Below are 244,866 nucleotides of genomic sequence, written 5' to 3' on the forward strand. Positions count from 1 at the left end.
ATGTGAATGATTGATCAGTGGCACATGCTGAGGGTCAATTAGTTAATACAAGTGGTTTGAGGTTTGCATCTAAACCTCTTCAGCAGTTTTATTTTGGGGGTTGTCATCTATCAGCCCACAGTTCTCATCCTTGTGGCTTTTCTGAATTCTCCTTTCTGTTTTTTCTGAGCTGATTCCAGACTGCGAGGGGTTTACCAAAGATTTACTTGTTATTTGATCTCCACATTTGTAGCAAATATGATAGTCAGTGTTTATCCTGTCTTTCAAGAAACTTTTTTTTTTAATTACCCACATACAATGTGTTTTTTTGTTTTTCCTAGTGGGTCATGGAAATCCATCATTAAGTGTCATTTTGCCTTTTGAGAATTATTTAATTCCTTGAAGATTTATTATCTCTTTAATCAGAGCAGACTCTTAACACACCAGTAATGACCAGTAATGTACCAGTAATTACACACCATTTTCAACCTATATTTCATCTGTGTTTTTTATGGGAGTTTCTTTTTAAATTATGCTTTTGTCTGTGGGCAGTAGTTTTGAGGTTTAGGAACCAGCTGATGTACAGTTTATCTTGAAAGGCTACATATGGATCTGCAAGGGCTTTGAAATTCCATTCAGAAGCACTTGCAGGCAGGGACCATAATGCATTGCTGATTCTGGAATGCAGTAAATGTAATTGTCACTCTTCGGGACCAGTCCCTTGACTTCCATGTCAGGTTGGCTCATTGTAATATAAAATCCATTTTATCACATTTATTTTGTCTCAGATTGTCAAGCAGAGGCTGTGCAGGTTGTGGATTCTCACGGAAAAGAAAACAGCATTTGTTTTATTAATAGAGTCGATGGTTTCTTCAAAGCAAAAATGTAGATCAGAAATAAATTATTCTTTGCCCACTGGCTGAGATTTAAAATATCTCTCCAACTGTCACAGAAAAGAACTAGACTTAATTCAATGCAAAATGCATGAAGCAGTTTCTAAAAATAAAATTGGAAGCACTTTAGTTGCTATAAACTTCATTCCAGGAAAGTGAGTTATATGAGTATTTTATATTGTTTTATGGGACTTGGAGATTAAAATGATTTTTGGTTGTCACCGTGTCGGCTTCCTATTTGAATCAGTCCAGAATGAAACTGAATAGAATTATAGGGGAAAAAATGAATGACCATTACTGGCAGTAAAACAACCAGGCTTTGCCAATAACATTTTAAACACATATACATACACTTTACACCCCCTCCAAATTTTTTATTGGGTATGTCCACATAGACTGAAAGTTCTACACCAGTGGTTCCTCTCGAAGCTCATTCCTGATGACTGAAACTGTTTTATGGCATGGTCAGCTCCACAGTTTGGAGGAAGGGGCAGTAATCATCTTTCTGTGACACTCATATCCCCAAACTCCCATTCAAAGTCAGCAATAGGTAGAATTACCTTCTTCCTCTGAAAAGATTAAGCTCTGATGGAAATGAAATATTTGGTGAGCCCTGAATAGGGCTTTTGCAAAAGGAAGTGCGAAAGTTAAACAATCAGTCATAGGTAGTGGAATAATAGTTTATATCTTTTTTCTTCTTGGTAACTTTTTTTATTGTCCAGTACTTTTATCATTTCTACTGAACCTTAACGCTAGGGCTTATTATCCCAGTGAAGAAGGAACACCAAAATCCCAGCACGAATGAAAAAATCAAATAATGGGCTCGAAAGCCTATGTTGACTTCCAAAACAGGTTTCAGGCCTATGACAGAGACAGATTTGAAGGAGGTTGGGGGAAGGTTTCTTAAGCTCCAGAAGGAAAAGTACATGAAGCACTCAGAACATAGTGTTTTACAACAAAGTCTAATCTCTGATTGCAAAAGAACTTGTCCCAAAATATAGAGAGATGATAAGAAGACTTGAGGGAGGGAGCTAGAGAAAACATGGGGAGTCAACCAGCTAAAGGGGGTTAGTGATGTGGTCTCTGTAAGAGGGTTCCACATGCTGCTGCCTCTGGGTCCAAAACCCTAGGAAAGAAGGGATGATGGAAACCTTCAGAAAGATGCAGGAAAACAAGACAGCAGAGGACTTTGTGTCTGAATTGCTGGGAGGAAGCTGCCTTCCAGGGCACCCCATGCCAACATGGAGTAGCTGCACTAAAATGGAAAGGATGAGGCAGGTTCAAGGAGAAAGGAGATGAGACCCCACCTCATACACAGATGCCACCTTGAAGGAGCCCCTGCAAGTGATCTGGGACTTGAGTGGGCACAGGGGGCACTAAAATATCAACTTGCAGAAGAGGAAGAGAGATTCTCACAGTAGATGGAAAAATGTTGCTGCGTTTCAGAAGCTAGACAGCCACCGGCCAATGTTGAGGCAGGAACTATGGGAAAGCAACAGGGGAGATGCCAAAACCCAGCAGAGCAATTGTCCTGCAGTGAGCCTGTTGCGAGAACAGGCTTTGAGTGACAGCAACAGTGAATACCAGTGGAGAAGTAATTGCAGATCAAAGGTTTCTCTGCCAATGTCAAGGTTATGCATAAGTCCTCCAGAATCTCTGACCACTCCCAGGGAGATGGGAAGGAAAAGGAAGATGAGGTGAAACAAAATGACTAGGTACCCCCAAAGACACTGAGTTTAAGCTAAATGCACTGGTTCTCAACCAAGGACAATTTTACATCTCCAGGGACATTTGATATGGTATGGAGACATTTTGTGGTTGGCACAACTAGGAAGGGCAGGAGGCTGCTGGCATCTTGTGAGTGGAGGCCAGGGATGCTGCTAAACATCCCAAAACATGTAGGACAACCTTCACAACAAAGAATTATCCTGTCCAAAATGTGAAGAGTATAGAGGTTGAGAAACCCTGAGCCAAAGTAACTGAGTTACTACTATCAGCAGAAATGAGAATATGAGAAATGTTTTAAAAAGAAATTTACACTTTTGCACACCCAAATTCCTATAACTGAACACACACACACACACACACACAATAATACAAAGATGGGGGTTTGAAGAAAATGGGGGAGTGGAAGTTAAAATGGTAGTACACAGCCTAAGAAATGTCTAATTTTTTTTAAGCTCACAACAGCACTTTTTTTTTTTGGCAAAGAGAAGTCTTGCTGAAAAGTTACAAGCAGTCGAAATGTGACTGTTAGTGGCATTATTTTGACCTTGTAGATTTTGCTTCTCCTTGGTCAAAAAAAGGGTATGCACACTACACTTTCCCCAGCTGGGCAAAAAAAAGGGCAGAGGAAACTGGAATAGACTTCTACTCTACTGACACTGCTCCTCAGACCCAACATCAAGCTAGACAAGCCCTGGCTGGTCAGTCTAGAGGTTGTTGTTCCACCACTGAGTGACACAGGCCATGCTACATTTGCAAGAAAAAAATGAGCAGGAAAAACAAGTGTAGGTCACTGGGGATGAGCAGGCATCCACCCCTTCAAAACTCTGCATGGAAGAGGTAATCCTTATAAGAGTCACAGCTTACCAAGGCACAGACCCTCCAGTTCTTGTTGTAGCTGAATAAGATGGTAATATCCTGGCTGCTTGGTTCAAAGTCTGTGACTCAGCAATGCATTCTGGTATCACAGACCTGGGGATCACCATCAAGTTCCTCTGCCTGGGGAACCGGATCCGAACCTGGATCGCCTGGCTATGATTGTCTTGATCTTGGGATCCTCCAGGAGGGAAGGGTCCTCAGCCTTGGCCCAGAGGCTGTCAGGAGAGCCAAGGGGACTACAGGCAGTCACCATAATGCCTTTAGAGTGGCAGTACTGGATTAACTTCTCCTGTGTGAGGCACAGGTGGCACTCCATTTGGTTAACTGCTGGCTTATACTTTAACCCAGGTTTGTTTAAGATCCTCTCAACCTGGAGATAGTTGAAGGTGGAGATGCCAGTAGCTTTCACCAGCCCTTCATCCCCCAGCTCTTCATGGCCACCCGTGTGTCCACAATGTCAGTGTCACTGGGAACCACGTTGCCTGACTCATCCAATGGGAAGGATTCCTTCCCAGGCTTAAAGCTGGCTGGCCAATGAACAAGGTAGTAGTCCAGGTAGCCCTGCTTAAGGTCACTGAGCATCTTCTGACAGGCTCCTTTCACCAGGCCCTTCCCATGGTACGTGCACCAGAGTTTGCTGATGATGAAGAGCTCCTCACGCTTCACCATCTGCCCCCTGAACTTCTCCTGAATGGCCACCCCTATCTCATTCTCATTCTCGTACCTGGGCTCAGTGGATGTGGCGGTACCTGATATCAATCGCCACCTTCACAGCCTTGGTCACCTGGCCTGGAGGGGACATTCAGATGCCCAGCCCCAGGATGGCCATCTTGGTGCCATTGTTGAGCACGAGGTGGCTGGCCATGGATGCAGTGCTTCCCAGACCCCTTCCCAGAAACATGCACAGAAACTTCAATATTTAAAGGTTAGGTAGGAAAAACCAGTAAAGAAAGACTTGGAAGAGGCCAGGCATGGTGGCTCACGCCAGTAATCCCAGCACTTTGGGAGGCTGAGGTGGGTGGATCACAAGGTCAGGGGATTGAGACCATCCTGGCTAACACAGTGAAACCCTATCTTTACTAAAAATACAAAAAAATTAGCTGGGCGTGGTGGTGGGTGCCTGTAGTCCCAGCTACTTGAGAGGCTGAGGCAGGAGAATGGCATGAACCCAGGAGGCGGAGCTTGCAATGAGCTGAGATTGCGCCACTGCACTCCAGCCTGAGCGACAGAGCGAGACTCTGTCTCAAAAAAAAAAAAAAAAAAAAAGGAAGACTTGGAGGAGGGACAACAAGGTACAAAAGACACCAAGAGAGTGTATATTATCACCACAGCTAAGGAAAAAGGACAGATGGGCTCAAGAAGGACAGAGTAAACTGTGTAAAATGCCCTAAGAAATCAAGGTGATAAGCTAAATGTATAGATTAGTTGAATTCTGCCTCTTGTCTATTAGGGGAGGTGGGGAGGAATGGGATCCAGAGAACACATGAAAGGATTCGCTTTAAATGGAAGAGATTCCTCCTCCATTGGCACAGGAGAGAAGAGAATAGGTGCTAATACAAGTAGGTTTATAAATTGTATTGCAATAAATTGTGAATTTCCCACTTAGGAAGCAAAAAATCATCTGCTGAAATTGAGAGGAAGAGAAGAGAAGCCAAAGAGTGTGGAAGGTTTGAAATGGCAATTATAGAGAGTGGTGGGCCAGTCAATTAAAGAAACTTGGTAGGATGCACAGGCAGCACAGAGTGCCCAGTTGAGGCTGGTGACTATGAAACTGTAGTGACAATGGGCACCTGTGTGTGATAGCACCCCAGCACTTCTCAGCTGCTTGATGCAATCACAGAGATGACAAAATAGCTAGATTAGCCAACAGAGGGTTTGGTTAGGATCAGTGGTTATTTAACTGGGATTTGTGTCAGAATCACACTGGGATTTTTTTGGGAACACTCACACACATGCATGGACTATGTCCCTGAGATTCCAGGCTCCATAAACCTGATGGTTGGCCAGGACATTTGTGTTCTGAGAAAGTTTCCCAGTAATGTGCAGCAGCAGTTAGGAACCACCCATCAGTTCAGGTGCAACTAAAGAAGACTGACAAGGGAGTGAGCAAGAGTGATATTGGAACAATGGGCAGTAAAATCTAAGCCAAATTCAAGAGAAAGAAAGACACAGCGTCTCACAGGTAGGGATAATACAGAGATCCTATAAAGTCAAATAACAGGACCTATATAGAAAGAGTGCTTATAGCAAGTCTTAGAAAGGGCAAATTTAGGCTGGGCACGGTGGCTTATGCCTGTAATCCCTGCACTTTGGGAGGCCGAGGTGGGCAGATCACCTGAGGTCAGGAGTTCGAGACCAGCTTGGCCAACATGGTGAAACCCCGTCTCTACTAAAAATACAAAAATTAGCTCAGCATGGTGGCGAGTGCCTGCAATCCCAGCTACACAGGAGGCTGAGACAGGGGAATCCCTTGGACCTGGGAGGCGGAGGTTGCAATGAGCTGAAATTTTGCCACTGCACTCCAGCCTGGGCAACAAGAACAAAACTCCATCTCAAGAAAAAAAAAAAAAAGGCAAATTTAGAAGACATTTTTATTCTCATCATAACTTTTTATGGAGAAGAAAAGAATAACCTATAATCTCCCATAAAGCAATGTTTTTGGGCCGGGCGTGGTGGCTCACACCTGTAATCCCAGCACTTTGGGAGGCCAAGGCGGGCAGATCACGAGGTCAGGAGATCGAGACCATCCTGGCTAGCATGGTTGAAACCCCGTCTCTACTAAAAACACAAAAAAATTTAGCCCAGGCGTGGTGGTGGGCGCCCGTAGTCCCAGCTACTCAGGAGGCCGAGGCAGGAGAATGGCATGAATCCGGGAAGTGGAGCTTGCAGTGAGCAGAGATCATGCCACTGCACTCCAGCCTGGGCAACAGAGCAAGACTCTGTCTCAAAAAAAAAAAAAACCAAAAAAGCAAAAACATTAGCCAGGCATGGTGGCATGTGCCTGTAATCCCAGCTACTCAGGAGGCTGAGGCAGGAGAATCGCTTGAACCTGGGAGGCAGAGGTTGCAGTGAGCCGAGATCGTGTCACTGCACTCCAGCCTGGGCGACAGAACAACACTCTGTCTCAAAAAAAAAAAAAAGCAGTGTTTTCTTGTAAATGAATGGCCCAGATATGCTTGCTGTTTCTTTGATACTAATTAAACACTACGATTTCCACAGATTGATTAGGTCATAGAATGCTGCCTATAGCGGTTATAAGCATTTCCCCCATTATTCACAGATGTCTGCTCACAGTGGACAAAGAATAAAAAGAGGAACACACTTTAAGTATGGAAAGAGAAAATCCATGATGAGAAAGGCTGTCCCTACACTGACAGCTGGAGCTCCTGGAGAACCTTTAATCACTTTACCTTAAGCCATGATTTCTTGTCATCCAAACTGGAAGAGAGTAACACTAAATAAGAGACAGAGGTTGTGACATTCTTATATAATTCATACTTTGCCATTTTCCTGTAAATTTACTTTTATAATTCTGCTTATAGTAAATAAAGTTATCCCTAAAAAAGAACATTATTTTAGGATGGAGGCAATAAGAAGACTTTGAATAATGAGAGCCTTAGAAAATGAATTCGGAGAATTTTCACCTCCGGATAATAAATTATTTAGATAGATCATCTCTTTAAGACCAATGAATCTTTAAAGTTGTCTGCTTCTAATTTCAAGAATATTAGCTATGATCTGTGATATTCTCATCCCCCAGCAGCCCTTCTGCCCAACTACCAACGAGGAAGATTGCTTGCACATTGGGTTCAGTGTCTAACTCCACTGGCACAGTGGAGACTGAGCCTGTGCACTGGCCTGAGGGGCTGAACAAAGTCTGTGAAGAGAAGAGAACACCTTCTGAAAATTGGCCTCCTAGCCTGGCCTAAGGGTAACTTCGCCTGTCACACTCTATGGGGTTGGCCAATGGTGAAGGAGTAGTCCCTCCTTGTAGCATTCCCTCAGGGACAAGTTTCTATATTAAAATCTAGTGGCTTCCCGAGCTTTGTTTTGTTTTGGTTTTTTTCCCAGGATTGGGTCCAAACTCAATGGCAGCTAAGACTCTTCAGGGTCCAGCCGCTGGCTCCATCTCTAGCCCCTCTCCTATCACTTTTCTCTCTCTCTCTGAAGCCTGCACACCAGCCACACCAAGTGACAGTATTTTTTGGTGATAACATGCTCTCATGACTGTGTTTTGTACATATGTCTTATACACAATCCCCTAAACCTCGCGGTTGGGAGATAGAGATTCTATTCCCAGCTTTGCCATCAACCATACAGGTGACCTCAGTTTCTCTGTCTATAGAATAAGGGGGTTAGAGGCTTAATCATTGCTTAGTTGTGGCCTATGGTTCAAATCTGGCCCCATACAAGCTTAGACATGCATTTTGTGTGTGGGTGTGGGTGTATCACCCTCCAGTCCAGCCTAGTCCCCCACTTTCTCTCATCTATACCTAGCAGTGTTACACATTTACATCAGTTTCTGGCCCTTAAAGGTACATTAATAGGCCAACAAGAGGCCAGATGATCTCTAAGGTTTCTTCCATGTGAAATAAATTAACTCCAAAAACACAGGCTCAAGCAGATGGTAAATGTGCAAGAAATGCATAAAAGACCTCAGCGTCAGGTACTAGAGACCCTATCAAATAGTCCTGGACTGACACCAAGACCTTTATAAACAATCAGATTCCCTTGACTGATCCCATATGGCTAACGAATTTGCTTTCTTTTACCACGTGGCTTAGCAGGTATTAGCACCATCGCTCCTGGGATGGTCTGCTTTTCCACACAAAATCAAATTGATTTCTCCACAGAACACCTGTTCCTTTTGAAGCTGTAACCCAATGATCAATAATCTTTATTTTCCTTCCTGAATAATAATTTACAAGAGAGAAAACTGAGGTCCTACTATTTCTCATTTTAACACGGACTAGTATCTGCAAGTTTCTGTTGTAACAGAGGAAATCTGGAGCCCATTTCTCTCAACCACTTGAGTTTGACAGGATCATGAACCACTGGAATTCCAGTCCACCCTGGGGAAACATGTTGTTCAGACCTGTGATATATGCTCATCTACTCCCAACATCCATTTCCTTTGACATAAAGTATATGGCCTTTCTGCTGACCAAAGCCCACTTCTTCTTAAACTAGTTTGAACTTTTTTTGCACTAAACTGCATGCTGATCAGGTGTGGCAGAAACAAATAAATCATCCAATTTTCCCAAAGATAAAAGGCTATGACGACTGTTAAAAGGCAGAGGGCTGGATCAGAGGGTCTCTTAAGACCCCTTCTAGCTCATCTGTTTTATAACTCTAAGTTCATTAAAAGATTGTGCCAAAACAGTGGATGCCTCATAGTAATTCATGAACAGAAATTATTACTGAAAAAGAAACGTAGGCCGAGCGCGGTGGCTCGCGCCTGTAATCCCAGCACTTTGGGAGGCCAAGGCAGGTGGATCATGAGGTCAAGAGATCGATACCATCCTGGCCAACAGGGTGAAACCCCGTCTCTACTAAAAATACAAAAATTAGCTGGGCATATTGGCACATGCCTGTAGTCCCGGCTACTCGGGAGGCTGAGGCAGGAGAGTCAATTGAACCCGGGAGGCAGAGCTTGCAGTGAGCCGAGATCGCACCGCTGCACTCCAGCCTGGTGACAGAGCTCCGTCTCAAAAAAAAAAAAAAAAAAGAAAAGAAAAGAAAAAGAGGGCCAAGCACGGTGGCTCATACCTGTAATCCCAGCACTTTGGGAGGCCAAGGTCGAGAGTTCAAGACCAGTCTGACCAACATGGAGAAACCCCATCTCTACTAAAAATACAAAACTTAGCCGGGCATGGTGGCGCATGCCTATAATCCCAGCTACTCAGGAGGCTGAGGCAGGAGAATCACTTGAACCCGGGAGGTGGAGGTTGCAGTGAGCCAAGATCGCACCACTGTACCCCAGCCTGGGTGACGGAGAGAGACTGTCTCAGAAAAAAAAAAAAAAAAAAAAAAAATGGAAAGAAAGAAAAAGAAAGAGAGAAATGTAATTGTCTGTGAATACATTAATACACCTTCCTCTCCAAAAATGAAAACAGAAAATCATTGAGGATGTTCACGTGGAGACAACAAATTCTGGACATCAAAGGAAAGGTCAAAGGAACATGGGGCTAGAATATGCAGAGTGGTGCCCAGAGATTTGAGAATTATGTTCAGGTGATGATCTACAGCTCTGGAGACTCCAGACCTGAGATCCTCGGGATGATTTATGACTGCAGAGCTATGTGCAAGAAATTTATTTGGAAGTGGAGCAAAGAAAGATGAGCTAGTGTCTCAATAAGTGCTTGTAATCCTCTGAGAAACAGCTAAGTCCTTTTAAAATTTATAACAAATATATGAACATTTCGGATCTTGATTATCTTTTGGAAATGAGTACATACTGTGACTGAAAAGATAGGGTGGGAATACATGCAACCAGAATTATGGTGGTTTTCAATTAATTGCATTCCTTTGACAATTTATCTTTTATTTCTGAAACTTATTTGGCTAGGCATTATATCGACTGAGAACTCTACAAGTTGACTATATGGTATAATCACAGAACTACATTCTAATAACTGTTCATCTGCACAGCAGTCAAAAGGGCTGCTTTGCATGTATGTGGCAAAAGAGATCAATATGAGAAAGAAGAAAAAGCAACAAAAGGGGAAGAAGAGTGAATGGGAGGAAGGAAGGGAGGGAGGAAGGGAGGGAGGAAGGCAGGAAGAAAAAAAAAGTTTTTTAAGTTAAGCAAATTATTAACTTATTCCATCTCCAAAGTTGAAAAAGATCAGAGAGTTACTAAAATAAACAATTTCCCCCCCAAATCTATTTTGGTTCTTCTTTTTTGAATTTTTTTCCTCTATTACTTTAGTAAGTTGTAACTTTTGTTTCTATAATTTAGTGGTTACCCTAGAAATAAAATACCATACCCATGCTTATGAAAGACTAAAGTGAATGAAAATCTTTACCATGTTCTCAAATGATACAAAGTTTAAATTGTGCTAAATTAATAAAACCTGTGGAAAGAAAAGAGAGAAGGGAAGAAAATAACAAAGGAAGAAAAGAAAGTGGGGGGAAGAGAACACAAGAATCGAGAGAGAAATTTTCTGAAAAGATGTTTTAAAGAATGGCCTTAAGAAGGCAGACATCAAAGTCCTACAGATAAGGTAGAATAAAATGGGAGCTCAAAAAGAGAAAGTGGTTTGCCCAACATCACACAGACAGGAACAGAGCCAGGACTTGAACAAAATCTAGTACCCTTTCCCATAATCTCATGCTGCATCACTAGAGACTGCTACTCAGTGCGTGTGGCTTCCAAAGACATCCCAAAGGCAGGCTGGGCATGGTGGCTTACACCTATAATCCCAGCACTTTGGGAGGCCGAGGCAGATGTAGCACTTGAGATCGGGAGTTCGAGACCAGCCTGACCAACATGGAAAAACCCTGTCTCTACTAAAAATACAAAATTAGCTGGTCATGGTGGCGTATTCCTGTAATCCCAGCTACTTGGGAGCCTGAGGCAGGAGAATCACTTGAACCCAGCAGGTGGAGGTTGCAGTGAGCCGAGATCTCGCCATTGCACTCCAGCCTGGGCAACAAGAACAAAACTCTATGTCAAAAACAAAACAAAAAAGAAGTCCCAAAGCCTACTGCTAAAACCCCTTTGCAGGGTTTGCAATGTTTCCTGCCACCCTCACCTCCTCCCCACCCCCAAAAGAATGAAAAGATTGGTATCAGGGACACTGCTTAGGATGCTACTGCAGCAGGCTGAGCAAAATATGAGGAAAACCCCTACTTAGGCAGGGGCAGTGGAGATGCAGAAAAGGAATCAACTTTAAATATATTTTTATAATAATGTTAGTAAGTGTAGTTGAGAAACTGCATAGTAAGAGGTGAGGGAAAAGGAGTTACTAAGGATGACCCTGTGTCTTCTAGCTTGGAGCCTGAGTGATATCATTGACAGAAGGGAGAGTACAGGAAGACAAAAAGGCTGAGAACAAGCTCTTGAGGCCAGTGGAGACAATGAATTCAGTTTTGGTACCTGGGGTCATTCAGTTATGTGTGCAGAGCTAATGATAGTCATAAGAGTCATTACCACGTGGACAGAGGTTAAAATCAAGGGAACAGGTGAAATCACTCAGGGAGGGTTTATAATGTTAGAAGAGAAAAAAAAAAAAGAGTAGTAGCTGGAACCCTGTGGAACAGCAGCATTTAAGGCCTGGGCAGAGAAAGAGGAGTAGGCAGGAGATTCACAGAAGCAGAGGACTGAGTGGTAGGAGAACTGGAGAGTGCTGTACTCAGGAAGCAAAGGGAGGCAGTTCAAGAAGGAAATGTACAGGGAAGGCAAACAAAAGAGGATCCAATATAGCTCTTTGGATTTAGGCATTAAAAAGCCATTAGCACAGTAGAAATAGAGCATTGGAGCATTGGAAGTCAATGTCATCTCAGAGTCATCAGAGCCTGTTTGGGATTAGGAATAAACTACTTTTGTGCTGGAAGAAGGCTGTCAGAGTCTTACTATGGTTCTTAAAAAAAATATAGGCCAGACAATTGGTGTTCCTACAAATTCAGAACTATGTGACTAGCTGATTCCAGACACTGGCATTGCTTGATATGTTTCTTTTTTAAATTTTAATTCAAAGTCTTAAAGTGAGACATCTTAGATAATAAATGCTTGATATCCCATAGTTGTTTTTATATAAGCCATAGGAGCATGTTATATACAAAGAATATATGTCCAGACACCTTGATTAATTTGGTACTCATATTATTTCAAGAGCTCCATCATTCAGAACTAGTCCTGATGGGACAGAAAACGTATTTTTGTTTATCAGCTAAAATGAAGCCATCACATGCCATGGAAGAGTATCAATGACCCACTGGGCCTGCCAGTTTTTAAATCATGTGATTCGTGATTAATGTTTAATTTGGGGATTCTCATGATCTAAAATGTTGTGCATTAAAGAAAAGTCTATTGTATACTGTACAATTTTAAATTGAAATAATTCAAATTCACAGAAAACGCACCCATAGTGTTTAAATTCATGTTACTTTATATGTTAAATGCCTAGAAAGGCTTTTTAAAAGTTAGTATTTGACAAATTTGACAGAGAACACATTTTTACTTTACTATATTACTTTAAAAACAAGGTTTTTTTTGTTTTGGTTTGGTTTTTTTGTTTGTTCGTTTGTTTGATTTTTAGACAGAGTCTCGCTGTTGTCAGCCGGGGCTGGAGTGCAATGGTGCAATCTCGGCTCACTGCAACCTCCGCCTCCCAGGTTCCAGCAATTCTCCTGCCTCAGCCTCCCAAGTAGCTGAGATTATAGGCACCCGCCACCATGCCTGGCTAACTTTTGTATTTTTTAGTAGAGACAGGGTTTTACCATGTTGGCCAGGCTGGTCTCCAGCTCCTGACCTCAGATGATCCACCCGCCTCGACCTCCCAAAATGCCAGGATTACAGGAGTAAGCCACTGAGCCTGGCCAAAAACAAGTTTTATGCAAATGTAAGATGTATTAGTATTATCTTTAATCAAAATGTTGAAGTCACTTAATAACACCTTACTATTTGATATACTCTTCTAAGCTGATAGAGCTTGCAAGGTGTTTGTGTTACTTTGAGCTAATCTTCACTTTGACTGAGCTGCCTAGCCCAATCCTGTGTTTTATGTGAAGGACATAAATTATGCTGTTTTACAGTTGAGACACTCGGTCTCTGAGAAACTGAAAAGAACAACTTGAGTTATGGGCAAGTTAGAGATTAAATCAGACAAAGAATGGACAGATTTTTGTGCTTCCAGCTCTATTATTTCCTTCTTTGTTACACCACAAATAGGCTGCCTCTCTACCCATAACCAGCTCTACCAATTTGATGGAATTGAGTTGTTTATATATAAAAAGAAGTCCTCATTTTGTCATTTTCACTTGCAGCAACTAGTAAGATAACTATCTCACAAAATCTAGATCTAGAAGTATCTGTTACCTCAAAATTACATACGCCAGTGATGTGCAATAGGTCAATATTAACATGTGAACAAAGTGAACATTGATGGTGACTGGAAATAAAATGGCCACATGAAGTGAGTCCAGATGCAAGCAATCTGTAGTCACACAAAATAGGAGGGCTCTTTAAAGTTGGAAAGCCATTTAGTTTGAAGGCCTCAGAGGAGGTGACTTCAACAACAGCAGTTGAAACAGAAGGAAAAAAAAACCTTTTCATTCACGTTCCAATTCTGCAAAGACTGAATTCTAACTGATTAGAGGGCATGTGACAGCCAAATGAGTTTGAACAATAGAACAGAGTGTGGTGGAGGGATTCGAGTTTGGGGCTAGAAAGCTGGAGTCTTGAATTTTCTTTAAGGCTTTGCCAATGACTTGCAGCCTGGCTTTACCCTAATTATTTATGCCCCTCTTTCCCTCCAATGTTACAATCCCTTTGTCTATAGAAATCACAGGGAAAATTATTTGTAGCATGCTTTGTACAATGTATGCTGAGATAGCAAACTGTGATAAAGAATTCTGTTCATCCTAGCTGGAGATAAATGGACAGGCTAGACCACCCAAAGGTAACTTGGAACATTGGTAAATTTTTAACAAGTAATTATCTTCTTTCCCTGTTTTACATTTGATTGTGAAGAAATTGGAAGGTACAAAAAATAAAAATAGATAATAATTCACCCATCATCCCTGTTGATATTTGGGATATGTCCCTTCAGTCTGTGATGTGTGTGTGTGTGTATGTGTGTGTCTGCATGTGCTTGTGACACACTATTAATACATACACTCTTAAAGAGAAAAAAATGTGCTTAGTAAATTACAATCATACTCTACATTGTACTTTCTAGCTTGCATTTTTCACTTAATAGATAATATCGACATTTTTTAAAAAATAATCTTTTAGGACTTTTTGGTGGCTGCCATATTAATATGCTAATTGTACATAATATTATTTAATCAATCCCATCTTGTTAGATATTTAGGTTATTCTCAACTATTTGTTATTAAAAAAACAACCTGTATCAAATATCTTTAAATATGAATCTGTGTTTCTAATTGATTACATGATTAAGATAAGTTTTGGTTACTGAAATCACTGAATGAAAGGATATGAATATTCTGGGCTCTTAATATATATTACCTGATGGCTTTCCAGAAAGGTTATACCAAATTACACTTTAGTCAGTATTGTATGAGATTATACAATTCCCTAAACTTTCTTAAATAATGCTGCTTTCCCTTTTTTCATCTTTAATATTTGATAGGTGTTTTAAAGCATTTTTAAAAATTTATTTTATTATTAATGAGCAATCTTATTGAATGGGGAATTAGGATAAGTATATGTGAATTTTTCATTGGATCTCATATTTTTCAAACTTGAAGACAAGATCTTTTATCTCATCAAAAGGGTGTCTTAGAAGAGCAAACTTCTGGCTTATACTTAAAGAAGAAAATAGGAACTGAAAGCCCCTGAGGATACTCAGATTTCTGCGAATGGTCTAGAACAGGGATGGCAAGTTTATGCAAATATATAATGCCTTTGTTCTCCCTCCTTTCCCTCTGTTAACTGGCAGACATCACTAATTAATCATGACGCTATTTTCACAGTGAGCCTAGATGTACTCTCAGAATTCTTCCCCACACCACTACTGCTGATACGAGCTGTTATCTCTCTTAGATGGCATTTAAGATGAAACTAATTTGCCTTCCTGGCCCAGAGAGCAACCTACATTTCCACAGGAAAAGATAAATGCAGGGAACAGTACAATGTTACATGGCTGCTAGTCTCTTCCTCTGATCTATTTCTCTCCCAAATATACATCCTAGAAATGCAGTATTAGCTACATATAAATTTTTCCCATTGTATATATTCCATTAATGTATACAATGTGCTTAGGAAAGTTCTCACTCCTTTTCCATGTCCTCCTTAATTTCTGAGATACTACTCCTTGAAGATACTCAATAAATTCCTGTGGCTATCTAACAATGTAATTGTCAGGATTCTATGCTCTTAGTAAGTCTAGTTCTCTTCAAAATCCATATAAATCCTTCCTCCAAAGTTTGCCCTCACTAGCCATCATTCAGTTATGTTTATTCTCCCTTCCAATCCCTTCCTATTTTAATGTCCCCTTTGAATGCTGTTGTTACCATTCCCTAAAAAGATACCATTTCATGGGATTTGGAATGGCCATGCCTGAGGCAAGTCCATTAAATAAGCCTGCAAGGATGTGAGTGCTGTGTAAAGCATCTTTCGAGAGAAATAAAATCATTCTTACATAGACTATCTGTCTTAGAGAAATGGTGCTCTTTCATTTCGCTACAAAAGAAGTGAGCAGCTGGTTAATAGTAGATAATAAGAGCTGCACTTTCAGTGAACAACAGAAAAGACCAAGGTCAGAGGAACTGATGAGGAACTGCTAGTCAGCCTTTCTTATAACGGAGCTTAGCCTGGCTCCTAGTCTTTGCCTCTCTCTTCTTCCAGTAGCCTATGTTACCTACAACCAATCCTGAGCTTAGGCAAGAAGAATTTTAAGATGTTTCTGTTCCATTTGAAATTAGTTCATCTGGCTCTGACCTTGGGCATAACTGATCATGAAACTTCCCATGTATTCAATGTCATTCATGTACTTAACATTTTTGAGCATCCATTATGTGCCAGACACAGCAGTAAACAACATAGACATAATGCCTGCTACAGGCAATACAAGGGATAGTTTCGGGAGGCCTTAGATATACCATAATCTCCATTAGTCCCTTCCTCAACCCAGATAAACTCCTAGTCCTTCTTTGTTTCTGTTTTTGTTTTCTGAGACAGGGTCTCGCTTTGTCACCCAGGTGGAGTGCAGTGGCACAAACACAGCTCACTGCAGCCTTGACCTCCCCTGCCCAAGTGATCCTCCTGCCTCAAACCCCCAAGTAGCCAGAACTACAGATGTGTGCCACCATGCCTGGCTAGTTTTTGTCTTTTTTGTAGAGATGAGGTTTCACCATGTTGCCCAGTCTGGTTTTGAACTCCTGAGCTCAAGCAATCCACCTGCCTTGGGCTCCCAAAGTGCTGGAATTACAGGTGTGAGCCACCGTGCCTGGCCACTCCTTGCCCTTCTTTTCACTAGATTGTCACTCAAATTCTCTCCTGTAGAGATATTGGAACTACCACTGGTCTGATTTTTGTACTCATGGAACTTAGATTTAGTGGGTCAAGCACCAACAAGTAAGCAGTCAATGACAACCCAGTACTGCACAAGCTCTGACTATGGCATTACATGGTGCTGTGAATGCTCAAGAAGGACATCAAGTCCAAGTGTCACAGAAATGACATCCAAAATGAGGCCCATGGTGGTTAATTTTGTGCAACTCGATTAGGTTCAGCAATGCCCAGATAGCTGGTCAAACATTATTTCTAGGTGCATCTGTCAGGGTGTTTCTGGAAGAGATTAGCATTTGAATCAGTAGAGTGAGTAAAGAAGATCCACCCTCATCCATGTGGGTGGATATCATCTAATCCACTGAAGGCCTGAATAGAACAAGAAGGAAGTGGAAGAGTGAATTCTCTCTCTTCTTGAGCTGAGGAATCCATCTTCTCCTGCCCTTGGACATTAGATCTCCTGGTTCTCAGGCCTTTGGATTCCAGAACTTGCAGCAGGAGCCCCCTCAGTTCTCAAGCCTTTGGCCTTGGATTTGGACTTATACCATTAGCTTCTGTGTTTCTCAGGCCTTTGAACTTGAGCCAAATTACTCCATCAGCTTTCGTGGTTCTCCAGCTTGGAGATGGAAGATGGTGGCACGTCTCAGCCTCCATAATTGCATGAACCAATTCCCATAATAAATCTCCTCTTACCGATCTATGTAATCTCTCCATCTCTCCATCCATCTAACCTATTGTTTATCTGGAGAGCACTGATAGATACAAGACCTAAAGCACAGTATGACTTAGGTAGCAAAAGAGGCAGGGGAAAAGACTCCTAAGCAGAGGATTCAGTATCTACCAAGGTCAGAAGGAAACAAAATATGACGTATTCTAAAAACTGTTAGTTTTGGAGGGTAAATGTGAGGAGTGAAGGGTAAGAGAAACAGAGTAAATCTAAGAGACAAGGATGGGGAAGTGGGCAGGGCCAGTCCAAAGAGGGCCATAAGCCATGCTATGCAGTTTGGACTCTATCCTTAACTAGGCAAATGGGAAGTGAAACCAAGTTTGAAGCAAGCAAATAAACTGATCAGTTTGTGTTTAAAAAGACCACTCCGGCCACAGAAGTGAGAATGGAGAGGAGGTAGGCAAAGCTTTTGAGGAGGAATTCATCAGGAAGCTGCCACAGAGAGTAATGCGGCTGGAGCCAGGGCAGTGGCGATGGGGAAGGGAAGAAGTACAGGGGTTGTATTAGTTTGCAAGGGCTGCAGTAACAAAGTGCCATAAATTGGGTGGCTTAAAACAACAGAAATATACAATCTCACAGTTCTGGAAGCTGGGAGCTTGAAACTGAGATGTCGGCAGGGCTATGCTTCCTCTGACAACTGCGGGGTGAACCTTTCCTTGCCTCTTCTAGCTTCCAGTGTTTGCCAGCCGTCCTTGTTTTCCTTGTTTCTCCTGGGTTTGCAGGTGCGCCACTCCACTCACATGGCTGTCTCCTCCCTATGTGTCTTCACATCCACATTCCCTCCAGGTGTCTGTCTCTATATCCAAATTTCTCCTTTTTATAAGGACACCAGTTATATTGAATTTGGGCTCACCCCAATGACCTCAGTTTAGCTTGATTACCACTGTAAACTTATGCTTAACTTCTGAGGTCCTGGGGATTAGGATTCCAACATATCTTTCAGGGGGACAAAATTCAACCCATAATAGGAGTTCTTTTTTAGTCCAAGCCCCATTTTTCCCCTGATGCTCTGGGTCACATGGATGCCTTGTCCCCTGGGCCTGAGCCCTTGTCCTCCGTGATATGGCACTGCCTGGTTCTTCACAGTCCTTCTTCCAAAGGCTAGAGATGGGATCCTTGGGACTTTCCTACCGCCTCTGCTTGCCAGTTCAGCTCTCAAAATATTGTTTGTATCTGAATTCCTCAGCCAAGGCTCTGTCCAGCCCCCACAATGCCCCATTCCCAAGATGTGACATTCCTGTTGCCAATTGACTTTCCTATCAGCTGTCATCTATTTTGTAACCCACTAGATCAGTATTTCTCAAAGTGTAACCCAGAGACCACCTGCAGCAGAATCACCCTGGAGTATTGTTTAAAATGTGGTTTATTTTGATCCACATAACCCCACTGAATCAGAATCTCTCTCTAGCTGTGGGGTCTGGGAATTCATGTTTGTAACATGCTGTGCTAGTGGTTTTTGTGAACACTCCAGGTTATTCATTCTGCTTACCTAGCTTCCTCCCAGCATTGCTGCAGGGTCTGCCTCCCAGGGTTGGCACTGTGTCTGTAAGTAGGGCTCATCCCAGGCCCATCTCCCTTTCTAGTCTTTCGCATGCTGTCCTGGTTAAGTTTAACCATTCCAAATCACCAATGTGGATCTCACAACCAGAGGAGGAAGAATAGTCTTGAAATAAATTATTCTTATGAAGAAAAGACTCAAGTATTGGAATTTCACTTGACCTGATGAGGGCAGGTAATTACACACAACTGATGAAAATTCAATGAGAATAAAGTTATTTATTGATGAGCTCTAAGAATGCCCAGAAATGAGGTGACTCACGCCTGTAATCCCAGCGCTTTGGGAGGCCGAAGCGGGCGAATCACGAGGTCAGGAGATCGAGACTATCCTGGCTAACACAGTGAAACCCCGTCTCTACTAAAAATACAAAAAAATTAGCCAGGCGTGGTGGCAGGCGCCTGTAGTCCCAGCTACTCGGGAGGCTGAGGCAGGAGAATGGTGTGAACCTGGGAGGCGGAGCTTGCAGTGAACCGAGATCGTGCCACTGCACTCCAGCCTGGGCGACAGAGTGAGTCTCCATCTCAAAAAAAATAAATAAATAAAGAATGCCCAGAAAAATTTAAAACTGGATAAGGTATCAACAGCAGAATCATATAATGGTTAAGTATATATATATATAATATTATGATATATAACATTATATATATTATACATGTATAAAAACATAAAATTGATAGCGGTGATAGACCATCCAGAGCCCTGACTGCTTCCCTCGACCCTGAACATTCATCACCACTCTAATCCAAAAGAATCATAGTCTGAAAGTTCTCAATCATCTGATATTTAAACAAGGAAATATACCTTCTGATGGTTTTAAGGATTTGGAGTTTTGAGTTTGACTCCAGTATAAGTGTGTATATGATAGATAGAAGTATGCAAAAGTGTTCATTTTTAAAGCTCAGTACACACGTAAATTTTTAGATTTTCTTTGAGGGATTGAAGTTTCAACTCTATTTAACCCCCAGAAGAGAGCAGGCGGCAATCCCAGTGCAGAAGCAGCACGCCTACGGGTGCCAATAAATATTTGATGATGTTGATCATTTTCTTGCCCAAGGCTGAGAGAGTATCATCAACGGAGGTATAGATGATCATCTCCCCAGTGGTTTGCTCTTATTTATGCATAAAACTCATCTCAGACTTTTACTTGTTAATAATGTTATATGTTGTAATGGTAGAGGGTTTTCTAAGCGCAGATGCCTACCAGTTGTATATAAGTAAATCCTTCAGTATGGAGAATAGAGTTGGGAAACTCCAGAACAATGCATGGGTTGACAGAATGATTGATTTCACATTTAAATCGATGGAAGAACTAATGTAATTATTCAAATGGTTTAAGCCAAAATAAACCAATTTGGTCTACAATTATATGTCCTGAATATTTTAGTTAAATTGGGCTGTTATTCATTTCATTTGCCCATTTTGTAAAGATGAACCCGCCATAATTACACTGTTTAAAGAAAAAGATGCTTCCACGCAATTTTAATTCACCAAACTTGCATTTCTAATAGCAACAACAAGCAGCCTATATGCAACCAACATTTGCTATGCATTGTTAATCTGTTTTTAAGCCTACCTTCATAATTAAAAAAAAAAAAAAACCTTTCTTGATGTTTATTCTGCCTTCTTTAAACAGTTGATGCTAAGGTGAGGGTGTTTTATCGTAATAGGAAAAGCCAGAGGTTGTTGAACCTCTGATACCATCAGAGACTTGACAAAATTTACTTGAATAAGAGGAGGCTTATCTTTCCTGCCTTCTCACCTCTTTTTTGACCCTGAGCCTACCATCTACACAACACTTTCTATACTGAGCTTCAAGTTATCATCCATTGTGCAAAACCTCTTATTGAAACCCCATTCAGGTTTCACACCCCACCACCCTCTCCAAGTATCCTATAAAATAATATGTATAAAATACTGCCATTCTCATTTTCCCTAGTCCATTTCAAAAACATTTTCCTCAGCTAGAAATGAATAAAATCTAGCTGATGAAAGTAGTTCACATTAATGCTATATTGTAAAAGAGTGTTAGATTAAATATGGAAGAAAAAGAATAAAATAGGCTTCTCAGTGGCCCTCTCCATAGTTATCTGCTTTCCCATGACAGATAAACAGGAAGAACAACTGGGCACCCCACCTTTGAAAGAATGCCTCCCCACCTTCCTGTTTACTGCATACTTTGCAATACGCTTTCTGACTGGTTAATCTTAGCCTTTCTAATATGAATGTGACTGTGCTTTGATGATCTTATATGTAGACCTCAGAAAGAGTTACTCTTTCATCTACTCCCATGAAATGGTCCCTCTGAAACCCAAACAGAATGTAAAAAAGCTTTGATTTGTACTTCATTTTGTCTACTCTTATACATATAATAATCTTTCTGGTTTTAGATACTGTAGGTAATTTGGGAATCCCAAACTATGTAAATAATCACACCCTTCTCTAAGTTTCAAATATCCACAAACTAAACTACTTCCATAAAAGACCTTTTGGGAAGAAAAGGCCAGCACTGAAAATGTGTGCTGTTTTTTCATTGAACTCAATTTAAAAATAGCCCCATACCATGTTTTAGTATTTGTTTTTAATGTGCAGCTATAAGAGAATTCACTGGGGCAAACAAAAGTTGAGTTTTAAAAGGCCAAGGCAAGGCTAGGCCTGGTGGCTCATATCTATAATACCAGCCCTTTGGGAGGCTGAGGCAGGAAGATCCCTCAGGCCCAGGAGTTCGAGGCTGCAGTGAGCTATGATGGTGCCACTGGACTTCAGCCTAGATGCAGAGTGAGACCCTGTCTCAAAAAAAAAAAAAAAAAAAGGCTGGGGGCAAGGTAATCCTTTTGTGTGTGTGTGTGTGTGTGTGTGTGTGTGTGTGTGTTGCAAACTTTACATATTTAAAAATTGTGCCAGCCGGGCGCGGTGGCTCACACCTATAATCCCAGCACTTTGGGAGGCCAACACGTGTGGATCACCTGAGGTCAGGAGTTCAAGGCCAGCCTGGCCAACATGGTGAAACGCTGTCTCTACTAAAAATACAAAAAATTAGCTGGGTGTGGTGACACATGTCTGTAATCCCAGCTACTCAGGAGGCTGAGGCAGGAGAATCACTTGAAGCCAGGAGGCGGAGGTTGCAGTGAGCCGAGATTGCGCCACTGCACTCCAGCCTGGGTGACAGAGTGAGACTTCATCTCAAAAAAAAATTGTGATCTAGTGTCCTTTAGATTTCTTCTGTCTTTTTCAATGAGATACATTGGGATAAGTTCTATTTTAAAGTGTGTCTGAGCCTATAGAAAAGAAATAAAAACAAAGGGCAAGGATACTGGTTCCAGGCAAACTTTAAGAGCAAAAGTTACCAAACTGGCTTAACTTAGTGTCAGGCCAAACTCAGTTTAGGGGACAGGGCCATGATACAAAACAATAACTGCACAAATAATATTTAACAAAGTAGCATTTTGAGTGTAAGTCTGAATTACTGTGGGAAGAAAAGTTTATAGCCTTTTTTTTCTCCATGTTGAGGTTTATCAGCAGAGTTTCACAATGGGAAAAAGAATGTAACTGTCATATGATAAACTGCATTTATACAGAAGAAATAACGAGCTTCATCCTGAAGATAAACAATTCAATACATAAGCATTTCAAGCTGATAAAACAAGGATAGATCAAGAGCAATCCACAGCTAAGCACTCAAGAGACCACAGGTAGGAATGCAGCCTGACCCCAATGCTGAATAAGAGGAACATTTGAAGTATTCTCACTACTATGCAATGCTAGAAGCCTGTGGGAAGCCTTTATCTTAGTAGTTGTGGTGGTTAGAATAGAGCCCAAAATACTGTAACAAAGAGACCCCCAAATCCAGTGCCTTCAGTAAGATGGGAGTTTGCTTTTTTCACGCATTACTGCCCAGAGGTATAATAGTTGAGCATTCTGGGGCAAGTAGGTGGCTCTGTTTCAAGGACAGACAGGGAGGCAGGTTTGCTTATATTTTGTTGATCCACCTTCTGTTAAGGTGTTGCCCTCAGCCTCATGACTGATGGTGGTTCATTAGCAGTACCAGACTCAGAAGCAGGGAATGAAAAAGGAGAGGACAACCAACCTCTTTTTCAAGGACATGCTCTGGAAACTGCATACATCACATATGCTCACAGCTAGACACAAAGGAGCTGGGAAATGTCATTCTGACACTGAACAGTCAGGTGTCCATCTAAAACACAAGGTTTCCCTGCTCAAAGGAGAATGGATTTGGGGATTTAGTTAGCATTCTCTCCCACATTAGTTAAGGATGACAAGCTTCAGAATGTGTGTGTGTGTGTGTGTGTGTGTGTGTGTGTGTGTGTACATAGTCACAGACAAGCATTCTTAAGACATATTAGGGGCTTATATGTAAGGCAATATTCCTTAATGGCTAAGATGGATCGAAGGTAGACTTTGAGGCTGGGAAGACTTGAGTTTGATTTGATCCTGCATCTCTAACTGACTAAGTCTATACATCTTGGAAGCATTCATTTTCTTACCTATAAAATGAAGCTAATTCTTACCTCATAAACTGGTGTGAGGGGAAAATTAAATAACGTGTATTGTTGTATAATAAAGAATTTGTCCTGGATTCCTGGCAGGAAGCTCCTAAAATTCTTGGAATTTCCCCAGTGGTCAGAGTGTCTTTATTATTTTCATGAGCCCCTCGGGTCACACCTGAGTTTATGCTAATGAGACAGAGAAGGTCCGAGATGGGGACTGGTTATCAGAAAGACCAACCATGTGATTAGATGGTTGGGGCTATAAGCCCTGTGATATCAGCCAATCTCCTGATCTCTGGGGATGGGAGAGGGCTGGATATTGAGTTCAGCTGTGTGTCCAGTGATTCAATATGTAATGAAACCTCAGTAAAAACTCTAGACACTGAAGCTCAGTGGATCTTCCTGGTTGATCAACACATCGATGTGCCAGGAGGGTGACACATCCTGATCCCAGAAGGAGAACGCATGTAAGCTCTGCATTCGAGACCCTCCCAGACCTTGCCCTGTGTGTCTTCATTGAGATAGTCTTGATTTCCATTCTTTATAATGAAACTCTAATCATAAGTGTAGTGCTTTTCTGAGTTGTGTGAGTTGTTCTCATGAATTATCATACCTGAAGGGGTTATGAGAATCTCTGAATTTGTAGCCAGTCAGTCAGAAGTGTGGGTATCCCAGGGACTCTTGAAGTGTGGCTGGCATCTGCAGTGAGGGTAGTCTTGTGGAGGGCTGAGCCCTCAACTTGTGGGGTCTGCATCAACTTTAGGAGGTTAACGCCAGAACTGAATCTTGTTAATTCCTCTTTGACATAAAGCACATGCCTTGGCTAGCCAGGTAAAGGCAACTTTGTAAGTCCAGAGCCTACTCTTCCTCATGGTGGCAGCCCTCAGAATATAGGCACAAGGTCACCTCTGGCTTGAATAGAACTCCTCCTTCTCCAGTCACTTCAGATTCAGAGGGGGTCATAAGCCTGTGTATTTTGTAAGGGCACTTGTGTGAAAGGAGCCTTTCAATTGGAGGAAATAGACCAGATGATTTTGGAATATGTATACAATGCTTAAAGAGTATCTGACATGGGGTAAGAATTCAATAAAAGCTATGTGCTATTATTGCTTTAAATTTTTGTTTTTATTTTTGTTTACAGACAGGGTCTTGTTCTGCCCAGGCTGAAGTGCAGTGGCACAATCATAGCTGACTGCAGCCTCCAACTCCTGGCCTCAAGCAATCCTCCCACCTCTGCCTCCCAAGTAGCTGGGACAACAGGTACATGCTACTGCACATGGCTAATTTTTTTTCTTTTAAGAAATGTGGTCTTGCTGTGTTGCCCAGGCTGGTCTCGAACTCCTGTCTTTAAGCAATCCTTGTACCTCAGCCTCTCAAAGTACTAGGATTACAGGCATGAGCCACCATGCCCAGCCTATTGCTTTTAATTACTATTATTATTAGGTTTATCATTACTTGATTGTATTACTGAAATAAACCACTGAAATAATATTTAACTATTTTTCTGTAATCCTTTCATCAGAGTTTTGTAAGGGTCTTCCTTAACATGTGGCCATCTCTAAGCTTCTTTCTGGAAATAGAAAGTAGCCCTCCACAAGATTACCGTCACTGCAGATGCCAGCCACACTTCAAGGGTCCCTGGGATACCCACGCTTCTGACTGACTGGATACAAATTCAGAGATTCTCATAACCCTTTCAGGTTTGATAATTCATGAGGGCCTTGTGTCCCTACCAAGTTAGCAAAGAAAACCCAGTACAGCAGCAGGCCTTGCCTCAGATGAGCAACAACCATCAACAGCCTCCAATTTAAAGGCTCCTACACAAGTGCCCTTACAAAATACACAGGCTTATGTCCCCCTCTGAATCTGAAGTGACTGGAGAAGGAGGAGTTCTATTCAAGCCAAAGGTGACCTTGCGCCTATATTCTGAGGGCTGCTACCATGAAAAACAGTAGGGTCTAGACTCACAAAGTTGCCTTTACCTGGCTAGCCAAGGCATGTGCTTTATGTCAAAGAGGAATTAACAAGATCTAGGCAAGAAAGTTATAGGGAAGGTTTTTAAAACACGTATGTATGGTAGGAAAAACATGTGATTTACAGTTTGGCAGGACTATGTTCAAATCTAGTCTTTGCCGCCAACCAGCTTTATAACTTGAGGCACATTTTTTATCTCTCTGAATGTGTTTCCCTCTTATATAAAATTGGATAATAATGAGGCACTCATGAGGTTGTTGGAGGGAAGCAATGACATGATGCACGTAGAGTGTTTACCATAGTGCCTGGCCCAGAGGAAGTGACTGAATGCATGTTACTTACCATCTCTTTCCCTTCATGGGGGCACGGTGGGAGAAAAATCTCTCTACTCGCTTACTATTTAAAAAGCCCAGTGCAGAAAGCTTTCTAGGATCAGATTACCAGTTACTCTTCCTGAAAGGCAAGTCTTAGGTTACAGTTTTACTGTAAACATCTCCAAAACACTGCAGGCAGAAAAATCAAAGAGATTTGCAGTTCCTAGAAGGATTCATGATATCCCATGAAAGTTCATATTTCAAGGCTGATCTACTACTGGTTGATGGGATTCTGTCATCAGGGGTTTTCTTTCTCCATGTGGCTTCTTAGAAGATAATCTGACCTTCACAGTTTATTCCCCACAATTTGTCCCTTTGCACAGATAGTGTTTTCTATCGCATGAGCATTTAGAGACTATTCCTGTTCGGTATTTGCTGCAGGGAATGGAATTGGACTCTTCCACTAATAAGAAATCTTTTTATTTAGTCAGAACTTGTAACTCTGCTTTCCTCCTCTCCCCAGTGCTAAAATCCTGCCTGCCAATATTACCAAGGTAGGAATGACTGCAAAGTTCAAAATTGCTTTCAACAGATACCTATTGGTATGGTGCCACGGGTAGGTAGGATATGGATCCTTCAGAGGCATGTGCTTTATGCCATGTGTGGTCTGTAAGTTGCTGGGCGAGGAAACATCATTAGACTAATACTAATCAACCAGTAATTATGTATTTGTAACTAAGCATGGTTGCAAACATTAACTATAAAAATGTTCACTCTAGTATTTTTTAGTGTTCCTACTTCATAAAAAAGGTAGAAACAAACTAAATGCACAGCCCCTAAAGAATTGGTTAACTTAGTTACTGAATTTATGTGTAATAATAGATCGCTATTTAGCTATTAAAAATGAAGTTGTAGAAATACATTTATTAACATATTTACATATTAGCAGTCTAAATGTGCCAAAAAGAAAAGAATAAAATTATGTTGTACAGTCTCATTTTTGTAAAAAAAAGTTTATATATTATATATATAGACAATGAATATGCCAAGGAAAATATCTAAAAGGATATGCACTAAAATGCAAGTGATACAATTACAATTGAGTTTTATTTTCTTTTTTCTACAATATAATTTCAGTTTTTTCTATCATGAATATGTATTATTTGCATACATTTTAAAAGCTATTATGAGAATAATTATTTCCTGATCACCTCACTAGGTTCAGTGAGATGTAAGAAAAGCATAATAAGGCTTCACAGTAAAAAGAGTTTACGTGCTAGAGCAGGCAATATATTAGAAGCCTCAGCCAAACACTAGGATGCTCACCTCCATAATAAACTCTCCTGTGTGCGAGATAACCATGGACAAGCCATATCCCTTTTCTGTACCTCACTTTTTCCATATGGAAAAGCACAGTGACATTCCACACCTTGATATGATATCACTGAGATTGGGTGTATACTTCTTACATGCTCTGGGTCACAGGAAAAACCCACATACTGTCAGCACTCTGGATTTCCATTAGTGATATCAGCCATGGGTTTGTCGGAGTATTTATTTAGTATTTCTATTTATTTTGCTATTATTAGATTATGTTCTGGAAATTTTTCCATGCATCATGGAGAGAGGCTTCTCTGTGGGAAATCTTAAATTGGTAATCATTTCCATCAGGAGCAAAGAAGATGTTTTGCTTTTTGCTTCTCTGTTAAGGTTGAGGAGATCTTTTATACATCTCTGTATTGTTTAAGTTTTGCAGTGCAGGCTTTTCTGAAGCAAAATTTCACAGATAGTATGGCCTCTGATCAGAGAGCAGGGTAATTCAGCAAAAGGGAAATTAAGAGTTTGCAATGGCTATTTAGTCAGTGTGCAGGCCACTAAAGAGAAAGTAGATTATAAAGTAGAGAAATATCAAAAGTTGCAGGTTGATCTTCAGCTTTTATAAAGAGTCTTTATAACTTCTACATAAGATTCCATGGTTCTAATGATATGGAAAAAATGCTTATCTAATCATTTAAGAAGAGCAAAGGGTGATTCCTACCAATTGTTTCTTGAAATTAACAGAATAAATCCGACATTGGGTATTTAAAACTGAATAAATATCAATGTTAATAAGCTTTAAATGGGTTTCTGAGACTCTTCCTGATTAACTGTATCATGCACACTTCTACATCTGGCAGAAAACTGAAGTACTGAAAATCTTACTCTGAGGCTGTAGATGATCAGTGTCAGGTACTTAATTACGATTCATTTTCAATTCCAATTTAACCATTAATTAAAGTAGGTATCCTTGACTTGACATACAGTGCAAGAAAAGCTCAAAAAGAAAATGTATTACACAATTCTTCTGAAAAGCCACTGCCTGGCTCCTTTATATGTGTTGCTCACGGTAGCTATAGTAACCAGTGTTTAAGACAAAAACACACAAAATCAAAGTCCTAGGCTGATGTGACAGCTCTCAAATGGCTTTGTTCTGTGTCTAAGATTTCCCTTCCTCCTCTTGCGTCTTATTTCACCCCAAAGCCTTGAATAACTAACGCACCACTTGGGGATGGGCAGACCAATGTTCACAGGAACAAAGGGGGAAAAGGGCGGGCTGGAGACAGGCTGTATTAGGACCACCTGTCCTTTCAGAGAAACTAAAATGTAGATGTCCAGTGCAGCTAGTGAGACTCAGTCCCCTCCGTGTTCTGCTGGGAAAGAAAGAGACTGTTCTGCAACAGCTGTTGCATTGTGTCGGCAGTGCCTGTCCATCCCCCTCCAGGAGCATAGATGGGGTCAGACCCTGCATTGCTCAGCCACAAACTCACCGTAACCTTCCCTGGGCTGAGCATGGGGTGGGAGGGTGGTTTCTATTTCTAGACTAAAAAAGAACAGATGACTTTTCATGTTTAGTTCTAAGTAAAGAAAGAGGAAGGGAACAGGGTGGGAGAGGGAGCTAGAGTTAATACTCTGAATATTTACAGAAAACAAATTGGGGTAGTGATTTTTATTTGGGCTTAAACATTTTAGTGTATTTCATTTATTATTATAGCAGATGTGGGCCACACGTTCAAACAGAAAAGTGGTAAATAGAAACTATTCAATTTGGGCATTCATGTTTTCAACATAAAGTGACATTGACTATTGTATCCAATACTAGTCTAAAATGCTAAAAGCACACTTTTCTAGTATTCTATTAATTGAGAAAAATTAGGCCACCTCCAGAAATAGGGGAAATTATAGACCCCTGAATATCCCTTTTGGAAAACTACATCTGACATTACATTGCAGGGCATATTATCATGGTTGGAATATTTTTACACACGTAAACCCTTAATTGAATGACAAACTAATAATTCTCAAGAATTTCTTTAAAGGAAGTTTAATATTTTGGTTGGCAAATGTGCCCAGAGGAAGTATCACATTAATAATACTTGCTTTTAACACAGTTCATTTCTTTATGTAGTCAGAATGCTTTACAGTGGATTAAATCCACAAATTGAAAAGAGAATGAATGCACTTGAGCTTTTATGACTTATTCTGTCTAAAGAATACTCTTAAGAAGCACAAAAATAAAACCCTGTCTCATGCCTGAGGGTAAGGTTAAATGATTAATGGCTTGAAAAAAAAAGAGAAAGTTACAATATATGTAAGGAAATAATCCATTAATCAGCTATGAGGAGAATATACAATATTGCTTTGCTAATGAAGATCATAACTGTAGTCTAGCCTTGGACCTACTCAAATTAAGTTGGACCTACATCCAATGATGTGGGGATAAAAAATATAAAAAATGATTATCCATAACACAAATGCTCCATTTCCTCGGGCTCCTGGGTTCAATCACATATTTGGATGAGTTCTTTGACAGTGCCAAGTGGAGAAATGGCTTGTAGAAAAGAGTTCTAGAACTTTCCTAGATGTCTGAGGTGCTGCACATGACATTTATGCCAGAAAAGCTTATTTATTAGTTTAGACCCATGGTCAATGCCAATGTAAGTAGCGGGTGAGGTGAGCGAACTAGGAGTCTCATTCTGTTGATCTTACCAGCATTTTTAGTATCAAATCCAAAGGAAAAGCAGCAGCATTTTAAGAGATGCAGCTACTGGAAATGTTTTATTTCGGTCAATTGGCAGACAAGTATAACGTGATTCCTTAATGCAAAGGGACAGATGCCTCTTAATGTAGCCATTAGCAAAAGAAGGGTATGTCTTATTGATTGCTATAGCTAAGAATCATGCTGATAAATACAAAGTTGGCATTTATAAGGCATTATGCCTTGAGCAGTTCAGATATTCACCAGGGTGGAAACAGAGAACCAAATCAGGGGTTTCCACTACAAGTGACTTAGGCTGCTTGTCTGGCTCTTCTGACAGCCTTGGTCCAGAAGCAGAGCAACATTATAAATAAAAAGTACATAAGGGCACTAAGTGCAGGCACAAAGGACTTGGGTGAGCTGGAGAGGGGTTCCTCCTGTTAGGGTACCAAAAGTCCCACCAAAGTGAACACCCTCCCTGTCTTCATCCACCGACAAGCATAGGCTTGGGGTCCAAAGAGATCTGATGTTAAAACATAATTGTGTGAACTGCACAAAGTACTCAATCTCTCTGAACCTCAACTTCTCATCTATAAATTAATGGATTTTTTGAGAAATAACCGATAAAGTATACAAATTGCTTACTTAGCACAGTGCCAGGTATGTATTAAGCCTTTTCTCTATCTCATCAATTTCATTCCCTTGTTATTTACATCTTTGGTTTTTTGTTTTTTGTTTTTTGCTGTTTTTTTTTTTTTTTTTTTGAGATGGAGTCTCACTCTGTCGCCCAGGCTGGAGTGCAGTGGAACGATCTCAGCTCACTGCAAACTCCGCCTCCCAGGTTCAAGCTATTCTCCTGCCTCAGCCTCCCGAGTAGCTGGGACTACAGTCACCCACCACCACGCCCAGCTAATTTTTGTATTTTTAGTAGAGACGGGGTTTCACTGTGTTAGCCAGTGATAGTCTCGATCTCCTGGCTTCGTGATCCGCCTGCCTCAGCCTCCCAAAGTCCTGGGATTACAGGCATGATCCACCGCGCCTGGCCTACATCTCTGTTTTAAACCTACATGGCAATACAAAGGCTGTTCATTTGCATATCAATACATTCACTTAACTCAACATTTTATCATTTGTTTGTCTTTTCTTCCCATAGTTCCACATTTGAAGACAAACCATGAAAAAAGCAGAATAGCATGGAGTTATTGTGAGGATAAAAATAGGTAATGCACATAAAGTGCATGGCGGAGGTGAGCATTCATACAACCATTCTCTCCACAAACAATTACTGAGCACTGGCAATATGTATGTGACTATGCCATACACAGTGGGGCACAAAGGAGAGCTAGAATTGGGTCCCTACATTCAAGCAGTTCACAATCTATATGGAGTGGTAACAGGGGTATGCAGCAGAGTGGGACACCAAAAACGCTTTCCAAGAAGAGTCAATGCTCGAGTTGAATCTTGAGAGAAAGACAAATCAACCAGATTAGGAGTAGGGGAGAGTGGAAAGTGTGTTAAGGGGTTGGATAGGGGTGGGAAGGGAAGAAGTGCTAGGTAAATACAACATACCTAGATCTTCTAAAGCACCTTTCAGTTCCCTGCTCTCAAACGTAAGCACTCAGGGATTGCCACCCTCTGAGGAAAGCTCCCAACATGAAAGACTGAGCCCCAAACATAAAAACATACCAAAAAAAAAAAAAAAACAAAACAACTTTAAGGAGATACAAATAGGACAAAGAGAACTCTTTAAAAATCATGATTAATATTATAATTGAGATTATGGAAGATACCATGCCCATGAAACAAGAACAGAATGCTATAAACATTTTAGAGAATGGCCGGGCGCGGTGGCTCATGCCTATAATCCCAGTGCTTTGGGAGGCTGAGGCGGGTGGATCACTAAGTCAGGAAGATTGAGATCATCCTGGCTAACACGGTGAAACCCTGTCTCTACTGAAAATACAAAAAATTAGCCGGGCTTGGTGGCGGGCACCTGTAATCCCAGCTATTCAGGAGGCTGAGGCAGGAGAATGGCGTGAACCCGGGAGGCGGAGCTTGCAGTGAGCCGAGATGGTGCCACTGCACTCCAGCCTGAGCGACAGAGCAAGACTCCGTCTCAAAAAAAAAAAAAAAAAAATTTAGAGAACAACAACAAAAGAGCCTTTGGAAATTTAAATCGTAAGAGCAAAGCCAAGAGAGTTGAGATAGGAAGAGAAAAAACTAAGGAGATAAAATAATCTTTCTTTTAAGATGGACAGAACTGAAATCTGTTACTATGTTAACAATTTTAATTTCCCTTTTGAAGGTTTACAGACAGGAATTATTTCCAGTACCTAAAGCAGGTGACTGTGAGATAATTAATGATACCCTTCGGAAGAGGAGGTGCTGAAAAGAGTGAAAAGATAAAAATGACTTTTTATTCTGCAGTTTAGAAACATTATTGTTTCCCATCCTGTGAGTGCTGTCAGTGCACAAAAATCATATGACATAAAGTAGGGAGACTCTATTCCTAGTGTTGCATGTGTTAAAGAATATATGTATATTGGAGACAGGGTCTTGCCCTCTCACTCAGGCTGGAGTACAGTGGTGCAATCATGGCTCACTCACCTCCCAAGCTCAAGCAATCCTCCCACCTCAGCCTCCCAAGTAGCTAGGATTATAGGCACACATCATGACACCTGGCTAATTTTTATTTTTTATAGAGATGGGATCTTACTATGTTGCCTAGGCTGGTGTCAAACAATCCATCCATCTCAGTCTTCCAGAGTGCTGAGATTATAGGCATGAGCCACGGCACCTGGCCAAGAATAATTTTTGAAAGAAAACAAAATCGGCTGGGTGCAGTGGCTTATGCCTGTAATCCCAGCACTTTGGGAGGCCGAGGCAGGCGGATCACCTGAGGTTGGGAGTTCGAGAACAGCCTGACCAACATGGAGAAACCCCGTCTCTACTAAAAAATACAAAATTAGCCAGGCGTGGTGGTGCATGCCTGTAATCCCAGCTACTTGGGAGGCTGAGGCAGGAGAATCACTTGAACCTGGAGGGCAGAAGTTGCGGTGAGCCAAGATCATGCCATTGCACTCCAGCCTGGGCAACAAGAGCGAAACTCCATCAAAAAGAAAAAAAGAAAGAGAGAGAGAGAGAGATGGAAGGAAGGAAGGAAAAGGAAAGGAAAGGAAGAAAGAAAGAGAAAGAAAGAAGGAAAGAAAGAAAGAAAAGCAGATAAAATCATGACTTTCAAAGAAATATAAAATTAACACATAATTTTTTTTGTTTGTTTTTTTGTTTTAGACAGTCTCACTCTGTCGTCCAGGCTGGAATGCAGTGGTGCCATCTCGGTTCACTGCAAGCTGTCCCTCCTGGGTTCACGCCATTCTCCTGCCTCAGCCTCCCAAGTAGCTGGGACTACAGGTGCCCACCACCACGCCCGGCTAATTTTTTTTTTAATTTTTTTGTATTTTTAGTAGAGACGGGGTTTCACCGTGTTAGCCAGGATTGTCTTGACCTTCTGACCTCATAATCTGCCCGCCTCAGCCTCCCAAGATGCTGGGATTACAGGCGTGAGCCACCAAGCCCAGACTAAAAAATTTTATTCAACTCATTAAGAGTCAACCAATAAGAGATTACAACTGATACAGAAGACAATTTAAAGTACCACACATTAACAGTGAGGTAAGAAATGCTGAAATATTTTGAAAAACAAAACTTGGCAAGTGGATTTTGTTTGCCTTGATTTATAATACGTGAATCTTAAATGAAGCTATAAAGTATGTTAAAATTGTATTAGTGTTTGCACTTACAATAGAGCTGTGATTCTTAATTGTATTACCTCTATGTTTATTTTTAAACTTGTTATTGTCTGTATTAGTCAGGGCTCACCAGAGAAACAGAACCAATAGGCTATATACACACATACACATATGTATAGAAAGGGATTTATTATAAGGAATTTGCTCACACAATTACAGAGGTGAGAAGTCCCACAACCTGTGGTCTGCAAGCTAGAGACACAGGAGAGCTGCTGGTATAGTTCAAGTCCAAATCCAAAGGTCTAAGAACTAGGAGAATCCATGGTGTATGTTCCAGTCTGAGTGTAGGAGAAGATTAATGTCCTAGCTCAAAAACAGTCAGGCTAAGAGAATGAATTTTCCTTTACCCCCCTTTTATTCTATTCAGGCCTCCAATAAATTGAATGAGGCCCATCCACATTTGGGAGGGTAATTTGTTTTATTCAGTCTATCAATTCAAATGTTAATCTCATCCAAACATATCTTCACAGACACACAAAATAATGTTTAACCAAGTACTTGGCCTGGTCCAGTTGACACAGTTAACCATCATATTCACTTCAGTTAAGTAGATCCTCAAGGGTTGTTTCTCAAGTATTCATGATCCCATCTTAATTGAAAAGCCAAGGCCAGGCACAGGAGCTCACACCTGTAATCCTAGCACTCTGGGAAGTTGAGGTGGCAGATTGCTTGAGCCCAGGAGTTCAAGACCAGCCTGGGCAACATAACTCTACTAAAAATACAAAAATTAGTTGGATGTGGTGGTGCATTCCTATAGTTCCAGCTATTTGGGAGGCTGATATGGGAGGATCACCTGAGCCTGGGGAGGTCAAGGCTGCAGTGAGCCATGATTGCACCACTGCACTTCATCTGGGTGACAGAGTAAGACAGACAGACACTCAAACAGAAAGAAACAGAAAGAAGGAAAGAAAGAAAGAAAGAGGAAAAGAAAAGAAAGAAAGAAAAGAAAGGGCAAATCTCCTTTGATAACTTTCCGATTTTTGCCTTCCCCCAAAATGGACGATCCCTTGATAAGGCTGTCAATTAGGTAAATTATTCTTCAGCTCCTTCTTGTCATATCCTAATTTGTATTTTTTCTAGTGTCACAGCCCCTCTCAAAGACCCAACACCAGAACGTGCATGGCTAATTGGCCAAGGTATTCCTTTAGCCAAGCAAAACCAAATGCTAAAGATATTTTCTTCTCATCCATCAAACCCATCTATCCTGTGTCTCCTTTCCTAGAATTTGTTATCTTTTAATCTGAAACCTATTTCATGTTACAGAATTATGTCCTTTCCCAGGTATCATTTGCATTTTAACAGTGAAAACATAAGATATATTTAAATATTGAGCACATATTGAGTACCATTTTATGTTGGGCATTATGCTCTACCTCCATCATCATACATGGTCAATTTCTGGATTCAGGAAGCTTACATTCTATTACATTAAGTCAACACAATAATTGCCATAGTAACATTATATATATATATAAAGTCTCCTCAGGGTGCAGTGGCTCTTGCCTATAATTCCAGCACTTTGGGAGGCCAAGGCAGAAGGATTGCTTGAGGCCAGTAGTTCAAGACCAGCCCAGGCAGCATAGTGTGGCCCCTTCTGTACAAACAAAACAAAAAATGAAAATTAGCTGAGCATAGTGGTATGCACCTGTAGTCCTAGCTACTCAGGAGGCTGAGGTGGGAGGATCACTGAGCCCAGGAGTTACAGGCTGCAGTGAGCCAAAATCATGCCACAGCACTCCCACCTGGGCAACAGAGCAAGATCCTGTCTCTACAAAAAAAAAAAAAAAAAAAAAAATTAAAGTCCCAGAACTCCTTAACTTGATATTCAATTGATTTCAACAATGGTGTCAAGACAATTCAATGGGGGAAATAATAGTGTTATCAATAAATGGTACTAGGACAACTGAATATTCACATTCAGAAGAATGAAGGAGAAGAATGAAGTTGGACCTCTACCTCACACCACACACAAAAACTAACTAAAAATTAATCAAAGACCTAAATGTAAGAGCTAACACTATAAAACTCTTAGAAGAAACCATGAAGTAAATCTTCATTACCTTGTGTTATAGACTTAATTGTGTTCCCCTCCAACTTTGTATGTTGAAGCCTTGATTCCCAACATGACTATATTTGGAGATAGGGTCTTGAAGGAGGTAATTAAAGTTAAATGAAGTCATGAAGGTAGGGCCCTTATCTAATAGGACTGACATCTTTATAAGAAGAAGAGAGGGCATGAGAGCTATCTCTCTCATCACACACACACAGAGGAAAGGTCATGTGAGAAGGTAGCCATCTGGAAGTCCAAAAGAGAGGCCTTACCAGAAACCAATTCCGCTGGCACTTTAGTCTGGGACTTCTAGCCTCCAGAACTGTGAAAAAATAAATTTCTGTTGTTTAAGCCACATAGTATGTAGTATTTTGTTGTGGCAGCCAGAGCAGACTAATATACCTTGGGTTAAGCAATGATTTAGATATACAACCCCAAAAGCATATGCAACCAAAGAAAAATAGATAAATTGAACTTCACCAAAATTAAACATTTTTGTGCTTCAAAAAATGCCATCAAGAAAGTGAAAGATAACCCAAGCAATGGGAGAAGATATTTGAAAATCATGTATCTGAGAAGGGACTTGTATCCAGAATATATAAAGAACTTTTGAATAGACATTTCTCCAAAGACATACAAATGGCCACTAAATATAAGAAAAGATGCTTAACCTTCTTAAATTATTAGGGAAATGCAAATCAAAACCCTAATGAGATACCTTATCACACAATCTAGGATAGCTACAATTTTAAAAATACAATTTTAAAAATTGTTATTTAAAAATAATATAAACAACTGTTGGGGAGGATATGGAAAAATTGGAACCCTCATACACTGCTGATAGGAGTGTAAAATGGTACAGCCACTTTGGAAAACAGTTTGGCACTTAAGCATAGAGTGACTATATGACCTAGAAATTCCATCTCCAAAAGAATTGAAAACATATGTCTACACACAAACTTATACATAATTGTTCATACCAGCATTGTTTTTTGTTTGTTTGTTTGTTTTGTTTTGTTTTGTTTGAGACAGGTCTTGTTCTGCTGCCCAAGCTGGAGTGCAGTGGTGCAATTTCAGCTCATTGCAGCCTCTGCCTCCCGGATTCAAGTGATTCTCCTGCCTTAGCCTCCCGAGTAGCTGGGATTACAGGTGCACACCACCATACCCAGCTAATTTTTGTATTTTTAGTAGAGATGGGGTTTCTCTATGTTGTCTAGGCTGGTCTCGAACTCCTGACCTCAGGTGATCTGCCTGTCTTGGCCTCCCAAAGTGCTGGGATTATAAGCGTGAGCCACCGCGCCTGGCCCCAGCGTTGTTCATAATAGTTAAAAAGTAGAAACCTTCCCAATGTCCATCAAATGATGAGTCGATAAAAGTAATGTAGTATATCCATACAGCAGAATATTATTCAGCCATAAAAAGGGATAAAGTATTAATACATGCTAAAATATGGATGAAACTTGAAAACATTATACTAAATGAAAGAAGCCAGTCACAAAGACCACATATTGTATGTTTCCATTTATGTGAAATGTCCAGAATAGCCAAAACTGTAGACAAAAAAAGTAAATTAGTAGTTGCCAGGGGTTAAGGGGAATGGACAATGGGGACTGACTGCTAAGGGGTATAGGGTATTTTTTAGGAGTGATGAAATGTTCTAAAATTAGCTTGTAGTGAGAGTTGCATAACTAGAAACATACTAAAAGTCACTGAATGATACACTTTAAGTGGATGAATATTAAGGTATGCAAAATATATCTCAATAAAGCTAAATATATGTACATACAACATGTATAATGATAATATGTAATAATAAACACATGCCTTTCTTTCTTTCTTTCTTTCTTTCTCTTTCTTTTTTCTTTCTTTCTTTCTTCTTTCTTTCTCTCTTTCTTTCTTTCTTCTTTCTTTCTTCTTTCTTTCTTTTGAGATGGAGTCTCGCTCTGTCACCAGGCTGGAGTGTAGTGGCGCAATCTTGGCTCACTGCAACCTCCACCTCCCGGGTTCAAGCGATTCTCCTTCCTCAGCCTCCTGAGTAGCTGGGACTACAGGTGTGTGCCACCATGCTCAGCTAATTTTTGTATTTTTAGTAGAGACGGGCTTTCACCATATTGGCCAGGCTGGTCACGATCTCCTGACCTCGTGATCCGCCCGTCTTGGCCTCCCAAAGTGCTGGGATTACAGGCCTTTAACATTTTTTTATAATAAAAATGCATTTTGAGATTAGAAATAAAAGTTCTTTAAAATAAAAGAGAAAGCAGAAAATATTATGGAACTATATTAATATTTAAATACCTAAAAATTTAAAAATATATAGATATAACAAAACTTCCAAAAACAAAGTTAAAAGAGGACTCAAACTGGAAAGATATTCATAAATTATATGACAGTGGGTAAATAAGAAAAAGAATACCCCAATATAAAAGTTGGCTAAAGTAATGAACTGTGGTATATATAAAAGAAGAAATGTGAATGTATTTTTGAATAGAAAAACTACTTAACCTTGCCAGTACTCAAAGACATGAAAAAATTAAAGCAATTTACACTTTGTACTTGTTGGATGAGCAAAGATTAAAGTGAATAATCCAGAGTTGTGTGAGAGTCTGGAAAATGGATTACTTATCATGGTTTTGACAAGATAAATACAGTATAAATGGTTACAAAATTTGGGGATGGAAATTTCCAACTATATTCTGAAAGCCTTAAAATATAGCCTTTGACCAGTTGAGAATTTTTTTCTAAGAATACAATCGGATAATTGTACATAGTGTATGTTTAGCTAACAAAGATTGAAAAGATGCTTCCCTACACTACTAATCTGAGAAACTCCAATCAAAACAATACGCTATCTTTCATCCATAAGACTGTCAAAAATTATAAGTTTTTCCAATGTCAAGCACTGGCAAGATTCTGAAAATACAGATATATTTTGGTATTTGAAAGCTAAATTGGTATACAGTAGTCCCCCTTTATCTGTGAGGGATACGTTCCAAGACCCTCAGTGGATGCATGAAACCTTTGATCATACCAAATCCTATATATACTGTTTTTTCCTCTATGTACATACTATACAGCATGGATACACTGGACAAAGAGACGATTCATGTCCCAGGTGGGAAGGAGTGGGACAGTGCAAGATTTTATCATGCTACTCAGAATGATGCACAATTTAAAACTTCTGAATTATTTCTGGAATTTTCCATTTAATATTTTCAGACTGAGGTTGACTGTGGGTAACTGAAACCACAGAAAATGAAACCACAGATAAGGGGGGATGACTGTACTCCCTTTGGAAGACAAATTTGACACTGCCTATTAAAAAAAATACTAAATATACTCTATAACTCAATAATTCTACTTTTGGGTGTCTAACCTAGAAAAAAATATACACACAAAGAAAAACATATAAACACATGCATGTTCATGTATTATTTGTGATGGAAAAAACTGGGGGCAGCCTAAATTTCCACATGTAAGAGATAAATAAGAGATATGAAGTCATACGATAAAGGAATGAATTACATATATGTCTAACTACATGGGAATGGATCTCAAAAAAATTTCTGAATGGGAAAAGCAAACTGCAGAATCATATTTGCAGAACAACATTACTTATGTAAAAAACACAAGGCATTAGTAAATGTTTTTGATACATATATAATATAAATGTATAAAAGTGGGTTGCACTATGTACCAACTCAGTTATTTCCTCTGAAGAGAGAAGGGAGGGGACCAGAATAGTAAGTGGTGGCCAAAGGCAATTTTCATTTTACCTGGAACAGTCTCACCTTTTTTTTAAAAAAAAAAAGAAAAAATATTTGTATATTTTTTATTTTTTAAAAGAATAATATTTGTATATTTATATATAAGAAAAGGCTGGGAAATGATGCACTGAAACATTGGCAGTCGTTAATTCTGGGTAGTGGAAAATGAGTGTTGTTAGTTTCTGCTTCTACATTTTTGTTTATTAAAAATCCAAGCTCATCACCCAAAGAGATGCATATGAAGAATCTTTACCACAGCCTTGTTAATAAAAAGAAAAGAAGGCCAGATGCAGTGGCTCACACCTATAATCCCAGCACTTTTGCTTGAGCCCAGGGGTTCGAGACCAGTCTGGGCAACACAGTGAAACCCTATCTCTATAAAAAAAAAGAAAACAAAAGAAAATTTAAAACAACTTAAAAGTTCCAAAATAGAATGTTAATTAAATTATTTTATACCATAGAAGAAACTATTATGAAAAATAATAGGCCAGGCGCGGTGGCTCATGCCTCTAATCCCAGCACTTTGGGAGGCTGAGGCGGCAGATCATGAGGTCAGGAGATTGAGATGAGCCTGGCCAACATGGTGAAACCCTGTCTCTACTAAAATACAAAAAATTAGCCTGGCATGGTGGCGCATGCCTGTAGTCCCAGCTACTTGGGAGGCTGAGGCAGGGGAATTGCTTGAACCCAGGAGGCAGAAGTTGCAGTGAGCTGAGATTGCACCTCTGCACTCCAGCCTGGTGACAGAGCAAGACTCTGTCTCAAAAATAAATAAATAAATAAATAAATAATAATATAAATGCAGACATTTAAAAACTAAAGCAAAGTTTAACATAATTATTAAAGTTTTAAAAAGCAAGTGCAGGCAGAATTTATGTCAGGAATCCATTTCTGTGAAAAAGAAGCAAATATTTCCAAGTGATGAGCCCGTGGGTAACTTCCTTTTTGCATATACTTGCAGCACATCTCAGTTCAGACTAGCCACATTTCAAGGGCTTCTCTGAAGAGAGCCTCACTAATTAAGTAATAAAGTTAATCAAAGAAATAAACAGTCTATTGAGAATAGGGAAAAAAAGAGAAGTCAATATTAAACCTAGTATCACCCTAGGTGATACTCAATGTTTTAATTTAGCTTCCATAAATTCCATTCATTATCATTTTAAAAACCTGTCTAGCAGTGGCTTTTCCCATGGAGACACAGAATTTCATGTTGCCAAATGAAACTTTCTGATGAGCAAAAATAATTTAAGACAAAATTTCCTACTAAAATGCAAGTGATTTTTTGTGCTACCTCCTCATATGAGACAACTGATAACACAGAGCAACAAGTTCCAGGTATAGGAACCTGAGTTCTAGTCCTCACCAGTTATTTCTAAATGACAGAGAGCCAGACCTCCTTCCCCAGAATGACCTAGAGTGCTTGTTAAAAATAAAGCTTTACACGGGGCCTGACTCTCAGGATGTGCTAGGCCCTGGCACGCACAGATTCCTATGCACACTAAAATTTGAAAATTTGTGCCAAAGACTCATCTCAAATTGCTGTGATTTTTTTTAAGAAACTTTGATTCTTCATTAAAGTGCTGATCCTAACTAATTGTTATGAGGATAATACACAGTAGAACCCTTGAGCTGGCTTTAAAAAATCCAAACACCAGTGGAAGCTATTGTTATCAGTCGTACTGTCTCAAAGGTGGAACATTTCATTTTAAAGAGGACCAGAGACTGAAGGAAATGCTTCCAATGTGAATTATCTTTAAGTAGTTCTAGACAGGAAAGATAATATGGGTAAGGGATTTCTCTGCATCTGAACCACAGAGAAGACTGTGTAAAAAGCCAGGCCCAAGCCCATCAAATGGGTGATGAGCATGCCAGGACATGGATCAAACTCCCTAGAATGCAGAGAATGCCTCTGATCCATCAAAAAGAAAGTCTGCTTCTGACAAAGGACCCTCTTCAGTCTTACGCACCTTAAGATGATAACAAGCATTGCTAAATGGCCTCTATGAAGACGTTTTAAATGGTTTTCCCAGCCGGGTGTGGTGGCTCACAGCTGTAACCCCAGAATTTTGGGAGGCCGAGGCAGGTGGATCACCTGAGGTCAGGAGTTCGAGACCAGCCTGACCAATATGATGAAACCCCGTCTCTACTAAAAATACAAAAATTAGCCAGGCATGGTAGTATGTGCCTGTAATCCCAGCTACTCGGGAGGCTGAGACAGGAGAATCGCTTGAACCTGGGAGGCCGAGGTTGCAGTGAGCCAAGATCGCATCATTACACTCCAGCCTGGGCAACGAGAGTGAAACTCCATCTCAAAAAAAAAAAAAAAAAAAAAAAAAAAGTTTTCACTATCCCTTTCCTGCCTGCAGCCAATTTCTGGCTATAGGAGGTGGCGATAGAACAAGAAAGTGAAGTGCTCCATCCTCAGTAAATGTGAGCAGTGGTACCCACGGAGCACCCACTGGGGTGGAATGTTCTAGACTTGCGTTGCTCCCTCTGGTACCCACTGGCCAAATGAAGTTGTTGGGCACTTGAAATGTGGCTAGTCTGAACTGATATGTGCTACAAGTATAAAAAACAAACTGATGTTGAAGACTTAGTAAAAAAAAAAGTGTAAATGATTTCATTATTTTAAAATTGATTGTGTGTTGAAGTAATATTTTTATGTATCTGGTTAAATATATTATTAAAATAGATTTCTTCTGTTTCTTTGTACTTTTTAAACATGACTACTAGAGAATCTTGAAGTACACATGTGGCAGCTTGTATTATATTTCTGACAGCAATCTTCTCGATTGAAAAGTAAGCAGGTGCTGCCTAGCAAAAAATATAATAGACAGTGGCCACTCCATTGCCATTTAACCTAGCCCAAACAGAAACATGGTTTGCTTTTGAAAATGTCTCTGTCTGACTTGCACTGAAGTTGCTAAAAGATTTCCCTCCTTTTCTCTGCTGAAGTTTTCTGTGGTGAAATGAGAGATGCACTCTTATTTTTAGTTTTCAGTCTCTCAGTTCCTCAGGATCGGGGACCATGTTGCACTCTATGTGCTCGTTGCATGGCTGCTCACCCACTATGCCTGTAAGATAAAGATCTGCCATACATCAGAGATGAACCACAATGATCACCATCAGTGCACACTCTCTTCTATTGGTTCCACCAGATAGTTGCTCATCAGTATTTGTGGTTTTTCATTAGTGTTCACATTTGTAGATGAAGAATTATTGCTAGTTGATGAGCATTTATTACTAATTAGTAAATGCTGATCTACAGATGGTACTAGAATTCTGGTTAATGCTGAACAATAGCGCTTAAGGCAGTTCAAGCACCAAAAGACACCTGTTTTGTAGAAAACTTGGGGAATAAGAATATATATATTCAACAAAAGTTTCACTCTTGTTGCCCAAGCTGGAGTGCAATGGTGTAATCTTGGCTCACTGCAACCTTTGCCTCCTGGGTTCAAGCGATTCTCCTGCCTCAGCCTCCCAAGTAGCTGGGATTACAGGCAGGCACCACTGCACCTGGCTAATTTTTTGTATTTTTAATAGAAACGGGGTTTCACCAGGCTGGTCTCGAACTCCTGACCTCAGGTGATCCACCTGCCTCAGCCTTTTAAAATGCTGGGATTACAGGCATGAGCCACCATGCCAGCCAGAATATATTTAACTAGAAAAAAAGAAGCAATGAGATTAGAATTATAAATAGAATACACATTCAGTAATCGTAGAGGGAAGAACTTGATCTAGGAAGGTAATAGCTGGACAGAAGGAATTTCAGATGTGAGTATGGATTTTAGAGCTAAGACGTATCTTCCAGACTGGGGAAAGCTAGAACCCATTGTGACTCTGTGTGTTTAATTTACATATTAAGCTCTCTTATAAAATAATAAATAGCTTACGCATGTACCCATACATCTGCAACATACCCCAGCACATATATATGCACATGTGCAGTCACACACACACACAGGCAGAGTTCACCTGACACCACCCTCCTTTTATAGCTGGAGGCTTCACCAATCCCATAAGAACCCCTTATGGGAAATGTGAAGCTTTTCAAGTATAAATCTGAAAAAGTTTAGAGGATTGTGATGTTTAATCTTGAGACATTTGTTTTTCTGGGGCTGCTTGTACCAGTGAGCAATTATCAAAACAAGGATTAGCTAAAATCCAGCTTTTGCCAGTTCAGGAAAATCTATGGGTCAAAGGAAGGAGTTTTTGAAAATCATAAACACATTTTGAGGGATTAAGCAATTCATTAACAATGTGCCTCTCTGTGGGACCTGCCCGGTTCCTCCCTATTCCAATATTCTTTGCTCCCAAACTCTTACTCTGTCTTGTGTGTGTGTGTTTTAAATTTCATAATATACTGCCAATTGGAGATAATCTGAATTATAAGATTCCTAAAAATAAAAATAATTCTGTGAATTTAGGGGCCATCAGTCCTTCACATAATTGTGTAAATCTGTTCAATAACACCTGAGATGCTGTGTTGGAAAAATAAATGGATGCGCTGCCTGTGAGGAGAAGGGAGCAAGTAATTTTTGGAATTTGTAGCACTTTAGGAATTCAGACAGACCTGCAAGGTGCCATGGTGGAGAATGCAGAGTGCCAGGAGGGAATGAGGGCCTTGTGAGAAGGCATACCAGCTACTGAGAGCAAGGCATAAAGGGAGGTGAGGGGAATGTTGAGGACAAACTCCAACTGGTTCCAGTTTTCCTAGGGCACCATCCATTGGCTTAGAAGAAGGATAATATATTCTGTTTCCTCCCTCATGCCTCTCATTCCTGCAAGGACTTCTCCCTTCCCCAACCATTCAGACCTCAGGCAAACAAGATCAATGCTATGACTCAACTCTTTTCTAGGATGCATTTGCTTTTGTTGTCTAGCCTGGGAACTTGATCACTGATCCTTTTTTTTTTTTTTAAAGAAAAAAGAGATATTCCCTAATGCAAGTGGGGGAAATGGGCACAAAATGGACTTTTAGGACAAAATAATTCTTAAGATATAAACAACCCATATATAGTCATGTATCGTTTAACGACAAGATATGTCCTGAGAAATACATCATTGGGCGATTTCATTGTGTGAACATCATGGAGTGTACTTATACAAACCTAGATGGTTTCGCCCACTACACACCTAGGCTATATGGTATAGCCTATTGTTTCTAGGCATTAGGAACATGTGACTGTGCTGTGCAGCATGTTATGGTACTGAATACCACAGGCATTTGTAATACAACAGTATGTGTGTATCTAAACACATCTAAACAGAGAAGGTACAGTATTATAATCTTATGAGATGGTATTATAATCTTATGTGATCACCATATATGGATCGTCATATAAAGTATGGTATTTGAATCTTATGGGACCATCATATATGTGGTCCATCATTATGTGGCACACGGCTATATATGATTTGCATCCTCTTAATTGCCTCAGGCTTCTAGTAAAGTAGTGGTTATAACTCTTGACATAATTAACCTATGATCCCAGCATAAAGATAGTCCTTTATATAAAAACATTTCATTTCATAAAAAATTCTCTACATTGTCTTTTTAAGATTATTTTCATCATTATTTTGCAGATTCATGAAAATGTTTTTAAGGATAGCATGTGGGGTCCTGTGTGGTCAGGCAGCCTCAGTGCTAGTGCAGCCATTTGGGATTTTCTCTGTGTTCCATCTGATATCTACAACAGTCCCAGGCTGACTTCCTTTTCTTCCTGGTTCAAAACCACTATCCACTGTGAAACCTATCACCAAATGCCTCTTTCCTGTTTGACGGAAAATGCTCAGCTCTTGAACCCACTAAGGAACTGGGCTCTTCTCAGCTCATGATACAATATCACCCTTACTTCTGCCCAAGTTGAGTACAATGACACATGCTTAGCATCTCCATTTCTAGAACCCAACAGCAAAATGAAATCACAAGGGAAAAATGCAGAGCATTGCATAGCAGTTAGAGGAGGGTTATTCTCTCCTATTACAAATGTAACAAGCCTGCACCTGTACCCCCTGCATCTAAAATAAAAGTTGAAATTATTTAAATAACAACAACAAAAAAACAAATACAAGGGGATGGGGATGCCAGTAAGCATTTAACAACTGGATCTGTGAGGGAAGCCCTAATTTGTAGCATTTGCAGATTTCTTTGTTGGAAATACTCCCATTATGACTGATGTCTTGCTACCAGTGTGACACCACTGAATATGAGGTTGGGGAGAGATGTACAGTAGCACATCATGACAGTACTTCCAGCACTCAGATTCAGAGGGACCACAAAAGCACAAATAATAGTAAAATGAGTAACAATTAACAAGTGATGATCTTAGAGTATTTATTACCTTTGTTTTCAATATAATTATGTTTATACAATTTAATTTTTAATATCAGCTGTGTTTAACCCTTGGCTCACAAAATTTCCCAAATTTGACAATGGGTTTTGTGAGGCAGGGCCATGGGTTCCCAGCATACCACTGATGTGCATCTACCTTGAGCAGGGAACTCTTCACCTGCACGTTAAGTAGGGATGTGCCTTGTGACAAGGCTTTCTGAAATGATGGCTGTAAGGATCTGCCACAAGTGAATTGGGACACAATCAAACACTTAAAATCCTATGTTCATCTCTGATAAGTCTGGGTTTTTGTTAGGGATTCCCATCCTAGCATTGACCTTACTCAAAGCTACTCAACTTGCAAATTCTAGCGTGCTTGTAGCCAGAGGTAGTGTAGCTTCAAGCATAGTTAACTTACATGCGTAAGTCAAGAGGGAGTTGACCCTGTTATTCAGAATCACTGTTACACGTGTGTGAAAAGTAATGGGGTTATATTTTGCTTGCGTTAACTATGTTTAGATTTAAATGAGTATAATTTTCTAAAACAATAACATAAATCCCAGAGAAGAAAACCTGTCACTTGCAAGAAAGCAAAGCCAGAAAGAAGCATTCCAATATCTCCCTTTCCCCTTTAACTGGGTGGTTAGTCTTCTGACAACCCAAAATATTATTTTAGGAGCTTGAGACACAGGGAGAGGGCACAGACAACCCAAGAGAAAAGGTTACAATCACAGTTTGGTGAAGAGAAAATACTCTCAAAGATAATATGCCATGACATATTGTATTGAAGTGTGGCTTTTCATGAGAAATTCCACATCACAAGGTTCTCATGTAATACAGGACTAAAGTCATCCCTAATCTTAAAATCCAGTGTCTAAGTGCTAGCACAACCTGCTGTGAAACAAGCCTCTTAAATAAATCCTACACGCTGTAGTATTTCTGCCACGAAACAGAACACATCTGCCAGGATAACTCCCGGCAAAGAAAGTTACAGAAACCAAAAGAGTAAACAGAATTCTTTCTCTCCACTCAGCCCATCTTTTACTTGTAGACATGGTTTTGCCACACATGGACTGCCCATTTTAGGGTTAAAGAGCCCATGTAGAGATTTGACCTTTAAAGAGAAAAAGAAAATGAAAATTGTATGATACCCTCAATAGGGGATATTTTGAAAGCTAACTTGGGATGGTTTGTCTAAAATGTATGACCAAGGAATTTTTACCAATGGAAGGTCGGCAGAGTCTTCATCTGGGAATTCCTGATCAAGAGTGACAGGGCGGATACCTAGAGGCAAGACCTCAGCCTTCACACCCCAGAACAGCACCATGGCTTCCACATAACTCAGGAAACACCCTCTGTTTTTTGTTTCCATTATTTTTGAAAAGTTTCAGGTTGCTGTATTCAGTTTTTTGATCGTATCTATATTTCCTAATCAGATGTTCAACAGCTTTAACATCTATGTGACTATGACATGCAAAACACTGGTGCTGAGACCTAGAAAGCCTGTTTTCCCTTATTTGTGTTTACTGAATATTATGGGTTGAATTGTATTCCCCCACACTCAATTCATATGTTGACTCATATGCTAAAGTCTTAACCCCCAGGATCTTAGAGTGTGACTTTATTTGGAGAAAGGGTCTTTGCAGAGGCAGTCAAACTAAAGTGAGGTCATTAGGGTGGGTCTTTTGCTGTTTTTTTGATTTGGTTTGGTTTGTTTTTTTCTTGAGATGGGGTTTTACTGTGTCACCCAGGCTGGAGTGCAGTGGCATGATCTCAGCTCATTGCAGCCTCAACCTCCCAGGCTCAAGTGATCCTCCCACCTCAGTCTCCCAAATAGCTGGGACCACAGGCATGACCACCGAACCTGACTAATTTTTGTGTTTTTTGTAGAGACGGGGTCTCGCTATGTTGCCCAGGCTAGTCTTGAACTTCTGAACTCAAGCAATTCTCCCGCCTCGTTCTCCCAAATTGGGACTACAGTCATGGACCATTGCCCCTGGCCAGGGTGGGTCTTAATCCAATATGACTGGTATCTTTATAAAAAGGGTAAATTTGGTCACAGAGATAGACATGCATAGAAAGAGGATAATAGAAAGTAGATGGCCATCTACAAGCCAAGGAGAGAGGCCTGGAACATATCCTTCCCCTACAGCCCTCAGAAGGAACCAACCCTACAGACAGGGCTTGATTTTGGACTTGTAGCCCCCAGAACTGTGAGACAATACATTTCTATGGTACTTTGTTACAGCAGCCCTAGCAAACCAATACACCTAACATATGCTATAGAGCCACATTGTTCTTCCACGTCACAGTGGATGGCAAGCCCTGGGGCCACATCTCCTTCCTTGAGCTGTTTGCAGACAGTTCCAGAGATAGTAGACAACTTTTGTATTCTGACTATTATGGGTTGAACTGTACTCTGCCACACCCAATTCATATGTTGACTCATATACTGGAGTCCTAACCCCCTAGATCTTTGAGCACTGGAGAGAAAAGAAGTATTCCTGCTTTCACAGAATTATTCCAGGGGTTTTATGCCAGGGTGGTGACTTCATATGCCACAGTGGTACTGACACAAGTCCATCTACGGGGAGAAATTTGAGGATGAGAACTTCATCCTGACACATGCAGGTCCTGGCATCTTGTCCATGGCAAATTCTGAACCCAACATAAACGGTTCCAGTCTATCATCTGCACAGCTGGGCCTGAGTGGTTGGATGGCAAGCATGTGGTTTTTTGGCAAGGTAAAGACGGAAGGAATATCTTGGAAGGCACAGAGTGCTTTGGGTCCAGAAATGGCAAGACCAACAAGAAGATTGCCATTGCTAACTGTGGACAACTCTAATAAATTTGACTTCTGTTTTATCTTAACCACCACACTGTTCTTTCTGTAGCTCAAGAGAGTATCCCTCCATCCCATCTGCTTGCAATGTCCATTATCTTCGTGCTCTTGTTGCAATTCTTTGGGTTCCATATTTTCCTTATTCTCTAAGTCTAGCTGGATTACAGAGTTAAGTTTATAATTATGAAATAAAAAATAAATAACAAGAACAAATGGTTATCTTCCTAAAATAAAATATCACATAGCAATCAAAATGCTAATGATGTAAAAAAATCCAATGAGAGGGAAGATGGTGGTGAGTGGAGGGAGAAATGTTAATATTTCTCCCTCGTTTGTTGGCTCATGGGTGATTTTTATGGCCTAAAGTAGCAATATTTTGTAAATTCTTTACAAAAGACATGAATAACCATTATAATTAGAAAAATACATAAAAAAAACTTGGGTACCAGAATACATAAAACAATTTCTTATGGGAATGATCTCGAGATAATTTGGCCTAGTATTTAATTCATATAAATATTTTATTTTAATATGTATATACATTAGTGGACACAAATCTTAAGTGTACAGAATGATAAATTTTCACAAAATAAAGTAGCCACATAAACAGCACCCAGATAAAAAATTGAGCAATACCAGCATCCCAGAGACCTCTCATGCTCTCTTCTATTACTATCCCCTAAAGGTAACTGTTACTCTAACACTATCAATGGCTTTACCTCTTTAAAAAAATGTTACTTAAGTGGAATCATACAGTATATACTCTTTTTACTCAATGTTTTTTGGTGCGGTTCCTCCATATTTTCACATGTAGACATAGCTTGTTAATTCTCATAGCCAGATAGCACGGGCTGGCAAACTATGGCTTACAGGCTTACAGGCCAGCTGACTGTTTTGTAAATAAAGCTTTATTGGAACACAGCCATACTCATTCCTTTATGTCTACGACTGCTTTCATGCTACAATGGCAGCACTGAGTAATTGTAACAGAGATCATATGGCCCTCAAAGCCTAAAATATTTACTATCTGGTCCCTTACAGAAAAAAGTTTGCCAACCCCTGCAATATAGTATTATGTGCCTATGCCACAATCTATTTATCCACTGTACCATTGATGAGCAACTGTGTTGATTTTAGTTTGGGGCTATCATGGAGTTGCCAGATTTAGCAAATAAAAATACCTAATGTCTGCTTAAATTTGAATTTCAGACAAACAATAAATATTTTTAGTGTAAGTGTATCCCAAATATTGCATGGCAACCCTAGGCTATATGAATACATATATGAATATATGAATAGCATAACTATGAACATTTGAATAGGTATCTTTTGGTAAACACATATACACAACTCTGTTAGGTATATTGCTAGCAGTGAAATTGCTCAGCCATAAAGGATGTGTATGCTCATGCTTAGCAAATACTACAAAGATTTTTCCAAAGCAGTTTTACCAGTTTACAGTTTCACTAGCAGTGTAAGATTTGTTTCTTATCTTTGGCAATGCTTAGTATAGTTGGTCCTTTTAATTTTAAACAATGTGATGGGTATGTAGTGGTATCCTATTATAGTCTTAATTTATATTTTCCTGCTGACAAATGAATTTAAGCATTAGTTGGGCTGTCTTTTTCATGATGGCCAGTGATTTATTATATGTTCTAGCTTCAGTTGGTGAACCAGAACAATTATATATCCTTTCTCTTTGTCTCTTCATTTTCTCTCTCTTCAGAATTTGACTTGGGGAAGAAGAAGAAAAGAAAGTGGATTTCAGCATGAAAGAATCTAAACAGTCATTAGTGAACAAATGTGTAGCAGTGCTGTCCAACAGAACTTTCTGAAGAAGTAATGGGAGTACTCTGTATCTGTGATGTTCTGTGTGGTAGCCACTGGCCTCACACAGCTCTTGAGCACTTGAAATGTTGCTACTGTGACTGAGTAATTGAGTTTTAAAACTTTATCACTTTTAATTAATTGAAATTTAAATAGCCACATGAGGCCAGTGACTACAGAATTGAACAGCACAGGTCTCACAGATGGACTAAGAGTAAGCCAGTTATGAAGAAGCTGATACAGGAAGACCAGCTAAAATATGTCAAAGGAGAGTTTCTCTTTCTGAACTCCAAGGAGCTGTTCAAATAAGATTGGTCTGGAGAGAGTTTTGGGTGGCTGGAGGTATTTTCACCCCTCCACTTACTGTGCCTAACCTTAGTATTGTTGCCATTCTCACATTTCTGTATGACTCCATCTCCCTCGTTCTGTTCCGATGCTGGTTTTTCAGTTTTTCTGAGCTCTCAAACACAGTGAAATGAATCTCTTCCAAGTGCCTTTTTAGTGACTAAATTGAATAGTTGGCTCAGAATGCTACAAAGTCCTCTCCCTCAGGAAGAACCAAGTTTAACCATTAAGATCCTGATAGATTTACCAGCTTAAACTGACACCTCTTGGGGTGGCTTCCAGGTTCACACTTTCTCCTTTTTGAGAAGACTCCCAAACACACGGGGATAGGTACTGAGTGATCATATTTGAGCCACACAATCTTGTTATGCTTGCTGTAGATCCATGGTTCAAAAACGTTCAAGTGTGTCTGAATCAGCTGGAGGACTTGTGAAGACACAGGTGGTGGGACCCATCCCTAAAGCTTCTTTTCCAGTAGGTGTGTAGGTGTGGCCCAAGTATCTGCGTATCTAACAAGTTCTCAGGTGATACTGATGTTGCTGGTCTGGGGATTGTACTTTAAGATAATTAAGTCAGGGACTGTTGCCTGACATAGGACAATAACCTTCTCTCAGGAATTTGAAATTTGGAACAAAGAGCTCGGAGTCTGAGTGCTAGTAGACCAGTGCTCTGGAGAGAAGGTCTGAAAACTACCACTGCTTAGGTTCCTAGTTTGTCCGGTTCCTGTTTGTCTTGAGCCTTGGTTGTCTAATCCTTTGAATAAATCCCATTACATTCTTTGTTTTGCATAAACTGGCCATAGAAAGTTTTTGTTGTCTGCCCCTAAAAGAACTTTAACTGAAGTGTGAGTATGTCAGTTAAAGTGTTCCACCAACAAAACAGAAAACGATTCTAAGTAGTATTTAAAAGAGATAATGTGATCCAGAGAATTGGCCATATCGTGATAGATCTGTGAAGCCAAACACCCAACGCAGAGATTAGCAACAGCAGGAAGCTATCTCTAGCTAGGCAAGAGGGACAAAGGGAGAAGGTGTTACAAGGCCAGATGGCCTGGAAGAAGCTGGAACCATGACAGACCAGTCCAACAAGGAAAATGCTGCTGCCACTGCCAGAAACATCACCCAATGCACCTCTGAGGAAGTGAAGAAATTCCCTAACTTCTCCCTTCCTCCTGCCTACAATCCCCCAGCAGTGCCTCTCCATGCTGGGAAGCTTGGGAAAAGCTCCCTATGTTACTGAGGACAGCAGGGGATCCTGAGGAAGAACAACATACAGATCTGAGAACAAGTCAAGGACTGGCACTGTTCAACCCTGAATTTCTCATTTTAGTCTTCAAAGTACATTTTGCCTACTTACCAATTAGAGTGAGATAATATGTGTGTGCTATATTCTTTCTAATAGTCTCTGTTAAGAATAAGAATTTTTAATTTAAATGGGTTTTTATTACCTTGTTCCATAATTAGGCCTGACATTTCTGAGATAATCTTTTGGGAAAAATTGCAAATGATATAAAGAACTAACATTTGTATAGTGCTTTTCAGTTTGAAAACTATTTTTACATGCTTCATTTAATTTAATCCTCAAAAACCTCACGAAATATATATTATTGTTAACCCTGTTTTATAAATAAGGAAACTGAGGCTCAGAGAGAATAAATAACACAAATATGCAAAGTAACATGGATCACAAATAATGGAATGGCACAATCCCAAACCTGGGCTTAGCACACAACCTTGATTGTTGCAAAACACCAAGCTATTGCATGAAAGTACACGCAAGGCTACAAACTTTCAATTCGTTCCTCTCTGTTGATAACTCATTTCCTCCTTTATCTAAAATCCAGTATCTAGAATAAAACCTTGTAACCAGCACTGAGAGAGGTGATTTTATAAGATCATCAAAATGCTTGTGGTGCCTTCTCCTCATCCCCTACCTGTATAGACTGTCAATTAAATCTATTCTTAGTGGTCTCCCAGGTTCCTAATTAATAGGCCACGATTATGGGATGAAGCAGGGCTTTTCATAAGGCCTTCAGAACAGCAGCAGTTATGTAAAATGAAAAGATAGAAAGTAAAGAAACCCATTTTGACTGAGAATATCAATTAGCTAGACAGAGTGGGTGTTTTTGATGATTTATGAGACTACTTGGCCACCTAGAAAAAAATAAATGCAAACATACACAATGATTGTGTATGAAAGTGAGTGAGAGTGTGTGTGTGAGTTCCCTTCTGTCTCCATAGAAGTGGTTAAGCTTCCTCTGCTGCTAGCTCTACAGACTGTATTTCTCATGTTAAAGGGCCATCTTTGTTTCCCTTGGTTACCAATGAAACTGTGCAGGGATCAGTTCAAATCCATCACCACTTGCAGAGAATTTTTCCAAACACAATGCCCTCTTTCTATATCTATTATCTATATTTATAGCTATTAGATAGGAAGAGCGTTCACATGTGCATTTCTCCACATTTATGTGCTTACAGTCTATTGTGTATGCTGTCCTTTACATGGAGATGACTAGGTCACATGGCACATCCCTATAATATTGTTAAAGAGAATGGAATTTTTGTTTTCAGACAGACTGCATCTTCTCCTTCATTACTGAAGAGCCAAGAGAACTTGTTGTAAGGCGATTTCTCCATTAAAATTACTCCTCAGAGTGTGCCTCAGTAACATACTTTTATCTACAAGGATAAGCCCTGTCTTAACAGAAAGGCTCCACATTCAATTTATTGACTCAATAAATTTCAGGCTCACTGATTATGTTTCAATCTAAAAGCTTTACACAGTTATAAAATTAGAAGCGCCTTTAGAATCATCCCAGGTCAAGTTTCTCTCTGAATATTTTTCCACCATGAACTGCGTTACGTTAAGTCTACCCATTAGTTAGAATATCAGTGATTATACCCTTGATCTGATGGCCAGGGGAAAATTTATATTGTCAGAGTTCATTTTAGATAATATTTGAAACGGACGAAATAGCCAAGGACAGAAGAGCAACATTCAAAGCTATCTTCTTTCGGGGGAGAAAAGTGGGTCTTGTCTATAAAGAACAGGCTTGTTAAAAGAAAATCAGAATTCATCGCTAAACATCTCTCTGAGCAAAACAAAGCATTTCCTCTCCCCTGAGATCCTCAACTAGTTTCATAAATATTTTTTCACTTGAACCCAACTTAGTGTTGCAGAATGAAAGGAGAAAATGAATGATAAGAAGAGTTCCACCAACGCTTCAGTACGGAGTCGTCTGAAATCTTAATTGTGAACCTTTTTTTCACAAGATGCACAGTCTTCTAGAGATTTTGCTAGTGGTACGGGTGTGTGAGCTGATCATTATATGGAATTGAGACACATCAAATGCCATTAAAATTTACATTTACAACTCGAGTAACTAAATGCATTGATTCTTTTCATATTAAAAGACACTTGGTATTCACCGAATAATGAAAAATGCCACAGAAAAAATTATGTGTTAACAATACAACCTGCCTAAAGGGTCAGAATTCTGCTACACACCTTTTGCTTACCTTTAAATAAATATTTAGGTGTGTTAAGAGCAGGGCAATTCTTGAACGGCACGATGTTTTGGTTTAATGTCTTTATAAAAATATTTGAAAAGAAAGGTATGGAAAATGAGGGGAGAGTGTTGTGGATTTAAAAACATGTGTATACATAGATACACAATTATTAAAACTTTAGACAAGGACGTTTTCTTCCTCGGAGTGGAGAGCCACCAGGGCGGGAAGTCTGCCGCAGGGATGAACAAAAGCATGGCTGCACGATAGTATTATCTTTGCAGCAGCAGCAGGCGCCCTGACGGAGGGTTGCGGCGACTGTCTAGTCTATCACACCGCATTTATGGTAGTGACAACCTCCGTTATTCTGTCAGCTCAGCCGACTAAGTTGTTCCCCGCGTTCTGCCTGGTCACCTTGTCTCCGTTAAACGGGAAGGAGAAAAGAGAAAGGTGAATTGAGCCAAGTGGGGTACAAGGAGATTCCTCCGCCTTGGGACCCGCGTCGCCCCATCCTCTGGGAAGTGTTGACCGGGGCGAATTCGAGGACCGTATTTAACCCAGAAAACAGTAAGCCCTCTGAATTAGCTGCTACGCCTGGGGAAGGCAGAAAAGTCTTAATCGTCCCTTCCCAGCAGGGACCAAGAAAGACCAGTTAGAGCGAGCCTGGCCGGACCACGCGAGCCCCGGACCTCTCCGATCCTTCAGAGCCCGCGCCGGGCAAAGCAGAGGTCAAGTCAACAGGCACGACCGCAGGGCAGCCTTCCCACTCTCCCGTGCGGTCCGCAGCTCGGCTTCGGAACGACCACCGCTAACACTGCAAGGCTGTAAGGCTGGGAGGGGGCGGGTCCTGAAGGGGGCGGGAATAAGGGGGCGGGGCAGAAGGGCCGAGGAGTGTGTCGGGAGATGTATTTCCACGAGTCCCGACAGCAAAGCTGTCCCGGCTCCGCTAATAGATTGGGACTACTACTCCCAGGAGTCTGCGCGCCCGACCGAAGCGTCCATGCGCAGTGGGAGGCACTTTGTATCCTATCAGGCGAGGAGAGGGTGATGTCACCTGCGAGTTAGTAACCTACGAGCGGCTGTGAAGGAAACTGTTTAACCGGATCCCATTGTACCCAGAGTGCAGAGCCGCCTTTCCAGCATGCAGGGGCTGCTCAGGTAAGGGGGACGCTCCTCCTTGCCCGCCGCACTCATTCATTAAGTGGCACCGCTCAGTGGTGCAGGGGTGGGCGTGCTTCCGTGGGCTGGGCGCTGGGTTCGCGGCGCGCCCTCCCGCTGCCTCCCCGGAGCTCCCGAGCCAGTAGGTAAATATTAAACCCGTCCTTCAGGTTGGGTCTGGGTGGGAACGGGACCCAGACAGCTCTCGGCTGCCTAGCTGGGGGTGGGAAAATGGCTGCAGCGCAACGCAAACCGAGGCAGCAGGGAGGAAGACGCCCCCAAGGACTGGGGTCCCTCCCTTTCTTTCTAAGGCGCCCGGCTGGCCGGGGAGCTGGCGGGGTAACACTCGCCGCCTTGCTGAAGGCTCCCCGGGGCTGGGGCCGCGGGTACTGCAGCGGCATCCGGGAGCTCCCGGCCCGGCGGCTCCGAGAGGGAGAACCCCGAGGCAGGCTTGGTGGACACGGCGGTAGCGACAGGGAAGGAGGGACTCGTGTACCCGTTCGCGTCCGAGCAGAGCCCCCAGTGCCCCTGGCACCCTCACTTCCAGCCCCATTCGAAAGGGACGGAGCGCCTGTAATTCAGACTAAGTTGGACCTAAATGTTTCAAAACAGACAGAAGGGAAATCGGGCCTTGCGGAGCGAGAGCAGGGTGTTGGCGGCCGGGGAGGCTGCGCCGCCTGCGGACCCGGTTGTGAGGCACCGCAGAGGGCTCCTGCCGCCCGTCCCTCTCGGGAGGGCGCATCTCAGTCTCCACGGTCCCTTGGTATAGAGCACCTGGGCTGGGGCGAAGCGCCTGCCCTGAAGCCCTGGGCCAGGAGGTGGTAGCGCGGGGGTGGAGGTGTCGGATAATCTAATGATTAGGCTCGCTGTGGGGCAGGAGGGGTGGATAATCGGGTTTACCCAGCTGGTTCTGAGAGCCAACTGCTTGTAATCGGCTTGCCCTCTGACTGGAGACGTGCACGAGGCCCAGAGCTCTCAGTCCTCTGGATGTTCTTTCCCTTTCCTAGTACCTTCATTTGTTCGTTTACTCATTCATCAAACCTTGCTAAGGTCTCAAGTTGTTCATGGCCTGGCTTTCCGGAGCAACCTCTCGCCCCATAACGTATTTAGTGATGCTTGAGCTCCATTCCCCTCTCCTTCATCTCCACTTTCTGGAGAGCATCAAGAGCAAATGCCACCCGTGACCGTTTTGCTGGTAGTTTCTTGAGATTCGAGCAGGACCCAGTGAATCCAAGCGGAGTTGCCTGCAAGATGAATCCCGTTGCCATGGCGACTCCTGCCTTCGGAATCTTAGCCGCTGCCACTGCTGTTTCGATTCGATGTGGCTCTTCGGGCAGCTGGGAGGGAGTGGCTAGTGGGTGTGGTCAAACGCTCGCCCTAGCCCAGCTGCTCTCTCCTCCTCGCCCCTTTCACAGCCCCGGGACTGTCCCCTTTCTCTCCTAAATAGCTTGGACACAGTTCTAGACCCCTTTCCCTTCCCCGTGCCACACCTCATCACGCCACCTCGCTCCCTGAAACTAATTGTTTGGCGCCTTTTTCCTGAGGCAAACTCTGAAAATTATAATTGGAAAAATCTCTTCCCGTTTTGGGGCTAGCCGCATCATTTCCCCAATAAGGTAGTTTATGGTGTTGGAGGCAGCTTTGTCATGAAAGGCGCCCTCCCCTGTTGTGCATAAAGAGAGCTCTCTGGTCACCAGTAAAGGCTCTCAATTTGCTCTAGGTGCAGCTGATTGGAAGTGATTAGGGACAATTAATAATGGTTGGAAGACACTGCAGTCCCTTGTGGTTCTCATAAAATCTAAAGCCAGGCTAGAGGGTGCAGGTCCTTGAGGATGAAGCATGCAGGGCCATAACCAGGAGCCTTGGGTCCTACTCTGGCTCTGTCAGCCACTGGCTACTCCACGCTGGGGTTAACCCTTTACCTCTGGGGACCTCAGTCTTCTCTTTGGTAATGTGGGGAAAGGGTAGAGAGGGGTTCCTAACGTTAATTCTAGGTGCAGTAGCCTATGATTCCAAGATAGACTTGGTCATTGTCCTTTTTCGTCCCCGACCCCAAAGTAATCTGAAGTTAAGGGTTTAAGCTTGGCTTCTGATACTGTGCCATCAGGTTATATGGACAAGGCAGCTATGTGACTATTTATAATACTGTTTATACTACCACTACTATTATTGCAGTATCTGGACCCTTCTACTTATACTTTAGTATTATAAATAATTGTTTAAGTTTTGCCTTTTTATAGATTCCTAATGAATGCAGTTATTTGTAATTGCATTAAGTGTAATTGACTTATATAAATATTTTGTTTCCCCTCTGCTTGCATTTTATACCAACGTGCATTATCACAGATGTTGCAATTATGGGGGAAAGTGTGTATATGAGAGTGTCTATGCATGTGTATCCACAGTCAGGTAAATGCTTGGGATTGCTGTGTGCTTGGTGGTTGACACTTACGATCTTATTTTCAGTAGGTAGCTACATCCCCATGAGGAAACAGGTTCAGAAGTTGTCACTTTTTTCCTGGAACTTATCATTAAATGAAAATTTCCTTCATTCTTCTGCTTGTCTACCCTACTAGATTATAAGCTCCTTGAGGGCAGGGTCTTTGTTTTGTCCTTTTCTATCTCCGCAGCATTTAGAGCAGTTTGTTCATTTGTAGGTCTTTAATAAATATATGTTAAATGAATATAAACTAGCAGAACTATGATTGGAGATCCAAGGTCTATTATTTCCACTGATAGTTCTGTCATCCGTGGTAATATTCCCCTTAGCTTTCTATCAAGCAGTTTCATTTCATCATAAACCAAAACTTGTCTGGCATAAAAGGCCTTCTATGTATTTGAAATAGACATAGTTCCTAATTATTTGCTTTTAGAATACATTCACTCACATCGACTGTTTCTTTGTAGTTACAATTTCTTATTACCCCTGAACCAGGCATTTCTAGATTTCTCTCAGTTGCACTATCCTTGGCCCAGATAATCTTCCCAGGAGGTGTATGACACGTGAATAGGGAGAGACACCAAGAGAAAGATACCCAGAAGCTTTTGCCAGGCCACCAGTGTCTCCCAGAAGAGCTAGGAGACAATAGTCCTCTCACCTGAGGCAGAGCCGTTCTGTAAACAGGATCAGTTGTTTCAGGCTGGTTGATGTGAAAGAACATTTGCCTAATATTTGTAACATGTTACCATCCAGTAGTCGGATTCTGTGGGTTTTCAGGAGCATAAATTAGTAAATTAGTGAGGAGGTGTGATAATGAAGAGGGTGTGGTGGGTCACATCCTTGGGTGGTGCTTACAGGAGCTCCATGAATAGGTGCTAAGGAATTTGAATCCTGGCTTTCTTGTTTTGTGGACATGTTCTGTGTGTTAAGGGGTGTGTGTGTGTGGTTTTGAGCTACTTTGTTTAAAAGGCTGTTTTTAGTGTTGGCACTATGGTACTTAAATAAGGTGTTTATAAACAAAACAGTTCTGATTGAAAGTGTTTCATTTTGTAAATATTTGGGAGATGGCATAAAGAGAAACTTGAGGTCTTGTGTGAAAACACTTTAAAGTTGCAGCTGTTGGACCAGAGGAAACATGCTTTTCCAACAAAGCTTGGTATCCTTGAGTGCCCTAGGTGTTTGGTTCAGGAAATAATCACAGAGGTTGTAACTGCTGTGGGGCCCTCCCTGGCTTCAAGCCGTGCTCTGGTATTTCCAGTGTTAAGTCTATCCTTATATTGCCGGAAACAAAGCAAGGTGTCCAACCTAAGGTTAGCGAACTTGTTTTCTCTCTAGAGGGGACACCAGTCAAAATAAAAATTCTATATTCTGTTGTGATTTTTTCCTCTTTGGATGAGGGATATGGTGACTTATTTTGGTATTACAGTTTCTAACTTGATAATAGAGGTAATCTTCTAAGTGAATACCAATCTTAAATACGCACAGCATCTGTTGTAGTGGTTTCAAGACCTCAAAGTTTAGGCCGGGCCCGGTGGCTCACGCCTGTAATCCCAGCACTTTGGGAGGCCGAGTCGGGCGGATCACGAGGTCAGGAGATCGAGACCATCCTGGCTAACACAGTGAAACCCCATCTCTACTAAAAATACAAAAAATTAGCCGGGTGTGGTGGTGGGTGCCTGTAGTCACAGTTACTCAGGAGGCTGAGGCAGGAGAAAGTCCTGAACCAGGGAGGCGGAGCTTGCAGTGAGCGGAGATCGCGCCACTGCACTCCAGCCTGGACTACAGAGCGAGACTCCGTCTCAAAACAACAACAACAACAACAAACCTCAAAGTTTAGAGGAAATTGATTGCACAGGTACTATTTAAGAAATTGGTACTGAGAGCATTTTCTCTATTTCTGTATGTGGTTTGGAGGTAATGTCTGGTTGACAGATCAGGCTAGGGTTGATGATACCCCTCTTGAAGATGCATTCACTTAGCAAGTGTACTGTCTTTTATGTAGATTATATTACTTAGAGTGGCTGAGGCTGCTGATAGAGACCAGCGTTGAAGCGTGGATCTGAAGTACACCCCCTTTCTCTGAGCTGTCACCTTGTTTGTAGCCCCACTGAAACAGGGACAGATGAACATGAGATTCAAGTTGATTTTAGTGACCTATATTTCATCCAGCAGATTTTTTTTTTTCAGAAATAAAAGGTTACCTTTTAATTTTTTAGTATCTTTTCCAGTGTTCTAGGAGAAGGGGGAGAACAGAGCATTTCAGGGAGAGTTTGCATTCATAGTCCACAAGTTTGCATACATAGAACATGTGTCTAAAAATGAACTGAATGTTAAGTCCTAGAAGCACCACAAGAAGTGTACAGAGCCTTCCCCATCACTCCCAATTAATCTGGGGTTACCAAATACACCCTCAGCTTTGGTGAGCTTGTTTTCCTCATTGATGTTTAAGCGTGCCTGGTTTTTACTCCGTCTGTGACTTTCTACAGTAATGGCTGTCCACGTCTGGAATGTGCATCCCTCTGAGTGTCTGGATTATCTTGTGCTTTCATATCTAGCTCAGGTGCCACATCTTCCAGGAAGCCTTCCGTGCCCTTCCTCCTTAAAGCACTTCGCCTGACCACACACCACTTACAGCTAATTTGATACTGATATTGTATGTGAGGTGCCTACCTCATGCCAAGCCCTTTCTAATACTTTCCATGGGCTACGTCATTGACTACACATAATTATACAAGATAGATACTTTTATTGCCATGTTCTAGATGAGGAAACTGAGGCACAGAGAAGTTAAAGAACTTGCCTAGCTTAGGCCACACAGCCTGTAAGTGGCAGACCAGGTTAGGGACTCAAGCAGTCTAGTTCTTTATACATCCTGATGTTGCCTGGTTTCTGACTTTCTGGCACATTATTCTTTTCTCTGCAACTTGAGTTGGAGGAATCACAGCTTCCTTTGAGCCTGTTAATTCTCAGACAGTGCTGGGTCAGTAAGTCCTAGATTAATTGAGAGTAAAATGACTTCTTCATGTCATGGGTTCTTACAGCCTGATATTTTGGAACAGAAAATGTTGCGTGAGATTAAAAACGTTGTTTTTGAGTATTTAAATGATAAAACTTTGGAGCTCTCTTTTGCTGTATGAACGATAGACAAATTATTTGAAAAAGGAAATGCTCTTATATTACAGCTCTAAATCTGTTCAGAGCCTGTCCAGCATTAGACCTTATTTGTTAAGTAAGGTAACTTTTCACTGGGTTGAATCCCTCATCTGATAAAAGATCTTCTCACCCAGAACAGGGCCACAGAAGCCTGCATTGAGAGTTAAGAGGGCCCATAATTTCTCAGCTTCCCTCTTCCCTGTAGTCTTTTAACATAAATTGTGAGAGCTCTTTTGAAAAGAAAATAATGAACACTTGAGCAGTAGTCAAACATGTAATCTAATATTGGATAGCCTTAGATATTAAAATAAACTTTTTCCCCCACCTCAGAAGAGATACTTTTATTTATTTTTACAGTGGAGCAAATTTGGTGGCAAATAAACAATTTCTATTCTTTTAAACCATAGCCGCCGTTGTGAATTAAGTGGGGAAAACTAGGGAAGCAAGTTCAATTTCCAATGCAGTTGGTGCAATTTCCTGACTTACAATAGATCTTTTCCTTTTGGTTTAAAACTAGATATTGTGCCACTTAGACAATATTTAATGAAGACAATTGACTAAAACAGAAGGAAATAATAGGAAAGCTATGCCTTAACGGCATATTGCCAGGAAGGGAAACATGAAAACAAAAGGCTTGTTAGCCATTAGGCTATACAATCTTAAAATTTTTTGAACAGACATTGATTTCAGAAGGTTTTTTTTTTTCTTAATCATTCATCTTGTTATACTTTTTTTTTTTTTTTTTTTTGAGACAGAATCTTGCTCTGTCGCCCAGGCTGGAGTGCAGTGGTGCCATCTCAGCTCACTGCAAGCTCCGCCTCCCAGATTCACGCCATTCTCCTGCCTCAGCCTCCCGAGTAGCTGGGACTACAGGTGTCCACCACCACACCCGGCTAATTTTTTGTATTTTTAGTAGAGATGGGGTTTCACCGTGTTAGCCAGGATGATCTCGATCTCCTGAGCTTGTGTTCGGCCCGCCTAGGCCTCCCAAAGTGCTGGGATTACAGGCGTCAGCCACTGCGCCTGGACTCATCTTGTTATACTTTTTAAGTATGTCATTCACCTTTAGTAATAACCTGGGTTTATTCAGTTCTATAAATTACACCAGCATTGGGGTTTTAAGGCTACCTGTATTTCTGCTGGCACACAATTAAGGTCACCTATTAAACTGGTCTTTGTTATTTTTATGTCTAAAAAAAATACCTGCAGTGTGATTGGAAAATGTTGCCTATCTGATAGACTTCTTGAATTTAGGCTTACAAGAGTAGATAGCTCAGATCCTAGCTTTGGGCATTGTTGGGGTAATACAGATGCCCATCTTTTATTTTCTGAGATAGGTTCTTATATTCTGGCTTGTTGGCTAGCTCAGTTTGTTAGTGATATACAAACCAGGTCAAGTGCATGGGTTAGCTTTGCCTTGTTTTGGAGCCACAAACTGTACCTGTAATTCTAGTCACATTTTTTCTTTAAATTAATCATGCTCTTGGGGACTAGACTGTACATTGTGGACATATCAGTGCACAGCTATCACTACTAAGGGCAAAAAAAAGGTGCCATATTTTAAAGCGAACTGGTAGGGAAACCCTGTAAGTGAGAGGCAAGACTGCCAGCAGCTTGCTAAGGAACCGTATGCTTCTGACAGTTGTTCTCCTGTGTAGATTAGGTCAGGACTAGGGGCAGCTTCTTGAAAGTTTGCCAAAGCCAATATCCTTGATCTTTTTCCTTTCTTGGCAGAATGACAGATGCCATCAATGTGTGTTTGGGTGCTACTTCTGGGCTTACTCTTAGATGAAGTTCTGGATATTTGTGCCCAAGAAGAAGAGTAAAGGATGGTGGTCAACATTATTCACCAGATGAGATAGATTGTTCATATGTGCCTAAGCTTAAATTTGTATTAGTTTCATAGAGATTTGGTAAAACCAAGCAGTGAAATGTTTAGACACAAGTTAGAACCCGCAGTTCTGTAACAAGAGGTTTAGACCAGGGACCCTTCTAAATCCCCAGAATTTACTACACAATTAATTGTAAGAAATTGGCTGGGCGTGGTGGCTCACGCCTGTAATCCCAGCACTTTGGGAGGCCGAGGCGGGCAGATCACAAGGTCGGGAGATCGAGACCATTCTGGCTAACGCGGTGAAACCCCATCTCTACTAAAATTACAAAAAATTAGCCGGGCCTGGTGGTGGGCGCCTGTAGTCCCAGCTACTCCGGAGGATGAGGCAGGAGATGGCGTGAACCCGGGAGGCGGAGCTAGCAGTGAGCTGAGATCCTGCCACTGCACTCCAGCCTGGGTGACAGAGCGAGATTCCGTCTCAAAAAAAAAAACAAACAAACAAACAAAAAACTAATTGTAAGAAATTAAAGGAAATGAAACAGACAGCTTAAACTATTTGAAGAACCTTGCTGCATTCTCTATTCTTGAAAGTTGGTGAAATTGTGAATATGGAAAATGTCATACATTTCTGTTCAAGGCAACCCATTTGGAATTCTTTTTTCTTTTTTTTTTGAGACGGAGTCTCGCTCTGTCGCCCAGGCTGGAGTGCAGTGGCGCGATCTCCGCTCACTGCAAGCTCCGCCTCCCAGGTTCCCGCCATTCTCCTGCCTCAGCTTCCCCAGTAGCTGGGACTACAGGCGCCCGCCACCACGCCCAGCTAATTTTTTGTATTTTTAGTAGAGACGGGGTTTCACCGTGTTAGCCAGGATGGTCTCAATCTCCTGACCTCGTGATCCGCCCGACTCGGCCTTCCAAAGTGCTGGGATTACAGGGGTGAGCCACCGCGGGAATTATTTTTTCAAATGCAACTATAGTTAACTCATTATTAGTGGCTGCTATTTGATTTAGGCTGAAGGTGGAAAAGAAACAACAATACCATTTCTGTTTGGTTTCCCCATCCTGTTTGTGTGGCAGTCATTTCTGCGTTAGAGGTACTTTGCTCAGCACTGTTGGTAATGTGAACTAAAAGTCGGAAGACATGGCAATAAATAAATGCTGGAATTGAAGTCAATGGCTGAGAGTGACCGCACCATGTTCTCAGAAGGTTAAACGAACAGGCCTGCTATTATATTTTCGTATTTTAAAAATCAAGAATACAGATTGAACTGGAAATACTCTGTGACCCATTTAGGGCTTGAGATTCTGTGAGTAGGTGACACTTCCAACTATAGAAGTTCTAGGAACTGTGGCAGGAAACTGCCTTGCCTATGATATTTTCTGCTAAGGGCTGGTTAAAATTTTTTTAAAAATGTATATAGTTTTACATTTAACCCAATTTCTTTTCAGGCTGTGGCTGAAGTTACGTTTGCAATTTGTCAGTTCTGCTCTTTTGGCTTCTCTGTGGGCAGGGTGAGATGGCTGTCTCCAGTCTGCCAAGTTGCATATCTTGGGAGCCCCATCACTGACCTTACAGAAAAGCATGTCTTCCCCCCTTAACCCTCTAACTTAGAATGAGAGTTGTGAGGCAGCTGGGAGAGGAAGGCTTACATTGTAATTCTCTCAAGCTCAGATTGTTTTTCTGACGAACAAGTTAAGGGAAGTAGGTAGAGGGGAGGACAGAGAGAGTTGCTGTGTTTCACTTATCTTATCATTTGTTTCCCTCTGGATGGCCTTTGTTTATGCTGTCTCTTCAGGCAAGGAATTCCTCCAACAGAAAGCATGCGTACGCTCGGGGACATTTATATCGGGGCTTCCTTCTTCTTGTGTTTCCATTTGCTGATTTTCTTTCTTTTTTTTTTTTTTTTTTTTGAGACGTAGTCTTGCAGTGTTGCCCAGGCTGGAGTACAGTGGCGCAATCTCGGCTCACTGCAACCTCCGCCTACTGGGTTCAAACGATTCTCCTGCCTCAGCCTCCCAAGTAGCTGGGATTACAGGTACCTGCCACCATGCCCAGCTAATTTTTCTATTTTTAGTAGAGACAGGGTTTCAACATATTGGTCAGGCTGGTCTCAAACTCCTGACCTCGTGATCCGCCTGAACTCCTGACCTCGTGATCCGCCTGCCTCCACTTCCCAAAGTGCTAGGATTACAGGCATGAGCCACCGTGCCTGGCCCCATTTGCTGATTTGCCTTTCTTCTCTACGGCCTGATCTGGAAGGAGGGGTGGAAATACTTAACCTGCTTTTAATGCTTCTGTTAGGGGATAAAGAGATTTTAAAACAGTGATGTGGGGCAAACATGTGGATGGCTTTTCTAATGAGGAAGGAGGATAATGCTGAGTAAATGTAGATTCAATTTACATGTAACTTCTGTTTGGTAGAGTGTTTAATCACACGTTTGACACCTTGAATGAAATCTTTTCATCTGTCTTTTGGTGCTTTGCAGTTGCGCAGAAGAAAAGACACACTGTTTGATTTTAGGTTCAGTTTGGGTAATCGTGGCAATTCCTTTAAACTTTCCGGACCTCTCTTTCCTCATTCACAGTGTATTCACATAGAATAAGCTATCTTCTGGATAAAAATTCTAAATCTTGGGGAAGACAGTATCCTCTTAAAATAATGACCTCGCTTATGTGGTACTGTGTACTCGTCAAAGTAATATCCATTGTGTTTCCCTAAAATGGAGATCAGTGAGGGAGAACTCCAATTTTTCGCCTCCAGTTTTCAGCCTTGGCCGCCCCTGCCTTGGCACGGTGTCCTGAGATCCTGTTCTTGGCTGGAGCTAAGCCCCATGATCTGATCCCCAGTCTCTTCTCAACTGCACAACTCAGTTCTGTAGGATATAAGGGATGAAACTCGACAGAGTCTTTTGGTGATCATACAGTTCTGTTTAAATTGATCATCACTTTTTAGTTTCTACTTAATTGTTTTTCTTTTTTTAAATTTGACATGAGGTCTTGAACTCCTGGCCTTAAGCAATCCTCCCGCCTCAGCCTCCCGAGTTGCTGGGATTACAGGCGCATGCAACCATGCCGGGCTGATCATCACTTTAAACTGGAGTCTGACCACCAGGGGGTCCACAGAGTGAATGTAGCCAGCTGTCCATGTTTTGCTTGGCCAGCACAGTATTATTTTTTAAAAGGAGTGATATTTTAGTGAGCATTTATATTCTGATTTGTCACAGACCTTACCACACTCTAGTGCCTAATGCACAGCCACTTAGTTTATGTGATATTTATCTCCTTGGCCCTTGAAGGCATTGAGTTTGTGATTCCTATTTTCAACTAAATTAAATTGGGATGAATGTCTCTTCAAAGGTTTATCTAGCAGTGGGCTGGCAGATGACCCATTTTTGTACTTTAACCCAGGGTTTCCCAACATCAGCACTCTTGAAATTTGAAACTGGATAATTATTTGTTGTGAGGCAGATTGTGCTGTGCACTGTAGGATGTTTAACAGCATCCCTGGCCTCTACCCACTAGATGCCAGTAACATCCCCTCCTCCAGTTGTGACAGCCCAAAATGTCTCCAGACATTGCCAAATGTCCCCTGGGGGCAAAATCACCTCTGGTTGAGAGCCATTTGACAGAGTTTTGGATGGTCTGAAAACTTTAATCATTGAACCAAGCCTGGATATTTAGGGATAAATTGGAATTCATCTGGGAAACTGCGCCACCCTGCTGTTTTTATTTATTTGGGCAGTTGGTTAGAGCAAAGTAAAGGTCAGTGGATTAAACCCTTTAGGGTCACTTCTCCATTCTTCCATGACCACAGCCTGGGAGGCCAGCCACATTTTAAGGACATGTCTTTGGTCACAACAGGAGACTTTGTGAGACACTGATGCCGGGTCAGGGTAAGCCCAGCAGATCTAGTAGGTAAACAGCTTTGAAGCCCATGGCCTGTGTTGGTAGGTCAGTAATGCTATCTGTGGGTAAGGAGGATGAGGCTTTGGGGAAAGGGAAGGCCAACTCTGTCATTATTGTCAAATGCCAAAATGCTTTAGAAAAAAAACCTTAAGCTTTAAAAATGACAGCTTATCTCAAATCAGCAGTGTGGGAAGGGCTCTGAAGAGGATTAGCACAGTGATGTTCCATTTTTTTTCCTCCCCCAAACAAGAATGTTTTTTAAACTTGACTCTAAAACTTGGGCTTTGGCAACACTGAAACTTGCCTTGCCTTTCAGAAAAAACATCGATAAGATTTTCAGGGTACAAAATGAAAATGTTATAAGGTTTTAAAAACCAACCCAAGTTCCTTTCTTGAGCAACTAATGCAAAGATAATGCTTAAGGAAGCATATATTTTCATATAAAATGTAAAACAACGTTCCTTCGCAGTTGGATAGGTGGGACTTCTGAGGATATCCAAGCCTCTTCTGCTCTGTCTGGTCTTGTAGTTCTCCGCCCTGGATATGCATCAGAATGTTCGCAGGGGATTTTAAAAAAGAGATGTTTAGGGATGCTGACTCAGTAGATGTGGAGTTGGGGCCCATTCTACAGGATTCTTAAAGATCCCCAGGTAGGTGGGGCATGGTGGCTCACGCCTGTAATCCCAGCACTTTGGGAGGCCGAGGCGGGCGAATCACGAGGTCAGGAGATCGAGACCATCCTGGCTTACATGGTGAAATCCCGTCTCCACTAAAAATACAAAAAATTAGCCAGGCGTGGTGGTGGGTGCCTGTAGTCCCAGCTACTTGGGAGGCTGAGGCGGGAGAATGGTGTGAACCCGGGAGGTGGAGCTTGCAGTGAGCAGAGATTGTGCCACTGCACTCCAGCCTGGGTGACAGAGTGAGACTCCGTCTCAAAAAAAAAAAAAAGAAAAGAAAAAAATATCCCCAGGTAATTCTGACATTCATTAAAAGGGGAAAATAGGTGAGAAGAGTGAAAGATCTTGGGTTTGGGAAATGTAGTTATAGTTGCAGATGTGGGCTGGTTCTGGCTGCCTAGCTGGTTAAGTGCACAGCTTTGTTTTTAAAAATTCCATGTCTGGCTGGGCATGGTGGCTCATGCCTGTGATCCCAGTACCTTGGGAGGATGAGGTGGCTGGACCACCTGAGGTCAGGAGCTCGAGACCAGCCTGGCCAACATGGCAAAACCCTGTCTCTACTAAAAATTAGCTGGGTGTGGTGGCTGGTGCCTGTAATCCCAGCTACTCGGGAGGCTGAGGCAGGAGAATTCGCTTGAACCCGGGAGGTGGAGGTTGCAGTGAGCCAAGATTGTGTTCCTGCACTCCAGCCTGGGTGACAGAGTGAGACTTCATCTCCATGCCCCGCCTCACCCCCCTTCTAAAAAAAAGTAGCTGAGCATAGTGGTACACATCTGTAGTTTTACATCTGTAAAACTAACTGTGTTGGATAAGAAATGTTTTATTTAACAGGGATTATGTAGCTCAAGGTTTCTCAAATTTGGATTCATGATCGTCTGTGAAACACTGTATTAAAAGTTAAATTGCCAAATGTTTAGGTACTCACTTAGTGTTGATGGGATCATAAACCCATGTGCAAAGGTAGGCCTTGAGATACTGTGGTGTTATTTGGTTATAAAATGCTTATGAAGGTGTATTAGTTTTATTACTGCATAATAAATTACCAAAAACTTAGTGGCTTAGTAGTCTGCACATGCCGTGGCTAGATTCTCTGCCCAGGGTCTTAGCAGGCAAAAATCCAGGTGTCAGCCAACATGCTGTAGTCTTCAGCTGGGGCTCAGGGGCTTCTTCCAAGCTCGTGAATTGTTGGCAGAATTTATTTCCTGTGACCATGGGACTGAGGACCACTAGCTGTGGGCCAGGGACTGCTTTTAGCTTCTAGAGGCCACCCACATTCTGTTCTACGTGGCCCACATTGGCAGTTCACAGTGTGGATGTTTGCTTTCTTCCATGCCACGTGGAGAACATCTCTCTGATTTTTTTCCCTGCAATCAGCTGGAGAAGAGGCAGATATTAAAAGGGCTCGCCTGATAGGCCAAGCCCACCCAGGATAATCTTCTTTTGACCATATAATGAAACATAATCATGAGAGTGGTATCTCATCATAGTGACTGGTTCCATCCACATTTAAAGTGGGGAAGGGAATTATATGAGAGCAAGGGTAATGGGGTATCATTTAAAGTTCTGCCTGTCATATCAGGTAACATACATTTATGCCATTATACTCTTGATGACTATTAAAATGAAAACACAAAATCCAAAAAATCATCAGAATGGGGCTGGTGCAGTGGCTCATGCCGGTAATTCCAGCATTTTGGGAGGCTGAGGCAGGTGGGTCACTTGAGGTCAGGAGTTCGAGACCAGCCTGGCCAACATGGCAAAAACCTCTCTCTTAAAAAAATAAATAAATAAGTAAATGAAAATCATCAGAATGAATGGCAACTCACAAATAAGCTTCACAACTTCCTGTCTTCCTAAAATGATCCCCCCATCAGATTTATTGCTTCCTGTTGCTACTTTTTTTGTTTTATGTGGAGTGAAAATGAAGATTTTAAAAACATTTTATTATTGAACATTTCCTACACATATACATAAAGAAACTAATATAACTAGTATGAGAATCCTCCATGTTATTTTGTCCTGTAGAATTTTCCAGTCTGGAACTCTTGTTACAGCATGATTTTCTCTTTACTCTAGTTCCTGTAAATTTGTTAAATTGAAAATAATTGATGTCTTATACTATCTGGTCACTAGAGGTAGAAAAACTATGTGATAAACAGTGTGTATTGGCAAAATTTATTAGGTCCATGTATATAGAGATATTTCAAAAAGCATATACATTTAGCAGTGAAGCAAATGTCAGGTTTTCCAGATTCCTATTATTGAGAACAGTTTAAGTTTTTATATATGTACAGTGTATTAATTAGTTCAGTTAAAGTTCTTACAGAAAATAGATAACATTTAAAAATATTAAGTGATGTTTGGATTTGCTGAGATCTTTGACCTGAGTGTGTTTGTTGAATCAGGTTTTAGCTTCTTTAAAAGGAAAAAAAATTCTTAAAGGAGAAAGACATTTGAGTTTTGAGTTTTGGAAAATGACCAGATTTCAAAATTGAGGTCATAAAATAATTGCTTTTTTACAGTGAGCCTTTGCTAGTTATTTCATATCTGTAGGTTCTCCAAAGACATGTCTTTTGTCCTTAAAGACATGATATACTATATTTAAAATCTTTACCATTGGAATATTCTATTTTTAAAAATGCAACACTTTATATTGTGTTAAGAGAATAATTTTATATGGTTGTCACTGAAAGAAAATAGAAGAGGTTATCTAACTTAAACTTCATTTTGTAGGAAAAGATACCTTTGGGATGAGATAAATAAGAATACAGTAGGTTAGAAGAGAGGATGGCCAACTTTTTCTGTAAAGGTTTGGGTGGTAAGTTTTTTTGTTTTTGTTTTTGTTTTTTTGAGACAGGGTCCAGGGTAGACCTCCCCGAGCTCAGGTGATCCTCCCACCTCAGCTTCCTGAGTAGCTGGGACTACTATGCCTGTCTAAATTTTGAAAAATTTTCATAAAGACAGGGATCTCACTATGTTGCCCAGGCTGGTCTCGAACTCCTGGGCTCAAGCAATTCTCCCACCGTGGCCTCCCAAAGTTGCTGGGATTACCAGCATGAGCTACTGCACCTGGCCCTCAAAGTGTTCTAAACTGTGTGCAAATGGAGAACCTGAAGAGATTTTTCCTTAACCTCTCTTGATACATGTAAGATTGTGTAATTCACTTGATCGTTCTGGGGCTCAGGCATTTTTTTTTTTTTTTTTCTTTTTTGAGACGGAGTCTCGCTCTGTTGCCCAGTCTGGAGTGCAGTGGTGTGATCTTGGCTCACTGCAAGCTCCGCCTCCCAGTTCATGCCATTCTCCTGCCTCAGCCTCCTGAGTAGCTGGGACTACAGGCGCCCGCCACCATGCCCGGCTAATTTTTTGTATTTTTAGTAGAGACAGGGTTTTACCGTGTTAGCCAGGATGGTCTCGATCTCCTAACCTCGTAATCCGCCCGCCGCGGCCTCCCAAAGTGCTGGGATTGCTGGCATAAGCCACTGAGCCCGGCCAGATATTTCATCTATAAAATAAGGTATACTTATCCCACTCTTATTCCAGTGTTTAAAATTAATTGGAAAAAAGATTAGAGCTTCTAGAATGCAGGGTGTTAACAGTAGAAACTCATTAGGATCAAACTACTTTGAGGAGGAAAGTAGTAAGAAATATTGGAAATCAAGTCTACTTTTCTGAAGTTTTGACAAATCAGTTTGTATTGTCTTCAGCTGCATTTAGCAAAAAATACTCTAGTAAATTTAGGAACTAAAATAGAGTCTTGACTGGGTTTGTTTTGTTGAATTAGTAAAACCTATTTGTCATAGCTTACATTTGTTTTAAAACATATTTTGATTAATTATTAATTTATTTTTAATCAGTGTTGTGGCCTGTATGCAGGAACTGATCTATTGGTAGATAGTTGGCGCTAAAGAATAATTCTCAAAGAGTTTAAAAATAAGATTCTCAAAATTATAAACACATGCCAACAATTTTAATTCATTAATTAATGAGGGAACCAGTAAGATGTTAAGGGTTGTTCACAGGAGAATTTGAAGAACAGGTATCTATATGTCTGCCTGTGTATCTGTCATCTATCCACAATCAGAAATGCTGAAATAAATTTGCTAGTGTATACAGCACTGGTTAATATTTTCAAAGGCCGTAAAATGCAATGTTTGCTTATCTTTTCTATAGGCATGTAAGGCAGTTATATCACTACCAGACAAAATTCATTTGTTTTGCTATGGACAAGAGGCATTACATTACTGTGTGTTTTTTGCAAGTGAGTTTCTGCCTCTACAGAGCTGTGAGATAGTCTAGTCCAACAGGTTCTCAAACTTTTCGATTTCAGGACCCTTTGACTCTATTAAAAATTGAAGATCCCAAAGAGACTTTACTGTGTAATATATTTATCATGTTAGAAATTAGAATTAAGAAGCTTTAAAACTATTCATTTCATTTAGAACATATCAGTAATGAAACCTATTTCATGTTATGTGAATGATGACTTCATCATGGGTATTAAAGCTCCTCAAAAATTCTACTCTATGCTTGTTGAGAGAGTAAGAGTGAAAATGACAGCATCCTAGTGTTGTAATGAAATTAGTTTTGAACTCACAAACACACTGAAAAGTCCTTTGGCTCTCCAGGACTCCTCAGATCATACTTTGAGAACCACTGGCCTAATTACAAACAAAAAAGTCAAAGATCATCCCTGGAGGGCCTCTTAGACCACAAATCGCACTCCATTGAGAGGATACCCAGTAATCTCTTTTGCCCACTTCTAAATCTTGGGCTTTTTCCTGACAGCAGTCCCTTCTCTGAGAAATGTTGCTGTGCCTAGCATGGGGAATTTTCAAGGCCATTCTGAAACTATTAAGTCAGAAACTTATTTTTTGGTTATAATATTAATTTAGGTTCACTGTGGGGGAAAAAAACAAAACACAGAAAAGTACATAGATAAAAATCTTAATGAAGTTTTAAAAATGCTTTTGATTATACATTACCTGCTCTCTTTTGCATTCTCCCCCCAATTAAATGTTGTCATAAGCATTTTTCATGTAATTAAAACTCTTAGATGGCTGCATTTATTTTCATTTTATACATGGTACTGAGAAATAAAAATAAAATCCTAAGCCTCCCAGTTGACCTAACAGACACCCTGTTGTCCAAGGGGACTCCCAGAGAAACCTTAAAAATTGAATTCCTGGCCATGATGGAATGGGAGATTTGATGCATCTTAGTATGCCCCTTCCTTATGAGCCTTTAACCAGCATTCCTTCCTAAGGAGTAAGCAGAAGCCAACTCCAGAAAACAAGAAACGAATGAGTCATAACTTCATCGCCTTCAGCCAATCATCTGAGGCCATGGCCGGACTCCCCATCTTTGCAGTTTTGATGTGGCAGCTCACCAGTTTCACAATGCATCCCTTCCTAAAAACTGACCACCATCTCCAGGCAGGTTTTGGCCAACTCTCCCAGGAGGTCCAGTGAGGGTTTTCACGTCCTCTGCTTTGCCTTTTGACATCAGAGGGCCGAAAACTCAACCCTCAGATCATGCTAATGCCACCGTTTTTTGAACATATGACCCATGGATAGGCATCAATATCATTTGGATGTTTGTCCCCTCCAAATCTCATGTTGAAATGTAATCCCCAGTGTTAGATGTGGGGTCTGGTGGGAGGTGTTTGGGTCATGAGGGTAGATCCCTCATGAATGGCTCAGCACCATCCCCTTGGTGACGAGTGGGTTCTCGCTCAGTTCAGGCAAGATATGGTTGTTTAGAAGAGTTTAGGACCTTCCCCCATCTTTCTCTTGCTCCCTCTCTGGCCGTGTGATGTACCGGCTTCCCTCTTCACCTTCTGCTGTGATTGTAAGCTTCCTGGGCCTCACCAGAAGTCCAGCACTGTTGGTGCCATCCATGTATAGCCTGCAGAACCATGAGCAAATTAAACCTCTCTTCTTTATAAATTATCCAGCCTCAGATATTTCTTTATAACACAAAAAAAGTCCCAATACAGGCATGAAGCTTAGTTGCACATGTGCATGTTTCTCCTTTCATAAATATTCAGGACTCCTCCTATAATCTGTTAAATACTTATATTTGACCATCCCTCTTGGCGTACATTTCTGTTCCCTTTATTCCTCCCTCCAAGTGCTTGCAGGATGGCCAGCCTGCAGGCTGTTACCCTTTATGAGAAATAAAGCTCTCCTTTCCAAATTTATGAACCTTATGATTCTTCAGTTCACAGTACAAGATAACCATTTTTGTTTTTCCATTAAAATTATGAACGTCTTTTACATGTTTTAGATTATTTTCTTAGGATAAATTCATAGAAATAAATGAAACAAAAGGTGTGTAATTTTCGTTTTTCTAAAAGGACAGATGGTCCCCGACTTACGATGGTTCCACTTGCAGTTTTTTGATATTACCACAGTAGGAAAGCAATATGCATTCAGTAGAAATTGTACTTTGAATACCCATTTTCAGTATAGTATCTAATAAATTCCATGAGATATTCCACACTTTATTATACAATCGGCTTTGTGTTAGGTAATTTTGCCCAATTGTAGGGTAACGTAAGTGTTTTTGAGTATGTTTAAGGTAGGCTAGGCTAAGCTATAGTATTCAGCAGGTTGGTGTATTAAATGTATTTTCAACTTACAGTGTTATCAACGTACAATGGCTTTATCAAGATGTAACCCTGTTGTAAGTCAAGGAACATGTATACGACCAAATCATCCTCAAGGAAGGTTTTGCAGGGACCAGGCACAGTGACTCATGCCTGTAATTACAACACTTTGGGAGGCCAAGGCAGGAGGATCACTTGAGCCCAGGAGTTTGAGACTAGCCTGGGCAACATAGGGAGACCCCCATCTCTACAAAAATTAAAGAAAAAAATAGGATAAAAAGTAAATGGGCATGGTGGTACACACCTGTAGTCCCAGCTACTTGGGGTGTGTGGGCCGAGGTGGGAGGATTGCTTGCGCCCAGGAATTTGAGGCTGCAGTGAGCTATGATAGAGCCAGTGCACCCCAGCCCGAGGGTCTGAATGAGACCCTGTCTCTAAAACAAACAAACAAAAAAACAACCAAAACCAAAACAACAACAAAGTTTTGCAAATTGACGCTCTTGACAGTGAAAGAGCATTAAAGCATTTTTCACTTCACCATTGCCTACAATGAGTATTATTATATTACAATTATCTGTGATTGGACAACTAGCAAAAGCTATCACATTGTATTTTTGCATTTTAAAAATTTATTAAATATAACTTTCCTCCCTAGGTCATTTATATTTTTCCTTTCTTAAATGGCCTGTTTGCGAATTTATCTATTTAAATCTCAATGTTTTTGAAATGACCAGAAATGGGAATAATTAGCAATGCAAATAAGCCAACACTTTTAATTATATTTATAAGCAATCATTAAACCCTTTGGAAGGAAACTTATGATATCTCCAGGTACATTTTAAATGATCTAAAATATTTCTCTGTGATTAAGGGTCTCTTGCTTCAGTTTTGCATAATTAATTATCTTAACATACTGTCTCGTCATTATCTGGAGGGAAACCTCAGGCTAGCTTCTGTCATTTTCTTGCCAATTTGCATTTCCTGGAGTTTGCCTTAGTGTTTTTTTAATCTTAGCAGTTTTCTGCTGGTGGTGTGACTGCTACAAAGGAGGCTTTTCTGAAGGCATAAAAACCAGGGAAATGATACATAGTTTTTCCATTGGACTAAACTTGTTTGGAAAATAAGGAGGTAGAACAATGAAATAATCCAAATATTATGAGGAGAGAGGAAGAAGTTTATATTATAATGATTTATGTGATAAAAGAAATGTTATGCCCAGTACATTTTGTTTATACATGGTGTTGTAAAACAGATCCAAATGCTTGGCTAAAATATTTACAGCATTGCCTGTACAGCACCTAAATTTTACAAAATGCTGTACTTATGGTCCAATTGCCTTTTTGTCAATATATCATATACCAATATTGTAGGATAAATGGTTTTTCTTTTAAATGCTTTAGGTTTGGTAAAACACTTTAGGTTTGCTTTAGGTAATTTAAACAGAGAAATAAATCTTCCAAGCATAGAGAGCTTCATGTTTAAAATTTTAGATGATTGTAATAATCCCAGTAATAGAATATAATGCATTGTTTCCCAGCACACTTTAGAGAAGACATATTAAGTATTATGGTTCTGTTCAGATTTTATTTTCTGGGACTCTATTTTAAAGTGCTCCATCTGTCTTTAAGAAATAAAACACATGCATGCACATACATCCTGTGGCACTCTCTTCTAGGGCAGGTGTTGGTGGGTAGGTCCCTGTGCATTTGTTTGGGGGACATGTTTGACCCAGTGGTGTAATGGTTGTTACAAGAGGATTCTCTGGAGGAAGGATGCTGCTGCAGAGGAGGAAGTCACATTTGTCTTCTCTCAAAACATCAACTCATTGTCTTCCTAGCTTGCAAAAATGAATATTTCTCCCCAGTTGATTTGTTAATTTCTTGTATCATTCAAATGCCAGATGATTGGACTCTATACAATTGACCGAAGGAACAGAATTTCCAAGAGTGCCAGTTGCCTTTCTGAGTAAAATAATCAGACACTTCACTCACATTCTATGAATAAATAACACCTCCAGTGTAAAATGGATTGTGAGATGTTTTATCTTAATTTTCTATATTTCTTGAATTTGCACTGAAAAAAATCTTGTGAACAGTCTTTAATATAACACAGAATAGTGATTGTAAACAGCCTCTCCCCTGCTATGGCTAGTAAAGTTGTGGACTAAAAATATTCAAACATATTTTTCTCATTAATGATGAGTTCCATATTATTTTATGAACTTCTCAAAGATAAATTTTCAGAAATACAAAACACTCCTGTTATTTTCTGATTTAGCCATTCCTTGTTAATTCTTATTTTAAGTGAAATATGTGATTGCTAGATTCACATTTTGTAACTTTCTTTATGTAGGTTTCATTTTTTAATGGGGCTGATCCTAAGTGGATAAAACTTTGACACATAGTTTCTAAGGTAAAACATCATTAATTTTTACCACGACTGGTAGCTGTTATTGGCTTGCGTTTACTGAGGTTCTCATGTTTCTACTATTTAGGCTTAAAAATATATGACAAAGTATGTGATCATAATAATGCCATAATTCATTTAGTATAGTCATCTGGTCGGGAGGTATAAACTTTTTTGAAGTCAGACTTGTTGGTTTGTTTTTTTAAATAGTGTTAAATGGGAAGTTCTTATACTATCAGTTGTCACAAGGTGAACAAATAATAAGTAATTAAGTCAAAGTTTCGAAGCACATATTATGGCTTATGCTGTTGAAAACTCTCCAGGGTTTTAGCGTAATGTCCGAGTCAAGTTAGAACTCAGGTCTCTGCTAATTGTCATATCTTAGATGATTGCCTGATAAAGATGATTTTCTGGCATAGCTTGGAGTACCAAATACAGAAGACATGTTCTTCCCCCACTTCCTATTCCTTCCACTGCCATGCTAGACAATGCCTATCAAATGTGACATTCTTTCCCACCCAGCTTGGACATGCCTCATAATCCTGCCCAAGCAGCGTTCTAATAGCCACAGCTAGTAAACAAGGGATCTAACTAGTTTGTCAGTGTGGGTAGTAGAATCTTCAAATTCTTTTTTAAAGGCCATTGTTAGTATTTTTAAGAGATCAATTTACATCATTTATTTCAAATGGAATATTGTTTATTTCTCTGTCGCAGTGGCTCCCAATCTTTTAGAATGTTCCTTTTTAATAAAAAAGAATCAGATTCTCACATGACCTTGAATTTCTTTAACACTTTAAATGAATTTTACTTTTATCAATCGCAGCATATAAATTCATTGGAAAAATAGGCAAATGTATATGTATCAGACATTCACATGCTTATGAATGAAGGACCCCTTGTAATACTTCTGCCCCTGCCCCCCATTCCACACACCACCCCCTCCCCAGGAGGAGGGATTAGAAACCGTTAGTCTTTCCATTTTGTCTTCTGTGGTTTCAGTTAAAGTTCTAAAGAAGCATTTTACTAAAAGTGGAATTGAGTTTTTGTATTCAGGGGAACTTGTCAGTGGTTTTCATATTATGTGCTGTGGAGTCCCAGGATTCCAGAAGATGCCTCAAGGGAGACCCCTCCCTTCCCCCGTATCCCTCCCAGCTTTAAGCAGCCTGTCTGCTTTAAGCTCTTGTATATATTGAGATTCTCCATGAGATTTCATTTGTATAAATGATTTCACAGCTTACAAAAAAAAAAAAAAGGAAAGAGAAAACCACTGATAATCCCACCTTGTTTCACACATGATTAAATGCGATGCCCAGAGTATTTTGGGGTTAACCTGTTAGTTAATGTTGAAGCCAGGTTGAGGACTCTGATTGTCTGACTTGCAGGCCACTATCTCTCTACCCACTGCTATTCCTAAAACTAAAGGAGGATGTAAACTGACACCACCACCAGCTGTGAGTGCAGCACATACTTATATGGAAAGAAAAATTGTTTACGTTGTAATACCAGGGGACTCAAATCTGTTTCAGCCCTTAAATAAAGGGTTGCAGGGTATACATATATGTAAATGCTTGTCTTGCCTATGTGTGGCCTTCTGTCACTATTTACGGTGGGTGGAGAGAAGGTGAAGCTTACTTTTATAAATTTTATTTTAAAACACAGAAGAGCTGATGCTGCAATCAGAAGACAGTTTATTTTTCTCCCAGAGCTGGACCCCTTCCCTGTTGTGTTTGTGACATACTTTGCCTTGTCTTGATTTTAAGCAAAGTATGCCATTGGGCAAGCATTGGGCAAGCAGAATCTGCCGTCTTTCCTGGATTTCACCAACTATTAAAGGGCAACCTCAGAGCTTGTTTCTCAGCAGTGGCCACCTATTTCCATTATTAAATCAACTTGCTACCAAGATATCAGGCAGATATGACACTTAATGTACCTGGTTTTATTTGGCCTGCCTTTTTTCATCTGAGACGTTAGCATAAAGCTAAATTTCCCTTTGAAGTTCACTGTGATTCCGAGGATCTTTGCTTCAGTTTACTTTGGAAGATTGGGGCAGTAGGTGATTCAAGATAACTGGAGCAGGTGTCTGGTGACAGTTTGCAAAAGGTGCTGTGCAGACCTAAGTTCTGTGCCTGGCATGAGAAGCCTCTTTGTCTTTCTTGTATACGTTGGTTTAAGTTCATGTGGATCACTATGAGGGATGTTAAATGTTTTGCATTTAGATTCTTCCAAGTTGGCAGGTGCAAGGCAGGCCTGGCTGCTACTGCATACCCCTGACATGCTTCTTTCTTCCTTGCTCTCCTCAGGAAGGTCATCCTACTTGAAGAGATACTTTTCTGTTAACTGTGGAAAAGCCAGATGTCTCACTTCAGGCAATAGTTTCAACTTCGTTTCTTCCCATGTAGTTTAACAGATCGACCTCAACCCTGACCCAGACAACCACTAATCTGCTTTCTGTCTGTATGGCTCAACCAGTTCTGGACATTTAATATAAATGAAGTCATATAATATGTGGTCTTTTTTGATTGACTTCTCTCATCTAGTTTAATGTTTTCAAAGGTTCATCCATGTCATGGCATGTATTGGTACTTCATTTTTTTTTATTGCAAAATAATATTCTGTTTTATAGATATACCACATTTTTTTTAATTCATGGACATTTGGGTTGTTTCCACTCTTCAGCTATCATGAATAATGCTGCCGTCAACATTTGTGTTTAAGTATTTGTGCAAACATGTGTTTTCACTTCTCTTGAGTAAATACCTAAGTATGGAGTTGCTGGGTCATATGGAGACTCGGTGTTTAACATTTTGAGGAAATGCCAAACAGTTTTCTAAATTGACTGCACTATTTTATATTTCCACCAGCAATGAGTGAAAGTTCAGGTTTCTCCATATCTCATGTGTTTTTAAACACTGTATTCTGTTGTGTTTACGAAATGTTTCCTCTTGTCTTCATAGATGAGGGAGTCAGGGACCTGAATGATAATTTTGGAGGAAATGAAACAGATGAAAGTGAAATAAATTATTTTCATATTGGCTCAGTGTAGCTGTGGAAACCTTTCAGCCCTGAGCCTACAAACCTTCCTGTTTGACTGCATATGACATTACCAGGAGTTTTACTTTCCTGCCTTTATTGTCCCTGGAGAGAAAAAAGAAATATGTCTTTTCCACAGCTAGACATGGAAGGTTCAAACAAATATAAAGGACCCCTGAGTTATTAACAATTCCATGGGAACATGTGCTTGGTGTATGCCCAAAATAGTTCCTTTCAAATGATTCTCTTGGTGCTTCTGCACTGTTCTTCACCAGAGTGTAACATAAGAGCTGAATCAAGGCTTGTTCAGTCAGTGTTTGGAAAAGAAGTGGTGGCTGGATGCTGGTCAGCTGGCTTGGGCTGTTGGCAAGCTCGCCACCGACCATGCTTTCTACAGGCGGCAGCCGCTGCAGGCTTGTTAAGGGCCTGCACCAGGCCGAAGTGTTTGCATTTGCAGTGTCTGAGCTCAGGATAACAAGGCCTTTCATAATCCACCATGGTAGTAAGCAGGCAAGTCCGGTGGCTCTGGAAATGTCCCAGTACACCAGCCAAAGGCAAAATCCCAGCTCCTTTGCCCTGTGTCACAGCCGTGGGGAGTAGGCTAGGGTGGGGGTTGAGTTACGTAAGGAAGGAAACACCAAGGAACGTCATTTGTGTTACATAAATTGATAACTCCAAGTGCCTTCTGGCTGCAATTGATTGCTTTGGGTCATATATTGACAGTAAGCAATTTGATTATTTGCCTGCTGAAATGACACTAAAGCATGAGAGGTCAGCCTCTTAGGACAGCCTTTCTCACGTTCCTCTCATTTTTATTCTTGCTGAGCGAGACCATATGAGTGACAGGCTTGTTTGCGAGGGTAGATTTCTTCCATTCCATTCACGCACCTTGCAGACCCAGTCACTCTTCTTGTGGGTGGAGTTTGCTACACACAGGTGGAGTCTAGAAGGTGAGGTCCCCAGGGCCTCCCAGCCCGGTTTGAGCTGATTTTCTCTTCCTTGAGTCTTGTCCAGCCATACCTCCTCTGACTTCCCAGGGTACCTCCCTAAAATGCCTTACTCACATGAGGAGAGGACCCCACATTCTGACCTCCTCTCCATTAATGCTGCCTGTCTCAGGCACAGTTTTTCAATGTACTGTGTTATTTCTGTATTTCTGTCAAATCAATATCATGCTTTTATTAAAATGACTTTGAGTGTGTGTGTGTGATATTTTTGGACAGCTGCCTGTTTATTATACTCATGCACATTGTCTGTATTTCATAGAGTAGGCAAAAAAAGGATTTTAATCAATTTCAAGAGTCAATTTCAGGCCGGACACAGTGGCTCATGCCTGTAATACCAGCACTTTGGGAGGCCAAGGCAGGTGAATCACTGGAAGTCAGGAGTTCGAGACCAGCCTGGCCAACATGGTGAAAGCGCTTCTCTACTAAAAGTACAAAAACTAGTTGGGCGTGGTGGCATGTGCCTGTAATCCCAGGTTTTTGGGAGGCTGAGGCCGGAGAATAGGTTGAACCTGGGAGGCAGAGGTTGCAGTGAGCTGATATTGCACCACTACACTCCAGCCTGAGGGACAGAGCGAGACTCCGTCTCAAAAGATAAAAAAAAAAGTCAATTTCATATCACCATGAAGTATTGGAATTCTTTAAGATTAGAGTAACACTTGATGTGTTTCCTGTTGACTAACCGTTTGTGTGATTTCTGTAGTAATTAAGGTGTTTGGCTTAGTGACCTCAATTGGAACTATGAAGAATTGAATTTTAAGTATATACTACATGTATGTATATATAGTTTTTTTTTTTTTACTTGTTTGTGGCCCAGTGATGCTTGAAAGTTGAGAGAGAATACCTCCCCAAACACCCCAATATAGGAGTTTCCAGCAGTTTTTAGTTTTTTAAAACAGATATTTGATCCACATTTGTTTGTCTTGCATTGTGTTTGACCTGGTCTTAGGAGAAAAAGAAACTGTCTGAAATGGGCTGGTTTTCATGGATGCAGGGGTGAGGTAGGGTAAGCTGGCTCTTCCTAGTCTGAATCTAGGCCTTTTATGTTACTGACCACAGTGGGCTTGGAGAGGCAGCCTGCTTGTCCTGCCAAACCTCAGGACTGCTCCCTGTGTGTGTCTGTGACTGATTTCTTAAAGGCAGTAAGGATTTAGAATTTATCAAGCACCATCACCATAATACTTCATGTACCCACCTTCAACTTGAGTACTGTGAATAGATTATCTGCATTACAATTTTACTACTGAAAATCTTCCTTTTGTGTCTTTTGAGATTTTCACTATAGATGGGCTTCTGATTATATCAGTGTGGTGTAACCAGAGTTGGTGAAAGTTTGACATTTGATTTTTTAAAATATAACATGTCCTATGCTGTTGTTATGGTATTGATTAGCCATATGTAGCTATTTAAATTATAATTAATTAAAGTTAAAGGCTAGGCATGGTGGCTCATGCCTGTAATCCCAGCACTTTGGGAGGCTGAGGAAGGAGGATTGCTTGAGGCCAGAAGTTCGAGACCAACCTGGGCAACATAGTGAGACCCTGTCTCTACAAAAAAATACAAAAATGAGCCAGGCACCGTGGCTCATGCCTGTAATCCCAGCACTTTGAGAGGCCGAGGCGGGTGGATCACAAGGTCAGGAGTTTGAGACCAGCCTGGCCAACATGGTGAAACCCTGTCTGTACTAAAAAAAAACCCAAAAAACAAAAACAAAAATTAGCCAGGCGTGGTGGTGGGCACCTGTAGTCCCAGCTACTTGGGAGACTGAGGCAGGAAAATCACTTGAACCCAGGAGGCGGAGGTTGCACGCCACTGCACTCCAACCTGGGCGACAGAGCAAGACTCCGTCTCAAAAAAAAAAAGAATCAGGTATACCGGCATGTGCATGTAGTCCCAGCTATTTGGGAGGCTGAGGAAGGAGCATCACTTGAGCCCAGGAGTTGGAGGCTGCAGTGAGCTATGATTGGGCCACTGTACTTCAGCCTGGGTGACAGAGGAAGATCCCATCTCCAAAAAAAAAAAAAAAAAAAAAATTCAAGATTAATTTCCTCAGTCAGACTAGCCATCTCATATATGCTCACTAGCCATGTGTAGGCTAGTGGCTACAGTAGTAGATGGTGCAGGGATAAAACATTTCCATCATCACAGAAACTTTTACTGGACAAAGCTGACTGTAAACTTTTTTCTGCCCCAGAGGGTCCAAGCAAGACATTAATCACAGCAAAACAGAAGCTTTGCTTAGATGAGTTCAGGTACTGGAAAATTGCTGTTGCCTGTTCCTAGCCTAGAGAGAGATAAATAGATATGCCATTTTGCTCCAATTTTCTCTGTGTAGTGTTTCCTTGCTGTGATTTCATTTGTTTCTAAAGGAGTGTGAATATTCAGTAATGAGACTTGCTCATATTCAAATGGAAGTTAAATAATCTGAAACAGTATGTAAATAGTTATTATCTACCATTCCTTGACATTAGAACTGATACTTCCATGTCCAAGAGTGAAATCAAGATAAATTAAAATTACACTAAGATAAGATTATCACTTATTTTCTGATGGCACACACATGTATGAGTTTCATCTTATGTAGGCTTTGTCCTTTGGGGGAGCTAGAGTTTATTTTGGCTTTAATGTCTGTCTGTTGGTTTCTGATTCTTTGGAGATATTTTTAAGTCTTGGCATTTGTTAGCTATCTTTACCTTGAAATTTGAATTCACAAGTTATAAATTTATAAATAGAAGAATGGAGCACAAATATTCCCTTCCCCCGGCCCTCCACACATGACTGCCAAGCTATTAATGTTTTTATTTGACTGATATTCAAGGACTGGGACTGTATTACAAGCCGTATGACGGACACATAACCTGTTAGTGCTCTAGGAAGTTTCAGGTAAAAGGACAGAGGAGTGGCAGTTATTGCAAAGACCCTTTCTAGTCTATGTGAGCATTGTTTCTTTCATTTCCATTAACTTGAATAATTCTCAATGGCTTGGGAATGTATACCTGTGTTCTTTCTAATGTTGGCATTTGGTGGTGATGGTGTCTACATTGAAATTTTATCTAAAGTCTTCCCCAAACTTAATCCTGTTCTACAGCCAGTGTGTAATACCGAAGAGGAACTTATTACCTTCCCACCACCACCCCATCACCAGCCTATCCTCAGAAACTTTGTAGGTGAAATTGTGTGGGGTTTTTTCTTTTTTTTAAATAGTCTTTTCTCGAGGGCTAGGAAAACTTACTCTATGATGATTAGCCAGATCTTGTGCATTACCCTCTGGGGGGACATCAGCATGCTGTAGTCAGTATCCTGATTCTTGTTCCCTGGTTTCTTCCGGGTATAGCAAGAACACTTTTTATTCTTGGCATAGCACTTCAAGAGGTGGCTTATACATTCTTTCCTTTATATTATTTATTCTTCTGTTTCATACCTGCTTATAATTGGTGGTGCTTTTTTCTTAGTCCATGATAAATTTGTGTGTAGGCTATTATACAGTACTCTTTCCTCCAAGAGTAAAGTCTAGAAAACTGGAATTTCTGCTTTCCAGAATTGGATCTTAGGTATAGTCAAGACTTAGTGCCAATGTCTTTCATATGTTCATAAACATCATATAAACATACAATACTTGATTTGAACATGAGCTTGGCCAACCTGTGTTCTGAGTCCTTCAGCCTTTCCTTATTTCTTGTCTTCTTACTGTAGGATCCTGCTTGTCTAATATCCCTTTGGTGTCTGCTCCTTTGCCTTTAGGACTTTGGTGCCGCTCCTGGACATGCCTTTATTCATTGTTAGCTGTGGTCCAACATCTTGCTCCAAAGGCTCACATTTACCTTTTCTGGGTGCCAGCTATAGATTGTGTTTGAATTCAAGAGTGGTTCCTGCTATGGATGTAGCTATTTGTTTCGAAAAATACAGATTTTTTTCCCAGGATGGCATCCATTGCCTGTCACCGAACTACAGTGAAAAGTGTTGTCTTGGCATCATTTCTTGATTTAAGCGTTTGACCAAATTTCAACATCTCTCATCCTGAGATTTTGTTTTGCCAGAAGCTTCTGGCAGGAAATAGAATGATAAAGGAAGAGATACACAGAAGTCAGAGAATTGGCGGTCTGTTCTCAGGTGTTATGGAACTTAATTAAACTTTAAGCTCCTAAAAGGCAAGGGTGATATATTTTACTTTGTTACCTATACTTAACCTATAAGTGGCACATGGATTAACTCTAGAACAAACATGCTCAATGTTTGCTGAGTGGATTGTTGTTTGGTCTTATTTTTGCCAACATTTAAGGGAGGTAGAAGTTAAATATTCTCTATTAGAAATAAGTTTGGCCTAGTTTTGAAGAATGAACTGGCTTACGACATGGTTTCCTCAATAGCCACAATTATTGCCCCAACAATACTTACTTTATTAGTCTTGGTTTTCTCAAGGAAACAGGACCAATAGGAAATATGTCAGGGGGATTTATTGTAGGAAGGCTGAGGAGTCCCGCCATCTGCCATCTGTAAGCTGAAGAACTAGGGAAGGTGATAGTGTAATTTAGCTGAGTCCAAAGGTGTGAGGACCAGGAGAGCCAATAGCCAATGGTGGTGCTGGCAGAGGGGGATGGGGATGACTTACTGCTGGTGTGAGTACCAGAGCCAAAGACCTAAGAACTAGGGGAGCTCTAGTGTGCAATGGAAGGAGAGGATAGATGTTTCAGCTCTAGGAGAGTGAATTCACCCTTCCTCTGCCTTTTTGTTCTACCCGGGCCCTAAACTGATTGGATGACACCCACACACATTGGTGAGAGAGGATCTTTCCTGAATCTACAGATTAAATGCTAATCTCTTCTAGAAACACTCTCACAGACACACCCACAAATAATGTTCTACCAGCTATCTGGGTACCCTTTAACCCAGTCAAATTACACAAGTCTACCCCTTGTCAACTTAACATCCATACACATCCCCTTAAACCATACTTAACCTCCAAATAAAGACAATGACAAGGTCATAATTCCACCTAACAAGGTACAACGATCCTGTGTACAACTGAAAGTGCACTAATCCCTTCTCTGGAAGAGGAGGTGAAGCCCTTGAGTGATGTTTACTCCTCTCCTGAGACTCTGTAACTTAAATAGTATAGAAAATTATCATTACTGAAATACTGACATAAAGTCATTAACATCTTGTGTGATAAGGGAGTAAGAGAGGAAGGAAAACAAAGATATTTACTTAATATATGTCTATATACACACAGACGTATTCATAACAAAATAGGGAGGAAATACTCATGGTAATTACAATCTTCCTTTCTGTAACTGGTCACATGGTCACAGATGGTATTCATAGCTAGCTTTCCTACTACCCATTCTGTTTTCCCTTTGCCTTCAGCTGGTTATGATTCTTTACCTGGTCAGGTGGCTTAAACCTTCATTTCTGAAGGGTCTGGATCATTGGCAGTTCTGCCTGGATTGGGTTGTTGTCATTTTTCACTGGCCTTAGTTGCTGGGCATGGTAATACTAAGAGAAGCTCTAAATGATCTCTTGTATTCCAGACATAGTTTTCCTTACCTCCACTGTGGAATAGTAGTCCAATTTCTCCTTGGTAATCTGGATGGGTCACTCCAGCCAACACTGTAACTCCTTTCTTGTCCTGCTGACTCAAAGGCATGAGGAGCCCAAAGTGGCCTGGTGTCCTTAACTTGTATTTCAATGGAATCATTGTTGTGTCTCCTGCTGGAAGCATTCTTCCCTCTGGAACTAAGGCCAGCAGAGCATAAAGTTGTGGGAATAGGAAGCAAACATTTTGCCAGTGACCCACTAGGCGTAATGGTGAGTGGTGCCACCCACTCCCATTTCCACTCCTGATTCCTATACCTGTGAATCTTGGCTGTCGGAGAAGCACTACCATATGGCAGATGCTGATTCAGAGCATATACAGTCTTCTGGAGAACCTTGCTCCAAGCCCTGCAAGGTGTTGTCAGCTATATAGCATGTAACTGAGTCTTCAGAAGGTTGTTCCATTGTGCAATCAAATCAGCTACTTCAGGATGGTGCTTTATATGGTAGGGAACATGATAAGACTAGAGAATTCCGTGAGTTCGGGCCCATTTCCTCATTTTGTGGTCTGTGAAGTGAGTTGTTTGGTCAGAAGCAATGGTTCCTACTCACCATGATGGTGAATAAAGCATTCCAGAAGTCCATGGTTGGTAGTTTTGGCAGAAGCATTGCATGCAGGAAAAGCGAATTCATCTCCAGAGTCAATATCCATTCCAGTAAGGATAAAACACTGTGCCTTCCTTGATGGAAGAGGTCCAGTGTAATCAGCCTGCCACCAGGTAGCTGGCTGATGACCCTGGGGAATGGTGCCATAAAGGGGGCTCAGTGTTAGTCTTTGCTGCTGGCAGATTGGGCACTCAGCAGTGCCTGTAGCCAGCTCAGCCTTGGTGAGTTGAAGTCTGTGTTGCTGAGCCCATGCCTAACCTCCATCCCTGCCACCATGGCCACTTTGTTCATGAGCCACTGGGCGATGGGACAGATGGGACAGATGGGAAAAGAGGCTGACTGGCATCCATAGAATAGGTCATTCTATCCACTTGAAATCCTCCTCTGCTGAGGTCACTCTTTGGTAAGCATCCACGTGGGAAACTAATATCTTCATGTTTTTAGCCCATTCAGAATGGTCTGTCAACATACCTCTCCCCCAGATTTCTTTGTGACTGATTTTCCAATCATGTCTGTGGACATCCAGCCATGCCATTGGCTACAGCCCATGAATGGATATATAATTGCATGTCTGGCCATTTCTTCTTTCAAGCAAAGTGCACAACCAGGTGGACTGCTGAAGTTCTGCCCACTGGGAGGATTTTCCTTCACCACTGTCCTTTGAGGATGTCACAGGGAACGGCTATAATACTGCAGCTGTCCTCTTTCAGGTGGTGCCTGCATGTAGTGCAGAATCATCTGCAAACTAGGCCCAAGTCTTCTCTTCCTGTGTCAGCTGATTGTAGGGAATTGCCCATGAGGCCATAGGTGCAGGCTGGGACTAGAGAAGACAGTGTAGCAGGAGTGGGGACTGTGGGCATTTGAGCCATGATGATATTTAACTTACTTGTGCCTTCAGGATCTGCTTTCGCCTGATCGTGTATATACCACTTCCATTTGATGATGGAGTGCTGCTGTGCATGCCCAACTTTGTGGCTTGGTTGATCATATAATACCCAATTCATGATGGGCAGTTTGGGTCATATGGTAACTTGGTAGCCCATGATTAAGCGCTCATTTTCTACCAAGGCCCAGCCCAAGAGTTGTCTCTCAGAAGGAGAGTAATCATCTGTAGGTGATGGCAACACCTTATTGTAAAATCCTAAAAGCCGGTGCTGCAATTCATTTGTAGGATCCTGCTGAAGAATCTAAATGGCATCTCTGTCTGCCACTGATAGACACTTCAGGCAGTGTTGGAATCTGCTGGATCATATGGCCCCAGTGGAAGAGCAACTTGCACAGAAGCCTGGATCTATTGCAGAGCTTTATCCCATTCTGGGCCTCATTCAAAACTAGCAGCTCTTTGGGTCACTCAGTAAGTGGGCTAGAGTAACACGCCCAAATGAAGAATATGTTGCCTCCAAAATCCAGATGGGTCCACTAGTCATTGCACTTTTTGATGGTAGGAGGGGCCAAATATAACAACTTGTACTTCATCTTGGAAGGGATATCTTAACATGCCCCACACCTCTGGACCCATAGGCATTTCACTGAGGTGGAAGACCTGCATTTTATCAGATTTGTTTCCTGCACTGTAACACACAAATGTCTTACCAGTAAGTCTGGAGTAGTTGCTGCTTCTCACTCACTAGATTCAGTCAGCAAAATGTCATCAATGTAATGGTCCAGTGTGATGTCTTATGGAAGGGAAAGGTGATCAAGATCCCTGCACACTAAATTATGATGTGGGGCTGGAAAGTTGATGTACCTCTGAGGCAGGATGGTAAAAGTTATATTGTTGGCCTTGTCAGGTGACAGCAAACTGATTTTGGCTGGCCTTACGGACAGGTATGGAGAAAAGGGCATTTGCTAGATCAATAGCGGCATACCAGGTACCAGGTGATATGTTGATTTGCTTAAGCAATGAGAACCCATCTGGTACAGCAGCTGCAATTGGAATCACTGGTTTGTTAAGCTTATGATAGTCCACTGTCCTTTTCCAAGATCCATTTGTCTTCTGCACAGGTCAAGTGGGAGAGCTGAATTGGAAGATATGGTGGGAATCATCACCCCTGCAACTTTCAAATCCTTGATGGTGGCACATCTCTGTAAACCCTCTAGGAATGCAGTATTGCTTTGGATTTACTGTTTTCCTAGATAGAGGCAGTTCTAATGTCCATTTGGCCTTTCCCACTGTAATACTTTGGAAGCACGTAACTTGTTTGATTTCACAGGCTCACAGCTGGAAGGGAATTTGCCTCAGATGAATCATACATTTGAGTCTTCCCCATATCTGATTTAGACGGCATTTAGATGAGACTGTGGACTTTAGACTTTTGAGTTGGTACTGGACTGAGTTAAGACTTTTGGGGCTATTGAGGTGGAATTAATGTATTTTGCACGTGAGAAAAACATGAATTTTGGAGGGGCAGGGGCAGAATGCCATGATCTGAATTTGTTTTTCCAAATCTGTATGTTAAATCTTAATCACCAAGGTGATGCCATTAGAAGGTGGTGTCTTTAGGAGGTAATTGGGTCGTGAGGACTCTGCCCTCATGAATGGGATTAGTGTACTTCCTTGCCCCTTCCACTGTGTGAGGGAACAGTGAGAAGGTACCATTCCATGAACCAGAAGGCAGCCCCATACCAGACATCGAGTATGCTGGCACCTTCACCTCACACTTCCCAACCTCTACAACCTCTAGGACTGTAAGAAATAAATCTGTGTGGGGTTTTTTTTTTTTTGAGACGGAGTCTCCTGTCACCAGGCTGGAGTGTAGTGGCGTAATCTCGGCCCACTGCAACCTCTGCCTCCTGGGTTCAAGCGATTCTCCTGCTTCAGCCTCCCGAGTAGCTGGGACTACAGGCATGCGCTACCATGCCCAGCTAATTTTTGTATTTTTAGTAGGGACGGGGTTTCACCATGTTGGACAGAATGGTCTCGATCTCTTGACCTCGTGATCCGCCCACCTCTGCCTCCCAAAGTGCTGGAATTACAGGCATGAGCCACCGTGCCCAACCATAAATTTGTGTTTTTAAAAAGTTACCCAGTCTAAGGTAATTTGTTGTAGCAGCCTTAATTGCCTAAGACTATGAATCTGTTGTTGATAGTTAATAGCTCTCACAATGAAGCCAAAAATAAATGTGATTAGTGAGGCAACACTGAAGCAAGTGTTTCCCCGTCTAAAGCAAGTTGGGACTTGAGCGTCCTCTTTCTGTGCCTTTGATTTGCCTCTCCTCCATCCTACTCCATGAATTTGTTTAGTACCACTTCTTCCATTAGCTGGTGAGGACACCTGAGGCTAGGTACAATGTGGGCTCTGGGATTCTGGATTTGTCAGGGTGGTGCAGTAGAGTGCTCACAGAGATCTGGCGGACAGAGATCTTGATTTGAGGGTTTCCTTGGGCCAGCTTTAGCCCTGCTAGTACTGATTCTGGGCAAGGTTTGATCTAGTTTCCTTTTTTGTAAAGTATTAAGATGCCTGTTGTCCCTGACTACTGAGAGGGTGCTTGTGAAGATTAAAGGAGAAATAGTACATTGAATCACTTTGCATAGCACTATAAAATGTAAGATCCTGCTATTAAAAATAATATGTTGCCCATGTATATCTATGAATTGATATATATACTAATTGAACCCTCTTACTGAAGTGGCAAGAAACTCAAGCCCCACGACATTGGGGCAACTAAGAACAACTCTAAGGAGTCTAATGCAACATATACTCGAAATGTGTTTCAGTTGCCTGATGATAATTTTCTTTTTTTATATTTGAGTAGTCAACCTGAGACCTCTTACTATTTTCAAGTAGTTTCAGACTGGAACTTAGGATACTTTTCACTGGAATGCATTGGTAGAATGTCCCCTGGGACTTTCAGCTTAATGGAGGGGTATTGAACAGACACCTACTTCCTTAGTATATTGCTGTCTTTACTGACTTGGTTTGTACCTCTGTAAGAGCATAGAGAAGGCACCAAGTAGCACCAAAGGGGATATTTCTTTGTTATTTTCCTTTTAGTTGATATATCAGAATTGTTTTGGTTGCAAGCAAGAGAAACTAAATTTAAGACAAACACACACACACGTACATAGCAGAAGAATATGGGGTAGTCTTTGTATCTGTAAGGAAGACTGGAAAGCATAGGAGACTTTGGGCATTTAGGGTTCCAGGAAGAAAGTCAATTTCTTGCATCTTAGGTCTGCTCAGCTTCACATTTCTAGCAGGATTGGGGGTGGGATGGGCCTGACATGATACCAAGAGTGCAGGGAATGGAGGTGGGTCATTCCTTGTAAAGTCAATCTCTGTATGCTAGGCAGGCAAAAACAACAATAGATTTCAGTAGGATTCTCAGTTGTCTGAAAGTAGAGGCAATTTAACATGCTTATTCACTAGCATGGGTTAAGCTGCCTTTTCATTTTTGCTGAAGTAGAAGTTTAGAAAGATGGAAGAGGGAAGGATCATCACTAGATTGGGAAGCATTTGCCCTGCAAATGCAATAGGAGGGCCCTTTCATTAGAACCTGGGAATGGACTGGGACACTAAGTAGCATCCCTGTACTATTTTAAAGTCCTGTGGATGGCTACATAGGCTGGCATTGCCCAACTCCAGTCACGTAAAGTGCAGCATGAATAGTGCCTCTGGAGTTGTAAAAGTTATAGTTTCCACCTTTCTGTGTCTCTGACTATTTGTCAGATATCCCCCCCGCCCACCTTGTTTTCTACTTTAATTAAAATGCCTAGCATACATCTATAGAATTTCCAGTAAAACTGACTGTTTTGAATTAAAATATTGAGTTGCCCAGAATAAAATGATTATATGGTATACCTTTAAACTACTTCTTTTACATTCCAATTTAAGCTTCTGGTTCTTTACACAGACTCCCTTACAAATACTGTTGGTGCTTTCATAAAGTGACTTGCTATACAGAAATGGGCTTACATGTCAACAAGGATGGTGTGGTGTACCTTTTCATTTCCTTTTCTTTGCCCCTTGCTCCTGAAAGTGTGCTTTCAGGGAATAGGTGGGGAAAAGTCTCTGGTTCCCCATTACAGACTGACTATGTAGGTCACCTTCTTGTTATCTTACGTAGTTTCACTGAAGTGTGAAGGTCCTGAAGGACTTGTTTGGGATGGACAGGTACTAGAACTATGATTTGCAAGTTTAATTTGTTCCAACACCTAATATTCCTATAGTGTTTATCTTGTGCTGCATAAAATATGCAGAAAAATGGGAGGATTCACATATAGGCCTGGATTCTCCCCACGTCTCATTATCTCGATTATCTGTAACCTCATGCTTATTCCACTTTTTCCAGTTTTCCAGACCAGATCTGGTGCTCCAGAACATGGTTAGGAGAAGCTGTTCACATTGTAAGCTCTTTCACTAAACTTGATTCTTTTGAGGGTAGGGATAGGTTGTTTCCATCAGTGCTGGGCACACAGAGGACACGTAGTCCAAATGTGTTTGAGTTCAGTAAAGCACCCATAGGGGCACCCAGGACTAATGAATGGACGGTACTCCTTGTTCCACAGGCAGGCTATCCCAGTGAGACGCGGGGACTTCTTACCCCTAGTCATTGCTACCGATTTGTATCTTTGCCACACACTGAAACAGTTGAGGCAGGAGTCTTCTAGAAAAGGTTTACCTGCAAGTAAAGACAACTTAGAGCATAGAACTTGGTTACTAGTAGAAACCCTTTGAACTTTTTTGAAGAAGTGCTGGAATTACATGTTTCAACCCACAAGTTGTTTTTTCTTACCACTTTTTTTTTCTTCTAAATCTTAAGGGAAGAAAAAAAAATCATAGGCTGTAATAATGAAATCTTTTAAATTTGTGGCATGATGGGAAAATGTAATCACAGTGTCAACATTCTGTCATTCTCTATTCATCTTTCTTTATGGAAAAAAATAATTATGGTGGTTTTTACTGACAAAGTTCCAAGGATCTAATGGTTGCCCATGACATAAGTTAGATGTTAAAGATGTGTAACCTATAGGTAATATCAGCTTCTCAGAAAATTTAGAAATGATACTCTTGCCCAGTATTGTGTCTCCCTCCTCCACTCCCCAACTTCCAAGAAAAAAAACTAAAGGAACGGGAAATTGTATTTTTACTATTGGTTGAAAATGGTTCGGAGTATCACTTGCCTTTTAATGAAATCTGGACATTCACTTAACTCCAACTGCTTTGTCTTCCCACACATTTCGAATGAATGTTAAAAGGAAAATACCTCTGTAGAAACAGGGCTATTTTTAGATTTCACTCATATATTTGGGTTTCATCACTCAGATTCTTTTCCCTCAGGGCCAGAGAGTCGTATTTGTGTGTTCTGTGCTTGATGGCTTTTTCTTATTCTCCACTCAGAACCACCTGGAGGCCAGCACACTCAGTCCACATGTCCATTTATAATCTGAATAAATCATGTATTTTCCTTGCCTACCTTTTCCCTCTGCCTTTCCCCCAAGTGTTGTAGATCAAAAGGTTACTTTGTTTTGGACTTAGCTATGGTTTTAAATAATTTATTTTACCTGGATTCTAGTGGCAGTCCATTGGTAGAATGAATACTCTGTTTCCATCTTTTCCCTGAGTTCTAAAACACTTCAATTATTGATTGACTTTTAAAAGTTACATTATATTTAGAAAATGTTAGAGAAATAGTCTAACAAATTCCTTTTAATGAGGATTTGGTTATGAATATTGTAGTTCTGATTAGCAAGCAAGTATTAAAACTAAAAAGCATTTAATGGGCTGATTTTGAAGACTCCTCGCAGGGTGTTTCTTCCATGTGTGCCATTTTGCCCAGCCCTACATGTCAGCAGTGGAAGATATTGATTTAGTATGTTTTTACCAAAGACACTCCCACTTTTCATTGAGCGAATGATGCATTTTGTAGTGTGTTTTTCATTATGGTTAAAGGAGATCTTCCCTGAGGCCAGTGTGTCATTTGGCTTTTGATTTTTGTGAGTTGTTACCTCTTTAGTCCTAAACTGTAACTTCATCATGCAAGCATTTAACCCTAAGCATCACCCTAAATGATGTAGCATTGCATGTCAGGTATTTACTAATTTGTCTTTATGACATACTGATACCTTTTAAAAGCCTATATAATACCCTTGATTTATAAATTCACTTCACATTGCTCTTAAGAGAAGGTGTAGGTAAAACGAAGAATAAACATACAAACAAGATTAAAATGAATACCCACATTGACTTACTATCTGTCCTGCCCTTTGTGTATTTATTCTACTCTCATTTTTGAAGTAAATCCAGTAGAAAGATTTCTTATTTCTTTACTTCCTAAGAGATGGCCAACAGTGGAGTCCTAAGTTCTAAAAACATGGTGAGAGTAAATAAAGTAGTGTAAAACCTGATTGATTAAACTTCTTGGTTGAAATTAAGTAGAAGGAGGCTTAATCCCACCTTGTGGGTTAGTTTCTGCTTTTAGCAAGCCCTCAGAGGCACTTCAGTGAAGGCATGGCTCTGGCTGGTGGTTTCCGTCCTGATAGGTGGCCATGGCTATTTTCCTGTCTATAAATAACTGTTCACCAGGTTGAAATGAATGCCAAATAAGCTTCTCCCACCACCACCCATCTTAATAGTAGAATGTTTGAGATAACGGAACAGTGATAAGGGTAAATAAATTTAGCTCTGTCAACCTAACAGCATAAACCTTAGCTGATTTTAAATTTAAGGCCCACTATTAACTCTCTTACCCTTGCAAATTGAATTTCAGCTATGATGTAGTTGAGACAAACCACACAACAGATCCGTCATTTCTCTTTGTGAAACAGCAGGTACCTGGGTGTGCCTCTTACCACTTTCTTACAAATGGGTCCCCTCAGGTGTCTGCAATGGAACTAGACTCCCAGTAGCCTTTGTTACTTGGAAGTCTGATTGGGGCAGCACAGAGACTCCTGTAACTGGAAGCAAACACTGCAGCCGAGGGGGTGATGCTTAGAGGCTTTTTTTTTTTTTCACAAGCTAGGATTCCCTTACCCAGGAGGCATTGATGTGCCACGGGGTTAACATGGAGCCTCTTCCTGGGCTGGGTTTCTTTCTATCCAAACAAATTAAATACTTAAAAAATATAACAGATACTAATTAAATTCACCAGAGACTACTAAGTTATGTAAATATAAAAAGCATTATTCATTGCAAGTTCTCTCTTATTTGTGGGAACTAAAAATCAAAACAGTTGAACTCATGGACTTAGAAAGTAGTAGAAGGATGATTACCAGAGGCTGGGAAGGGTAGTCGGGGGCTTGGAGGGAGTGGAGAAAGTTAATGGGTACAGAAAAACTCAGAATGAATGAGACCTACTATTTGACAGCGTAACAGGGTGACTGTAGTCAATAATAACTTAATTGTACATTTTAAAATAACTGAAAGAATGCATTTGAATTGTTTGTAACACAAAGGATAAGTGCTTGAGGGGAGGGGTGAGAGGGGTACTCCATTCTTCATGATGTGATTATTTCACAGTGCATGCCTGTATCAAAACATCTAATGTACCTCACAGATATGTACACCTATGTACCCACAAAAATTAAAAATAACAAGTTTGTAAGCATTATTATATGGCATGTGGAATTCGTTCCATTATCTTTGTTGCCAGAATTAAAAATGTTCTCTGTTGAACAACTGTGCACTTGCTGTCAGTGTCTTTTGCTGCTTAAAATTATGTAGACACTAAGGCAGATCAAATTCAGATATTTCAATCAGGCTGGTGATGTACTGAGCATGGGAAGGAAAGTACATATTACTTTGTTTATTAAACACACAAGAATATATTCATTTCCACTTCCTTTTTCTTCAAACATATGGCACAGCATATTATTTTCCCACTTAATATTTTAATGACAAATCATAATTGTATATATTTATGGGGTTCAGTGTGATGTTTTGATGTATGTATACAATGTAGAATGATTAAATCAAACTAACATGTGGCATGCCATCTTATATTTCCCCACCTTTGATACAAATGCAAGCACAAGAAATATTTTACTTCTAATTTTTTTAAGTAGGAAATGTGCAAGCAATAATGACGAAAAATGGTGAATGACCCCTACCGTTGAGGTTAAGAAAGGGTAGGGAGTAGTGGGGACCATGGCAAACTCAGCATCAGATTTGTTGATGCTTGCGAATGAAAGTCTAGCTATTTGGCAATTAATAAAACCACATTTAAAAACATGTTATTATTTTTTAAGGGAAGTGTTTTGTTTAGTGATTAAGATGTTGACTCTAGAGTCAGACAGCCAGGGTTCAGATCTCAGTTGTACCATTCATTATCTGTGTAACCTTGGCAGTATACTTAATCTTTGGGCCTCAGATCCTCACTGTATGACATGCCAGTAATAAAACTCACATCACCGGCTTGTAGTTATAACTTGATGAGGAATCTATTAGAAGAACTCAGTGCCTGGCATACAGTACGTGCTTAACAAACTTTAGCTGCTATACTGTTCGTCAACACCGAGGAGGTCTACCAAAGCATGTAAGTGGACCTCTGCAGTGGACTAAATGTGTCCTTTCAAAATGCCTATGTCAAAATCCTAATCCCAGTGTGATGGTATTTGGAGGTGGAGTCTTTGGGAGGTAATTTTATGAGGACTCAGCATGTGAAGTGGTGGGCATATTTGAGAAATATACTATTTATTGAGAACTTAATAAAGTATGCTCCAGCCTGAGAGCTAGTACTATTTTATCCCCACTTTACAGAGAGGAAACAGCAAGTTAATTCTCTTGGGAAGTTGTGCACTGGATTTCTCCAGCAGTGCTGCTGCTTAAAGGTTGGCACTTCAGCATATTTCTCACCTTGTTTTTCTATAGCCTATTCAAATCTGGTTATAAACACCCATACCTGTCACCACACAGCATTTACCATGAGGAGAGCTTGTTCTGCAGATCCAAGCATTGTCAAGGCCAGTTGGATGTCACACCTCCAGAGAATATCGAAACTACTGGTTCTTCCTAAATGTATACTGGTCACTGAGAGTCATGGTTTTATCAGAGAACCTCTGTCTTAGCCTTCCTGCAGAAGACCTTTGACTTCCTTTATTCTTGAATCTAAAAATGCAAAGTTGTCTTTTCAGATTCATAAATCCCCTAAAAAATCAGAGGGGCAAGGACATTAACAAAGGAGATGGATATGGTGGCTGTTCACCAACATGTTGAAATTCTGTACCCTGAAACAGTCTGCTGTTTAGTTTGGAAGGATAAAATAAGCCATGTAGTATATCTCTACAGGCTTTAGAGGAATATATTGCATTTCTTTTTTTTTCTTTCTTTTTTTAAAATTTTCTTTTTTTTTTTTTCTTTTAAGTTCTGGGATACATGTGCAGAATGTGCAGGTTTGTTACATAGGTATACATGCGCCATGGTGGTTTGCTGCACCTATCAACCCGTCATCTAGGTTTTGAGTCCTGCATGCACTAGTGTTTGTCCAAATGCTCTCCCTCTCCTTGCCCCTCACCCCACAACAGGCCCTGGTGTATGTTGTTCCCCTACCCGTGTCATGTATTCTCATTGTTCAGCTCCCACTTAAGAGTGAGAACATGTGGTGTTTGGTTTTCTGTTCCTGTGTTAGTTTGAGGATGATGGCTTCCGGCTTCATCCATGTCCCTGCAAAGGACATGAGCTCATTCTTTTTTATGGCTGCATAGTATTCCATGGTGTGTATGTACCACATTTTCTTTATCCAGTCTGTTATTGATGGGCATTACGGTTGGTTCCACGTCTTTGGTATTGTAAATGGTGCTGCAGTAAACATACATGTGCATGTGTCTTTATAGTAGAATGATTTATATTCCTTTAGGTATATACCCATTAATGGGATTGCTGGGTCAAATGGTATTTCTGGTTCTAGATCCTTGAGGAATCGCCATGCTGTATTCCACAATGGTTGAACTAATTTATATTCCCACTAACAGTGTAAAAGCATTCCTATTTCTCCTCAGCCTCACCAGCGTCTATTGTTTCCTGATTTTTTAATAATCGCCATTCTAACTGGCATGAGATGGTATCTCACTGTGGGTTTGATTTGCATTTCTCTAATGATCAGTGATGATGAGATTTTTTTCCTATATTTGTTGGCTGCATAAGTGTCTTCTTTTGAGAAGTGTCTGTTCATATCCTTTGCCCACTTTTTGATGGGGTTGTTTGTGCTTTTCTTGTAAATTTGTTTAAGTTCCTTGTATTTTCTGGATATTAGACCTTTGTCAAATGGGTAGATTGCAAACATTTTCTCTCATTCTGTAGGTTGCCTGTTCATTCTGAGGCTAGTTTCTTTTGCTATGCAGAAGCTCTTTAGATTAATTAGATCCCATTTGTCAATTTTAGCTTTTGTTGCAATTGCTTTTGGTGTTTTAATCATGAAGTCTTTGCTCATGCCTATGTCCTAAATGGCATTGCCTAGGTATTCTTCTAGGGTTTTTATGGTTTTGAGTTTTACATTTAAGTCTTTACTCCATCTTAATTTTTGTATAAGATGTAAGAAAGGGGTCCAGTTTCAGTTTTCTCCATATGGCTAGGTGATTTTCCCAGCACAATTTATTAAACAGAGAATCCTTTTCCCATTGCTTGTTTTTGTCCAGTTTGTCGAAGATCAGATGGTTGTAGATGTGTGGCGTTATTTCTGAGGTCTCTGTTCTGTTCCATTGGTCTATATGTCTGTTTTGGTACCAGTACCATGCTGTTTTGGTTACTGTAGCCTTGAAATATAGTTTGAGGTCAGGTAGCATGATGCCTCCAGCTTTGTTCTTCTTGCTTAGGATTGTCTTGGCTGTATGAGCTCTTTTTTGGTTCCATATGAAATTTAAAGTATTTTTTTTCTAATTCTGTGAAGAATGTCAATGGTAGTTTGATGGGAATAGCATTTAATCTATAAATTGCTTTGGGCAGTATGGCCATTTTCATATTGATTATTCCTATCCATGAGCATGGAATGTTTTCCCTTTTGTTTGTGTCCTCTCATTTCCTTGAGCAGAGTGGTTTGTAGTTCTCCTTGAAGAAGTCCTTCACGTCCTTTGTAAGCTGTATTCCTAGGTATTTTATTTTCTTTGTAGTAATTGTGAATGGCAGTTTACTCAAGATTTGGCTCTCTGCTTGTCTATTGGTGTATAGGAATGCTTGTGATTTTTGCACATTGATTTTGTATCCTGAGACTTTGCTGAAGTTGCTTATCAGCTTAAGGAGTTTTTGGGCTGAGATGGTGGGGTTTTCTAAATATAGAATCATGTCATCTGCAAACAGAGACAACTTGACTTCCTCTCTTCGTATTTGAATACCCGTTATTTCTTTCTCTTGCCTGATTGCCATGGCCAGAACTCCCAATACTGTGTTAAACGGGAGTGGTGAGAGAGGGCATCCTTGTCTTGTGCCAGTTTTCAAAGGGAAGCTTCTAGCTTTTGCCCATTCAGTATGATATTGGTATGGGCTTGTCATAAATAGCTGTTATTATTTTGAGATATGTTCCATCAATACCTAGTTTATTGAGAGTTTTTAGCTTTATTGAGAGTTTTTAGCATGAATGGATGTTGAATTTTATCAGAGGCCTTTTCTGCATCTATTGAGATAATCATGTGGTTTTTTTCATTGGTTCTGTTTATGTGATGGGTTACATTTATTGATTTGTGTATGTTGAACCAACCTTGCATCCCAGGGATGAAGTCGACTTGATCACAGTGGATAAGCTTTTTGATGTGCTGCTGGATTTGGTTTGCCAGTATTTTATTGAGGATTTTTGTATTGATGTTCATCAGGGATATTGGCTTGAAGTTTTCTTTTTTTGTTGTGTCTCTGACAGGTTTTGGTATCAGGATGCTGTGGGCCTCATAGAATGAGTTAGGGAGGAGTCCCTTCTTTTCAGTTGTTTGGAATAGTTTCAGAAGGAATGGCACCAGCTCGTCTTTGTACCTCTGGTAGAATTCAGCTGTGAATCCATCTGGTCCTGAGCATTTTTTGGTTGGTAGGCTATTAATTACTACCTCAATTTCAGAACTTCTTATTGGTCTATTCAGGGATTCGACTTCTTCTTGGTTTAGTCTTGGGAGGGTGTATGTGTCCAGGAATTTATCCATTTCTTCTAGGTTTTCTAGTTTATTTGCATAGAGGTGTTTATAGTATTCTCTAATGGTAGTTTGTATTTCTGTGGGATCAGTGGTGATATCCCCTTTATCATTTTTTATTGTGTGTATTTGATTCTTCTCTCTTCTTTATTAGTCTAGCTAGTTGTCTATCTATTTTTTAAATTTTTTCAAAAAACCAGCTCCTGGATTCATTGATTTTTTTGAAGGGTTTTTCATGTCTCTGTCTCCTTCAGTTTTGCTCTGATCTTAGTTATTTCTTGTTTTCTGCTAGTTTTTGAATTTCTTTGCTCTTGCTTCTCTAGTTCTTTTAATTGTGATGTTAGGGTGTTGATTTGAGATCTTTCTAGCTTTCTGATGTGGGCATTTAGTTATATAAATTTCCCTTTTAACACTGTTTTAGCTGTGTCCCAAAGATTCTGGTATGTGAATATATTGCATTTCATCCGAACCAGCCAATTGCTTTGAAAGAGTTATGGTGGAACACGCATGCAGCTGGTGCACAGAGGTGGAGCAGAGACAGACCTCACTTCGTCAAATGAATAGCTTGATATACTTAGGAAAATAGACTTGATATGCTTAATAATGGGAAATTCCCTTTCTTAAAAAAATCCCATATTAAATGGTTACTCCATGGCTTTATAATGAGAAGAGCCCTAAATTTTGTTCCCCCAACCCACTTTATTTATTTATTTACTTATTTATTTATTCATTTATTTATTTTTGGAGAATTGCCTCTTTAGTATGAAGTGTCACTAATAGTGTTCTTTCTTGAGCTGCTAGGCATTTGAATCTTCAGGTAATTTTTAGCAGATCAAAGGGAAGAAGTTGTAGCAGAATGACTAGTTTTCTATCTAGTAGGTGTTGTTTTCTTTTGTTTAATAAGTAAGGACCTGAAGATGGGAAATCATTAGAATTATAATGCTCTCTGCTACTCATCACACATGGTCTGGCTCTTGCTAAGCCCTGTGACCTGGCTTCTTGCCTCTTCCTCTTGTCCACTGTGCTTCAGGTACATTCACCGCCTTTTTGTTTCTGAGCATGCCTCACCTTTTCTCCCTTCAAGCATTTGCTCTCTGGCTAGAACACTCTTTTCTTAGATTTTTGCATGGCTGTCTTCTTGTCGTCGTTTAAATATTATTTTCAGTGCCATCTTCCCAGATGTTATCTTCATGACTTTGCATTTTCTAAAGAATCACTCTTCCTTTAGCATCTCTGGCCAAGCTCTCTAAATATCCTGTTTTATCCATCTGAAATTAGAATGATTATCTTTATCTGTCTCCTCTCACTAAACTGTGACCTCTGTGATGACTCAGGGTGGGGAGCGCTCATCTGTCTTGTTCATTGCTGGGTCTCCAACACCTAGAACAGTGCCCAAAGGTGTTCGGTGTATGTTTGTAGAATAAATTAGTTAATTTGTTTGTAATATAAGTGGTTTTGAAAACTTTCCCAAACTTCTCTTGTTTCATGTACTTAATGGAGAGCGGGATCAGCAATTTTTTTCTGTAAGGGGCTATGTAGTACATTTATTAGGCTTTGGGGGCTAAAAGATCTCTGAGACAACTACTCGGAAAGCAACCACAGACAATATGTAAACAGGAGCCTAGCTGTTACCCATAAAACTGTATTTACCAAAACTGTTGGTGAGGGGGCACTTAGCATTTAGCCCTTGGGCTGCAATTTGCACACCCCTAGCATAGAGTCAGTTTTAACCTACACATCGTGGAGTATATGTGGAAAGGGTGGATTGGAAGAGTGGTTGTCTTGATTACAAGCTCAGTTCATTTAGTTTTCAGCTAGAGAAATGTGAACATCTATTCTTGTTCTGTCAGAAGAGAATGTGTAGTGATAATTATTTGTAGCATGATGGAGACAGAAACATTCCAAAAGAGAGACATCCCGCGGTGGTGGAATACATATTAGAGGCTGTTGAAAAATTAAATACTGATCAAGCACTTAAGTACTGCAGGATTGTGGAAATACCAAGAGAAATAGTTCTAAGAACTGAAAGTTGAAAAAGTGTATTTTGACCACCCCTGCGCAAGCTAAGCAATATAGGATTGCATTTAGGCTAATGTGGGATAATTTACATAAGCAGTGAATTTAGAAAATGAAGTGACCTGACCTCTTAGAGCATTTTGTCATATACTTTTTCTAATGAAGGGAGAAAAAACTCAAGGATATTTATGCTATTGGGCCTACATTTGAAAACTTGAATTTATAAAATATTTTGTGCCAGGATTGATATAGGCCTTACTGCCTCTAATAAGACACTACCACATGTCTGAGCTTTTCTGTTAGCCAAAAAAACTGTTAGTCCCTGGATCTTCTCCCTGCTTTCCACAACACTCACCAAAGCAGGAGCCAGTAGGTCAGTGGGAACAGTCTCTGGACTCACCTTTCCAGTGAGTCCCATATATTCCTTTGAAGCTCTTAGCATGTTTTTAAATGATATATTCATAACTTGCTTCTCCTTCAAAATTAAATGTTCTATTTAGAATGGCTTTTGGGGATATAAATGATAATTTTGAAGAGTAGGATATTTGCTCCCTCAGATCTGTCCATCATTGAAGCCATTTAGAGAGAAATAGTAGAGGCACAAATGATTCAGGTTACTGTAATGGCTCAGGTCGTGGTAAAATGAGTGTCTTGGATGTCTTTCATCTGTGTTTTGTGTTTTTTTTAAATGAGATGTCTTCATGACCTTGTAAATGAGAGAAAGTTCAAGGGGATCCGAGGTAAATGTCTGCCCCAGATCCACAGACAACTCAAGAATTTCTCAGGATGTTTCTCAGTAGAGATAGGGAGTGGCTGGTTGGCTTTGTGGCTTTTCAAATCCCTTGCCTTCCGCTCCACTAAGACCTAGCAGTCCTCTAAAGCCTCATTCATATTTCCTTCTTTTCAAAAAAAACTTCTGAGATCATCCTAATTGGAAGTGCCCTTATGTCCTCTGAACTCTTACGGTACTGAACACTCTTTTGTGGCATTTGTAGTTACTGCTCTGTACGGTGGCCTTGTTCATGAGTCTCTCCTCAGCTAGGTCGTCAGCTCCACAGTAACTGAAACCAAGTGTGATTTCTTTTGTTTCCCACCCTCTGGAGACATTCGTGGATAGCATCAGTTCCTCCTTCCTCTGTGTTCCCATAGCACTTGTACTTACTGTGATCAGGGGCAGGTCAGCCTCTTCTTATGTTCTTGATTTTTGAAAGGAACAGAGTATAGCTTATTCAATTTTGTATTCCTAACCCTTCATGTATAACCCCTGACATATAGCGGCTTACTGACTGTTCAGATGAACAGAGTGAGTAAAGCTGTAACTGACTTAATGAAACACTATATAATATTACTTTTGAATATTTTTTTTTGCTTCTCTAGACACCTCCTGGAAATATAACATATTGTTCTTAAAACCATTAAATGTATCACTGACACATGGTAATCATTTATTTCAAACATAATTTGAATGGTATTCTTGCATCAGAGACTTTCAGAGAAGGAGCCTAAGGCTACCCTTTATTAGATAATTCTAAGATGGGCTGGCTGGCAGGCAATGCAGAATATTGAAAAAAGGACAGCATGAATTTGTCCCTGCTCTGCTGCTTAGGAGTGGGTGACCCTATGCAGGTCACATAAGTGCTCAGATAGTTACTCAGCTGTAAAGTAGAAATAAAAGCAATATCTGATTGCCTGTGCCTCTCTCTTTTTCTCTCAGGGTTGTTGGGAAAATAAAATGATACTGTACATACAAAAGTACTTAGAAACTCATAAATTACTTTATGAAGGTAATATACTATTATGCTGTTGTGAAATAGGGTAATGCCCTATGGTGGTAACACTTACTTTTTTTGTGGTTATATAAAATAAGTAATCCAACCTATAATTAGGACAATTGGCTGTTACCCAAATAGGGCCTCACGTTCCACCTGTCACACCCAAATCTTGCAAAAAATGATTATAATGCTTAAACACAGTCTCCTTATTGTCACACTAGTTTTTTTCTAGATGGAAAAAGAGAGAGGTGTAGCTAGTGAATTTTAAGTCAAGAGCAGAATACTCAGTTTTATTCACCACGCTCCTACCTAGTCCAGGTTCTCCATCGGTTTCTTCCTCCTCTGCCCCAACTAGCTTGATTCTTTTACCTGTGCCCTTTTTCTTTGACAGATTCAATGGTAGAATTTGTAGATTCTTGACATTTTCTTACGTTGTGTTTTGTTGTATGCTTCCCCACTGTGCCCCCACCCCCATCCTTGTTATATTCCTTCCCTACCACACAGTCTGTCTCCCTCAAATTCTGCTGTGGATGGAGTTGGACATGAATAGCTAAAGTTTCAGATTGTGGCCATCTTTGAGAAAATGACAGGGCGGGGGCCAGGACGGGGAGTAATGTTATTTCTAAAAGCTCCCTGCTCAGCAACAATAATGACTTTTACATTCTAGCAACTTTTCTTTATCTTTTTAGCACCATACATACCGAAACTTGAATTACTTCCAAGCTCCAAGGAATGATTCCCTGATAGGCTTATTTAAGACTCCTGGAAAGTCAGTCTGGCAAAATTTGTTTCCAAAATGGGAACCCTTTGAGAAAGGAGGTGTTACATTACTCATGTCAATTTGTGAACAGTAAAACCAATACAGCTTTCTGTAAAACAAGACATTTGTGTTTGGATTTATGGCTCGATTTTTCAGTTCACTGTTAATTTGATTCTTGGAAAATAATAATGCTGTAGCTTGAAAGATGTGAGATTGTGGCTAGAGGGGGGTATGGCTTGAGATGAGACAGGTAGGGTTTATGTCCTTGCTGACCGCTCCTAGTTCTATGGATTTTTATTATTACTTCATCTCTCGAGATCTTTCTTTATTGTAAAACTATGATATCTTCCTATCATGCATATACAAGTTAGCTGAAATGATGCTTTTTGAAGGTCCCACATAGTCTCTGACCTTTGAGAGGTGCTCAGTAAATGTTAGTTCCCATCTCATTTAGTCAAGTGGACCATGAGTCAGGGTTCTTCAAATCTTTATGGGACAGAAATCCCATTGAAATTGGCTTAAAGGGGGAAAAAGTTCATTGAATCACTCAATGGAAAGTTCAAGGGGTATTTGACTGAGGCCCAGTGTATCTAGTAGTTAAATGATGTCATCAAAACCTCCTCACTCCCCATCTCCCTTGTCCCATCTCTCAGTTCTGCTTTTATCTATGCTGGCTTCATTTTGGGGTAGCTTCTAACACATGGTGGAAAAAGCAACTACTGTAAATTTCTGGTGTTATATGGTGCTTATATGTCGTGATTCCAGGCAAAAAAGAGGCACCCTCTCATCTGCGGCATCCAGCCACATAAAGACCTCTGATTGTCTTTGTGTTGTGTGCTATCCCTAGATCAGTCACTGTCCAGGGGATGGAGTGACTTCATTGGCGAAGCCAATGCCATGTGTCCATCTCTGGATGGAGAGGCAGAACCATTTGGTTAACCACTTTATTAGAATCACATGGTGAAGGAGATGGACTAGTTCCCATAGGTATGCGAAGTAGGCAAATAGGTAAGAAACATGTCCATTAGAGCTAGTGATCAGAGTTCCCAAAGACAGATACAGCTGGCTGTAACATTTTACTGTGTGTGTGTATATGTGTGTACAAGCATATGTGCTTCAAAGATGTCTTCAGTATGTTATGGTTGTGTATTACTTTAATCTTAGTGTGCTTCTGCTGAGGCCTGTGGTGTACTGCAGGGGGAATGAGAACTTTCTGAAATCATATACTGCATTTTGTATGTATGTACAGGAAAAAAATTTTTTTGAGTTAATGTTATACAACATGTTCTCTCCAATAAAATTACTAGGGGATTTTTACTTTATAAAAATCTGCAAGGTCTGGCTTGTCTTCTGCAAAGTGTTGGGAAAACTTTAGAAAAGGTCCTTTCACAACTATTTTTGGAACATCAGCCGTATGGTTCAGATACTTCCTATTTCTTCCAGTGGGACCTCTTTCTGAATTAAGTAGAGTGAAAAGGAAAACATTGGTTTTTGAGACTTGGCTAAAATTGTCTGTGTTTTTTAAAGTTTGAACTAATTACTTTTGTGGGAGCTTTTGTGTTTGTAGTTGATAGCTTACCAGTTGTGGTGCATGCTAGTATAAACAAAGGGTAGAAGAAACTAGCTGTTTACATATTTCTTGTTATTTCTTCTGCATGAGGAACTTCTACTGTGTACTGCCATTTTGACCCTTAATTCTGCTTTACTGCATCCAATTCAAACATCGGAAGCAGAAGGAAGAGCTTCCCTGTGTCTTCTAATTATATTATTTAACTTATCAAAGATCAAATTGGTTTACTCAGCGCTGGATAGAAACAATTGGGCTATGGCATTCTTTGTTTTAAGAGGGATAAATCGTGTGACCTTCGTTTTAGACTTGGGAGTTACGTGTAGACTTTTATACTAATCCTAGATCTGGGGCTTATTTCTTCTGGCTTTCTTAAATCACAAACTGTCTCTCTCTCTCTCTTTTTTTTCCCCCTCTTCCTCAAAATTAGTTGTTACCTATACAAGGATTTGATGCTGTAAGGATTAAATTGCTCAAATCAAGGCAGGAACAATGTGCTTCTAAAATGGATTATCTTTTATTTCATTAGGTGTTAAAACTGGAAGAGACTTTGAAGATTCTCATCCTGCCTCTTTAAGGATAAACAGGTTCAAACAGGCTATGTATCTTAACTAAAGTCACAGAGCTACTAAGAGGAACAGAGTTGGGACTAGAGCCTAGGTTTCCCTTTAGACTAGTAATATTTTTTTCCAGCTATCCCACATTTTCTCAGGAAAAAATTTAACAAATTATCCCAGAAGGTTTATTTTCTTTATGATAGATCTCAAATATAATCTCTCTAAAGGCAAGAACCAAATTGGTCTTTTCCATTATTATATGCCTAGTAGCAGTGTTAGAAGCAGCAGCAGGGGTAGAATAATAATAATAGTAACAACAACAACAACAGACATGGGCACATGTCACAACCAGAGATGGGCACATGGCATTAGCTTTGCCAATCAAGTCACTCCATCCCCTGGACAGTGACTGATCTCTTATAGAAGAGCTTACTATGGCCAGACATTATTATTTGTACTTTACAGCTATTTATTTAATCTGAACAAAAACGCTGTGTGCTGGGTACTATTATTATTATTTTTTGAGACAGAGTCTTGCTCTATCGCCCAGGCTGGAGTGCAGTGGTGTGATCTGGGCTCACTGCAAGCTCCGCCTCCCGGGTTCACACCATTCTCCTGCCTCAGCCTCCCGAGTAGCTGGGACTACAGGCGCCCGCCACCACGCCTGGCTAACTTTTTGTATTTTTAGTAGAGACGGGGTTTCACCGTGTTAGCCAGGATGGTCTCGATCTCCTGACCTCGTGATCTGCCCCTCTCAGCCTCCCAAAGTGCTGGGATTACAGGTGTGAGCCACCGCTCCCAGCTGCTGGGTACTATTATTATTTTCATTTTACAGATGAGAAAATTGGGCTGCCAGAATATAGAGCCTAGAAATATATGTAGAAGGTACTCAGTAAATATTTCATGAAAGAACGAATCCGTGAAGTTCAAAGCACTTTCATATTCATTATGTAATGTGATGACAATAAGGGATGATATTTTTCTGAGGAAACCGCAGCTCAGAGAGTTTAAGGAGACTCACCAAAGTTAGGGGGATAGTTAGTGGTAGGGCTGGGAACTACTTTGATCCTGGGCTGTGACCTTGTTAGTGTCTTCGGTGGATTCGTATAAAAGCACATCCAAAAGGTGAGTGGCTAGGGAAATTCAGAGTCCAGGCAGTATCTGGTTTTGTATTTACCCACAGATCAGCCATTCCAGCTTTCTTCACTGCTTTGTGTAGGTCCAGATTTCTGTTTGGTCTTAATTTCTTTCTGCCTAAAGAACTTTCTTTAAAGAGTGTTGGACTTTGTTCTGGTGCACAGATCCTTTTTAGACTGTCTTTAAGCTTTTTCTAGAGCAGCCTGAGACTAGGGCCCTTTTGAATACTCTTCCTGATGTTTATGTATTACAAGGTTCTTCTACTCAGGCTGGTGGAAATGCTAGTCATTTCCAGCCCTGAGTGAGCCCCACATCCATGTGCAGATCAGTACTCAGCCTATAATTCGAGGTGACTCCTTTACAGATATCAAGAGCTATGGCTCCCTCTGATTCTCTGAACTTTTATCTCTGATCCCTCAATTCAACAAGACCCTTGAACTTGGTTTGGATTTCCTCTTTCTGCACAACAGCCTGGAGTAAGGGCAATCCTAGGGCTTGCCTTACTGGATGTTTCCTTTCTCTCAGCAATCACTGGTCTGTAGTACCTTTGTCCAGTGACTGAATACAGCTGTTTCATATATTTTGCCTGTTTATTAATTATTTGTAGTGGGAGAGCAATTCCTGTAGTAGTTAGTCCTTCATGGAATGGAAGTGGAAGTCTGGCATCTTGTTTTGAAGTTCCAAACATTAGCATCCCATAGCATCCCAGGGATACCTGTATGTCCCTGTTTCTCAAGAGCACAGATATCACCCTCTGCTTCCTTTTACTTCTTTCTATTTGATGCTCCCTATGTAAGGGAACATGGAAGTTACTGGTAGACTAAATTGCTATTTGATATGGTTTGGCTGTGTCCCCACTCAAATGTTATCTTGAATTCTAGCTCCCATAGTTCCCATGTGTTGGGGGAGGGTCCCAGTGGGAGATAATTGAATCATGGGGGCAATTTCCCCTTTCACTTGGCTCTCTAATTCTCTCTCGCCCGCCACCGTGTAAGACATGCCTTTCATCTTCTGCCATGATTGTGAGGCCTCCCCAGCTATGTGGCACTGTGAGTCCACTAAACCTCTTTTTTTTTTTAATAAATTGCCCAGTCTTGGTTATGTCTTTATCAGCAGCCAGAAACAGACTAGTATACTATTTGAAGCAAGCAGAATATTCGCTCTTGCTTGTTGAAGATGAGATGGAAAAACAGACCACTCCCTCTACAATGTACGCTCACTCCCACGCTGTTTCTTTTCTCACATAGCACCTGGAATGCTGAGATGGCTTGAGAAGCCAGGGGTGTATGTGGATGTGAACTGGTGATAAGCTCTGTGAGGGCAAAGCACACATCTCTTTTGTTCATCCTTATATCCCAAGAATGAACAGGGGAGCGGACACCACTGGCTTCTTGAATGAATGAATGGAAATATACAAATTAGTACACACATGCGGAATTGTGAATCTGGGAGTGTGTGTTGGGGGCAGGGAGAGATTCTTAACTGCCTGTCAATTGTACCTTTGAGGAAAAACCAGTTTGACAGCTGTGTGAATGTGTATGTGTGGTGTGTGTGTGTATTTAGGTTGGTGAAGTATCTGGCATCACTGTCCTGGTTGCTTTTCCAGTATGAGCAAGTACAGTTGTTAACAGCATGTTTTTCCACAAAGGGACTGGCTTTTACGTGACACTACCCAGTGAGGTGGGGCAGTGTTTTTAAGAGGAGTATCTGTAAAGACTAGTAGCCAGGTTAGCAAGAACATTTGTCACAGCTCTGCTTGCTGGTGATGAGTAGGAGGAGACCCAGTGAAGACTGACTGTCCTGGTTGATGATTTTTGTGGAATGGAAAGTGGCACCTGTAAGATAACTGATGATCTCAGGGAAGGGAAAAGGACAGGGGGGGCAGGGGAAAGGTGATGTATATAGAGAATGTATAGGAGTTAAGCATTTTTTCTACTGTGTCTTCACGTAGATCAAATGCATCCTTGAAATGCAAAGACTAATTTTCCTCCCTTTGTTATTTTGGGGTCTCTTTTACTGTCATACCACCTCTTATTTTGGCATTAACTTTCATGTCCTTTGCCTTTATCATTTGTGATCAGCTGCTGTGTTTCCATTTGGTGCCCTTTTGTAATTTATACTTTCAATACTGTATTGCTTGCTTGTTTAAGTTTGGGTCAGAAGCCATGAATGTGACAGGACACAATGTATTGCTATTTCAGTAGGTTTAGAATCTGCCTTTAGGTAGCAGGACCTTGAGGTTACCGAGTGAATTTATTCCTGTGGAGTCAAACTTTCTAATAAATATCCAACAAAATATTACCTAATTAGACACTTTTAGTCTTTTATATAATATTCCTGGGGCCACCACCCAGCAAGTAGATGTTCTAAAGATAAGGATAGTAATATCTACTTCTGTAGCAAAAAAAAATACAATGGATTTAAGAAAATTCTAAATTATACCATTTAGGTGAAAGTGAGCAGCTAGCATTCTGTCACTAAGCAATGAATTGGGGTGACATTAATGTACAGAATTTTCTCTAGTGAATGGTTTTGTAGCTTTTACCCCATCGCCACATTGTAAATTGATGACAAATTTAAAAGAAGTCATTGCTCATATTAGTGTTGTACAGTTGAACAGATTGTTTTCATTTTGAGGACGAACAATTGTAGAGTTGAGTGTAGTAAAGTGGAAAATTGCAGATATGAAAGTATTCTATAAACCATTCTTTAATTACTTTCAGAGCATAGCTATTCATTGACAGTGGCCTGTGTTTCTAGAAAGACAAAATGAGACGCTGAAGAACTCATTGCTTATCTCTGATTAATTGAGATAATTAATGGACTTAAAGTGCATTGAAAGTGCCTAGCATGTTGAAGAGGGTTGATAAAGTTATTTAAATTATTTTTCTGATTTACCATTTAGCCATTTTTATGTGTACAGTTAAAAGCATATTCACATTGTTGTGAAACATACCTTCAGAATTTTTCATCTTGCAAAAGTGAAACTCCGTACCCACTAAACAAAAACTCCCCATTTCCTGCTCACCTATCCCCTGGTAACCACCACTCTACTTTGTTTCTGTGTATTTGACTACTTTAGATACCTCATATAAATGGAATCATACGGTATTTGTCTTTTTGTGTCTGGCTTATTTCACTCAGCATAATGTCTTCAACATTTACCCATGTAGCATGTGACAAGTTTTCCTTCCTTTTTAAGGCTGAATAATATTCCATTGTATGTATATACCACATTTTATTTATTTATCTATTGATGACATTTGGGTTCCTTCCACCTCTCTGCTATTGTGAATAATGCTGTGATAAACATGGGCATGCAAATATCTGTTCAAAACCCTGCTTTTAATTCTTTTGGATATATTCCCAGAAGTATGGTTGCTGGACCATGCAGAATTATATTATTAATTTTTTGAGAAACCACCATACTGTTTTCCATAATCGTTGTTCCACTTCATAATCCCAGCAACTGTACAGGGTTCCAGTTTCTGCGCATCTTTGCCAACGCTTGTTATTTTCTGGTTTTTTGTTTTGCTAGTAGTCATCTTAATGGATGTGAGATGATATATTATTGTGGTTTTGACTTGCATTGCTGTAATGATTAGTAATGCTGAGTGTCTTTTTATATGCCTGTTGGTCATTTGTATGTCATCTTTGGAGAAATGTCTATTCAAGTCCTTTGCTCATTTTTTAATGGAGTTATTTGGTTTTTTGTTGTTGGATTGTAGGGGTTCTGGATATTCCTTAGCAGAAATAATTTTCAAATCCAATGTCATAAAATTTTTATTTATATTTTCTTCCATAAGTTTTATAGTTTGGAGTCTTATGTTTAAGTCTTTAATCCATTTTAAGTTAATTTTTATGTATGATGTAAGATAAGGGTCCAGCCTCATTCTTTTGCATGCGGATATTCAGGTTTCCCAGCACCATTTGTTGAAGAGACTCCTTTCCCCATTAAATGGTCTAGTCTCCCTTGTCAAAGATCATTTAATCATGTATTTGAGAGTTTATTTCTGGGCTCTCTGTTCTATTCCATTGGTCTCTATGTCTGTCTTTATGCTAGTACCATGCTGTTTTGATTACTGTACTTTTGTACTGTTTTGAAATCAGAAAGTACAAGACCTCCAGCTTTATTCTTCTTTTTCAAGATTGTTTTGGCTATTCAGAATCCTTGAGATTCCATATGGCTTCCTGGATGGATTTTTCTGTTTCTGCCAAAGATGCCGTTGGGATTTTGATAGGGATTGCTTTCAATCTGTAGATTGCTTTAGATAGTGTTATCATCGTAACAATATTGTCTTCCAGTCTATGAACATGGGATGTTATTTGTGTCTTCTTTAGTTACTTTCAGAAATGTTTTTTAGTTTTCAGTGTACAAGCTTTTCACCTTCTTGGTCGAAAGTTAATTTAATTTTTAAAAAGACTAGTTTTACAAACAAATAATAGCTAAACCACTCTAAACTTTCAGAGACAGGTTGATAATTAAGGAGAAAAAATGTAATCCAAGCTCATGTTAAAAAAAACAAGGAATTACAATGAAAGCAATTTCCATTTCCTTCTCTAGAAGGAGCCACTCTTAATAGGTTTTGGTATCTTATTTTATCACATGCTAAATAATTTCTTTGCATGTTTAAACAAGTATATCCATTTTACATTTATCATATACCATGTTATGCAACTTGGACGGTTATTTAATATTGTTACTCCTTTAACATACCAGAAAAGATTTTTTAATTGCGTGTACCCTAAATCATTTAAGCAGTACTGTATTGAAAGCTTCCTGTATTTAGCCACTGATGACTTTTGCCTGTTTAACAATATTTCTCAGAATCTGAAGTCTAAGTATTAACTTCTGTCCAAATACTCCGGCTTGGTAAGTGAGTAGGAGTAATAATTTAAAATAGGACTTTCCATGTTATTTCACTTAGAAAAAATTTTGCAAGAGAGGCAGTCTCTTTAGTGTTTAGTTGTCTTGAATTATCCAATAAAGCAATTAGTGTTCACACCTAATTATTTAGAAAATTAGAGAGTTGGGTGGAGAGGATATGTTGGGTAGTATCAGCTTCCTTCACATTTCCCTCTTGATGACTGTGGAATGATGTTTTGTTTTGTTTTGTTTTGTTTGACTCAGGCTTAAGTAAAGAGTGTAGTAATCCACTTACAGTAATTAAAATTCAGTAAAGATCTTTCTTTGCTTGTTGTTTGTCTCCTGCAGCTTCAGAAGTGTTTGTTTAGCTATGTGAATAACTTCCCAAGGATATTTAGCACATGGAGAGGAATCCCCAGTGAGAAAACACACTCTTTCTTGCCGCCGCTGGTAATTTCTATTTTGGTTGATGATTAGCTTTGTTTAATGAAAAGAGATTATATATGTGACCAGTTTACACACTCAAAACATGTGCTTTTGTGTTCTTGGCTGCTAGTCTTATAATTTCCTCTACCCCTTCTCCATCCTCAAGGTCTGTGCATTATTTTTATTTTGTATAGGGCAGGCAGGTTTAAAGTGCAGATTAAAAGGAAACTCCTTTGTTTTCCTGAGAGTACATCCCTCATTTTTTTGTTTTGTTTTGTTTGTTTTGTTTTGTTTTGAGATGGAGTCTTGCTCTGTCGCCCAGGCTGGAGTGCAGTGGTGCGATCTTGGCTCACTGCAACTTCCGCCTGCCTCCAGGGTTCACGCCATTCTCCTGCCTCAGCCTCCTGAGTAGCTGGGACTACAGGTGCCCGCCACCACGCCTGGCTAATTTTTTGTATTTTTGGTAGAGACGGGGTTTCACCGTGTTAGCCAGGATAGTCTCGATCTCCTGACCTCGTGATCCGCCCGCCTCGGCCTCCGAAAGTGCTGGGAGCCACCGCGCCTGGCCCATCCCTCAGTTTTGTACTTCTTCATGGCTCTACTTTTGTGTGGCTTCCTCTTACCTGGAAATGACATCATTACCCAGTTCTTCCTAGGTCATTCCGGAAGTCACTTGTAATTCAATTGCCAAAGGAGCCTATTAACGTAGCAGAACAAATTCCTGGCATCTTAGGTATTTTCCCAAAGCTTGATAGGCATGTTCCGTTGGCATCCTTGTCCTGGGAGCCCTGTGTACTTATGTTCTAGAAGTTTGTAACAATTTCAGAAAAATCCATTGTTCTTTTCTGGTGGATATTTGCTTCCAAAATAATGGCAATTTTATTTCACTGGGACTGATACCACGAAACTGCTAATCATTTTGCTCTTCTCAAAATCATCGATTTCCTTTCCTGCTGTCTGTAATGAATATTAAGTGGCCGTATTTGAGGGAATTAGGTTGCAACTAAGTAAACTTGGGAAGTGTATTCAGGAAGTAATTAGAGATCTTATAGGACTATTGTTAGCATTCAGACTTCAATTTCATAATATTTCTTGATAAAAATCATAACTTCATTCTCATTCTCAAGACCATCTCTTTCCCCTTGTAAATTCAGTCACTATTTTTCATTTTATTCTATAAACAGTGTGATGACTTTTTTATTCGCTGATAAGGAGGACCCCAAACATTTTACCCTTTAAAGATAGAACTTCAGGAGCATGTACTTGAGAAAATTACTGGAAACCAGCTTTAAAATTGCTGCAGCCACACATTCAGTGTCTAAGTAGGATAAAATGTGGCTTATATGCACTTTTTTTACAGTACCTGGAAGTAGAGGAGAGTTTTGGAAATTATATTGAATTCAGTCTTATAAAAATATAAACTTTAAATATTTTTGATTGCATCTTTAAAATGTACCAAATAGTAAGTTCCATTCATTTATGAACATACTAAAATCTCTTGTTCTTGGGTGTATTTGTGATACTCCTATGATTTCTGATCCACAATAGAACTATAATTGAAACAAAGTCCAATAAAAGGAAAAAATTAGAACTCCCCATGTTCTCTTCTAACTGGCCCTGAGACCGTTTGAAGAACTTCTGACATAACGGCTTTAGTGAACTAGGGAGTCTCTTAAAATTACATCTTGGAACATACAGAATTTAAAACAAAACAAACCATTGTTTAAAAATTTGTCCCATTGTTATCCCTGTAGCTGGTCCCTGCAACCTTGGGAACATTCTTCCTCTCTGTATTTCATCAAGTTTGCATCTAACATTACATTGAAGTTTTTAAATTTGTTGGCTAACATAGAAAAACTTTTAAATGGACCATTTTTGTGGATGTACAGATGAGTAAAATACTGACAGTGAAACTGCCTGCATTTATGGGCATGGGTTTCAAGTATGCACAAAAAGCAAGCTGTAATTTTAAATGAAAGAGTCAATATAACAACTAAGGAGTTATTGAGGTGTATCCTTAGAGTTTTAATGGAGTTATTGAGAAGGCTTGCAAACATCCTTTTTTCAGTAGGATACTGTCACCTGCATCATGCACTCAGGAGAGTTCATTAGCCACTTGAAAATCCATATAGATTCCACAGAGACAAACTTAGGTACATATGGAAATAATAGTTAACATTTATTGAGCATCTTGTGTGTGCTAAGCACTTGGTTAAATACCTTAGCTGTCTTTCAGTTAATACTTGAAACAATTCTGGAAGTATATGCATCCCATATATAGGTATGTACATACATAGTGCTTACAAATACAGTTTTTAAACGTAATGGTGCTACATATATATTGTTATAAACCTTTCTTTCTTCTTCTCTGTCTTTTATTCTGAATATGTTCATTTTTTTCACGTCAGTCCTGTGGACCTAGTACTTTCTTTGTAACCCTGGGCATAGGGTTCTTTAGCACTATTTCTCAAACTTTGCTGCACATTGGAATCACCTGTGGGGCTTGGAAAAATACCCATGCCTGGGCCCCAACACCAGAGATTCCGATTTTATTGGTGTGTGGTACAGCATTGTTATTGAAGTATGAGACAACATTTATTAAAGCATTCCCCTACTAAAAGACACATGATTCTCTATTACAAGTTAGGAAACCTGTTTTCTATTTCACGGTCATAATGAACACCTTTGTTGATACATCTTGGTGCCTGTGTATGAATGTATCTGTAGGTCAAATTCTTAGATATGCAATCTAGAAAGTGTAAGATGTGGATCAAAGGGCCCGTGCATTAAAATAATAACAGACACTGTCAGATTGCCTTCCACTGAGGTGGTGCAATTGACTTTCCCATCCACAGGTTACAAGATTGCCCATTGTGGGGCTGAGATTCTTCCGTCAGTCATCTTTTACTCCGCCATGTCTTTTTTTTTTTCCTTTAAGTTTGTTGTATTTTTAAAGGGTTGTATATCTAAATGCTTATGAAAGTTCTCAACATGAAGGGAGGTTGGGCAAGAGATGTCAAGGCGTTATTTCTCTAAGTCTTTTTAATGTCGTGTCTTTGGAATGAAGTTTTGTAGCTGACATACCAACTTAATGCCTTTACTTTAATCATCAGAGAAGATGTGTAGCAATACCTCCTAGAGCCACACAGCACCTGAAACAGGACAGCGTTAGAGGCGACTGTCTTCTCTACTGCCTTATTTCTATACTTCATCTTGCATACAGTTGAAGCGTTCACCATCTTTCCATATGCCTCTTTTGAACATCCATTATGTAAAATTTGTAAGTAGAATTTTTACGAAGGGCAGGGTGCTGCTTTTGAAGGGAGTTCCAGTTTTTATAATGTGATTCCGTCATTGTTTCTGGGTGGCTTCTCCTTGCCGCATCATCAGCAGGACGCATTAAGAAAAGCTGGAGCCGAGGTGTGGTGTAGTGCTGGCCATGATGCAAAGCTCAGCGTGCTGCCCCAAGTGAGCCTCTCTGAGCAGCAGGCATTGTGGAGAGACTCAAGGTCTAATGAACAGCTTGCCACACTGTAATTTTAAACTCAGGACTCACCATATACTTAGCTCTCTCTAAACATTTTTTTACATTTGTAATGGCAAATTGTGGCAGTGTCCACATGTGTTCAGAATGATCTTTCTGAGGAAGAAGTGTGAAAGCCAGCGGCCCTGGGTGCTTATATCTTGAGGGTTTGCAGTAGATTTTCCATCTTGGTAATCAGTTCACAATCACTTCTTGGCCAGAGAAGATACCTTCAGACTTACAAAGTAGAAGGATGAGTAGATGTGATCAGTGACTGAGGATATCCAGGGGAATCATATCAGTATTGCAAATGTCAGTGTCCTTGCAGTAACTAAATTTGGTATGCAAATGTGAGAGTTTTTGTACAGTTGTTTGGATTGGAATATTAAACCTGCTGAATTCTTCAAAATATACAGGAAAGCTTTTTTTAAAAAATGCCTTTTCCCATCTTGCTCCAGAAACCCTCAGAGAATTTCCCACAATTTGCAGATAAGCTGACCAACCTGCAGAGCCCTTGACTTAGTGATGACAACTGCCCTATAGAGATTAAACCAGTCTCATGCCAGGAATTTACTCTGCTGATACACACAGGAATGTCAGAGAAAGGAATCTGGTTAACATATTTCTACCAAACAGTAGTTAACAAATAAATCCTCACCCCCAACTTTTTAATGTAGTTCCCCCTTCCTTTTATAGTGTCCACTCAAAAGCCATCAAACATTTCTTGAGTACTTCGGGGTGCTAGATGGTGTGAGGAGACAGAGCATCTCATTTAGCCTTTAGACTATGCCTGTGAACAGTTTCTCCCTGGGCTAAGAAGGAATCTTCCCCTTGGCTTGAAACATGAATTGGCATGTTTCTTTTAATTAGTAGGTAAGAGCTACATGATCTATCCATTTTCTTTTTTTGCATGGGCTGCTTGGAAGCTCACACCAAAGTGTTGTGCTCTAGCTTTCCTAGTGTTAGATTTTTTTCATGTACAGCCCCCTGGGTTTCTCCCACCTTGACTTTCTGTGTTTCATTCTGTGTTGAAATTTTGGTCTCGTTGTGTTTTCATTGTAAACCATCTTAATTCACTTTCTTAAAACAGAGGGGAGGCAAAAATATGTACAACTTTATTTTTACAGATGATAAAACTGAGTTTCAGAGGATGTAAGTGTCTTTCCTAAAGTCATTCCAAGAAAGAAGTGGTGGAGCTGTTATTTGAACTTGTGTTGCAATTCTGCGGCTGCCTATGTGATATTGTGTCTATCAGTTTTTCCCTAACTGGAAAGCACAGGCATCTGCGTGAGATAGTTGGAGGTTTCTTAATTGTTACCAGAGAGTGAGGCTAATTTTAACCAAGAATCTTTGTTCTTTGTGATGTTTCATTTTCTTCTGTGGAAATTGTATTAAAGTAATCTTGGCATAAAAGTAGGAGAACATAAAAAGAGGAAGGTAATTAGTGAGTTTTAAAATTTGCTTTCAGTGTAAACATGAATGTATAAAGACCTCTGGGCAAAATTTTATTTCTTTATTTTCAGTTCAGCAAACTGTCATTTACCAAGTATGCCAAGAACCATTTTTCTCCGGAGAAGCCTGTGTAGAAATAAAAAATTATACCTCCTTGACAATAAAATGCCTCCATGATAAAATACAGTTATAATATTTGAGAAGGAACAAGATTGAACAGCATCTGGTTTGGGGCTGTGAGGACTGGGAACAGTACTCACTTCCCCAGGGGACCCTGTCTAGGCCTCACCAGGGAGAGGGACTTAGTGTGACCATGAGCCTTCATTCATCCCAGAGTACCTCCAGTATCTTCTTTAATCCATAGTAAACTTTGCTTCAAGATGTGGTAAACGTAATTGTTGAAATTAAGTATATATTCAACTTCGCATCTCTCAAAATTCGCCTGCATTATTTCAATTGTGAGGAGGTTAAAAAATGCCTAATAATATATCTCTTTTTTAAACAATGTCTTTTAATATTATTTGCATTTTCTATGTGGATGGCACCAAAGGGTGGACTGCTTGTTTGGGAAGATCTGAAGCCTTAAATACCAAAAGTGTGGTCCTTGTGGTTGGGGGACATTTTCAGAGGCAGCCACATTTACCTGTATTTGTGAAGACTGACTTTAGGGGTCATTACACTTGGATCACAGAGGACCGGAGTGTGTAGAGTACAGGTGATTGCTGGTATCCTGCAACATACAAGTATTCTTTTCCATGACTGATGGCCTTAGTCTCAGATTTTTGAAAGAGCTGCTGGTGATTCAGGAAAGTTGCATTCTTTTGTATATTTGTAAAGAACAAAACTTGGCCTCTTAGATGAGAGAGAGAGCGCTTTGATGTGACAAAGCTGGCTGTGGAGTTGTAATGTTTTATGTTTTTGTAGCCTCCACAATTTAAATTTGTCTTTGTACAGTATCTGAGTGGATCCCTTAGAGGCAGATTGGAACCCAGAGGGAGAAAATTATTTGCATTTCTTTTGACTTCAGCTTACATTTGTTTATTGACTTAACTCACAGACTAGCAACAGGTCAGCAGGGGGAGGGCACAGCTCTCTGTGAGCTGTGATGTCTTCGGGTGCTCCAAGGACACTTGGGGTTTGGCACCTCTCCCAGATGATCTAGACGAGATGTCTTGGCTTCCAGACTCTGGTTTCTGTCACGTGAACAGCACAAACTTCCTAACTCGAGAACCTTGTTATATTGGCTTTAGGGATTTATACCCTAAACCCATGGTTATGGTATTACGTGACACAGAACAGTTGTTGCCAGCTTTTTAGGATCAAAACTTGGAGGTCCTCTTCTTTGCTGCTTACATGCAGGGTTGGGCATAGTGTTTCTGGCAGGGCTTGGAGAAAGACTGTTAATTATGTGCTGGTTGAGGCCTGATTTGGCCTGAGGGTATGCACGGACTTCACCTGGGTGCCCTCCTCCCTTATCTAGGAAGAAAGTGGGGAAGGAAGTGGGCAGTCCTGGCTTCCACTCTGTGTCCCCCGCCTATGCTGAGGCAGAGCAGACAGAAGTAGAAAGTGTTTTCAGGGTGCTAATGGCTTTTTTGAACATTTGCATATTGGTTTCCCTGTGCATAGATGCTCTCATTGTTTTCCTCTTGCCTCAGAAAAGTTACTGGGTCGAGAGGACCGACTGCTGGGTGAAGTTCCAGGAGCCACTCCAAGAAGTGCCCTATTAGAACATCCTTTTGGGACCAAGTGTATGGGCAGGGCTGTCCCTCCACTGGACACACTGACTGAGAAACGCCCTTTCCGTTTCCTGATGGAGAGGATGTTGAAACCTGCGGGGAACACACAATTCCCTTTCAGACGTTTCTCCTATAAGCTTTACACTATATCCCGTGATTTTTTTTTTTTAAGCTCCAAATAGTATTTGGCATCTGGTGTATTTGGGAAATGAAACCAGACATGAGGAATGTGAGAGAGCAGAGGAATGGCCAAGGAGAGAAGCAAAGCAGTTTTTTTCCTTTCACATTTTTCTCGATAAGACAATTTGGGTTAACATTATTGTGTTGTTGCAATGCAAATTACACATCAGGGCCCTCTGGAAAATTGCAAAATGTGAGGTAAACTGCAGTTCTGAAAACATGGGTGTGGCAACTAAAGTGGAGGGTCCCCCAACCTTTCTCTTTAAAGTTGCTCTTATTGCATAACTCTGTTTTCTTGTCCTTCTTTTTATGGTTGTGACATGAATTCTATTGTTTCAGAAATTCCAGAGACCATTTATAGTACCAGAACAATGACTATATTTTAGTGTTGAGATTATAATTCTTAGGAAAATTCAATGTCAAATGCTGTCTATCTTGATTCATATAATAGAAGTGGGGAAGAACAATTATGGTCCCCACTGCGCTTTGCAAGTGGATGTAAAAACTCTCGCAACTTCTAACCAAGTTGGTGGCTCTCAGGAACTCATTGTCCCTCCCTCCCTTCCTCCAGCATATCTTGACTGCCATTTCCCCTAAACCCCTCCTGCTAGAGGAAAACCTTGGCAATTGGATTGCTCAGTCTGGACAGTCATCTTATAAATGTGTGGCAGAAGTCCTGACAAACCAATTAAAATAGTCTGCGTATCAGCGAAAATCTGTTTTGTTTATGACAACCTTAACATTTCACTCATGTATTAAATACTGATTGTGTCTTCCTTTGTGGAAAACCAACTTTACATATCACATGTATTGTGACTTGGCATTATCAAAGGGAAAGTGTTAGGGAGGGTTTTCTTGTGGACTGTAGGTTGTTCTCCAATGTTTTATCATCATAATTATCATCATCCACATTCCCTAACATTTGGCCTCAGTTTTTGACTGTTGCTACGTTGAGAGTCTTGCTTGTTTTGTTGAAGAGCAGTACAAATGACTCCAACTTCTAGCTAGGCCACAGATGGATTGGATTTCTTACTCTTCGCTAAGGAAAATGCACCTGCTCCAGAATCTTAAGAAGCTTTTTAAATTGTTTCCTTGTGCACAGCATAGCAATAGTCATCTGTAATGTTATAGATGGATTGCAGTTTGGATGTCCCAGAAGTGACTTCTTCCTCTGCAACAATGCCAGAAGCTGAGATTAGGAGATGTGCTCTGGTTCAGGGCCCAGCTGTCATGGTGGAATTAGTCCTCTTCCTCAGGCTGATCTGATTAAAAAGAGACCGATGTGGAAACCTAGGTCCCTAGTTTCAGAAACTATGCATTCCTTCTTCATCGGACAGGAAAAGGACCAGCTCCCCTCCCTGATGTATGTCTGCACTAGACTATGATCTCCCCAAATGGCATTTTGAGTTTTCTTCGTCTGTGTCTCCAGTACCTAAGACTCTGTGGATGTATTGAGGAAGTTCAGATCATGATGGCTGAGTAAGTGAATATTTTCTTGGGCAAAACGTTGACTGAGTATAAGATATTGGGGAAATGTCTAAAAGATTTTATCAGCGAGTCTCTTTTCAATGGCACTTACTTGGGAATGAGTTGAAAAACCACGCACCAGCTAGTTTGGCCAGAAACTCCTCGCTCTTGGGAAGCTGGAAAGCTGCAAATATCCCAAGGATGGAATTCATTTATGAGGCTTCTGTCAGCATCAGAAAGCTTGACAAGTACCTAAGGAGAACTTGATGATCTGATTGGCTTCAAATGTCTTGGTGGGTTTGAAAACAGATCTGCAGACAACTATGGGAAGAACACCCAGTCACGTATCTCTGACATTCAGAGGTGAGACCATCTGTTCACTTAGGCATTTATACTTTTGCATTCAACAAACATTTGTTGAGAATATACTACGTGCCAGGAATTGACTAAAACTTAATCCCTGCCTTCAGGATCTCATAGTCTAGTGGGGGAAATGGACATTTAAAAAAAAAAAAAAGGCACTCAAGTATGTATATCATGCTAGAGGTGTAGAAAGAAATGTGTAACTGTCCTGGGAAACTGAAGGCCTACAAAGCAGCAGTATTTGAGCAGAATCTTGAATGGTGAGTGGAAGACAGCCAGATAAGGAAGACACCGCAGGCTGAGGACACTGTAGACGTGTGGGCTGAAAAGTGCGACCATTGCCAAGGTCTGATGAGTGCACGCACGTGCCTGCGTATGAGGCATGTTTAGGATATTGGGAGATGTGGGCTGGAAAATAAAGTTGGCAAGGGTCAGGGCAGAGACCTCCTTCCAGCACGTAACTCCTCTGGTCTGGGCCCTGCCATCTTCAGCCTCTTCCTTCCTAGCGCCCCCACGACTCAGCATCCACCATGGCTCATTAGGCTTCAGCCACATTGGTCTTCCCTAGTGACTCAAACGTGCCGGCTCCCCACCCACCCTGGTCTTCACACACACCTCCTTTAACCCAGAATCCTCTTCCCCAACACTTTGCAGGGCTGGTCCCTTTTTATCCATCAGGTCTCAGCTTAAATGCCTGTGGTCAGGAGAGGCCATCCCTGATCATACTATCTGAAGGAGCTGCCCTCCCACCACTACCACCATTGCCCTTCACTTTCTTCCTTGCATCCCCTGTAACATGAGCCAACTTCAGGAATAATGTTTTAGTCTTCTTGATTTTTTTCCTGCCTTCCCCAAAGCACGCAGGCATCTTTTCTCATTTTCATCCCTCTTCCCTTAGTGCCCAGCACAGTGTTTGGAATATTTGGCTCATAATTTTTACTTGATAAACATTTGACTTAATGATGAAATGGGTGGATATGATGGGCTGGGGCAGCTGTTGTTACTTTTATGATGTATGGGCTTCTCCGCATAAACATCTCTGCCTTTACCAACAAATCAAGTGTGTATGGGCATGGGCAGCATTCAGGGTATTAGGAGATGGGGGCTGGAAAATCAAGTTGTTAAGGGCCAATGCAGAGACCTCTCCAGTGTGTGGCCCCTCAAACTTTATCTTCCTGATGGCCCACCTCCTTCCATCTTAAGTCTCACCTATGAAATGGGGATGATGAAATGAAGTGATGGGTCTCCTCTTAAGTCTCACCTATGAAATGGGGATGATGAAATGAAGTGATGGGTCTCCTCTTAAGTCTCACCTGTGAAATGGGGATGATGAAATGAAGTGATGGGTCTCCTCTTAAGTCTCACCTGTGAAATGGGGATGATGGAATGAAGTGATGGGTCTCCTCTTAAGTCTCACCTATGAAATGGGGATGATGAAATGAAGTGATGGGTCTCCTCTTAAGTCTCACCTATGAAATGGGGATGATGAAATGAAGTGATGGGTCTCCTCTTAAGTCTTACCTGTGAAATGGGGATGATGAAATGAAGTGATAGGTCTCCTCTTAAGTCTCAGCTGTGAAATGGGGATGATGAAGTGATGGGTCTCCTCTTAAGTCTTACCTGTGAAATGGGGATGATGAAATGAAGTGATGGGTCTCCTCTTAAGTCTTACCTGTGAAATGGGGATGATGAAATGAAGTGATGGGTCTCCTCTTAAGTCTTACCTGTGAAATGGGGATGATGAAATGAAGTGATGGGTCTCCTCTTAAGTCTTACCTGTGAAATGGGGATGATGAAATGAAGTGATGGGTGTGAATATGCGTATTAAATCATATATACTGGGCAGTTGTTGGGATCACTAGTCAGTGAAGTGCTAGGGAAGTTAAGGTGTGCAGGTGCTTACGAGGGGTCCAGCAGAATGATTCCTTTCATTTCCTGTTTTGGTCTGTATCTAAAAGACTAGGCTCTGAATAGTGGAGCTCCATATACGGGGAAAAAATGGATGTCTGTTGGAAATCTCCAACACATGCCATCATCTAGAGTTTAGGGATGGGTTTAATAAAGGACCTTGTATTTGGGGATCCATGGAGGAGCCAGCATAAAAACTTGGCCTTTGGGTTTCACTGAGGCTTCCACATACAAATTACCTGTCAAAGGCAATATTTGGTACTTATTGAAAGGATTTCAGTTAGGTTCTTAAATATAGTAGACTCTGTGTCTTATTACCCATCTTCAAAACTAGCCAAGAACTTCATATTCTTTTGTTTATGGAACTGTTGGGATTTTCTTTTTAAGACTTGAAAAATGCTTTGGACTGATTTTTAGATCTTAACATTACCCCCGACTTCTCGCCCCTCCTCAGTACAGCCAGAATGTAATATAACTTGGGTTTAAGTGAAACTTTTAACATGCAAAAGGAAAACTATTGCTATGTTTATTTATTCCGTAAATACTTTGATTGTACCTCTATGTGCAAAATACTAAATGACATGTGCCATGTCACTTTTCCTCCTGATTCTTCAATGAGGGAATAAAGACCCAGACCTCGATTTACAGTTAACTGTTGGCTGTACATGATGGAGGTCACAAAATGCTTAGAGATCCCAGACCATATCTAGTTAGGCGGATTAGCAAGACTGCCTGAAAGAGATAGCTGGAAGTGAGCTTTGAAGGCTGAATGTGGGCTGTAGGACCCTCCATGAGCTGGTCCGTGCCTATTTTAGCCTACTTTATTTTCTTGCCCTCATTTCCCGGTAGCCTGAACACTGCCTTCCTGCCCTGTCTTCCTGGGGAACACTTCCCCATCTCCCACAGTCATACAGACCTTGTCGGTAGTCCCAGAATGATCTCTCTTCAGTTTACCGAGGATAAGATATGGGACACTGGCTTGGCTTCTGAGTGGGATGTGGTCCCTGCCCTGAGGACACATACCAGAGACGAATATTAACAGTTATATTTTAATGAGATAAGTAATGACTCCCATGTCCTAATGTACATCAGCGCTGCTGCTGCCTACCTGTGTTGGGTACAAGAATTCAGATTAGGCCGAGCGTGGTGGCTCACGCCTGTAATCCCGGCACTTTGGGAGGCCGAGGCAGGCAGATCACGAGGTCAGGAGATCGAGACCATCTTGGCTAACATGGTGAAACCCCATCTCTACTAAAATTACAAAAAATTAGCTGGACGTGGTGGCGGGCGTCTGTAGTCCCAGCTACTGGGGAGGCTGAGGCAGGAGAATGGCGTGAACCCAGGAGGCGGAGCTTGCAGTGAGCCGAGATCGTGCCACTGCACTCTAGCCTGGGTGACAGAGCGAGATTCCGTCTCAAAAAAAAAAAAAAAAATTGAGATTAAGCATTTAAACTTTTATAGCAATTTGACATTGCTGAGATCTTTCAGTTTATAACAAATTGGATGAAAACAACTAGTCCTTTACCACAGATAGTTTGAAAAGCTGGTATGTAGATTAACCTAACTTGGATATTTTTGATAGGAACATTTTTGCATACTCATACTCATTTCCCCCTCTAATATAAGCAGATAATCATATCAATGGGTTTTTTAAATCTCACTTTATTAATTGTGAAAATAGTATGTCTTCAATATGCCAACTTAGGAAGTGCGGAAGAGTCTTTTTGTTAGTTAAAACAAACGAGGTAATCTCTACATTTGTCACAGAACTAACTGCTGCCTGCATTTTGTTATATTTATTTTGTTCTTTTATCCTGCTCATATATGTAAATTTTTTTCTCACAAAAATGGGACACTGTATTGTTTATTCTTTACGTGTTTGCGTGTCATTAAATATTATTTTACAAAGGGCTGCTTGGTAGTCTGTTATCTAGTTGTACCATAATTTATTTACCTTTTCTGTATAGTCCTTCATTACAAGCACTTATTCTGTGCCCTTATTTGCTCTTGCAGATAATGCTTTGGAAATTTCTGTGAAAACATTTTTGATAATATCTCTGAATATTTCCTAAGCATACGTTTTCAGAAGTAGAAATACTAGGTCAAAATGTGTGACCATTTTAAGACTTTGATAAATTGCCTTTCAGAAATGTAGAACTGAATTTCAGCTATCAGTAGCAGTGGGTGTACTCTCAGGATTGGTACTTTCAGGGTGGGAGGATGTTGCTAGACAAAGGCAAGAGCGAGAAGGAATGAGTAGTCTACTTGGGTGGAAGGTGAGAGGAGTGCAAGATGTTTATGGGGCATGGAAAATGGCCTGTTGAGTAAAGTGTAGGATATTTTTGAGGAAGTAGGAAAGACAGAAAAGTTGAGCTGAAATCCACTGAAAGCCAATTTAGAATGGTATTGGGGAGCCATTGGCAGATTTTTCAGTGGGGAGATGAGAGCCAGGGCTCTGCTCTGAGAAGATGGTGGTATAGATAGCACAGTCTGTACTATACCACTCATTCCCTGTACCCTTCATGCCCCTTCCTACCTCATGCCTTTGCTTGTACTGTTCCCTCTGCCTAAAGACCCTGTTTTCCATATTCTGTCAAAACTCCACTCATCCATCAGGGACCACCCCCAGATTCTTAGGTAATTCCTGCTCAGTTTACATGGCACTTATTGGCATATTACCTTCATTATAACTATCTGGTGAACTACTGTCTCTCACTAGAGTATGAGCTTCTAGTGAGTGACCTGTTCATTTCCATATGCTTAGGCAACTACTGTCATTCCTGGTACATAGTGGGTATTAATGCACATTTGCCAAAGGAATCCCAATTATGACATATGTCTCAGTATGACCTTGCACAAGTATACCCTAGGCCAGGAGACATATGCTTCAACAGAACAGGATGTTGGATGTTTGACTTAGTCTTTATTTAAGAGCCAGTTAGAGCATCATTGTGGACTCCATGATAGATACCCTGCTTTTAACCTTTCCCTCCCTTCCCGTCACAGAACCTCCCAGTTCCTGACTGTAGAGACCACTTTGCCTTCAAGTCAGCTGAGGACTAGACTGTGGAAGTCTCTGGAAATTATAGTTGTTTATGAGTGCTTTTACTTATTTACGTAGTAGTGTTAATTACAAAATCAAGAAATTGGCTACAGATTTTGGAGTTGGATTATATGATTTGGAAGATGCGATAAGTCGATGGGTTGGAGTTTACTTTTAAAACTTAAGAACAAAAAAAAGTTCAAAGAAGGCATCTATTTTCTCACTGTCCACATTTGTTAAATGTTGACAAACTTGACCCTAGTCTTTCTTCTATGTGTATACTTTTATATTTAAGTGTATAAATAATGCATTCACAGCCTTGTTCTACCACCTTCCCTGACCAAGATATGTTTCTCCTCCCCTGCCCTTCCATCTCTTGAAGGACCAATTCTCATCCCACCTTTTTTTTTTTTTCTTTTAACCTCATCTCTTTTTAAACATTGAAGACTTATAACAGTTATACATCTAAATGTGTCCACTATTCTTAAAAAAGCACGAAAAGAACTTTCTTTTTCTTGCCTTTTTCTGATCTTATTCTACTCTAAGAAGAGAGGAATTAGCGATTTGCTGTCTATCCTTCTGGACCATTTGGTGGAAATAAATTTACATGTATGGCTTTTTGTATGACGTTTTTAAAAAGACACAATGGCATCATGCTATGCCTATTGTTCTTCTTTGACTTGGTTTTTTCAATAGACAGTATCAACTGGAAATCTTTCCAAGGCAATATGTACAGTTGTAACTTAAAACATACCCTCTATCATCATTAAAAACATATTTTTGTGGTGACAATTTGGATTCAAAAGGGTAAAAGTGAAAATAAATAGTTCTCCAACCCTCTGTTTTTATTTTGAGGATTACTGCTATTAATAGTTTCTTTCATATATTTATAAATACATACATTCTTTAAATCATGTACTCCTATAGCATTTTCAACATTTTTCCATATCTACATATACAAATGCCTTGGTTCTTTTAAATGAGTGTATAATATACTTTTAGATGAGAGAGAGAGAGAGAGAGTGTGTGTGTGTGTGTGTGTGTGTGTGTGTGTGTGTGTGTGTGTGTGTAATTTAACCATTTCCTTTCCTGACTGGTGAATTCATTTTCTCTTTTCAGTTTGAAAATCTCTGGCCCATCTAGCTCAAGTCCTGGCTTTATTGTAAATTTAAATTAGTTAATACAGTGAACATTTATGGAGTGCCTTCTCTCTTCCTGGGATTGTGCAGGGCACTAGGCCTACAAAATACTTGATGCACAGCCGCTTCCCCTCACTTCAGTTACCACAGTCTAACAGGAAGACACACTCATAAAGAGCTTAGAATGTGATCATGCTAAAGTGGATATATATGTCCTAGCATATATGTTATTCTATTTAGGGAAGAGACTTTTAAGTCAGTCTGGAATCAGACTTTAAAAGATAAGGAAGAGATCTCTTAGGGGGCAAGGAAGAGAAGGTCACTCTTCTGAGAAGAGTAACAAGAACAAACTAGGTCGGCAGGAAAGGGAATGTGATGTACAAAGAACAGAGAGTAGCTCAGTGTAATTAGAGTGTATGTTGTCGGAAGAGTGGCTGGAGTTGTCCTGTTTGCTCAGCAGTTATTACAGGAAACAGTCAACAAATGAATAGAAGGGTGTGTGTTCTCTGTCCAAGTGGACTCCAAACCCACTCGGTGTTGTTCTCTCTGTGCCCTGCAGGGCGCACACAATGTCGTCAGCACATGGAGCTCTTTCTTGAGTTGGTCTGGCCTTTTAAAAATCATTTTGTCTGTTCCTGTACTCTTAACCGTGTCATATCCTCTTTTTGCAGAGTTTAGTCACATCAAGAAATAGAACAGAATTCAGCCATGGCCCCAAGAAAGAGAGGTGGACGAGGTATTTCATTCATCTTTTGCTGTTTCCGAAATAATGATCACCCAGAAATCACGTATCGGCTGCGAAACGATAGCAACTTTGCGCTTCAGACCATGGAGCCAGCATTGCCGATGCCCCCTGTGGAGGAGCTGGATGTCATGTTCAGTGAACTGGTGGTGAGTCCCAGTTTTCTATCCTGGCATTGGTGGGGAGCCAGGGAAGGAGAAGAGGAGAGGATGTGAATGAGTTGGTTTGGTTTGACATGGACTTTTCCTTTTCAGTGAAATGGCCCCCATTCACCTTTATGTCTGCACCCTCACTGTCAGCACTAAACCTGTGGAGAAGGAAGAGTTAGAAGAGGGTAGTATTACTACATCCAAGTGCTTTGCTGGTGCTTTAAGTGGGTGGAGGGATTTAGACCTTCAGTTCTTCAAATATGTGGCAGTACTGCATCTTAAGTTACCCTTCCTAATTTGTCTCCATCCCAATCCTTAGTCTATACATTAGGCTAAATAATTCCTTCATTTACTTCACACCTATCGGGATTCCCTAATGCCCCCCTACCCCAACACCGAATGTACAGTATTAATGTATTTTTTAAAAATTAGTCATACTTCCCATCCTGTCATTGATCCTTTGGTGAAAGACATTATTACTTCAGTACAGCATCATTATTTAGCCTGATGATAGGAGTAGAATAATAACTGCTGTGGGAATCTTTTTATAGATACTATCATATTTTAGAATCAAGTATACTGAAATGACGGATGCATCTAGTGCAGGACCCATTCATCAAGAGATGTAAGTACGTTCTTCAGCTTAGCTTTTCAAGCATCAGGTGGTGTTTCTATTCTGTATTTTAGAAGATATTATGGCATAGTTTAAAGGGGTGCTAGCATAGGAATTAGGAAGACTTTTGTTCAAATCACTGCTTTGACTTTATCTTCATAATTGTAAAAAATCATGTTATTTTTCTGTTCCTGTTTTCTGAAGGAAAAAAACATCTTCTTCTAGGTTTGATATAATGTTTCAGTGAGAACAGTACACAGTGGGAGTGGCCCAGTGCCTGGCCTTTAAACATGCTTAATAAATGTTACATGGATACTGTATCCTGCCTTGATCACCACTGGCATTTTGTAATGGAATTAGTTCTTCTTTTTTTTTTTCTTCAACTTTTATTTTAAGTTCTGGGGTACATATGCAGAATGTGCAGGTTTGTTACATAAGTGAACGTGTGCCATGGTGGTTTGCTGCACAGATCATCCATCCCATCACCTAGGTATTAAGCCCGGCATTCATTAGCTGTTCTTCCTGATACTCTCCCCACTCCACTGTACCCCTGCCTCCTGCCACATGCCCCAGTGTGTGTTGTTTCCCCCCATGTGTCCATGTGTTCTCATCATTCAGCTCCCACTTATTAGTGAGAGCACATGGTGTTTGGTTTTCTGTTCGTGCATTAGTTTGCTGAGGATAATGGCTTCCAGCTCCATCCATGTTCCTGTAAAGGACATGATCTCATTTGTAATGGAGTTAGTTCTAAACGGACCATTCATATTGTCCAACAGACATTAGAGAATACTATTCATTTTGCATGATTCTTTGGTCAAGGACATACTGTAGGCTGCATTAGTGTTCTCCTTGGGTAATATCTGAACTGACCATGTCACTCCAACTCTTATAGACCAGAATTCATTTATAAAGCAGAAAGATAAGCCAATATGAGAGAGGTTATGAAGCTGATGTTTGATTTCTGGTCTCCTGTGTGGAGCGATGGGCCTATTGCCAACCAGAGTTGGTCGGGAAAAAGGAAAGATGACTACTACCAGTGTACTTACGCTTTATGATCTTGAATATTTTCAATGTCTAAGGAATCTCTTCCTTCTCTGATCTCCACTGCATGAATAACTCTGTTGCAGGTGTTAACAAGGAAGTTTGAAATAGAAAGCCAGAACCTGCCCCCCAAAGATCTGACAGTAGTAGAAGGAGATCCATTATGAAGAAGGTATAATGGCACCAAAAGAATAATCACAAATTACCTGTGTGTGTAATATCTGTTGTGCGGTGTGGGTCAAGGAGATGAGGAAGGTGGTTAGGGAAGACTTTATGGAGGAAGTGAGCTGTCAGCAGGAATTGAAGGTGAGAAGAAAAGTTGGGGGGATCCATGTTAATGACTGTCTCAGTCATCTTAAACTAGGTTATGCTGTGATAGCAAAACCCCAGTGGTTATAACAGCAGAGGCTTATTGCTTGCTGTGCTGTGTGTCTACTGTGGGTCTGCTATAGTTCTGCTCCTTCCTGTCTTCTGTCCAATACCCAGGCAGGGTGGAGGAGGAAAGGCAAACCTGGCAAACCACTCATAGGCTCTAAGCTTATGCTTGGAAATAACAGGTGTCACTTGTGCCCACATTTCATTGGCCAGTGCAGATCACATGGCCACACCTGAGTTTGCATGTAAGGAGGCATCATTCTTCTGTAGAGACTGGTACCACAAGTCATGTGGCCAAGCCTGAGGTCATGGGGCAGGCAGATGACACATAGTCCTCTTCTAGGGAGGGGCAGTGAATCATCTACCAAGACAGCAATCAAGAAGGGCAGTAATGATGCATTGACAGGCAGGGTTTCCCACTAAAAATGTTTTAAAACTGAAAGTCTCTGGTTCAAGTTGGTGTTTGGATTAAAATAAGGAAAAAAAAAAGTCAACCAAAGGACATAGGTGTTGCTGATAGCTAATGACTGCCCTCAGTGGTAGTAGAGCTGGTAGGCAGAGCTGGCACCCTCAAAGCATTCCACATCTACAGTCCTTTCAGCCATATTCTGTCAGTCTCCCAAAATGAGAGCGAGGAGCCCGTGTGGTGGCAGCTTCATGTACATCTTGAAGACAGCTCATTGTTTTGTATTCATAAGGGAGAAAATTCCACTCTCTCTGCCTTATTGATGTCTCTATTCTGTGTGAAAATTGCCTACAGCTGCTAGTTGTGAGAAAGCCAATGCCAAACCAGAACTTTAAGCTGAAACCATTGGAAAACAAATTATCTTGTGGTTTGTATCTGTCCTGGTAAGTGAAGGATGAATTTTTGTCTACTCTTGACTTCAGGGACTAAGACCAAAAATCTATCCAATTGTCAGGGGTGGCCTGGCCAAGAGAGGTAGGTTCAAAGCTGCTGCAAGCCTCTGCCCCAGGTTCTCTTGAGTAGTAGCTGAAGCAATTCTGCCTCTGGTCTGGTACAGCAGAGGGAGGCCACATGTAGTGGTGGACAGTGCCTGGTCTCTGGAGTCAAACACTTTTCCCAAATGCCAGCTCTGTAGCCTAGGAAATCTCCCTTTAAGATTATTTCTGTTTGAATTTTGGTTGTTTCCTTACCTATAAAATGGAGATAATACCATCTTGTTGATAGGGTTGGTGTAGAGGTGAAAGAAGATAACCTTTAAAAAGTCTGGCACCTAATAGATGATTTACACCCCACAGACTAATACTGCAAGAGGGATGAGAGATAATTCTAGTGTCTTCCAGACACAACACTCTAAGCAGATATTTCAGTTTTTCCTTTTCTTGAAAGCAAATCTGCCCTGGTGTGAGCGGGCCAATATGGGTCCTAACTTGCAGACCATCTTACTTCTGTATCTATTAGAAAGCATATCATCAGAGCTGGTTGTTGTAAGCTAGTTTCCTTTGCCTCATCTGATGAGTCACTCATTTGATGTTTTTAAAAATGATACCAAGTAGATTTCTTTCAGAATTGATTACTGCAACTGTATCACCTCATTAATAAAGCAAGCCTCAATAGGAGGTCAGCCATGTGAATCTTTAAAGAAGGTGGGCAGCATGGAGCACCTTGTTCTCTAGTAGGCTCCCTGCTGTAGGCAGGGGAATCAGAATTAGTCCTACCTCAGGACTTAGCATTGTCTCTCTAGTCTCATCCTGCTTAACTTAAAAAAAACAAAAAACAAAAACAGCTTCATTGAGAAATAATTCATATATAATTCACCTATGTAAAGTGTGCAATTCAGTGGCTTTTAGTATATTAATAGAATTGTGCAACCATTACCAAAATCACTTTTAGCAATCACCCTAGCATGTAACCTCCAAATCCATAAACCATCACTCCTCATTCATGCCTAACTGCAACACCCCCTAACAAACAATAATCTTTGTGTCTCTGAGAATTTGGCTACTCTGGATAGCTCATATCAATGGAATTATACAATATGTGGTCCTCTGTGACTGGCTTCTTTGACTTCACAGAGTGTTTTCAAGGTTCACCCTTAGCGCATGTACCAGTACTTCATTCCTTTTTCTTGCCTAATAATATTCCATTATGTGGATATACCCTTTTTTTTTTTTTTTTTTTTTTTTTTTTTTTTGAGACAGAGTCTCATTCTGTTACCCAGGCTGGAGTGCAGTGGCGCGATCTCGGCTCACTGCAACCTCCGCCCTGGGTTCAAGCGATTATTTTGCCTCAGCTTCCTGAGTAGCTGGGACTACAAGCACGCACCACTGCGCCCAGCTATTTTTGTATTTTTTTTTAGAGACGGGGTTTTGCCATGTTGGTCAGGCTGGTCTTGAACTCCTGACCTTGTGATCCGCCCACCTCAGCCTCCCAAAGTGCTGGGATGACAGGCGTGAGCCACCATGCCCGGCCCCTGCCACATTTTTTATCCATTCATCATTGATGGACATTTGGGCTGTTGCCAGTTTTTGGGTCCTGTGAATAAAGCTGCTATAAATATCCATATGTAAGTTTTTGCACAGATATATGTTTTAATTCTTGCGAGTATATATGTAGGAGCAGAATTAACTAGGTCATATGGTAACACTGTGTTGAACTTTTGAGGAACTTTCAGACTGTTTCAAAGTGACTGCACCATTTTACATCTCCACCAGCAATGTATGAGGGTTCCAGTTTCTCCACATCTTTGCCAACACTTGTTCTTATTCACCCCCTACCAACTGATAAGACAACTGCTTTTAAAGCTGTTCTATAGCTCCTGAAGAACTGAGGACAAAATAACTCGGGAATTGTGTGTGTATGAGTTGTCAAATAGAAATAAAGTCTCCCTGCTAACAATTTTTAAGTTATTTGGGATATTTACAAATAAAACCTAAGTTAAGAGTCTGTTTAATCTCTGCTAACCATATATTTTATACCTTTTGAGAATCAATTCTTTTTTACTTTTTCTTCTCCCTCTCACCTCTACCTCCTCCTCTCTCCCAATCTTCCTCTGTGCTCTCTGCCTCAGTCAAAATAAAGAAATATAACCAATATGAATAACACTCACCTATTGAAATAAGATTCAGTAATATTCTTTTCTACAGGTTTTTAAAAGTTTTAAATTATCTCAACCAATCTATCCGAAGAGTGCTAAACATGACAACTCTATAAATCGTCCTTATTCAAGTAACTTTTTTATATTAGCAATAGACGATTTCCCTTGGAATGAACAGAAGAATGAGTCATTAATCGACTGATGGTTTATTTTGATGTGTGCATGTTAAGAGCCTGTCTCTGCTAATCCTGAGGTAACTGGTGAGCAAAAGACACATGGTCCTATCCTTGATGATGTTGTGGAGCTGAAGGTCTAGCAGAAAAGACAGGCAACTAAATGTGCAATCTTATCAAAGTGATCAAGTGCTATGGGAGTGCTGCTCAAGCAGTACATTTTGTCTGGGAGGAAGCTCTATTCCCTTTTTCATGAGGAGGGAGTTTCATTGGAATCACGTTCCCGGCCTCTCTTCCAGCTCCTTACTCCTCTTGGGAACATGCACAGCTTAGTCCCTCTGTGTAAACAGTCAACGTGCTTTGAGAAAACACATTGTGTTTCTTGGTGCCATACATTACACAGGAGTGAGCCCCTTTGGGGAGCTCTGCAGTTGTCCAGCTGCCCCTGTGGGACAGTGGATAAACATCTACATAACTCAGCATTAAATTTCTGCAGACCCCACTTATCTGCAGATGAAAGTTGGGTTCTCCAGTGCAGCTTACATGAGTAAAACGAAGGGCATTTTGATTTCTATTGGCTTGATTCCTTAGCTTAGGTCTCAGTGAATTCTAATCTTGCTGGGGAAGGAGGGTGCTGTTCACTAACACCTACCCCCATGATTACCTAACCTAGTGTGAAGGGCCTTGGAAGGCTTCCTCGGGGAAGTGGCATTTAATGTGAGGCATGAAAAACAAGAAGGAATCATCCAGGCACAAAGGAAAGAAAAGAGTGTTACAGACAGTGAGAAGAGCATTGTATAAGGGCTAGAGAGTGAGAGAAGGCATGGAAGGCTCAGGTAACTGAAAGAAGTTCAGTTTAGATGACGCATAAAAAACAGGAAGCTAGAGGGATTGGAGATTCTGAGAGACGAGCCTGGAAAAGGTGTGTTGGGGATGGTTATATTGTTGACTTAAACATAGATATCAAATTCTTCCTTGAACTAGAGAAAAGTGCCTCTGTTTGCTTACAGATTTTTTCAGTGAACCAAATATAATGAAGTACGTCAAAATATTTTGCTTTCTGGTTGAATTTACAGAAATAACCATGGTTCTGTTCAGTATTTGTGAGGTGTTGGTAAGTTTCGTGATAGGTGTCATGTATCCCTGGGTAGATTCTTATCTTAATCCATTTTATGTTGCTATAAAGGGAATACCTGAGGCTGGATAATTTATAAAGAAAAAAATTATGGCTCATTGTTCTCATGGTTGGAAGGCTCAAGATTGAGCATCTGCATCTGGTGAGGGCCTCAGCCTGCTTCCACTCATGGTGGAGGCAAAGAAGAGCCTGCATGTGCAGAGATCACGTGGCCAGAGAAGCAATGGTGGTGGGGTGGCAGGTGCTAGGCTCTTTTTAACAACCAGCTCTCCAGGGAACTAATGGAGCTAGAACTCAGTAACCCGGAGGGAGGAAATTAATCTATTCATGAGGGATCCTCCCCCATGACCCAAACACTTCCCATTAGGCCCCACCTCCAATACTGGGGATCAGATTTCAACATGAGATTTGGAGGGGAACACACATCCAAACCATAGCAATTCTGAATATGTTTTCCTTTGAGCTCAGTAGTTGAGGTGAGGTGCCTCTTTGTTACAACATGCACCTCCTCTGTCTACTTTAATTCTGAAATAGAAAAGGACAAAGAGAATTACCCAGAGCCTCCCTGCAATAGACTTCTGCATACCCCAAGAATAAGGGTTTCCTACAGAATATTTCACAGCAACAGTGGTATTGGAATTGGGGTGTCTTTCTCACAGTTTCTGTTTCTGTGACCCTCAGCTTTTTTAATGGGTGAAACATGCAAAATGTCCAACTACTTTTCCTGTGTGAGATTTTAGGTAAAAAATCCAGGTTTAAAACAAGTCTGGTTATTATTTTTGAAGTGTATTATAGTCAGTCTCACCTCTTACAGCACACATATTTGGAATCCATTTCATAGTTTTAGAGGAGAGCTTTCATTTCTAATACACTACATCACTGTGAATTTATGGCTAGTTGGAAATAATATGCAGTATGAACCCAAGTTTTTCTAAGCCTGAAATGTTTCCAATTCCATTTTATACTATTTTCTGGTTAATCTGCCTTCTTTCAAGTCCAATTCTTAGACTTCCATTTATTAGGCCAGTGGGTCTAATGTTCGAGGATAATAGAGTGCTGTGCCTTCCAGGAAATGTAAAATATTTTAAAGAAACTTGTTGTGAAATTCATCACTGGTCACAAAACCACTGTTTATACTACCGAGAAAATGTAAAAGGAAAACTAAAATCTCAATGAGAAGGTAGTGATGGTGGATACTGTAGGATGATAAGATTTATACCATCAAAATATAATCACAAATATAATTACTATAGGCCTATATCATTAAGTACTGAGGACATTCGCAGGATTAGTCATCAGCATAGAATTTGAGAAATGAAGATAGTAGAAATGAAAGAATTTAGATGATATATCAGATTTAGATAAATTCACAGTCAAGGTAAGTTGTGCTAAATGAATTCACTTGGGAACCTACATCAGTAATCTCTTCATTTTTCATATATTCTGAAGTCATTTTGATATGAAGGGAGCTACAGGAACCCAAATGAGTCCTAAGGATTTACCAGGGTACACATTTTGTTCTTCTACCAGCCTTGTGAATTGTTACTCCTTTTCTCAGGCTGTCAGCATAATTTCTCTTATGACTGAGGCTTATTTTAAGCTGCCTTTAATAATAAAGTACTTCTGTTGTTACCAAAATCAATGAAAAGTTTCAACATTTTTTATCTCTTTATTTTTAAAACTTGCCTTATAAGTGAAGACCATGACTAACAATAGAAAGTAACCTACAGGAGCTATTCAGTTGCCTGTCCCCAAGAAAGATGAAAAAATTGCGTAATAGGAACATTCCATTTTAAACTGATAGAAGGTAAAAAAAAAAACTGGTTGTAAAGAGTCATAGTTTTAATCTATTGTTTCTTTATTAGAGTAGAAAGGATTGCTCTGTAGTTACGCAGTGAAAATCGGACTGTATAAGACTTCAGAGATACATGTCTACAATAGTGTCAAAGTATTCAGTTATCTGGAAGCCAAAATTCAGAATCTAATGAGGGAATTGATACTAAAATTGTTCTGTTTCCTTGAGATTAAAAGTTGGTTTTATTTGACAAACCTATAAAGCTTAAAAAGAGAAAAGTTTTGTTTAGCTAAAGGAAACAATCAGTTGACAGAGAATTAAAATATATTGGCTGGGTGCAGTGGCTGGCCAGGCACAGTGGCTCACACCTGTAATCCCAGCACTTTGGGAGACTAAGGCGGGCAGATCACTTGAGGCCAGGAGTTGGAGACCAGCCTGGGCAACATGGTGAAACCCCATCTTTACTATTAATAAAATTAGCCAGATGTGGTGGCACATGCTTGTAACCCCAGCTACTCAGGAGGCTGAGGCACGAGAATCGCTTGAACCTTGGGAGGTGGAGGTTGCAGTGAGCCGAGGTCGGGCCACTGCACTCCAGCCTGGGCAGCAGAGCAAGACTGTCTCAAAAAAATAAAATAAAATATATATACACACACACACACACACACACACACACATACACATACACATATATATGTATGTATGTATGTATGTATATATGTATGTATGTATGTATGAGAGAGGGAGGGAGGGAGAGAGATCTTCCTTTGACAGTGTAGCATTTTTTGATAACTTGATGCTGTAGGAAAATGCTCAGAACAGTGTGAAGATATGCAGTATATCACAAAGAATAGTTGGAATGTAGATATGGGCTTAAATGTGTGCAGTGTTAAAATTCCTACAGAGTAAATGTGAACTGCTGCCAAGATACAGTCAATTTAACGGTGACAGAAAATGATCTCATATCCAGGACTTGATCAGTTATTTTGGCCCTGAGAACAACTGATGGTTTATGATATAGGCTGATGTTGACATAAGTGGTTTTGCTTGCTGATATCTGCTGTACTTTTGAATAGAACATTGCTTTGTTCCTAAAACAGTAGGGTTGGCAGTAGACTCTCATTTCAGTGGCATTATACATTTCTTTGTACTGGTTGAAGTCCCGTCTGCTTAGAGACAGTAAGATGGTCAAAATGATTTCTTAAGTTTCCTTCTAATCCTCTGATTCATTAAACACATCCAGTAAAGCTTAAGGTACGACCATAAAACCATTTTATTCCTTCTAATTCTAAATGTATATTTTATCTTACCAAGATCATTCCAAATGTCCTTTCCTACAGGCTGTTAAATTTGGACTTCAACTTCATATTAAATATTTTGTTACCATTCCAATTATCATTTATTTCTGGATGCTTCTTATATCTTAATATTAGATCAAGGAGACTGAAATGAGGGGACATGAAGAGGTGGAGGAAAGAAATATGAAAACGTTTTTAAATAGAAATACTGTACTATAAAACTATCTCTGAATTAATAATGCTGTTGACAAAATGGCTATGGATCCTCTTGGTCCTGATGATTTTTATTAAAATGAATCCCAAAGAGACCCTGGATAGTATGGACCTACTTAGCTTTTGGCTACAATTTAAAATCTGACTATTTAATTTAGTCCTTATACTACCATGTACAAATTATACAAAGTCGATATAGTATACTGACATTCCCATTCTCTATGTGTCCTCATATAAGCCAATACAGATGTCAAAAGGCTGGAGGAATAATTTGATCTTTATAAGTAGTGTGGTTTAGGTAAGCTTTTAAGCATAATTTTAAAAACGTGTTTCAGTAATGGCTAGAAGGATCTGGTAGTTTGTGCAATTAACTGTACATAAGAATATATCTTGATGCTCTGGGAATTATCTAGTCGCCATCGTTTGCTCTCAGAAAACACATGTGACATGGCCTTTGGGAGGTAATTGCTCAATACCATGGATGGTGTTTTTCAGGTCTGAACAGTCCTTGAATATTTTTACTCGCTGTGTCTGGAATCTTCCCCACCCCAACCTTCAATTCCCAGAATTCCTCTGGAATTTCAAGCTGTTCTTGGTGCGTGTTACAAGAGCTCAGTGACCAGCTATATCTTTTAGTTATGATTTTCAGGCTTATGGATGAAGAGCTAGAATTTTTGTTCCTTGGCAAAAGATTCCTAAAAAAGTTGCAATATTTTTTCTTGTGTTCAGTTTTAAATGAATTTGTTGGCAAGATCCGAAAGCAGCTAGCTGTTTATTTCATTACTCAGTGCAATATTTAAGAACTAAATTAAACCAAATAACTAAAAACTCAATATATATATGACATGTATATATATTTGATATATATTTATGTTATGTATATATAACATAAATATGAGTTGTTCTCAGGAAAAATGGGCTTTTCTTGGATGTAGAAGGAAAAGTCAGAATCTTTTGCCATCTTTTCAACAATCAGATAGTTGGAGTTTTTTCTCATATGAATAACTCATTGTGTTAATCCACTATATATATGCACCTTTGCACCTTCAGAGAGCAGAATGGCTCAGGTGTTATATCTGACTTTCTCACACTTAGGATCCTGGGGGCCTAGGGCAGTGCTTGGTCCAGAGTAGGTGCTCAATGAATGTTTGTGGCCTGAATGAATGGATGTATAACTAATTACTGAAGCGTAACACATGAGATGCACAATAAGTATTTGAGCGAATGTATGCATGCATGCATGAATTAATAACTGTGGAATCCTGCAGCAGTTGGGTTTGTATTTTAATATTCTCATAGTGGTGATAAGTTTGGGCTGATTATTATACTCTGCCTGCACCCTATCCACCTGCTGTCATCCTGTTTTACTCTTCCTTGTCATTAAAATGTTAGTTACAATGGGGACACCAAAGTGGGTGGCATGAAAGTTAGCAGATTAAAAGGATAAGGGTGATAATGTTTAAGAAATATTCTTTCTCTTTAAAAGTCTCTGTACTGTATATTACGTGGTAAGATAAATAGCTCCAATGTGGGAAGACTTATTGTGCTAGATTGTCTTTTGACCCAATTAAAGCTTTAAAGTGTCAGATGAGCAGCCAAACAAGCCTCTTGAGGGTGTGGGAGGGGCCTGGGCCGGCAAGAGCAGTGCTGGTGCTATCGAAGGAGGTGGCCATGTGTGGAACTTGGCTTCATGGTTGGTTGCCCACAGGGACTTAGGGTACCTTTCTTGTCTGTCACTTTACAGCTGGTGCTGTATCCCCGGAGATGAAGTACTTCCATTCAATTAGGAAAACACGCTTAGAAATTCTCTCTTTCAGGAACAACAGACAATGGGGCCTGTCAGAGGGTGGAGGGTGGGAGGAGGGAGAGGATCAGAAAAAATAACTATGGGTACTAGGTTTAATAGCTGGGTGATGAAATCATCTGTACAACAAACCCTGTAATACAAGTTTACCTATACAACAAACCTGCACATGTACCCCGAACTTAAAAGTTAAAAAAAAAATTTATCTAGTAAGACTTGTCAAGTGAAGTTGTACTGGATTATAGGTGTAAATACTGGAAATTTGGGTGGATATTTGGAGATGATTCTAACATGTTTAGAAAAAAGTTTATTTTAGATTACCAGAAAACTGCTGGTGATGCAGACTATTAAAACTTGAAGTCACTCTAATGAGTTTCTAGTTTAACAGTAAAAAAGCTGAATAAAAAGCCTATGTGTTTAGCTGCAGACTTTGTCTAGCCAACTGAATATAGTTTGCATTGCTTGCTATTAAGAGAAAAAAGGAAATAGTGTAAAGAACACTTAACCATTGGTAGTAAGAAACTAGAAATTATTTCTATTAGTCATCCTTTGCTTGCGGTGTTTCTCACTTCTTATTTTTATGTATCGAATGAAAACATGTCTATCAGACACAGAGAATATTACTGTGTAGGTGGTGGTGAGTCATATTGTGGTATTTCATGTAATGACTAAGAATATTCGCAGAAATTTTACAGGCTGAAAACCTGCAAGGTTTGTTCTCTGTGTTTACCAATCCCTTTTAGGGCTTAAAGCTCTCTCTTGTTTTCCATTTCTGTTTTTCCTGACTGGTTGGGAGCAGGTAATAATTTACTGAATGCACCTCTATGGAAACTGACAAAAATCTTATCTGGCTTTCAGATTTCTAGCCACCATCATACTAAAATATTATTCTCAGGGTCATTGTGGTTAAATTTTAAGTGCTTCTTTGGCAATTCATGATTCCCAGATGAGATGGTCATTTGCTGTAATGGGGCTGGATGTTTATATATTTAATGAATTATCATAGCTTAATAGTAAATTTTCTCCATGCATTTTATAAAAATGTTTTCTGTTTGTTTGCTGCCAAAGCATCACCCTTCAATCTGCCATTAGCTTCTTCCTCTTGATGTTGTACTTATCACCATGTCATGTGTCTTTAGGTCACAGCTTCTTCCCCTTGATGTTGTACTATCACCATGTCGTGTGACTTGAGGTCTGCTCTGGTGCCTCTCCAGGGGCTTAACTTATTTCTGGTAGTGTTGAGTTGTGGGGTGGGAGGAGAGGGTTAAACTGAGAAAAGGCACTGCTAATGTTGAGTATATCCTTGAGAATGAACTGGAGGCTTGCAGCCTGCTGGGCTTGTGGAAAACCCTTTCTGGGTGGAGTTAGGATAGGTGAATTGGGCCTGTTTATTCTGGACAAATATCTGAGGTATCTAATTTGAAAAATAAAAGTTAGACTTGTCTGAGTAAGAAAATGGTTGGTAATTCTGTGAACTCTGTACATTGAGTCAGATGGACAGGTACCTTATCAAGGACCATTAAAAAGCAAAACAAAAGAAAACAAAAAACAAAACCCCCAAACACAACCACATACAAATAGCGAGTTGATTGGCAGGCTAACCTCCAGGGCCTGTCTTAGCTTCTTTCTCTCGTTTTTCTCAGTCCTCCTGCCCATTCCCCCACCTCAAACATTATTTGAATGTCCTCAGACCTTATCTAAATATATATTTGTATGTATGTAAAGAGTTAGTTAACTCATTAGAAATAGATATCCTGAATTTCTTAGTGACTTCTCTTATTAGCCAAAAACTTGTATTTTATCTCATTGAAATCTATTGATTAGGTAGATTTTCAAATAATAAATGCTTTAGATATTGCTTTAGAGGTTTTGTAAATGATCCCATATTTCAGTTTTGCTAAAATCTCTGAAAAGAGCTTTTTCTTCCAAAGTGTTAGTCTTTCAACTCAGTCAAGACCCTTATTGTATATTATTTCAAAATTCCTTCCCTTGCTTTATCTAGCAAATGAATCCATTTCCTTCGATTGATTTGTACCATGCCAATTGTTTTCTGATTTATGTAGGTTTCTCTGTAGAACTGCCTGCTTATTCTACAGTGTGGAATTGGTAAGGTTTCTTTGTACAGAATCTCTTAGAAGTGGGACTTAATAATGCACTTTGTTACGGATGAAGCCTAGAACTTTAGTTCCCACAGCTGGGCTTCCCTCAGAGGTCCTTTCTTCTTAATAATAAAAAAAATCTTTTCTCCAAAATAATATAAATATGTAAAATATATAAATATATAAAAGTATAATTAATATCATCTCCAAGAAGAAAAGCCTTTTAATCTGTTGGTTTTAGTTTTTGAGAAACTAAAACTTTCTCTGGAGAGGCATGATGCTTGATGCAAAGGTTTCTCCTTTTATCTCTTGCTTAATCATTTTCCTTTGACTTTTAAAACTCTATCCATAGAGAATAACATGAAAAAAAAATTCTGTGACCAATGAAAGGAGCTCGGCCACCCAAGTCTAAGATGTAGTAAGATTTAGATTCTATACTCAACTAGGGTGCTTCCTGGGGTTTGAGTAATTACATCTGTTAGTAATCATAGTGAAAAACCTGGCTGTTAACTCACAGATGATCTGGTACAGTAGGCCTCCGTTACCAGCAGGGGATATGGCCCATCTAAAACCCTCCCCTCCCCTGTAGATGCCTGAAACCACAGATAGTACTGAACTCTATGTATACTATGTTTTTTTCCTATACATACATATCTATGTTAAACTTTATAAATTAGGCATATAAGGGATTAACAACAATAACTAATAATAAAATAGAACAGTTGTAACAGTAGGTTGTAATAAATGTTAATGTGAATGTGGTCTCCCCCTCTCTTAAAATATCTTACTGTACTTACCCTTCTTTTGGTGATGATGTGAAATGATAAAATGCCTGTGTGATCAGATGAAGTGAGGTGAATGACATAGGCATCATGAGGTAGTGTTAGCCTACTATTGACCTTGAGATGAAATGTCAGGAGGAAGATCATCTGCTGTGGGTGAACCTGGATCATGGAACCATGAGGATGCTGATGGTTAGATATTCATGACTAACGAGCAAGGAATGTATACAGCCTGAATATGCTGGACAAAGGGTGATTCATGGCCTGCGCAGACTAAGTGAGATTTCATCGCAATACCCAGAATGACACACAATTTTAAACTTAGGAATTTTTTATTTCTGGAATTTATACTTTTAGAATTCTTAATTTATACTTTTGGACCACAGTTGGCTAGAGGTAACTGAAATGGCAGAAAGCGAATTCAGAATTCAGAGAATAAGAGGGCACTACTATACTTTTCTGTAGAGCCAGTATTAGGGGGAAAAACAGAAAAAACTGAAAAGGTTCTTAAGGACTTCTTGTTAATATTAACATACCACCTAATTACTAAGGGACCTTGGGGGAAACATTGCCTGTTGCTTGGCCTAAATGGAATACACACTAATATAATTTATGTAACTTTAAAAGAAAGGATAAGGATATTTTAAGGAAGTGATCTTTGATTTCAAAGGAATGCTGTGTCTGAAATTGTAACATTTCCCAGATTGAGCTACTTACTTTAAAGGGGTACACAGTTTTCTTTCCTCCTTCTTCATACACTTCTTTCTAATCAGTTTCTTTTTTAAGCCAACTCCTTGGTTTATCTAATGTTCAAACAGAATTTTCTTTTCTTACTATGTATATACAAGGCTGTATTTTTTCTACTTTGTCTATATAGAATTTTTTGTTTGTTTTCCTGGGGCTCCAACAAGCAGGCTTGATTTTTTTTTTTGACAGCTTTATTGGGGGATAATTTATATGTTATAGAATTCACCTCTTGTAATTGTACAGTTTGAGTTTTAATAAATGTTTATAGTTGTTAACCATCACTGCCATAGTTTATAACACTTCCAGCACCCCATCTCCCCTTGTGCCCATTTGCAGTCATCCCTGCCCTTGCCTCTAGCCCCAGACAATCATCCGCTTTCTGCCTCTGTAGATCTACTTTTTCTAAGAAATTCATATAAAGAGATACTATTGAGATACAGTGATACTAATTGCTTTATTTTTCATGAATGCTTCCTTTAGTATTTAATTACCAAAATGAAAAATCTCCTGAAATATTACCCTGAAGTAATTTGAAGGATGATTTTCAAATTGTTTTGTATCCATTATTTTTTCCTTCTCCCATCAACTTTGCTTTCATTGCCCTTCTTGCCCGGCAGCCTATCTAAATGAATATGCATAGTTAGAAGAGACAAGGCAAAAACAATCCAGCTGTTTTGTAACTAAAGAAATACTGTGTGTTATCCAGAAGTAGGGTCTGTGAGAGGGACTGGAGATTCAAACATAGAAGCTAAAACTAAAACCGTACAGCTTCCAGAAGAAACCATGCAATTTTTTTTTTTACCTGTAAGTTGTAGAATTTCTTAGAGAAGATTTACAATCATTAACTATATTTTAAAAATTGATAAATTAGACTTCATTAAAATTTTAAAAAACACGTGGTGATCAAAACATTACAAAATGAGAAGGCAAGCCACAGGCTAGGAGAAATATTCTTAATATATACCTCTGACAAAGGACATGTTTCCAGGATATATAAAGAATTCCTTTAAATCAGTAAAAATAAGACAGGTAACTCAATAAAAATGGGCAAAAGATTTGAACAGATATTTCACAAAAGAGCAGGTATGAATGGCCAGTAAACATGTGAAAAGTTATATTTAGCACCAGTTGTCATTAGGAAAACACAAACTAAAACTGCATTGAGATCGTACTTAACAGAAACTAGAAGAGCTAAAATTTAAAAAAAACAGCACCAAGTGTTGATGAGAATGTGGAGTAACTGGAACTGCCATGTATTGCTGACATGAGTATAAGATGGTACCACTAGATTCTAAGGTGTTAAGTGTTACGATCACTTCAATGTATACCTTTGCCAAACTCAAAAACTGTATACTTAACATCTGTGCATTTCACTCTATGTGCATTTCACCTCAAATAATAGGCTTTAATCTTTAAAATGCATTGGGCATGTGCCGTGGCCCATGCCTGTAATCTCAGCACTTTGGGAGGCTGAGGCTGGAGGATGGCTTGAGCATAGGAGGTCAAAGTTACAGTGAGCTATGATCACACCACTGCACTCCAGCCTGGATGACAGAGAGAGACCCTATCTCTAAACAATAAAATAATCAAATAATCCTCACTATATCTTGAAATATCCCTTCCCTTCCTCCCTCCCACCTTCCCCATCTTCTCTACTTTCTGCACACCTTCCTTTTTTTTTTTCATTTCTGCTATGTCAGACTGCTTTTAAGTACTGGCAACTAATGCAAATATGAATAGAACAAATTGAGTTCGTGTCTTTTGGGAATGAGTTCACAATGAGAGTCAGACATACCAATAACATATAACAATGTGATAAATTCCACAAAGTGCAGAGGAGCTACTCATCCCCAGAAAGGTAGAATAGGCTACCTGGAGGGAATAGCTGATGCCTTGTAAAAGCTTGTATGAATAGGATTGCCTCTTAGACACGGTGAGCCCTTGGAAAAGGGGAACAGCATGTGCAAACTTTCAGAAGTTGGCAACTTGTGATCAGAGGTAATAGTTTTAAGTGCTATCATTTTTTCTAAGAAAAAGGGCATGAGTTACTATTTTTTTTTATTTTCTCTCCTCCTCTCCCCTTTCCTCTGTTCCCTGTTTCCTATTAGCCCTTCAGAATGCAAATATAACCTGTCACCTTCCCCTCACCAGACATTTCCTGCAGGATGAGTTCTTCTTACTGTCTGTCCCAAGACAGATTTCTCTGCAAGAGTTGACAATCAACTTGCAAACCAAAACATACCCGCTATGGAACATTCACCTCTAGGGAATAGGGTTAGATCTTCCACCCTCGGGGGGTTGCCTCAGGACTTTCATCTACCAGGAGGACATATCAAAAGTATGCTGGCTTGGCCACTTTTACAACTTATTTCTGCTCAGAAAGGCACCAACTCAACTGTTCGGTAGATAAGACACCAGGGTAGCAGGGGGACCCCTTGCCCTTGCTCACTACTCCCTTACCTTATAAAGGTGTCCACTTTCTGCTCCAAAGGTGAAGTGGCATATTTAAAGGCAGGACGCTTTGTGCCCCTTCCCCAAGCTAGCTTTGGAGTAAATTCACTTGCCTTGTATCAGACCTCACTCTTGTTAATTGGACTTTGCATGCAGTGAGCAATTAACCTGCTTTTCGGATACACTAGAAGGTGCTGCTGTTGGAGGAGGAGGAGGAGGAGGAGGGGAGGCGGGAAGGTCAGCAAAAGTCATGTCATGAAGGGGCCTTTACCTGCTAAGGAATTTGGACTTTATCTTGGAAAGAATGGGAACCTGTAAAGCTTTCTATCATCTTGTCTTCCTAACTAGATTATAAATTCCTTGAAATCAGGATCTGTTATTCATCTTTGTATTCTTTATAATGTCTGGCCCTGGTCCTGGAATGGGTAGGACGGTGAGTAAGTGTTGATTGATCTCGTAAGGCTGTGATCGTTTCTTAGAGTCTTGCATGCTTGATTCAGCCATATTATGAAATCAAAATGAGTCAGAGCAGAGAAACTTTTGGAATGGAGGGGTAGGGATCTTATTATTATACCCTGGTCATTGTGCCTAGGCTCTCCCAGTTATTATCGAATTTAATCTGTGTAACTCTCCTCACTCAGAATCCACTAATCCAGATTGCTCGTAGGATAAAGAATTAAGTCCACAGTGGCTTTCAAGGCTGCTGTTCATTGTCTGCAGTGCTTTCTACCTCTTTACTTCCTATTTACCTCTAAGCTCTGTACATTTCCTGGGGAAAGCCTTCACTGTCCCACCTTTCCCCGTAAAAAGTGGGCTCTCAGAACTCAACTTAGTGTGTAGCATGTTCCCTCATAATGGAATTTTCCATAAAAAACCCTCATTGCTTCCCTGATTGTTCATTGTGTTGATCATTCTTGAGTTAGTGTGACTATTTGATTTCCCCTCTGTCTGCGTGAGGACTGAGCTCCATGATAGCTTTTTGAACTCTGTACCTATCACAATGCCTGGAATTTAATAGGCAGATATTCAACAACATTTTTTTGATAGATGACTATCAGGAATATATGACTATTCTGTCTTCAGATGAAGAAATTGAAGTTCAGAGGCTGAGTCACTTGTGCAAGGTTACATAAGCCATAAAGCCAGATGTGGAACTCAGGGATATCTGACCACAAACCCCACTCTTTTTGCTAAGAGACACTCAGTAGATGGATGCATTTTGATGTTTGTATCAGTGTCGTGATTTTGCCTACCTGTGTTGACAGAATGAACAGTGTGGTGGTTAAGAACACAGGCTGTGTCACCAGACAGTCTAGACTCGAGTTCTTCCTCCACTGTTTACCAGCTCTTTGCCTTGAGCAAGCTACTGAATCCTCTCTGGCTCAGTTTTCTAGAAAATAATATAATAATATGACCTACTTTATAGGATTGTTGTAAGGATACAGTATATTCATCAATATAAAACACTACTATTAAGAACATAGAAAGTGCTCAATAATTGTTAGCTATGACTATTAGCAGTACCCATTTATTCCTTTCCATTTTCTTACTGTAATCCAAAATTATATGCAGAGACCCTACAGTAATTTTTTTTTGCTCAATGAAAATTATCTTCCTGCATGAAATACTTGCCCCTAATTCCTAGTTCATGTGTGTTCTTTCAATTCAGAATTGGTCATTTCTGCATCTCAGCAGAAGCAGAAGTTATCTACCTGTGACAGCAAAACATATAATATTAAAACCCTTTGCTTTGAATTTCTAGGTTTTAGGAGTCACATGTTTCTTCACACCTCTGCTCAGTTAACAAAAACTGTGCTGTAGTGGAGTAAAGGATGCACTCTTAATAGTACAGTTCTCTCTCACACAAACCAAACGTTACCCCCCAAACTAAGCAAGTTACTATTGAGCTGTTTGAATAATTGACCTGATTGTTGAGAAGTGATTTATGTCACCATTATTTTCCCATTCATCAATAGTTAAGTGCAGGTATGAATAACAGGAAATTAAAAGGGAACAAAAATAATTACTTCACATATATAATAGCTGTATGCCAAAATTCTAACATTTTAAACATGTTCCCTCATAATGGAATTTTCTGTAAAAAATCCCTCATTACTTCTCTGGTTGTTCATTGTGTTGAAATTCTTAATAGCTAGTTTTTGTGGTTAGGGAGTAGTACTGTCTGTGTGTGTTTTAGTGACATAATTGTTTACCTTGCCCTTGAAAGTAGCAATTGATTTGTGTTTAAATGATGAAATAACAACAGTACAGTTGCCACCTCTGTGTCAGGCATTACTGCATGCTTAGTTGATTTTGCCAATCCTCACAACAGCCTTGCAAGAGAAATGATGTACCTCTCCTGGAGATGAGGATATAGAGGCTCAAAAAGATCATGAACTTCCCAAAGGAACTAGCATATTTTAGGCCATGGCTGTGCACTGGAGGTGTGGGTGTTAACAAGATACTGTGTAAGGTGATAACTAGAAGCAAGCCTGGCAAACTCAGTTGGGATTATAAATGGAAGACATCAAAGGCAGGCTGAGGAGTGGAGAATTAATTTTGCAGGCAATGTGGAACTAATAAAGTTTTTTGAACTGGGAGCTCAAAACAGCACAGGTGCTCCATTTTTAAGGCAGTGGTTCTAAAATGTGGTCTTATGACCAGCAGCAACACCTGGGAACTTACTGAAAATGCAGTTTCTTGTACCTTTTCCTCCCTGTTCAATCCTAAATGCTGGATGATAAGTGATTTAAGGAACCTTCCTGGTGATTCTGATGCTTGCTTATGTTTGAGAACTACTTCTTTAGGAGAAATCTGGCCATGTTCAGCAGGAAGAATTGGAAAGACAAAGAGGAACACTGGCAGGCTATAGCCAGAAGCCAAGGAGAGGTTATTAGGACATAAGTGTTCGTGGTTTCAGTGAGAATGAAAGGGAAAATCAAAGGGGAAAAAAATGAGGTTTTTCAGGGAAGAAATAACAGGACTTGATGACTAAATAGAGGTAGGAATATAAGATGTGAAGTCAGTATCCTAAGCCTACATGTCCATGAGTATTATAGAACTGCAGATATATGCAAGAGCCATTCAGAGGGGGACTTTTAAAATATTCCTTGGAGATCTAAATCTTACTGTGTTTAATTTACGTATTTTATTGAAATGGCTAAAATGTCAGATGTAGAATTTCAGAATCTGATGGCAAGGAAGCTCATTTAGGTACGAGAGAAAGTTGAAACCCAATCCAAGGAAAACACTAAAGTGATCCTGGAGTTGAAAGATGAAATAACCATTTTTAAGAAAGAACCAAACTGAACTTCTGGAAATAAAAATATCACTACAGGAATTTCAAAATACAATTGGAAGCATTAACAACAGAATAGACCAATTTGAGGAAGGAATCTCGAGCTTGAATACCATTCCTTTGAAGTAACACAGGCAGACAAAAATAAAGAATGAAAGAATGTAAAAAAAGAATGAAACTTCAAAAATATGGGATTATATGAATGCCTATATTGGCATTTCAGAAAGAAAAGAGAGATCAAGCAAATTGGAAAATATATTTGAGGATGTAGTCAACAAAAATTTCCCCAGTCTCACTAGAGGGGTTGACATGCAAATTCAAGAAATTCAGAGAACTCCTATGAGAAACTATGCTGGGTAACCATCCCTAAGACACATAGTCATCAGATTCTCCAAGGTCAATGAAAAAGAAAAAATCTTAAAGGCAGCTAGAGAGAAGGGGAAGGTCACTTACAAAGGAAACCCCATCAGGCTAACAGTGGACCTTTCAGCAGAAACCTTATAAGCCAGAAGAGATTCAGGGACTATTTTCAATATCCTTAAAGAAAAGAAATTCCAACCAAGAATTTCATGTCCTGCCAAACTAAGCTTCATAAAGTGAAGGAGAAACAAAATTCTTTTCAGACAAGCAAATGCTAAGGGAACTTGTTGCAATTAGACCTGCCTTACAAGATCTACTAAAGGGAGTGCTAAATATGGAAATGAAAGAACAATACCTGCCTGCCATGATAATGAAGTCTACATATGCACATACAATCAAGTCTACATAACAACCAGCTAACAGCACAATGAAAGGATCAAATCCTCACATATTAATATGGATTCTGGATATAAACAGGCTAAATGTCCTGTTCAAAAGGCATGGAGTAGCAATTTGGATAAAGAAGCAAGACCCACTGTCTGCTGCCTTCAAGAGACCCATCTCACAAGTAATGGTGCTGATAGGCTCAAAGTAAAAGAAGCATCAGGAAAGTGGAAAACAAAAAAGAACAGGGGCTGCTATTCTTGTATCTGATAAAACAGATTTTAAACCAACAATGATCAAAAAGGACAAAGAAGGGCATTACATAATGATAAAGGACCCAATCCAACAAGAAGACTTAACTATCCTAAATATATACATACCCAATATTGGAGCACCCAGATTCATAAAACAGGATTTTAGAGACCTACAAAGAGATTTAGAGAACCAAACAGTGATACTGGGGAACTTCAACACCCTACCAACAGTGTTAAACAGATCATTGAGGCAGAAAACTAACAGAGATATTCCAGACTTAAACTCAATGCTTGGCCAATTGGACCTAATAGACATCTACAGAACACTCCATCCCACAACAACAGAATATATATTTTGCTCATCTCACATGGCACACACTCTAAGATCAACCACATATTCAGCCATAAAACAAATCTCAGCAAATTCAGAAAAATCAAAATCATACCAATCACACTCTTTGACCACAGTGGAATAAAAACAGAAATCAATACCAAGAAGATCTATCAAAACCATAAAAGTCACATGGAAGTTAAACAACCTGCTCCTGAAAGACTTTTGGGTAAAGAATGAAATTAAGGCAAAAGTTTTAAAAAATTTTTTTAAATCCTTGAAATTAATGACGACAAAGACAAAATATACCAGAATTTTTGGGACATAGCTAAAGCAGTGTTAAGAAGAAAGTCTGTTGTGCTAAACACCTACATCAAAAAGTTAGATCTCAAATTAACCTAATGATGCACCTACAGGAACTAGAAAAACAAGAGCAAGCCAACTCCAAAGCTAGCAGAAGAAAAGAAATAACCAAAATCAGAGCTAAACTGAATGAAATTGAGATGTGAAAATTCATACAAAAAGTCAGCAAAACCAAAAGTTGTTTCTTGGAAAGATTAAACAAGATTTATAGACTGCTAGCTAGATTAATAAAGGAAAAAGCAGAGAAAATCTAAATAAACACAGTCAGAAATGACAAAGGTAACATTACAACTGACCCCACGGAAACAAACAAAAAAATCCTTAGAGACTGTTACGAACACCTCTGTGCACACAAACAAGGTGTTTAAGAAATGGATACATTCCTAGAAACACACAGCCTCCCAAGATTGAACCAGGAAGAAATTTAAGTCACGAACAGACCAATAATGAGTTCTGAAATTAAATCAGTAATACAAAAAAAAAACCTACCAACCAAAAAAAAAAGCCCTGGACTAGATAGATTCACAGCTGACTTCTACCAGATAATATGAAGAAGAGCTAGTACCAATCCTACTGAAATTATTCCAAAAATTCAAGGAGAAGGGACTCCTCCCTAACTCTCTAAAACCAGCATCACCCTGATACCAAAGACTGGCAGAGACACAAGAAAAAAAAGAAAACTTCAGGCTAATATCTCTGATGAAGATAGATGCAAGAATCCTCAGCAAAGTACTAGCTAACCAAATCCAGCAACACATCAAAAAGTTAATTCACCACAATCAAGTAGGCTTTATTCCTGATATGCAAAGTTGGTTTAACATATGCCCATCAATAAACGTGATTCACCACATAAACAGAATAATAACAACCTTATGATCATCTCTATAGATGCAGAAGAGGCCTTTGATAAAATTCAGCATCACTTCATGTTAAAAAAAATCCTCAACAAATTAGGCATCAAAGGAACATACCTCAAAATAGCAAGAGCCATCTATTACAAACCCACAGCCAGCATCATACTGAATGGACAAAAGCTGGAAGCCTTCCCTTTGAGAGCTGGAATAAGACAAGAATGCCCATTCTCACCACTTCTATGCAACATGGTACTGGAATTGCTAGCCAGAGCAAATAAGCAAGAGAAAGAAATAAAAGGCATCAAAATAAGAGAGGAAGTCAAAATGTGTCTCTTTATGATGTGTTTCTATACCTAGAAAATCCCATAGACTCTGCCAGAAGGTTTCTAGAACTGATAAACAACTTTAGTACAGTTACAGGATGCAAACCCAATGTGAAAAAATCAGCAGCATTTTTATACACCAATAACATTCAAGTTCAGACCTACATAAAGAACAAAATTCCACTTATAATAGCTTCAAAAAGAATAAAATACCTAGGAATATGCTTATCCAGGAAGTGATAGATCTCTACAATGAGAATTACACTGCAGAAAGAAATCAGAGCCAACATAAACAAATGGAAAAACATGCCCTGCTCGTGGGTAGGAAGAATCAATATTGTTAAAATGACCATACTGCCCAAAGCAATTTACAGAGTCAATGCTATTCCTGTCAAACTGCCAATGTCATTATTCACAGAATTAGAAAAAGGTAACCTAAAATTTGTATAGAACCAAAAAGGAGCACGGACCATCAAAGCAATCCTAAGCAAAAAGAACAAAGCCAGAGGCATCACACCAGCCAACTTCAAACTATACAGCAAGGCTACAAAAACCAAAACATCATGGTACTGGTACAAAAACAGACACATAAACCAGTGGAACAGCAATGGAGAACCCAGAAATGAAGCCACACACCTACAACCACCTGATCTCTAACAAAGTTGACAATAACAAACAGTAGAGAAAGGACATCCTATTCAATAAATGGTGGTAGGATAACTGGCTAGCCATAGGCAGAAGATTGAAACTGGACCCCTTTCTTTCACATAAGCAAAAATTAACTCAAGATAGATTGAAGACTTAACTGTAAGACCTAAAACAATGAAAACCCTAGAGGAAAACCTAGGAAATACCATTCTGCACATCAGCTTTGGCAAAGAATTTCTGACTAAGTCTCTAAAAGAAATGGGAACAAAAACAAAAATTGACAAGTGGGACCAGATTAAACAGTTTCTCCACAGCAAAAGAAACTGTCAAGAGAGTAAATAGACACCCTACAGAATCAGAGAAAATATTTGCAAAGTATGCATCTGTCAAAGGTCTAATATCCAGAATCTACAAGAAATCAGCAAACAAAAAACAACCCAATGAAAAAATGGGCAAAAGACATTAAGAGACACTTCTGAAAAGAAGGCATGCATGCAACCAATATGAAAAAATGCTAATCACTGTACTACTCTGTTTTCATCCTACTGCAAAGAACTACCTGAGACTGGGCAATTTACTAAGAAAAGAGGTTTAATTGACTCACAGTTCTGCAGGCTTAACAGGAAGCATGACTGGGAGGCCTCAGGAAACTTACAATCATGGCAGAAGGGGAAGCAAGCAGGAGAGAAAGAGAGAGAGCGAAGGGGGCAGTACCACACACTGTTGTTTTGTTTGTTTGTTTGTTTGTTTTTTGTTTTTGAGATGGAGCCTCGCTCTGTCACCCGGGCTGGAGTGCAGTGGCACGATCTCGGCTCACTGCAACCTCTATCTTCCAGGTTCAAGCGATTCTCCTTCCTCAGCCTCCTGAGTAGCTGGGACTACAGGCGTGTGCCACCACACCCGGCTAATCTTTTGTATTTTTAGTAGAGACAGGGTTTCACCATGTTGTCCAGGCTGGTCTTGATCTCCTGACCTCATGATCTGCCCACCTCGGCCTCCTAAAGTGCTGGGATTACAGGCATGAGCCACCACACCCGGCCCAACCACACACTTTTAAACTATCAGATCTAATAGGAACTCACTCGCTCATCACAGAAACAGTGAGGGGGAATCCAGCCCCATAATCCAATAACCTCCCACCAGGCCCCTCCCCTGACACATGGGGATTACAGTTCGACATGAGATTTGGGTGGGGTTGCAGAGCCCACTCATATCAATTACTATTTATTACAGAAATGCAAATCAAAACCACAATGAGATATCATACCATCAGAATGGCTATTATTTAAAAGTCATAGAACAACAGATGCTAGTGAGGTTACAGAGAAGAGGCAACAGTTATACATTGTTGGTAAGAATGCAAATTAGTTCAGCTACTGTGGAAAGCAGTGTGAAGATTTTTCAAAGAATTTAAAATAGAACTAGCATTTGACCCAACAATCCCACTATTGGGTATATATACAAAGCAAAATAAATTGTTCTCCCAAAAAGACATATGCACTTGTATGTTCATTGCAGCACTATTCACAATAGCAAAGACATGGAATCAACCAAGATGTGCATCAACAGTGGACTGGATCAAGAAAATGTGATATATATAATGGAATGCTATACAATCATAAAAGGAACAAGATCATGTCCCTTGCAGCAACACGTATGCCACTGGAGGCCAGCATCCTTAGTGAACCAGCCCGGGAACAGAAAACGAAATATCGCATGTTCTCACTTATAAGTAAGAGCTAAAGTTTGAAGACACGTGGACACAAAGATGGGAAAAATAGATTCTGGGGACTTGAACAGGGAAGGTGGTGGGGGTGTTGGCAGGAATGCTACCTTTCAGGTACTGTGCTCACTACCTTAGTGATGGGATCATTTGTACACAAAGCCTCAGTGACATGCAAGTTACCTATGTAACAAACCTGCACATGTATGCCTGAACCTAAAGTAAAAGTAGAAAAAAAAAAAAAAGACTGTGAATTAAGTTCTTGTTAAACACCAATAACTTTTTTATAAGCTCTTTATATTCATGATTCTGTTATTGTTATCCATTAGTTATTAACATTTATAAATTACCTTCCTTTAGGGTTCAGTCTAAGCAGTACACCACTATAAAGTTAACGTTTCCAAACACTAATCTGAAAGGCTAAACATCTGGACTCTGGAGTTCAACAGTTCTAAGCTTAAAACACGACTCCACTATTTGCTAGGTGTGCAGTCTTGAATAACTGATGTGGCCAATCTTCACCCTAAATTTTTGCAAGCTATATCAGTGTGGATGTAGTAATGAGTAGACCACTTGGGGTTGTTGTGAGAACTACAGTAAATGAGAACATGCCTGCACATAATGTACTGAGTAAATATCAGTTAGTGTTTATGCAATGAGGGAGTCACTGCCTTGCCCAAAACTTCATTGCCTCAATTCATTCAAGAAAATAACCTCCTTACTCTGGCATTTAAAGCTTTCCGCTATTCACTCCCTACCTCTCCAACCTTTAAACTGATGATCCTTTGCAGAAACCCAGTGCTTCCTTTAAGCTGACCATTGTGCCACATACACACTGTCTGTCACCACACTCGGCCTTTGTCTGTTTCTCCCCCCCTCATGTCCAAGTCCTTCAGGGCCCAGCCTGTTAGTGTTTGTGAAGCCATCCCCAGCAAATCCTCATCTTTAACATGACCAATATTTCTAAACTCCTGAAGTTTGACAGCTTTTGCTGCTCAGTGGACCATACTCAGCAGTAGACAGTAGCTCAGGATAATTCTGCCCGTGCTTGGTCCACTCTCCCCTGATCTTTGTGACTGTAGGGCTGTGCCTCATCCCTCTTGCTGTGCCCCATGCCTAGCCCCCTGCCAGGGACATGCTTTCTTCGTGATGGAAAAACATACCTAACTTAGCTTCTTGGTCTTTTCAAGTTCATTTAAATATGTGTTGGTGTTTTTGGTTTTTTTCTTCCTTGATGATACTGATAACGTTCCCTACAGGAGTAATGTTTATCCTATGAAACACTAATTATTTTCTTTCTTCTCAGGATGAACTGGACCTCACAGACAAACACAGAGAAGCTATGTTTGCACTTCCAGCTGAGAAAAAATGGCAAATATACTGTAGCAAGAAAAAGGTAAGATTTTCATTGTAATTGTGGTTAACTGGAAAATAATCATTGATTCCATTTGCTCTTCCATTTCACCACTAGAATTGGACAGCTCTTTGTAATGTGAAAACCAGATTGAATGTGTTATGTTGTGGCTGTGGTGCTACATGTAGCCAGTGTCAATTCTCTGGATGTTGTTTTTGTCAATACTTCATTGGGCTCTTTTCCGCCTGTAACCATCATTCATAATCATGTGTAACTGAGACCCAAAATAACGTTTACTTACACAAGACAAATTCCCCTCAACCCTGCTCTTTACATAGCAGTCTGTATACAGGTGGTCTAGAACCAGGTGTGGGGTCACAGCCCTCTACAACCACCTTCTGACAACTTTCCATTTCATCTTCTCTCTGGTGTAGCCCCATCCCATGCACCAAGGTGACTCTCCAGCCCCTTCATGTTCCAAACCAACGATGGAAGAAAGGAAAGGAAGCACAGGCTCCTCCACTCCCACTTTGAGGGACGCATTCCTGGAGTTATGTGGCTGACTCTCTCTTGTATCCCACTGCTGATTGCATGGCCACATCCACTGAAAGGACTAAAGTCTTTATTCTGGGCAGTCACTTCCCATTTAAGATCTAGGGGTTCTCTTACCTCAAGAGATGTGGAGAATGGATATAGGGGACAGTGAAACACCAAAGCTCTTCTTATTCCCTAGTTAGTATCTGTGGCACCAGGCATCACTCCATGGTGACTGTATCTCCTGAAACAGAGTGCACTCTGCCATCTTTTAAACCCTGTAGCAGATTCTGAGGATATCCCTACACCCATTTTTGGGACTAATTCTGTTCATGGCCACCTTTTGCCACTTTCCCTTCTGTTCCAACAGAGATTTAAACCAGGATGGGGTAGTGGGAAGGTCAAGGCTAGCACCTAGCTCTCCATCAGGCAGTGGACACTTTGATGACTCACTCCCGACCCAGGGAAACAGGAACAAACTGTACAATAATCCAATATTTTTTCAAGAAAAAAATATTGTCAGGGAAGCCTTTTACTAGGTGAAACCAATATGCAGCTTGGGACCTCCATTTGCCCATGTGGCATCTCTCAGCACGTCTTCCCCCCTTTGCTATCTTGTGTAATTGCCCTGTGCCAATCTCCTGGGAGCATCTTACATTACTCAATAAAGGGACTCTCTCTAGCAGTGAGCCTATGTGAGTGGCTCTCCACCTGACTTTATGCCTCTGATGAAGAGACACCATGTCTTATCCATCTTTGTAACTCCAGCATCTGATACTTTGAATTGAATGCATGATGACTGAATCACTGCATTGCCATTAGTGTTACACTGAATACTGTCAAAAAATTTAAAGCACATTAATTTTCCAGCTGGGCAATTGTAATTGGTAGAACTATGTGTCAGATTCGGTTCTGGTGGCCTTTTCTGAGAAATGTGGTCAGCCTTAACCGCTCAGTATGATCTCTGAGCCTCTATCAGATCATTTCCAAACTAAAGCCTTAAGAGTTCTTAGTCCAGTAGTAACCAGTAAAATGTCATTGTGAAATAAATGTCTTCCTCTCCTCTTCTGCTGTTTCTCTTTGTATGCGTTGAACCAACTAGAAAACCTCTTTTTTATTGAACTGATTGTCATGGCTCAAGAAACAAATATAATACACTGAGAAAGAATTTTAAAATGGAATAAAATGTGCTCAGTTCTGAAATTGGTATTATATAGCCTTTGGAAACAAGGAAACTTTTCGCACTGCCATCTTAAAAATCTGCTGCTAGAACCGAGAAAGAGAAATCTTCAAGTTGTGGGTACACACAGAGGACATTGTCTATTTTGGCTCATCCTAGCGTAGATTCTTTCTGAAACTAAGGAAACAATACAAAGGGAGGGATTGAGAGTGTTCACTAGAGGAAAGAGAAGAGCAGGAAAATAGGAGCAGCTTACTGAGGGGAAAGTTTTCTTCTTTCCCAGATTTTATTACACCCTTGACAGCAATAGAAAGTTAATCATGGAAACTACTGCCCCTTAGATTAGAAAAGGCAAACCCTGGAGAATAGTAATGACCTCGGGCTTGCAGCTGCTGCTCATTTTTCAATTTCCACACCTATCGAATCCCCTTGAAAACCTCATCTCAAGTGTGCATGATGGGGGGTTTGCTTCTTGTAGGAGGATGGATGTGGATGTGGTCACTGGCCTCAGAATCCCACTTTTTGATGGCTGGGCTTTTCTTATTAGTACCTGGCTGGATTGCACAGACCTTTGAGAATACACTTCTCCTACTAGCTTCATTCCAACAGCTTGGCTTCCTTATATGACTTAGCAATCAGTGGGAAAGCCATTTTGACTCTTTAGGGAATCCCATGGGTTCTAGATTTGCCTCACTTTAAAATGGATGGTAGCATTGCTTCACCAAAGATTTTAATTTGAGCTTCTAACACTGTTAAAACTCTACTGTGCCTTTGGTCTGAAACTGAACTTTTTGGGCACTGCAATAAATTGGGAAATACACAATGAATATGAGAACATGAAAACTGAACCAGGAGGAGGATATTATGTTTACCTCTCTTCAGAGAATGTAATTTCTTGAAGGACAGGTTGCCCATTCTCAGAATAGAGCCCCGTAGTGGCCATCCTTAATATTAAGAACAGATTATTTTCCTTGGAACATCTCTCGCCTAGCCTTTTCAAATCAGGCTTATCACCAGCAAGCCAAGCCACATCCATTTCTCAGGCTGGAGGAAAGCTACACTCCCAGGGCTCTGTCACATTTCCCGTCTTTCAAGATTAGAACACAGGGCATTACAGACATTCTCACACATAGTAAAGTCATAGAGTAAGGGGCCACTGAAGCCAACCGAAACAGATGGCGTGAGTTGGTGAAAAGCAAACTTTCCATGTAAAAATGAACAGAAGTTGTGAAGGCCAATGAGCCTGGGACCTAAAGACAGGGCCAAGCTTGGCTCAGCCCAGTGTCTGTTTCCCTGTCCAACAGCGACTTGAGTCCCGGCAGCAGCTATCTGCTTATCAAGTCAGTGTTCATTTATGAAACTTCTCTATCTATGTCTCTGGTTGAAAACCTATTTCCAGAGCCAAAATCAAAGCAGAAAATATTTCTCAGACTAAAACGATTCAAAAGAAGTTAATTGGAATTTTATCTAATTGAGTAATCTCAGGGGAGCATAAGAGATGGATGTTGAGGCCTTGTTGAAAGTCCAAACAAATCTAAAACTTACCGGACTGATTGGTCATCCTTGCTTTGTCATAGACAGCAATCCACTGTCATTTTTTTTTTTTTTAACTTTCATGAAAGGTCCAAAAAGGGTTCTGTTAGTTGTGATGGGGTATTTTCAAATAGGAAATGTTTGTGGTTCTTATCTTTAAAGGTAATTCCCTTTTTAGTTCCAATCACAACATACTCTTTTGTTTAAATGAGGTTTTTCCCAGTCTCTAGCCAGAAACTGCATCTGTTAACAATCTTTTGGATTTTAAACTGAAGCTTTTTAAACAATGAACCATCTGACCACAAAAAGGCATCTGGCCATGCTGTATTTGCTTATTGTTAACATGATTTTTAAATCCTGGGAACAGTAAGGAGTAAGTCTTCAGAGAGGAGAAAATAAAGTGGGTGTATACATGTATTATGCTGACAGCAATCTTATCAGCACAGGAAGAAATCATCTTTAATTGCTGTTCTGCTCAGAAGCAAATGTACAAGTTGTATAACTTAACCAGTCCTTATTAGTATCCAGAAAAATACTTGTACCCCTTCTTGGGCTTCAGAGTTTGCCAAGTAAGTAGATGGGAATATAGACACTGCTAGCTCTGATGACAGCAGATATTTGAGGCAAAGATCAGGATTTGATGATTGTGCCTAATTTTTCCTGCTTTGTTTCTGATCTCTAAAGCCAAGACTTAAGTAAATGGTATTAGATTGTTCATATTACATTTCTGTATGTTTTGAGGTCTACTTTGGGGAAGGTGAATTTTTACTCTGCTGCTGAGTGTGTGTTTGTCTGTCCTGGCTGCAGCTCAGCTATCATGATTTCTGCAAACTGTTGATCTGGTGCTAGGTACATACTGAAGACATCTAGGGAAAGTGGCCGAAAGTTCAGCTAGTACTTTTCATTTATTCCTTAATTTGGTTTGTATACCCTGATTGGATCAATTCCTGACTGTTCCCCACAAAAAGAAATTCGTTCACCACACATACAAAAAGATTAAAGTTGTATTGTGTGTGGCCATTGGGATGCAGTTCTTTCAGTTCCTGGAGAGCTGAAGCCCTCCTGTGTTTCCAGTGCTAGAGAGGCAGTAGCTTGATCAAAACACAGATTTACACAGATTTAAAGAAACACATGTTAAAGTAGTGGAATTAAAGTCAAAAGAAACCATCCATTTTCTACACAAAGTAGCTGGAAAACGAGGAGACGAGGTGAGACATTGGTCTTCTAGTTCTTCCCAATATCTTTATGAGAAAAGGGGTAACCTGGGAAGGGAAGCAGTGGCTGGGCACTGGGCCTGAAGATGTGAGAGGGAAGAGAAGTTAGATGTCCTCTTCTTTCTTTTACTGTGGTTGATTAAATATACAGTAGAGTGAGCATTGGATTTCCAGGTGCCTACTTTGCTAGGTGTTAAGATTTGGGAGAGGGAACCAGTAAAAGTGAAAAAACTAGACTTCAGTGACAGTATTACTAGACTTCTTCAGAAGTACCTGGTTTAGTCTTCTGCAATTGAGTTTTCAACTCCAGTGATGGGTTCAAACTGGCATTTGTGCTCTTATGTGATAAGAGCTTACAGAAAGTGGCAGAAGTAGCAATGATTAGAAAGAAATTTGTCTGCCTTTCCTCCCTACCTCTCTAAAGACTATATAAGGGAAGCACAGTAGCTGCAGGACAACCAGCTTTCTAGACTCTGCAGGCTCTGAAATTATCTGTCTTATCTACATAGTCCCTGGCATTGAGAGATGAGGATTTGTGTATAAGCCCAGATTGAAACAGTAAGAAATAACAAGCTTGGAGTATCTGGTGTTTCACTCACCAAAGCAATGCAGTTGGTGAAGGGCAAGGCAAGTTAGTGTGTGATTTGTTTGATGTGTATTGAGTGTCTTCTCTGGGGCAGAGAAAACTAGACAGAGAATCTAGACTCTTGGTTAGATTCTGAGGATGATTAAAAAAATAAGCCAAATTTCTTGGAGTGGATGGTCCTGGTAGGAGAAGCAGATAGAATCAAATAGTAATCAAATGTTGTCATAAGCTCCATAAAAGGGTAAGCAGCAGACAGGCTCTGGGGCACAGAGGAAGGAGAAACCAACCTCTAGGGTGTGTGTGTTTGACTGAGACAACCATTCTTTTACCACTTTGACCCACCATTGGTTACAGCAGTGAGAGTTGATGTTGTGCTTTGATCCCGTGATCTAGAGACTGGCTCCTTTTTCAAATTTGAGCTGTGTTCACATGCACTGTACACTTTCCTCTTTGATTTCTATTTTGTTTCTGTCCCTTTTGCCATTGCTTAAAAGGTCAAGTTTGGACGATTGACCAAATCTAATCTTTACTAAACACAATTTGTAGAGCCTATTAGGAAATCTGTAAAAGGTTTGAACTTTTGAACAGTGAAGTCAGTGCAGGGGAAAACTAAAGTAATTGAGGCTTGTTTAGTCTGAGAAAGAGAGAGTAAGATGGAAACTCCAACACCGGCTGATGTTCAGTGGATATGCTCCAGTGAAACTGTATTACTGGTCAAAATATTACCAAATTCCAGTTGGTCAACAGGAGCTGCCCCAAGCCCTCCCAGTAAAAACCACCCTGCCAATCTGGTCCTTCTCCCAAGGGCCCACCATTCTTCCCCCATGATTCTAGGACTGAAGGGCTAACTCCTGGCATGGCACAGCCAGGAACTTCGCTGCCCTGTTCCCACGTTGCATCACTGGTTCTTATTCATGGATGCCCTTGTTATACTGGTTGACCAACGTTTTGAACATTGACCTGCAGATGTTTACCAAAGCCATTTGGTAACGTGTGTCCAGAGCTTGGAACATTCCTGTTCTAGAAAGTGATAAGAGATGCAGAAGAGGAATTATGTGCGAGAATGTTTTTGGCAATGTTGTCTCTAAAAGCCAATGACTGTAAACAACTTAGAGGAGGATAGCTACACTATAGCCATAGTCATACTATGCATGCAGACAGCAGAGCATCTTGCAGCCAGTGAAAAGTCATGTTTCTAAAGAAATTTTAATGACATGGGAATCTGCTCAGTATGTAATGGCAAGATTTTAAAAAAGATACAGTAGTCTCCTCACCTCCCTCCGTGGTTTTGCTTTCCATGGTTTCACTTATCTGCAGTCAACTGAGGTCCAAAAATAGGTGACTACAGGACAATAAGATATTTTGACAAAGAGAGAGACCACACTCACATAACTTGTATTACAGTCTATTGTCATTATTGTTCTTTTATTATTATTGTTGATAATCTCTTACTGTGCCTAATTTATAAATTAAATTTTATCCTAGGTATGTATGTATGGAAAAAACAGTGTATATAGGGTTCAGCACTATCCAATCTGAAATTTCAGGCATCTACTGGGGGTCTTAGAAGGTATCCCCCATAGATAAGGGGGGACTACTGTGTAAAACTTTGTATTCAGTATAATCAAATGTCTGCCAAAGTGTATGTAAAGAGGTAGGTGGACAGAAAAATAATTGTGAGCTTGGATTGTGGGTGATTCCAAATTTTATGAAGCATGTTATTCTCCCTCTTACCTTAAAATAGTTTTTTCTGGTTGCAAAAAATAAAATTTCTCTGTTTAAAAATTCATTTAATGTATTTTATATTAGGTTTTAGCCAGAGAAGCGGGACCACTGGGACATGGTCTGTTTCTTTCTGTCTCAACGGATGTGGTTCAGCTTAGCCAACTTGAACCTTACAAAGCCACCACATATTTCCGTTAAAATTAGGAGGAAAAAATAAATATTTAAAATGCAGCCAGTGCTTGTGTTGTCAAGACAGTGTTGGCATATTTTTTCTTTGTCCAGCTCAATCTCTCTCTCTCATTGTCTCTCACTTTTTACTCTTCCTTAGAGGGAGTAAAACAAAGATTAATCCATAAACCACGCAGTTTTTTAGCACCGTTTACCGGTTTAGGCAATGACTCTGAAAACATAGTGATGTGGCCCTGATGAGATGCCCTCGGTTTTCTGCCCAGAAACCCATTGAGGGCATGTTTCTCATTGTCCTTGCATTCCTAAGTGCTATAATCTCAAAGCTAGTGATCAATTTCCTTTCTTTATTTCCTTTTTATTGCAAAAGTCAGCACTATTAAAATGAACACCAAATTTTAGATTTGAAGTGTGAAATACTGTTCATTCAAAGATTCTCTGCCTCTGACAGTCAAATCAATGTTAGGTTATAGTCTAACAAAAGGCAATTGGTTTTTGAATATTTATTTGCCTCCTCTTCCTCTAATTCCTTTGTTTAATAATACCAGTGTTGGGTAATATTTTTGTTTTCCTGTCAGCTTTACCACTTGGGTCATTCCAGCTGTGTCCCTACAACCACCCCTGCCTTGTGTATCCAGAATGGTCTTGTGCTCACAGTGTGCATTTTCATAAATGTTGCTTCTCAGTAGATGCCCATTCTCCTTAACGAGGCAGCAGTAAGTGAATGTACTCATAGGTTGAACCAAAACATTAGCTGTCTTTTCTCTTTGGTGCTTGGAGAATTGAATAAATCTGCAATATTGTGGACAAACTTTTGGAGCCATCTGTTGGGGTATAACATTCTGGTTCTGTAGAGTCCTCCTTAGGAATGGATCTTCTCCGTAGCTTTCCTGAATTACGTTTGTCCCTCATAATTGTTCCAAACTATAGTATGATGTATGTGTAATACAATTTTTTCTAAGATAAATAGAAGCCAAATAAATACTTTGCATAGTTAAAAGCCATCTAAAAGGTAATCTTAGAAGGGAGGATACCATTTACTAGCTGTATGACCTGGGGCATGTTAACCTTTCTAATTTCTCACTCCTCTGTAAAATGAGGTTAACTTTATGGGGTTGTAGTGAAAATTAAATGTAATAATATGGTTTAGTACTTATCAGAGAGCTTGGAGGCATGGTAACATTAGCTGTTGTCATAGTCAATGGTAACAATGGTGACTATGCTTGTAATAGTATGAACTGAGTTTCTGCTTGTTCACCCATAGGCTGACCTGGGATTAATCTCCATCTTCTTGAGTGATGTTGATATCTGGTTTTCTCAGAATAATAGTGATAATTTCAAAAGTATTGAACTGCAGGATATTTCAGAGGCAGAAATAGTAAGTTAGGAGGTTCTATTATAGATAAGGGAAGAGACTGAGAAAATCACTATGCTCAGCACCAGAAGCTGGTAAAAGGAGGACTCATTTGGCAAAAGTTCTAGGGCAGTGGTGAACAAAATGCAGTCCGTTGGCTTCTGGGTGGGACCCTGGACCTGATTTCCAGAATTAAGGAACACCCTTAATTTATATTTGGGAAGTCTCTGGTCCAGAGAAAGTCAGCCTGCACCGCACTTTTTTCCTCTTAGCCACGTGCCCTCCACAGTGCTTCAGCATGCCACTGACCAGGTGTAGCCCATGGAAGAGCGCACAGGAGTGGGTTTGCTTGGCAAGCAGTTGTCAACACCAACTGAAGTCAAGTCTGGAAAGTGGGTATGTGTGAATTTAGCTACTTTTTTAATAAAAATTAAATTCCTACTCTGCTGCCTAGAAAAGGTAGGTGGTTGATGAATATCTTAAGTTTTGAAATAAGAGTATTTTTTGATGAAAACATTGCTGCTTCTGTTGTTTGCAATGGGGGAAAATCCCTTTATAGGACCCGACACAAAGAGAATTCTTTAAGTAAGCCAATTTTTACAAATAAGTAAGTTATTAGGTTGGAGTGAGCCAGATTTACAAATGCCCTGTTAAGCCACAAAATTTGCTCAAAAGTTGCAGCATTGTAATTCAATAGAGCATTCTAGCTGTGTTATTTCTGAAGTGAACAAAACAAAACTTTAGTGATGGAAAGATAATAAAATAACGTTTCAGCACATTTGCAAATAATGTTATTATTAGAAGTCTTAAACCTAATTACCAGAGCAATCATTCTAGGTTCCAATAAGTTGACACTCTCAAAATTTCTAAAAGAAAAAACTAACCTCTGATAACTTTCTTCTCAAGTCATGAGATAAACTATTGCTTTCTGTTTGATTAATTTTTATTGTGAAAAACTTAAATATACAAAAAAGTACAGAATATAATAAATACCCATATTTAACAAATGCTAATAACATTTTACCATATTCACCTCAGATTTTTTTTTAAAAAGAATAAAACATAAATATAGTTGAAGCCCAGAGGTGACTGCTCTTCTGAAGGTGGTTTGTGTTTCTGTCTTTTACTTACCCATATATTTATAGCCTAACTCCGTGCGCATTTATTCCTAAACAATATATACTGTTTCTCCATTTTAACTGGTGTATAGTATTCCATTTTATGAACATGCCACAGTTTAATTATTTTTATCCCCATTAGGCCATGCTTATTTTCAGTTTTTCTTACTATTTAAAAAATATTATGATGAACGTTTGTGCATATGTTCAAGAGTTTATCTAGAATAGACACCTAGACATGTAGTTATTGAGTGTTTGATATGAACATTTTCACCTTTAATTGCTCTTCAAAGTGGTTATAATAACTTATACCTGCAGTGAATTAGTTGTCAACCATGTGAAGAGTTGATACTGTCTGAGGGAAGGAAACTAATATCTCATTGCTCTGATATATCATTTTATGAAAGTTTAAATGTTTCCAGTATAAGAAACTGTCATTAAAGTTTTTCAGTTTTTTCCCATATGTCTCACAAATCAAATTGACGTAAAAATTACTGTAATATAAAGTGCTCATTAAAAACAAAAACTCAACGTTTAGAAAATGAAAAGTATTCTATTCAAATACATACAAAGCCATACAAAAGTACAAAATATTAGAAGTATATTGAGGTCTAGATGAGTGAACCCTACACAGGGCAAACCAAATAAATATTGAGTGAATTGTTCATATTGTTCAAATGAACAATTTGAACAATATGTTCAAATGAACATATTGAACAAATGAACAATATGAACAATTCACTCAATATTTATTTGGTTTGCCCTGTGTACGGTTCACTCTTCCTTTCGTCTAGACCTCTTTGCACCCTGATTTCCAGACCAGGCAAATTGTGTTTCCATCTTTAGCAAGCTCTTAACTGATATTTGCCATCACTGAACACAGGAAGTTCCTCTGAGGCATTTGCCACTTCCCTGGTTGGTGACTAAAGTGCAGGTGCAGAATCAGCACATCTGCACAAGCAAGCAGATGGACTGTTGCTGGGGCTCACACAATCGGCCCCTTCTTCCTCTAGCCAAAGCAACTTTATCTCGAGCATTTCTTTATAAAAATTTTGAGACTCTCTCCTCTTCCTTGATTCCTTTGGATACTCAGAAGTTGAGAGGTCTAACTTGCTGTCTATCCCCCATTCCTAAATTTTGAACTCGTTTCTACAGACAAGTCAATTTATGGATTTGGGGTTTGTTGATTCCTTAGCCTGAAAATACTTTGTTCTTCACAGAATTCTAAAAGCAGTGAAAAATGTGTGTGCTTTGTGGATACCATCTCTCCTTGTACTTTCTAATACATGTTGAGTATCCCATATCTGAAACTTTAAAATCTAAAACTTTTAAAGAGAGTGCCAACATGACTCTCAAAAGAAATGCTCATTGGAGCATTTTGGATTTTAGATTTTCAGATTTTTGGATTAGGAAAGATGAACAGGTAGGTATACTGCAAATATTCCAAAATCTGAAAGAAAAAAATCCAAAATTTGAAACAATTCCGGAATATCCAAGCACTTTAGTTAACCCAAACTTGCATTTCTTTAGTGAGTAACACCCTTTTACTGAAGGTCTTACACTCCCTGTAACTGGGGAACACCGGGCTGGAAGAGAGTAGAAGAGAATGTCCTTGTGTTTGTGTTCACTTGTAATCCAACAATAACAAAAATAAGTTAGCAATATACAGCTGAGAAAAAGTAAGACAGATTGGTTGGGCAACCCAATTAATGGGGAGTCATGAGGAGCATGAAGGTAGTGTGTCCTGTGGAGCTCTCTTTTTCCCTCTCAAGTGGGGGTTAGAGAAGCAACTCTCTCAGCATTCACTCAGGGCTTGTCACTCATGCCTGCATTGGTGCTGCACCGTGGGAAGAATGCTCCTGTCTTGGCTCCAATCCCTGGAGGAGACTTGGAACATAAGCTCTGAATGGCAGTCCTGGAGGACAGTGGTTCTCGACTGCCACAGAACAGCAATCTTTGGCCCCCAAGTTATTCTTTATTTTTTATTTTTTTAGTTTTGAGATGGAGTCTCACTCCGTCACCCACACTGGAGTGCAATGGCGCAATCTCAGCTCACTGGAAACTCCATCTTCCGGGTTCATGTAATTCTCCTGCCTCAGCCTCCCGAGTAGGTGGGATTACAGGTGTCCACTACCACGCCTGGCTAATTTTTGTATTTTTAGTAGAGATGGGGTTTCACCATGTTGGTCAGGCTGGTCTCGAACTCCTGACCTCAGGTGATCCACCCGCCTTGGCCTCCTAAAGTGCTAGGATTATAGGCATGAGCCACCGTGCCCGGCCAGCCTCTAAGTTATTCTTAAGCAGGTTCATTGTAACAGCTCTGGTGCAGGACAAATTTGGCTGTGTGTCAGTTGCCAAGGTAGGAGTCCATGACTATCTTTGAGCCCTCCATGGTTGTCACAGAATGTTTATGAACAGTGCTATGGTGGAACCAAGATTCTAAATGTGACTGTGCGAGGCCCTTTGAACCCCTTGCCTGTGTGTGTTAAGGAACAAGGGCATAGCTCCATTTCATTTCCAAAATTCTTCAATCTGCAAATGCAGAATTTCACTAGGCATGAAAATGGACTCCTATAGTATCCTGTGAAACTCAGAGTGAGTTTCTTTAGAGAGTCTGAGCAAATAGTTTCAGTAATCTGAGTAAATAGTCTCTGATGTGTATCTCACTTCTGAGAATCCATAAATAGCTATTCATTCTGGTTACCACCACCCCAGTGGTCCCCCGAGGGACATACAACACAGTAGACGTGCTAGACTGATGCATACCTTTTGTTACAGCATTCCTTAGAACTGTGGCTTCCTGCCCTGGTTAGCAATGGAGTACTAATAACCTCAAGCAAAACTGGCATAAAGGTTTATTTTGATTGCTAGCTCTGAACAATTGGGGGTGGATGCCTGGAGCACTTTGGGAAGCATTCAGAGGTTATGAATGATCTCAGTAAGAAATAGGGCCAGGTGCGATGGCTAACGCCTGTAAGCCCAGCAGTCTGGGGGGCCAAGGTGGGTGGATCATTTGAGGTCAGGAGTTCGAAACCAGCCTGGGACCCAACATGGCGAAACCCCATCTCTACTAAAAATACAAAAATTAGCTGGGCATGGTGGCGTGTGCCTGTAATCTCAGCTACTTGAGAGGCTGAGGCATGAGAATTGCTTGAACCCAGGAGGCGGAGGTTGCAGTGAGCCAAAATTGCACCACTGTACTCCAGCCTAGGTGACAGAGTGAAACTATGTCTCAAAAATACAATAAATAAAATAAATAGCAGCATCTGCCATGACACATGATGGAGAATGTGGCTTATGTGGGAAATATTTGCTATCCCTGTCCTTGAAAGCTCCTCTTGCCACTAGATTATAGTCAGATTCAAGTAGCATATTCCATGCTGTCTTTCCTTTGAGCTTCTCTCTGGTTCTGGGCTGACTCTCCAGATGGTATGGCCTATACTTTCACAGAAAGACTGCCCCAAGGCTGCCTGACTTCACCAACTCCAACTCCAGAAGATAGGATTATGAAAGACATCAATATGGAAAGAAATGGCCCCTTTAGAAGATATATCGAAGAGGAACAAAAAACACGTTTCCTGTGTCTTTCCTATATGTATTTTTTCACTAATAGCTCCAGCACACCTAATACTATTGAATCATTCCATTCTTGGCACATTTCAGAACTTCTCCTCTTTGTAGAGTAGGGAGAAGCTTTGAGCCTCTAGTGTGTCAGAATGTGCCACTAATAATTTGGGATTCTCACAATTCCTTACACTTTAGGAACCTGGTAACTTGTGGCACTAGAAATGGGTTACAGTAGAGTCTACCAAAGAATACCACCCTTAAGTTACAGTGTCTTAAATTCTGTTATTCTTCAGCGTGGTATAGAGCAACATTGACTTGTGCAGTATCCTTTTATCTGTCCCCATACATAAGGAAAAGCATTTTGTTTTTTCAATTTCTGAGAGGTACTTCCCTATGTCTCCATATTGAGATGTTTCTGATACAGTGGTATCTTCTAACTAGTGCTTTTCTTTCTTTCTCTTGCCAAAAATGCTGTCATTAATTTAGGAGTACATTGTAGAGTTTATGGTGGTCTAAAATTAGGAATACAGTTCTGACTGTCCTCAGGGACAGTTAACCTTGCATTAGCACTTTTTTCTCATTCTGAGGATGCATCCCTGAATGGAATATGCCTTTATGTGCTTGCTGTTACCCCGATTCTCCTTTTAGCTTAATTACTCTTTTCCAAAGGGTCCTCGCTTGTTATAGCCTTGTGTTAAACATTATATTGCAAATCATAAACACACTTTGATTGTTTTCCCAAGGGCTGGTTATAGAACATCAAAACCTGCTTTATGACATTCTGAAAGGTGGGTCTGGTAGCTACAAATGTGGTAGCAAGATGTGAGGCAGCAAAGGCCATTGACACCACTGATTGAATTTGCATGCTACATAAGGGTTTAGCGATGTGTGTCCAAATACGTTAATTTACAAACCAACTGGACCACATTGTACCTGGGTCTGTAGCACTCCATGGTGACATGTGGATCAAAGATTTGGCTCTTAACAAGCTATGTAGGAATAATTTGTTTTATGTCATTGCACACTGTTGTGTCATAGGCACAGTGCCTGCCTGCAGGGGAATGTGGGGTTGTATCATTTCTGAAACTAATAATTGGAGAATATTTCTTTTTCTTTGCCATGAAACTGAGGGGGAGTTGTCATATAAATTGGTTTCAGATGCTGGAGTTGTACTGATTGAGAATTTTAGGCTTCAGTCATATGCCATGCTGTGAAGTGCTTTGCCAAAATAATGACTTGTTAAAATAAATAAAGTAAGTGTCTCATAGTTTGGGAAGTGGACTGTAAAATCTCAGTTCTTAATTCTAGGTAAGTGTTGCGGCTGCTTTCTTAGATATACCAGGTGCACATAAAATGTATTCCCCCACATCCCCTCTAACCACCCCCCAACTCCTTGTAAGTCAGCTGAGGCTTGTTCAGGAAAGAAGAGGGTGTTGGAGCAGAGGGCTCCTGAACTCTTACAGAATGCGGTAATATTGTTGCTCTTCTCTTTGCTGCTCTTCCCCACAGGGTGACTAGGTCTCTATGAAGTGGCACTCTTTTCTTGCTTTTCTGGGTGTGTGATTTTGGGGAGAACAAAAATAATAGCTATGTGCTATTTCATTCAGGCCATTCAGAAACTCTGATGATTTTTATCAGTGTAAATGAAGTTTGTGACATATGGAAAATATTAATGTGACATTTTGTGCTCTCAAGGAAATGTCTCAAAGGATTTTTTCCCAGGGGAGTTCAGGAATGCTTGCACTGTATCTTTACTTTGAAGTTAGAAGATCCATTGATAAAAACCAGGGCGTAGTTAAAAGGCAGGAGAGTTAATGAACACTTGACTGTTGTTTTTTTTTTTTTTTAACATGATGACCAGAGAGAGTGAAGTATTTAAATAGGCATACTTTTTTGTAGCTATACTTGCAAAAACTTAAAACCTATTGTTGGAGTAAACTTGGAATCTTCTCAGAACCTCTCAACTCTAAAGTTCAGAAATGTGTTAAGTCTAGGAACTGCTAAGTCTGTCTCAGGGATCACTCACAAGGAGAGCAGGGAACTTTGTTCTTTTGTTCATGTATTCCAACACCCAGAATAGTGCTTAGCTCATTATATAACAGAATTCAATAAATATTTGTTAGATGAGTAAAGGAATGAGAAGGAAAGCAAATGCCTTTTTAGATTCCATTCAGCATTGTAGATACGAGCTTAGTGAAAACAATTCTGCTCCTATCCTGCCCTTGAGAAGCCTTATGTTTAGCAGTATAGTATTAATGCTGTCACAGAGTTTGGCTGTCTACACAAGTATTTAGATTTTAAAATGCTGCCGTGTCTTTGTGAGATTTAGTAGACTGTGTGTTACTCTAACATGGCATCCATCTCTAAACCAAACTGTTAGGGAGCAGCAGTTGAGTATAGCCTCTTTTCTGGCTAGAGGGTCTAACCTCACTGAGTTCTCAGCTTTTCTTTTTTTAATCAATAGTGCAAGAAGACTTAGTAATACCCCAAATACTTAACCAACAAATTCCTGAGGGGGATAGAGGACCAAGTGCTCCCTTCCAAGGGAGGTGGAATGGAATGGTCAGGAGCTCAGTGGTCTGAAGTTTGAGACTCAGTGATACACAGATAGAAACCATACCATGCAGCCTAGGCAGGGCAACAGAAATACACAGAATTGTGGTGTAATGGTCAGAATGCGGTAGATGTTCTTGAGCAAGAGCTTTGGGCAAGCCTGGGCATTTAGGTAATTTAGATGTGAGGAGCCTAGAGCAGAGTGTTAGTCATGCAGTGTGGCCTCTGCATTATACCTTTATAGATTGTGTTTTCTTCAACCAGGAAGTACTAGTCATGCATCTTTTGTTTTGCTAAGCTGCAGTTATAGTGAAATGGAGTGAATATCAGATAGACTAAATATCCTGTCTATAGCACTCTTAAGAGTTATCTCTACTTTTGTCTCAAGCTTATTTCACAAATCTGTAAATTATTTTTTTAAAAACCTGATAGCACTTCCAATGGTTCTTATCCATGAAATGCAAATTGAGTCTGATACAATTGACTGTTGCCCTCTTGGCCAGTTTTGCATCTGTTTGTAAACTCTTTCAAACATCATGATGCTTATCATAAGTCTACTCTTTGGGTTCTCCTTTGAACCAGTTGTAACATCTTCCTAGTTCTCTCATTTATTAGCAAGTTTAGTAAAAAATATTTGACATGGATTCATGCCATGCTTTTAAAAATTTATTCTTTACCAATACAGAATTTTAAACTTAGAGAATTGATAAAGAGGGAGCTAACTGATTCTAAGTGATCTGAAATCTTCAAGTATATTTTATTTTTGAATACGTGATATGGTAGCAAGAGGCTTTCTCTGGGCAAACGTGGCATTTTGTATTGGCTCAACTAGTCTTTCTACCTGCATAAACCAAAGAGAAGGAAGGAGCAGAGCCCTGGGGGGTCAGAGGAGGTATCAGGCTTCATATGCATATATGGAAAAAATTCCTATGATATGTGAACAGATGGTTATACAGGAGAATAGCGGGGATAGCAAAAGTCATCTGGAGGTGTAAAAAACAATGCTCTAAAGGGACTTAAATGTCCCCCCAAATTTCTTGACAGCTGGCGAGTCAAGGTCCTATTCATGTAGTTTCAATTTTGTTAACTTAGATTTATGTTTTAGATGTGAAGCATCCTCAGTCTTATAATGAGAAAACCCGTTTTGCTATTTAGTTTATGGCCAACTTTGTTAAAATATGTATACTTAATAAAGCAAGGACTATACACGTTTCCCTCCACTTAATATGACGTGTCTTTTATTCTAAGTCATAAATGTTATCTGTGAGGACTATCAGGAGAGTGAGAGCTTGTTCTGTTTCTTCTTGGAGAGACATTTTGGATAGAAATCTTCCCTCTCAGTAGAGTTTGTATAGAACTGTGAATGACTAATACAAATATGTGAAAATACTCCTTTTATAGGAGCTTAGTTATGTTTGTTAAAGTTATCCCTGCAATTAATGGACATGAGGGTATGATGAACTTATGGAAAATTTGAGATTTGTTTATGAATTGAGGAAGATAAACTTGTGTTATATGGCCAGTAGAGAATTTCTGGCTTATAAAAGGGAATATTTGGGGAGGATATAATCACTTTATTCAAATTGTTTAAATATTTGCTGGGTCATTGTTCATAGGAGAGATTAAACTTATTCCATGCAGTTCCCAGGGACCAAACTAAAGCCAACAAGTGCTTGAAGTTACAAGGAGACATCTGTCAATTCAGTGTCCGGTGAATTTTTTAACAGTTCATGAGAGTGCTAGTTCCAGAAGATTGTGGACCTCTGGAAGCCTTCTCAAGAGCAGATGATGGATCACCTGCTGGTAACCTTATAAGGGACCCCTGTGAGAGGAAACTCAGCCCAGGTTGTCTCTAGGGTCAAAGACCAGTTATATAATCCTATGATGGCTTTGGTTAAAAACATGCACATGTTTTATTAAAACATTAGGAAAAATGGAGAAGGTTTACTCTTTCTTCCATAATTTCTCCTGCTACATGTGAAAGCCACTGTTATTGCAAGTCATCATTCAGTCTTTCCAGAAAAATGACTGACATTCTGAGGCTTAGGAGGAGGTGTTGGATTTCCTGGCAGATGAAGAAGCCACTGTTCTGTAATCATTCTTTGTGTGGGCCCAACCGGATTTTGGCAACAGATATACTTGATATATAATTGTGGCAGTAGCCAAAAAATGTAACCACGATTGGCAGTCTCAGGGACCACATGGCTACCTTGGAATGTGACAACACAGGAATTATTTTCTGAAACCAATTGCCCTTCTTTTGGCAAGCTTCAGATATAGAATATAGTTTTGCTCACCACCAGGGGTTAAAGTTAGGTATTGGAGGGAATGAGGAAAGCAACAATCTCCAAACTCCAAGTTTTAAATCTCCTACTACTTTTTTGCCCCCAGAAAAGGAAGAGCCAAATGGAAAGAGTGGGGGGCAAATATCAGGATTTAAAGGACCTAATGATGCTATGCTATTTTCAAAAAGGAGGATTAAATATAGATTCAGGGAGCAGTAAGCTTGGCAAGAAAGTACACTTCACAGGCATGGTAGGTCACTGCTTCTCTAGAAAAAGTTCAGGTTACTGGGCGAATTCCAAACACTTTATGAGCTTATCTTAATTTATAGCGGCAGCTTGATGCATGAAAAATGGTGACCAAGTTAGGATTTTGATGTAATCCAGTCCTCTTGAGAGCCAAGCTTAATCTAGCACACAGGGGTTGACAAACTATGGCCCATGGGCTAATTTGGCCAGTCACTTGTTTTAGTAAATAAAGTGTTATTGAAATGTGGCATTGCCTGTTCATTCAGGTGTTCTCTGTGGCTGATTTCGTACTACACAACAACAGAGTTGAATAGCTACAACAGACTGTGTGGTCTGCAAAGCCTAAAATATTTCCTGTCTGGCTCTTTACAGGAAAAGTTTGTGACCCTTGGTTGTTCCAGATTGTTCCATACTTTATCATAGCCATCTTCGAGAAGATGCTGTTTACACCGTTATGAGCCAGAGGGGGAAGTTAGCAGAAATTACTAGCAAGGCCGCCCACAAATATTTTTACATCTTCCATCCTCTCTGCTCCTCTTTCTCTGTTGCTTGGACCTGGTCTCATGTTGGCACCTATTCTCTAACATAAGAGTTCTTTTAGATGCCACACATCATGGAGATATAACCTAACAGAATAAACTATTTTGGCCTATCTGCCCTTTTCTGCCTAGGTTTCTGTATAAATTTTAGGTGTAGAGTGAATTTATTTAATGTTTGTTGTATTCATTAGTGTATGGGATTGGACTGGTGTTACCTAGAATAGCAGTGACAAATTTTTTCCTTTTTTTTTTTTTTTTTTTTTTTTTTGAGACAGGGTCTTGCTCTGTGGCCCAGGCTGGAGTGCAGTGGTGCGATCTTGGCTTACTGCAACCTCTGCCTCCCGGTTCAAGCGATTCTCCTGCCTCAGCCTCCTGAGTAGCTAGGATTACAGGCATGCACTGCCATGCCCAGCTAACTTTTTTATTATTATTATTATTATTATTTTATTCTTATTTTTAGTAGAGATGGGGTTTCACCATATTGGCCAGGCTGGTATCAAACTCCCGGTCTCAAGTGATCCACCCAACTCAGTCTCCCAAAGTGCTGGGATTACAGGAGTGAGCCACTGTGCCTGGCCAGTAGTGACAAATTAATGAACAAGGTGACTATTTTGCTTATTAACAATGGATAGAATTTTTTCATTCTATATATGATTACAGTTCACTTGAAATTTCTAAAAACAGGTTCTTTGCAAAGAGAGCAGGTTTTTATTAGCAATTATTTGCCTTTCCCCTGTAATGAAAATGATCACAATAAAATTTACTTTGTGTCATACTGAAACAGTATTCTTCTGCTGTTGACATTTGTTTGGTTAAGCCTTACTATATCTCCACTATATTTGAGATGATGGTATTATTATACATTGCTAGAAGAGTTTCAGCCAGTCTAGACAGTTAAAGAGTGTGTCTTTCTTCCTTGACAGATATTATCTAAGAACCTCCTCAATTCGTAACAGCACACATAGAGATTTATGGCTTTAGCTGACTAAATGAATGTTGCTTCAGCCTGTGATTTGTGGTCTAGCGAACAACCGCAGAGTATGTCCTTTACAATTGATTGACCTTTTGCATAGCTTATTTTGGGCCTTACTAAGAACATCTTAAACTGAAAAAAAGCAAAGCAAACAAACAAAAAAACTCTGACATACTTATATATTATTATTTGGGAAATGATCCTATTAAGAAAATGTCCTGTGCTAACTTCAGAAGAAGTTATTCTTCCTTAAAGACTTAATTTTCTAACTGCATTTTGAGTCTCACCTATATCAACAGAAGACTTCAGCTGCTACCAAGAAATTGTTTGTCACACAAATTTCTAAATATATGAGTATAGAAAAATTTTGAAAATTTTAGCATGCTTTGGGTGTACAAATCTTGTCACAAATCAGAGATTCTCTCTCTGCATAAACAGCTGATATTGAGGTTCTGGTGAGTTTTAAAAATAGAAATCCAGTAAGAGAAGGCAATTAGTAAAGAAATGGTTTAAATTATTTGCTGTGGTCGGTGGAGGGGTGCCCCAGGAGTGGAGGACAGAGACATTCCAGATGCCGAAGGGTCTTGATGCATTCCATGTCACCCCAAATGTCAGACAAAGCAAAGCTCTTGTCCTGACAATGCATAATGCTTTAGAACTTACTTCTATTTTAATTGTAAAAATAGTGTGTGTTCTTGGAAAAATAAAAATTTGCATGGTATAGAAGTTTATAAGTTAAAAAAAAGAAAACCTTCCCTTCTGCTATCCAGAGGTAGCCATTGTTAAGTTTTATTTATATTTCTGGAAATGTTTGTGTGTAGTGTATACATATTTTTTCCTACAGATGGGAAAGATGATATTCTGAAGCATTCTCTCCCCAACAATATATTTGCTTGTCTTTTCTTTATTGTGTGTGAGATAGGATCTTGCTATGTCACCCTGGCTGGTGAACTCCTAGGCTCAAGTGATCCTCCCACCTCAGCCTCCTGAGTAGCTAGGGCTACAGGCATGTGTCAACAAGCCTGGCTAATTGTTTTATTTATTTATTTATTTTGGAGAGATGGGGTCTTGCTATGTTGCCCAGGCTGATCTTGAACTCCTGGCCTCAAGTGATCCTCTCACCTTGGCCTCCCAAAGTGCCGGGATTACAGGTGTGAGCCACTGCACCTAGCCCCTCTATGTGTATTTATTCCCCTTTGTATTGTTTGTTAATTCAAACAGTGCTGTAGTGAAAAATTTTCGTGATTATGTATCTGTGCAAGTGTGAACATGTAATTATAGGCTAAATTCCTGAAAGTAAACTTACAGGGTCAAAGGCTATCTGGATTTTAAATGTGAACAATTACTACCAAAATTTACTTCCAAACTGGTTGCTGTAATTTTTACAGTCCCAGTTACAAGGACACTGAATGGACATAACTGGAGACTCTAGAATACTATCATTATTGTCAGAGCTAGCATTTATTGAGCGTGTTTTGTGTATACTCTTCCCAGTGCTTGCTTTATTTGTATCAACTTTTTAAGTTCTCACAAAGATGCTATGAGGAGGCAGGCACCTATTTCACAGGTAAGGAAACGAAAACTGAGTCACAAAGAGGTTACTTAAGAGTCACATAGCTAGTGAGAGACTAAGGATTCAAATGCTGTTGGTGGTGAGAGAAGTGTATCACAGTCACCTTCGAGGTGAATAGAGATGATAGTGAAGTCCCAGATATAGCTGTGAATGTCTGCCTCAGTAAGAAGGAGAATGAAGAAACAATGTAAAATTTATTTTCAACAAAGTGATGTTGAGAAAAATAAATGCATCCTTGTACATTTAAAGAGGATGGGAGAGGATCTCTTAGAATTTTTTACTAGCCACTGACCAGAAATTTGGAATGAAAAATGTGCTATTTGGAAATGAGGTGAAACTAGAAAGATTGTATATTTCTTTATCTTTTAAAAGAGTTGGATGTTTAAAAAAACAAAAGTCAGTGTTCTTGAAGGCACTTTGTACTGTACAAGTTCTCTTTTCTAGCGAAGGGCTCTCCCATCCACAGAATTTGGGATAATGGGAGCAAAGTATACAATCTAGAACAGAAGTTAAAACAGTAGTCAGTGCAGGCTGAGAGCAAGAAGTGTCAAGGTGAATTGCATCCAGCAGGAAATCTTGTCCATGAATATTCTCTTATAGATATCTATCAACCTCCTAAGGAAATGGGAAGAGTTGGATTAGAGAAATAATAAAATTAATGTTCAGATCCCCCCTCTCCTCCTGCCAGAGAACAGTTGCATTCATCTCCTTCTGGCCTATGTTTCTACGGAGCGACAGACTCTTAATGCCTCACAAAGGAGGAGGAGGAGAGAGAGTTTTGGTTCAGAGATGGGAGTTTCACATGGCCCCTGCAGCACACATCTGCATGCAGGGACCAGTATTGCACAGGGGAAACTGGAGATACATTGCCCAAATTAAGAACTCTGAGGATCACGTTAGTACGTTTACAAGAAACTTTCACATACTTTAGCTTGTTTGGTCTTCTCAGCACTGAGGCATGTGAAATAAAAATGAAGCCTTCTTCCCCTTATTGTGATGACAATATCTACGTGTGCTGTTAATCTATTTGCATTATTAAAACATTTCCGAACTGTAAAGACTTCTCTCTGTGTACCAATCTTCAGTTTCAAGAATGGTCTCTCTTCTGTAACTGTTAAATATTAAGCTTACAACAGACAGGCTCTTGTGGGACCTCAGTCATGGGACTTGATTTTGTTTTAGTTTTGGAAATTTGCCCTACTTTGGGGGAATGGAGAGATCTGGCACCTTCTGCTTCATTTTATACGTTCAAATACCATTGAATATCACTGTGAGTTTTGGCTTGTTAAATACATTGGTAAGAGTGGGGTTTTGCTAATTTTAATACTCCCTTTTAAGAGGAAAGAAGGGTTTACCGTTTATACTACCACTATAGCTATTTTATTAACATGTTAAAGTATAACCAAGGCCTGTTTCTAAAAACTCATCAGATTTCCTAAACGTTGTGAAACTATGGGAGTGTAATCCAGTCTAACTTCAAAGCCTCTGCTGTAGCCTTAGTCTCCATCATCTGGCTTGTTCAATCTCCAGATGAAATTCACACAACTGCCTGAGTTGAGATATCAGTTACTGCCAGCTTTTAAGGCACTGTAAGCAATAGTTACTTTGCCCCCTTGTTGTGACTACTTAAAAAATAGTTTTGAAATTACATTTCTTTTATTCCACGTGTGTAGACCTGTCTGGAAAGATTTGCTTACAGAAAGTGTTTTTTTGAGGCACAGTATGGGACTGAGATTAAATGCCCCACCTTGAAACCACTCTCCTGAGGGTTGGGATTCTGACATCAGGATATAGAGCTCTACTAAAAGAGATGTTAAAACCTAGTAGGTAGTCACTGCTTCATTATGAGACAGTAGCTGTGTGTACATGGCATAACATCTTCTCCACTAGGATGGGATATCGATTGTCCTCAGGTGGTCTTTGAATGTGAAGCTAAAGAACCAAAATTTTCCTTTTCAGGTCTGTTTGATCACACAAGTGACTCACAGCCACATAGATGTGCAAACACGCATAGAAATCCCTGACCACAGTGCCATCTTCTGCTGGACTCAGTGTTCAGGTGGAGCAGAGGCCACAGCCAACTGATAACTGATTTTTTTTTTTTTTTTTTTGAGATTTGGCTTCAGGTTGGCACAGATCTCCCATCCACAGAAGCCCTGGGGGGCTTAGGGGCTGGCTCCAGGTCACCCTGCTCTATAAGAGGCAAGGCTGGCTGGGACAGTTTAGGAATCGGTGCCTGAATTCTTTGGGTTTCAGTTCTTTTCCACTCAGAGGCACTACCTTTTCTATCAAAACTCCTGAGCTGTCACAGCATGAGGGCTGCGCCTGGAACTAATGTGAGTTCATTTTACTTACTACCTTCCATTCAATGTCAGGCTTTATTCTTCTACCTCTTCATCTGAAGCAGTACTTAATTTTTGCCACATCAAATGAAACCCTTCTTCAAGTTTTTACTGTCTGATGGAGTCTGAATACAGTAACTGAAAAAGTTTGGTTAATAACTGGCTGAATCCTGTGGTCACCTAAGGCGAATTTCCTTCTCTCATGGATTCCATCCAGGTGTGTAGTCTAGCAGTACTGTCCAGTGTGACATAGCCCCTGAAGGAAAACAACTTTACACCACTTAAATTCTTCTTGATCCACGCTTCAGAAAATGTCCCCTTGTTATACCTAACTCACACTTCAGCATTCTCTGTGGAAATTGAGCTGGGAAGACCACCCTAGTCAAGTAGGCAGTCTGATCATTTAAAGCCAACATTTAAAAATAAATACGTCCTACCTTCGTGTCTCCTAAAGGCTTGAGTGGGTCATTGTCTGGGTGCTCTGGAAGTTGGATGTGTTTTTAGGTGCTGTGTGTGTATGTTGGGTGGTATGTCACTTTTTTTTCCTCCATTTTTAGGACCAGGAAGAAAACAAGGGCGCTACAAGTTGGCCTGAATTCTACATTGATCAGCTCAATTCCATGGCTGCTGTAAGTAGACTTTTATGTTCTTTGACACAGTGTTTAAAATGCAAGTGTAGTACAAAGTACACAGTTGCACAATAAATTCGATTGAGTATGACCTACCAAATGTCAGTACCTTTCCAAACTCCATCCTAAACATTCAATGCTGGGGAAAGGAAAGAGGGTAGAAGGGATACTTGGCAAAGTGATTTTTCCAGTATGTTTTAAATAAAATCAGCACACACTAAAATATAATTGAGTTTAATGTTGTAAGTGAAAATGTAGTTTGAAATCTGGCTTGTGTTCAACTTTAACTTGCAATTCCTCTTACCAGTCACTCGGAGCTTGGTTATGGCAGCACTATTTTAAAAGTTAATACCATTTTAAAATAATATGATTAAGCGATTTCTTTACTACATCCCTCCCATTCTCTTTCTTACTGAGAACTTGGTTATTTCCTGGCATCATGATTTTGCAGGGGACCAAGTACTCTTTACTCATATAATAGATCAGGAATTCATGAAGTAAGTGGTTTAATGAAAAGGCATCATAATAATAGTGCTGAGATGTCCTTGGAAAATCTTGAGTACATGGATTGTTGGTTCAGTAATTGCTTAATATGTATTCTCAATGCCTAAAATATGAATTCTAATCACATGGATGTCTGTGATGTCAGCATTGCCAGCAGCTTGAGGGACACCTATTCATCACAGCTAAAATTCACAGCAGAAAATAAGTCATCAACCTTTGAGCCTTAGTAGTTTAAATCCCATCCCTGTTGATAAGAATTAGAGGTTGCCCATAGTAGAATGCAGTCTTTGTCTCAGTGGGCACACTCATGGTTTTAAGAGTCAATCTGTTATATTCATGTTTATAACATGCAAGTAGATGATAACTTCTAGAATACTTTCTTCTACCTCCTTCCTGCCTTCTCTCTTTATGGAGAATAAATTTCTTATCACTCAAAACAAGCATTTTAAATGGTCTCATAACATTTTCCTGCTGCTGGAATAGTTAAAAACTGATTAGAATATGTGAGTCGTTCACACGTTTCCTAAACTTTTAGAGGTCTTGACTTTTAGTAACTTCCTCTTTTTTAGCTTTTTTCTTATAAGATGCTTCTTCTGTTGTCATACAATGAATAATAAACAGCCTATATATAAATTATAGAAGAAACTACACTACAAGTTTTTCCCCAAGGGTTTCTAGTCTAAAAGCATAGCAGAAATGGACAGAAAATAACCACCAAATCCTTCTTATTCAAGGCATCTCACACAATGCCAAAGATGAGAAAAGGGTGATCTCAGCATTTGTATGAATATGCTAACAGAATGTGAGATTTGTGATGACCACCAGGGATTTTATGCACATCTGCCTAAGCAATAATAATTTGGAGCCATTTATATTTCCTGCATATAAAGGCTATTTTCTGAATTCTTGCTCCTGGCTGGTAGGAAAAAAAGAATTGTTTCTCTTTCTAATTAAATCTGCATTGTTTGTTATCTAACGAGAAGTTGCTTATTTGTTAATGAATTCCCTTCTATAAATGGGGAAATAGTAAGTACTGTATGGATTTTTCCTTTCTTCAAGTATAGGACAGTTAGATTAATTTGTCCTTTAGTGACTTAATCTACCTGCCTTGTCTGAAGTAGACCCGGCTCATTTGTGTGCTACGGGGTCCGTGATGTGCCAACATGTGGCCCTTCTTTAAGGACCTCCTCTTTCCTCCATCCAGCTCCTTGGACAATTCTTTGCCACATTCTTGAGTGATCTACATTTTAACTGCTGTGTGTTTGGTTCCCAATCCAAAATCCTTCCAGAGAGCACCACAAGTCTATTAAATTGTCAGTGACTTTGCTATACTTTTTGTGTCAAACACCTAAGAAAGCTTTGTAATGTTCCTTTTAGGACTGAGCCAACATCTTTCCAGGGTCAAAGGTAAAAGGCATTAATAGTCCATGAATTAGTGAGGCCTCAAAATTCCTGCATACTTCAGGGAATAAGGAGATCTGATGAGACCAGAAACCCTATGCTGGGTTTTCTGTTTTTCTCAACATTCTGATTGCCACCACCGCCTTGCATAGTTCTGGCTAATCACTGTGATGTCTGTACTGGAGAATTCTTGATAACACATAGCAGAAATCCTGAGATATTGTACCTGGAGCAGTGGAAAGGCACACAAGTTCTCCAAATCCTTTCATGGCCCAGCAGCTAGACTCTTTGGTTCTCTGCTTAGGGCATTTTTGAAGGAGTGTTTGTCCACATTGTCATTACCCATTGTCTGCAGAATCAGCAGCAACTACTACATGACAAGCAGGGTAACAGGACCTTCATAAGTTGTTTGCGGTCCCACCAGCATCCTATGCTGTAAATGCTATTTATAGATAAGGAGTCTGAGACTCCAAAAAGGTTACCTTGCCCAAGGTTATCTAATTAGGAGGTGGTCATCTAATTGGGAATTTAAACGTATCTGTCTAAGCCCAAAGACTCCTTTCCAATTTGCCTCTCACTAATTCAGTTTTTGAAACCCTGTGGCATGTGAAAGAGCCCTGGTTAGCCCACCTTCTCCCCACCCCCAGGCCTAGCAAGGCTGACTTTTCTGAGATGGGATAGGCATCTGTTTTCTCTAATGTCTTAAGAGTCTGATAAACAGTCCAGGTGGAGAACTGCAGCACTTACTAGTCTGTGAAGCCAGCCTTTTGTGAAACAAGTTCAATTACTTTATGTAAGCCTCATTACAAGAATGCTTTGTTCTTTAAAGGACCCCTGAGTGATCTGTTGGCTTTTAAAGAGTGAAAAATAGTATAATAAAGCGTGTGGCCTAACATCTAGAAGGACCTGGGCTTTCTTTATATGTGGCTTCTCCATGCTTTCTCAAGGAGGAAGACTGTGAGGTGAAGTTCAGTATGCTTAGTGGGCTGGCCTATTGATTTCCCACCAAAGAAATGATTCAAACGGGAGTTCCAGACTCCCAGCCGGAATGACTTCTGGGCCACATTTGTGCCTCTCTGTCAGACCCGTGTGTTCCAATGTACACCTTAGCAGCTTTGACAGAAAGACCCTCTGCGAGGATGCGCTTTGTCCTTTGCCTGCTTCTCATGTGAGGAGGTATTTAGTAAGTGCATAGAGCATTCAAAGAAGCCTCCACAAGGCCTGTGCATACTAGATATTTGGCATAGTAGTCATCTTCAGAAATCTAGGCATCTCCCTTATCTACTGAAAGTTGCAAATTAAACCTTCTTCTAAATGTGAGGCTTGAAAGCTTTAAACTTTGTAGAAATTATTTTATTTTGAAAAGTCACATTTAGAACATCAAGTTCAGCTACATATCCTCAGTTATCTCGGCACGATAAATATAATCTCAGAACCAAATCTGAAAAATCACACATAGAAAATGTTGTAGTCTCTTCTGTTTTGAAAGGTTATGTTCCTTACACAGTATTGGGAAAGGAATTTCCAATTTAATTTTCTTTGACATTTCATAAATCTCCCAACTCTAGTATGAAGAAACTTAATATAGACTGCTGCTATTCAAATGTGCCACCCTCTCCAAGATTTTTAAAAGGATAAATACCTGCAGTTTTATTTGTACTAGTGACCCACAGTAAAATGTGTAGTCATTAATTTGGAGATAGTTTTGTGTCATTAAGCTTAGGAACAAGGAATGATCTTCATAAAAGGCTGGACTCTGAGCTACAGATTCAAAGTGATTGCATAAGAGTCCAAACGAGTTCAGCTATGTCATTGGAGATTAAACGTTCTTGGCTGGATTTGTGTGAATTTTCCAGGGGATGGGTCTCAGGGAGCTTTGGGAGAATTCATTGGCTGTCTCTGCACCCAGCTTCCTTCCTCACCAGCCCCTGGTGACAGCTGTCTGTGAGCATCACCAGCAAGAGGACAACTTTGCAGAAACAATAACAAGATTTTAAAAACCAAAAAAACTACTGGGTTTTATTTCAGTTGCCATAAATGATACTGATGTATTATATTTATTTTGCTTTGATATTTACCCTTCTCATTATGAAATCATATTTAGGTTTTAGTTAACATTTAGTTACTTAATGCTGATGCTATTGATTGTCACCCTTGATGATTTATGGTCCTGAAAGAAAGGCTGAGACTGGGTCATTGAGACCCATGGATATGAGTCAAGCTTCTTTTTCAATACAGTCACCCCAATCTGTTTCGCAGCCAAGCATTTCTATCAGAATTTGTAATAGGTAAAAAGATTAAACTAGACAAGCATGTGTTCAGAATAGGATGAAGAAAAGGGACCAGGAGCTCCGTGGATGGAGGATCCTGGAGTCATAAGACTTGGGGTACTTCAGTGCAACCAGGTGATCACAGAGTGAAAGGGAATGGAAAGGACTAGACACCTTACTGGCATTCACAATTTTATAATAACAACCACAGTCTTACATAGAACCTTGCTTCTTGCCTAGAAATTTGTCAGGAATGCAACATCTCAGACCTCACCCCAGACATACCAAACCAGGCTCCATAGTTTAACACTATCCTCAGGTGATTTTCATATCCACATTAAAGTTTGAGAAGCACTGCTCTAGCAGATCTCTGGGTAGAAACACACACACACACACACACGGACACACAGACACACACACACTCACTCCATATCCTGATTTCTAAATGATGTTGAATAATTTCTAGAAGTTACGCATTTACTCTGAAGGAATTGTCTATCCTAGTAATAGCTCCAAATTAATTGCTCCTCTTGAAAAATAATTAGATGTAACAAAATCCCTTTGGTCTTGATTACACTTTTTGGCTGAGGAATAGGAATGGTAGCATGGGAGGACTGCTGCCCACCTCCTGTTTTTGATAATGTGATGGTATTATTATCTTTAATTGCCAGAATGTTGTATTCAACTACAGGTTCAGTCTTATTTCTATCAAATACAAATAGTAGTATCTACATCAAAGTGTAATTATAGAATAGTTATACAAGCATTTGGGCAACGTCATCTCTACTAAGATTTCTAAACTTTTCCCTAAAGCTTTATTTAAAATTGGAAGACTTAACTTACTTAATCATAGATTTGTTGTTTATATTTAAAGTGATAGTAGCAAATAATCTGTAGGTTTGTTTGTACTGTAATTAAAAAATAGAATTTGAAGAAGTAACTTCTGTTTTCTTTGCATAGAGAAAATCTCTGCTGGCTTTAGAGAAGGAAGAAGAAGAAGAAAGAAGTAAAACTATAGAGAGTTTAAAGACAGCACTGAGGACAAAACCAATGAGGTAATTTTCCCCTGGATGGCATGTTTTCTTTTTCTCTCCTTCTTCCTTCCTTTTTTTGCAATAGTCAAACCTTCTAGGAAGTCTTAAGTTAAAACCCTAAAATTAAACCATAACATACTTTAATCATTAACATTTAATAAAGTTATTTTCTTCTGTGAAAAGGTATGTAGGTAGCCACTAGGATGGCTAAAAAAAAAAAAAAAGAGAGAGAGACTTTAACAATGGTAAGTTAGTAGGCAAGAATGTAGAAAAATTGGAACCCTCATTCATTGCTGCTAGGAATGTAAAATTGTGAAGCCACTTTGGAAGAGGGTTTTAACAGTTTCTCAGAATGTTAAATATAGTGTTGCCATATGACTCAATAATTCTGCTCCTCGGAATGTAGCCAAGGGAAATGAAGACATGTCTCCCAAAAACATGTATGCAAATGTTCATATCGGCATTATTCATGATAGCCAAGAAGTGGAAATAACCCGTATATTGATCAGCTGATGGATGGATAAATGAAATGTTATATATCCACATAATGGAATATAATTTGGCTACAAAAAAAGGAATGAAGTACTGATACATGCTACAACATGAAATGACCTTGAAATATGCTAAGTGGGAGAAGCCAGTAACAAAGGAGACCACATACTGTATGATTCTATTTATAAGAAATTTCCAGAATAGGCCAATCCATAGAAACAGAAAGCAGATTAGTGGTTGCCAGGAGCTGAGGAAGTGGGGAAAATGTTCTCTTTGGGTGATTAAACTGTTCTAAAATTAGCTAGTGTTGTTGGTCACACAGCTCTGTCAATATACTAAAAACTACTGAATTATACACTTTAAAAGGGTGAATTTTATGGCATATGAATTATTTCTCGATACAACTATTACTTTTTTTTAAAGATGGGTAGACTTTCTGGCAATAGTGATTCATTTCCTCTCTGATAATCAGCTTCTATGTTGTGCCTCCTGCACTTTCATTGCTTTAATGCCTCTAGGATTTGCTGAGGTGTTGAGGTTCTTATAAGTACATTACATGAGCACAGGTGCTATGAATGAAGCCAACTGGTTTAACGAGCTCGGCTATATCTGGGTCATGTGGTTGGGTGAAAAGGCTAGAAAATAAAGATTCCCTTTCTTTATTTGACTATAAAATGCAAACTAAGAAAAGTCTGATTCATGAAAAATACTCTGTAGTTATATGACAGAGATCTAGACTATCCTAACTGTATCAGCATTTCTCTCAATATGTTCTGCAGTCTCAGATGTTAATCGATATCCAAGCCTAAATAAGTTTGGAAAATTTATCACATAAACAGGTTATGTTACTTCTGAACTTTTCGGTGGCTTTAATATGTACATGTGCATTGTGAGTTAGTCTCATTGATTAAGTGTAAGAAATATTAATAACGTTAATATGCAACAATAAAGTATTGCTTTATTATTGTATTCAGTGTACATGGAATATTGAAATTCCATGTAGCATGTCATATAAGAGAAGAGTTTTGTTACAAAACCTTAGGGATGTAGATTATCATTTGTTCAACAAGCAAATATCCTGGAATTTAAGGAAGCTTTTGACTTTCATTGATAGGGTGTTTGGGTCAGTGATCAGCACTTAAAAGTGCGTCAGCAATCAACATATAAAAGCGCATGGGCCAGACATGGTCACTCACTATCCAAGCTACTTGGGAGGCTGAGACAGGAGGTTTGCTTGAGGCCACGAGTTCAAGACCAGTTTGGGCAACATAGCAAGTCTCCATCTCTTAAAAAAAAAAAAAGTTAGAAAAAATTGACTGGGAATGGTGGCATGCACCTGTAGTCCCGGCTACTTGGGAGGCTGGGGTGGAAGGATCACTTGAGCCCAAGAGTTCAAGGCTGCAGTGAGCTATGACAGAGCAAGACTCTGTCTCTCTTTTTAAAAAAAAAAAAAAAAAAAAAAGGATTTGGGGAGGGGGCATGGGAACTGTATGCTAAATAACACAGGAGCAGCAGATGGTTTTAATGTAAGACAAGATATGTATTCCGAGTATTCTCTTTCTTCTAATTTTTTATGAATATATGATCTGTTGTTTGGTTCTTTGTACCCATTGAGATATGTTTATCACAAATGGAGGGTTTTTTTTTTTTCACACTTTTGGTTAGACCTGACCATTGGGTCTGTGCCAAGGAAGAGGCAAAGAATTAAAAAGACTTCATCAATGTAAGCCTTTTGGCACTTCAGGAACTAAATCTTTCTTTCCCCCGCCCTCCAGACTTTTCTATTAGGGGCTATTATAAAACTCCAAAGGCACTTAAGTGTGGTGCATTTCTCTTCATGACAGGTTTGTAACCAGATTCATCGACTTGGATGGCCTATCATGTATCCTCAACTTTCTAAAGACCATGGACTACGAGACCTCAGAGTCTCGAATACATACTTCTCTCATTGGCTGTATAAAGGCGTTAATGAACAACTCTCAAGGCCGGGCTCATGTCTTGGCTCATTCTGAGAGTATTAATGTAATTGCTCAGAGTCTGAGCACAGAAAACATTAAAACGAAGGTGGCTGTGCTGGAAATCTTGGGCGCCGTGTGCCTGGTTCCCGGGGGCCACAAGAAGGTTCTGCAGGCCATGCTGCACTACCAGAAGTATGCCAGCGAAAGGACCCGCTTTCAGGTGGGTGTTCCCTCAGCCTTCTTCACTCACCCCTTCTTTAAAGTCTGCTCAAACACGTGCTTTTCCTGTCCCTGAAAGGGGAATGTTACTTGAGATGTCCTCTTGTGGTGATTACTCACAGTGTGACTTTAAACATTCCCTTCTTCTTGGGTTTAAGAACCAGAGAATAGAGTATACTTTCAATAGTTGATGAATCTGGGCCTTTAGATTTGCAGAACTTGAAAATGAGGTCTTGCATCCTATATGTCATACAGCGCACATCTTTTGAACCCACCAAACTGGGTGTTCCCTGAAAATTTTACAGCTTGCCATTCTTGAATTAGGATCAATATGAATAATTTTTCATATTTCACTATATTACTCAGATGTAAAAAGCAAGCAGAGATAACGAAGCAAAGGCTTTTGTATACATGTATGTATGATGTAAGAATTTTGAAATTAGAGTTTTTAGGACTATTCTTAAGGAGAAAAAGGGTGGCTTTCTATGGGTCAGTGTAATCCTGACTAAACATAAGATTTTAAAAGTTCACTTTTTGGTGGCTCACACCTGTAATCCCAGCACTTTGGGAGGCCGAGGCAGGCGGATCACAAGGTCAGGAGATTGAGACCATCCTGGCTAACACGGTGAAACCCCGTCTATACTAAAAATACAAAAAATTAGCCGGGTGTGGTGGTGGGTGCCTGTAGTCCCAGCTACTCGGGGGGCTGAGGCAGGAGAATGGCGTGAACCCGGGAGGTGGAGGTTGCAGTGAGCTGAGATCATGCCACTGCACTCCAGCTTGGGCGACAGAGCAAGACTCTGTCTCAAAAAAAAAAAAAAAAAAAAAAAGTTAATTTTTGAGTATAAAAAAATTAATAAAATGAGCGTAAGGTTAGTAATGTTTCAGTCCTTTGTTTTTATATTTTTGATAGACATTAATTAACGACTTGGATAAAAGCACTGGGCGGTATCGAGATGAAGTGAGTCTCAAGACTGCCATCATGTCCTTCATTAATGCAGTGCTCAGCCAAGGTGCAGGAGTGGTAAGAACCTTCTGCAAATTAAAAATATATTAGTAAATAATAATTTATAAAAAGTGATTATTATGTAGTCTAAAAACCACAAATATGTATTTTATTGCCATTTTACTTTCAGGAGAGTTTGGACTTTAGACTTCATCTTCGCTATGAATTTCTGATGTTAGGAATTCAACCTGTAATAGATAAATTAAGGGAACATGAAAATTCAACATTAGATAGGTAAGTCAGACTGTTATGATGTGAGAAAGTTTCTGTGTTTTCCATCTGTGTAATGCAATACCTCATCAAGTGCTGGCCTGTGGTTACTTGTGCCCTGTCTGTAACATAAAGAGCTTGTATCAGAATGTTAGTTCAGCTAATGATGTTTTTATAGTAAGACTTTGTTGATGAGGGAAGCAGCACATTATGTAGAGAACTTAATGTGGGTTTTAGCATTAGACCTGAATTCATATCCTATCCTAGCCCTGCCTTTTGTTCCTGTGTATCATGGTGAAGTTACTCAATTTTTCTGAATTTTGCTGTTTTTATAACTGCAAAAGATAGTGCTGGTGGTGATGATGATAATGACAGTGATTTTCCAGGAAAGTTGTAAAAATTGACTATAAAACCTATGGAATTACTTAGCCCCTTTGATAGGCATTCTGTGAATGTTAATTTCCACTACCTTTTCATTTCCTCGTTTGCTATCATTTCACTGTGTCTAAGCTATCCCAACTTGCTTTCAGAGCTTTTCTCTACCACGGCTCTCCTCTCCTGTGTATTCATATACTCCAGCATGCTCTTCTCCTTGATATTCTGTGAACATGTCAAAAACACTCTTGCATCAGGGCCTTTGCACTAGCTATTTCCTCAGCTTCGAAAGATCTTTCACAGATGTCCAAATTGTTTGTTCCCTAGTTCCCCGAAGAGAGACCTGTTCTAACCACTGTGTGTACATTATTCACCTTATCTGCCATCATTTTCTCTTTCCTTTACCCTGATGTGTTTGTCTTCATAAAATGTATCCTGGGTGTGTAGAATACATAGTAGGAGCTCAATAAATACATGACTGAATAAATGAATGGCATGATCATTTCTTTTGTGATCTTTAATTCAGCTGGAAGTTAAGTGTAGGTATGTGGGCATGTTTTTCCATAAAGGAATCCATAGTGGAATCTGAACTTGATTGTTTTTAGATTTAGTTTTAATTTAATAATTGCCTACTTACTGTATGCTAGGCATCCTAGACTTTTAAATTTTTCTCATATTGTGATCTGTTTCACTCAGGTGATGTATTTTTCTCTTAGAAAGAACAAAATTGAAGCTTTCAAATTTTGTTACATTGTTTCTTTTTGAGATATCTCTGAAAAGTCAGGAAAAACCATGATATTAATGTCCTCAGTCTTATGCACCTGTGTTTGTAGGATGTTCTACTTAATAACTTTTCTTTCATTATTTTTCAGGCATTTAGACTTTTTTGAAATGCTCCGAAATGAAGATGAACTAGAATTTGCCAAAAGATTTGAACTGGTACGTATGCTTACAATTATTCTGGTTTGATTCATCAGTTCACATTATTTCTGTTTGTAATGTGTGTTGTAGAGTCCACACGGACTTTAGGGCAACCTCAAAGCAAACTCAAAGCTCTATTTTGTTTCCTAAGTGGCAGGATTAGCTTCTGTTTGCTTTGAGTTTACTTTACACTGGGGAAATTGAGGAACTTAGATGTTTGATTTGATTTCTTTTTCCTATAAAATAGGTTCACATAGACACAAAAAGTGCAACTCAGATGTTTGAACTGACCAGGAAGAGGCTGACACATAGTGAAGCTTACCCGCATTTCATGTCCATCCTGCACCACTGCCTCCAAATGCCTTGTAAGTGTGTTTGTGACTCACATGTGTGCTTCTGAATGTTTGGACATGTCCAAATGGGTTCTGGCTCCTGCACAGTGCTGATTACATTGGGTGCACACCAGGGATTCCAAGCCTTGGTTTTATGACAGCCAAGTATGTGTGTCTACATGGCTTAAGGGGTGTTACAAAATTTTTTAAATGAAACAAATTAAGATTTTGATTTTAAAAATAAAAAATATGCCTTACAACCTGTTCAGAAAGGGGTAGAGGTTACCTCTCAATCAAATAAGTGATCATTGCATGTCAAAATTCCATAACTTTGGGAAGCATTGGTGCAGATGTTATAAACATCTTTCTGGTTTGGTGGCTCTAAAGGGTGACCGCCATTGACAAATATTCATCCTAGCTTAGAAACAACTTGAAGATTTTTTTTCACTATTCTTTTCTTTTTTAGACAAGAGGAGTGGCAACACTGTTCAGTACTGGCTACTACTAGATAGAATTATACAGCAGATAGTTATCCAGAATGACAAAGGACAGGACCCTGATTCCACACCTTTGGAAAACTTTAATATTAAGAATGTCGTACGAATGTAAGTCTCTTCTTATTCTGCTGCCTGTGAGATAATGGTGACAATGTAAGATATTTATTTTATCCTACTACAGAGTAACAGCTGGGAGAGCTGAAATGTTCTAGGGGTCAAATATGAGTTACTGTACACATGCACTATATCTAAGTAACATCTGGTCTTAAATGGGTTTCAAGCATGCACTGAGGATTTTCTCTGCAGTAGACTATTTTTGTACCTGGGGAGAATGCAGTTAGCAGTGGACCTTGTATATTTTTTGTAATAAATGCTCCTTGAACTCTTACACAGGTTGGTTAATGAAAATGAAGTTAAGCAGTGGAAAGAACAAGCGGAAAAAATGAGAAAAGGTAAATAATGAGGCCCTGATAAGAGAAGAGGCTGTGTTATTGGTTATTGGGTGACCTGGATTTCCATATATTTTGGAAATTTACATTGATGTGTCTTGTTAGCTTGGTGCAAGCAGCCTTTCTTTTTCCGTCTTTTAAGGGCATTTTGCACTGAGTGAGTTTCTTAAATTGAGCTATTTTAGTTGTCATACTGATTCTCAAATATTTTATCCTTTTATTATAATCATGTAAATGTTCTGAAAAGCTTATAGCATTTGCTGTTCAGTATTCCTTAAATCAAATTTTCTTAACTACTAATAATTCAAACCCTTCCCCTACTCCGTCATGGCTCTTTAAATCATACTGGGTTTTAAGAAATATAATAAAGGACTTGAGGAATTATCCAAAATTTTAAAAGAGAAGAACAGTCACTTGGTTTCTTTTTTTTTTTTTTTTGAGATGGAGTCTCTCTCTGTCACCCAGGCTGGAGTCAGTGGCGCCATCTCGGCTCACTGCAAGCTCCGCCTCCCAGGTTCACGTCATTCTCCTGCCTCAGCCTCCCGAGTAGCTGGGACTACCAGCGCCCGCCATCACATCCGGCTAATTTTTTGTATTTTTAGTAGATATGGGGTTTCACCATGTTAGCCAGGATGGTCTCGATTTCCTGACCTCATGATCCACCCGTCTTGGCCTCCCAAAGTGCTGGGATTACAGGCGTGAGCCACCGTGCCCGGCCTACTTGGTTTCAATAACCCAATTCTGTCCATGACCTTGATTTGGTACCAGTTGTAAAAAGAGAAGTCATTCAGAAAATCAGTGACCATTGCTGAGATATGTGTTATGAAACATTAGCTGGCCAGCTATTAGTGTGTTTTTGAATATGTCTTTGATATTATCTCTTAGTATCAAATGAGAGACATTTATGTCCATCAGTGTACCAACCATACAGATAAATGTATATAATTTTCCTTCCTGTTTTAAAATATTAGCAAATTGAAGTTGGCCTCTTTGTGGAAATAATAATACTGCCAGCCACCATGCTCTCACCGTACTGGTTAACTGACTTCCTTTTCCTTGTCCAACTTATTCACTCACAGCCAATGAAATACAATAGCATTCACCCCAATATTTAATGTGCTGAAAAGCAGGTCCAAGAGATGCCTAAGCATTTCCTTTTCTCTCATCACATTTCCACTGAGCAGAAAAGCAGGGCCATAACTGATATCAGAAAATACCAATTGTGAACTAACTACTGTTATGTTACGAGTTCCTCATATGTATTCAGATTGCTCTCAAATAAGTGATATTGCACATGTATTTTAAAAAATAAATTTCAGAAACTGCTACAAAAATAATAGAAACATTGACTAAAAATCAGGGTAAAGAGATTAAACCAAAGAGAAAATAGTCAATGAGTGAATATTTTAGGAATACATTCTAGAGCATGGAGACTCAAGTGTGCAGGTTGAGGAGAGCACTTAGGATGTAAGCTTTCGAGTCATTCATTCATTCATTCATTCGGTGAATACCTGTTGAATGCCTGTATGTGTCAGGCACTGTGCTGAGCTCTGGGTCTGAGTCTCAGCTCTCCCCCTTTCTCACTGTGTGGATGGGCTAAGTCATTTCCTCTCTTCTCCCCCAGTCTCGACCTTTGCAACCTGAGGATTAATCCTGACTCACAGTGTGGTTGTGAAGATTAAATGACAAAACAAATATAAGAACATTACATAGTGTCTGGCACATACTAGTTGCACAATAAATGATAGCTACTGTTGCAGGATTTAGGTGGCTGAGATGGTGCAAAAGAAAATCACCAATGTCAGTGGGAGGAACAGGTTGTTTTAGTGTTTTAAAGTGAAATGATGGGTAGAGTCTAAAAGAGGAAAGATTATAGTTAAACGTTAGTTTTTTTTCTAGAAGCTTCAGGTGACAAAATTGTATTAAAGAGGGCATATTTTGATAAAATAGTCCAAGGGTAGAAGTGATAAGGAGACAGAAGTTCTATGGACCTAAAAGGTAGAGAATATTTGGGGAGAATTCTCTTTAGGGCAGCACACCCAGGAAGTGCTCAATAAAAGCTTAGTGACTGAGTGGTAAATAGATACCTTTGTGGAGAGAGTCATTTAGGCTGGAGCTTCCCAAACCTGGCGTACATCAGGATCATCTAAGCCCTGTAGTCTACCTACAAAATAGACTTCTTGGAATAGTGTCTGGGGAGTCTTGAAATGCTGAAACTTCTCAGGTAATTCTGAGACACAGCCAGCTTCATCAAAAGCTAATGACCAGTGAGAGGAAGGCAAGTTTCCAGTCCTGAAATTGTGAAAGAAGAATGAAATGGAGATAAAAGAAGGAAAATGGGATATAGAGAGGTCATTTTTAGATGTATTTCTGGAGAAGTTAGGGAGGCAACAACAGAGTGGTAGAAGTGGATTGCTGACAAAATCCAGGGATTTTAGTGGCTTGAACTCCTCTCTGTAAACTCTAATTTGGGGGAACTCAGGAGAGAGAAGGTCAGAGACAGAGAAAACAAGAATTTAAATGTGTTACCAAATTCAGAAGTAGGGACCAGCTCTATTAGTATAGCTCTGCCCCAGTGGGTTATACCTCTAGTGGATTTATTGATATAAAAAGAATAGTAATTGGGGCCATGTATTTGAAATAAAAATCCGCAGCCTAAACTTTGTTAGTTCTGTTTTCCAAAACTCATCACTCCTTTCAGCAAGCTTATATTCATTGGCAGTGTGAATATGCATTATGCTGAATTGGATGCCCTGTTTTATTATACTAGGATTGAGGAAGTCAGTAAAACTACAGCTGAGAGTCAGTATTTTTCTCCCCTGTGTTAACCATGATTTTCACGTTCTACTCACCCCACTCCCCTTAAGATATTTAATACTGAGATGATAACATTTGCTTTCATATGCCTTAGTAATTGTTTACTGAAAGCATAAAATACTTCAAGTAGCCTTCTGAGGGGAGATGGGAGAAGTGATTCCCTCTGGGGACAAACCCTGGGTCTGACAGCAGCTCTTCCTCACAGGTGAGACCCTCCCTTCCAGCCCTTCGGCTGGTTGGATGTGAGCTGGCAAACCTAACTCATAAAAGCCGAACTACTCTTTGTCTCATTTCTAATTTGTGAAAAGAGGCCATTTGAATATTTATTTTTTTCCTCATATTGCTAAAGGACCATTTTAATGACAAGATTCTGAATCAACTACCAAACAGGTACCATTCTCCTCCACAAGAAGTCACTCAAACTTTTGTTCTGTATTTAGAACTGTGAGTGTAGGCTCTCTTCTTCAGTCTCTTACAGAACGTAGTTAATAACATTGTTCATCCGAAGCCCACTCCAAGCACAAACATCATTTAGCCTTTGAGTTGCTCCCTTTGATGGAGAAGAGGAATAATATTTACCTAATAAAGATCCTCATAATCTCTGCCATCATCCTCAGTCAATTTTTTTTTAGAGAAAATGCTTCAGCTTTGAAGACTCTCCTGTTTTCATGTCCATTTGTTTTCATGTGTAGAGCACAATGAGCTACAACAGAAACTGGAAAAGAAAGAACGAGAATGTGATGCCAAGACTCAAGAGAAGGAAGAGATGATGCAGACCTTAAATAAAATGAAAGAGAAACTTGAAAAGGAGACTACTGAGCATAAGCAAGTCAAGCAGCAGGTGGCGGACCTCACAGCACAGCTCCATGAGCTCAGCAGGGTGAGGTCTTCCACTCAGCTCACGGGCAGCTGCCAAGGCCTCACTGACCCTACAGCCCCTCACCCTTAAGTAGACAACTTCATACTGGGGGAATAAAATCTGAAATGGCTCATGATTCATCACAATTAGGAGACTCACTCCCTCTGCTATCATGTAGGCAGCAGAGGCTGTTTGGGGGTGCATTTTTAAATACTGTACAAATCTAAGAGCAAAGGAAATTGCATTAGCTTCTTAAAGTGAAAACTGACTTCATGAAAACCAGATTCTCTGTGATGGTGCAAGAAGTGATAGAGATATGAATGCATCCCAGACAAGTACTTGAGTGTCAGGTACAAAAGGTTGATGCAATGGAGTCCATGAAGGCCCAAAAGAGTCCATTCGACTTTACCGATCCTTTAAACATTCTCAGAAGGGTGAATTTCTCTATAATATACATTTTAGGCAAAGTTACAGACTCTTAAATCATTCAGTGAATTTACTTCTTCCATTGATCTTTCTTTTCCTATTTTTATCTTTTCAGAGGGCCGTCTGTGCTTCAATCCCAGGTGGACCCTCGCCTGGAGCACCAGGAGGGCCCTTTCCTTCCTCTGTGCCTGGATCTCTCCTTCCTCCCCCACCACCCCCACCTCTACCAGGTGGGATGCTTCCCCCTCCACCACCTCCCCTCCCTCCAGGTGGCCCTCCTCCTCCCCCAGGGCCTCCTCCCTTAGGGGCAATCATGCCACCTCCTGGTGCTCCAATGGGCCTGGCACTCAAGAAGAAAAGCATTCCTCAGCCCACAAATGCCCTGAAATCCTTCAACTGGTCTAAACTGCCCGAGGTGAGCCATTTGTTCCAGTTTTGCCTCTAACGGATAGCATTAGCAGCTCATTGTGTTATCACTGAAAGGAAAAACAGCCCTGGCTGTTAAATGATTTCATTTTCCAGTGTGGGCCCAGAGTTCTCACTAGCTCAGATATTTAAGTGATAAAGCTTCTGAAATAAATGACACGTTGTTTGAAACCTGCTCACTTTGAGTGTCTGGTAGACTGAAAAATTTGGGATAGAAGCACTTTTTAAATAACCATGCCTGTTCTTTTTATGTATAACTGTAAACTATAGCACTTATTACATTGATGTTTCTAGAACAAACTGGAAGGAACAGTATGGACCGAAATTGATGATACAAAAGTCTTCAAAATTCTAGATCTTGAAGACCTGGAAAGAACCTTCTCTGCCTATCAAAGACAGCAGGTAATAGCATATGCCCTCCAGACACCAAAAAGGTAGAAAAATCATGTATTATGCGTGATCCCTGGCCCATCAGCCATGGCCGTGATGTGACAGGCATATGAATTCTAGGCTGTTGGATCTACCCTGTGCATGTCCATGTCTCCGTCCAAGTGCCTGTCAGTTGTATGTGAACAGTTGAAGGTATATAAGCTCCTTGTTAGGGAGTTTCATATCTGGTATATGTCTAAGACCTTGTCTCTATTGGTGTAAAGAGTTTTGTATGCTGTCACTTGTATTTAGTCAAAATGGTTCACCAGGAGAAAGTAGAAGAGTTAAATAACTTAAATCGTCACCCCACAATGTTTGTATCTAAAGCTATTTTGGTTCATCTGAATTTTTTAAAAATACATATCAAATGGTTACTATCTGAAGCAGAATTCTTTGTGAAATGGATGGAATTTTTAGAAGTATGGAGGTTTTTAAATGACTATAATTTGGCCAGTAGATGGAACTTAGGAGTTTTTACTATATGTCATAAACAGAAGTGGGGTTGTAAAGACCAGGCAAGTGGGGAGATGGCAATTGTGCAAATAGGACCAGAGACGCTACTGAAAAGTGAGCAAAGCTTTTGTAATAGTAACAAAAACATGTGATTTGGTGCCTGCTGGCACTCCACATTGACAAGGCATCACTATGTGAGCCCCAGTCACATCTGTGTGGTACCTCTTGCTCTTCAAGAGGGCATCGTGATAGAGCCTCTTAAAGTTAGACCAGAAGAGAACACAGCAAGGTGGCCAGGTCTGGAGAGTTTCAGAAGAAAAAAGAAAAGGTGGAGTAGGATCCCAAATAATCAAAGCCTTGAGAAGAGAAAACTTGAGTCCAGTAGTGTGAGAAGAAAGATTCTTAAGTATGACTGAAGAAGTGGAATGATGGAGAGAGCAGAGTTCATCCTAAACAGGAACACACGAATGCTGGGCCTCTTACGGGGCTTTCCTTGGGCTTTACTGAGAGGCCCTTAACTCCCAGATAAATCATGGGTGGAGCATCCTTAAACAAGCAGCAGACTTCCTAGTTGGTTTCCTTGGCTTAGTCCCCAAGAAAGAGTGTATCAGAAAAGAAATACTGAGCACCAAAAGAGTAGATGGACTCAGGCTAGGGGGAGAAACAAAAACTAAGGGTTTTTTGTTTCATTTTGTTTTGTTTTTCAAAATGGTCCTTCATACATCTGAAATGGGGGGAAAAAAGCCAATATTTAAATGAATATTTTTCCTTAAGAAAGGGAAAGCTTTTCTGCAATGCCTTTTATGCTAGTTTAATAAAATAAAAAATAGAGGCAGTTGCCTGCCATAGTGACATGAACCCTTAAAACAGGAGCCCTCAGCTGCCCACCCCTACTGTAAGTAGAAAGGCAAACTTGGGCAATGTTATACACACCAAATAAGGAAAAATGAAAAAAACACAATGAAGATAAGGCATTGGCCAATAGAAAGCAAAACAATTTATCTTTCAAAGGACAAAAGTTGTCTTTAGAGTCCTCACGTGGCAGGGACTGTGACCAGACTCATTCCTGATTGGCTGCAACATGCTGCTTCTTTCTCTGTCTGCTGTCCTGAGAAGGTGTCTCCTTGGCCTTGACATGGAATCTTGAGCCATTTTAGCAAATTTCCTGATAATTCAAATAATCTTCTAACCTGGCTACATGACCCATTGCTTTCCCACTTCAGTTTTGATCGCTGATACTGTTCCATGCTGGTTGCCTAATATGAAGATTTGAGAATGTAGAGAAGTAAATTAAAGGAAGGAAAAGCAGCAGTTGTTCCAAATGATGCTATTCAAGTCTGAGCGTGTGGGTTGCATTTATTATAAAGGCAGGTGGTTGAAAGACCTAAGTTTACAAGACTCATAATTAACTGGATTTCAGCAGAAGGTGCAGAAGGATACTGCCAAAATGCTCTGGGACAAATATGTGGACAGTTCTCAAGAGCTCTGGGAGACAAGATTGCAGAAAGCCTAGCAATTGGGGAATTGTCTCCTAGCAACCAACACTGTTTAAGTAATCAGTAGGCATTCCAGTCAGGAGAGTCCAGAACATTTAAGTTATACTTAACACTAAGTAGACCAGTAAGTAGAATCAGTTGTGACCATATTTTCAATAACACTTCCTGGAGAAAAATTTCAGCATACCTGATCAGCTTGAGTAATGCAAGTAGGTTTTCCCTCTTGGTGCAAGAATTTGAAATGAGAATTTTTAAACTGTAAATATATTTTCTAAATAAGGATAATTTGAGCCATTTTATTGAAATTACTGAATTCTGATAGAAAATCCAAAGATGTGGACACTTTAGTTGGAATATATAGGACACAGTAAAGGAAATGGGGTCCCTGTCATTGAATGTCCCCTTATCTCATGACCAATGGAACTACTCAAGACTTATGCATTTTCATTTCAGTCTTGGCAGTGCATTATATAATTCACTTGAACTGCTCTCTTCTCTACTCCAAATGAATACTGGGGATCTATTTTTTTCCATGATGTCTCCTCTTTCCTCCCTCCAGAGTCATGACACCCTATTCAAACTCTCTGGACTTCAGCCAGTTGTTTGGCTAGATACAATTCTCAGAGAGGCAAAGGAACATTACAAAGGTAATGGCATGAATACCATTACCTGTATGCATGCAACAGGAACCCTGCACAGAGTAAGATTTTGGAAAAATCTCAGTAATATTGGATTAGTATAATTTAGATGAATACTGAGAAATGACACTTAGGGGATATATACAAACATACATGTATATGCACACACGTACGCTTACACATATCTGCATAAAATATATCCAGTTGATTTGAGGAATCATTAAAATCAGAACTTATATTGTTTGCTTTGTATACAAAGTACTTCAAAGGGTGAAAATGTGTTAAATTTTTGCACAGGCCCACAGTGTAACTTATAGTATAAAAGCAGAGATGAGAAAAAGCTGTAAATAACTATAATATGGACTACAAGATGATAATATTAAACATCTATTACATTCCTGATGCCAAGTATGATATGCACAGTTCCCAAACTCATCAACCTTAAGATTTAGTTCTCAAGGAGTTCTTATACTTATTTTCTTCCTTAATGCTCACCCCCAACTCTATGAGTAGATATTCGTATTTTATAGATAATAAAAACATGGCTTGGTGTGTATTTAGTAACTCCAAAGGGACATAATTCCCAGTTTCACTTTGTTCTTCCCCATGGTTTTTATTCATTATAAATGTCAGACTTTGTATAGGATTTTCTTTAACTCCAGCTTTGAGAACAAGACTACTCCTATTTAGAATTTTTTTTCAGTGTAAATATCAAAGGTGTGCAGAGCTGATTATGTAAGCTTATGTGCCACATGAATTGGGATCTAACAGCAGGCACTTATTTCTCCACTCACATTCCAAAAGTTCATTTGAAAGTCAGTGTCTTGAATCTCAGGTCCTCTTTTTCTCATTGAAACTATATTATACATGGTTTCCAGGTCAGCCACAAAAGACTGATTTAAATGGTAGCACATTGCATAGCAGTACTTTTCAGATACAATTAAATAATATTCATCTCCGTTTTATGGGAAATTTTCATCCCTAGATGCTATAAATTCATTTCTCTCTATCCATACAATTGAATAGAAGGGAAATGAGCTAAAGGCACTACATTTACCTAAAGGGAGTCATATCTCTGTAGCAACAAATTCACAGCTCACTATCTCTTCCTTCCCCCTGGTCTTTGCTTGAGGATAACCCTTCCTTAAGGATCCTATTGTCATCACATTGTAAAACTTTTCAAAGCCTCTACTCTGGGTTAGGAACAAAGAATAACTGTGGTCTCAGGCTCCAGAATCCAACCTCTCCTGCTTATATGTAATACACAAGACATTTTGGGGGCTCCATTGAGAGCATTCAATGATATCTTCCGATTTTTTATAAATTACCAAAGAATTTTCCTTTTTTATTCTCTTTACAATTTTTATTCTATAGATATAATTTTCACATTGAAAAATGTTATGATTTAAGATATTTATTTCAGTAGGCTTGATCCTTAGCCATGGCACATGAAAACAGAACAGAGAAATATAAATAGTGGTGTTTTTTTTTTTTCTTAAGACCAAATGTAAGTTCTGTAACTGAGCTTCATGGTAAGAGTTAATCAGATGCAGGGTTTTATATAAATATAGTGTATGAATTTTCCTGGATAGAGATTCATAATTTTTACCAGATTTACAAAAGTCTCAAAAAGATTAAAAACCATTCATGTAAAAGTTATGATTATCTGTGAAGTGTTGAGTCATTATCCCATTGTGGAATTCAGTCTATAGCACTATCAGCACTGCTTCCTGAAAATGCAAGTCCCAACTTCCTATTTGTACTCCAAGCCCTAAGCTTTATGCCAGAAATTGCCTGGAAAAACCAGACATCCTGTTAGGTGAAGCCAAATATAAGTGATTCTACCACATTTGACCCAAGCCAATTAGAAGTATCTTTTGTTACTTCTCTCTGATTTTTCAGTGAATAAGCTTTCAAAAAGAATGTTAACCTACTTGAAATAGGCCTGGAAGCATCATTATTTCTAACATGCCCCTTTGAATGAAACTCATAAGCTTTATGATTTTATTTCTAATGTGCCAAGTAAAGGACTTTTAAAGAAGTGGAATCTTTAGGGTAATAATTGAAGAAACTCTTGCTTGGCATTCTTCATCCTCACCTCTAGAAAGAAAATGTATTACATAGTTATTAACTATTACACTTATTGCTGATGGTGGTGACAAATTGGAGATCTTGACCAGCTGTTTTTTCAGCTCAACTGAAAGCAGAGCAAAAGGGGAATAAGTGGACTTGATCATCAGCTTGAAAGATGAAATAATTGTATTATTGTACCTTCCAAGTACTGAGCTCATACATATGTGTCAGATACCTATGTGTCAGGTACTATACACAACGCATTACATGATTGTCATGTTTAATCTTCACACCAATCAGTTGTTAATTAGCCACATTTTACAGACAGATAGACTGAGCCCCAAGCCACACACCCGGTAAATAACAGTTGCCTGATTCCACAGGCCTCTTACACTAGAGGTCAGAAGTCTCAATTTCCTGACACTGGGAACTCATAAAATAGGATGAGTTGCCAGTGAACTTCAAAAAAGTTTCTTCTTTGAGGGTCAGACAGTAAGAGCAGAATCTAAGTTCAACTAGCAACTCTCTCTTTAAGAGAAAAAAAATAGGTTAAGATGACTTCATGGAGTTCATTTCGCCATAGTCTTTTTTGCCCTTGAAAGGAAACTGCTTTTATAGGAAGAGTCCTAAGGAGCTTCAGAGTAGACAACTTGGCAGTTATAACAGAGACAAAAGAAAACTGGGATATCAGAGGAGTATCCATTGTTTTTTAAATGCCATTCTAGAAAAGCAGTCCCCCCTTGTATGGCTAGAGCAAGGGGAGGACACATTCTGTTTCCCACTAGAGGAATTATGTGAAACAGCTCATCTGTGTAAAATTGGCCTTGGCAGTGCTGCTGAGACCAATTAGACCTTAAGAAATCTGCTGAGCAAATGCTGGTTGTGCAAGCTGTTGGCCCGAAAACTGGGGCGTGTTTTGCACACCAAAGCCTTATTCATTTCAGCATTGCAAAAATATGCAACGTATGCTATAACTTTCTCACAGCATGTCAGTTACCTCTTCCTTGTTCCCTTTTTCACTCCAAGTCTTTTCTAAAAACTATTTCCAGAAGAGACTGTTGAACTTGTATGCTTGAACAGTCCTGGGGCAGTTAGGACAGGGCCACGAATGGCTGCACAACACACGTATCACTGATTTTCTCTTAATTGCATGTTCTTTTTCCTCATACCTACCTGTAGCACCTACAGGCATTATTTGCACTTTATAGGGGTGCTGAGGGTTAATATTACTGACTTGAGTTGTTCAACCTGTCTTTTCTCAATCCTTCCTTATAACACAAGATGACAGGAGATTATTTCCATCAAAAAAAAGTTTATTTATTTATTTATGTATTTTTGGTTTTCGTATTAACAGTAGGAATAGTTTCCTCAAGTTGATGGGATTGACTGATATTCTCCTGCTTCAAGTAAAATCATCATGTTGAATAAATGGAGCCAGTGGTCATTTCAAAGAGAGTTTGTTCCTTTCCCAGCTTGGGTCTTTCTCAGGTGTTTTAAGCCCTGTCTTTTCTGAATTTGATTTTCCACCATTGAAAATTGGGTACAGCAAATGTCATCGTCTTTCTCTACCCTGAATGCTTAGTATTGTGCTCTTCATGGTATTCAGCCAAATTTTCTCATCTTCATCAACTCTCATTGATGATCCCGGGGGCATAAATCATCTCTTACCCTACATCACTTGTTTCCTTGACTGCTTTGACTTTCCCCCATTTGTTGCTGTGACTTCTGAACTGCATATATCTGATTTGCCTTTTCCATGCCTCTGCCATGGCTGTAGGATTTCTTTGTGAACAGTAACTCCAAGCAGGTAAGTGAGCTACTACCTAAAGCTTGCTTAATATAACTCCTTGGCTCACTGTAAGCTTGAAATCTCTTCATTATCCAGGGTTTTGTTTTTGTTTTTGTTTTTTACATAGTGTAATCTAATGCCTAGGTAACTCCACTTTGGATTTCAACTCTTAAATGAGTATCTAGAGGTTCGCCTGAAATTTTAGCATGAGACAGTTGACATTTGATCACCTAGTGCCTCATATTATCAATTCCATATTGCCTTTGTTTTCTAAACTGTTACACAGTTGTAGAGTTCTTTGGTTTCTTTACTTTTTTTTAATGCTACCATTATTGGTATAATAATTTATATAATTTTTTTTCCTCCTAATTCCTGAGTGGGAAATATTTGAAAAAGGCTTGATGGTGTATATAAGACTTGGACTATTGTCTTCTGATAGTTATCAAGTACTTTTTATAGATTGCATAGGCTGCAGTTGAATTTAGATGCTTGATATGCTTAGTGTCTGAGCAAGCCAGATTGCAGTCACATCACTACAAATTCATTTTCTTTTTAAGCTGCAAAAATTTAAACAGTAGTACAGACTCATGTTAAAAACAGCAGTCTGATCCAAGATTTTGTAGTTTGTAGAACTGATAATGTTTGATGTTCTCCATAAATTCACGAGGCTTAGTAGGAAAGTACGTAGAATTTTTAGAACTTAAACAGACTTTAGAGGTACTACTTTAATTCCGCCCCCTCATCACATGAGGAAACTCTGTAGGTAAGTTGAATGAATAATTCAGCTAAGATTCTTTATCTTTGTGTAAAATGTAGATACAACTTTGCAAAAGAAAGAGCTACTTAATAATCAGTTTTCTTACATTTTTAAAACACTGTAACCTTTTTAATTGATTCTCACTGCTAATGAAATCAAACTTGCTATTTATCAAGTTAGCCTTGAACTTTTTATTATTACCAATACTCCTGATGTTCAGTTCACTCTAACAGTATATTATACATATTTTTTGTCTGTTCCACCTGAAATTATAACTGGCCATCATAGCTTACAGATTTCTATACAGCAACAGAATATGCAAGTAGCCTTTTATTGTTAGTTCAGGTAACTGAACTCATGCCTCAAACTGCCCCTTCCCATTGTCCATCAGGCTCTGGAGTAATGAAAGATACCATCTGGCTTTGGGAGCTTCCTGTTGTACATGAAGATGTTTGGGAGGTTTTATCGTTTAGCTTTTTTGAGTGCTCACGATGCAAATGGTTCTGGGGTGAATGGGCCTTGCAAGTGGCTGGACCAGCAATGGCAAGCCTCAGCTGAGCCTGATTCATAGTGACAGTTCTTCTGTCTGCAATCCATAGGAATTTGGGGGACAAAAGGAGGGCACCACTCACTGATAATTTATGCACACTTAGCATCTTCAACTTAGAAGCACTTTGTTCTTCCAAATAATGCTTTTTCAAATGTGGGTGGTCAGCTTTTCTTATTATCTCCCTCTACCAAGTAGACTGTAGCCTTTGTTTCAATTCCATCATTCTCCACACTCCCCACCTCACCATCTCAGCCTTGCCCATGTGTATACGAGTGTGTGTATGTGTGTATGAACAACAGCATAAAGAAAAGTGTGTGTCTGAAGTCTGAATGTCCCTGTTGGACTTTGATGGATTTCTTTCATGCTCTTTACAGAAAGAAGCAGATGCCATTGATGACACTCTGAGTTCCAAACTTAAAGTCAAAGAGCTTTCGGTGATTGATGGTCGGAGAGCTCAGAATTGCAACATCCTTCTATCGAGGTATTGTTGATGTTGAATAAACATTTCTAGTAGGACCAACATTTCCATTCTGTGGCTCAAAACCACATGTTAGTGATTTTGTTTTAATTGTACTCTGCTGAGGTACAGTTGTTTGGATCCCTTTCTGTTAAAATGAGAACAGCTCTTGGTGCTTACTTTCCCTAGTGGAACATATCAGAGCTGGATGCCTTCTTTCTCAAAGTTTAATTTCCAGAGACCTCTAAATGTAAAGGCAGAACACCCTAAGTCAATCTTTTCTTCCCAGAAAGCCTGTAAAATGGACTTGACTTTTATTTACACTTCTTGGCCTTAGAGATATTTTGGTCATTTAGTAGCATTGTCACAGAATCAGGACCAACAGATGAAGGCCCTTTGTTTTATTTTGCTTTCTAATGTCACCTTTTTTCATTTCAAGGTTATATGATTTCATGCTCTTTTTGAGCATTTTTATAGCTAAAAGGATATGTAAATCTCAAACCTCCATGAAATGCTAATTTATCCAGTTCAGCCCTGTTCGGAAATCTTTCTCATAATTAGTGAACCATCACAGCCTTGGAACTTGAAAAGAAGAAAGGAAATTTGGGAGCCTGGAATCTGATTGCAGCTTCGGGCAATGTTGTCAGGTTGTTCTGGGCATTTCAAATAGCTTTTCTGTATCTAGTTTCTTCTTTTCTGTAAAAGGAACTTTCACATTAGGCAAAGACACCTAATGCTTATGGAGTGAGTGAAGATGTAAAGAATCCTGAGTGTTGGGGCTTTAAAGATAAGTTACGTTCTGGAAGGAATGTTGTATATGCATTGAGGCTGGTATAAGGTGACTTCTTTTTCAGGGACTATGAAGAGAGGAAAAGTAGTAGTCCTTATTATTTAGATGTTCTTAGAAAGCATTTCTTTTAACACAAAGAGCTAGTGCTTGGTTTTCATGGAAGTTGATTCTTAGCCAGATATGTATTACTTTGGGGAGCAAATGTTTCTTTTAGTGAAGAGAAATTTAACCTTAGTGAGATCTTTGAATTTTAATGCAACTATAGTAAGGTAACCTGAACCATCCTGTTAGCATTTTATTTCTGCCTCTGGCTGAAAGCTCTGTAAATGGCCATACCCTGTGTTTATTCTGACTTTTGTTCCGTGAACTATGCTCAGGTTAGATAAAATATCTATCTGCCTCAGGAAGCCACCACTTAAAATAACTTGAAGGTCTATTTATTTTTCTTCTACAATAGTCCCCCCCTTATCCACAGTTTCACTTTCTGCGTTTTCAGTTACTCACGGTCCAGTATATCAAGATATTTGGAGGTAAACTGCATTCACGTAGCTTTTATTACAATATATTGTTTTAATTGTTCTATTTTATTTTTAGCTATTGTTGATCTCTCACTGTGCCTGATTTATAAATTAAACTTTACCCTAGGTATGTATGTATAGAAAAAAAAACATAGTCTATGTAAGGATCAATACTATCCACAGTTTCAGGCATCCACTGGGGGTCATGGAAAATATTCTCCTCCAATAAGGGAAGACTGCTGTACAGTGTAAACAATTTGTTTTGTTACCTTTTTATAAGTAGTATTCCTAGTAGCAAAATTAAATTAACTTGGGGAAAGTTGTGGAGTTTTTTTTACATCCTAGAATTTCTCTCTATATTTTATGCTTGTGCCATCCAGATGAATGCTTTAAAACACTTGGTGAAGGGAGCTGTCACAGAATTTCTATAGTGTTGAAATGCCTTTAGAGTAAAAACTGTGACCTCATTCCTTATTGACAGATTATTCAGTAGTACTAAGTACCAACCAGGGTAATTACACTAGATATAGATAAGGTTACATCTGTTTCTGGCAAATTTCCCATTCTGTTATTGAGGGAATTAGTTCATATTTGTGGTATGTAAATTCCCTTGTTGCCTTAGGCCCTGACACTTTTGAGGTGACTTAGAACTTGAATGTATCTAAACTCTCATAAGACAGTTTTAAGAACTGGCCTCGTATCTGTCAGATTATCAATTAAAATCCAGTTTCGTGTATAAGTATTATTACAGTGAGCACAATTTAAAAGTGTGTGTGACAAAGTAGTTTTGAGTCCCGTTTGACCTGCTGGCCATTGGGCTGCATTGATCAGGATCTGAAGCCCTCTCTCCCATGGATGATTCAGTGCCCCGTCCTTTTGTGCTCACTGGTCAGTTGTTTTACTCTCTCATCAGGAAAGCACAGAATGACATGTTAAATGTTGTGGTAAAAGTGAAAAAATTAAGCAGATTTAATTATAATTTGTATTTTATTTAGTTTTTTAACCAATCAGCAGTTTACTTTTCATTCTTCCTTTTTTGTTGGCAATTTATTACTATGCACAAAAGGAGCTGGGGACATAAAAGGAGAAAGAAGTAGGAAAACGTATTCAATACTTTTTCTCTTAGTCACCACTTTGGAGCATTTTTTTGCCCAGCACTGTGCTGAGTGCCATAGGACGTACCAAAAGTTAAGATAACGTTGCTGCCTTTGAAAGCACATGGCTAATTGGAGAAGAAAAATGACACCTGTGAGAAGATTTGTGCACAGTTCAGGGCTTACACTGGTCTGACTGAAGGACACGGAGCTCAGCCCATGTAGGAGGGGCACCAGCAGGGCTTATTGTAGAAAGTGGGCCTCAAAGGCAAGGACTGTTATATGACAAGAGGAGGGGCCGGGAAGGCGGTGTCAAGGAGGCGTGCAGCAGCAAAGATGTGGGAGGGACATAAGCACAGTTAGTAAAGAGAGCCCTGCAATCCCGGCAGAGAATTATCAATTGGATTGAATGAAACCAGGCAGGAGAGCCCGAGATTCAGGCATTGTGCATTTATAAGGGCATGAGTCAGCCCAGGATCACATCATAACCTCCTCATCTATAAAATGAAGATCATGAGGGTAGCAGCCCTGCAGCGGCTTGTGAGAATTCCTCCTAGGATGTGTGCAGCCCCGGGAAGGGTGCCTGGCATGGGAGCTGCCCAGTCAATGTCCTATTTATGTATCCATGGGATCAGAACTGGTGCCGTTTGTTCAGTAGGAGGACACTGTGTGTTTGTTTAATAAGGTTTTTTAGTTTGGTCTTTTGGTTTCGCAGGACAGGTTAGAAGGGGTTAACAGCTGGACCAGGGCAGCCATCAGATAAGGGCCTCTGTTGTCCAGGTGAGATCTGATGACTAACGACAGCCTGGAGAGAGACGAAGAAGCCCTTGAAGGCTGATTTTGTGCTTGGGGACAATGAATAGGAATGTTTCTATGTCAGCATTTCCTACCTTCTCACACTTGCTATCTTTCTTTCCTGATTATTTCATTCCCAGAGACTGGTGAACTTCTCTATTTCTTATCTTGCTGTCTAGGGATTTATTTCCTGGCAATGCCATCATTACAGCAAAGTTCACCACAGTGAAAGCCTGTGGCGTATTGCATGGGCTGTATTTTAATGAATGCTTGTGTTCACAGTATTTAAAATTATACCTTAAAGGTCTTCTTCATATTTTACAAATGTCAGTGGACCTTTTGGTCAGGGGCACCTGCCACAGCATTGTCTGGAGCCAAGCAGGCAGTTGGAAAGAGGCCAAGGCAGGGAGGAGGTGCCAGCACTCCCCATGCCTGAGTGAGTAGGATATTTGTAGCATGAGTGACCAAATCATTCGAAGCTCTCAGAAGGAGATGGCCTAAAAGGTGTGCATTTGAATGGGGACCTCCAGGGCACCAGGGACCGTACCTTTCATGGGAAGAGAGTAGAATGGACACATCTTAGAGACGTTCCTCAGGTCCTCAGGGAATAAGCAACTTTTCTACTATGTATGTGTGTATGGGTGACATGTAGCAATTTAAAATTTACTCTGTTTTATTCCCTAAAACAGACCTCTCTGCCAAAGGCCTGGGGGTGGCGGCAGGGGAGACAGAAACTTGGAAGCAGGTTTATATTGCAAAATGAACCCACCTAAAACACAATTTTATGAAGTGTTCTGCCGTTCTTTTTTTCCAGATGCTCACTTAGCACAGCAGCCTGGGTGTAGTAAACCACAAAAAGCTACTCTAAAGTAGGGGGATTTGGCCTAAATCCACTGAAGCAGAGCTAAGGCTGATCTAGCCATCCATCCTTATTTTAATTACGCCTGGATGTTCCAATTCTCTTGGCAAATTTTTGAAATACTTGAGTAGAGCAACCTGGAGTTGAATACTGTTTTAAGATGGCTGGTTTGTTTCCTGCCTTGTAAAGAAAGTTGGAGTAGATATCTCAAAAGTTGCCCCCCTCTAGCACTTCCGAACACTGCCAAGCTTTAAAAGCAATTAATTACAGAGATTAGAGACTGATTCTGTGGATGACAGATGATACTAAGAACTCTGCAACCTATAGAACCATCCCTGAGGGCGGGGTACCTTTCTCCCCTTTCCCTTAAGCTAGGGTTTCTTTGATCCAACAGGCTGCATGCATGGCATTATGTTGACAGGTAGATTTTCTTAAGTGCTAGCCATTAAAGTCTCCAGTCTCTTTGTGGGCCACATTAAGAGAAACCAAAATTGTTTTGAATTAGAGCTAGTGTTTAGTCCAGACAGCCTCTGGGGGTGAGGAGCATAAATACATACAATTTCAAAAGCAAGAAGTTCTGTGCTCCATATGGGGAGCTAATGAAATGCAAATCTGATACTTCAAGTATTGTTCTCACTCTGATTTTCAACTCCTTTTCTTTTAAATGCAAAACAGAAGGACTCAGCAGAACTACACCATAAAATGGTTTCTTCAACTCGGTGTGAAAAGGACACAGAACTAATTTTTTTTTTTTCTTATAAGCAGAGCTCTCCTCGGGATTATAGATGTTTTCACAGCCAGTTGGTTTTCATTAGTGGCAGTTTCAGCCCTCCCTATTGTTACTATTCCTTGGCCTTGCATGGCCACACAATGGTGTTTGGACTTAAATTGACTCAAGGGTCTCTAGTGTCCTGGAGTCTAAGGCTACCCAGTTGAGGCCCTGATGCTGCGAGTCGGTTTTTCCCTGTTGTATACTTTACCCATGCCAACTTAGCTAAATTGTTCCATTTAAGTAGGGGGAATTTTCTAACACGATATTCTGGGAACATGTTCATGAGGCAATGATTGTCCCAAGAGTGACAAAAACCATCTGAAGAAGTCTGCCAGGGCAAGGGCTGCTGTAACGGCGTAGGGGTTATAATGGCACCACAGCTCTGATGAGGTGATAGAACGGGCCTTATTTGTTAGCTTAAACAATTTTGCATTTTGCCTAGATGCTTTATTTGGGTTTGAGAACATGAAGAGAATGGTATTAGTACAGTAGGATTCCCAAATTTTTTCCTTCTCTTCCCTACTTAACGGCACATGAAATAACATTCAGTTTAAATAGCAAGGTGGATGGTTTTAACATAATCAGGTCCCAGATCTAGAGAAAAAGACAAGCCAGAGGCATCCTTGGTGGGGTGCCTCATCCAGCTTCACCTGGGGCTTCTCTTCTCCTTCGCTGCCTTTGAGTGCGCGCTTTCACTTGTTCAGCCCTCATCTTCATCTGCAAGCCCATGGGTGAGTGTGTGCTTTACACACCTTTGTGTCTTGAGGATTTCGGCTTATCATCTGGTTCTCCCAATGACTGTAATCACTGTTAAAATAAGGACCTCATCTTCTATTTCCTTCTTAGTACTCCCAGGCCTCATGGGTGTCATACACAGAGAGGAAACACTGGTGAAATAGTGGGTATGACAGTGCTTTGGAAAGTGATCATAATTACCATACTAAGCACTGTTTAATGGGTTCTTAGCTGCATATGACCATTAAGGATACAAAGGTACTGCTACTTTGTTTTTCTAGTATAAAAAAGTCTGCCTTGTAGAACGTACATATAGTTTATTGTGTTCTTTCTATGGCCAGGAACTTTGCTAAGCACTTTACGTGCATTCATTTGCTTAATCCTCATGTGCACACATACAAACACAATCCCTTTTTTTGGGGGGCGGGTGGGGCCTGGAGGGATGCAGTTATGTAGTTATTACTATCCTTGTTTTACAGATGAGGAAACTGAGGCTTTATAAAAAATTTTTTGCTCTAGTCACACTGACCAGGAAGTATCGGAGACAGGACTGGAGCCCAGCCTGTCTCACACCAAAGCCCCTGCTTCAAAAGTTGCATGTGACATATGTACATCTTGCTCTATATTTGTGTGTTTACATCTTTATCTCCAGTCCTAAGTATGATGCTTTTTCAAGAGCATAGACTAAAAGAACAAATCAAGTCATGTTAATATGCCACATTAGTTATAGGTTGTAAGGAAGTAAGATTTTAAAAATAAGTCCAGACCAGGCATGGTGGCTCACGCCTGTAATCCCAGCACTTTGGGAGGCTAAGGTGGGAGGATTACTTGAGGCCAGGAATTCAAGACCAACCTGGGCAGCATAGTGAGACCCCATTTCTATCAAAGAAAAGGAAAAGTCTGGGTCTAATGCTTACAAATTAAACAAAGGAGTGAGTCTCTTGTTGCAGCTAATAATGTGATCAAGATTTTTTCCCCTGGGTAAGACTATTGTTATATCTAATAAAAATACATTTTAACATTATATTTTATATCTTACAGTCAATACTTTGTTGTTCTGACAATCAAGACACATATTCCTGATTAAATTAGTAAATCATTTATGTTGATGGTACACAGAAAAAGAGAAAACAGATTTGTATTTTTGCTTAAATCCTTCCCTATGAGACATTAACTAGATAAGGAATATTTGCATAAAGAGTTTGAGATTAGCAATCAAGAGTCGTGGGTTTGTGGTTACTGTCGTTTTTTATGTTTGACCTTGGACAAATCACTTGGCCATTCTGGGCCCCAGTTTCTCCATCTATTAAAAAAATGCCTTAACTATGAAGTACTTGCAGATTTTACTTTGCATATTATCTGTTGCTCAACTTTTTAACAATAACATGTAGTTTCTAAACTTCTCAAAATCCATTCTTTACTTGATAGCAAATTTTAAACACTCCTGACATATAAACAGGTCAGAAACTTAATTCTGTCCTCCCGCCTGCAATTCATGGATCCTAAATGTGAAAGAAAACAATTGTGTATGGGTATTTTCCCTAATTCTAATCTTCCAATCCCTTGCTTAAGGAAACTAAATCATAGAACATAGCAGCTTTGTCCTCTGTGTCAGCAGAGCATTACAAAGCCCTGAAAGAATGTTAAAGCAGTTTTAAAGTCCTATTTTTAGGTGCAATATTGTCAGGAAATAAGCTTTCACTGAGAGATTTTGAGAAAAAAGTACTTGAAAATCAGCAGCTGGGGTAGCAAAATGAATTATGTTAAATTTTAATACTCAAACCAATATGGTTAATAACAAAATATTCTTTCTCCAGGTTGAAATTATCCAATGATGAAATCAAACGGGCAATTCTAACAATGGACGAACAGGAAGATCTGCCCAAAGACATGTTGGAACAGGTGAGCTACCAGATGTATCTCAGAGCAGAAGTGAAAAGCGACCATCAACAGGGAGAGGGATGTTGAGAACATCCGGTTGTTGCTAGTGGATCATTTCCTCATCTATGAATTGAGGAGGCTGAACCAAGTTCCCATGTGACTCTGTTAGGAAACTTAATGACCTTATTCTCTCATTGCCTCCCAAACTGATGGGTGAGAAAGAAGATCAAGTTTGTCAAATGCCTGGGACCCACAGCATCCCTCAAGCTGCAATTAAGTCATATACCTCAGTAAATCATATAAATCTAGCTCTAGAAGAAAATCTGTGTTTCACAGGAATATCGAGAATCTCACTAGCACTGTGAGATTGCAAACCATACTACAAAAACTGATTCATTACTAAACTCTAAATATAATTTGTGTCTTGGTCACCAGACCCACAACCATGAAAATGACCTTTAAACCCCTAACACTGTCATCTGTATCTAAATACACATATGTGTCACAAGGCAGGTTGTAAATGTCTTGGGGCTAAGTCTTAACCTCTGTACATTGTACAGCACCCTGTTGTGTCATAAATAGCAGTAAATTTAAATGCCAGGAGTAGCAAGAATGGGATTTACACCCAGTCAGTATACATCTTTGCCCATGGTATCTTGATATAATTTTTATTATCCATGACCAAGCAGCCAGTATTTCTATAGCATTTCTTTGTAGCCCCTCCAACTGGGGTCATGGGCTGTTTGGCATCTTTGTCTAGTTGTCCCCAAATAACAATGTTGTTGATCTCGCACATATTCTAGGGATTTTCACCTGTCTCTGCCCCCTGCCCCTTGGTCTGGGCCTTAACTTTTCTGTGCTCTGTGGTGATAGTCTCAGAATGCTATAAGATTGTTCCATCCTTCTGTCTCATTGTTTTGGGGATGGGCTCACATTTTGAGTGGTTTTGGTCAATAAGTCCACGTTTGTTAGAGTCAGGTCTGCCTAAGGTCAGCTGTGGGCACAAGCAACTATGATTCTAGACTGAACTCCAGGTTGCATCTGTAGGTGTGCCCTGCTCCAAAAGCAGAGAATAAGGGTATTTTGTGTTGTTAACAGTAATCCTGAGTGGTGAAGTTGCTCTAGGTAGAGTGCCTGTCTGTCTGCAAGTGTGTTTTCCATGGTTCTCACTGATGTCCTCGAAGGTCTCACACACCATGCAGGGAGGAATGATGTTTGTAGAGTCACTCCCTAATGGACCTGCCCCCTCCCTGCAACCTCTGCGGCTGGAATAGTCCTGGGGGAAATCCCTCACATTTGCCATGGAAAAACTCTTCATGCTGTCCTTTAAAGGTTTTATTTAATTATCAAAATAGTTAATGATTATGTTCTCAAGTCTCTTGGGGTGCTCTGTGTATGAACAGTTTAAAAGTATGTCCTTAACCCAAAATTTATTTTGAGAGCATTTTCTAGCTCCTTCACATACCCTTCCCTCCCTTGCTGTAGACCAGTCACACAGAGTCTTTGCTCTGGGACAGTGGAGCTCTAGGCAGTGCTCTGCCTCTCCCAGGTGACCCTGCCTTTGAGTTGCTGCACCCAATGTGCTAACCCAAAGTGAAGGACTATGTGTAAAGCCACTTTAGTCCTCCTGCCTTCAGCTCCTATTGACAAGGTCGTATGTTTTAAAATTCCACAAAATCTGTTTACTGTGGAATTGCATGCAGCAAAATTCCTCCTTGAGGGAAAGGATTTCAAAATCTTGCCAAAAGGGCCTGCAGTGCAAATAGAGTGTACTTCAAATAAATGCAAGAAAGAAAACCAGTCTACTGAAGCAGGATCTGGCCAAGTAGGATATTTTTTGACCTGGCCTGTCCTGATAATTCTGTGTGTGTCTTGCTCTCTGGTCATCTCCCACGCTCTTTCTTTTCCTCTCCATTTTACTATTTGTTCTTTACTTCCGTTTCCTCTATACAACACTCTTCCCAGACAAGTGTTGATGCCAGCATTTCCTTACTCCAATTTAGGATGTGCCTGGTGGCTGCTTTCATCCCCTCCTCTCTTGCTGCCTGCAGCTGCTGAGCTCTGATCTCAGATGAGAGCTATACGCTCTTCTTTCTTGGAACACATATCTTTGTCCTTATTCCCAGATATTTGCCTGACTCCCGATCCTCTCTTAAAACTACCCACGCAGTCCTTTACACAACTCTCCTTTGAGAGGGGACTGAGTTTTTGGGGTGTGGCTCCTACTGTGCGCTTTTAGGTAACAAAAGAGATGTAGTGACTGTGTTATTCTGAACAGGGGACAAGTGGGCTCAGCACAAGTTTGCAGGGAGAGAGGGGACTGAGCAAATTAGTGAAAGGATCCCTGAGGCTAGAACTCAGTTTCCTTGCCCAATGGGTAAAAATCCAAGCTGAGGGAGGCTGGGGTGATGCTTTCCTCTCTCTTTTTCTTCCCTTCTTCTTGCCTTCCTCCCTTACTTGCCTGCACTGAGAAAGAACAAGATACATCCTGAACAGTGTCACCGTTTGAACTCAGGAACAGAAATGCCTAGAAGCTATCAGGCCCCCAGACCTATGAACTCCCTGGCATCTACTTCTGTCTTCCCCCACTTCCGTCCCATTAGGATGGAGGGGATGTCCCTTCCCTTCGCTCTGGCCCCATTCCTTCCTTCTAGTCAGGACCCCAGCTGGATTGACTGCCCCCTTCTCTAGATCTGCAACCTCGCCCTCTCTACTCTCAGCTCATTCAAGTGTCAGCCTTTAGCACATAAACACACTCCTACATACAGCCTCTACACACATATACCACACATACACACCCTAAACACACACACCTACACACACAGTGTGCACACACCCCCTGCATGCCCACCCTCATGGACCCGCCCCTTACACACACACACACACGTCTTATGCACATGCCCCTCTCAAGACTCCACATCCCCATCTAGCTACTGTCTTCTCTCTGACGCAGCCAGAGCCTTGAAAGCCATCCACGCTCACTTTCTACCCACTCTGCTGCAGTGGGTACCACTCTGTCCTCCTCCCCTCCCTAGAGCTCTTCTTAGGGGCACTTGCAACTTCCCTGTTGCCGGAGCCAGGGGACACTGCGGGGCCCTCACTTTTCTTAGTTTCTTGGGGGTGTTGGCACCCATGGCTGCATGCTGAAATGCTGTCTTCCCATGGCCCTGTGAGCCACGCAGCCTCTCTGGCTGCATCTCCTTGGCCTCCTTTTGAAGGTTTTTCCTTTTCTTGTCCTGGCCCCTTGAATGCTGGTTCTCTTCAGCCCTGCTTTTTTTCTCTTGATGGCACCTCTCCTAATCTCACTGACACCCACGCCTTCAGTAACCTACCTGTTAAAACCAATGCCATGCTTCAGCTTCCAAACACATCTTCCTAGGGCTTCAGACCCATTTGTCCAACTGCCTACTAGAAATCATTACTTGGTTCCATGCAAACATTTTGAACATTAAACTCACCTTCTCCTCCCCATCCCGACCCACCCTACCTCCAGCCTTCTCTTCCTTCAATTCATGTTCCCTGTTACATTGTTGCCTAAGCCAGAAGCCCAGGCGTCATCTTTGACTCTTCCTCCCTCATATACCACAATCCATCAAGTCAGGCCAGTTCCATTTTAGTCTCATAAATAGCTCTAGAATCTGTCCACTAGCTCCACCCTCTCCAGGCCACCGTCATCTCTCACCTAGATTACTTACTATACCAATATCTAATCATGACCCCCTCTCATTTTTAATCTCTTCTAATTCTTTTTCCATCCTGCAAGCATGGTGATTTTTTAAAAAAATGTAAACTCACTCTCCTACATGAGATTTTTAAGGTATGTCCCAGTGCCCTCAAAGTAAAGACAGGACTTCTTATAAGGCCTTGCTACTCCCTACCTTTGCCTACCCTGCCCTGCCCTCTCCCACTGATGTTACCACTGCCCTTCCACCTGCATAAGTGCTGTACTGCCCGTTCCAGACCCCGGCACATAGTATACACTCTGCCTGGAATGTATTCCAGCCTCACACAACACCTGCCTGTAATTCCAATTCCCTCTCTCTGCTGATGACATCCAGACTAACTGCCTTTTCTGAGGTCCCTCGGTTAAATCCAACAAACATTTGAAAACCTACTAAATGGATCATCTAATTCCAGCATCAAATTCTGGGGAGAGCCTCAAAGTCAAGAAGGTCAATGTTTAAAAAAAAAAAAAGTTAAGGGCATTTGATCGAGAAAACAGCATGAGTCCGCAGGTCTTGCATACACATCCAAAACGTGTGTACCTTGAAAGGAAATCAGACACGTACAGAATCACTGTTTCAGTTTTAAATATTGTTACTATATCTTCCACATCCCATGCTCATTTCTTCCTTCAAAATAAAATACGAAATTAAAAACATCAAATCCCACTGTGTTCCTCTCACCCAGCTCTACATGGAAGGGGAAAAAAAAAAGATTGAATTAGATAAACCAGAAAAATAAGAAAATGGAATGGAAACTACAAATGGAATTATTCATTCCAGCACGATGTAACAGAAAAAGGCATAGAGCTGGGAGTCAGGAGACCTAGGTTCTATTTCTAATCACTACCCAAACTTGCTTTGTAATCCTGGGTGAGTGGCTTACTCTCCCTGACCCTCAGTTGTATCATCTTCTGATGAGAGCATTGACTCTCTAAGGTCCTTCTAGTGGTCTGTGAAAAAGAGGTTCCAGTAGAGAACTCCCACAATTCTGATTTGAGAGGCAGTAGAGAACAGAAAGGTGCCAGGAATGAATCTTATACCCATTTAACTACTTTCAAGTAAAAATGAAAAGATTTAATCATTTCTATTGTATCTTAACCTGTGAGCAGAGCTTATACATTCAACAAGAGTTAACATTTTATCTTGGGACAAATTAACTGAAAGGGTGAAAAATTACTACATGGATTTAAGTGATAAACCTCAGTTATAATATTCATGTGTACTTTTCAGCTCTTGAAATTTGTTCCTGAAAAAAGTGACATTGACCTATTGGAGGAACATAAACACGAACTGGATCGGATGGCCAAGGCTGATAGGTTCCTTTTTGAGATGAGCCGGTGAGTTTGAAAATGCTTGGAATGTGAAGATGTCCCTTCCCTTTCTAAGCTTCATGAATTTTCAATTCATGTTGAATTGTTTGGGCTAATTAACCTGGCTTAACTTGAAAGCTTTTTCATTCTAAAAATCTTCTCAAGTCTGAGTGATGTGGAATTTGATTGTTCTGTTTATGTCAGTTCTTGCCTATGGATGAGCCAGGGTGAGGGTTTTTTTCTAATTATCTCTATTTCTGGGCCCCTTTGGCCTTATCAAGTAATAACTTTTCTTGATTCCAGTCAGTATCATTCTCCTCACCAGTTTGATTTCTTGGGATACTGTCTCATACTTCCAAGTAGCTTAGCATGGCAAGGTGGTTGTAAAACAGAAAAAAAAAGAAAATATGTATATATATATATGGACAGACTCTGACAATATCAGCCTCAAGCCCACATAACTGAACAACCAGGGCCTAGATGTCAGATCATGACACATGCAGACATCACTAATCAATCATGGCACTCTTCCCCCGGAGCCTTGGCAAGCTCTCTGAACCCTTCTCCAGAAAGCCTTGAGGCAGCCACAGCTTCGTAATTGAGTTTGGCATATGAGCTAAGTCGATCTGCTATCTCAGGCCTAGAAAATGGATTCCGCATTAGAGAAGGACCAGTGGTCCTGAAACTCTCAGTGAACCTCAGGGCACAGCTTTCTCCTTTAGGGGAGCAGAGAGGGTGCTCACTGTGAAGACAGAGGGAGGTTTGCAGATGGGAGTGAGGAGAGGACAATGTGGGAAGCGGATGTTGGAGACCAGTTTTTACTTTGGAAAGTAAAATGGAAAGTTAAGAAATTTGGAATTTGGGAGAAGTGTAGGGAACTGTCCTTTATTTGCAGTAGGGTGTTCTTTACATTTTCATTCCCTTTTATCTCTTCTATGCTCAAAAGAGTTCCTGGGACTCTGAGGGAAGAGAGATGGGCTTCAGTCAACAGCAGCAGCAGCAGGCTCCCACTTTCTTTTAGCAGTTGCCTTGATTGGCGCTAAGGACTCTGCTGCAGTTGGCCAAATAGCCCCTGTAGGTCAGACCAAAATGGGCTCTCCAGGCAAAGCTGGCTTAATGTCTTGTGTTCCTGTCCATGAGAACAACTAATGTATGTGTGTCAGGGGAGTGGGTGGGTATTGGGGGAGGTGCTTCTAGGTACCTCCACTTCCATATCTGTTATTAAGTGAACCTAGATATATTAAATGAATATCAATTAGTACATGTTTGCTCTTACAGAATTAATCACTATCAGCAAAGGTTGCAATCGCTGTACTTCAAAAAGAAGTTTGCAGAGCGTGTGGCAGAAGTGAAACCTAAAGTGGAAGGTAAAGTCAAGCTGCCTAGATTGGAAATGATGTTCATCATTACAACCCATTTAAAAGTGCAATCCAAGTGTATATAGTAAACAAGATCCCCTTGGTGATTTTTTTATTTTTTGTGACGGAGTCTTGCGCAGTTGCCCAGGCTGGAGTGCAGTGGCGCGATCTTGGCTCACTGCAAGCTCCGCCTCCTGGGTTCATGCCATTCTCCTGCCTCAGCTTCCTGGGTAGCTGGGACTACAGGTGCCCGCCACCACGCCTGGCTAATTTTTTGTACTTTTAGTAGAGACGGGGTTTCGCTGTGTTAGCCAGGATGGTCTCGATCTCCTGACCTCGTGATCTGCCCACCTCGGCCTCCCAAAGTGCTGGGATTACAGGCGTGAGCCACTGCGCCTGGCCTGGTGATTTTTTATTTTTTGGCTCAAAATCTTTTAAAATTCTGAGGGTTGATTACTTAAGGTCAGTGCTTGATGCACTGCCCTAGTCTCGGAGCTCACAGCACGCCTCCTGGGCTCCTCTACAGGGTTGGGCTTTTGACTACCAGGGTGTTGGTGAGGAGTTAATCTCACTGCCAGTAGCATTAAACCTGTAATTAGCTTCCTCACAACAGAGCCTTAGTAGATTTTTTAAAGGGAAGATTTGAGGCTGTTGTATGGTTTGATTTTTAAAACTTGTAAATGTTTGAAATGTGGGCAAGGCAACTGAAGAGCACAGCCACGGAACGCAGGCTGGAATCAGGCATCTGCCTAAGCTCTGATCCCTGTTATGACACCTGCAAGCTATAACATGTAACACATTTAACTAGTTTTCTGTCAGTGGAATTGATCAATACTCCTGTTAACCTGACTCACACCAGACAAGTAAGTGTTTGTAAAGAAATCTTGGAGATGGGATTGCTATTCTAGATATTCCTCAGTGCTTATGACTGATGAGTCAGCCAAGAAAGGCCTGAGAAAGGATAGGATTTTGCAGCTGTCTATGGGTGTTGGTAACAACTTGAGTTGGCTCTCCCTTGTTCTTTGCTTCTGGTGTAAGTGTTTTGAAAGTGCTCTCAGTAACCCAATAACTCAGTCTTATATCTTCAATATCTGTTATTAAGTGTGTGAATTTAGAATGGGTATCACTGAAACATCTTGATTTCAAACAACGAAACACTTGGTAATCATGTTTTTGTGTGTTTTGTTTTGAAGCAATTCGTTCTGGCTCAGAAGAGGTGTTTAGGAGTGGTGCCCTCAAGCAGTTGCTGGAGGTGGTTTTGGCATTTGGAAATTATATGAATAAAGGTCAAAGAGGGAATGCATATGGATTCAAGATATCTAGCCTAAACAAAATTGCTGACACAAAATCCAGCATCGACAAGTAAGTATGAGATCTTCCAACACTTGAGGGAGCCAGGTGTGTAGGTCCAGGCTCAGATTTATGCCTCTCTGGTCCTCCTCAGCCTTCATGACACTGCATTCTTCAGCTGGAACTTCTCTTTCTCACTACTTTCTTCCCTTCTCTGACGCTGACTCTTCTCTAAACCTCTCTCATGACCGCAGGCATCTCCCACATTCCTGTTGGACCAATTATCCTTCATCCATTTTTGGTCCACAGGAACATCATCTGTTTTAAGTTTTGCTGTTGTTTTTGTTTTGTCCTGCCTTTTTTAAAAATTATTTTTTTGTAAACTTTTTATTATAATATACTAAGACGAGGTCAGTCATCACAAATGTTGGGCTTGATGATTTTTCACAAATTAAACACACCTGCATAACCAGCACCCAGATCAAGGACAGAATGTTACCAGCACTTGACATCTCCCCATGACCCCTCTACAGGAAACTGTGTTCCACAGAAAAGAAGAAAACTGATAGTTTGTGTTAGAATATGAAGCTTTTGGGGTTTTTAGGTTATGTTTTTATTTATACAGTGGAGGTAGCAACTATATTAAAAACTTATGTATAAATGCATTTTGGCTATTGATACTTAGTTGCTCATTGTAGGTCTCATTAAAATGCTTCCTAGGAAGTGTTCAATGCTGCATTTTAGGTGAACAGATTCTCATTAAAGACACCAAGACGTGAAAACGTTCTTGTGTCATTAACAGGGTAGGGTCATTAGGCATATTAACTTGAGTTTCCTTGAGAGCTTTGTTTCTCTGAGGTTCTCACTGACTTCAAAGGAACTTGCACAATTGTTTCTAAGGTAAGCTTCTTCATACCCAAATTCTTTTTAGAAATATGGGCTGTTCACCCTAATTATTTCTAACTAATAGGGGCTTTTACCCTATATTTTCTATAGGGTTCGTGAAGCATAGTATTCTGGCAACCTTAAATCCATACAAGAAGAAATAAGCAATGTGTTAATTTATTGTTTTTGCATCGTGTAGAGATAGATTAATGAAGAGCAGCTGTTGTTATAGCCCTGCCACCTTATTTTTAATGTAAACACTTGATCCTTTTCAGAGCACTTTCACATTTGATTGTCCCACTAGCCTGTGAAGTACACAAGCCAAATAACTGTTGTCACCTGTTGTCAGGTAAGAAACTGACTCAGGGTCAAGTGGCTCATTCAGCTTGCCTGTGGTTACAACAAGCAAGGTATTCGGGCTTACAGGTATTTGACACCTGTGTTGTTGGTCCATCCACAGCTCTATTAGCAACAGAAGGATCTTATTTGGAGGCTGTAGTAGGGAATGGCAGATCTTATTTGTGTCTAAAGAGCCAGGTACCTTTTTAAGAAAGGGCATTCTCTTCAACTGTACACACACAAAAGCAATCACCCATCCCCAATACTTACCAATAACCTGGCACTTACATGATTATCTGCTTATTTACTGAGGTTACTACAGAATTTATATAAAGTACAAGCCTTTTCAAAACAATCTGCAGCTATTTCTGATCTTTCTTTTTCCTCTTTTTTTTCTGCCTTTAATATTTGGTCCCCAAATGCAGCGCCCACGCCTTATACACCTGCACGCCTAGCAAAGTGCTTTGCCTGTAAGCCGCCACCCATGAACGTTGTTCAGTTGAATCTAATCAGATAGTGTAGGTGGTGGGACAGTCAGCAGGAAGGGTGCATTCACTCAGCATTGAAGGCTCAGTTACTGGTAATGAGCAGGGAAGAATCAAATGTGTGGCTGTTGTTGTTCCTTTTAAGAATTTGCATTTAGTCAAATGAGGTATTATTTGGACTGCAAACAAATGAAGATCAGACGTGGTTTTAAACCTTTCTATAGCAAGAAAGATGTGTATGGTTAATGAAATTAATTGAAGTGTCTCTCAATAGCAAAGCGTTTCTTCTAAAAAGTGAAAAAAAATAGCCTCACTCTTTCTTGTGATGGTGGCTGGCATTTTGCTCACTCCTTGTACCCCTTAGGTAAGAATCACATGGGCAGACGACAGGTAGGTTCTGTGAAGAGCAAAATTGAAATAGAGGCTGGGTGCAGTGGCTCACACCTGTAATCCCAGCACTTTGGGAGGTCAAGGCCGGAGGATCATGAGGTCAGGAGATGGAGACCATCCTGGCTAACACGGTGAAACCTCGTCTCTACTACAAATAGAAAAAGTTATCCAGGCGTAGTGTCATGCGCTTGTAGTCCCAGCTACTCAGGAGGCTGGAGCAGGAGAATCGCTTGAACCCAGAAGGCAGAGGTTGCAGTGAGCCAAGATCACACCACTGCACTCCAGCCTGGGTGACAGAGCGAGACTCCATCTCAAAAGAGAAAAAAAAAAAAATGAAATGGAAGGATGCAACTGAACATATGAAAAATAAGTGGCCAAAATTGTTGGCCACTGTTTTGCTTTGGTGGGCAATTGTTTTCTAATTATTGAGAGACTGAGAGTGAGAAAAATAAGGATTTATAGGATTGCATTGTTTCTATGAAATGCAAGGGTAAAGAAAATTGTTTGAAAACTCTGATTCATTTTGGTTAGAGGTGAGTTGGAGTACTGGGGTTTAGCATTGTGAATTAGCAAACTGCCTAAATTATGGAAATGTGTTTTAAAGGAATGTATTTTTACCCTCCTAATTCTAACTTCAACAGATAAGTAGTTCTTGATCCTGGCTGCTTGATAAAATCAACAGAGAGTTTTAAAGAATGCCCATGCCTGACTCCACCTCATTCCAATTAAATGAATCTCTGGGGTTAGCCCAGGCATCTGGAGTCCAGGTGATTGTAATGTGTAGCAGTCAGTGACAATGGGATCAGACCAACACAGTGTTGCCTAATAGATACTGTTATCCTACGTGCTGGCCTTTTCCATCCAGGTCAGTCCGAGTTCAGCCCTGTCACCACCAGAGAGGGAGCTGGCACAACCAACTGTTTTAACTACTAAGAGTTATGCAGTTAGGAGCTGAAGTGTTGCTAAATTAGGAAGTGGATTCAGGGCTGCAAGGATATCACATGGTGGCAGTTATGGCCCACTTCCAGGTTCAGCCCTGAGAAAGGGGGCTTTCTAACTTTCTGACCACCCTTTGGGTGAAACCTTATTAAAAACTATCAATAGGCCAGACACAGTGGCTCACACCTATAATCCCAGCACTTTGGGAGGCCGAGGCGGGGTGGATCACCTGAGGTCAGGAGTTGGAGACCAACCTGACCAACATGGTGAAACCCTGTCTCTACTGAAAATACGAAAATTAGCTGGGCATGGTGGCTGGCGCCTGTAATCCCAGCTACTCGGGAGGCTGAGGCAGGATAATCACTTGAACCCAGGAAGCGGAGGTTGCAGTGAGCTGAGATTGCACCACTGCACTCCAGCATGGGCAACAGAGACTCCATCTCGAAAAAAAAAAAAAAAAAAGTATCTATAATTGTCATCAGTGAGTTGCTGCTCTGTACTTTAGACTTAAGAATAGCTGCCCTTTTCAGTGGAATAAACATCCCTCACTCTCCACCCCACCCCACTCCACTCCACTCCACTCCACCCAAGCCTACTGGTTACAAACCTGCAGGGCACACCCCATTTTAGGGTGGATCCACTGGGAAGGTAAACTTGAGCTTATCTCCACTGGCAGTGGTTCAGATTCACTTAGATCACCCATCACATTACCCAGATTTTGAAAGATGCTCATTATGGGCCAAAAATGTAATTCTTACCTTTTTAGAAATTGTGTGCTTCTTTTTGACATATATCTATGTAATCCCCATGGAGGCTCTCCCATTATTCCTGTCTCTTGAGAATCATGACCCTCCAAATTTTGAAGTTAATGCAGGTAATATAGCATTATTGTGGGTTCTACCATTTGAGCATATAAATCATATGCAGATATTAACTATTCATATATTTATGTAGTTTAAATGAAAATAATTTGAATGTTTAATACTCTTCCCTTCTTCAATTGTAGAAACATTACCCTTTTGCACTATCTCATCACTATTGTGGAAAATAAGTACCCTAGTGTTCTCAATCTAAATGAAGAATTGCGAGATATTCCTCAAGCTGCGAAAGTAAAGTAAGTACTTACAGTGAGTGTTAGTTTCTTAAATCACTTGGATTGTGTGTTAGCCATTGAGGTAGTTTGCACTGCATGAAGTCAGTCCTTCTATTTGTTTTCCCCTGAACATTGTATGAAATAAAGTTTGAATCTCATCCAAATCACTCAAATGTATTACAGGGTTTTGAATATATGTTTGTTCTAGCTTCTTTGGAATACTGCATGCAATTTTTAATTTTCATACTTTTAAAGGGCAGGTGTTTTCAATACAAGTAGGAGCACCTTAGTTAAATAAAGATGCATGGCTAAGCAAATAGAAGACCTAAGTGTCAGAACATTGCTAATAATTTTCACATATGCACACATACTCCCAGAAACCAAGGCGGCTCTTTAATGGGAAGCAGTCTTTATGCAAATGAAGAAACTAAAAATAAAATGGAAAGTTGCCAAACTTTTACCACAAACTTCACACCATGTTTCAGAGACTGAGAAGCAGGCAATTTTCCTTGCTGTTTTTTCCTCCCTCTTTTGGCTCTTTTTTAAAAACATAAACTGCATCTTTTTGCAGTGAATTTGAAAAGTATAATGAGCAGGCTCATTTTTTCCCTCTGTTCATGGAATCTGGTGGAAATATACTATATAAGGCATGAAATTAAATGAAGTATTGGTGAGTTTCTTTATATGTTGTAAATTATCTGGGAGAATTAAGTTTCAATCTCTAATGTTTAAAAGCCATGAAATAGAAAGTGTTGTGTATGGGAGAAGCCCAAGAACCTTTCTCTATTAAAAAAAAGATGAAAATAAAAACTAGTTAATACAACTTTAAGAAAAATCATTTTTGATTTCAACTTAAGCCATTACCTTGTAATATTCATATTATTGGGGCCTTAGTGAAAAGCAGAACACTGATTATACAGAGTACAATGTGAACATGATTGCAGATGAACTTGTTTTCTTTGTTTTCAAAGGGAGCCAAGTATGGCAAGAGATTTATTTCTACATGGAGTAATTTGCTGAAGTGAGATTTTTTTGAGTTTAAAACATAAAATATTTTTGTACAGATGGAAGATATTTCTATTCTGCTATTTTTAACCTGTAAAATATACCTGCTGGCTACAGAAAACAAACATAATTTTATACCTACATTTCATGAGTTTAAAATACTGTTGTCTTTCTTTGAGATCTGAGCATGGAAGGGAATTTTAAACATTTAAATTAAACTAGTATGGACTTCCAAGCATGAAATATTTAAACCCATCTTATATTTAATATGTGTAAGTTACATGTTGATTGCTAAAACATTGCTATTTACAACAGCATGACTGAGCTGGACAAAGAAATAAGTACCTTGAGAAGTGGCTTGAAAGCAGTAGAGACAGTGAGTATTTTTGTTGTTGTTGTTCTAATTCCTGGTCTCTTCACTATCCCTAGTGCTGGTGGTTTTCAGCAGATGAGTTGTCTTGGCATGTGGTATGCCCAGGATAAACATTTATTGATTAAAAAATAAAAGAACCACCACCACAAGAAGCAAAGGCAGGTTATGTTCAGCCTGGCAACTTGATTGCAGGCAGCAGGGGTCGTGGGTGAGTCACTGCAGCAGGAACTGGAAACTGGACCTAGCGTGCCACCAATTTATCTGTAAGGCAGGATTCATCAGGATGAGTGGGCTGGGCTAGATGATCTTCAGGGACGCTCTCAGTTTCCAAATGCTGCTAATATATGGTGTTCACTTTCAGTAGAGCAATAGAACTTCTCTGTTGTTTTTGACTTGATCCTTTGGGGAGTATTTACTAAGCAGACACTGTAGTACATGCTCTAGCTGAGGGTCACAATGACTCAGAATCCTTGTCCTCCAGGTGTTGCAATAATCGAGCAGCCACTTCCCTCAGCCTGGGCGCATCCAGATAAGCAAGAGTGATTAAAGAGGTGCCTTAAGGAAGGCAGCGGGTTGAGGGTGCTTTGGAGGCATGAGGAACAATTAGCCCCTATTAGAGGAAGCTTCTCTTTTGGAAAAGAAGTTGTTTGAGCTATGGCTTAAGAGGGTGGGGTAAACTTAGGTGCATAGAGGGAGGTTATCCCAGGCATACAAGACAACCTGGGCCCAGGCTTCTGAGGAAGGAAAACCAGTCAGGCTGGCAGACTGGACCTGGTAGGATGAAACGTGCCTGTTGGCGCAATGCCCTGCGGGTACTCTGCAGATGCAGCTGCCAGCGAGAGAGGGGCTGGGATGAGAACAGGCTGGCAGAGTAGCGTCCCTGGTGACTGTGCTCAGAGCAGACATAGCTCGGGCCTGCTCTGGGTGAAGGAGACGGATTTGCAGGCAGCTTGGAAAGGTGCCTCTCATAAGTAAGTATCTTTCAGATCATTTATCAGTAATGCTGTGAGAAACTTTCCCTTCTTTTCTTTTTTTAATCACAAAACTGCCATAGAAAGTAGTTGAATTAATTAAAGACATACCTCTAATAAAAATTAAAGTCACAATGTCTAATTTTTTGTTTTCAATAAATTAAGGAGCATGTGAGGTTTTTTTTTTCCTTTTTTTTTTTTTTTTTTAAATGTAGGGAGTAGGGGGCAGTATTAAAAAAAAAAATCTACTGATTGAACTTTTTCTCCCAGCCCCAGAGGGTCCATGGTCATTATGATGGCCCTAAAGCCTGGCTCTGACCCCTGCTTCTGAGCCAGGTCAGAGCAAGGCCTGGGGTGGGGGCTTCTGGGGAAATTTTGTGTTGTTGCTTTATTAAAGGATAGTTTTGCTGAAATCACTCTATCCCTTGGGTCATATACACTGTACCACACTTTTTATAGGAGAGGGGCTATAGAAGCCTCCCTTACCCTTGGAGGTGATATAGTATTGTAAGAAAATAGTGGGAGGCAGAGCTTCGCCTGGCCAAATATGTGTGTTCTAATTGTGCTTTACACAAATTATATTGTTTGAAGGTATCAAAGATGAATATTTATGAAATTATACATTAATGAAACACTTTCAAATGCCTTTCCCTTCCCCACACTGAACAGATACACTCACTTTCCAGGCTAAAGTACTGGAATCATGGCAATTTCTTCCAATCAGTGCCAGCTCCATAATTGATGAGTTTTCACTTGTTATTTCATTTGAATGTAGTGATGATGTGGATATTGCCCTCTTACAAAAAAAAAAAAAATCAATAAACTGAGGCCCAGAGCAACATGGCACGGTTAAGAACCAAATCAGTGGTAGAGCTGAGTCAGAACCCATAAACTGTGACGACTACGCTCCTGCTTGTGAAGATCTCTGCCAGTGCAAGAAAATAAGGGAAAATCCAGTTTAAGTCAATTGGTATACAACATAGTTATTACCAAGACTCTGGAGTCAGGCAGGCCTGAGTTCAAATTCTGGCTCTGTCACTGGTCAGCACTACTTCAGGGCAAGTAATATATCCCTCCAAACCTTAATTTATGTGTTTGTATAATGGGAATAGTGATCCCTCACTTATAGGGATGTTGTGAGCTTTAAATAAGAATGTGCATGTGGCAATGATTAAATTAACTATTAACGTTAGATTTGAATCATCTGCATTCATTGCTGTGATAATGGGGAATATGGATAATTAACAAGAGACTAATTCCCCTACAGGCCTGTTCACATAAACCAATATGGTATAGACAAGAGAAAAATGGTAGAAGATTATGGTGCCAAATGCTACAGCCAAAATTCTACTGACCCCATATCCCACAGTTTAAGAAGTAAATAGACTTGGCTGAGAGGGAAAGAAAAAAATCAAGGCACCAGAATTCTAAGCATGGAATATTGACAAGCAGAGTCTCGTTTTCACTCACAAATCCTTAGAATTCAGTTTGCCCCCATTATTTGTTTAACTTACTTCTATTAAGTTTATCCAAATGCAAATCTGCTTGCTTCCTAAAGCCTGAAAGAGAAATCACATAGATCAAGTGCTTAGATTGTTGGTAAACTGCTGTTTGCAAATATGCATGTGCACATGGGCATGGCCTTGGCATGGGGGGAGGAAGGGCAGGGGCACTAGAGTACAACAAAATGTTTTAGAACAAGTTTTGATGTGTTTGCCATTCTGATTTATTAAATTTGAGGCATGTGAAATATGAGACAAGGTGTGTCTCATGTCTGTATTTGAAGCCTGCATTGACATTATTCATTTCCTGTGTTTAAGGAGCTGGAATATCAGAAGTCTCAGCCCCCACATCCCGGAGATAAGTTTGTGTCTGTTGTCAGCCAGTTCATCACAGTAGCCAGCTTCAGCTTCTCTGATGTTGAAGACCTTCTAGCAGAAGCTAAAGACCTGGTAAGTTTCCCCCTTGTGCACTGAGTGTTGTTTGACCGGGCTGGGCTTCAGTGTGATACTTTCAGTTATTATTCTGTACGGGAAATAGCAGGAGTGAGATCCAAACTTCGTGGTGCAGGAAATAAAGTAGTAGATAATTACTTTCCAGATTCCATTGTTTTGTATGACATAGGTGTATTTTCATTTCCAAGACTGTGATTAATCTCAACACACCCTTTTTGTCTGACTGGCCTATCTTGCCTTTAGGTTAGCAAGACCTTGAAGGCTCTGAATGGTATAAGACCAGCAAATACTTTGACAGTTTTCTCTTGGTTGAAATTGGCTTGAAGTACTTATCTCTGGGAACCAGAAAAGAGTAGATGATGAAAACCAGGGGCAGAATCAAATGTGCAATCAGGTGTTACTAAAGCCATGTGCCTAAATTACCTCTATGTTGTAATATGCTCATCTGAGATACAGCCTTGGAGGACAGGATACTACCTGTATAAATCTCCAGCAGAACTTGCTAAAAGAGATGTATTTTAATTTACAGTCTCATTACAAGAGGTATTTTTTTTTTAGTAAGACATTTATTTTTATGATTTCTGCTATTTCACATTTTGTGTTCCCTTAGAAGAGAAATTTTTGTTGGTTAACAACCACGACCTCTTAGCTCCTCAGCTTCACCTCACTCCTATCTCAGGTTGTTTCCTCTTCCAAAATGCATTCACATTCATATACAAGACATGTACACAGTCTCTCTTTTTCTCTCCTCTTCTCGTCCTTTATAAATGATATTAACATTCTTCCCCACCCCATTGCTTCTTTTACTCTACCCATCTCTCAGTTGCCACAACACTCTTTTACTTGAGTCTTTTGTTTCGAAACTTTTCTCTGGTCACCTGTTTGGTTGTAGGTATGGATGATTGTTTATGTAAATGTACACACATACCAGTTAAAGTTCAGAAGTAGGCTGTTCACATGCATTAGCTAATCTCAGCATTAAACCTTCTCTCTAACCTTATAAAATAAATGGCAATATATGTTCAAATGGCTGCTGTCAGAGGTCCAACCTCTGATATCCCACAGTGGAAATCGGTCAACTGATGTCAGCAACCACCATTCAGACCTCCACTGTGAAAGCCCCCATCCATGTTTTATGTATGCCTCGCCACTTTAGAGTTTGTGCTTCAGAAAGGAAGAGACTCCCCCTGTTCTGATATCCCATCTGAGCACTATAGCACCTACTTCATCAAGGGGCTCCAACATTTTTGTGTGTGAACTGGCTGTTGTCAGCTTGTTCATCACAGTAGCCAGCGTCACGCTTCTCTGATGTTGAAGATCTTCTAGCAGAACATAAAGACTTGGTAAATTTCCCCCTTGCACACTGACTGGGGTGTGTGTGTGTGTAGGGGGTGGAGCTTTAATCTGGGCCCGGTTTTCTTTAGATTTCTAAGATTTTGATATACATGACGTCATGATCACTAGAATTACTTGATAAAAAGATCACTCGGGATGGCTTGAAGTACGTGAACTTGAATGTTTTAGAAATCCAATTGTAGACTGTCTGTTGCTATTTTGTTCATACCAGAACTTTTATAAGTTAGCGTATAAAACCATGGAGCAAGCTAGAGCACTATATATGGCGTCTGAAGAATGTTATGTTTTTGCCCAAAGAACTCGTTTCTAATAGAATATTTCCAAATAAGTAAAACATTGAAAACAACTCCTCAGTGAAGACAGAAATGGTAAAAAGGACACTTTTATTACAAGTTTAAAGATATGAAATAGTAACTAAAATATATATAAATATAAGCCAATACTTGTTTTATTTAAAAATAAATGTTGAAAATATTTAAGGTAGATAGTATGAGAGATCAGAAGAACCTAACAATGTAACAAAGGCAAGTAAAGCAATAAAAATAAAACCAATTATAAGCTGTTTGGGGGCACTGCATAAACACAGCATGGTCTAAATATGAAGAAAACTTAAAATCTGGAAAATGTTAAGTAGTTGATTGGGCGTAGGGAAAAATGTATTTGACTTTGAAGCTAGGAACACTATCCTTAGTAGCTTAGGAGTAATAGCATTAGATCCTTACAGAAGGAAGTATAATTTTAACAAACAATTTGACATTGAATATTATTTGGGTAGTTATAATAATGCTAAGACTATTGAAAACATACAAGAGACTGGGCATACTATTGTTACTGTATACATATATTTTTATCTAACTTTAAAAATTTCTTGGTATTTTGCATTTTGGCCATTTGAAAAGACAGACACTGGAGCATGGTGGAATGTACCTATAGTCCCAGCTACTCAGGAGGCTGTGGCAGGAGGCTCACTTGTGCCTAGGTGTTTGGGTCCAGCCTGGGCAATGTAACATTGCAATACCCCATATCTTTAAAAAAAAAAAAAAAAAAATTTTTTTAAAGATTGGCGTTGAAAGGGGTTCTAAAGCAAAGAATTTGGAATAAAATTGTATTCTCAGTCATACACTTTGGGTTGCATTAAAGATTCCATACTCAATTGCTGTTTTCTCATTGAGACCCTGAAAATATCTGAACAATAGCAGCATTATTTATGATTGGGAAAAGCAGCTAAGAGGCACTGGCTCCCATTTGCTTTCTATATTGACCATATGGCACCAGTAAATGATATTAAACTACTTCAAAGGAAAGTTAAAAGTACAGGTTTCCCTCCGCCTGCTGAGTTTGCTATTAGTTTTATGTCTAGGGTGCTGTGCCCTACAATATTTTGTTTTTACTACTGTTAATAAAAAGTCATAGGAGGTCATCATACATGTTAAGCTCAAATGAGGTAGACAGGAATAAATGGTTTCAAAAGCTGAGGAGTATTACAATTTTTACTTTAGAAATGATTAATAGACATGTTCAGCAGCTGAAGATAAATATAGGCTCACTAAAATCCATCAGTTATATTTGACTCAGCTGGGTGCAGTGGCACATGCCTATAGTCCCAGCTACTCCTGAGGCTTAAGAGGAAGGATTGCCCAGGACTTTGAGGCTGTATTTTGCTGTGATCATACCTTTGAATAGCCACCAAACTCCAGCCTGGGTAACATGTAAGACCCCATCTATTTGAAAAAAAAAAAAACTAATAACATATGCATTCCAGCCTGGGCAACATGTAAGACCCCATCTCAAAACAAAAAGATGCCGGGTGTGGTGGCTCACACCTGTAATCCCAGCACTTTGGGAGGCCAAGCTGGGCAGATCACCTGAGGTCAGGAGTTTGAGACCAGCCTGGCCAACATGGTAAAATCCTGACTCTACTAAAAATACAAAAATTAACCAGGCATGGTGGTATGTGCCTGTAATCCCAGCTACTTGGGAGGTTGAGGCTGGAGAATCGCTTGAACCCAAGAGGCAGAGGTTGCAGTGAGCTGGGATCATGCCACTGCACTCCAGCCTGGGTGATGGTGAAACTCCATCTCCAAAAAACATAAATAAAAATAAATGAGCAAACAAAACTTATGTTTGACTCAATCTGGGCTTTAGTCTTTCTAAAGTTATTTATATTTGATTATGGAATTCTCATGAAACATTGACTTCTTAAAACTGTCTTTTTCCTAGTTTACTAAAGCAGTGAAGCACTTTGGGGAAGAGGCTGGCAAAATACAACCAGATGAGTTCTTTGGCATTTTTGATCAATTTCTTCAAGCTGTGTCAGAAGCCAAACAAGAAAACGAAAATATGAGAAAGAAAAAGGAGGAAGAAGAACGTCGAGCTCGCATGGAAGCTCAGGTAAGAGGATGATTAATTGATCAATTCCACCTCCTAGAAGTTCTATGGCTGCAGCCCAGTCAAAGGTATTTAGAGAGCACTCTGACCTGGCAGGAAGGAAGGCTTCAATGTACTCTCTAGAATGCTGTGGGACTTTACATTGGTGTTGTTTCTCTTGGGCTATTTAACAGTGTATATTCAAAGCCTTAAAAAAAAAAAAATCTATCCACATCCTTTGCTCTGGAATTCCATTTCTTAACAATTATTTTAAAGAAATAATCATAAATTTACACAAAAAAAGGCAGCATTCTTTATAATAGCACCAAGCTAAAGACAACCTAAATGTTTACCAATAGGGCATGAGTTCTAAATGATATAACAGCTATATAATGGAATACTTATGCAGTCCTTAAAAGACATGTATTCAAAGAATAATGATACAGAAAAGTTTACAAAGTGATTGCTACATGAAATCTTTTTCTGTTTTTTTTTTTAAGATGCGTTAATACATATAGAAAATAATAGTGGTGTGATAAACCTCTAAAAAGTTCACAGTAGTAGAATTGAAGATGTTTCCCCCACCTTCCTTTTATCTGAATTATCCAAATTGTCTACAATGTGTATGTATTAGTTGGCTTTTAATAACAGTAACTGTTGTGTATCAGGTTTCAGGCTTCCACAGTAGACACAAGCTAAGCCTTTGATATAAGGAAAATGGCCTGATGACCATTTGCTTTAGTTATTTGGGTTCTATGTAATAGTGATACCTTTTTTAAATTTTCAGTAGCAAAAACACAGATTGCCTCAATTGCTCTTATTTTAACTAGAATATCATGCAGTGTACCTAGAATCTAGGTGGTGAGGTTCTAACCATAAGGGAGTGGTTGTTTTTTGTTGTCCATTGCTCCTACAATGGAGACCCCATGTTCCAATTACCCCTTTCTTGTGATATCCAAAGGGGTTATAGGATGAGCATAGCTTGGTGTCTGGAGCATTACCATATTTCACGGAATGCACCTCTACTGAAAACAAAATGCAACATTTTGACATGTCTCGAAGAGGTTATTTCTTTCCATTTGCAGCTCAAAGAACAACGTGAAAAGGAACGTAAAATGAGAAAAGCTAAAGAGAATAGTGAAGAAAGCGGAGAGTTTGATGACCTTGTTTCAGCTTTACGCTCAGGAGAAGTGTTTGACAAAGACCTTTCTAAACTGAAACGGAATCGCAAACGCATTACCAACCAGATGACTGACAGCAGCAGAGAGAGACCAATCACAAAACTTAATTTCTAATTTTCCATGAATACTTTTTTTAGAAAGCTCATTAGCGGCCCTGTAAAGTGACTAGAACGTTTCATTACACTGCCTTGCAATCCAAACAGTGGCAATTTTTTCCTTCATCTGTGAGTGAATGCGTGAATGTGTGTGTATGTAAATGTATGTGTATATATATTAAAAAATGTATATAGATGTCTGAGTGTTGTCTGGAGACCTATACGTATGGTTAAAAAGATTTATGTTAATGTATGTGCTCCGAAACCTTTCGTGTATGCATTCACATTGAGTGTGGCTCATTTTCTTTCCCTGAACACCATGACTGTTGAGAAGCACAATACTATCTCCTGAAAGAGATGACAGAGACATTCCCTAGATTCAAAGGCAAAACAGAAGAAAAAAACAAAAACAAAAAAAGCTTGCAAAATATTTTATGGTTTCCAAGCTTGATATCCTTTGAAATTATTTTCATTGATGGAACTGGAGTTGGAAAAATATAGATTTAAAATGGTTTTTGATAGCTGACATTGTGATGTTGATGTATCACATCAGTAATAGGACCAGCTTCGAATTTCTGACATTGGTGTGGGGATACAGTCTGTAAATGTTTATTGAGAACATCTTGCACACAATTTGAATTATGTAGAATGTCAATCAGAATTTTTTGTATATTTAAAAGTTGGACATCAATTTTTTCCCCTGATTTCATCAAGTTATCTCTGCCAAGTGCTCTTGATAATTTCTTCAGATTTTTGGAAAAAAACACTATATAAATGCAATCCATGCTTTTTTTAAAGAACAACATTGCCGGAGTATGCTTGTTCTAACAATATAGATATATAAACCTTAAAAATATCTCACCCAAGACTTAAAGGAAGAATTCTCTGAAGGGATAAAGATTACTAAAAAAAAAAAAATTAATGGGGTGCCTTTTTGCTACAGTTTCTATTTTCTGTTTTGTAGGACAAGCTGCATTTTCTGTAAACATAGGTCTGGACTAAAGGATACATAAAGAATGCACAAAATGTCAACATCAGCAGAGATGCCCAGATCTATTTATCTCTAAGTATATTTGAAGTGATTGCTGTTTATATGTTGTCATTTTAAAATTGTGTGTCGGTAAAGCTACCTGTAAAATTTCAGTCCAAAAAGTAAAGCTCTCAGGGAGACATGAATAAAAACAATGAACATTAGAAAATAAAATATAGATGCTTACCATTAACCTACCAACTCTTAATATCCTTAAATTATGTGATATATAAAGAGGACTGTTACTTTTTTACTTTTTTTTTTTTTTTTTGGCTTTGCTTTATTTATTTGTAGTTGGGGGCTAATGTTTTCTCTTTTCTATCAATGCTGTTGTGGTTGGGTTTCCTGTGGAGAGAGTAGTTTGTCCTGTTGCACTAGAACATTATTTACTCACTAAATTGAGTTTTTCAGTCAATTAACAAATATTTATTAAGTTCCTACTATGTACACCAGGCATAGTAGGGCTACAATGGTAAGCAAGACAGAGTCCCTGCCCCCAAAGAGTTTATATTCTAATGGGGATATTAAGGGATGAATAGAATACCAGTGTGTGCACTGTACAGGAATCATACTATTTAAAAATAATTTGTATAAACTATAATGCTTAGCACAGATGGCGAGGTATCTGCGCTATGTGAAAGCTGTGAAATAGTGCTCTAAGAGTTGTCAAGAGCTGTGGTTTTACATCTTTTCCTCATTGCAAATTTAGTGACTTTCTACACACTATATGGAAATAAATGACTAGCAAATAAAACAGTCATAAATACAAAGCAGAGGTTGCACTCCCCCAATCCCGAGTTAACCCAGGTCTGCAATAACACCATGTTAAAGGTGCAGATAGAGACTTGGCTCAAAAAGGCTTGGAGATGAGGAAGATTGGAATATAATGATGGTATTGTCTGTTCCTTAACTAAAGTGCCTCTATGTATATTCTTTTCTATTTGTAGCAGGATAAATTTGGTCTGGCTCAGTTTTGGAACTGTATTTTGAAAATGGCTTTGTCTTTAAGGAATAGACAGGTGGAGGGAAAGTCACATAAAGGAGCAAGTTTGTGTAGCTGTCCCTCTTGCCCCTTTTAATCATCCTCCTTTGATATGGCCATCCTGGTGGGCCTCCTTTGCCATTTCCATTTTTGGTTTCTTTCCCCGAAAACTGTGTGCAGGTAATTCCATGTGCCATTGTTGAAAAGAAAAAAACAAAACAAAACAAAAAAACTACTTTTTAGATTGGTGCTGGTGTAAGTAGCCACTTTTCTCTCTTGGGTGTGTATTTTAGACTTTTTTTGTTTGTTTTTTTAAATTAATGCCAAAAAGAAAATGCATAATTTGTAAACTTAATTATATGTCTTGTATCTTATTAGCTTAGTAGTTGGAACCACTTAGTCTTTAGGTGCAAGACTGTTGTTAGATAGTACTGAGGAAAAAAAATGTATGTGTTATGAGACTGTACATTTTTTTAAAAATAGCAATATGCAATAAAGAGATGAATTCATTGGGTGTACATATATGCTTTCTATGAATTATTAAAACAGTGTCATCAAACTTCTTTGCAGTTTCCACCACTGAATTTCAATTTTGCAAATTGTTCACTGAATCAGAAATATATACCTGTTTTTAAACTTGTACTTACTGGACCTAGAAGAATATAGTTTTCTATTATGGCAGCATTCAGTATGTTCAGGTTATCATATGCCACCTCTTTCTATACTTGGTTTATGTATGAGTTATACAATTTCTTGTTATAACTCAGGTATGGTAGGGCTACTGGTGAAATTATTCAACTGGAGTAGAGAAAATAATCTCTGGTCTCTAGAATCAAAACCTTTTTTGTTTTGAGGCATTTTTTTCTTATTAAAAATTAATTTGATATGGGTCAGTATGGGAAATGGCGCCCACACAGATCAAGAAATTTGTTTATCAGTATCCTCTGAAAGTTGAAGCTTTCCTTTGTCCTACATCACATTTGCTGCCTAGCCACCCTTAGCTCAATTTAAGTTCACGTTGGAAACAAACTGCCCCAGTGACTGATAAAATACCCAAGCAGTCCAAACAGTAATTCTTCTTATCTTTGGAATGAACTCATGATGTTCTTGTAATAGCTGACCATTTTGTTTTTTATCAACTCACTGCATGACTTCATAGTAACAACGTTCTGTGGAGCTGACCCTCAGATAGGAGAGACCCTTCTGCATGTTAGACAAATGTTATATTCCCACCCACAAACTCAGCCACTGCCTATTTGTATATTTGGGTATGGAATTATGTACAGAACCACCTAGATCCTCAGTTGACCTTGGTGTATCAATAGAAAGGGGGGGGGGAAATGTGAAATTTTCAGATCATATGCTTCAGTGCCTTCAGTTTCCCCAAAACAATGATCACTGAAGGAAATGGGCTTCTGACAGAGGGGTGAAGTTATGTGATCCATCCAGAACTTTGCCCCTCTTCTATAACCTAATGTGGGTTTTTTGTTAGGCAAGGGATAACCTTTATTACAATACTGTGCTTTTGACACAATTACAGTCATGGGTCGTTTAACAAGGACACATTCTGAGAAATTGTGCCAATAGGTGATTTCATTGTTGTGCATACATCATAGAGTATACTTACACAAATCTAGATAGCACAGCCTACTGCACACCTAGGCTATATGGTATACAAAGCCTATTGCTCCTAGGCTACAAACTGCACAGCATGTTACTGCACTGAATAGCGTAGGCAATTTTAACAATGATATTTTTGTATCTAAACATATCTGTAGAAAAGATACAGTAAAAATACCATATAAAACATTGAAGATGGTGCATCTATATGGGACACTTACCATGAATGGAGCTTGCAGAACTGGAAGCTGCTCCAGGTTAGTCAGTGAGTGGTGAGTGAATGTGAAGGCCTAGGACATACACTACTGTGGGCTTTATCAACATTGTACATCTATGCCAGACTGAATTTATTTTTTAAATTCTTTAATAAAACTTAGCTTACTATAACTTACTTTATTAACTTATTTAGTGTTTTGATTTATAATAACTGTTTAAAACACAGCTGTACAAAGGTATTTTCTTCACATCCTTACTCTATTAGCTTTTTTTGGTTTTTAACTTTAATTTTTTTAACTTTTTTTTGTTAAAAACTAAGACACATTAGCCTATGCCTACATGGGGTCAGGATCATTAATGAGACTGTCTTCACCTATGCATCTGGTCCCACTGGAAGGCTTCAGGAGCAATAACCTGCATGGAGCTGTCATCCGTGATAACAATGCCTTCTGGAGTACCTCCTGAAGGACCTGCCTGAGGTTGTTTTACAGTTAACTTTAAAAAAAATGAGTATACTTCAAAATAACACATTTGTAGTAAATAAACTAGTAACACATATCATTGCCAAGTATTAGGTACTGTTCATGTGGATGTGCTATAGTTTTATAAAACGGGCAGCTCAGTAGCTTGTTTTATGCCAGCATCACCTTAAACACATGAGTAATGCAATGCACTACCGTGTCACTAGGTGATGGGGAATTTTTAAGCTCCATTGTAATTTTATGAGACCACCGCCATATATGCAGTTCATGGTTGATTAAAACGTCATTATGTGATGCGTTACTGTGTTCAAAAGGCTGAGTTCTGGAAGGTAAAACTTTCTGTGAGTGTTTTTGTTTTTTAATAACATCAGCTGTTTCCTATCAAGTGGAAAACCTAAATTTAGCAACTTCCAAGGTTTAACAGCTACTTGATACCATTTAGTTCCATAAACAATATGTTTGAGAACCACTGGACTATATAGAGAGAATTAAATTCAGGGGTCTAGGGCTTCTCACATGGGGTGTTTATAAACCATCACTGTGTTGAGATATGTGCTTATTTTCTGTGTGGTCTATATACTGTTTTAAGTCTCTATATCCCTGTTGCCCCTATTGATAATAACTGAAGTCTAAAAACCTGTTGAGCCTATAATTAAGAGATGACTTAAAATCTGAATTTTTTATTATTATTTTTATTTTTAAAATGTTTTCAGAGACAGTGCCTCACTATATTGCCCAGGCTGTTCTCAGACTCCTGGCTTCAAGCAATCCTCCAACCTTGGCCTCCCAAAGTGCTGGAATGACAAGCGTGGGCCATCGTGTCCTGCCTATGAATTATTTATGTTTGAGAAAATTTGGGGCCCATGGAGGAACAAGTTTCTTGTTTATAAGGATTTTTTGTTTTCCATAGCAAATACCAATCAGAATTATTTCTTATCTGAATCCTGTGGAAAATGTCAGACCTGCCCTTTGGTCTCTTCCCTAACATGCTTTTATGTACTGCAATCAACTGCATGTTTCCATGGTATCAAACAAACAAATGAGCACAGGACTGCGCCCCAGGGTTTTCAGACAAAGGAGATCCTTATTTTATTAAACCTTAATATGTTTTCATTTTTCGTGGGAAAAAGGTTCCTACATATGATTTTTTTCTATTTTGTTTGAATAAAGCATTTGTTTTTTCTGATTCTCTTGCTCTTTTGCTGGGAGAAGGAAGAAAGGAAATGGTATAATGGTACTGATTTCAGTATCATCCCATCTCATTCGCACCCATTATGGTCATGTGAGGACGTTTCTGGGCAAAGGAATCTGCAATCCCTCATGTAATCATGAGCATTTCTTGTTAATATCCTCATCATCACTTCCAGCGTAGAAAACCTTTCCTAAGTTAAATTAAGTTGAGGGCTACCCTGACTCTTCTAGGATGGGAGGAGGTGTCTGAAGAGACGACTGTGATGCTGAGCAAGGACACGGGAAGACAAAAACAGGGGAGGAGCCTGTAATCTCAGCACTTTGGGAGGCCAAGACAGACGGATCACGAGGTCAGGAGATTGAGACCATCCTGGCTAACACGGTGAAACCCCGTCTCTACTAAAAATACAAAAAAAGTAGCCGGCCGTGGTAGCGGGAGCCTGTAGTCCCAGCTACTGGGGAGGCTGAGGCAGGAGAATGGCTGGAACCTGGGAGGCGGAGCTTGCAGTGAGCCGAGATCGCGCCATTGCACTCCAGCCTGGGCGACAGAGCGAGACTCCGTCCCAAAAAACAAACAAACAAACAAACAAAAACGGGAGGAAAAGAGTGACTACCAGCAGCTTAGGAAAATCAGTTTGCGGGATACAAAGTTAATACATAAAAGTCTATTGTTTTCCTATTTACCAGCAAAGAAAAAGTAGAATTGAAAATTAAACATACAATACCATTCATATGAGCACATCACCCAAATGAAATACTTAGGTATAAATCTAACAAAGTATATACAAGATCTATATGAGGAAAACAACAAAGCTCTGATGGGAGAAATCAAGGAAGAGCCAAGTAAATGGTGAGATCGTTCATATTCATGGATAGGAAGATTCGATACTGGCAAGATCTTTTCATATTAATCTATAGATTCAATGCAATTCCAATAAAATCCCAGCAAGTTACTTTGTTTTTATTGACAAACTGATTCTGAAGTTTATATAAATAGGCAAAAGATACAGAAAATCCAACACAATATTGAAGGAAAAGAACAAAGTTGGGGAACTGATTCTACCCTACTTCAAGGCATAGTATAAAGCTACAGTAATCAAGACAGTGTGGTAGTGGTGAAAAAATAGACTTATAATATAACCCACAAATAGAACCACATAAATATAGTTAATTGATTTTTTTTACAAAGGAGCAAAGGTAAGACAATGGAGCAAATATAGTCTTTTCAAAAAATAATACTGGACCACCTGAACATCCACATGCAAACACAATAAAGCTAGACAAAGACCTCACATTCTTTACAAAAAATTAACTCAAAATGGATCATAGACTTAGACAAAATGACAAAACTCATGGAGATAAGAGAACATTGAAAATTTAGATGACATTGGCAATGTCATCTATGTTTGACAATGACTTTTTAGATGCAACGCCAAATGCACAATCTATGAAAGAATTGATAAGCTGGACTTCATTAAACTTTTATGGCCTGCAAAAGACATATTCAAGAAAATGATAAAACAAGCCACAGACTGTGAAAAAAATATTTGCTAAAGACATACCAGGTAAAGGACTGTCATCCAAAATACACAAAAGACTCTTGAAACTCAATGAGAACACAACTCAATTTTTTAAAATGGGCCAAAGATCTGAACAGCCTCCTCACCAAAGAAGATATACAGATGGTAAATAAGCATATGGAAAAATGCTCCACATTATATGTCATCAAGGAAAGGCAAATTAAAACAACAACCAGATATCACTACACACTCATTAGAGTGGCCAAAACCCAGTACAGTGACAACACCAAATGCCAGAGAGGATGTGCAGCCACAGGGACTCTCATTCATTACTAGTAAGAATGCAAAATGGTACAGCTACTTTAAAAGACAGTTTGGAAGTTTCCTATCAAACTAAACATACTCTTACTACACAATCTGGCAATTTATTCAAATGGGTTGAAAATTCATGTCAACACAAACATGTGCACATAGATGTTTATAGCAGTTTTATTAACAATTGCCAAAACTTGGAAGCAACCAAAATGTCTTTCAGTAGGTGAACTGATAAATTGTGGTACATCTAGACAATGGAATATTATTCAGTGCTAAAAAGAAATGAGCTATCAAGCCATGAAAAGACATGGGAGTCTTAAATGCATCTTACCAAGTGAAAGAAGCCAATATGGAAAGGCTGCATAGTGTATGATTCCACTCACATGCCACTCTGGAAAAGGTAAAACTAAGGAGGCAGGGAAAATATTAGTGGTTACCAGGGGTCAGGAGGAGGAAGAGATGAGTATGAAGAGCACAGAGGACTTTCAGGGCAGTGAAAATACTCTCTACGTGTCATCTTACATTCGTCCAAACCCATAAAATATATAACACCAAGAGTGAACCCTGATGTAAACTATGAACTCTGGGTGATAATGAGGTGTTGGTGTCGGTCCATCAGTTGTAACAAATAGACAGCTGTGGTTGGGGATGTTGATAATAGGGGAGGCTGCACATGTATGGGGGCGGGAGGTATGTGGGAAATCTCTGTACTGTCTGTTCAGTTTTGCTATGACCCTAAAACTGCTCTAAAATATAAAGTCCACGTAAGAAAAAGTCCCGATATACATAGCCAAGAAACCTTCCCACCCAATCAGGCCAAGTCATCCTACCCCTTTGCACATACCGACTGCCTCAGGTAAACTCCCTCTGGTAACTTTTCATGCTTTCTACTTTTCCAGTTTATTCACATCTGGGTATATCGCGATAAAACAGCTCTATGGGATGACTTTTCACAATACTTCCTTGGACTTCCATGCAGACTGCCACCATTCAGGACATCAGCCCCATCCCTAGAACACTCTGATTGACTCTTAGACTAATAGGACCTTAATATTCATATCTTAACTCTTGAGGATCCAGAGGGCAGAAATAATAAGGAGGGCTTGTCACTAGTGAGCTAGTCACTCTCAGGCAGTTCAGATTATAAGCCTTTTGGATTTCCAGTTTAAGATAATTTTTGCGAGTTGACTGTCATTAGAAGGCTCACAGGAAAAGACTTTGCTCCCTCCTTCTCAACTTCCTTCCTTCCCGACCTCCCTTTCTTCCTTCCCTCAAACCACCTTCATTAGTTACTCTCCCATCAGAAGACCTCATTATTAGGAATTCTCTTAAAATGCCTTTTACAGAAAACAGTCCTGTCTGTCTTGAATGTGAGCTATTTGACCCTGAAGAGCAGCAGCTGTTCAGTGGCCTGACATTTTTATGGCTGGTGAGTTCACACGAAAAGCTGGCTTCCAATGTCTGCTAGAGGCACTGCTAGGAGGGGGTCACGCAGGCCCTACTATCTTACCCAGCTCACTGCTAAAGAATTAATGCAATAGGGAGAGAATCCTCTATCACGTAATGCTTGTAGGACAATTGGCATTGACTTCTCCCCCACTGGACTGTGTAAAGGAGACCCTGACCAACCTGGAAACTATCTACAGCCATTAAAGTACATGCCACAAAAGGTGGCTCCCAAATTCCCATCTGCCTGTTCTGTTGTCTTGCACCAACAGCTAAGCAACACACTAGGACCCAAGTTCCAGAGTTGTCTGTATTGCTATCAGACATGAGCTGTGACCCTCGGTCAGTCTCCCACACATCTTTGCTTCACGCTTTAGAAGCTGGACAGAGCAGCCCTAAAACTTCCCATTGAAGGATGCTGTAGCCCTGCCTCTGAGGTTCTCAGTCCTTAGTTGCTGGGAATTTATTGCAGCCAACTCATTAACGAGAATTAAACAAACTGTTCTCATCACACTGTTTATCAGTTACAGCCAAGAACTCGGGCTTCTTGCCCTGGCTGTTTGGGAAGGGGAAAGGTGGAAGGGCAATTGCTTAGAGCACATTACATTACAGCAGTAATGAGGCTCATTCCAGGGTTTCCTTTTACTAGGTAGCTGTGGTAACGCTGATCCTCGGGGACTCATCTGGGCTGCACTAAAACCACAATGCATTGATTTTGTCATAAAATCAATGTATAACATTAACATGGCTTTACCCTGTAGAGGCCGTTGTGGTGACCTAGGAAGAGTGTGGTTGGAAGAGGAGGAAGGAACAAATCAAACTAAATGGATGGGCCCACTGCTGTCCTCACTGGCGTGAGCACAGCTGGAGTGTTGTGTTCTCATGGTTACCGTGTTCTAAGAGCAGCGCTGACAAATGAAAGTGCATCCTGGTGAGGAGGTTTATAGACAGACTCAGAAGCATCTACTGACAAGAAACTTTTAGCCTGCAAAATAAATTATTACAAAGATATAGCAGCTGTTCTCAAATATTCGAAAAGAAAGAAAACGTATTCTGTATTTCACCAGAAGCCAGGGTGATAATCAATGGGTAAAAGTCACCAACCAATTGATTTCATTTTTTTAACCCGTAGAGAAATTTCAGACTCCTAAAACTAGCGATTGAACGGGCTGCCTAATAAGATACTGAGTACCCTTTCCTTAGAGACATCTGCATCTCTAGACTGGATGCCCAAGATGGGGTGACCATCTATCACATCAGGGATGTTGTCCAAAGTTCAGGGGTATGTAGAAGTTTGAATACACAATTTAAAAAAATAACCTTTTTATTTATAAATAATTTCAAACTCACAAAACATTTCAAAAATAAAAATAGCACAACAAACACCTTTTACTTTCCCAGATACACTTTTTTGTTCTATAGATAAAACTTTTTTAAACTTGTATTCATTTACTTCATCATTTGTTCTCTTGCTCTTCCTTTGTGTGTACATATACACATAATTTTTTTCTGAACCATTTGAGAGTAAGTTACATACATCACGACTCTCAATTCCTAAATACTCCAGTGTATGCTTCCTAAGAATAAAGATATGCTCTTATACAAGTTCAGTACATGTATCAACTTCATAAATTTATATTGATACATTTATCTAATCATACCATCCATGTTCCAATTATGTCAGTTGATATACTAATGCATATTCTTTATAGCGTTTCCCCCGCTCCAGAAAAAGATCTAATCAAAATCAGGTATTGCATTTAGTTGTCATATTTCTGTAACCTCTCATGCTCTCTAGGCTTTATCTTTCATGCTATTGACATTTTTGAATTATAGTCCAATGTAGGCAGAATAATGGCCCCCCAAAAATGTTCATGTCCTAATCCCCAGAACCTGTGAATATATTACCTTATATGGCAAAGAGGACTTTGCAGATGTGACAAAGTTAAGGATTTTGAGAAAGGAAGATTAATTATCCTGGATTATCCAGGTGGGCCTGGTGTAATCACAGGGAGCCTTATGAGAAAGAGACAGGAGAGTCAGAGGGAGAGAGGGAGAGAAGGAGACATGAGGATGGAAACAGAGGTGAGAGTAATGTGAGTGCTGTCTTTGAAGATGCGAAGGGGACCACGAGCCAAGGAATACAAGTCCTCCCTCCCATCTTCTTTTAAACTCTAATTTTCCTTGTTTAGTGCTTGTCTGATGTTTCTTTTCATTAGTCTGAAGTTACACATTCTCAGCTGGAATATAGCATAGGTAATATCAGGGTGTCCTATCTTGGGATACACAATTTTCATCTGTCTCCCATAGGTGATATAAATTTTGATCACTCCATCAAAGTGTTGCCCAATTTCTTTTGGGTAGATTTACATGATTTTTTTTCTTTCTTACAATTAACACGTGGTCTGCTCCTCACCTAAAATTTATCCTAGATTTAGCATCCACTGATGATTCTTGTCTAAACCAATCTTTACTATGATGGCTGCAAATGATGATTGTTCAGCTCCAACACTCTCTCCACAATTACCAGTTGGTCCTCAGCAT

The 244,866-nt window shown here is 39.9% G+C and overlaps 1 protein-coding gene and 1 pseudogene across 4 annotated transcripts; one reads left to right on the forward strand and one right to left on the reverse strand.

Moving 5' to 3' along the window:
• Positions 1 to 3,416: 3,416 nt before the first annotated feature.
• Positions 3,417 to 4,341, reverse strand: LOC100441494 (aldo-keto reductase family 1 member B1-like; annotated as a pseudogene).
• A 50,635-nt stretch (positions 4,342 to 54,976) lies between these two features.
• DAAM1 (dishevelled associated activator of morphogenesis 1) lies at positions 54,977 to 236,050 on the forward strand. Of its 4 annotated transcripts, none has more exons than XM_054530691.2 (26): positions 54,977 to 55,405; positions 128,288 to 128,507; positions 155,937 to 156,026; positions 180,050 to 180,121; positions 185,257 to 185,351; positions 187,667 to 188,000; positions 188,913 to 189,023; positions 189,136 to 189,239; positions 190,463 to 190,529; positions 190,759 to 190,876; positions 191,310 to 191,448; positions 191,734 to 191,792; positions 195,299 to 195,486; positions 196,007 to 196,306; positions 196,612 to 196,719; positions 203,184 to 203,213; positions 204,877 to 204,983; positions 212,340 to 212,424; positions 217,359 to 217,465; positions 218,717 to 218,805; positions 219,990 to 220,158; positions 224,131 to 224,238; positions 225,538 to 225,598; positions 228,387 to 228,518; positions 232,098 to 232,268; positions 233,330 to 236,050. In XM_054530691.2, exons 2-26 carry the CDS (start codon positions 128,325 to 128,327, stop codon positions 233,537 to 233,539), a joined length of 3,237 nt encoding a protein of 1,078 aa, XP_054386666.1. In that variant the 5' UTR covers positions 54,977 to 55,405; positions 128,288 to 128,324; the 3' UTR covers positions 233,540 to 236,050. The 4 variants fall into 4 exon arrangements, with proteins under 4 accessions (XP_054386666.1, XP_002824849.2, XP_054386667.1 ...); XM_054530692.2 differs by having other exon boundaries at positions 55,285 to 55,551; XM_002824803.5 differs by lacking the exon at positions 203,184 to 203,213.
• The last annotated feature ends 8,816 nt before the right edge of the window (positions 236,051 to 244,866 follow it).

Source organism: Pongo abelii, chromosome 15 (assembly GCF_028885655.2).
Source record: "Pongo abelii isolate AG06213 chromosome 15, NHGRI_mPonAbe1-v2.0_pri, whole genome shotgun sequence".
Lineage (NCBI taxonomy): Eukaryota > Metazoa > Chordata > Mammalia > Primates > Hominidae > Pongo > Pongo abelii.

Coding starts and splice junctions, on each gene's coding strand:
- DAAM1 (XM_054530691.2), top strand. CDS start 128,325: ATGGCCCCAAGAAAGAGAGGTGGACGAGGTATTTCATTCATCTTTTGC. Junction 196,307..196,611: donor ACTGGTCTAAACTGCCCGAG/GTGAGCCATTTG, acceptor TGATGTTTCTAG/AACAAACTGGAAGGAACAGT. Junction 218,806..219,989: donor AGTGAAACCTAAAGTGGAAG/GTAAAGTCAAGC, acceptor TTTGTTTTGAAG/CAATTCGTTCTGGCTCAGAA.